Below are 247,035 nucleotides of genomic sequence, written 5' to 3' on the forward strand. Positions count from 1 at the left end.
TCTATTTTTTATTGTTTGCTGTGGGGGGGGGGTCTCTTTTATTAGGATTAGGATATTAACTTCTCCAAATTTTCTTAGTTTTTAAAAATCATGAATTGATAATAATTTTTTCAAATAATTTTTATATACTAAGATGATCACATGGTTTTGAATATTTCCCTGGTGTTTTTGTTGTTGTTTTTAGTCTGTTGATGGGGGTATGGTGAATTACACTGATTGCTTTTCAAGTGGCAGACAAGCGCTGCATTCTTGGAATAAACCCCACTTTATTATGATGGAGTAACTCATTCTTTTTTTTAAGATTTACTTTTACTTATTTGAAATACAGAGTTGTTGGTTTTTTTTTTTTTTTTTTTTTTTTTTTTTTTTTTTTTTTTTTTTTTGACAGATAGACAGTGAGAGAGAGAGACAGAGAGAAAGGTCTTCCTTCTGTTAGTTCACCCCCCAAATGGCCGCTATGGCTGGCACGCTGTGCCAATCCGAATCCAGGAGCCAGGTGCTTCCTCCTGGTCTCCCACGCGGGTGCAGGGACCCAAGCACTTGGGCCATCCTTCACTGCCTTCCCGGGCCACAGCAGAGAGCTGGACTGGAAGAGGGGCAGCCAGGACTAGAATCTGGCACCCATATGGGATGCTGGCGCCACAGGCAGAGGATTAACCAAGTGAGCCACAGCGCCGGCCCCTGAAATAAAATAAAGAGAGGTAGAGAGACACACACAGAAAGAGAGAGAGGTCTTCTATCTGCTGGTTCACTCCCCAAATGGCCACAATAGCTGGAGCTAAGCCGATCTGAAGCCAGGAGCCAGGGTCTTCTTCTGGGTCTCCCATGTGGGTGCAGGGGCCCAAGGACTACTGCTTTCCCAGGCCATAGCAGAGAGCTAGCACCCATATGGGATGCCAGCACTTCAGTCCAGGGCTTCAACCCACTGTGCCCCACTGTGCCACAGAGCCAACCCTGGAGTAACTAATTTTTAACCCTGAAAGGATACACAGGTTTTTGTTTTGTTTTGTTTTTTGACAGGCAAAGTGGATAGTGAGAGAGAGACAGAGAGAAAGGTCTTCCTTTTGCCGTTGGTTCACCCTCTAATGGCCGCCGCGGCCGGTGCATCGTGCTGATCCGAAGCCAGGAGCCAGGTGCTTCTCCTGGTCTCCCATGCGGGTGCAGGGCCAAAGCACTTGGGCCATCCTCCACTGCCTTCCCAGGCCATAGCAGAGAGCTGGCCTGGAAGAGGGGCAACCAGGATAGAATCCGGTGCCCCAACCAGGACTAGAACCCGGTGTGCCGGCGCCGCAAGGAAGAGGATTAGCCTGTTAAGCCACGGCGCCGGCCGGATACACAAGTATTACAAGACATTTGAACATTCAACATCCAACATGAAAGACAACACTAAAATTTAATAAACAGGAAAAAAGGCACTTGGAGTAAAATCAGTACAATGAGCACAGAAAACATTGAAACCTATCATTGTTTCCTTCAGAGAGATGAGATGATATTGCATGCTAGGAAAAATAGCACTGTTTATTTTTTAGACGATCATTCAAAGAACCAGAAAGAGGTCCTGAAAATTAAAAATATAAGACACAAATTTCAAAGAAAGATAACATTTAAAAATTTTTCTAGAAAATTTTTAGAGAAGAGAATTAACAGGAAAAAGAATCAGAAAATTACAGATTCAGCATATGATTATGGTAGCTCCACAAAAAGAGCATAGATACAGGGGAGGAAGACACAGGCAGAAGAGTTGATGGAGTTATAGTACAAGAACATCTCCGAAACTGAAAGGCTTAGGTTTTCAGCACCTAGCTCATTTTTGTGAAACATCTGAGCATCATGGCCAAAGATCCCATACTGTCCACAGAGGAAAAACAATTTCATACAAAAACTCAGAGACTGGAATGGTAGACTTTTCAACTGTAACTCTCAAAGTCAAGAGATAATGAATGGAGCAATGCCTTTAAAGGCTCAAGGGAAAATAATTTCCAACATTATATTTAGAATAAAAACATCTTTTAGAAAATCCAAAGAGTCTACAGAAGATATATTCCACTAAATTTAGAGAGCAAAATACAAGAAAAAAGGGTAAAAGATCCAGAAATAGGGGATTAAACACATAATAAGGAAAAGCAGAATTCTACAGGACAATGATATGAAGAAAGTCCAGGATAACATCTGTGCAGCAGGCCTAACAGAGCAACAAGTCCATCCTGGATAGGAGAATGCAAAGCTCAGACAGGCATTGTGGCACAGCATCACATATCACAGCCCTTAACTGAGTCCCAGTCATTTCACTTTCTGTCCAGTATTTTGGCTAATATACCTGGGAAGGCAGCAGATGACAGCTAAGTACTTGGGTTCCTGCCACCCATATAGGAGACCCAGAGTTCTGGACTCCTGGTCCACTCCTGGCTGTTGCAGGCATTTGGAGAGTGAACCAGTGGATGGAAGATCTCCCTTTCTCTCTCTCTCTCTTTCTGCCTTTCAAATAAATAAATGAATAAAGAAACCTAGAGAGAGAGAGAGAGAATTCAAAGCTCTAGTGAAAATGTCCCTGAGAGGAAAAACTCTTTGCCAAATGTGTCCAGTCTTAGAGTTACATTTCTGATAGACAGTTTATGGATATTTAGGTACATAGAAAACTAAAAAAAAAAAAAAAGAATTATATACTTTAAGACAAAAAGAAAACAGCACAAGAAAATTAAAATAACTCAAATACACTGTGAGACTCTGTTTTGGGCAATTAAGATCATAATCATCATAAAGACTGAATATTGACATAAACAGAAGTTGTGATAATTGTATAGGGAAAATGGAAGAGGGGATGAAATCAGGTGAAACTCAGAGCAGAAAAATTAAAAATATTTGACCAAGCAAAATTTTCAAGGATATTTACTATGTGCTAAGCAGTAAGTGCTTCATAAATTCTAGCCATTTAATCTACTAACTCTATGTATTAGGTATTAATTCTATTTTGCTGATGAGGGAGCAAAGGCACAGAAAACAGTGAACTTCCCTGACATGAGTGGTTTTCAACTGGGAGTGAGTCTGGTGTTCGCTCACTGCAATACTCAGATACATTTTTAATTGTTACAATTCAGTGGAGGTGCTGCTTGCATCTAGAAGCTAGAGGTGAGGGATGCTACTAAATATCCTACAATGTGTTGGGCTGTTTCCTACAACAGAGCACTCATTATCTGCTGCAGAATATTAATTGTGGCTTGGGTAATAAACCATAACGAAGATAAACAAAAATGGTGAGTGACAGAGCCGAGATTTAAATCCTAGCAGCTCTTTAAAAGGTAGACATGGTGACACAATGGGTTAAGCTGCTGCTCAGGACTCCTGCATCCTTTATGGGAATGCCTGGGATGGAGTCCCTCCTCCACTTGATCAGCTTCCTGCTGACAAGTTTGGGAGACAGCAGATGATGGCCCACATACTTTGGATCTTTGTCATCCATGTGTGAGACTCTGATGAAATTCCTGACTCTGGGCTTTGGTCTGGCTCAGCTCTGGTTGTTGCAGGCATATGGAAGATCTCTTTCTCTGTCTCTCCCTCTCTCCCTGCCAATCTGTCTTTCAAATAAAACAAACTAAATTCTAGCAGCTCCTGACCATCTTTACCATGCTACCTTTCAGTAACAGTCTGAAAGGATAAGTAACAATAAGGATATTGTTTTGAAACATGAAGGTAAGCATTTAAAAAAGAACTAGAAGAATTGAAAGTGTTTTTCCTTATGGAGAGATAACTTGGGGTGCAGCATAAAGGCCAGTGGACTATTATTGTATTTTTCTGTGTTGTTTTTTGTTGTTCTCTTAAAAGACCTGAAAAACTGTTTGAATTATAGTATGCTTCTCTCTATCTGCCTCTCTAATAAGTAAATAAAATTTAAATTAATTGTAATATGCTTATTTTAAAATGTTAATATAATTGTGAACATCAAAAACATAGACTATTTTCAGCCTAATCATTATTTCTTTCTTTCTTTCTTTCTTTTTTTTTTGACAGGCAGAGTGGACAGTGAGAGAGAGAGAGAGACAGAGAGAAAGGTCTTCCTTTTGCTGTTGGTTCACCTTCCAATGGCTGCAGCGGCTGGCACGCTGCCGCCGGCGCACCGCGCTGATCCGAAAGCAGGAACCAGGTGCTTCTCTTGGTCTCCCATGGGGTGCAGAGCCCAAGCACTTGGGCCATCCTCCACTGCACTCCCTCGCCATAGCAGAGGGCTGGCCTGGAAGAGGGGCAGCCGGGACAGAATCCGGCGCCCCAACTGGGACTAGAACGTGGTGTGCCGGCGCCGCTAGGCGGAGGATTAGCCTGTTGAGCCACGGCGCCGGCCTAATCATTATTTCTTATACTTAGGAGTTTTATTAAAATGCAGTTTATAAGAGTTGTCTCTCAGTAAACTTTTGTGATGAATGAAAAAGAGGAAAAAATGCTCATGGAGGAGAGAATATACAAAAAGGAAACTTTTGCCTTGATTGACATTTCACACGGCAAGTTCCAACTTGCAACATAATGAAGGATTTCAGACAGAAAATCTTGTAGATCCAGTTGGTTATGGAAAAACTATTCAGACCTTATAAGCAAACAAAAAATAGCTTTACTAGATAATGAAAGATTACCAACTCTATCATTACATACATAAAAACATCCACATTATATAGAAACACTGAAGTTGCTTAAAAAAAACTGAAAGCAAGTCTATTTAAAATGCATAAATATGATATAATCTTTAAAAACTCATATTGAAAAGGCAAACCCAACAGGAAGCACTATCCACCAGAATTTTCTACCAGTAACAATGTAAATTTAACAGGATACAAGGCAGAGAACAGATAGAAAGAGACCAAATTCATGTCAGTGCTACAGCAATACTTTAGATCCATGGATTATCTCACTGCTTACCCTCAGAGAAAGCAAAAGCCATCAACAACAAACATCGACACTTTATTTCCTTTCCCACACATCTATTTTCTTTCCCTAGGAGTCTTTTCTTGTTTTAGGTTCTCTATATGTACTCTTTTTTACTGACTAGAAAATTTCACATTTCACACAACAAGCAAGTATCAAAATATATACAGTAGGAAGCCTTGTACCTGTTGCTAGCCACGTTCATTACATTCTTCACTGTCCTCTGTAACTTTTTCTGTTGTATGAGTCTTTTCAATGTTTCTTTATGTAAATGCAAGCAAATACAGATATATATATATATTTTCCTGTGCTTCCCATATGCACTCTTCTATATCTTGCTTTATTTCACATAACAATATTTATGATAAAGTCTAATGTGTTAAGTCTGACCATCTTAGAGGTACTTATCACTTAGCAAGTGAGAAGATTTCATTATAAAATGATTACATCTCTATTAAAAATATTGACTACAATAATTATTAAATATTATATATTTTTTTCATTTCCCAAGTATACCAAAAGAAAATTTTTCATTCACAAACCGTTTTTTTCCATCTATTTGAAAGTTGACGGCATGGGGTGGGGGAGGGAGAGAGCTCTTCCATCTGCTGGTTCACTCCCCAAATTTCTGCAACAGCCAGAAGTGGGTAAGGCTGGAGTCAGGAGCCTGAAATTCAATCTAGGTACCTCATGGAGGTAACAGGGCTCATACTTGAGTCATCATCTGCTGTCTCTCGGAAAGCATTAGAGGGAAGCCGGAATGCAAGCAGAGGGACTAGGACTCTAACAAGCACTCTGAAGTGGGATGCAGGTGCCTCAAGCAGCAGTTTAACCTGTTGTGCCTCCATGCCCACTCAAGAAAAACTGTTCTAAATCAAGTGTGCCTTTTTAATGATTTTAGGATGCTTTTTAAAGTGCTAGTTAAAACAAACCACTGAAAATGTTTATTTTTTTTTGGAAAAAAGTCCACATTGAGACCTCAAAGTATCTTTTGAATGAAAGTAAATCAGGGTGGATATTTGCCACAATGGTTAAGACTCTGCTTGGGACGCCCACATCCCATATCAGAGTGCCTGGATTCAAATCCTGACTCTGCTTCTAATTCCAGCTTCCTGCTAATGCACAACCTGGGAGGCAACTGGTGATGGCTCAAGGACTTTGGTCCCTGCTACTCAGATGACTGACATGAAATCAAGTTTCTAGCCCTTGGCTTTGGGCTGACGCAATCCCAGCTGTTGTGGACATTTGGGGAGAAAACCAGGGGCTGGAAGATCTCTCTTTGTCTGTCTTTATCTGTCTGCCTTTCAAATAAAAAATAACTTTTTAAAAAAGTAAATAGTCTTAATTTGGTTCAAGACTATACTATTGTCTGCATATCTAAACAGTACAAATTTATGTTTGAAACAACATTCAGTTGTCTCAAATATTTTAAATTTCCCATATCTTAAACAAAAAAATGATTCCTCATATAATCTAAGTAATTACATTGAAACCAATTTCTTCCAGGAAGAATTTTCAAGGTAGCTAAGGGGCTTCAGATTGTATAAATAATTAAACTTTCCCCCACCCCATGTGACATAGACAACTCAGTTGGAAACGCATATCTTTTAGTAGAACTTGGTAGAAGAGAGAAAGAAAAATGCAGCAAATGACAGCCACAGACCAAATTAACCTAAGAATACCCCTCTTCCTAGGACTTAACAGGCTGATTTGACCTGAAACTGAAAAAAAAAAAACAAAGTTGGGAGTTCATCTGTGGCCCTTCCAAGACAGCAAAGCCTATTCTAAAGTCATAGAATCACTTTTCTGTGGCCGTGCTTGTAAGAGGAAAGCAAACAGAATTGCAGTGATTGTGACTTGTACGTTACTGAGCTAGTACATCATCAGAAACAGTTGCCTACCACCTTTTCTTCTCTTTGTAGAGACTGAACAATTGGTTTGATTAATTCATTTATTTAAAAGACAGGACAACATAGAGAAAGAGATCTTCCATCTGCTGGTTCACTCCCCAAATGTCTGCAATGCCAGGTCTGGGCCAGGCTGAAGCCAGGATCCAGGAACCCCATTCTGATATCCCACAAGGGTGATAGAAGCCCAAGTATTTGGGCCACCTTCCACTGCCTTCCCAGGCACATTAGCTAGAAGTTGTATCACAAAAGGAGTAGCCAGGGCTTGAACTGGCACTCTGATATGGGATCCAGGCAATGCAAGCAGCAGCTTAACCCATTGCAATACAACACTGGCTTTGCTTAATTTCTTTTTCTGTTTTTATTTTTTGTATTTGTTTGTTTCTGAAAGTCATAATTACAAGGTGAGAGGGAGAGACAGAAGAGAGAGATCTTCCATCACTGATTCACTCCCCAAATGGCCACAACAGCCAGGGCTGGACCAGGCCAAATCCAGAAGCCAGGAACCTCATCTGGTCTCCCAAATGGGTGCAGGGACCCAAGCACTTGGGCCATCTTCCACCGCTTTCCCAGGTGCATTAGCAGAGAGCTGGATCAGAAGCGGAACAGCTGGGACTTGAACCGGTGCCCATGTGAAATACTGGCACCACAGACAGCAGCTTAACCTGCTATGCCACAGTGCTGGCCCCATGCCTAATTTCTTATATGAGAAAAACGCAGATAAACTTTACAGAGCACATGTAGAATAGCTCATGGAGAATACTACTGGGAATAGGCCAGACGTTTTCAGGACTCTGGAGGTCCTATAAGAATAGACAATAGTTCTAACAATAGTTCTATTGTTAATACAGTTAGAATCCAGTCCATGGCCTGAGCTGGTGAGGGCCATAGAAAAAGCAGGCTTTGGCTAACAGAAGAGATTTTTGAATAGCAGATACTATAACTCTCCATTCATTCAAGCCACCCTTGGTATCAAGACTTTCCCATTAAGAGAACTGGACAAGAGAAAGGAGAATCAATCATTCAAACAAGAAAGCAAAAGAATGCTTATTGTAGGTGAGTAACTGGAGTGTGTCGTGTGATCAAAGAGAATGGAATTCATTCTTTAGTTCATATGAATGGCATGGTTTAGTAACTGCTTTGTTGGAAGAGTAGAAAAGTCCCTTTTCCCTCCATACTCCAAGACTTTGCATGTAATATATTAACATTTCGACATTTTGCCCCTTCCTGCATTCCCTTCTTCCCTTCTCTTTCTCTCTTATCATCCCCTTCCATTTTCTCTCTGTCATTCCCTCCCTTGGTAGAGAAACAAGAACAAAGAGATCAACCAACAAACTAACAAAGAATAATGTTTACTGAATACTTACTATGTATAAGGTTGTAATAAGCCACATATGCATATTTTTTTCAGAATGAAATAGAAGCTCTATCAAATGACCTCCTCATAATGGAAACATTCACTTCATAAAATTCATAGACAGATCCCCATGGCTCTGTGTGCTACAAGTAAGCTATATAATGGTATACCTGAACACTTATGCTTCCTTCAGCTGAGTTATAACCATTCGTCCAATCTCTTACTAGTATTTCAGTGCCTGTCATGTGACAGGCACTGTTCTAGGAGCTGGGGACACAACAGTTAGTAAATCAGACAAAATTCCTGTCCTTATGAGACTTATATAATTGTTTTAGTTTCCCATATTCTTAATGAGTTATTCTTGCTAATGTAATTGGGTAACTTAATTTTATATACTTTATTCGATTAAAGTACAAAAGACAGTTTTCTTATTAAAAAGTGAAATTGGCACTTAAAATGGTTAAAGTGATAAGCTTTCTGTTATGTATATTTTAGCATAATTTTTAAAACATGAAGTTGAATTCTGTGGAAAGGCAAATTACTGCCACAAATTACCATGGGCAAGAAAACTGGAATATATTACACAAACACAGAAGCATTCTGAGCTCATATTGTTTCAAGTTCTCAAGTTCTCTGTTAACAGAAACCAAAACAGGAAACTGTAGATTTTGCATTATGGGAAGTGTTTGTTTTTGCTTTTGTTTTTTTTAAATCACAGCCTAGATTTTTGTATCCACAGTAGATACATTATGAAAAGGTCTTAGTATCAAAAGATTGACTAATTAATGTAATGACAGGTTATTTTTTAAATAAAATGTTTGTTATAAATGTACAATACTGTGATTTTCTACTTTAGTTTACTAATAGTTTCAGCTCTCTAAAACAGATTTGCCCTCTTCACAATGTTGTCAAATGCAGCAAGCTCATCATTCCTCTCAGAGACCCACTGTTCTTTTATTTTTTTTTTTTTAAGATTATTTGTAGTTTTGAATGTCAGAGTGACAGAGAGAGTGGGAGAGACAGAGAGACAGAGAAAGATCTTCCACCTGCTGATTCAATCCCCAGATGGCCACAGTGACCAGGGTTGGACCAGGCCAAAGCTGAGAACCAAGAGCTTCATCCAGGTTTCCAATGTGTTTGGCAGAGGCCCAAACACTTTGGCCATCTTCTGCTGCTTTCCCAGGCCATTAGTAGAGAGCTGGATTGGAAGTGGAGCATCTGGGACACGAAATGGCGTCCATATGAGATGCAGGAGTCACAGATGGCGGCTTTACCCACTACACCAAAACCCGGCCCCACAGCATTTCCTCCTTTTATATGAATATCCTAAGTCTGGATTTGGTCCTAAACTAATAACTAGTCTCAGTAGATAGGGCCATTTTCCTCCTAAGTTTCTTATTAGACATTATAGGAAAGAAACATAAAAACTGAGGCAATCAACTTTAAATAATTGTTTTACAAGGTGATATCTTGTTAAATATTCCAACTCCACCTAACAAAATCTTTAGTAGTCATCTTTCTTGCACAGCAGCTCACTGCCATCTGACAACGTGAAAACATCCTCTTTAAAGCTCAAAAACGAGTGTAACTTCTGTCCTGGTCCCTGTTTCTGGGGACACTTTACAAAATCAAGATTAGCAGCTGTGGGTCCTAAGGCAAGCCCTATCAGTCAGGTTTAGATGGCAGTATATTCTTATAAAATTACTTAACGTATGTTCTAACACAGCTAAGTTTCAAAAAAAACAGAAGGGTTATGCTTATTTGTCATACATACACCTTTCAACCAAAGTGAATAGGCGGTTACATAACTTGCCAGGACAAGTTGCTGAAACAAGTCAGACATAGGACCAACCCTATTAAAACTGTGAACTAGGCAGTTTGACTTCAGTGCCACACCCCTTTAGTACTACAGACACTTCCTGGATCCCCTCCCTTGGTATCATTAGCCCCTAGGGTCACCCTCACACCATATACTTCTCCCCACCCCCTCTGCAAAATTTCTTTTTTCTTTCTCTCTTCCACCGAAACTACCCTTCCCTCTTTCCTCCTTCCCCTTCATTAATTAAAATTTACTGCTCCAGTATCTCTCTCCCTCAGGGTTTAAAGAGACAACTACCTAATCTGATAAGCCAATTTACATTAATGTGTGAAGAGAGAAAGTGAGAAGGTAAAGAGAATTTTAACTATGACTTTCTAAAGATATCTCCTTTGTAATGTAACTTATTAGTGGATAAAGGTAAGAATTTCCAACGGAGAAACTTAGGAGAAGCAACTGGTTTTGATTCAGGTAAGGCCTTGAAGCACCTAGCAGATCAAGTGGGAAGAGGTGGCTGCTTTCAGCCTAACATTGTAGCCAGCTCTAATCAGAGTAACTAAATAACCCCCAGTCAGTTTGGGGCCAGTGGGGAAAACTGAAAACCAGTTTAGTGCCCAAAGCAAATTGCAAAGAAAAAGTTGCAAAACCAAGTGAGCAAAGAAAAGTCAAAGTTACAGGAGCACTGCAATTAAATTTTTCTAACTTAGTCTTTCGTAGGACTACCTAGTCCTGGTACCTAACAAACATTTTCCAGTTTCTCTTCAGAATGAAAGCGATTATTTAACACACTTATTTGAAGTCTAAAAAAGTAACTATTTCCCAACCCCATATAGTTTTTTGTTATTTTTAAAAATAGTGGTTTAAAGTTTTCAGATTTCATATACATATTTATTTGATGCAGCTGAATACTGAAGGAATGTTACAGAATATCATGTGTGTCATGCATTAGTTATTTATTTCCTTCCCATTTTAGAATTAGACCCCAAAGTTAAGTGGCTTGCTGAAATTTGCACTCAGGTCTTCTACGTAAAGATTCTGTGTTCTTTTCAAGGTACTCTGCTACCAGCCTGCCTCTCACCATTTGTTATCCATGCCTTTGCTGTCATGTAACTCCACATCCTAGGGGAATTCTCAGATTTTAAAGAGGGTTCAGCTACTGCCAACAGAAAAATAGCCTGGTTATTCAACAGACCTGAGGGTAATTGTAGTCCTATCTGGTTTCTATCATTGGATTTTTTCCCTAGCTAATTCTTGGTTCACATAGAAGTGTTAGCACTGCCTCGAAAAGTCTTCCTTAAAACTGTCAGAGCTTGTGCTCCAATTACCTGCTCATGTTTTGGAGGATTACTTATCTTGCTTCTGCTTCTCACCTGGGCAAAGTTCCCATCACAGTCCTCACCCTGTAAGCAAGGAAGAATAATATGTTTCTGGGATTCAAGAGAGGAAAAACACTAACATAGTTGGTACAAGCCAGAATACAAATATTTCATGTTGAGAGGAACACAAGAAGCCAGCTGGGAAAACACTGCGATTTACAGATTAGGATCAGCCCAAAACTCATCTCTGCCTTTGAGGTAAAAGGCAGTATTTTTAAGTCATTGGCATTTAAAACACATCTTAATATTCTGGAAAGATAGAAACCCTTTGAGTATTTGTCACATTATATGGGAGCTTTTCCTAGAAAAGCACAATCACATGTACTTGGAATACAGTCTTAGGGGTCCATTATGGGGTAGCCCTTGAATCCCATGTGAAATATTCCTTACTGAGGGCATGTCACATCTAAGGATGCTACATCCCACGTGATGAACATCCTAAGCCCAGTTGAAGTTGTGTTAAGGCCTGCTTTCTAATTCCTTTATTATTAGAAGTGATCTATATTGGCCTGTTATAAAAAAGTAACATATGATCGTTGTAAACATTTAAAAGAAAACAATTCAGGAATGCAATGTTTTCTGTCACTGTAATCCTCAGAGAAACAGTAATAGTATAAATATCTCCATATGTATTTATAGATGTGTGCTTTTATACAAAAATCACATCATACTGTATAACAACTTGATATTACATTAGACAATACATATATGGGTGGGCCATCGTTTAATGATTCTATTATGGACATTTGTTTTCAGTTTTATGACTACCAACATACAGCACAAAATCCTTGATTGGGGCATGTGTTCATCATGGTGGTTAGACGGCTGCTAGGGACACCCACATCCCACATTGGAGTGCCTGGTTTGCCTCCAGACTCCTTTGCTTCTGATCCAGTTTCCTGCTAATGTTCACCCTTGGGAGAGGCACCAAGTGATGGCTCAACTAGTTGGGTCCCTGTCACCTACACGGGAGACCTGCACTGAGTTTCCAGACTCCTGGCTTTGGCCTTACACACCTCTGGATTTTTGCAGGCATTTGGGAGGTGAACCAGTGGATTAAAGTTCTCACTTTGTGCTTCTAGCTCTCTTTCGAATAAAATGAAAATAAAACAAAATTTTTAAATAAAAATATCTTTTATATCTTTGATTATATCTATAATGTATCTATAAGATAAGTTTCTAAAGTAGAATAAATTAAAGGATATAAACTTTATATATTGTGACATTGAAGTTGCACTCTCAAATGAAATACAGTTTCTGGGGTGGGTGTTTGGCCTCACTATTAAGACACCAGTATGAGGAAAAGCACTGTGGCACAGTTGGTTAAGCCACTGCCTGCAGCATCAGCATCCTATTTGGGTGCCGGTTTGAGTCCCAGCTGCTCCACTTCCAATCCAGCTCCCTGTTAATGTGCCTGGGAAAGCAGTGAAACATGGTCCAAGTCCTTGGGCCCCTGTACCATGTGGGAGATCTAGAAGAAGCTCCTGGCTTCCAACTGGCCTAGCTCCTGCCATTGGGGCCAGCTGGGGAGTGAACTAGCAGATGGAAGATGTCTCTGTCTCTCCCTCTCTCTGTAACTCTTTCAAATAAATAAATAATTTTTTAAAAAAGACACTAGTATCAGAATGCCTGGGTTCATTTGCATTATTGAAATATTGCTATCGACCTATGGTAATTTCTCTTCATTTTGACAATTATTCTTATTAATTTTGGCATATCATAGCATTTGCAATGTAGTTCTGTGTTCTATTTAATTTTGATTTTACTGTACATCCAATAGATTAACCTGTAGATTTCCCTTTTGTATACTCTTTATCAGGGTTTATTTTAAAGCCAGATTTTCAGCTCATTCAAAACAGAGGGATTACTGGTTAAAAAAAAGAAAAGAAAAAGCCTTGAGGGCAACCACCTGTAACAGCCTAAAAAAAAAAAAAAACAAAAAGCCTCACCACACCGTGGTTTCTCTGCTTCTGTGATAATCACCACACTGCATACTGCACCATCTTTCTGAGGTGAATTCACAAGCAAGTTTTATAGACACTGCTTTTCTTTCCAGTCAATAAACGAATTTTCTTTCATTGGCAACCCACAGCAGTTGTTCACCGAAAGTCTGTGTTCTTCTAAATTTGCCTCTCCCTCTCTGTCTTACCTCCATGATACGTGAACCAGGGCACCTGAAAATAGGGGGAGGACTCCCGTCGGTTGCTTCTGTCTCCACTCCAACTGGGCCAATCTTCTCATTGTTACTCAATTTACCACTCATTCCTCCTGGTGGTCATTAATTTCATATTGTTTTCCTCAACTGTCTGTCCTCACGTTTGCTTCATTCACTCCGCTACTTACCTTTCAAATTCCAGTTTAAATATCCCTCCTCCATAATCTGACTCAAACCCAGGCACGCTGATTCTGCTATGGGAGGTGAGCATCCCAAGCAGAATCTTAACTGGTACACTTAACACCTGGCCTTCTATAACTTGACCAGTGCAGGTCATTCTACATACCAGGCTCCCTTTTATTTGCTGCTGTATTCAAATTAGGCAGCACATCTTCATTTAATTGCTTCCTAATTGTTTCAAGTTTTCTTTCCTAAGCTCCCATGGTCAATTCCTTGAGGGCAGGGACCTTATCTTGAAATTCTGCCGTGCATTTTCCATTGTGTTTAGCATGGCAAGTAATCAAATTCAATGCATACTTGCAATGCATATTTGAAGACATCCATCACAGGCATTCATTTAGTAAATGAGATAATGAAAATCCAGGTGCTGGCCAAAGGTAAATCATTACTGTTAATTCTCTCATTCATCATCATACATAGACAGCAGCCACAGAGGCCAGAGAACGTAGGATTGTAGCTTTGACTTTCTTGGGGAAGCCTGATAAACCTCAGATCATCTCATTTTGGAGCCAGCCATGAAATTCAGATTCACCTAGGGCTCAACATCAGGGGTCCCAGACTAAGTCCACCCCCAGGTCTCCTTCCCAGAGTGGTCAGCTTGACCTCTGAGAGGAAACCAAAACTTTCAAAAATCATATTGCAAGCACTATTTGCTCCTGAATTCGGCAAGACCCCCTTATAAATGGATGGAACTCAGCTCTCGTAGTTTGCAGGACAGGAAGAACTACCAAGATACAACCTTCGCCAACTTAAGGAGTGTAAAGAAAACTGGAGGTTATTTTACTGATTGTTATATCGAAGACTTAGATTTTTTAAACTCTAGCTTTTCCCTCTAGTTTCACAGGGAAAAAGAACAAGATAAGTATTTACATACTTCTTCCAAAACTTTGGGTTTCCCCGAGGGCATCTGGGGTATTGCTGCCGCCACACCTTTGAAGTGCCCGGGTGGGCAAACTCGCCGAGCTGTTTTCGCTGACCGCGCCATTTTTTAAGTTGCTGTCTTGTCCGCAGGGAGCTGGCCCGGCCCTGCGCTCTCTCCCTCTCTCTCTCCCCCCTTTCTCTTCACCCTTTCAAAGCCCGGTGAGAACGTGGACACTCGGCTGAGAGACCCGGGAAGGCAAGGGGGGAGGGGTTTAAGACTGACAGGGGACGAGCGTGCAGTTAGCATTTTTTTCTCTCTCCCTCTCACTCCTCAGGGCCAGAAAGTGCTGTTTTTCAAGTCGGAAGTGCGGGGGCCGTCGGCCCACCACAGGAGTCCACAGGGCCAGGGCTAGGAACTCGGCGGCTCGGCCATTAACCTGAACGACTGACGAGTCAGAGGAACGCGAACAAGCCAGGCCCAAGGCACCGGTTGTCATGGAAACCGGGGCGCTGGTCTCCCCGGCGACCTCGTCCCTAAGGAGGGGGCGGGGCTGGAAGCCGGGCGGGCCAATGAGGTCGAGGAGGGAGCAGGGTCGAAGATCCGCGATCCTCCCGGAGCCCGGAAAGGGTTGAGTGACAGGGCCGGGGGGCGGGGCCGGCGCGGGCGCCCGAGGTGGAGCCCGAGTGGGGAGAGAAGCTCCGCCGGCCGCGCGGCGGCTGACACACCATGATTACGGCCCCCAGAGACCGTAGGGCTGGTGCGCAGCACTCCCAGGCTCCCGGTTCCGCCTCAGCCGCGCTCGGAGTCTGCTGCAGGCGTTGAGGAGCTCGCGCCGGAGAGTTTGGGCGAAAGCCCTCCGAGGGGTTTCGAGCAGCCGGAGGGCGCCGAGGGGGCGCGAGCGCTCCGGGGTCGAGCCGTAGGAGTCTGGGGTCGGCGCCGGAGGGGGCTGTTTCCGAGGCGTGGAGGAGGAGGAGGAGATGCTGCTGCTCTTCTCTCCCTCCCCAGGCTCCCGCAGCAGCTCCAGCAGCCCACGCCCGAAGCCGCTCGGCGGAGAAGAGGTGGTGGCTCTCGGCGCCCGCGGCGGCTGCCGGCGGCCCGCCCCGACGCCGCGTCCCCGCAGCCCTCGCCCCGCGCCGCAGTGGTAGGACCGGGTCTCCGGACGAGCCGGTAAGGACGCCCCGCGCGCTGCCTCTCGTGGTCGGCTCTCGGCTCGGGCTCCGGCCCCTGACCCCCAGCCCTCGTGCCCTGGTGGAGGGAACTCTTCTCGGGTGGGTGGGTGTGGGGTCAGGTGGGGGTGGGGAAGGACGAGGTGGGCGCCGGTGGAGGCAGATCCGCCTCCGCCAGGTCCTCGGAGGGGTCGGAGAGAGGCAGTGACAGTGCCCGGTCCTGCTCACGCGGCTCTGCGCTGTGCGTGCTGGAGGGCAGGGCTCCCGGAGTCTGTTTCTAATTTCTGTAAATGATTGTGGGGATGGTGTGGTTAGAGGCCGCCCGGAAGAATGTGTCTGTGTAAGGGCTCGGCGAGGAGGGGGTGGGGTGGCGGGGAAGGGGCAGGCGGAGACCCCGCCCGATGCGGGCGCTTTTGTGGCTTTTCTTCTCCGGGCTCAAGTTTACGTCCTGCCCCCCTCCTGCCGTTTGCTCGGTGCGGGGTTACTATAAGCGCGTGAAGCTGGAACGCTACCCTTCCACCGCAGTCGAGAGAATTCCTCCGAGGCGTAGTTAATGCTGGGGGGAGGGAGGATGGGGAGGAACAGTATCGCCACAGGAGATTTACTGCGAGCCAGTTTTCATTGGCCTTCCATGATTGACACCTCCACACACTTCCAGCTAATCTCTTCCACAGCCTTGTGTCATTTTCGTTTAATTGCATCTTTGAAACAACAAACGCGGTGACTTCATAGGGAGCTTGCCTGGAGCTGAGTTTACCTCTCAGAAAATGGGGCAATCGGGTTTGCTTTCAAGGCGGCACCCAAACAAAATGTAGGCCACCGGATCTGTGGGATGAAGAGCACTGCTAACTAATGAACAAGATGTAAAATGTATATCTAGAGTGCTTATGAGAGGGTGGGGAGAGAGGAAGAGTCGGTGGATTATGAAACAAGTGCTGAGACTTTCCCAAATTCTTGAGGGCTGGGTTGGCAGGGTCAAGGTGAAAACTTAGCTGATGCTTGTTGGCTGCTTGCTGTAGTACTTGATGATACAAATTATTTCTAATTTTAATATCAACTTACTGATTCCGTAAGTTATTACAGAGGTGCATTGACTACTTTAGCCTTCCATCCTACATTTACGATTTTTTCATAACATTGTGTGTTCTACCTTTGATGTTGGAGGCTTTGGAGGAGTATGTGGGAAGACAGTAAGATGAAAGCTGGAATAAAAGATTAAAAATAGGGTTAGTTATTTAAAAAAGACTATTTTTATAATATGTTACTTTGACAAGAAGAGACTTATGACTTTCTTTACCATTTTTTAAGTTTATCAGATTTATGTTTATCACGAAAATTTTTGCTTGCTTGTAAAACCCACCTATTTGGAGGTCGATTATTAGTATGCAAGAATGTAAACGGCTTTTCATGTCACAGGTAACATGTATACAACGCATGCCATTAAAATCAGCATGAATTTAAAGGACAGATTTTAATACTATACAGTTGTAAAACTTTCTTTGAGAGTTGCTCATTTTTTTTAAAGATTTATTTATTTATTTGAAAGAGTTCTTCCATCTGATCGTTCACTCCCCAATTGGCCACAACGGCCGGAGCTATGCCGATCCGAAGCCAGGAGCTTCTTCCTGGTCTCCCACGCAGGTGCAGGGGCCCAAGGACATGAGCCATCTTGTACTGCTTTCCCAGGCCATAGCAGAGAGCTAGATCGGAAGTGGAACAGCCAGCTCTCAAACCGGCGTCCACATGGGATGCTGGCACTTCAGGCCAGAGCGTTTACCTGCTGTGCCACAGCGCCGGCCCCAACTCATTATTTTTTAAGATTTATGTACTTATTTGAAAGAGAGATCTTTCATCTGCTGGTTCACCTCTTAAATGGCTATAAAAGCCAGGGCTGGGCCAGGCTGAAGTGGGAGCCAGGCACTTCTTCAGGGTCTCCTATGTGGGTGCAGGGACCCAAGTATTTGCGGCACCCTCCATGGCTTTCCCAGGCGCATTGGAGAAGCAGCTGGGACTCACACCAGTGCTCATATGCGATGCCAGTACCAGCCCCCTGAGAGTTGCCCCTTAAATGCAAGATGTGAATGTGAGAATTCGCTAATAGCTGTTTTGGGGTAGAAGATGGGTATTTATCTTGAAATGAATGGAATTTCTGTATTCTTTGCTTGTTAAGAAACATGTCTTACTTTGTTCCATCTCCGACAGGTTAAGGAAGGCAAGCAGAAAGAAGCTATAAAGCTTCTCTATCAACTGAGTGAATATTTTTCCAGTTCATCTCCTCTCACTCCTCCTCCCTCTTCCTCTGCTCCTCCTCCACACTTCCTCCTCTTTTCTTTCTTTCTTCTTCTTCTTCCAGTGCATAATTTTGAAATAAAGTAAAAACATTTTTATGGTATAATTGAATTATACTTAAGACCACTTGACATGGAGAAGAAACCACAATCCTACTGTAGGCCAGCACATTCAGAAATGACTCCTGTTGATGTGTTCTTATTTTGGAAAACGTCTGTGCTGTTCATTACAATAGTGAGTTGAAAATATTCTGTCAGGCCTCTGATGTAACCAAATATGACTCATATGAATTAATGTCACTTCACAAGGAAGGGACCTGAGAAGAGAGAAAAGATATTGAAACTAGCATAGAATAATCAGTGCTGGTGGGAAGGGTGAGGATCTGGATTTCCCATTTTTTTTTTCTTAAAACTATTCTTTCTTAATTTGAATATTAAGATGAGTTGAACAATGCAAGAGCTAGATTTTAAAAAGATAACTTTTTTTTTTTTTGTTTAAGATTTATTTATTTGAAAGGCAGAGCTCCAGAGAGGCAGAGGAAGAGAGATCTTCCATCCACTGGTTCACTCTGTAGATGGCCACAACGGCCAGAGCTTCTTCCGGGTCTCCCACGTGGATGCAGGGGCCCAAGGACTTGGGGCATCTTCTGCTGCTTTCCCAGGCCATAGCAGAGAGCTGGATCAGAAGTGGAGCAGCCGGGACTTGAACCGGCACCCATATGGGATACCAGCACCACAGGTGGCAGCTTCACCTGCTATGCCACAGCGCCAACCCTAAAAGATAACTCTTAATGAGTAAGTCAGTACTGTACTTTTAATGGCCTAAATTAAAGTTATAAGTTCCATACTCACTGTAAATTTGTCACATCAAAACTGATCTGTAAACTGCTTTGGGGAGAGGAGTTCCAATAGCCTTTGAGTTTGGAGGCAAAATGAAAAAATCTTTAAGACCCTTTTTTTATTCCCTTTTATTGTCAGGTCTTGTGAATAAGCATACCACTTTTTAAAAAGATTTATTTATTCATTTATTTGAAAGGCAGAGTTATAGAGAGGCAGAGAGAAAGAGAAGTCTTCCATCCGCTGGTTCACTCCCAAGATGGCCACAATGGCCAGAGCTGTGCTGATTTAAAGCTAGGCGCTAAGAGCTGCTTCGGGTCTCCCCTGCGGGTGAAGGGGCTCAAGAACTTAAGCCACCTTCAACTGCTTTCCCAGGCCATAACAGAGAGCTGAATCGGAAATGGAGCAGCTGGGACTCCAACCGGCATCCATATGGGGATGCTGGCACTGCAGGCAGCAGCTTTACTCGCTTGGCCGACCCCAAGCATACTATTTTATCTTGTTCAATCCAGACATTACTCTCTGACAAATGTGTCTAAATTCTAGAAGGCTTCTTTAAATTTACTTTTTTATATGTAAATAATTTTAAATGAATTTTTTAAAAAAATATTTCTGCCGGCGCTGTGGCTCACTAGGCTAATCCTCCACCTGTGGCGTCAGCACCGCAGGTTCTAGTCCCGGTTGGGGTGCCGGTTCTGTCCCTGTTGCTTCTCTTCCAGTCCAGCTTTCTGCTGTGGCCCGGTAAGGCAGTGGAGGATGGCCCAAGTGCTTGGGCCCTGCACCCTCATGGGAGACCAAGAGGAAGCACTTGGCTCCTGGCTTCGGATCGCGGCACAGCATGTCGGCTGCAGCGTGCCGGCCGTGGTGGCCATTTTGGGAGTGAACCAATGGAAAAAGGAAGACCTTTCTGTCTGTCTCTCGCTGTCTAACTCTGCCTGTCAAAAAATATATATTTGCTTATTTGAAATGCAGACAGAGACTATCAGAAAGAGATTCTCCATCTACCAGCTCACTCCCCAAATGCCTGCAAGCTAGGACAAAGCCAGGAGCTCAGAACTCAATTTGTGTCTCCCACGTGGGTGGAAGAGAGCCAGGTACTCAAGCCATCACCTGCCACCTCCCAGGGTATGCATCAGCAAGAAACTAGAATTGAAACCACTCAGATACAGATCATGGCTTTCCCAAGCAGCATGCTAACACTGCACCAAACAGCTACCTACCGCTTAATAAATGACTTCTCATTTTCTTTCTAGCTTAGTGGTACTCAACTCTGGCTGTATCTTAGAATCACTTGCATCGCTTTTAATCTTTATGCCCAGGTTTCAACCAAGACCAGTTAAGCTAGAATCTTTGCAGGTGAGACTTAGGCATCAAGCTTTTAGAAATTCCTTAAAAAATTACAACAAGGAGCCAAGTTGGAAGCCAATGCTATAGACCCTACTAGAAGGTAAGTGTAGGAAAGTCGGTTCCCACATATGAAGTAGCATTTTTATGTTGTATTATTGTCCTTTCCTCTATGTAAATCATAAGAATTAAAAAGAGACATGTCTCAGAAGCATCTTTGTATATGTCTATATGTAGGACTTTTTACTATTTGAATCAAAATTTAAAGTACCAGTGTTGCCCTCTAGTTCCCTGGAGCTCTATTGTCCTGTGTAGTATCCCTAGCCATATCTGACTCATTTGCTTGCCTTCTTCCCCTTCCTTCCTTCCTTCTTTCCTTCCTTCCTCCCTCCTTTTCCTCCTTTGACAGAGGGAGAGAGAGAATCTTCTATCTCTTGGTCACTCTCCAAATGGCTACAACAGCCAAATCTGGGCAAGCTGAAGCCAGGATCCAAGAACTCCATCCAGGTCTCCCACATGGATTTCAGGGGCCCAGGTACATCTTCTGCCTTCCCAGGCACTTTAGCAGAGAGCTGAATCAGAAGTGGAGCAACCTGGACTTGAACTGGTTGCTCATGTAGGATGCCAGGTAGCAGGCAGCAGCCTAACCAACTATACCACCATGGCAGCTCCTAAGGTTTTATTTTGTTTTGTTATTAAGTGAAAAGAAACACCATCCTTATATCACCTTATCCTCAACTTACTGGACCTAGCTGTAGGATAATTCCTTTTCAGTTAACTGAAGAGAGGAAATTTAGTGTCCTTGGTTTATGACATCAGTATGCTACAGACCTAACTAATGGCTTAATTGCGCTTGTACTACAAAAGCTTCATGTCTGAAAATAGTGTCCCAAAGCACAGAAAATAGAAAAGGCCATCATTGCAGCTCAGATGCTGGGGTTTCATTAGATGTTTTCCTTTCTGACAATGATTTTTTTTTTCCCCTCTTACATACAAGGACCTTCAATTATCAAATGACATGATTGATTTTTCAACAAAAAATTGTCTTACTAGTTTTAACATGCACATACAGATAATAAGACTGCTCCCCTCTCTGCAGGGAATCCCCCCTTTAGAGAGAAAATTAGATTCTTAAAGAATTTCCTCCAACTTGTTAACTACCGATGCACAGATTAGAAGAACTGTACTGTGTAGTTCATCCCACCTGCACTTCCTCCTTAATACACCCAACAAGAGGTTCTAATCAAGGTTTTATTGGCTTACTGTGTTCTGAATAGAAATCTGAACAAAATTTCAATTAAAAATATTCTTTCTTGAAGGTGGTTCCTTTCCTTTCTTTTTACATAAATGTAAGCTTTTTACCCATTCAGATCAAACAAGTTGTGTAGGGAAGATTGGGGATTATGTTGTTGAGAGGATGGCTGATGGAAGGTTTTTGTGCACAATACCAGTTTCATGTTTTAATACTTTTCTGCTTTGTTGTGATGTAGTCTGTGGAACAGAGATAAAAAATTCTTGCCCCATAATTTAAATTAAGGTTAGACGGGCCTGTGTTATAGTGTAGCAGGTTAAGCCACAGCATACAATTCTGGCATCCCATATGAGTGGTGGTTCAAGTCCCAGCTGCTCCATTTCCAATCCAGCTCCTTGCTAAAGTTCCTGGGAACACGGTGGAAGATGGTCCAAGAACTTAGGCCCCTGCCATCCACATAGGAGACCCAGATGGAGTTCTAGGCTCCTGACTTTGACCTGGCTTAGCCCTGACCATTGTGGCCATTTAGGGAGTGAACCATTGGGTGGAAGATTGATCCATCTCTGTTTCTCTCTCTCCCTCTCTCCTCTTCTCCTTCTTTTCTCTTTCTCCCTCTCTGTCAGTCTGCCTTTCAAATAAATAAATCTTAAAAAATTAAGGTTATACGGCTGGCGCCGTGGCTCACTAGGCTAATCCTCCGCCTTGCGGCGCCTGCACACCGGGTTCTAGTCCCGGTCGGGGCACTGATCCTGTCCCGGTTGCCCCTCTTCCAGACCAGCTCTCTGCTGTGGCCAGGGAGTGCAGTGGAGGATGGCCCAAGTTCTTGGGCCCTGCACCCCATGGGAGACCAGGAGAAGCACCTGGCTCCTGCCATCGGATCAGCGCGGTGCGCCGGCCGCAGCGCGCCTACTGCGGCGGCCATTGGAGGGTGAACCAACGGCAAAAGGAAGACCTTTCTCTCTGTCTCTGTCTCACTGTCCACTCTGCCTGTCAAAAATTTAAAAAAAAAAAAAATTAAGGTTATAATGATTATATAACCAGAGATTGTGGCAAATGTAGTCAAAGTTCTGTGTTTTTTTTTTGTGTGTGTTTTTTTTTTAAAGAAACAGCCTGAAAATTCTTTTCTAAAGATTAGTTTCTAGTATATTTTTATTTATTTGAGAAAGAGACATTTGCAGATAGATGAAGAGCTACTATCTGCTGATTTACTCCCCAAATGCCTACAAGCTGTGGCTGAGCCAAGACTGAATCAGGAGTTGGAAACTCAATCCATGTCTCCTGTGCAGGTGGCAGGAGCCCAGTGATTTGAGTCCTCTCTGCTGCCTCCCTGGCTCTCTGTTAGCAGGAAGCTAGAGTCAGGAGCTAAAGCTAGACATTAACTATTGCTGGGTGCAAGAATCCCAACTGCTTGGCTAAGTGCCTGCTCCCTGAGAATTATTTTTCTTTTGCATATATTACCCTGATGGTTCCAGGGGTTGGGAGCCCCTTCCCTCCCTTCCCCTCCCCTTCTCTCCTTCCCGCCCCCCCCCCCCTTTCTCCCTTCCCTTCCCTTCTCCTTCCCTCCTTCTTTATTTATTTATTTATTTATTTTTTAAGATTTATTTATTTGAAAGAGTTACGCAGAGGGAGAGAGAGAGAGGTCTTCCATCTGCTGGTTCACTCCTCAACTGGCCGCAATGGCCAGAGCTGCGCTGATCTGAAGCCACGAATTTATTCCGGGTCTCCCAAGTGCGTGTAGGGGCCCAAGCACTTGGGGCATCTTCTACTGTTTTCCCAGGCCATAGCAGAGAGCAGGATCAGAAGAGGAGCAGCTGGGACTTGAACCAGCACCCACATCCCTTCCTTCTTATTTATTTGAAAGGCAGAGTTAGAGGAAGAGACAGAGAGGAATGCAGGAGCCCAAGCACTGGGCTGTCTTCCAGTGCTTTCCCAGAAGCATTAACAGGGAGCTGGATTGGAAGCGGAGCAGCTGAGACTCGAACCAGGGCCCATATGAGATGCTGGCGCCACAGGTGTTTGTTTGTTTTTATTTTTTTGACAGGCAGAGTGGACAGTGAGAGAAAGGTCTTCCTTTGCCGTTGGTTCACCCTCCAATGGTTGGCGCGCTGCGGCTGGCGCACCGCGCTGATCCGATGGCAGGAGCCAGGTGCTTCTCCTGGTCTCCCATGGGGTGCAGGGCCCAAGCACTTGGGCCATCCTCCACTGCACTCCCTGGCCACAGCAGAGAGCTGGCCTGGAAGAGGGGCAACCGGGACAGGATCAGTGCCCCGACCGGGACTAGAACCCTGTGTGCAGGCGCCGCAAGGCGGAGGATTAGCCTAGTGAGCCGCAGCGCCGGCCTTGTGTTTTTTTTTTTTTTTTTTTTTTAACAAGGGAGTACTTGTAAGAAATTTAGTTTGTCTTAGCACTGTTTAAGTTTTACTGTTGCTTTGCTCAGAAAAGTATAATTTTTAGGATAAACATTTAATTTAGGAGATACCAGTTATTTTAGGTTCTAGTATAGTTAAATATTTCTTATGGAAAATATAATTTTGTTTTTATAGTAAAAAAAAATCAGTAGTCTGGAACATGAATTACAGTTTTAAATGACTCTCATTGTTATATTCCTGACTTGGGCTGTTAATTTCATGGCATTGTGTGAACGTAATATTAATTAAATTCAGGCTGGCGCCACGGCTCACTAGGCTAATCCTCTGCCTGTGGTGCCAGCACCCCAGGCTCTAGGCCCGGTTGGGGTGCCGGTTCTGTCCCGGTTGCTCCTCTTCCAGTCCAGCTCTCTGCTGTGGCCCGGGAAGGCAGTGGAGGATGGCCCAAGTCCTTGGGCCCTGCACCTGCGTGGGAGACCAGGAGGAAGCGCCTGGCTCCTGGCTTCGGATTGGTGCACGTCGGCAGTGGCGGCCATTTGAGGGGTGAACCAACGGAAGGAAGACCTTTCTGTCTCTCTCTCTCTCTCTCTCTCACTAACTCTGCCTGTCAAAAAAAAAAAATTGATTAAATTCATTCTTACATAAATCAGGTTTTTTATACTATTTCTTGACCTCTTTACTTAGTATAGAATTAGTCATATGTGTATAAAGTTAATTGAAAATAGATCTTAGTAAAAAATAAGAATGATAATAAGAGAGGGAGGAGGAAGAGGGGTGGGAGTTGGGTGAGAAGGGTGGGTATGGTGGGAAGAATCACTGTGTTCCTAAAGTTGTTTTTATGAAATGCATGAAGTTTGTAGTCCTTAAAAAAAAAGGTTTCTGGGCTGGCGCCATGGCTCACTAGGCTAATCCTCCACCTGCGGCGCCAGCACACTGGGTTCTAGTCCTGGTTGGGGCGCTGGATTCTGTCCTGGTTGCTCCTCTTCCAGTCCAGCTCTCTGCTGTGGCCCAGGAGTGCAGTGGAGGATGGCCCAAGTCCTTGGGCCCTACACCCGCATGGGAGACCAGGAGAAGAAGCTCCTGGCTTCGGATCAGCGCGGTGTGCTGGCCGCAGCGGCTATTGGAGGGTGAACCAACGGTAAAGGAAGACCTTTCTCTCTCTCTCTCACTGTCTACTCTTCCTGTCAAAAAAAAAAAAAAAAAAAAGGTTTCTGGGGAAAAATAATAAATTGAATCTATTCTAATTTTATTTCTATGCTGGTTTTTATGCTTACTTCAATGAATGAGGTTAAGGCAATGATTTATGTGTAACCTGTCTCAAATTTCTAAGTTCTATATAAAATTTATCAGTGCTGAAATGTATCCTTATAGCTGTACCTCATAAAAGCTGGAGTAGGTGTTAAAACAATTAAATGGAGGGACTGGCGTTGTGGCATATTGGGTTAGACTGTTGCCTTAACGCTGGCATCCCATGTGGGCTCCAGTTTGTGTTCTAGATGTTCAACTTCCAATCCAGCTCCCTGCTAATGTGCCTGGGAAAGCAGTGGAAGATGGTCCAAGTCCTTGGGCCCCTGCAAGCAGTGGGAGACCTGAAAGAAACTCCTGGCTTTGGTCTGGCCCCATAAGATTTTGTCTAAATCTTTCTCATTGTATTTGTTGGTGCATCAAGTCTTCTAACATCAAAGAGATTAAGATTGTGCTGAAATATTTAGTTGAAAAGTAGATAGTATTTTTATTCTGTCTAAAGAGATAATAAGGAAACACTGTCAATAAGCCTGACCATTTAGGGATTTTTCTAGTAGCAGCAATGATGAATCTATGATGATGAATCTGGGCTGATCTAACCACATCCTTACACCTAGTTCCCTTCTTAATTGTTCCTTTTTCATGAATTCCTGTTCTGTGCTGGCACTCTGCTAGGCACTTGGTGATTCATGGAGAAAACACATTTCCAAGACAAAAGACTTGGTGACGTAGTCTGTGATCACATAGCTTTCATCATCTTGAGTTCTTAACAAGTCAATCTGTTGGCTGTATATATTGTATAGAGTTGCTGTGAAGAAAATTAACACAAAAATATTGCCTTGTAAAATTTCACAAACACATGGGTACCTTTCTAAATATAAGCTGATTTAGTGGTTTTTTTTGTTTGTTTGTTTTAAGATTTTATTTATTTGAAAGGCAGAGTTAGAGAGCTCTTCCATCTGCTGGTTCACTCCCCAAATGGCCACAATGGCCAGAGCTTGGCTAAGCCTAAGCCAAGAGCCAGCAATTTCTTCTGTGTCTCTCATGTGGGTGCAAGGGCCCAAGCACTTGGCCCACCTTTCACTGGTTTCCCAGGTGTTTTAAGTGACCTGGATTGGAAGTGGAGCATCCAGGACTAGAACAATATGGTATGCTGGCATTGCAGGTGGTGGCTTTACCCACTGTGCCACAGTGCAGGCTCCTGACTTTTTTTTTTTTTTAAGATTTATTTATTTATTTGAAAGAGTTACACAGAGAGAGAAGGAGAGGCAGAGAGAGAGAGAGAGAGAGAGAGAGAGAGGTCTTCCATCTGCTGGTTCACTCCCCAAATGGCCACAATGGTTGGAGCCGCATCGATCCAAAGCCAGGAGCTAGAGCTTCTTCCAGGTCTCCCACATGGGTGCAGGGGCCCAAGGACTTGGACCATCTTCTACTGCTTTCCCAGGCCATAGCAGAGAGCTAGCTGGATCAGAAGTGGAGCAGCTGGTTCAAACCGGCACACATATGGGATGCCAGCACCACAGGCAGCGGCTTAACCTGCTACTCCATAACACCGACCCCCCTGATTGTTTTTTTAAATATAAATTTTATTTGTTTATTTTTGTGTTGTTTGAAAGAGAGAGAGAGAGAGAGATCTTCCATCTGATTCATTCCCCAAATGTCTGCAGTAGCCACGGCAGGGACAGGCAGCAGCCAGGAACCTGGACTTAATGCAGGTCATGAGCGTGCCGTGGCCGTAAGCCATCACCTGCTGCCTCCCAGCATGTGCATTAGCAGAATGCTGGAATCCAAAGTGGAGCCTGGACTTGAACCAGACACTCCCATATGGGAATCAGTGTCCCTGGTGGCTCCTTAATGGTTGTACCAAACACCCACCCTTGACTAGAAGTGAAAATATGGGAATTTATACTTAATTCTGTTAATCTCAGAAAGTACTCTTACAGGAGAAAGATTATCTGATTTCAGATATGATTTTGGTAGTTGTGAAGAACTGGAAATTTAAGGAGAGGTAAAGGTTGGGAGTCATCACTGTTAGGAAAGTAATAAGAAGTTGTTTGAGGGTTGATTAAATGCACCTAGATGCCTGTTAAATAACATCACTTTTTTAAAGAGGCCTACCCTATAAAAGTAGTGTTTTAGCAGGAAAATCATCTGAAGGATTGTCATTGCCTTGATTGATAAAATGTTATAATGTTGGCCAGTGTATTTTGTTTTCCTTCTCTGCTGCTCTTTATATTACTGAATATTTCTAAGGAAAAAAAAAACTCTAAAGAAATTGTTATTCCAGTTTATAAAGGCATTGTGGTGTAGCTGGTTAAACCACACTTGGAACCCTTGCATTCCTTGTGGGAGTGCCTGGGGTTAATTCAGTTTCCTATTTATGCAGGAGGCAGAAGATGATGGCTTAAGTACTTGAGTCACTGCCACTTACATGGGAGACCCAGATTTAGTTCTGGTCTCCCAGCTCCACTTGCTCCTGCCCTGACTGTTGTGGATTGTGTTCATTTGGGGAATGATCCAGTATTCATTTTCTGTCTCTGTCTCTTTCTCTGTCACTACCTTTCAAATAAAAACAAACTTTAAAAACAAAGGTGGTAAGGCCCGCGCCGTGGCTCAACAGGCTAATCCTCCGCCTTGCGGCGCCGGCACACTGGGTTCTAGTCCCGGTTGGGGCGCCGGACTCTATCCCGGTTGCCCCTCTTCCAGGCCAGCTCTCTGCTATGGCCCGGGAGTGCAGTGGAGGACGGCCCAAGTGCTTGGGCCCTGCACCCGCAAGGGAGACCAGGAGAAGCACCTGGCTCCTGGCTTCGGATCAGCGAGATGCGCCGTCCGCCGCGGCCACTGGAGGGTGAACCAATGGCAAAGGAAGACCTTCCTCTCTGTCTCTCTCACTATCTACTCTGCCTGTCAAATAAATAAAAAATAAAAATAAAAAAAAAAAACAAAGGTGGTAGAACATGAAATTAAAAGATAAGTTTATAAAAATACATAAATACTCTGGCTCACTTAGCACCTTTTAAAATATGTTAGAACTCTTAATCATGTGAAAAATATTTACTCCAGTTTTTTTTTTTTTTTTAAGATTTATTTTATTTATTTGAAAGGCAGAGTTACAGAGAGGAAGAGATCTTCCATTTGTTGGTTCACTCCCCAAATGATCGCAATGGCTGTGGCTAGGTCAGACCAAAGCCAGGAGCCCAGAGCTTCATCTAGGTCTCCCACATGAGTGCAGGGACCCAAGGACTTGGGCCATCTTCCACTGCTTTCCCAGGCACATTAGCAGGGAGCAAAATCAGAAGTGGAACAGTTGAGACCTGAACTGGCGCCCATATGGGATGCTGGCACAGCAGGTGGTATCTGAACCCACTACTCCACATGCTGGCCGACAAAGTATTTTTTACAATGGTATATGCTATAAAAGCAAGAATCCATGCTTATGATTCCTTTAAAACTATTATTTAATCTATTTAAACATATTTAAATAACCTAACTACTTCAATGAGGGACGTTTTAAAGATTTTATAACTATTTTTACAATTAGTTTTTTAACCTATAGAAGTATTTAAAATTTGTATGATGAAGCAGTCCAAAATGACTTTTGTGCCATTATAATCTGTATATTAAGCCAATAATTTATATAAAAGCCATGTATCTATGTTTGTCTTTCAAGCCATATAAATGAAACCCAAAAGTGGTTAAAATGATGAGGTTCTATTTGGGTATTTATTGGGGTTAGGCACTATCATAACTTTGCATGTAGGATATTATTTGTCTCTACAACAATTTTGTGAGGATTGAAGAGGCTTAATGAGTTGCCATATGTCACACAGCTAGTTGGTGTGGAACAGACATTTGAGTCCTCCACAGTCAGTTACCTTAACCATAACTTTGCAACTTCTAAAATGAGCAGTATCAAGGTAGGACAAAAAGGTACCTCAATTTACATAGGAAAGATGAAAGCAGTCTAATTTGAAAATCTACATTTTTGAGATTGTTCAGACTTTTAAACAGTTGTTCTTGCAATGGTATTTTCTTTTCAGTCTTTTTTTTTTTTCCCAAGGTACCCCTCTGCTAACCTATTACTTTTGGTCTTCACAGCATTATTTATAGAGATATAAAATTGGAAACAACTTTAATAGCTCACAGAAGAAGAATGAAAGTTTCTGAATCCTTACAATGGATTTTTGTGACCAACAAAAATCAGATTGATGGAGAGCTTTTTTTAGCATAGAAATATAATGTCAAATAGAAAAAAAGATAAAACTTATTAAAGTGTTTGTTTTACTTTATTTTTATTAAAACATTTATTTAAAAGAGGCCAGAAAAACCAAAAATGCCTATATTGGTGGTAATATAAGGGGAAATCAACCCAATTTATGAGAAGAGTACATTGTGAAAAATTCATAATGTAAAAAGTATCTACTCTGTTGAGTTGAGAAATAGACTTTAGCATTTAAATAAAAGATTGGTTGATTTATTTATTTGAAAGCCAAAGTGACAGGAAGAAACAGAGAGATCTTCCATCTGCTGGTTCACTCCCCAAATGGCCACAACAGCTAAGGCTCAGCAGGGTAAAGCCAGGAGGCAGGAACATCTTCCTGGCGTTTCATCTATGTCAGGAATTCAAATACTTGAGCCATCATCTGCTGCATGTCAGGTGACTTAGCAGGAAGCTGTACTGGCAGTGGAGTAGCCAGGACTTGAACTGGTATTCTGATATGGAATGTGGGTGTACCAAATGGCTGCTTAACCTGCTGTGCCACAAGTGTGCCCCAGATTTTGATATTTTGCTGGATTTTTTTTAAAAGATTTATTTATTTGAAAGACAGTTACAGAGAAGAGAGATTGTTCATCTGATGGTTTACTCCCCCAAGTGGCTGCAATGGCTGGGGTTGGGCCAGGAGCCTGGAACTCCGTCTGGGTCTCCTATGGGGGTAGCAGGGACCCAAGTACTTGAGTCATCTTCCACTGCTTTCCCAGGTGCATTATTAGTGAGCTGGATTGGAAGTACAGTAGCTGGGACAGAAATTGGCGCCCATACAGGATGCTGACCTCACAGGTGGTGGCTTAACCCACTGTGCCACAATGCCTACTCCAGCCCCTGGAATATTTTTCATTTAAATGTGGAAGCAGCTTGGCTGATTCTGATTCTAATGCATTGTACTATTTTAGCCAATTCTTTAAACAAAGTAGAAGATGTACTTGAGGCTGAATTACTGTTAAAGATGTTTAGGTAATAATAATGATAGTATACAACTTTAAAATGTACTGTTGGACATAACGCTTTAGCTCCTCAAAACAAGTAGATCCTGCTATTATCTCCATTTTTTACAGGTACAGAAAGTGTGAGATGGAGTTTGATTAACTTAAGATAATAAATGGCAGTAATTCCAAAAGTTAATGGAAAATGGTCAAAAAATTTTTGAAATCTATACATATGAGAGGTATCCACAAAGTTAGTAGAAATTGTGTCTTACGAGGAAACTGCATGGATTTCAAATTTTTTTTGAACCAAAATTTATCTTAATTAAATTTTTCAAAAACTTTTAAAAAATCCTTTCCTAAGTAGTAAGTGGGAGAGTTAGCATTTTACATCTAGCAATCTGGTTCCAAAGCCTATATATATACTTAAACACATACAGATACTTTATTTCATTAAATTCATTTCTCTGATGGAGTGGGAGTTGAGTGCATTGGTAAAGCCATTGGTTGGGATGCTCGCGTCCCTTAATGCCCACCTTAACAGATATTCTAGCAAAAATCAGTTAAAACTTTTAGTTGAGGGTCAGAGTAATGGTTTTTGTTAAGGTATAGCCTTCATTCCATGCTTAGTGGGTTCAAAAATTGTCCTTTGGTTTGGTTGACAGCTGTTATTTACAGAACTCAAACTGTTGGTAACAACTAAGATTTTTTTCCCCCTTCTTGACAAATATTGTGTACAACTGAAGTTGGATCATTTTCCCTTTAGGAAGGGAACCTAGGTGTGTTTCAATTCCTTTATTTTGTAGAGTACTAGGTGCAAAGAATTTAGGAGTATAGAAATTTGTTAGTGTCTTCTAGTTTTCTTGGTGTAAACATGAATTCTGAAGACTGATTATTAAGTTACTCTTTTGTACCTGAAGTTCCTATTTTTATTTTCTGGTTAAATATAATGCATTGGGAGGAAGGTGTGCCAGAAAATATTTTTTTTAAAGATTTATTTATTTGAAAGGCAGAGTTACAGAGAGGCAGAGAGAGAGAGAGAGAGAGAGAGAGGTCTTCCATCTGCTGGCTTACTCTCCAGATGGCCACAATGGCTGGAACTGTGCTGATCCAAAACCAGGAGCTTCATCCAGGTCTCTCACGTAGGTACAGGGGCCCAAGGATTTGGGCCATCTTCTATTGCTTTCCCAGGCCATATCAGAGAGCTGGATTGGAAGTAGAGCAACCAGGACTTGAACCAGCACCCATATGGGATGCCAGCACTGTAGGTGGTGGCTTTACCCGCTATGCCACAGTGCTAGCCCCCAGAAAATAATTTTATAATAATATTTTAGCTTTTTGTAATTGTTTTATTGTGTGTACCATTTGAAACACAGGAGAAAAAATGGGCTATATCATGATTTCCAAGAATGAGTTATATATGACTTACCTATGAATTTGTTTAAAAAATAAACTTTGTTAAAAAAATAAACTTTTTATGATACTTCCTGGAGCCCCAAGAGCCCATAGTTCTAAAATGTGTCCCCAAGACAGCTTTCTGAGGGTTAGTAGACAGTAAATACTCTGTTCAAAATGTCCTTCTAGGAATACTATCTTCTTTAAAGACCATATTTTGATTAGGCTTTTATGTAATTATTCTCTAAGTTTGAAAATACAAATTAGTTTTGGGGACATTATTATACATATCTTAGATCAAGTATTACTGCACCAAATGCCTGTAGGGTCAAAGAAAAGCCATCAGTGAAGGGGAGAGGAAAACAGTAGTGAGTGATGGAAACTTTAGGAACTAAGGAGCTCAAACCCTTGAGAAAGTAGTTTCTACTACCCACAGTAGGTGATTCCTCATCTCTAAGTTTTTTTCTCCAAGGTTTTTTATTTATTGAAATGTCTACAGTTTGTGAGATGTCCTAATTTGCAAGTATTGGCCACAAATTAATACTTCTGCAAAATAATAGTATGGGCCATTGCTCTTCAAGCCAAGCAAAAAACGTGCCCGCAGACCAGATAAAGCCCATGGGCCATCATGTGCAGCCTGTACTCTGCATTATCTTAACAGCTTTAACATTTGCATGAACTTGCCATATTTTGTTTCAACATTTATTAAGGGATAATGGTGACAGTAAGAATTTCCAGTCTCTGCTTTGATAAATTTATTTTCACTTTAGCATATTAAGTAAATATAGGATCCTAAAATGTATGTAAAATGATATTGTGAGTGTATCAGAGCTTGGTTGTCATGATTTTCCTTAGAAAAATTTTATTCTCAACTCCTTTCCTTCCCAAAGTCTGCCGTTCTTTCTTCTGTCTTTACACTAAGTATCTCCATGCTCCTCCAATAAATGTTCCTTTCATTTGCAAGAGTTAAAAAGAAAGATCCTTCTTAGAGAATCTGTAGGACAATGAGTTTGTGACTGACTTAGCTGCACAAACTTCCAGAAATTCTTCCCCATAGCATTAAAATTCCTTAGCCTTAATACTGTTTCTTTCAAGTGTGCTTTTTAAATAGAAGAATGACTGCCTTTAAGGCAGTTAGTGAAAAGACCCACAGAAGTAATCTTGGGGGGCAAACTCATAGCATGTAAGATCTGACCGCAGTCCGTCAGGGATTATTGAACTGAGATGCCATTTTTACAATGGAATAAACATAATAACCTAGTGAAACATGCATCTAGCCAAGATAGGGGTAACAGGGACAAGATTTACCCTCCGTCCCACAGCAACTAAGATATGGACAAGATATGTGAAACAACTATTTCCAAGAGACTGGACATCAAGTAATGAAAGATAGTGAGTCCCTGAGATACAGAAAAAAGATGAGCTTTGTAACTGCCCCTGCTTACTGCCTTGAGAGTTTATAGGCTGTGGTGCCTGTGAGGGAAACCCAGATGGAGAATGCTTGACTCTGAATTCAGAAGGTGGAGCTGAAAGTCTGGGAAGACCACAACAGCTAGAGTTAACAGGAGAGGTGAGAACTGCACAGAGAAAATCTTGGAGCCACACAAAAGAATTACAGGAAACAGAACTTCAGCTCCCATAGTGCCAGGAATAGTGACTATTCCCACGGGGAAGACTGTAAACCCTTAAGACTCACAAGTCACTGGGTAGAGTACACAAAAAATCTTGCCTACTAATTAGCCCTTGACTTAGCTCTGCTGTGGACAAGCCTAACAAAACTTAAAAACAAGACTGAGGGGCAGGCACTTGGCCTAGCAGTTAAGATGCCAGTTAAGACACCACATCCCACATTGGCATCCTTGGGTTTGGTTCCTGGCTCTCCTAATTCCAACTTCCTGCCAGTGCAGACTCTGGGAGAAGAACAGTGATGGTTCAAGTAAGTAGTTGGGTTCAAGTATGTGAGACACCTGGGTTGCGTTCTCAGCTCTGGGCTTTGGCCCTGCTGTGAGACACTATGTCTCTGTCTCTCAAACAACAACATAAAAACCAAGACCTGAAAGGATTGAATTTCTACATTTTTTAATACTATAACTTCATACTTGAGCCAAATTCAAGAATATTTCCAACATTTGGCATCCTACAAGATAAAACTATCATATATTATCCAATCAAAACATTTAGACGTGCAAAGAAGCAGGAAATATAATGAGAGGATAAATCTACAATCAGAATATTCAGAAATGACATAAAGGCTAGCATTAGCAGATACATATGTTAAAATTGACTTTTTTTTAAGATTTATTTTTTATTTGAAAGAGTTACACAGGTGAACAGATTGAGTAAGTGAGTGAGAGAGAGAACCTTCCATCTCCTGGTTTATTCTCCAAATAGCTGCAATTGCCAGGGTTGGGCCAAGCCAAAGCTAGGAGCCCAGACCTGCTTCCAGGTCTCCCTTATGGGTGCAGAGGCCCACAGACTTTGGCCCGTCTTTCCCAGGCTCATTAGTAGCGAGCTGGATTGAAAGTGGAGCATCTGGGTCTTGAACTGGAGCCCACATGAAATGCCAGCACCACAGGCAGAGGCATAACCTGCTACATCACAATACCAGCCCCATTAAAATAGTTTTATTCCATGTGTTAAATGTTAAATAGGAACCCATCAAACCTCTAGAGATTCAAATATGAGCAGATAATTTTTTAAATATTTATTTATTTGAAAGGAAGGGTTATAGAAAGAGAGGAAGAAGAAGGATACCGAAATCTTCCATCAGCTGGTTCATTCCCCAAATGGCTATAGCAGATTGAGCTGGTCCAAGCCAAAGCCAGGAACTGGGAGCTTCATCCAGGTCTACCACATGGATGCAGGGCCCCAAACATTTGTGCCATCCTCCACTCTTTCTCAGGCACATTAGCAGGGAGCTGAATTGGAAGTGGAGCTGCCAAGAACTCAAATGGGCACCTGTATGGGATGTCGGCCTCTCAGGGGGCTTTACCTGTTATGCCCCAGTGCCAACCCTGAGCAGATAATTTTAAGTAAATGAACTTTAAGTAGCCAAAGCATATGAAATTTGAGTCCCTGAGGAGAGAAAAGGCATAATAGAAAAAAAGTTTGCAGAGATAATGTCTGAAACTTTTGTAACTAGTGATTAAAACGGTAAAATTAGGGATTCCAAAGTACCTGAACCCCAAGCATGAAAAACATGAAGAAAATTATAGCAAGGCACATCATATTCCAACTGTTCAAAATCTGTGATAAAGAGACTAACTTAAAGGCAGCCAAAGAGAAAAGGCACTTTATGTACTGAGGAACAAAGATAAGGAAGAGAGCCTATTTATTGTCAGTGATGATGCAAACAAGAACACAGTGGATCAACTTCTTTAAAGTAATGGAAGGCACTGTCACTTAGAATTTCTGCCCAAACCAGTATTTCAAAAGCAAAGGTGAAATACTTTTTTCAGAGATAACGATAGCTGAAAGAATTTGTCACCAGCAGATCTATACTACCAGCAATGTTAAGGGAAGGTGTTAAGCAGGAGGGTAACGATACCAAATGGATCTACACAATAAAAACTGAAAACTGGAAGTGCTAACTGCATTGATAAATGTATATGATACTTATTATTTAAATTTCTTTAAAAATTAATAAAATGCTGAGAAAATCAAATTAATGGGCCCACTTTATAGCTATCTCGAAATGCAATAATAAATTAATAATGGTTAACATTTTGACCACTGACAATGAGTAAGGAATATTACCCAAATAATTTCATTTAATCCATCTAACAACCTTATAACTAAGTATCGTTAACATCCCCTTGTTATCAGTGAGAAAAATGAGGTAATAAGAAGGTGAAATAACTTAGGCAAGATCACACATTTTATTAAATTGTTAAGTTGGGACATAAACTTATTCTCATTGACTCTAAAGCTTGTTACTTTACCATTATTTATAGATCAGGCAGTAGTTTAAAGAGGAAAGAATAAAGAGGAGTGGTAGACAGCTTGGTGGATGACATCAATACATCACACAAGTATTACAGATTATTTCTAGTTGGATAGTCCATACCATCAAAATTTGCACTTTTAACAAATATTTTTTTCAAGAACAAAATTTACACAGATGTGGAAGGCAGTAAGTCCAGGTCTCTGTAGCTCAACGCTGTTCAGAATATACCATTTGGATTTAAGGAAAGCAATAAAACTTGTATCCTTGTTCCTGGGAAGAAACAAACTCTTTCTGTGAGCTTGGCTCTCTTACTACTTCAGCCAGGTCTTTTGCCAATTGATTGAAAGAAAGCCTTACATTATTTAATGATCTCTTTCATTTTTATTAACAACTGTAACATCTTACAAGGTAAACTGAAAGGAAAAGTTTAAATTTAGATAATCTGACTTGTACTAATAGTAACAATGCTGAAGTAACAAGGGAATGGCTTTAAAAATATCTATGGGGTTGGGGCCAGCGCCATAGCGCACTAGGTTAATCCTCAACCTGCGGCACCGGCCACCCATGTGAGTGCCGGTTCTAGTCCTGGTTGCTCCTCTTTCAGTCCATCTCTCTGCTGTGGCTTGGGAAAGCAATAGAGGATGGCCCGGGTGCTGGCTTCAGATGGGCGCAGCTCCAGCCATTGTGGCCATTTGGGGAGTGAACCAACAGAAGGAAGACCTTTCTCTCTGTCCCTCTCTCTCACTGTCTGCAACTCTACCTGTCAAATAAATCTTTAAAAAAAAAAAAATCTGTGGGTAAAGACTTGTTATTTTAATGGGCTGATATTTTCATAGGTATAATAAATTTTTCAAAAAAGATTTGTTTATTTGAAAGACTTAAGAGAGAGAAATTTTCCATCTGCTGATTCACTCCTCAGATAGCCACAACAGTAATGGCTGGACCAGGCTGAAGCCACAAGCTTCATCCCGGTCTCCCATGTGGGTAGCAAATATTGGCCATCTTCTGCTACTTTTCCCAGGCCATTACCAGAGAGCTAGATTGGAAGTAGAGCAGACGGACTTGAACCAGCTCCCATATGGGATGCTAGTGGCTCAGGAAGTGGCTTTACTTGCTATACTACAATGCCAGTCCCAATAAATGTTTTTAAAAAATAATTGAGGGGCCAGTGCTGTGCTTCAGTGGATAAAGCTGCTGCCTGCGGTGCCAGTATTCCATTTGGGTGCTGGTTTGAGTCCTGGCTGCTCCACTTCCAATCTAGCTCTCTGCTATGGCCTGGGAAAGCAATAGAAGATGGCCTAAAACCTTGGGCCCCTGCAGCCACATGGGCAACTTGGGAGAATCTCCAGGGTTCCTGGCTTCAGATCTGCCCAACTCCAGCTGTTGCGGCCGTTTGGGGAGTGAACCAGTGGATGGAAGACAACTCTTTCTTGCTCTGCCTCTTTGTAACTCTGCTTTTCAATAAGTAAATAAATCTTTAAAAAAAAAAAAGTTGACTTTAAACAAAAATAACAATGTAGTTTAGAGATAATAACACATATAAAAGAAAAATGCATGGCAATACCCAAAGTTGGGAGGGGAGAACTGGGAGTGTACCTACAATTGTAGCTTTTTATTTGACATTGTTTATCATTTGAAAGTACACTATGATATGTTAAAGATGCATACTATAAATACTATAGCAGTGACTAAAGTAGCAAAACAAAATTATATATGAAGCAGCAAAGGAGGGAAATTAGAAGCATGAAAAGATATTGTTAATATTTAAAAGGCAGAAAAAGGGGAAAACAGATGGAATAGATAAACTGACAGGAAAATGATAAACTAAACTATTAATAGGCACATTTGATGTAAGTGGTTTAAATACCCAATTAAATGGAAGAGCTGGGAGCAGGTGTTTTTCTTTCATTTTATTTAAGGTGTACAAATTTCATATATTTCCTATATACAGATTCAGGAACATAGAGATACTTTTCACCCTAACCTCCCTCTTGCTCATGCTCCACCCTTCTTTGTCTTCCGTCTCATATTCCCATTCTTGAGTTTTACAAATATCTATTTTCAGTTAACTTTATACTCATAAGATTAACCCTACACTAAGTAAAGAGTTAAACAAGTAGTATGAAGCAAAAAACACTGTCCCTCAACAATCAAGACAAGGACTGTAGACAGTCATCAAATCTCAAAATGTTAATTTGACTTCTATACATTATATTTGAGGTACTCCATTAGTTACACACATCAGGGGAAATGTGGTATTTGTTTTTTTGGGACTAGCTTATTTCACCAAGTACAGTGGTTTCCAGTTGCATCCATATTGTTGCAAAAGACAGTATTTAATTTTTTTTTACCACTGTGTAGTATTCTGTAGTGTATATATACCATAATTTCTTTATCCAGTCTTCAGTTGGTAGACATCTGGGTTGATTCAATATCTTAGCTATTGTGAATTGAACTGTGATAAACATGGGGTACTGATCACTCTTTGATATGCTGATTTCATTTGAGTAAATTCCCAGGAGTGTAATGGCTGGGTTATATGGCTGGTCTATATTTAGATTTCTGAGATATCTCCATACTGTCTTCCACATTGGCTGCACCAGTTTACATTCCCATCAAGAGTGAACCAGGGGACCTTTTCCCCTACATCCTTACCAGTATTTGTTGTTTGTTGATTTCTGTATGAGGGCCATTCTGACTGGGATGAGGTGAAACCTCATTGTGGTTTTGACTTGCATTTCCCTGATGGCTAGTGTTCCTGAGCATTTTCTCAAGTATCTGCTGGCCATTTGGATTTCCTCGTTTGAAAAATGTCTGTTTAAGTCCTTTGCACATTAAATAACTGGATTGTTTGTTTTGTTGTTGTTGAGTTTCTTGAGTTCTTTATAGATTCTGGACATTAATCCTTTATCGGTTTCATAGTTTGCAAATATTTGCTCCCATTCTGTTGGTTGCTTCTTCACTTTGCTGAGTGTTTCTTTTGCAGTGCAGAAACTTCTCAGTTTGATGTAATCCCATTTGTCTATTTTGGCTTTGATTGTGCTTTTGGAGGCTTTTCCAAGAAGTCTTTGCCTATGCCAGTGTCTTGCAGAGGTTCCCCAATGTTCTCTAGTACTTTGATGGTATCAGGTTGTAAATTTAGGTCCTTGACCCATTTTTAGTGGATTTTTGTGTAAGGTGTAAGGTAGGGGTTTTGTTTCATACTTTTGTGCTTAGAAATCCAGTTTTCCCATTTGTTGAAGAGATTGTCTTGCTCCAGGTATTGACTTTAGCTCCTTTGTCAAAGATAAGTTAGGGCCGGCGCCGTGGCTCAACAGGCTAATCCTCCGCCTTGCGGCGCCGGCACACCGGGTTCTAGTCCCGGTCGGGGCACCGATCCTGTCCCGGTTGCCCCGCTTCCAGGCCAGCTCTCTGCTGTGGATAGGGAGTGCAGTGGAGGATGGCCCAAGTCCTTGGGTCCTGCACCCCATGGGAGACCAGGAGAAGCACCTGGCTCCTGCCATCGGAACAGCGCGGTGCGCCGGCCGCAGCGCGCTACCGCGGCGGCCATTGGAGGGTGAACCAACGGCAAAAGGAAGACCTTTCTCTCTGTCTCTCTCTCTCACTGTCCACTCTGCCTGTAAAAAAAAAAAAAAAAAGATAAGTTAGTTATAGATGCATGGAGTGATTTCTGTAGTTTCTATTCTGGTCCATTGGTTTACCTATCTGTTTTTGTGCCAATACCAGGCTATTTTGATTACTACTGACCTGTAGTATGTCTTGAAATCTAGTATTGTGATGCTTCCAGCTTTGTTTTTGCTGTATAAGATTACTTCCATATGAATTTTAGTATCATATTTCTGGGAAGAATGCCATTGGTATTTTGATTGGAAGCGCATTGAATCTATAAATTGCTTTTGGTAGTATGGACATTTTGATGATGTTTCTTCCAATCTATGAACATGGAAGATTTTTCCATTTTTTGTGTCTTCTCCTATTTCTATTTCTTTAATGTTTTGGAATTTTCATCTTAGAAATCTTTGATCTCCTTGGTTAAATTTATTCCAAGGTATCTAAACATTTTTGTAGCTAGTGTGAATGAAATTGATCTTAGAAGTTCTTTCTAAGCCATGCCATTGTCTATGTATACAAAGTCTAGATTTTTGTGGGTTAATTTTATATCCTGCCACCTTACCAAACTCTTTGAGTTCTAGTAACCTCCTAGTGGAATCTTTTGGTTCCCCTATGTATAGAATCATGTCATCTGCAAATAGGGCTAATTTGACTTCTTTCTTTCCAATTTGTATCCCTTTGGTTTTTCTTGCCTAATGGTTCAGGCTAAAATTTTCAGAATAATATTGAATACTAATGGTGAGAGTGGGCATCCTTGTCTGGCTCCAGATATTAGTGGGAATGCTTCCAACTTTTCCTCATTCAATAATATGCTGGCTGTGGGTTTGTCATAAATTCCTTGATTGTGTTCTTTTTATACCCAATTTGCTTAAGGCTTTTATCATGAAAGGATGTTGTATTTTATCAATGCTTTTTCTGCATCTATTGAGATAATCATATGGTTTTATTTTTCAATTTGTTAATGTGATGTATCACATTTATTGATTTGCACATGTTGAACCTTCCTTGCATACCAGGGATAAATCTCACTTTGTCCAGGTGAATATCTTTCTGATGTGTTGTTGGATTTTTTAGCTAGTACTTTGTTGAGGATTTTTACATCTGTTTATCAGAGATATTGGTCTATAGTTCTCTTTCTCTGTTGTGTCTTTTTCTGGTTTAGGAATGAAGGTGATGCTGGCTTATTGAAGGGTTTAGGGAAGGATTCCCTCCATTTCAGTTGTTTTGAGTAGCTTGAGAAGAATTGATATTAGTTCTTTAAATGCCTGGTAGAATTCAACAGTGAAGCCATCCGGTCCTGGGCTTTTCATTTTGGGGAGAGTTTTTATTACCTGTTCATCCTCTATCTTGCTTATTGGTCTGTTTATGTTTTCTATGACTTTATGACTTCATTTTGGTAGATTATATGTGTTCAGGAATCTATATGTTTCTTCTAGATTTTCCAATTTGTTGGCATATAGCTCTTTGTAGTAATTCTTGATGATTCTTTTTATTTCTGTTTTATCTGTTTTTATATTTCATTTTCATCTCTGACTTTATTGATTTGAGTCTTTCCCTCTTTTTTTCGGTTAGTTGGGCCAGTGGTGTTTCAGTTTTGTTTGTTTATTTTTTCAGAAAACCAGCTCTTCATTTCACTGATCTTTTGTATTGATTTTTTTTGTTTCAATTTTGTTTATTCTTTAATTTTAATTATTTCTTTCCTCCTCCTAATTTGTGGTTTTGTTGTTGTTTTTCTAGGTCCTTGAGATGCATTGATGGCTCATTTATTTGGTGCCTTTCCAATTTCGTGATGTAGGCACCAAGTGCTATAAACTTCCCTCCTAACACTGCTTTTGCTGTATCCCATACATTTTGATATATTGTATTATTGCCTTCATTCATTTCCAGAAAAATTTTTATGTCTATTTTGATTTCTTCTGTGATCCATTGTTCATTCAGGAACATGTTTTTCAGTCTCCATGTGTTTGTAAATGTTTTTGAGGTTCACCTCCGTTGGCGTAATCACACCCTTACTTCCTCTCTTCCAAGGTGATCAGTGTTTGGGTGTTAGCCCTCAGTGGGTGCAGTACTCATCCATGAATCCACAGGAACTGCACAAAAGATCTTGCGGTTCTCAGTGTGAACACAGATCCCTCTGCAGTGACCCACCCCTGGCAATCAGGGAGCTCTGAGCGTGTGGAGCCCCACACAGTGATTGCCCGGAGACCCAGCTACACCCTGTGCCCTCTCATCCAGTCACTGAGTTCCGCAGTCGCAGCACATAAGGCTCCCAACATCACAAGGTATAGAGGAACTAGTGCTCTCTGCTAGCCTCTCCCATCCACCAAGAGCTGAGATATTCCCAGCCAGTTGCCTGTGGTGCTCCGCCTCAGTGGTCTGCGTCCTGGGCCCTGTGATATGTTGAGAGGCTGGAGACACCTCAGTCATATGTAGTTGCCCAGCCCCCTCTCAATCTTCCTAGCCAGAGTCAAAAAATCATTGGGAAATGTAGTTCTTTTCTCTGGTAAAATCTCTGGTCACATGTGCGCACAGTAGCTGCTGGCCACAGCCCTACACGTTTCACAATCACACCTTTCCCCACTGGTTGCTGGGCACATAAAAGAGTTTCTATAGCTAGTACTAATGTCAGAATGGCTCCTTTTCCTCGCCTGTTGTGGGGTGTGTGCACCCAAGCTCCTGAGGTTGCCTGTGATGGCATCTGTCCCTGCCAGTTGCTACAGCTGTTTTATCCAAAATGGGGCCCTCGCTCTCTCAGCTGGTGGCAGGGTGCTGTTGGGGGGATGGGGAGAGAGAAACATGCCCCTTTTTTTCTTTCAGTGTGAGTGGGCACCCTGTTCCCCAGAGGGCTCTAAGCCTAGCTCAAAGACAGCGTAGTCTGCTAGGCTGTCCCTCCAGCTGTATCACCAGTGGCGCAGGCCGCTGAAGTCTGGTCTCACCTTGCTCTCCAAAGCCGGTGCTTTCTCCAGCTCAGTGGTACTGGGATTGTGTGTTGTGTCTCTCCTCCTTGCTGTGCATCTGCACCTTCCACACAAATCCACAGTGTCTCTCCTTCTGTAGAATCTCCACTGCAGTTTCCTCTCCAACTCTCCCCCTGAGAATGCACTTTCTCCACCCACCCACCCCTCCCCCCCCCCTTTTTTTTCTTACTATTTTCCCCTAGCCTAGAGCAGTCTGCCCTATCCCTATTCCACCATCTTGGAACCTTCAGTTTCACTGTTCAGCAGGTGTTTTCTTAGTGGTTAAGTTGCACATGGCATTTTATATTGGACTACTTGGGTTCAGTTCCCAGTTTCATCTCTTGACTCCAGGATTGAACTTCAGCTTCCTGCCAATACAGACCCTGGAAGACAATGGTAATGGCTCAAAAGTAATTGGGTTCCTACCATACATATGGGAGACCTTGATTGAGTTCATGGCTTCTGGGTTCCCTTTGGCTCAGACCACACTAGCCACACTTGAGGGCATTTGGGTAGTAAACCAGCAGACAGAGAGCTCACACTCTCTCTTCTCTCTCTTTCTCTGTTTGTCTTTGCCTCTCAAATAAATAAAAATTTAAAATATATTATATGTCATGAAAACAGAACTGCAAGGGCAAATTGACAAATCTAAAATTGTAATAAGAGATTTCAATATGCTTCTGTCAGAGTTGATAGAACAAGTTTCAGAAAACCCGTAAGCTATAGAAGACATCACATTAGCTAACCACCCAACAACAGCAGAATATACATTCTTTTCTAGTGCGCACAGAACATTGGCTGAGGCAGTTGACAATTCTAGACCACTGAATAAATTTTAATACATAAAAATATTTAACTGATCCAAAGCATGTCTGATATATTCCTAAATATTTGGAAATTAAATGACTACTTCAAAATATCCCATGGTTCAGTGAGGAAAATAAAGAGGAAATGAAACATATATTGTATGTATTTGTATGGGATACAAATGAAAATTCAATATGTCAAAATATTGGGATGCCAACTCCCAAAGCAAGACTTAAGGAAATTTATAGCAGTAAATAGGAATATTAGAAAAGAAAAATTGTCTTAAACTAATGACCTGAACTTTCACCTAGAAGAAGATGTAAAAACTGGCATTGTGGTGTAAGTACAGCTGCCACCTGCAATGTCAGCATCTCTTGTGGGTGCCAGTTCCAGTCCTGACTCTGATCCAGTTCCCTGTTGATGAGCCTGGGAAACCAATGGAAGACGGCCCATGTACTTGGGCCCCTGGACCCACATCGTAGACCCAGATGAAGCTCCTGGCTTTGGACTGGCCAACCTCTGGCCATTAGGCCATTTAGGAACCAGTGATGGAAAATCTCTCTCTAACTCTGCCTTCCAAATGAATAAATAAATCTTTTTTAAAAATTAAAAAAGATGCAAAGTAACTAGTAGAAAAGTGAGTATAAGAATTGAAAGAGTAGGCCAGCACCGTGGCTCACTAGGCTAATCCTCCACCTGCGGCACCAGCACCCCAGGTTCTAGTCCCGGTTGGGGTGCCGGATTCTGTCCCGGTTGCTCCTCTTCCAGTCCTGCTCTCTGCTGTGGCCCGGGAAGGCAGTGGAGGATGGCCCAGGTGCTTGGGCCCTGCACCTGCATGGGAGACCAGGAGGAAACACGTGGCTCCTGACTTCGGATCGGCGCAGTGTGCCAGCTGTGGAGGCCATTTGGTGGGTGAACCAACGGAAAGAAGACCTCTCTCTCTCTCACTGTCTAACTCTGCCTGTCCAAAAAAAAAAAAAAAAAAAAAAAAAAGAATTGAATGAATAAAGATCAAAGAAGACCTCAATAAAAAGAAAATGTGAAAGAAGAGAAAATTAGTGAAACCTAAAACTGGTTCTCTGAGATCAGTTAAATTGACAAGTCTCTAATCAGAGTGGTCAGGAAAGGGAAAAGACATAAAATTACCAATATTAGGAAAAGGAGTGATGATATCACCACAGATTCTATATTTTTGATAATAATAATAAGTGTTAGGGGTGTGTGTTGTAGTGCAAGGGGTTAACCCACCACTTATAACACCCACCTCCCATATTGGAATGACTGTTTGAGTTCTTGCTACTCTGTTTCCAGTCCAGCTTCCTGTTAATGCATCCTGGGAGAGAACAGATGATGGCTAAAGTGATTGGGCCTGTGCAATCCATGTAGGAGACCCAGATGGAATTCCTTGGCTCTTGGCTTCACGATGCAGGCATTTGGAAGTGAACAAGTGAATGGAAGATTCTCTCCCTCCCCCCCACCCCCCCTTCTTCTTCCCCTCCCCCCTACTCTGCCTCGCTCCCTTCTTCTGTGTCTGTTTTGCTCCGCCTTTCAAGTAGAATGAAACAAACATTTTTTTAAAAATATTTATTTGAAAAGCAGAGTTATAAGGAGAGAGAGAGGGAGGGAGATCTCTCTGCTGGTTCACTCCTCAAATGGCCACAATGGCTAGGGCTAGACCAAACTGAATCCAGGAGCCAGGAGCTTCTTTTAGGTCTCCCAGAGGATACAGGAGCCCAAGCATTTGGGCCGTCTTCCAGTGCTTTCTCAGGCATATTAGCAGTGAACTGGATTGGAAATGAAACCGCTAGTCCTTGAACTGGTGCTAATATTAGATCCCAGTGTTGCAGGCAGCTGCTCTACCTGCTACACCACAACACCAGCCCCAGAAGCAAACATATTTTTAAAAAATAATAGAATATTATCAGTGATTTTATAGCAATAAATTCAACACCTCAGATGAAATGGACAATGTTCTGAATAACCTACTGAAATATAGGTATTCTTCAACCTTGGATATTACTATTTGAAGAGATCTTATAAAATGAAACATATTCTAAGCACGTTTCTTTTATATTCTTGCTCTACTGAGAAATTAATCAAAAAATTAAGAAAATCTCCAAGAGTTGACCCTATTTTACTTTTACACAATCAGTTTTTATAAAGTACTTAAAAGGACTGTTTTCATTGCAAGTGGTAAATTGCTTTTTAATGTTGAACATAATTTTGGAGGTAGAGATGTTGTTTTGTGTAACACTTCAGATACCTCTTGGAATGCTGACATCCCATTTAGGAGTGCCTGAATTTGGGTCCTGACTTTGCTTCCAATTCCAGTTTTCTGCTAACACCCTGTGAGGCAGCAGGTAATGGTTCAAGTAGTTGGGGCCCTACCACCCGCATGGAAGACCCAGCTGAGATTCCAGCTCCTGGCTTCTACCTGGCCCAGTCTCCTGGCAGGCATTTAAGGAGTAGACCAGCGGATGGAAACCAACTCTCTCTCTCTCTCTCTCTCTCTCTCTCTCTCTCTGTCTCCATGACTTTAGAAATAAAATGAGGAAAAAAAGTCTGGAGATAAAAAGTTCAAAGGTTTGTGCAGTAATTCAGCCATTCATTTCTTAAGGTCCCTAGCTTGTTCTTGCTTGCTTGCTTTTCCCCTTCATCCAACTGTTGTTCAGAACATGATCTTGAATTATTCAGGTTTATCTTCTAGTGGTAGTAGTAAGTATGGTTGTCACAGTTGCAGTTATTCCCTACAGATATCCCACTGCTAGTGTCAAAGGTCTTGAAGATCACCCCCAGGTTCTCTTATTTGCTGGGAGGACTCAGCACAGCAGATTTAACACCATGAAAGGGTTCAAAGAAAAATCAAAGAGAAAAGCCAATAGGGCAAAGTCTGGAGGAAACTAAGCACAAGCTTATGAGTCTTCTCAAGGGTGGAATCACAGAGGATGCGCATAATTCCTGCAGCAACAAGGAATGGCAGCCCCGGTGAAATGTTGTCTACAGGAAAGCTCACTAGAGACTCGGTGCTCAGGACTTTGGGGCCTGACATGTATGCACACTCCACCACACACTTAGCAAAATTTCAGACCCCAGCAGGAAAGCAAGTGTTCAGCATAAACTACATTATTTGCGCAAACCATTTGGGCACAGTGAGCCACACTTGAGAGTTCTGAGAGTAGTGGGAACCCTCCCGAAATTTAAATTCCCAAATGCCAGCTAACGGCCAATCTTGTAAGCAGGCTGTTTTAACTATTTTCTGTATAATTGGACAAAGAATAAAGACACTTCAAATCCTATATCTTTTTATCAGGAAGAAAAATCTTCTCTGGTTTTCCTATCACTGTTTTCTGTCTTCCAACTATTAATTACCATGCTTGTTGCTTATATTCTAACTACATTGAAAATGCAGAGTTAAATATCTGGCATGTATGGCCACTGTTTGAGGGGTCTTCAAGAAGTTCATAAAAAATGTGTATTATGCTTGGATTTCCAAAAAATTTTGCACGCAAAAAAGCTTATCTTTTAATTCCATTTTCTGTAAACTTGTTGAAGTTCCCTCATTTTGTAAGATACACAGTGCCAACAGGGAAGAAGGAGAGTGGGAGTGGAGGGAGAATGTTAGAAAGTTGCATATTCTTGTGATTTATAATTGGAAATCCTAGTTTTAAAAAACTTCTGTTTATTTTCACTTTATTTGAAAGGCAGAGAGACAGACACAGAGGAATCTTTGAACTGCTGGTTCACTCTCAAATGTGCACAAGAACTAGGGCTGGGCCAGGTTGAGGCCAGGAGCCTGGAACTCCAACTGTGACTCCCATGTTGCTGACAGGGACCCAAGTACTTTAGCCTGCTATCTACCAGGATGTCCATTAGCAAGAAACTGGAATTGGAAGCAGGAGCCAGGACTCAAACCAGGCACTCCAATATCATATGTAGTTGTTCCAAGTGGTTAATTACTATGCCAAATGCCTACCCCAATTGTAAATCCTAGTGTTTTTAAAGGTACGATGATGAATGGTACATACATATTTAAGAGAGAGAGAGCTTCAGAGAGCTCTCACTTGCTGCCTAATCATAAAATTCTTGTAATAGCAGACCCTGAGCCAGGAATTCAATCCAGGTCTTCCTTGTGGGTGATAGACACACAAGTACTTGAAGCATCACTTGGTACTTCCCAGGCTGTGCACCAGCAAGAAGCTAGAATTGGAAACAGAGCTGGGAAAATGAACACAGATACTCCAATATGGGATAGAGGCATCCCAACCAACAGCTTAACCGCCAGGCCAAATGCCCTTACTAACCATTTACTCTTTATATGAATTATAATAGGACTTACTGGCAAATTTTCAGTTATTTAGAGTACCATTTGTTGTATTTTAATATACAGAGCATATTTGTAGACATATTAAGACAAAATTGTCAATAAACTGAAGAGTAAAAACAAAGTCCCAAATTATCCCCACTTACAAAACAAAGTAACCCCATTCTTAATCAGTCTTAGTTGATTAATTAGTTTAATGAAATTGCTCTTATTAAAACTGGTACTACAATTTTTTTTCATAAATTTTTTTTGTCCACACTGTTATATGGTTGATTTTTCCAGACTGATGAGACAACTCTTCTTTAAAAAGGATCACCTTTTTACCTCTTCCAGTCCAGCTCTCTGCTGTGGCCCGGGAAGGCAGTGGAGGATGGCCCAAGTGCTTGGACCCTGAACCTGCCTGGGAGACCAGGAGGAAGCACATGGCTCTTGGCTTCGGATCGGCACTAACTCTGTCAAAAAAAAAAAAAAAAAAAAAAGAACTTCCATCATTTCTCAATTATTTATCTCAATTATTTCTTGATTAGACTTTTTTTAAAATTTATTTGACAGGTAGAGAGTTACAGACAGAGAGAGAGAGAGACAGAGAGAAAGGTCTTCCTTCTGCTGGTTCACTCCCTAAATGGCCGCTACGGCTGGCGCACTGTGCTGATCCAAAGGCAGGAGCCAGGTGCTTCTTCCTGGTCTCCCTTGCAGATGCAGGGCCCAAGGACTTGGGCCATCCTCCACTGCCTTCCTGGGCCACAGCAGAGAGCTGGACTGGAAGAGGAGCAACCAGGACAGAACCAGTGCTTCAGTCCTGATTCCAGCTTCCTAATGTGAACCCTGGGAAAGTAGGGTTCAATTTCTTGAACCATCACCACTAGGAAGGCAGCAGTGACAGCTCTAATTAATTCCATTCTGGCCACCCATATGAGAGACCTGTATTGAGTTTCTGGCTCCTGGCTTCAGTTAGGAGTACTATTGGAAATGAGGATGTGAACTAAAAAATTTAATATGTATTTAGCTCATTACTGCTTCAGTTTTTATTTTTAAAAGCCATTATTAGAATTTCAACATTTAATATTAAGGTTATTTTATATCTTAGCAGTGTGGTTTCATAATATACATAGTATATAATTTCTTACAGTTTTCTGTAAAATTTTTTAAAAATTTAAGAGGCAGAGAGTTAGACACAGACAGAGACTGAGAGATCGTCCAAATGCCCCCAGTTGCCAGGAATGGGCCCGACTGAAGCACTCACTCCTGCTTTTCTTCATACTTAGCGTTTCTGAATCCTAGGCCTTTCCAGGGTGTGTGGTACAAAATGAATTACGCTTTTCTATCTTACTCTGTACATTCTCTACACTTGATTTCCTCCACTTTGCTACCTCAAATACCTAAGTTCCTTATGCTCATTTCAAAATCTTTGAAACTGCTACAAACTGGTGGTCCCCCACTTTTTTATTGTGAGTTCGCAGCATTTTAATCTTTTCAACTGTCATTTATTCAGATTCAGCAAAATGTGTTAGTAAAGCTATCACTGAAGTTGGAAGTCTGAACATTTTTCTGATGCAATTTACACAGTGAAATATTACATAATTTATAGGAAAAGTATTTGGTATAAAGACCAGAAGTAATATAGGGCATATAGTAAGTAGAAAAATTAGTCATTAGAATAATTTTTAAATTAGTTTCATGTTACCAAATCCAGTGATCCTTATCTTATAATCAACCTAACAGGCATGTCATTTATCATACCCAAAACTGAACTACTGATTTCCACTACTAAACCTCTCCTCCAGTAGCTCCCGTTTTGAAATGGAACTGGAGCCATTTATTCAGGCCATAAACTTCACAGTCACCTGGTTTCTACTTTATTATAGCCCACATCCAATCTGTTAAAAAATTCTGTTGGCTCTTCTTTTAAAATATTTTTTGAATATATCGGATTAATCCCATGACCTCTCCTGCCTCTCTACAGTCTTATTGTCTAGAACAGTGCTGATGGAACTTTCTGTGATGATGGTTACATCCTACATCTGTGCTGTCCAATATGGCAAAGTCACCAGACACACATAGCATTAAGACATGAAATATGCCTAGTGCAACAGAGGAGCTGAAGTTTCAAATTTTCCTTAATTCTAATTAATTTAATTAAATGGCCACATGTGACTTGTACCTACTATATTGGACAGTGAGGCTTTAGAAAAGTATGACAATAGGGTTGCAACAGGTCTCTTTGCTTCCTCTTATTGTCCCCTTTTAGTTTGCTTCCACTACAGTGATCCTTTTTAAATGTAGGTCTAATCATGTTACTCTTTTGCTTCATGGCTTCCCATCATACTTACCATAAAACCCCAAATCCCTACTCAAGTTTACAACTCCTTACCTGGCTTTCCTCCAGGCTACCTCTCCACATCACCTACACACCCTCTCCTCTTCAGCCCTACACTCAGCTCCAGCCCCAGCCCCATTGATTCTTGAGGCCTTGCATTTATCTGGAGCAATCACATCTCAAATATTTCCATAGCTGAGTCTTGGCATTTTCCAATAGAAACTGGATATAGCTAACACTAGCTTTATAAGAATAAGTGGAGATTGTGTGAGTAAAAAAATAACTTTGAGTGCAGTTGATTAGAGTTAAAGGAGATAATTTGATATCATAAATTAAAGTCAGAATTTTGACATGTGAGTTGTGAAGTAGCACATCATTCCAGTTCTAATACATTAATATTAAATTTGGATAACTTACCTAAAATGATATTGTCATTATTTGTCTTATAAGCAAATAATAGTCACTTTTTTTTTTAAGATTTATTTATTTATTTGAAAGTCAGAGTTACACAGAGAGAGGAGAGGCAGAGAGAGAGAGAGAGAGAGAGAGAGAGAGAGAGGTCTTCCATCCACTGGTTCACTCCCCAATTGGCCGCAACAGCCAGAGCTGCGCTGATCTGAAGCCAGGAGCCAGGAGCTTCTTCCGGGTCTCCCACACAGGTGCAGGGGCCCAAGAACTTGGGCCATCCTCCACTGCTTTCCCAGGCTACAGCAGAGAGCTGGATTGGAAGTGGAGCAGCCAGGTCTCAAACCAGCACCCATATGGGATGCCAGCGCTTCAGGCCAGGGCATTAACCCACTGTACCATAGCGCTGGCCCCAATATTAGTCATTCTTAAAATAGTTGCGTAACAGTACTGTGTATTTAATTAGAATGAAAATTGTATGTTTAAAAATGACACTTTTAGAAACATATCTTTATAATTAGTTGGATTACCACAAAAAATAAGAAAGCCCAAACTACACAGTTTGAGATTAAATGTATAAATTCTTGCAAGTCAGGTCATTATTTAAATTTCAAGCAGTAATCTAATTTAATTATCACAACGATGTGAAATAATATGAAACTAACAATGGACAATATTAAATATATTGATAGACATTCGCCACTGTGGTCAAGAGACTGCTCAGGATACCCAAATCCATATGGGAGTGCTTGGGTTCAAGTCCTAGCTCTATTTCTGACTCCAGCTTCCTCCTCATCTGTACCCTGGGAGGCAGCAGGTGGTGGTTCAAGTCGTTGGGTTCTTGTCACCCCTGTAGGGGATTTAGACTGAATTCAGGTTCCTGGCTTCAGTTAGACCAGCTCCAACTATTGTGGGCATTTGGGGAGTGAACTGCTGGGTGGAAGACTGATCTCTGTCTCTGTCTCTCTTTCAGAAAATAAGTAAAATTTTAAAAAATATTAAGTATGAATATATCATCTAACTGCTTAGATATAAAATTCAGTTTAAAATTGAACTATATAGAGTATTTTAAGTGAAAATTGGTAATATCCAAATCATTTTTAGAGTGAAGCAATTTTAGTACAATTTTGACTCAAGTTGAAATTGTTGTATTTACAAGAATACATGTAGATAATAATATCCTTTATCTGTGACTTGTGAGGTTAATTGGGCTTAATCTGATTTATTTTCTCTATAATGAAAGTTGTCTACTTCTCATCAAAACAGAAGTAATCTTTTTTTTTTTTTACCACAGTATAAATTTATCCAAAACTTCTTAGATTTAGTAAATTTAAAGAAAAGAGTTGAAGATAGGCATCACTTTCACCTGCAATGTTCAACTTGCAGTGTTTGCTGAGTGGATCGTGTTTGTTACTTCCTGCCTTCTAATACCTCAAAGAACTAGTTTCTTGCTTGTTACTAAGACAATAACCCCTAGAATATTGCCTGTCATGGTAATGTCAAGTGATAGAAAATCCAAAAAATAGCAGGAACTTCTTTTGTAAAGTGTCACTGACTGACTGCTTTACTTAATTTTGCAGTGGAGTGAGCTCTGGTCCTCCTGGATGTTTTTGCTTTACCTCACATTAACAAGTTGATAAAAGGCATCTCAGTGCAAAGTATTTTGTCAATCAAACCATAAAGTGATAGGTTGTGAGAGGCAAACTAGAAAAGCACTGAGTATTTTACTCAGAATGTTCCCTCTGTTATGAGATCCTTTATGATGGCCTGAAAGTATCATTTAGGAAAGCTAAGTCCAAGACAAATACGGGCCTTCCTTTGCTATTCAAGATCTATACCATAATTTTGTTAGTTTTCTATTGCTGTATGACAGATTGCCACAAATTTAGTTGATTAAGACAATACAGATTTAATGTCTTACAGTCTCTGTATCAGGAGTCCAGTATATATTAGCTGGGTCCACTGCTCATGGTGGCATCAGGCTGAAACCAAGATGGTAAAGACTTTAATCTCGGAGGCATTGGTTCTCATTCCAAGCTTATTTGTTATCCAGCAGCAGAATTCAGTTTTTTAACACTATAGAATAACATCCCCTTTTCGATTTTTCTTCTTCTTCTTCTTCTTTTTTTTTTTTTTTACATCCCTTTTGCAACTGGAATCTGTTCTCAGCTCATCAAGGCTTGTCAGGTCATTGCTGTATTTCCCTCTCTTCATAACATAATTGTTAGTTTCTTCAAGACCAGCAGGAAAAGTCTGCCTGTCTGAATTTGTTACCAGTCTGCTGTGACAGTCATGTAGAATAACCTAATCAAGTGGGCAACCACCTATTCCATGATATTCACAACTCCCACCCACACCCAAGCGAAAGATTATGTAAGGTGGGGACACTTGGGCACCATCTCAGAATTATACCAGCGTAGTTTGCCTTCTGGCTCCCAGTGTTTTGCCCTCCAGGTGTTTTTCAGCTCATTAAAGCATCAGATCAATGTACAAAATCTTTTCCAAATCATCTAAATTAAGTGTGGGTTTACTCTAATGTCTGTGAATTTGTGAAACTGAAGAGGCTGCCCCAATCTAAAATGGCAGGAAATGCATGGGTAGCATTTGTAGACATTCTGCTGAAAAAAGGAGGAAAGGAAGAAGGGAAAGTTAAAAGGAGCCACTGACCCGTAACAGGTCTTAAATCCAGGTGGACATACTCCAGCTAGAGTTTTGATTAGATTTCAAATCTCTGTCCTCTGAATCTTGGTTCTGATTTCTGAATTATTCTGATTATTTTGCCCTTTTTTTTTTTTTTTTTTTTTTTAGAAGAGAGCATATGTTTGTAGTGTAATAGTTAACCTTCTTCCTGCTGGTGATTTTTGAGAAGGAGGATGTGTATGCAATAGTTTTTTTGTTTTTTTTTTTTTAAGATTTATTTATCTATTTGAAAGTCAGAATTACATAGCAGAGAGAGGAGAGGCAGAGAGAGAGAGAGAGGGAGAGGTCTTCCATCCGATTGTTCACTCCCTAATTGGCCGCAACCGCTGGAGCTGCGCTGATCCGGAGCCAGGAGCCTCCTCTGGGTCTCCCACATGGTTGCAGGGGCCCAAGGACTTGGGCCATCCTCTACTGCTTTCCCAGGCCACAGCAGAGAGCTGGATTGGAGGTGGAGCAGCCAGGTCTCGAACCTGCACCCACATGGGATTCCGGCGCTTCAGGCCAGGGCGTTAACCCGCTGCAGCACAGCGCTGGCCCCCAGTAGTCTCTTTTCATTTTATATCCTTTTTATTTTATTTCCATCCCTTTGAATACAAACTAGCTGTGTTTCTGATGAAACAGTTTTCTTGAAAACTCAGGGTTTTGTTGGATTTCACAAGGATTCACCCTATTAGACAAAAGCTGCATACACAAGGTTGTCCTAGATAATCCTTTTTCTGTCTTCGCCTCCCACTGGGATATCTAAGGCACAAGTCTTAAGCTTACTGGAGGCTCCGAAAATATTGAACAAAAGACTCCTTGTGTGGCAGAATCCTCTAACTTTTTGAACTTTCTGAAATTTTAACCAAAGGTCATCTTTTTCTCTGTCACGCTTTTGGCATCTGCTTCCAAGTTTCAACAACTTTTGCTATTTGGAGACTCTGGGCACTTAAAAAAATCTTCTAGTCCTGGTTCCTTTCTCTTCAATAGCATCTCCCTCCATTTTTCTCTTCTCTTGTATTTTACTATAGTCAGCAAGAGAAAACCAGATGGCAGCTTTAACACTTCATTTGGAAATCTCTTTAGCGATATATCCAGCTTTGTCACTTTGAAGTTCTGCTTTCCATGTACTCATAACTGTAGGACATGATGTCACTATGAATCCTGCCACAAAATAACCAAGGTCACCTTCTACTTTCCAGTACCATGCTCCTTATTTCCTTCTGAGCCCCACCAGCAGTGTCCTGATTAAAGTCCAGCAGTCTATTAAAAATCTGCTCAAGAGGGGCCAGTGCTGTGGCATGGTGAGTTAAGCCACCTCCTGTACTGCTAGCATCTGATATGGACACCAGTTCGAGTCCTGACTGCTCCACTTCCAATCCAGCTCCCTGTTAATGTTCCTGAGAAAGCAGTGGAGGACAGCCCAAGTGCTTGGGCCCCCGCACCCATGTGGGAGACCTGGAAGAATCTTCTGGCTTTGGCCTGGCCCAGCCCTGGCTGTTGTTACCATTTGGGGAGTGAACCAGCAAGTAGAAGATCTGTCTCTCTTCCTCTGCCTCTCCCTCTCTCTAACTGTGCCTTTCAAATAAATAAATCAATCTTAAAAAAAAAAACAAAAAAAAACCTGTCCAAAGCAGGGTAGGCTTTCTGTTTCACAATTCTTCCAGCATCTGTCCATTGTCCAATTCAGAAGCTATACCAACATTTTTATTGTTATGGTAGCACCCCACTTTCAGGTACCAACATCTATAGTTTTCTGTTGCTTTGTAAAAAAAAATTACTCCATCTCTAGTGGCATGAAACACAAATTTATTACCTCATACTTATTGTTGGCCAAAAATCCAGGCACAGGTTAGCTGGTTTTCCTTTTCAGGCTCTCACCCTCCTGAAATAAAGATGCATGCCAAGACTACCATATCATCTGAGATTCAGTCCTGCCATACTCACTGGTTACTGGTAAAATTCAGTCCTTGTAACTGTAGAACCATCTTCTTGCTTGTTGCCTAGGGTCCTCTCTTGGTTTCTGGAGGACTCCCTGAGATCTTTGCCATGTGCTCCAGTTAGGCAGTTCTTGACATGGAAGCAATCTTGAGGGCAGTCTCAGAATTCTGCCTACCATATTAATTTGTTTATTGTAATAGAAAGGACAGATATGGATCTTTTTGCCTATTGTTTTTCTGTTTAGTCTGTACTTGTTTCTGTTCTTTGGTAGCTGTTCACTCAGACATTTTAAGTTTGCAGTTCTTGGGGAAGATCAGCAAGTGTCCTAAGCAATGATCTTAACAGAAGTCAGTGGGTAGGGAGGAGGGGTAAGGTAGAAAGACATTACTCAAAACCGAAATTCTTCCATTACTTTTTCTGTTAGTACTACCTAAATGGTGAAGGGAAAGTGAACAAATGTGATAGAGATTTCGCCCCAATTTTACTTTTCTCCTAACTTTAAAGGAAGCACCAAGGGGTGGAAGAAGTCCAGGGTTTTTCTTCTTGATCACTGGAGTTGTCCCTTGAAAGCAGGGAATAGGCATACATTGTTTCTGTTAAGAAAAGTAGTTGACATGAGTCAAAATGATTCAGACTTGTGTTTATTTTAGTTTCTAGTCTTTCATAAAGAATAATGAAAAAGTTGACACATGCCAACTGTTGCTCCAAATTCAATAATAATGTTTTCATACATGCCATTTTCTACCTTTTTTTTTTTGATTGTTTTTGAACTTGAGGTAGCATCCAATTAAAACTTAACTAAGTTTTTTTCTTCTTTTTTTCTCCCTAAAAATCTCAGTTCTTCCCTGGTTATTTTAAGATTCATTTATTTTACTTGAAAGCATAGTTACATAGAGAGAGGAAAGGCAGAGAGAGAGGTCTTCCATCCGCTGGTTCACTTCCCAGATGGCCACAATGGTCATAGCTGTGCCAATCCAAAGCCAGGAACCAGGAGCTAGAAGCTTCTGTCTGGTCTCCCACATGGGTGCAGGGGCCCAAGGGCAAGGGCCATCTTCTACTGCTTTCTCAGGCCATGGTGGAGAGCTGGACTGGAAGTGGAGCAGCCGGGTCTCGAACTGGTACCCATAAGGGATGCCGGCACCACAGGCGGCTGCTTTACCTGCTATGCCACAGCTCCGGCCCCCTAGTTTTTCTTAACTATATTAAGCAATAATACATTTTCACTACTGTCTAATATATTTAACTATCCCTAGTGGAAAGAAACATTAATGTATTTATTTCATCAGGGAGATCAACTCTTGGTCTTCTAGAGCTGCAGTAGTGCTTTCACTGGTGAGAATGCAGAGAAATTGGCAATCACCCCCACCCACAAAATGAGCACAACAGTCCCAGGCCGGGGCCAAAGCCAGGAGCTCGGAACTCAATCCAGGTGTCTGTTGTGGGTGGCAGGAATTCAACCACTTATACCGTCCCTGCTGGCTGTCTGGGTCTGCACCAGCAGGAAGCCGGAGACAGGAGCAGAGCGAAGCACTGAACTAGGCATTCTGACATGGGATACTAGCATCCTAACCACCAAGCCAAATGCCTGCCCAAACTTTAATTCTGGTTTTCCATGAACATTTAAAAATACCCCCATAAACTCCTCATATTTAAAGTATATAATTCGGTAAGTTTTGACATGTGTATGTACCTGTGAAACCACTCTTACAACAAGGTAATGAACCTATCTGTTGCTTCCAAATATTTTCTCATACAACATTGCAGTCCTTCCCATAGGGCAGTTTCATCCTCAGGCAAACCTTGATATGCTTTCTGTAACTGTAAATTAGTTTACATTCTTTAAAAACGTAATTATAAAGCATGTGCTCTTCATTTTTTATTCTTGGTCTAGCTTCATTCATTCAGCATAACTATTATTATTCATATTGTTGCAAGTATCAATAATTATTGCTAATTATCCCATTGCGGGGATATACTGAGATCTCTTTTTATCCATTTACTTGACATTTACTTGTTTCTAGTTTTTGACTGTTGGAAATAAAGCTGCTATGAATATTTGTGTACAAATCTTTGTATAGACCTTTGATTTGATTTCTCTTGGGTAAATAAACACCTAGGAATAGGAATACAAGGTAATATGGTAGTTTTATACTTTTTAAGAAACTGTTAACAGTTTTCCAGAGGGTACCATGTTATCATTTTCACTACTGCTAGCATTGTATAAGAGTTTTAGTTCCTCTACATCTTTGTTAGTACCTAGGAAGTCTTTTTAGTTTTAGCCATCTGATAACTATATACCAGTATCTCGTAATTTTCCTTTTGCTAATGACTAATGTTTGTTGAGCAGTGTTTCATATGCTTGCTTGCCATTCATATATCTACTTTGATGAAGTGCACTTACAGATCTTTTGCCCATATAAAGAAATTGGATTGTTTGTTTTACAACTACTGAGTTTTGAGAGTTCTTTATGTATTCTAGATACAAATCCTTTGTCACTTACATGATTTGCCAATATTTTCCTTTATTTATGGCCTGCCTTTTTATTATTTTAACAATTCTTTCCTCTTTAAAGATATATTTTATTTATTTGAAAGAGTTACAGAGAGAGGTAGAGACAGAGAAGTCTTCCATCTGCTGGTTCACTCCCCAAATGGCAGCAACAGCCAGAGCTGAGCCGATCCAAAGTCAGGAGTCAGAAGCTTCTTCTGGGTTTCCCGTTTGGGTGCAGGGGCCCAAGCACGTGGACCATCCTCCACTGCTTTCCCAGGTGCATTAGCAGGGAGCTAGATCTGAAGTGAAGCAGCCAGGACTCAAACCGGCACCCATATGGGTTGCCAGCACTGCAGGCCGTGGCTTTAACTCGCTGTGCCACAGCGTCAGCCCCTTAACAATTCTTATCAAATAGCAGAGGTTTTAATTTTGATAAAATATAATTTATCAGTGTTTTTGATAGATCACTCACTTAAGTCATACCTTTTTTCTTTTTTTAGATTTATTTATTTATTTGAAAGGCAGATTTACAGAGAGGCAGAGGCAGAGAGAAAGGGGAGGGTCTTCCATCCAATACTTCACTCCCCAAATGGCCACAACATCTGGAACTGTGACAATCCGAAGCCAGATCTTCTGGGTCTCCACATGTTTGCAGGGTCCCAAGGACTTGGACCATCTCCTAATGCTTTACCAGGCCGTAGCAGAGAGCTGGATCGGAAGTGGAACAGCCAGGACTCAAACCCATGCCCATATGGGATGCCAGCACTGCAGGTGGCAGCTTTACTCACTATGCCACAGCACCGACCCCATCATGTCATACCTAAGAAGATATTGTCTAACTCAGGTCATAGTGATTTTTTTCCCTGCTAACTTTTTAAAACAGTGGACAGGTAATTGGTCTAGTGATTAAGATACCTGTTAAGATTCCTGTGTCCTAGTCAGGATTTGTTACCCAGCTCCAGCTGCTGACTCCAACTTACAGACCCTGGGAGGCAGTAGCAATGACAAATAACTAGGTTTCTGGCACGAACGTGGGACCTGAATTGAGTTCCTTGCTTTCACTTTTGGCCTAGCCCAGTCCTAGCCATTTCAGGAATTTGGGGAGTGAACCAGTAAATAGTCACACGTTTCTCTCTCTCTCAAATAAATAATAAATAAAATATTTTAAAATGACATTCAAGGTATTATTGAGTATCTTGGTTATTTAAAAAATGCTTATTGACAATTTTTAGAAGATTTTTATTTATTTATTTGAGAGGCAGAGTTACAGAGAGAGGGAGAGACAGAGAGAAAGGTCTTCTATCCACTGGTTCACTCTCCAAATGGCTACAATGGCTGGAGCTGGGCCGATCTCAAGCCAGGAGCCAGGAGCTTCCTCCAGGTCTCCCACATGGGTGCAGGGGCCCATGCACTTGAGCTGTCTTCAGCTGCTTTCTCAGACCATAGCAAAGAGCTGGATCAGATGAGGAGCAGCCAGGACATGAACTGTCACTTATATGGGATGCCAGCACTGCAGGCAGAGATTTAGCCCACTGCGCCACAGCTCCAGCCCTCTTGACAATTATTTTTAATGAATATTCTTACTGAAAATTTTCTAAAACCCAGTTCTTAAGCTTTTAAGATCAATTTAATTATTTTATTCTTCTTGTACACTTAGGGAAATTTAATGGTGCCTTTGAAGAGGACTTTTGATTTAGTATATAACCATTTTCAACTCTAGTTAATTAAAATTCCATAAATATTTTAAGCTGCATTCATAGACTTAAAAGCCAATTTTTAAAGTATTTCATGTATCTGACTGAAGGGAAACCCTACCAAGTACCAAAATAAGCTTGTTTGGTTTTTGTTTTCGTTTTAAGATTTATTTTACGAGGCTAGCATCGCAGTGCAGCAGGTAAAGCCTCCGCCTATGATGCCAGCATTTCATATGGGTTCTGGTTCCAGACCCAGCTGCTCTACTTCCCATCTAGCTCCCTGCTAATGTACCTGGGAAAGTGGTGGAATGTGACCCAAGTGCTTGCGCCCACATGGGAGACCCAGAAGAAGCTCTGGGCTCCTGGCTGCAGCCTGGCCTGGCACCGGCCATTGCAGCCATTTTGGCAGTGAACCACCAGATGGAAGATTTTCTCTCTCTCTCTCCTTCCCTCCCTCCCTCCCTCCCTCCCTCCCTCCCTCCCTCCCTCCCTCCCTCCCTGTCTCTCCCTCTCTCTCCTTTCTCTATAACTCTGCCATTCAAATAAAAAACCTTTTAAAAATTTATTTTGTTTACTTGAAAGGCAGAGTTTGAGGGGGGGGGGTCTTCATCCATTGGTTCACTCCCCAAATGGTTGCATCGGCAGAGGGTAGGCCAAGCTGAAACCAGGAGCCAGAAGCTTCTTCCAGTTTTCCACGTGCGTACAGGGGCCCCAGCACCTGAACCACCTTCTGCTGCTTTTCCCAGGTACATTAGCAGGGAGCTGGATAGGAAGTAGAGCAGCTGAGACTTGAACTGGCATCTGGTGCTACAGGCAGTGGCTTAACCTGCTACACCACAATGCCAGCCCCCTAAACCAATTTTCTAATGGATGAAGATGTACGTAATAAGGTTTATGTATGGCAAGACTTTAAGCTCTCTTATATGTTCCAATGGTGTTTTGTACATTTAAAAGTATAAATCTCAACCATTTTCTCAATTCCGTTATTTAAAGTTGCAATTATAAGGCTAATCTGTTATTGTAACTGATTTCCTACTCTTAGCTAAAACACTATGTAGGCACAGATTTTTTAATTTTAAAAAATACTAATATATGGGCTTGTGTCTCAAAGTTTTATATATTTCTAATTGTGACTGTTCCCGGGTTAAAAGATGCTTGCAGGGTTGGATGTTTACCCTATTGATTAAGATGCCTGTGTCCCATTCTGAGTGCCCAAGTTTGATGCCCAGCTCTGCTCTTGACCCCAGCTTCCTGCTAATGCAGACTCTGGGAGTTAATGGGTGAATAGCTCAAGTGATTGGGTTCCTGTACCCATGTGGGATACCTGGATTGAATTCCTAGCTCTCAGCTTTGGCCCTGGCACAGGGACTTTTGTGGACATTTGGACATTGAAGTAGTGGCTAGGTGTTCATTTTTTGGCTCGTTTTGCTCCCTCTCAAATTAATTAAAAAAGAAAAAGATGCTTACAGTATTGTGGGCTTGCTTTCTCAACACACTGTAGTCTCTTAATGACCAAAGAAGTCCTTAGCCAGAGTGCTGAGTGGATCCTTGCTCAAAACTACTGGCATACACAGAGTTGTATGTATTTTTCTAAGTGTCTTTATGCTGCTTAGTTCTTGGAACAAGTTGCTCTTGTCATCCTATTTCCTTAGACTTAAGTTAAAATTCCTTATAAGTCTACCCTCCAGTCAGGTTATGCTATTGCTTGATTGGATTCAGTTAATCTGTGTACTACTTCATTCTGTTCTGAATCACTTTTAAGTGCTTTCCATCTGTGAGTGCCACAATTAAAATGACTTGTGTTAGAATGGCATGTGGCATGGTCTGACTCTGTGGACACAGTTTTAGGTCATGTCACTAATAACCATGTTAGCCAAAAATGTTATAATGATTATAGCATAAGTAATTTCTCTTTGAAATTCTTTCCAAAAACTTTCTAGTTGTCATGTAGCCTTTAAATTTCAAGAAAATAAAAGTAAACAATATGGTTATTTTTTGTAAAGTAGAACCTTTGTGGTAATAAAATAATGCCAGGCATGTATCTATTATCCAAGTTATCTAGTACTATATTTAGAAAAGAGGTAAAAAGGTAAACAGATTTTTTTTTACCTGATTCCTTTTGTAAAATGATTTTACTCATTTTGAACTTTATATGTATTTAAGTGTGACCCTTTTTATGATGTGTAGATTTTTGGGTTTTTCAGAGTCCACCACTAGAACTATACCTGCTGCACTTCAGAAAATGGTTCCTCTATCAGCCAACCCTCCCTAACCCTTCTGATCCTCAGTCTGCTTTTCTCTCAGCCATTCCATAGTAGTAATAAGTCCAATTCCAGTTTTTCCTCTTCCTCTTTCTGTTTTTCTTTCTTTTTCTCTCCCCACCCCCCCTACCCCCCACCTCTTGTAACTTCCCCATTCTTTCTTGGTGCTGCTCTGGGTACTCCAAGTGGTATTGTGGGAAAGATTTTTAAAAACAGTTTTTTGAGGTCAATGCCACATATCATACAGTTCATCCACTTGAATCATACCTCCCCTGGGTGTACAGAGTTGTTTTCAACCATTATCACCACTATGTGAGTTAGAGACATTTTCGTCCTTTGGGTAGGATTCTATATAGATCTGGGCTGGCCTTCTGTGTGGCCCTACTTCCTGCCTCTGTCCTTCCCTCACCTATGGAAATATATCTGTCTCCTGATACAGCATATGTCCTCTCTCGGTTGCCCACTCCTGTCTCTCTTGCTGCTACCTTATGTGATAGCCAAGATTCCTGAAGTGTGTATTAGACATCAGTGCCTCTGCACCCCTAACTCCAGGGAACACTATCAAGCACTCCAAGGAGTCTGCTTGAAGCTTTAACAGGCTTGAGGTGGAAGGAAAGCACCTTTCCCACCATCCTACTTTGTAGGAGACATGAAGATCAGCACAAATCTCTTGTGCAATCTTCTCTCCACTATTTATGTCCAGTGCGTAGGCTTTAGAGCTACCCAACCGGTTCTCAGACTTGCTTTGGAAATTTGCTACGGGGTAGTCTTTCTTACGAATCATGTTGATATTTGATTGCTAATACTATCTTGATGCCTCTGATGAATTATCCAGTTTATTAACATACATTATGTAGGAGATAATAATTCACAACTCTAGAAAGAAGTGAAGCTTCGACCTTTCCTTGAATGAATGTGCTGTCATATAATAAAGCACATGAGAACTAAAGACTGTTGGCGTAGTGAGGAGTCTGAATAAATATTCTCACTTCTTGTTTGCAAGCAAGCTTATTAAAAACCATCTTTTTTTTTTTTTTTTTCCCCAAGTAACATCTCCTGTCTTCCCTTTTAACTGCTACGCGGTGCATATAAACACCCCTCAGAGGCACACTTTAAGCGTAAAATATTAAGGTAAACATTTGAAAAATCAAGTGAAAGGATGAGGTTTGGCCTCTTGTACTAGAATTTCTTTTTTTCAGTCTGGATTAACTATCATAATTGTAAATCGTATTAAAGTATTAGGTTTTCTTGTTAAATAAACAAAGTCAACTTTTCTTTTATTATTATTTTATTTATTTGAAAGAGTTACAGGGAGAGGTAGAGACAGAGAGAGAGGTCTTCCATTTGATGGTTCACTCCCCAGATGGCCACAACGGCCTGAACTGTGCTGATCTGAAGCCAGGAGCCAGGAGTTTCTTCTAGGTCTCCTACATGGGTGCAGGGGCCCAAGGACTTGGGCCATCCTCCACTGCTTTCCCAGGCCATAGCAGAGAGCTGGATCGGAAGAGGAGCAGCTGGGACTACAACCGGCGCCCAAATGGGATGCTGGTGCCTCAGGTCAGGGCTTTAACCCACTATGCCACAGCGCCGGCCCCCGAAGTCAACTTTTCTATAAAGCAAATTTTTTATACATTTTTAAAAATTTAATGAGAGACTAAATCACAGAAAATAAGTGTTCAACATTTTCATTTCCCTCTAACTTCTTTTCCTGACACATCTGCTGCCTGCCAATAAGTAAGCATTGTACATTGTGCTTATATTGGTTTGGTCTGGGTTAGAAATCTCAGCAATTACTATAGAGAACAATTTTTTTTTCAAGGTGTATCAATTTAAGAAAATCTATGTAGGAGGATTTTGACTAGCTGCATTTTCCCCTTCCAAAAATAAAAATAGGATTATTGCGCCCCTCAAAAATCTTAAATTTTATCCATATATTATCTACTTAATTGAATGTCACTGAAAAATGTTGACCCTACAGAAATGTTAGCACAGAGATACTTTTCTGATATTTTTATTAATTCAGTTTCTATAGAATAGTAGATTAAAAAGCAGATTCCTGTTTGATGTCTTTCCTTGTAAAATCACCTCAAACTGGCATTTATATTGTTATTATCCCCATGTCACAGATGGAAAATTGAGACTCAGAAGTGAAATGAGTTTCTTGGGTGTGTATGATAAATTGACAGCAAAGCTGGCTGTAGAAATACTTTCATGTAGTACAGAATTTGTAGTTATAGAATATATATTAGAGATAATAGAAATAAATTAGTAAGTGGAAGAAATTCCTTTTGTTTTGTTCCCATTTTTACCTACCATGGCTATAACTGGATGGATAGGATGAAACTTACAAGTGAAATATGAAAGGCCTCTAGTTCAATCTGACTGTTTTGGTTAAATTATCTGATTTTGGTGTCTCTTGGTACCTGGGTTTTCTGTGTTCTCCCATAAAGGGGTCACCACCACAAGCCTCCAGATCTGTGTCAGAGGCTGACCCCATTGGTCTAGCAGGGGTGGAGAATGGCCCATGGACCTTATAAGAACTGCAAAATCATTTGGTCTGGCCCTGCTAAAGCAACTGTAGTTGGGACTCGAAATTCAATAAACCTGTGGAAGTTTTATCCTACAATGATGTTGTAAATCTCCAAATGGGCCTTGAGAGAAAAAAGGTTCTTCACCCCTGGTAAGGCAAGTGGCTGTGTAGAGGATTTTTTCCTCTATTTGCTTTGCCCTCTATGAGTTAGACTATAGGATTACATTTAAATTGAAGACCATAGTGAAAACTTAGAGCTCAGGGTCTTATCATTGTTGTAGAGCTGTTGCAAGTGAAGTTAAGTTGTTGAGGTAAACTGCTATCTTTGTTTCTCAGGTAATATGCACGTGTCATTAGCTGAGGCCTTGGAAGTTCGGGGTGGACCACTGCAGGAGGAAGAAATATGGGCTGTATTAAATCAAAGTGCAGAAAGTCTCCAAGAATTATTCAGAAAAGGTAAGTTGTTTTTAGTTTGGGTATTGGATAGCTGAAAAACGGAACAGGATCACAGATCACATTTTTGTGTCAGTTTCTGTGCCATTGGCAGAGCCTAAAAACTGATACCTGTGTTATCTTTGTTAGAACTGAAAAAGCTCAGATCTTGTCTACATGAATTTGAATTATTTTTGGTGTGACTGATATTTCACCGGGCACTGAAACTATAATGGCGATCAAAACCAGAAACGTTCCCTGTCTGGTCAGAACTTACGGTTCTGTGTGGAAAATAACTGTTAGTAAAATATTTCTATAAATATAAAAATGGAAGCATGACATAGGCTACTAGGGAGGAGTTCAATGACTTTGTGAGCACCCATAATAGGAGGATTTGTGGTTATGGGAAGGAAAGGAAGAGTCCCTGCATAAGTCTCCTGAGCCAAAATCTTAAAGAAAAGTGTAAGTCAGCCAGATGAGAAGTAGTAAGAAAATACTCCCGTCGAGAGAGTAATATATGCATCCTTGTTACTCTGAATTGGAATAGTTTAGGATGGATATATAGTTTCCCTGTTCCCTGTGGGTGACCATGTAGACTGAATGGCTTTGTAATATTATGGAGCTAGAAATTTTGGAGAATACCTTTTTGGTTGTCCAAAAAATATTTGATAACCTGATGAAAATCTCCAAATGAAAATGATGTTTGTCAATTATACTACAACCAACACCTTATTTAGAGTAGTAGATGAAGGAATCAAGCTTCAAGTAAGGGAAGAATCAGACTTTAAACTGAATTGAATAAGTACATCAGGCACAATTAATATGACATAAATGGGTGAGGATTGAAGGTGAGAGTTCTCAAAGTGAGGTACCTAGACCAGCAGAATCAGCATTATCTGAAAACTTGTTAGAAATGCACACTAAAAAACTACTGAATAAGAAAGTCAAGGGGTAAAACCCAGCTATTGTGTTTTAATAAACCCTCTAGAACATTTTCAGGTATGTTAAAGTTTGAGAACCATTTGGAAAGGTGTAAAAATAGCCACTAATTGAGGCCAGGAAAGTATAGAACATAGGAGGAGAGTATTTTGAAATGTATGATGAAGCTTTGCTGTTGTTGATGTTGTTTTCCAATCCAGGGATAGGAACTAGAACAAAACATTATCAGGGCCCACTTAGGTCTGCTATAATCTAGATGTTTGAAAATCTTTCATTAGAATTAAGGTTAATCTGAAGAAAATGTATTTATTTTATTTAACATCACTTGACAAAAATCTGGGTATTTTAGATCTTGTTGCTTTGTGTGCTTCACTTTAATTTTTCAGAAAATTCAAAAGCGTAGTCACTCCAAAGTATAGTATAGGTAGCCATGGTCCAGAGGTGTTGAAGGAAAGATATGTTGGTGATATTACTCAATTAATTAATGAGTCAATTAGTATTTAAGACACACCTCCTATTTGTGAGGTATTGTGTGGAAGATCCAAATAAGTAGAAGGTGACACTGTTGCCCTTAAGGGATTTATTAACATTAGAGAGATGCAGGTCAAATGTTTACCATTTCAAAACATTGTGCCAAATGAGAGAAAGAGACAATAAGTACTACAGATGTATAGAGTAGGGAGAGATAATACCTCTTTTTATTATGCTAATGGAAGGATGCCCAGGTCATGACTCATAGAATATAAGGAGTAAAGTACCTAAGGGTTTTTCCTTCTTTCAAATTTCGTAACATTAATAGACACTAAATATCTGCATGTTAAGGTCTTGTCATTGAGAGACAATTATTGCATAACATATTGGCTCATTAAAATAAAAAGACTTACTAGATGTGTTAAAATCTGTTGTGAGGCAACTGTGTCTTAAATAATGTCCAATGCAGCTGTTGCCTTAAGGCCCCTAAACTAATTCACAGATTAATTTTGGTAACGCAGAGAAATCAAATTTGGCTTCTCTGGCAGTTTGAAGATTACTAATTAGAAATGTCTATTTGAAGGAAAAAAGTACTTATTTGATTTAGTATATCTAAAATCTATGATTTTTCATTTTTTTGTATGTGATAATAGTGTCTTTTTTTCCCACAAGTTTTGAATTTGATAGCAAACTAAAATAAAATAATTATTAGTTTGTTTATTTCATGGATGAATGCTGGTAGACTTAGATCTTTAGAAGATACCTTTTATAACACTGGGAGTGTCAGGGAGTAATGTAAGTAAAATCCAATGGTCTCTGAGAAGTTGGTTTGTTTTTCCTTTATTGGCTTCTTTTGTTTCTGTGCCTGCTCTATAAATATTTGCTTTGGTTTTTATTACTGGATTTTTGTCTTGAACTTCTGTATTGCTCCTGTGTCTTTTTTATTATATGACTACAAGCCTCCTGTATGATAGGAGGCTAGAAATAAGCATTTCCACTGGAGGCTTTTGAATAAAGGTCAAGAAAATAATCTGTTTCTTCCTTTTTTTTTTTTTTTTTGAACCTCCCAGAGTAACTTGAGGCTTTTTTTAAAAAGTTATTTTATTTATTTGAAAGGCAGAGTTACAAAGAGAGGTAGAGAGAGAGAGAGAGAGGTCTTTCATCTGCTGGTTCACTCTCCAAGTGGCAGCAACAGCCAGAGCTGAGCCAATCCAAAGTCAGGAGTCAGAAGCTTCTTCTGGGTTTCCCACGTGGGTGCAGGGGCCCAAGCACTTGGGCCGTCTTCTGCTGCTTTTCCCAGGCTGTTAGCAGGAGCTGAATCAGAAGTAGAGCAGCCACTGCAAACCAGTGCCCATATGGGATGCCTGCATCACAGGTGGTGGCTTTACACACTGTGCCACAATGCCAGTCTCCAACTTACAGCTTTTGACAGTTTTAAAATTAAAATAATTGTGTTGTGATTATCATTCATAGGATAGTGATTTCTAATCCTGATGTAGAAAGATGCCATCTTCAAATGAGTTTCTCTTCAGAGGAGGAAAATTATGAAACTTTTAAGAAACATGCAGTTCTAAACATTTATATGTGTATGTATTTTAGATTATTTATTTATTTTATTTAGATAAACAGAGGGAGAGAAAGAGAGATGGAAAGCCAGACAGAGAGCAATTTCCCATCTGCCGATTAACTTCGCAGATACCTACAACAGTTGGAGCTGGGCCAGGCTGAAGCCAAGAGTTGGGAACTCAGTCCTGGTCTTCTACACTGGGGGCAGGGAACCAACCACTTGGGCTATCACCTGCTGTCTCCTGCAGTGAGTATTAATAGGCAGGTGGAATCAGGAGCACAGCTTAGACTCGAACCCAAGTATTGGGCCTTGCATGTTGTCTTTGTGAATATATTGTAGTCATTTGAAAAGAATATCTATTTTCTGCTTTCTTGGCTGTAACTTAAGCCTGTTAATGTCTGTGCTTGCAAATTTTTTTGTAATTTTCTCATTTTGTATACTTGAACTATCAAATTCTTAAGTATAGAGGCTAAATAAAGCATAATAATAGTGATATCAAATTTAAAAATTTAAAGAGTGCCTAAGGTTAGTATAGGTGATAGGAGTTAAAGCAATGTAAGGGTTTGATTCTGTCATGATGGTGACAAGGATATCATTGTATATCATTAGAGCTTGCATAAGTCAAATACCATTAAGATTTATAAGGATAATCACAAAACAAAAAGAGAAAATATAGAATTTCCAGTCGGATAGGGCCAGAGGAGAATAACACCATCCATATGTGGGAAAGAAAACAAAGTGCAAATTGACTTGCATGATTTTTCAGTCTTTATAGGAAATATAGAAAATTCTCATGTATTAAAAGTTTCTGGAGTAAATCTTTGTATGCAGCTTTTAAAAGACTAGATTCTAACTACTCCTGTTTTATTACATTCCTCATTATCTACAGTCATAACTCTGTTGATTAAGAGGGTGTATCAGTTGTCTTTGACATGCTACATCTTGCTCTGCATTTGTAGGCCAGAATTAATAGTTCGTTCAAGTCAAATGTGTTTGAACTGGATAAATTACCCCATTTGTTCCCTGGAAGCAAACTATAAAACATGAAATTAAATTTAATGTCTAGCATTCTAAAAATGAATAATGCAGGTTGTTTGAGAAGTGTATGAAGCACTTATAGTAATCTACTCTCTTTTCCACAAACATAGTCAATACAGTATTTTAGTTTGAAATTGCTTTGACTTTAGATGTCCTAAGCAGAAATCAAAGAACCATGTATTTAGAGGGGAAAGTCGCAACAAGTCATGCTCTCTAGTCTTATCCTTGGTGATTAAATATAATTTTACTCACTGGTTGTATTTTCAGCTTTTATGCTTACAGGAATTTTTTATGTGGTGCTGCAATGTATAAACAGCAATGTTCTTAATTGTATAGCCTGATGAATTTATGAATGTAAGCACTCATATAATACCACCCAGATCAAAATACAGAACATATTTAGCAAACAAAGTCTCCTTCAAGTTCCTTTCTGGTCAATTCTTTGTTACCAAGCATAATCACTGTTATAACATATCACTTAGACAAGTATGGCCTGGTTTTGAAAATCAAATAGAGTATCATACAATGTGAACTATTTTTTTTTTATTTTTAAAGATTCATTTACTTATTGGAAAGGCAGAGTATCATAGAGAAGGAGAGACAAAGAGAGAGAGAAAGGAAGAGAGATCTTCCATTCATTAGCTTATTTCCCACTGACTGCAGCAGCCAGGGTTGGGCCAGACTGAAGCCAGGAGCTAGGAACTCCATCCAGGTCCCCCACATGGGTGGAAGGAACCCAAGTACTGGGCTATCTTTTGCTGCCTTCTCTGGTACACTACAAGAAAGCTGGATAGGAAGTAGAATAGCCAGGACTCAAACCAGCGCTCCAATATGGGATGCCAGCATTGCAAATCCACTGTGTCACCCCAACATGAATTCTTGTGTCTGACTTGTCCTGATCAACATTCTGACTATGTGGGTTTTTTTTTTTTCCCCAGTTTTAATTGACATACTTATTTTTTCAGATTCCAAGATTAAATTGGTTAGCTAAAAAATCGATTCACAAAAAATTGAGATTTATTCATACTATATAAGTAAGGGTTTTTGTTACTATACTTCCTATTTCTTTTCTTAAATATAGAAATTAAAAGGGGGCTTTACTTCTACAATTTAATAACAAGTGAAGATTTTTACTTTATTGGGGTGATGTATGTACATCATAGATAACATTTTTTATTATTAGACATGCATATTATTTCTTTTTAAAAATGAAATAATTTACCATCCAAACAATCGCTCCTTCCCCCTTTCTCTTTGAGAAGCAAGGAGGTAATACCAGAGTGCTAGCAGAGAATGGCATTAATGATATAAAAATTTTTTTTTATATTTGGAATCATGTCTTCATATAACAAAGCAAGTTCCCCTCTGGAAGATATTTTATATATATATACATATATATATATTTAATTTTCTATGCCATTTCCAATTTAACACCAGGTTTTTTTTTTTTCATTTTCAATTATCTTTATATACAGAAGATCGATTCTATATATAATTAGTAAAGATTTCATCAGTTTGCACCCACACAGAAACACAAAGTGTAAAAATACTGTTTCAGTACTAGTTATAGCATCACTTCACATTAGACAACACATTAAGGACAGATCCCACATGAGATGTAAGTACACAGTAACTCCTGTTGCTGATTTAACAATTTGACACTCCTGTTCATGGCGTCAGTAATCTCCCTAGGCTCTAGTCATGAGTTGCCAAGGCTATGGAAGCCTTTAGAGTTCGCTGACTTTGATCTTATTCCGACAGGGTCATAGTCAAAGTGGAAGTTCTCTCCTCCCTTCAGAGAAAGGTACCTCCATCTTTGATGGCCCCGTTCTTTCCACTGGGATCTCACTCACAGAGATCTTTCATTTAGGTCTTCTTCTTTTTTTTCTTTTCCATGGTGTCTTGGCTTTCCATGCCTACAATACTCTCATGGGCTCTTCAGCCAGATCTGAATGCCTTAAGGGCTGATTCTGAGGCCAGAGTGTTGTTTAGGACATCTGCCATTCTATGAGTCTGCTGTGTATCCCGCTTCTCATGTTGGATCGTTCTCTCCCTTTTTGATTCTATCAGTTAGTATTAGCAGACACTAGTCTTGTTTGTGTGATCCCTTTGACTCTTAGACCTATCAGAGTCATCAATTGTGAACTGAAATTGATCACTTGGACTAGTGAGATTATATATTTTTTTAAAGATTTATTTTATTTATATGAAAGAGTTACAGAGAGAAAGGTAGAGCCAGAGAGAGAGAAGTCTTCCATTCTTTTGGTTCACTTCCCAAATGACCGCAACAGCCAGAACTGAGCTGATCCGAAGCCAGGAGCTTCTTCTGGGTCTCCCACGCAGGTACAGGGACCCAAGGACTTGGGCCATCTTCTACTGCTTTCCCAGGCCATAGCAGAGCGCTGGGTCAGAAGAGGAGCAGCCAAGACTTGTGCCAGCATCCATATGGGATGCCAGCTCTGCACGCTGGGGCTTTAACTCACTGTGCCACAGCGCTGGCTCCTAGAAGATTATATGTATTTTTTCCTCTAGAAACTAAAAATAGACACTAGTTTTCATTGATCTTTTCATCCAGTCCTCAAAAAAATGAAATAATAATATTGTTTTGGGGTTTTTTTCTTTGTATAAATTCCAGGTCCATGAAGGTAAAATGAAGTGACTGCATTCATATTCTTTAAATTTTGTATTATACCCCTTCTCTGGTTTTATGCAGATAGCACGGATGGAAGAACAAGATCTCTTTTCACTTGAAACTTTGTCGGTACTTGGTGAAAAAAATTTTAAAGATCATGCTGCATTATAGAAGACCTTCACCATAAAATATATTTCTATTGCTGTTATCATTTATTTTTTCTAAGAAAATAGAAGGTGGCAGCTGAAGCGTTAGGGTAATAGCAGAAATTCTAGTGCTTTGAGAGTCTTAGTACTTCCTTCCAAAATTGTGTAGACAAAATTAAGCTAGCAATTAAATACTTTTAATAGACTTGATTACTCATGATTGATATTTTTATAACTGTTTAAATTGGATGGTCAAACAAGATATGATTGTTGTGGTTTTAAAAGAAACCACACTGGGGCCAGTGTTGTTGTACAACAGGTTAAGCCTCCACATGTGACTCAGTATCCCATATGAGCTCCAGTTCGAGTCCTGGCTTCTCCACTTCTGATCCAGTGCCCTGCTAACATACCTGGAAAGCAGCAGAAGATAGTCCAAGTATTTGGACCTCTGTCACCCGTGTGGAAGACCAGATGAAGCTCCTGACCTCTGGCTTTGGCTTGGCCCAGTCCTGACTGTCGCTGCCATTTAGGGAATAAACCAGTTGACAGAAGAACTCTGATTCCCCATAAGTCCACAATAGCCAGAACTGCGCCAGGTTAAGCCCAGAAGCCGGAAACACAATCCAAGTCTCCCATGAGGGTGGCAGGGACCCAAGTACTTAACACCTGCTGACTCCCAGGGTATGCATTAGCAGGAATTGGAATCAGGATTAGAGCCAGGATGTGAACCCAGGTACTCCAGTATGGATTGTGGGCATCCCAAGTTACATTTTAACCATTATACCATGCACCTACCCATAATGACACATTTTTATATCAAACAAGGCTTGAACAGATACAATATAGATATTTATTGAATTTGTAGGAAGTGCTAAGTAAGAAACAAGTGCATAGGCAGATAGTGTTATCAGGTGGTATAGGGAAAACAACTTTTTCTTACCTGAGGCTAGCTTCATGGCTGAATTCCTTATAATCTTATAACACAAGACAGATTTACAGGAGAAACGAGATATAAATACAGATTTATTTTATGTAAGCTTTGCATTACATGAGAGACTTCAGAAACATAAGCCCAAAGAACCAGATAAACCTTTGTGATTTTTTTATTTTTGTTTTGTTTGTTTGGTTGGTTGGTTGGTTGGTGTTGTTTTTGCCAAGTTTAAGACATAGATAGTCCTGGAGTAATGTGATTGGATAACAAAGTTTGATCTAATGGTAATAAATTGGGAGACTTAGCAAGGCCTGTTTGTGCGGACACTACTCTGTGTCCCTATGTCAGAGATCAGAATATTCCTTTCCTGCAAGTATAGAGAGGGTACCTCTTGAATGAGGATCTTACGACCCACTTCAGGGGAAAAGGGTAATAGAAGGTTGGAGAGCGTCTGTCCTACTTAGGTGATTTTCTCAAATGCCAGAGGGCCACATTCTGGGGTAATGAATCCTGAACTCCATCAGTGGAAAAGGCAATTTATTTCTAAATGTCAATGGTATTCTCAATTTGATACCATAAAATTAGCTTTCTTTTTATAAATAAATAAGAGGTATTTAGAGAGCTCACTTCTAGTCTATTTCTGATAGTTATTCTGCCTTTCTGATACAATGATTTTATTATGACTTGGAGAAAATCAATACTTGTGACACTTTTTGGCTTGCCATATCTCTTGTAAAAAGCCTTATTTATTACTCTTATTAGCTGCAAAACAATTTTTAAAGATTAGGAAAGGTTATAATGTCATAATAGCCTATCTTATGATGTACTTAATATGAATTAATTGACTTAGAAATGGAGCAGGTACAAGGACAAGAAACAACTTGATTGAACTATAGTGCCGTTTTAATGCCCCTAAAATGGACAGTCACTTTCTCTTATCTGTGTGCAGGTAGGTTGGTATGCACATCTGAAGTTCCCGTAAACTTTTTTAAAGTCATTTAGCAGAATCCCATGCCACATTTCTAGAATTTACACTAAAATCCTCTGTGGTTTAAGAGACAGAAGACTATAGTTTCTTAATTGCCCCAAACCCCCAAAATTAGACATTTTGTAAATAACTTTGTTTCAATAAATTCAAATTAACAAAACTGACACTTTGAATCATGTTTGCAAATACAATGAAAAGGGAGTAGAGAATAAAATAGAGATTCAGAGTGTTATTCTGTGAATCATTCAGAGGTTCTGGTACTTGAAAGCTGAAAGAAAACCTTGCTTTCCTTCATAGTGAAATGCTACAATAACCTTTTGTGTGTAAGTGACCAGCAAAGTCTAAATTGATGAGTTATTGTCATAGTGCAGTAGGGCAGGACTGCTTTATAAGATTATGGGCAAATGGTCGAGGGTTGAAATTATGAACAAACCCATTTTTCCAAATATTTGAATTATGTTATTAAGTGGCAATGCGATTAATCTTTAGAAAAATTCGTAATTCCTAACCTTAAACTTATATTCTAGAAGAAATGTGTGAAACCAGCATCCCAAAAATTTTTTTTATATATATTTTGACATTTAACATGGAGGAGTACAATTTTGCTGATGCTGTGAATAAAGAAGGTTGGTAGAAAAGGTGGAAGCCAAAAACAAACAAAAAAATCCAAGAGGAATGAATTGGTTTGTAAATGAATAAAGTTAGCAGGTTCCGGCCGGCGCCGTGGCTTAACAGGCTAATCCTCCGCCTTGCGGCGCTGGCACACTGGGTTCTAGTCCCGGTTGGGGCGCCGGATTCTGTCCCGGTTGCCCCTCTTCCAGGCCAGCTCTCTGCTGTGGCCCGGGAAGGCAGTGGAGGATAGCCCCAGTCCTTAGGCCCTGCACCCGCATGGGAGACCAGAAGAAGCACCTGGCTCCTGGCTTCGGATCAGTGAGATGCGCTGGCCACAGCGGCCATTGGAGGGTGAACCAACGGCAAAAAGGAAGACCTTTCTCTCTGTCTCTCTCTCTCACTATCCACTTTGCCTGTCAAAAAAAAAAAAAAAAAAGTTAGGTTCCTCAGAATATGGTAAAGAAAGAGGAGATGAGAGGAACTGCTGGAGCTGGCATTGTGGCACAGTGGGTTCAGCAGCCACCTACAATGCCAGCATCCCCTATAAGAGCTTTGGTTGCTACACTTCCAATCCAGGTCCTTGCTGATGTGCCTAGGAAAGCAGCAGCAGATAACCTGAGTACTTGGGCTCCTGCCAACCACACGGGAGACCCAGATGAAGTTCCTGGCTCCTGGCTCCTGGCTCCTGGCTCCTGGCTTTGGCCTAGGCCAGCTCTGTCTGTTGCAACCATTTGGGAAGTGAACCAGTGGATGAAAGACCACTTTCTCTCTATCTCTCCCTCTTTGAATTAGGTAGTCAAGAAAACTTGCTGAAGAAGAAACCAAATTCTCAGAAAACTCATTTCTCTTGTTCATGTTGTCTAACTGTTTAAGCCCCATTACTTTTAATAACAATAACCAATTTGATTATCCTAATATAAATTGTCTATGTATATTGCTTGTTAAACTCAGATCTCATTAGGGTTTTATTACCAAGTTGCATAGTTCTGGAATTACCTCAAGAATCTTGCACATAATAACAAAGCAAAACAAAACTACTAGGAGCCTAATTGATCAAAAGCCATCTCAGGATTCCAGTGGTTATGGTTTGGGCAAGCAGCTTGCTTGTGTATAGTCATTAAAAAACAGGTGTTTTTAATGTAACTAGCTATTCTCATTAAGAAATAAAAATATTTTATCTCCTATTCTAGTGAAGAAAAGCTCAATTTGGAGTGAGAAGTTTGCATAATTTTGTGTTATCAGAATGCTATAACTTCTATTATAGATTAAAAATATAAGCTATATTGATACTATAGTGGCATTTACATTCAGATTAACATCTTCATTTAAAAATTTATGTTGTGGCCAGTGCCACTGCTCAATAGGCTAATCCTCCGCCTTGCGGCGCCGGCAAACCGGGTTCTAGTCCCAGTCAGGGCGCCGGATTCTGTCCCGGTTGCCCCTCTTCCAGGCCAGCTCTCTGCTGTGGCCAGGGAGTGCAGTGGAGGATGGCCCAAGTGCTTGGGCCCTGCACCTGCATGGGAGACCAGGAGAAGCACCTGGTTCCTGGCTTCAGATCAGTGCAGTGCACCGGCTGCAGCCTGCCGGCCGCGGCAACCATTGGAGGGTGAACCAACGTCAAAGGAAGACCTTTCTCTCTGTCTCTCTCTCTCTCACTATCCACTCTGCCTGTCAAAAAAAAAAAAAAAAAATTATGTTGCGCCTAAATATAATGAATAGGTACAGTAAAACATCAATTTGATAAGTGTAGTTATTCAGTGAGTACTAACTAGCTTAATTGTCAAATCTTAAACCAACTGTTCTTTTAAAAGAAATTATGTATGTATGTATGTATTTGAAATGCAGAGTTACAGAGAGGGAGCGATGAGAGAGATCTTCCATCTGCTGGTTCACTCCCCAAATGGCTGCAACAATAGGAGCTGGGCCAGGCCGAAGCCAGGAGCTGCTTCTGAGTCTACCACGGAGATGATGGGCCATCTTCCACGGCTTTCCCAGGCACATTAGCAGGGAAGCTGGATTGGAAGTGGAACAGCTGGGACCCAAAGCAGTTGTTCTGATTTAGGTGTCTGTGTTAATCAGGAATACTGTGTAATAAATAGAATATATAATAAAGAAATAACTCCTTACGTAATTATTTATAATTAAGAAACAAATTAGTATTTTAGAATACTTCGCACCTTATGCTCTCTCTTTATTTTTTTTTTCATTTATTAAACTTTTATTTAATGAATACAAATTTCCAAAGTACAGCTTATGGGTTACAATGGCTTCCCCCCTCCCATAACTTCCCTCCCACCCGCAACCCTCCCCTTTCCCGCTCCCTCTCCCCTTCCATTCACATCAAGATTCATTTTCAATTCTCCTTATATACAGAAGATCAGTTTAGTATATATTAGGTAACGATTTCAACAGTTTGCCCCCATATAGCAACACAAAGTGAAATAAATACTGTTGGAGTACTAGTTATAGCATTAAATAACAGTGTACAGCACATTAAAGACAGATCCTACATAATATATATATATATATTTTTTTTTTTTTGACAGGCAGAGTGGACAGTGAGAGAGAGAGACAGAGAGAAAGGTCTTCCTTTTGCCGTTGGTTCACCCTCCAATGGCCGCCGCGGTAGCGCGCTGCGGCCGGCGCACCGCGCTGTTCCGATGGCAGGAGCCAGGTGCTTCTCCTGGTCTCCCATGGGGTGCAGGGCCCAAGGACTTGGGCCATCCTCCACTGCACTCCCTAGCCACAGCAGAGAGCTGGCCTGGAAGAGGGGCAACCGGGACAGGATCGGTGCCCCGACCGGGACTAGAACCCGGTGTGCCGGCGCCGCAAGGCGGAGGATTAGCCTAGTGAGCCGCGGCGCCGGCCTACATAATATTTTTTTAAAAATTAATTTTCTATGCCATTTCCAATTTAACACCAGGTTTTTTTTTTTTCATTTTCAATTATCTTTATATACAGAAGATCGATTCTATATATAATTAGTAAAGATTTCATCAGTTTGCACCCACACAGAAACACAAAGTGTAAAAATACTGTTTCAGTACTAGTTATAGCATCACTGCACGTTAGACAACACATTAAGGACAGATCCCACATGAGATGTAAGTACACAGTAACTCCTGTTGCTGACTTAACAATTTGACATTCTTGTTTATGGCGTCAGTAATCTCCCTAGGCTCTAGTCATGAGTTGCCAGGGCTATGGAAGCCTTTAGAGTTCGCTGACTTTGATCTTATTCCGACAGGGTCATAGTCAAAGTGGAAGTTCTCCCTTCAGAGAAAGGTACCTGCATCTTTGATGGCCCCGTTCTTTCCACTGGGATCTCACTCACAGAGATCTTTCATTTAGGTCTTCTTCTTTTTTTTCTTTTCCATGGTATCTTGGCTTTCCATGCCTACAATACTCTCATGGGCTCTTCAGCCAGATCTGAATGCCTTAAGGGCTGATTCTGAGGCTCTTTATTTCTATTATGACTTCTAGGTAAGAGATGCCAGAAATGATTCCCAACAATCTAGAATAGAGCAATTCAAGAATTTGACCTATTAATTTGAAGATGTAGTACTTGCTATGAGTGTATGGTAATACCCATTATCTTCCACTGGGGAGTGGAAACTAGTTGATTTAGAACAAATTTGAATAGTGCTTTTTCATAGATGTGTTGTCTACATCTGTTATCTTCAGAGAAATGTTTTATTACGTAATAATAGCTACTACTTTTTTGTGGTACTTACTGCATGCCAGGAACTGTTCAAAGTGCTTTTTTCATTATTCCTCACAGCCTTCACTATAGCTTTGTCTATGATATAAGAACTATTTTTACTGATTAAAAAATTCAGGCATTGGGGCCAGTGCTATGGCATAGTGGGCCACGACTCCACCTGCAGCACCAACATCCCATATGGGCTCTGGTTCGTGTCCCAGCTTCTCCTCTTCCAATACAGCTCTCTGTTATAGCCTGGAAAAGCAGTGGAAGATGGTCCAAGTGCTTAGGTCCTGCACCCGTGTGGGAGACCCAGAAGAATCTTCTCGCTCCTGGCTTCAGATTGGTCCAGCTCTGGCTGTTGTGGCCATTTGGGGAGTGAAGAGTGAACCAGTGGATCAAAGACCTTTCACTCTGTCTCTCCCTCATTCTGTCTATAACTCTCTCTCTCAATAAATATGTAAAATCTTTAAAAAAATATTCAGGCACAGAGAGGCTAACTTAAAATCACAGTGTGAGAGGGTTAAGCTGCTGCTTCTAGCACCAGTATGCCGTGTGAGTGCTGATTTGAGTCCTGGCTTTTCCACTTCTGATTGAGCTCCCTGCTGATTTGTTTGAGAAAGCAGGGGAAGATGACCCAAGTCGCTGGGACCTTGCCATCCACATGGAAGACCTGGAAGAAGCTCCTGGCTGCTGGCTTCTGCCTGGCCCAGCCCCGGTCATTACGACCATTTGGAGAATGAACCAAGGGTTGTAAGACCTCCATTTACCTTTCTTTCTCTCTAACTCTGCCTTTCAAATAGATAAATAAATCTTTTTTTTTTTTTTTTTTTTTTTTTTTTTTTTAAACAGGCAGAGTGGATAGTGAGAGAGAGAAAGAGAGAAAGGTCTTCCTTTTGCCATTGGTTCACCCTCCAATGGTTGGCGCACTGCGGCCGGCGCACCGCGTTGATCCTTTGGCAGGAGCCAGGTGCTTCTCCTGTTCTCCCATGGGGTGCAGGACCCAAGCACTTGAGCCATCCTCCACTGCACTCCCTGGCCACAGCAGAGAGCTGGCCTGGAAGAGGGGCAACCAGGACAGAATCCGGCGCCCTGACTGGGACTAGAACCCGGTTTGCCGGCGCCGCAAGGTGGAGGATTAGCCTGTTGAGCCACGGTGCTGGCCGATAAATAAATCTTAAAAAGAAAAAAGCCCCAGCGACCTCCGCATAGATTTTTGCCAAGCACACTGATATATAAAACAGGAGAACTATAATTTCTTGTGCTTGAATAGGCTAAGGGATTTTTCAGTTCAAAATAATGTCAATGTTGGTCTACGTTTCAAGATGATTTTCTTACATTCTTAGGGTTTCCTTACCTATTACACATTTATGATAATTTCCATATTTTTTAGTACTAGAAAAAGGTAATTTAAATTTACAGAAACAATCTGGGGAAATGGCAAGAATTCCCAGGAAAAAAATGTATGAATGTTAAGTGACCCATGGATCTTGGGTTAAGAACATTGGAAAGAAGCAATCAGATGTTTCTTTACGTATCAAATTTCTGCTTATTTCTGACTTTGCCTCTAGCTTCTTGATATTCTGTTTAACTTTTTCTGTGGAATGTTGATAAAAGTCTATAAATAGAATAAGTTGGCTAGTGGAATCAGTTTATATCAGATTTACTCTTTCATAACAGTAGCATTTTTGAGTGCAATCAGTGTACAGCTAGAACAAAGGACATAAAATTACAAGCTTCTAGGATCTCATTTTAAAAGTATTATGTTAGCATCCTTTCTTTGAAGAATTTTGAACACATTTGCTCCAAATTCCTTCCTTTTAGTTGGACAAGAAGGGTGAATTAAAGACTGATTCTAGCCACAACTCTCTATTCCTTTATTGTAGGTTTGCATAACCCTTTACAATTATTTTAAAATACATTTGTGGGTTGACTATGTTTTCTCAGGAATCCAGCATTTAACTGTAATATGTGTGTTTTGGGAATTTGACAGCAGTGTAGTTTGTTGTCACAGTTGCTTTAACTTTATTACAAATGCTTAAAAATCGCATTTGAAAATATTTGTGTTATTTCTGTGTGTTTTTTAAAAATCAAAATATAACTCACCTTGGTAATTCTATTTCTTAGTGTTCTTCACCATTCTTCTGCCCAAAATTCTTATTGTCTCCTCTCCTGTACAAACTTAAAACTTTCCTGACCACACATTGATTAGCTATTTCTTCCCTTTGGAATCCTACCCTTAGGCATGGTCAAGCCTTACCAATTTTAAAGGGCCATGTATAAAAAAAGAAATTAGTTTTTTCTTCATTGTAGTTGAAGTAATTTTGGCATCCTTGAAACTCCCTTTTGTTCTTGTTTCTTAGATACCTTGTGTTTCCTGTTGTTGTATTTATCTATGTATATATTTTCATCTCTCCAGTAGTACATTGGACCCTATTCACAGAAGACTTGTAGTGTTGGGAAGATTATCTTAATACGTTTAGGGTGTAAAATCATGATGTACTTCAGATGTTCAGTAAAAACAATCAAAAACTTACTGGTAAAGCAAAAGTTGAAATGTACAGTTATTGCCTCAGTAATAATATCTTCACTGACGTTGATTATACTGGGAAGTGAATAAATCCCTTAATTTTAGAATGGTGAGCCGTTGTGGGTTACTTTCATCATTGATGGTTTCTGGTTGGTGCTGCCAGGTTGGCTGTGGCTGAAGAGGAATGAGGAGGAAGAGGGGGATAGCCAGCTTTTCCTGGACTGGGTAGACAGAATAGGACATACCATTTGGATTCCATGTCATGTTAGATGTGATTCCCCAATAATTTAAAAATTCAAAATGGTGGCCAGCGCCACAGCTCACTTGGCTAGTCCTCTGCCTGCGGCACTGGCACCCCAGGCTGTAGTCCCGGTTGGGGCGCCGGATTCTGTCCCAGTTGCTCCTCTTCCAGTCCAGCTCTCTGCTGTGGCCCGGGAGTGCAGTGGAGGATGGCCCAAGTGCTTGGGTCATGTACCTGCATGGGAGACCAGGAGGAGGCACCTGGCTCCTGGCTTTGGATCGGCGCAGAGCGCCGGCCGTGGCAGCCATTTGGGGGGTGAACCAACAGAAGGAAGACCTTTCTCTCTCTCTCTCTCTCTCTCTCTCTCTCTCTCTCTAACTCTGCTTATCAAAAAAAAATTTTTAAAAATTCAAAATGGTAACAGGTATACCAAAAATGAGTCATTTTGTTCCCCCAAATAAGGACTGTCAGGAATTAGCCATGAGAGTCAGAATTTCAGCCTCCTAAGTGCTTTCTACTAAGTACCGAGGAACTGGACAGAAAGGATAATAAGAATTAATTAAGATAATTGCGATGCAGATTGGTGGTAGTGAGAGACCCAAGTTTTAGAGGAAGAGTATAGCAGCATACTTACCTATATGTCCAAGGAAAAAGGAGAATCTTCAAGAAAGGTTTGAAAGGAACAGCCAGTTTTCAGACTTAGTACTTCAAGGCTCATTTCTTAAGTCATTTTTTGTAGTCACCAAGTATATATTTTTAAGATGAAAGGCAGAGTTATAGAAGAGAGAGGGAGGGAAAGAGAGACAGATCTTCCATCTGCTGATTCACTCACTACCCAAAAGGCCACAATGGCCGGGGGCTGGGCCAGGCTAAATTGAGAAGCCAGGAGCTTTATCCAGGTCTCCCACTTGGGTGGTAGGGGCTCAAGCACTCGAGCCAGCTTCTGCTTTCCTAGATGTTAGGAAAAGAGTTGCAGATTGGTGCTTCCTCACTTGGGGCACCATAAATGTTAGGAAAAGAGGTGCAGAATAGAGAGGAGACAGTGTATGAATTTAGATCCAGACCAAATTTATTCAGATAAAATAAATTCTTAGAGGTGGGTGACCAGCTGCCATCGTACACATGGTGGAGCATATGGCAGAAGGCCCCAACCCTCAGGGGCTGGATCTTTTTATATTTTAGGAGGGCTGGGATGGGGGTGGGGGTAGGGGGCAGCAGGCAGAGGGAAATTTCTGGAACTGGTCTTCAAGTGTTCCAGTGACTGGTCTTTCAGGTGGCCATGGGGTATGAAGGCAATAGGGTGGGAGACCCAATTGAGATTCAAGGTCAAGGAATACATTCCCATGTTTATCTATCTTTTGGGCAATGAGCAACAATGACTGAGGCTTATGTCTTTATTCCCTCACTAGGTGCATTAGCAGGGAACTAAATCACAAGTGGAGCATCCAGGACACAAACTGGCACCCATATGGAATGCTGGCACTGGAGATGGTAGCTTAACCTGCTGCACCACAACGCCAGCTCCAAGTCCTCCAGTCTTAAGTGTTAAATATCATCTTACACCAGTGTCTTCCAAATATATCTCTAATTCTAACTTTTTTTTCCTCATACTCCAGATCCACTGCCTATTTGATATACCCATTTGAATAGATAACCTACCTTAGATTTAATTGGTCCCAAACTACAGTTCTGAATTCTGCCACCACCTCCTACCTCAGTAACCTGTGCTGTCTATAGTCTTCTCTAGCTCAGTTGATGGCACATATCCTTCTAATTACTCAGATTACAACCTTGGTCGCATCCAGATTCCCGTCTTTCTCTCACCCCAGAGCCAATCTATGAAGAAGTTCTATTGTTGGTACCTCTAAAATATGTTAAGTTTCCAGCAGGTTCTCATCTCCTCTAATGCTACTGCTGTGATTGTATCCCATCATCATCTCACACCTGGTTCTAGTCCATTTACTCCCTGATTGGTCTCCTAGTGATTATTCTTCTGACTTGATAATTTGAAAAGAGTTTGTTTTACCTTGTTTTATAATGTTTTACTTTGTGAAATGTCAAGATTTTGAATAGCATCTTTTAGCAAGGAAGTTATTATTCCTCATAGTCTGAGTTCTTTAAAGCTGCATTGTGTGATGCTTGTAAGTGAAATACTGAAGAAGAGGCTTGTGACACAGAATGTGTGAAGTGGCTGTAAAAGGCAACAACATGCGTATGGTTACCAGCTGTGGTGATTCATTGAAGCATATTTTACCATAAGAATTGTAGCCATGTTTCAGCCGTGATGTGTGTGATTGGTTAAGACTTGGTGTGTGTGAAGCTTTGTATACAGAATTTTATATATATGAGCATTGTCTTTGAAAGAGAAAACAGAGCCTTCACCACTTTCTCAAAGGAATCCACTATCCAAAAAAAAAAAGTTAATAACTACTTATCCTTATCTATAATCTGTTTATTACTGTGATAAAACATTTGAACCAAGTTTAGTTCTTATGACCAATATTGAAAGTTTTCCATTTCTGGTTTCTAGTATCTGCCATCTGGATTTTAAAAGATTGAGCCAAATCAAAGATTTGTTGTTAAGAATGCATACAGTTGCATTTATATGAAGCTTACTCTCTTTTTTGCAGCATGTTGATGTGGTATAACTATGTGTTAGTAGCTATATTAATGGTCTGGTATATCTATTGAAGTATTCTGGTTCCTCTGATTTTCATTAAGCAGTTATTTTCCTTTTTTCTTTTTGTTCCGGTACAATTACAAACCAGTTAGCATCGCTGATCCTGCTGCCCTTGGCTTCATCATTTCTCCATGGTCTCTACTGTTACTGCCATCTGGTAGTGTGTCATTCACTGATGAAAATATTTCCGATCACGATCTTCGAGCATTCACTGCACCAGAGGTTCTACAGAATCAATCACTGACTTCCCTCTCAGATGTTGAAAAGGTAACCATTAAACCTCTTTTGTTTGTTTTGGTGGAGGTAGAGCAAGTGAAAACCCTGGGCTACGCTGCCTCAATCCTCTGAAGAAATCCATTGAATTTAAAATGATCATGTGTTCCAAGAAGTCCTAATTTAAGACTTCAAAGTACTTCTATAAAAGTTTATGAATTTGAGAAAAAACTTGAAAATAGATCATTGTTAATTCATGCTTACAGATAACTATCAAGTGCATTCTGCATCTAAAACACTATGTGAGGAAAATACAAAAATAACTAGAAAACTGACCCTGATTAATGTCTGTAGAATAATCTATAATTTATGGCAAAATGATGGATGGGTGTTGGGTACATTTGTTTAACATACTACATAGGATGCCATGCCCCGTATCAGAATGCTTGGGCTCAAGTCCTGGCTTTGCTTCCAATTCCAACTTCTTGCTAATGCACACCTTGCAGAACAGCAGGTGATGATTCAGGCAGTTAGGTCCCTGACACCCAAGTGGGAGATGAGAGTTAACTTCCCACCCCCTAGTTTCTGCCTGGCCCAGCTCCAGCTATTGTGGGTTTTGAGAGTAAACCAGAAAACGAAAGATCTCCCTGAGTCTCTCTCTCTCTTAACCTCTCTCAATCTCTCTCTCTCTCTCGATCTCTCTCTGTGTAACTCCCCCTTTCAAATAAATAAATAAATTTTAAAAATTAAAAAATATATATGACAGGATGAAATATATGTTATGAAGAGGTATAAAGTGCTTTGGGAGTCTAAAAGAGAAAAAACTAATTTTCAGTATAAAGCAATTTTATAACAAAGGTAGCATTGTATTGGACTGTGAAGACTGAGTAGTATTTATGTAAGTGGAAATAGGTGGGAAGGATGTTCTACTTGGGATTATTAGTACCGACAATAATAAAAGCTAAGAAATTTGGGCCGGCGCCGTGGCTCACTTGGTTAATCCTCTGCTTGCGGCGCCAGCATCCCATATGGGCGCTGGGTTCTAGTCCTGGTTGCTCCTCTTCCAGTCCAGCTCTCTGCTGTGGCCCGGGAAGGCAGTGGGGGATGGCTCAAGTGCTTGAGCCCCTGCACCCACATGGGAGACCAGGAGGAGGCACCTGGCTCCTGGCTTCAGATCGTCACAGCGCCAGCCATAGCGTCCATTTGGGAGGTGAACCAACGGAAGGGAGAAATTTCTCTCTGTTTCTTTCTCTCACTGTCTATAACTCTACCTGTCAAATAAAAATAAAAAAAGAGTAACCCCCAAATACTAAAGTGGGGGAAGCAGTGTGTAAAAAAAAAAAAAAAAAAAAGCTAAGAAATTGTCCACTGTGACTGGGAACAGTTGTCAAACCAGTGAGACCAGAGCATTAGCTAACTGGAGGCCTGTAATTAAAGAAAGAGAGAACATAAGGTAGCATAAGGAAGATTTTGAAACCTTCTTTCATGAGACAGTGGGGAGATATCATAGTTTTAGGACTGTGGTGTGATGTGATTTGAAGAATTTGACAAAAGGGATAATTTGGAGAGATTACAGATTACATGGGAATCTAATAGAGGCCCAGCCCTGACCATTGTGGCCATTTGGGGAATGCACCAGCAGATGGAAGAGCTCTCTCTCTGTCTCTCCCTCCCTCTCTCTATAGCTCTGATTTTCAAATAAATAAATCATTAAAAAAAGAAATACCAGTCTATTGCACTGTCAAAGACTTCAGAATAATATCTAATTTTACTGTCAGGGCTGTGAAAAAAATTGGACAAATATATATTATATTGCGTAGCTCTGGAGAATTCAAAATTTGCTATTGTTACTGGAGATGGCTGGATCAGAGGTCCTTGCCATCACACAGCAAAGAATTGCAGATGTGAGACAAAGTAGTAGTAAGCATGCTAGCCAAGTTTGATAAAGAAAATACACCTGCCGGCTCCACGGCTCAATAGGCTAATCCTCCGCCTGCGGCGCCGGACCCCAGGTTCTAGTCCCAGTCGGGGTGCTGGATTCTGTTCCAGTTGCTCCTCTTCCAGTCCAGCTCTCTGCTGTGGCTGGGAAGGCAGTGGAGGATGGCCAAGTGCTTGGGCCCTGCACCAGTTCACTCCCCAAATGGACACAACAGCCAGAGCTGAGGAGCCAGGAGCTTCTTCAGGTCTCCCACTTGTGTGCAGGGGCCCAAGTACTTGGGACATCCTCTGCTGCTTTCCCAGGCCCATTAGCTGGACCAGAAGTGGAGCAACCGGGGCATGAACCGGTGCCCCTATGAGATGCCAGTGCTGCAGGTCAGGGCTTTAACCCAGTGCACCAGAGTGCCAGCCCCTTAAGTGTTCTTTATGTTTCTGATTTTTTCGTAACTTTTTTTTTATAGTCAAGAAACTATAAAACTATTTTTTGAAATAATGAAATTGCCAAATACAATAGAATTTGCTTTGAACACTTTAAGTTTAACTCAGCCAAAAAATAATTGTTCTCCCTATCTGAAGCTTCCATGATCACTTTTTAAAAAATTTTCATCAGTTTTTAACATTCAGAATAGTTCATAGGTAAATTCTAAGAATATGATATTCCCTTCTTCCTTCATTCCCTCTCTCCCTCTCATCCTTCTTCCCTCTCCCTTTCTTTTTTTGGTTTTTGAGATAACATGCTTTAAAATTACATTATAGTAAAAGGCTTTTAATGCTTCACCAGATAAGAAATTTACCAAGTAAAAAGTAAAAAGACCCTAGTTTAGTGGGAATAGAGAGAATGGCTATAAAATTAAATGGAAGGATGTCCATTTTCTGCATATACAGTACATTTTAAAGTAATCACAGGTCATTAAAACTATAGTAAGCGGCCAGCACTGTGGCATAGTGGCTTAAGCCACCATCTGCAATGCCAGCATCCCATGTGGGCACTGGTTCGAAACCTGGATGCCCCATTTCCAAGCCAGCTCCCTGCTTATGTGCCTGGGAGAGCATCGAGGACGGCCCAAACACTTGACCCCTTGCAACCATGTGGGAGAACCAGAAGAAGCTCCTGGCTCTGGCCTGGCCCAGTCCTAGCTATTGTGGCCATTTGGGAAGTAAATCAGCAGATAGAAAATCAGCCTTCTTCTTTCTCTCTCTGTCTCTATCTCTTCCTCTTTCTGTGTAACTCTGACTTTCAAATAAATAAATAAATCTTTTAAAAAAAAAACCTATAGTAGTATAACATCCTTTACCATTGGCTTGACAAAAGTACAAAATAAGCTTTTACAAAACTGTATTTACAGTAATACTGATACACATAGACATTTCTTTGTTTTTTGATTTTTTTTCCTTTTTTTTTTTTTAATGTTAGCTCTCACATATAAGGGAGAATATGCAGTATTTACCTGTCCATGTCCAGCTTATTTCAGTGAGCATGATGTCCTTCAGTTGCATCCATTTTTATGCATATTGTAGAATTTCATTTTTATAGCTGAATTTCATTGTGTGTATGTATATATATATACACACACACACACACACAGAGACATTTTCTTTATCCATTCATCTGATGATGGACATGTTGGTTGATTCCAGATTTTGACTATTACAAACAGTTCTGCTATAAAAATGGTGGTGCTGATATCTCTTTCTTATATATTTTTTAGTTGCATCTATACTTTTTTTCCCCTTGTCTTTATTCCCTAAACAATACAGTATTAAAACTATTTCCAAAGGCCGGCGCCGTGGCTTAACAGGGTAATCCTCCACCTTGCGGTGCCAGCACACCGGGTTCTAGTCCCGGTCGGGGCGCCGGATTCTATCCCGGTTGCCCCTCTTCCAGGCCAGCTCTCTGCTATGGCCCAGGAAGGCAGTGGAGGATGGCCCAAGTGCTTGGGCCCTGCACCCGCATGGGAGACCAGGAGAAGCACCTGGCTCCTGGCTTCGGATCAGCGCGATGCGCTGGCCGCAGCGGCCATTGGAGGGTGAACCAACGGCAAAAAGGAAGACCTTTCTCTCTGTCTCTCTCTCACTATCCACTCTGCCTGTCAAAAAAAAAAAAAAAAAAAAAAAACTATTTCCATAGCTTTTACATTGTACTAAGTATTGTAAGTAATCTAGAGAGGACTTAAATAAAGGGGTGAATATGCATGGTGTATCTTCAAATACTTTGCTATCTTATATAAGGGACTTGAGCATCTGTGGATTTTTGGCATCTCCAAGAGGTGCCAGAACTAATACCCCAGGTAAATTAAGGGACAACTGTAATGTATTCTGGTATTAACATGGCAAAGATATTTTGAAAACAAGGATGGTAACTGCATTTAATGATAGACCATTTGGGGCATGTCTTTGGCACAGGTGTTAAAACCTCTCTTGGAGTATCTGGGTTTGAGTTCCACTTCTACCTCTGATCCAACTTTCTGCTATTGTGGAACAACCCCTCAAACTAGTTGGTTCTGTAGAACCCCCGAACCTGGGTCTACTCACCTGAAAGCACAGAAAGCCAATCACTGACTTTGGAGTGGTGGAAGAAAGTAGGTATTTATTTCAGAGCACAGAGCAAGGAGCTGGGCAGCTTTTGCTTAATTCCCCAAGGAGTTAAAGGTGAACGTTCTTCTAGATTGAAACTGGGGCTGAGAGGCACATATTCAGCTCATGTCCCAAGTTCCTAGTTGATCAGTAGTGCTCATGACCTTCCTTTGACCTGTCAGCAACATGGTGCACTTAAGGAATTTTTATGATGGTCAGATGGGCTTCATGTGGTCTGGGGTTGGGGAAGGTTATATGTAAGTGGTAGTTGCCTTCTACCCAAGATCTGGAATTTCCCCAGAGTCCTCCAGTCAGTACTGTCCAACAGGGTTTTATCTGCTGGAGAAGCAAATGACTCCATGAGTCCAGTGATTAGAACTCTGTTGAACCGGCTGTTATCACTCCCTCAATTCAGTGAATTCCTTTTAACAAAGGACAGGCAAGGACACCTTGTGCTAAGGAACAAACTAGAAGCTGGGTTTGATCTCACTGTTAATGCACACCGTGGGAGGCAGCAGGTGATGGCTGAAGTTCCTATGTCCTTGTCACCCACATGGGAGACCTGGATGGAGTTCCAGGCTCCTAGCCTTAGCCTGGCACTGCTCTGGATGTAGTGAGCATTTGGGAAATAAACCAATGGATGGATGATCTTTTTCTGTTTCTCTCTCTCTCCTTCTCTTCTCTGCCCTTCAAATAAAAAATGAAAATAAATAAAAATTAAATTTTTTTTCTGTCAGCCTTCCAGATAAAAATAGGAAAAAAATGATTTATTACTTACTAATTCTCAATAAATGCTTGCTGTTCCTGGGGTCTGGTCTGGTCTGGTCTTTTCTTTTCTCTTTCCTCCCTTCCTCCTTCCCTCCCTCCCTTCCTCCCTTCCTTTCTCTCTTTTCTCTTTTCTCTTTTTTCTCTCTTTCTTTAATGGTAATATTTAGTGCCTAGCACTGTATCATGGAAAAATAGTGAGGCCAGCGCCATGGCTCATTAGGCTAATCCTCCGCCAGCGGCACTGGCACACCGGGTTCTAGTCCCAGTCGGGGCGCCAGATTATGTTCTGGTTGCTCCTCTTCCAGTCCAGCCCTCTGCTGTGGCCCGGGAGTGCAGTGGAGGATGGCCCAAGTGCTTGGGCCCTGCACCCTCATGGGAGACTAGGAAAAGCACCTGGCCCCTGGCTTCAGATCAGCATGGTGCGCCGGCCGTAGCAGCCATTGGGGGGTGAACCAATGGAAAAGGAAGACCTTTCTCTCTGTCTCTCTCACTGTCTACCCTGCCTGTCAAAAAAAAAAAAAAAAAAAAAAAAAAAAAGAAAAAGAAAAATAGTGAGTCCTCAGCATGATCTTGGGGTTGGCGCTGTGGCATAGTGGGTTGAGCATCTGCCTGCGGCAGCAGCAATTCACGTGGGTGCTTCTTCAAGTCCTGGCTGCTCCACTTCCAGTCTAGCTCTCTGATGATGCCCTGTGAGAGCAGTAGAAGATGGCCCCTGCACCCACGTGGGAGACCTGGATGAAGCTCCTAGCTCCTGGATTCAGATCAGCCCAGCTCAGGCCATTGTAGCCACTGGGAAGTGAAACAGCAGATGGAAGACCTCTCTCTCTCTGTCTTTCCTGCTCTGTAACTATGCCTCTCAACTAAATAAATCTTAAAAAAAAAAAAAGTTTAATCATTATATCATATACATAGGTGATCAGTTTTAAAAATTTTATTAATTTTATATAATGTTAAAATTATTAACATAAAATAACTCATTTGGTATATTGAAAAGTAGATAAAATAAAGAATATTAAAACCCTGGGCATGTTTGAAATAATCACAAATCAAAATTAATATTTTGGGTATGCAGTCAATCTTTTATGCTAAACCTGTGAAAAATTTTTAATGTGTGAGGTTCTTTGAAAAGTTGTTTGCATAAGAGGCTTTTTGAAAATAAGCCTAAAGATGGCCGGCGCTGTGGTTTAACAGGCTAATCCTCCGCCTTGCGGTGCCAGCACACCAAGTTCTAGTCCCAGGTGGGGCGCCGGATTCTATCCCGGTTGCCCCTCTTCCAGGCCAGCTCTCTGCTATGGCCCGGGAAGGCAGTGGAGGATGGCCCAAGAGCTTGGGCCCTGCACCCGCATGGGAGACCAGGAGAAGCACCTGGCTCCTGGCTTCGGATCAGCGCGATGTGCCGGCCGCAGCGGCCATTGGAGGGTGAACCAACGGCAAAAGGAAGACCTTTCTCTCTGTCTCTCTCTATCCACTCTGCCTGTCAAAAAAAAAAAAAAAAAAGAAAAGATGCCTAAAGAGAGAATTCCAAAATGGCAGAATAGGGAATGGCATACTGCTGTAGTCTAGGGTTAAATAGTTTTTTAAAAAAAAGTGTAAGAAGTATATTCTCAGGGGAGAGTTAGAGAGAAAACCACAGTAGACATTCTATGGAAGGAAGAGGAATATTGTGGATCAGTGTGGGAGGTGCAGCACAAACACAGACACAACACACGACCCCAGCAGCAAGAGCCAGAGAAAGCGCCAGCTTTGCAGAGTGGAGTGAGATCAGACTGCAGCAACCCATGCCACTGGGGATACAGCTGGAGGGAGAGCATGGCGTGAGTTTGGCCTGGAGCCTCAACGGGGAGAAGGTACCAGCTGACTCAGTAAAAGAAAAAGGGGCACACTTCTCTCACCCCATCCCCACCCCCACCAACAGGGCCCAGAAACCAGCTGAGAGAGGGCAGCCACCATTTGGAGCATAAGTGGCAGCTGAGGAAGCCCTTGCGCATGTGCACAGCAATTGCTGAGACAAGACCCCATCTTCTCAGCAATACCAGTGGCAGCAGCTTGGTGCGTGCACCTGGCAACCGGTGGGGAGAGGCAACATTCAGCTGGCAGCATGCATGTGATCCAGATTTTCTAACAGAAGGAAAAATCCACGTTCTCCACTGACTCTAAGTCTGGCTGGTAGGATTGACTGGGAGCTGGGCACCCATGTAGGAATGTGAGGCATCCCCAGCCTCTTAACATATCAGAGGCACTGGGCCTCAAACTGCCTAGGCAGAGCATCCACAGGCAGCTGGATTTGGGAACATCTCTGCCTCTCTCTGGATGGGATAGGCTAGTGGGCAGAGCAGATCCTGTATATCCGTGTGAGTGTGAGAGCCTTGTGTGCAGAGACTGCAGGAACCCCGACTGCACAAGGGTGCAAAGAGCATAGCTGGGTCTCTGTGTGGTCAATGTGATCTGTACTACATGCTGCTCAGACTTCCCTGATTGCCTGCAGCAGGTCATTGCAACAGGATCCATGACCCCACTGAGGACTACACAGTGTATAGTCCTTTGTGCAGTTCATAAAGCAGCACAGATGAGTGTTACACCCACTGTAGACCAATACTTGAGCATGGGTCACCTTAGAAGAGAGGAGCTGAGCAGGTGATTACATCAAGAGAGGTTACCATACCCTTCCTTCTGCTAAAAAAGAGATGTATCACGCCCAACTTGAGTGTCATTCTGAATACTTGCCCCACCATGGAGTCCTGACCACAGCCACATGGAGCCCCCTTAGCTACATCTACCACACACCTCTAGTGCAGACACCCCAGTAAGTCACAGAGGCAGAATTCAAAGATAAAAGCTATCAGGGAAAAAACCAACAAGTATTTCCACAAATGCATAAAAATAAATGCAGAAATTCAAGAAACAAGAATAAAGATAACATGATGCCCCCAAAGGAGCACAAGGACACTGTAATATTAGAATGTGAAGATAAAGAGATTGATGAAATGCCTGAAATGGACTTCAAGAGATTAATCATAGGATTACTCAGAAGCAATGAGAAGCAAATTCATGAATTAAATAAAAATGCAGTGGAAAGCTTTAACAACATTCTTTGTGAGGCAGAAGAAAGAATATCCAAGCTAAAAACAAATCATTGGAAATTTTTCAATCAGACCAGAAAAGAAATAGAAAACTTAAAAACAGCATTGGGAATTTATGGGATGCTATCAAGTAACCCAACATATGGGTCTTAGGAGGTCCTGAAGGTGTGGAAAGAGAGAATGGACTAGAAGGCCTGTTTTGTGAAATAATTACAGAAAATTCCCCCAATTTGGAAAAAGAAAGGGACGTCCAAGTACAAAAAGCACATAGAACTCCAAACAGACCAGGAAAGATCTTCGCTGTTAAGCAGTGTAGTCAAACTTTGAAGAGTAAAACATAAAGATTCTAAAATGTGCACAAGAGAAATGCCAGATTACTTTCAGAGGATCTCCAATTAGACCCACAGCTGACATCTCATCAGAAATTCTTCAGGCTTGGAGGGAATGGCAAGACACAGTCCAAGTCATAAGACAAATAAAATCAAATATTTTTTAAAAATTATAAAAAAATATTTCAACCCAGGATACCATACCCTGGAAAGCACTCATTTATGAATGAAGGTGAAATAAAGACCTTCCATAACAAGCAGAAATTTAAAGATACTGTCATCACACATAAAGCCTTACAAAACACACTTAAGGATGTGCTAAATACAGAAAAACAGGAAGATAGTCATCATCATGAAAGAATGTGAAGGCAGAAAATCTCCCAGTAAACATACAAAGGGAATCCAAAGTAAACAGCAGGAATATTTATGGGAAAATGGCAGGACAAAGTCATTACCAATCATTAGTAACCTTGGGTGTAAATGGACTAAACTTTCTGGTTAAAAGATACAGACTGAATGGATTAAAAAACAAAACCTGGGGAGTGGCTCCAAGATGGCGGAATAGGGTGGGAGCTCACTAATAGTCCAGGGAAAGATAGTGTAATAAAAGTGGTAATAGTGAAGTCTCAGGGAAGAGTTAGGGAAAAAACTGCAGAGGGAACTCATCCCGAATTAGAGGGACACGGTGGATCTATGTGGAGGACACAGGTGCCCACGGCTCAGGAGCCCAGCTGCTGAGAATCTTCTCCGCACCAGAACTGGAAAGAGAGGTGAGGTGAAACTGCAGTAGCCCAAGATACTGGCGGTAAAAGCGGCAGGAAGAGCCTAGAGGGAACAAGGCTTGAAGCCCCATGGAGGAAAGTACACCAGCCTAACTAAAGGAGAGAAAAAAACAAAAGGGACAGTACTGACACAATTCTCTCTCTCCACATACCTTACAAAGGCTTGCGAGATAGTAGAGCAGGCGCCATTTTGGACATACCTAACAGCTGCGCCAGCTTGGGGCTGCGCCCGCCCTCACCCAAACAGAACAGCTTGACTCTGGTTGGGAGTAATAACAGGAGACTAAGACCTAGTGAATGTGTGGAGCTTATGAACCGGGACTGTGAAAAATCAAAAAACTGGGGGTGTGTGGGAGAACTCATGGTGTGGCTGAGACATGAGCAGTCTTGTTGTGTGATGCCACAAACTCAGTAGCCTTGGCTACTCGGTGAGAGACATTGCAGGAGAATCTGATCTTACACTGAGGACTGCACTGTGTGTGGTCCTTAGGACAGAGCAAATATACCCACTGGGTCTAGCGCTCAGGCACTGATTGCCATCCAGGAGAAGAGCTCAGCTAAGCAGAATTACTTACCTTCTGAATGAAAAAAAAAAAAAAAAGGGAGAGAAGATTTACATGCCAAACCTGAGTGTGTCACCTTTGGTACACCCTTAATCCTGAAGAACTGAATAGAGCTCTCTGGCCACACACAACACAAGCCTCTAGAGATTGACCAAAAGCAGACAGTCCACTTAATCTAGAGTCATAATATAATGAGAAAAGCCACCACAGTGAGAAAAAAAAAATCTCCACAGATGGGAGAAATACAAGATAGGAATATCAAGAAATTTATAAGAACATTTAGAAGTTATCAAAAATAAATGCATGAACTACAGAAATCCACACAGGACAGGACAGAAAATCTCTCTCATGAAAATGAAATCTTAAAGAGGAATCAAAATGAAATGAGGAATTTAGTAGAACATGAAATTGAGATATTCAAGGGAAATCAAAATGAAATGAATTCAATAAAACAAATGACAAACACATTAAAGAGCATTAAAAACAGAATCAGTGAGGTAGAAGAGAATATCGGACTTAAAAGAGCACAGGAAAATATACAGTGAAACCAAAGAAAAGAAGAAATAAGAAATCTAAAAAATAGTGTTGGGAATCTACAGGACACTATTAAAAAACCCAACATTCGGGTTCTAGGAGTTCCTGAAGGCATGGAGAGAGAGTAAGGATTAGAAGGCCTTTTAGTGATATACTAGCAGAAAACTTCCCAGGTTTGGAGGAGGACGGAAACATCCAAGTACAGGAAGCACATAGAAACCCCAATAAACATGACCAAAAGAGATCCTCACCATGACACATTGTAATCAAACTCACCATAGTGAAACATAAAGAAAAGATTCTTTTTTTTTTTTTTTTTTTAACAGGCAGAGTAGATAGCGAGACAGAGAGAAAGGTCTTCCTTTTTGCTGTTGGTTCACCCTCCAATGGCCGCTGCGGCCGGCGCATCTCACTGATCCGAAGCCTGGAGCCAGGTGCTTCTCCTGGTCTCCCATGTGGATGCAGGGCCCAAGGACTTGGGCCATCCTCCACTGCCTTCCCGGGCCATAGCAGAGAGCTGGCCTGGAAGAGGGGCAACCGGGATAGAATCCGGCGCCCCAACCGGGACTAGAACCCGGTGTGCCCGTGCCGCAAGGCAGAGGATTAGCCTGTTAAGCCACTGCGCCGGCCAAGAAAAGATTCTAAAATGTGCAAGAGAGAAACGTCAGAGTACTTTCAGAGGATCTCCAATTATAGTCCAGGTAATAAGAGAAAAAAACTGCCAGCCCAGAATATTATATCCTGCAAAGCTCTCATTTGAAATGAAGGTGAAATAAAGACCTTTGATAGCAAACAGAAATTGAAAGAATTCGACGCCACTCGTCCAGCCCTGCAAAAGATGCTTAAAGATGTGTTACACACACAAACATGGAAACACAGCCATCAACACGAAAGAAGGTAAAGGGAGAAAACTTCCCAGTAAAAGATCACAGGAAGTTCGAAGCATATATTAGAAATATCTTTGGAAAAATGGCAGGGCAAAGTCACTACTTAATCAATAGTCACATTGAATGTGAATGGCCTCAACTCTCCAGTTAAAAGACACAGACTGCCTGAATGGATTAAAAAACAAAGCACATCTATTTGCTACTTACAAGAAAGACATCTTTCCAACAAAGATGCATGCAGACTGAAAGTGAAAGGTTGGAAAAAGATATTCCATGCCAACAGAAACCAAAAAAGAGCTGGCATAGCCATCTTAATATCAGGCAAAATAAACTTTACCACAAAAACTGTTAGGAGAGACAAAGAGGGGCACTATATAATGATTCAGGGATCAGTTCAACAGGAAGATGTAACTATTATAAACGTATATGCACCTAATTACAGGGCATCAGGTTATTTAAAAGATATGTTAAGGAACTTAAAAGAAGACTTAGACTCCTATACAATAGTATTGGGGGACTTCAATACTTCACTTTCAGCAATTGGACAACCAGACAGAAGGTCAACAAGGAAACAGTAGATTTATCAACACTATACCTTTCTCTGAAGGGAGGAGAGAACTTCCACTTTGTGTCCTTGTCTAAATAAGATTGGAATTGAAGAACTCAATAGGCTTTCATAGCTTTGGCAGCTCATGACAAGAGCCTCGGGTGATTACTGACATCATAAATAAGAGTATCAATTGTTAAATCAACAACGGGAGTCACTGTGCACTTACTCCCCATGTAGGATCTCTGTCCTTAATGTGTTGTACTATGTGAATTAACAGTATAACTAGTACTCAAACAGTACTTTACACTTTGTGTTTCTGTGTGGGTGCAAACTGTTGAAATCTTTACTTAGTATATACTGTATGTAACGATAATTGAAAATGAATCTTGGCCGTTGCCGCGGCTCACTAGGCTATTCCTCCGCCTGCAGCGCCATCACCCCATGTTCTAGTCACAGTTGCTCCTCTTCCAGTCCAGCTCTCTGCTGTGGCCCAGGAGGGCAATGGAGGATGGCCCAAGTGCTTGGGCCCTGTACCTACATGGGAGACCAGGAGGAAGCACCTGGTTCCTGGCTTTGGATCGGCTCAGCATGCTGGCCATTTGAGGGATGAACCAATGGAAGGAAGACCTCTCTCACTGTCTAACTCTTCCTGTCAAAAAAAAAAAAAAAAAGAAAAAAGAAAAAAGAAAATGAATCTTGATGAAGAATGGGGTGGGAGAGGGTGTGAGAGATGGGATGGTTGCATGTGGGAAGATGGTTATGGGGGGAAAAAGCCATTATAATTTAAAAGTTGTACTTTGGAAATTTATATTTATTAAATAAAAGTTTAAAAAAAAACACATCTATTTGCTGCCTACAAGAAACATACCTCACCAACAAAGATACACACAGACTGAAGATGAAAAGTTGGAAAAGGACATTCCATGCTAATGGAAAACAGAAACAAGCAGATATAGACATCCTAATATCAGAAAAATTATACGTTAACATAATTGTTTAAACAAGAAAAGGAAGGGCATTATGCAATGATTAAGGGTCAGTTCAACAGGAAGATGTGACCTAATAAATGTATGTGCACCCAAATCCAAGGTGCCTGGCTATTTAAAACAAATGTTAGAAGATCTAAAGGGAGACATAGACTCCAATACAATAGTAATGGGGGATTTCAACACCCACTTTAATCAATGGACAGATCAACTAGACAGAAAATCAACAAAGAAGTAACAGAGCTAATCTATAATATGGTTTACATGGATCTAACTGATATCTACAGAACCTCTCATCCCATAGTTGCAGAATACAGTCTTCATCAGTGCATGGAACTTTCCTTAGAACAGATGTGTGGTAGGCCATAAAGCAAGTGTCAGAAAATTTAAAAAAACAATTGAAATTATACCATGCATCTTTTCTGACCACAATGGAATGAAGCTAAATATTAGCAATTCAAAAATCCCAGACGATATGCAAGCGTATAAAGACTGAACAACATGCTCCTGAACGAAGAGAGGGTCATAGAAGAAATCAAAAAGTTTCTGGAAACAAATGAAGATGACAGTACAACATATCAAAACTTATGGGATACAGCAAAAGCATTGTTTATAGCAATTGGTGCCTACATCAAGAAATTGGAAAGGCACCAAATGAGTGATCTATCCATGCATCTTAAGGACCTAGAAAAATAAGAACAAAGCCAAAATTAGTAGGAGAAAAGAAATATTAGGGGCCAGCGCCATGGCTCGCTTGGTTAAATACAAAAGATCAGCAAAACAAAGAACTGGTTTCTTGAAAAATAAAGAAAATTGATAAACCATTGGTCCTACTAACCAAAAAAATATGGGAGAAGACCCAAATCAATAAAATCAGAGATGAAAAAAGAGATGTCACAGAGATAAAAGTAATCATCCGGAATTTTTACAAAAGGCTGTATATTAACAAGCTGGAAAATCTAAAAGAAATGGGTGGTTTCCTGGACACATTCAGTCTACCAAAACTGAGTCATGAAGATATAGGAAACTTAAACAGACCAATAACCAAAACAGAAATTGAATCAGTAATAGACATTCCCAACAGAGAGAATCACAGGATCAGATGGCTTCATTTCTGAATTCTACCAGAAATTTAAAAAGAAAAGCTATTCAAACAATTGAAAGGAAAGGAATCCTTCCACACTCCTTCTAGGAAGCCAGCATCACCCTAATTCCTATACCAGAAAAAGAAATAACAGAAACAGAACTATAGACCAATAATCCTGATGAATGTAGATATAAAAATCTGCAACAAAATAATAGCTAATCAAATCCAACAACATATTAGAAAGATGATTCACGTGGACCAAGTAGGATTTCTCTGTGGTGTGCTGGGATGGTTTAGCACTCACATATCAATAAATATGATACATCACATTAACAAACTGAAGAACAAAAACCATATTATCATTTTAATATATGTAGAGAAAGCATTTGATAAAATACAACATTCTTTCATGATGAAAATATTCAAATTGGGTATAGAAGGAGCATTACTAAACCCATTTAAGGCAATTCATCACAAACCCACAACCAATATCATATTGAATAGGGAAAAGTTGGAAGCATTCCCACTAAGATACGGAACCACACAAGGATGCCCACTCTCACCATTGCTATTCAATGTAGTCCTGGAAGTTTTAGCCAGAGCCATTAGGCAAGAAAAAGAAATCAAAATATACAAATTTGCATATTACATAATTACATATATACAGATTACAGAAGTCTTTATATATAGAGGAACCAAGACTCCTTTAAGAGACTATTTGAAAAGGTGTTGAGTGCTTGGGGCCCACCCTGTTTGCCCATGCACCATGCAGTTTTGTAGTCATTCCAGCCTATGGGGTTTTTATCTCCATGTGACTTCAGTCTGTGAACTCTCTCACATGGACCCTGATCTGCCTTCTGCCTGGTATAGAACTCCTGGTTTATTTTTCTGACCACTCTCTTTCTTAAATAAAGCCTTCATGTTCCTTTGTATTTCTCTCACTTCCCCAAATAAATTCTAAACTTTAAAAGGGAGAGAGATAGAGAGGGAGAAAGAGAGGGAGAGAGATGAGACTGAGACTATCGGAAGCCATAAAAGAGTTTGGTAAAGTGGCAGGGCATAAATCAACACAAAAAAATCAGTGTCCTCTGTATATACAGAAAATGCCATGAAAGAGAAAGAACTTCTAAAACTAATCCTATTCACAGTAGTTCCAATAAAATTAAATACCTTGGAAAAAATTTAACCAAGGATATCAAAGATCCCTATGATGAGAATGGCAGATGTCCTTAACAGCACTCAGGCCTCAGAATCAGCACTTAATGCATTTGGATCCGGCTAAAAAGCCCATTAGAGTTTCTTAGGCATGGAAAGCCAAGACACTGTGCAAAAAATAAAAATAAAAAAATAAAAATTACCTAAATGAAAGATCTCTGTGAGATCCCAGTGGAAAGAATGGGCCACAAAGAAGGAGGTACCTTTCTCTGAAGGGAGAACTTCCACTTTTTTTTTTTTTTTGACAGGCATAGTCAGACAGTGAGAGAGAAAGACAGAGACAGAGAGAAAGGTCCTTCCTCCATTGGTTCACCCCCAAAATGGCCGCCACGGCCGGTGCACCACGCCAGTCTGAAGCCAGGAGCCAAGTACTTCCTCCTGGTCTCCCACGTGCATGCAGGGCCCAAGCACTTGGGCCATCCTCCACTGCCTTCCTAGGCCACAGCAGAGAGCTGGACTGGAAGAGGGGCAACCAGGACAGAACTGGCACCCCAACCGGAACTAGAATCTGAAGTGCCAGTGCCGCAGGCGGAGGATTAGCCTAGTGAGGCAGAGCGCCAGTCAGAACTTCCACTTTGATTATGGCCTTGTCTAAATAAGGTTGAAGTTTGTGAACTCAAGAGGCTTCCATAGCCTTGGCAGCTCATGACAAGAGCCTCAGATGATTACTGACATCATACATAAGAGTGTCAGTTGTTAAATCAACAACGGGAGTCACTGTGCACTTAATCTCTATGTAGGATCTCTGTTCTTAATGTGTTATACTATGCGAATTAACGGTAAAACTACTACTGAAACAGTACTTTATGCTTTGTGTATCTGTTGGGTGCAAACTGTTGAAATCTTTACTTAGTATATACTAAATTGATCTTCTGTATGTAAAGATAATTGAAAATGAATCTTGATGAAGAATGGGTCGGGAGAGGGAGTGAGAGATGGGATGGTTGTGGGTGGAAGGGAGGTTATGGGGGGAAAAGCCACTATAATCCAAAAGTTGTACTTTGGAAATTTATATTTATTAAATAAAATAAATCCCTGGAGCAAGGACAATCTCATCAATAAATGGTACTGGAAAAACTGGATCTCTGCATGCAAGTGTATGAAACAAAACCCTTACCTTATACCTTACACAAAAATCCACTCAAAGTGGATCAAGGACTTAAATCTACAATCTGATACCATCAAATTACTGGATAACATTGAAGAAACTCTGCAGGACGTTGACATAGGCAAAGAGTTCTCAGGAAAGACCCCAGAAGCACAGGCACTCAATGGAAAATAGACAAATGGGATTACATCAAGTAGAGAAGCTTCTGCAATGCCAAAGGAGCACTCAGCAAAATGAAGAGACATCCAACAGAATGGGAAAAAATATTTGCAAACTATGAAACTGATAAAGGATTAATATCCAAAATCTATAAAGAGCTCAAGAAACTCAAAAACAACCAAACAATCCAGTTAAGAAATGGGCACAGGATTTAAACAGGCATTTTTCAAGAGAGGTAGTTCAAATGGCCAATAGACACATGAAAAATGTCCAGGATCAATAGCCATCAGGGAAATACAAATCAAAACCACAATGAAGTTTCACCTCACCCCAGTTATATTGGCTCTTATGCAAAAGTCAACAGACAAAAGCTACTTGTGATGATGTGGGGAAATTCCCACCGTTGGTGGGAATGTAAACTAGTACAGCTACTGTGGAAGACAGTATGGAGATACCTCAGAAATCTGAAATACGGCTGGCGCCATGGCTCAACAGGCTAATCCTCTGCCTTGAGGCGCTGGCACACCAGGTTCTAGTCCCATTCGGGGCGCCGGATTCTGTCCCGGTTGCCCCTCTTCCAGGCCAGCTCTCTGCTATGGCCCGGGAAGGCAGTGGAGGATGGCCCAAGTCCTTGGGCCCTGCACCCCATGGGAGACCAGGAGAAGAACCTGGCTCCTGGCTTTAGATCAGCGCGATGCGCCGGCTGCAGCCGCCATTGGAGGGTGAACCAACTGCAAAAAGGAAGACCTTTCTCTCTGTCTCTCTCACTGAAATACCTACCTTATGACCCAGCATCCCACTCCTGTTAATTTACCCTAACAAAATGAAACCAGCATATGAAAGAGTGATCTTTACCCCCATATTTATTTCAGCTTAATTTGCAGTAGCTAAGATATGGAATCAACCCAGAGGTCCACCATCTGATGACTGGATAAAGACACTATGGCATATATACACTATGGAATATTACTCAGCTGTAAAAAAAAAAAAAAATGAAATCAGGTCTTTTGCAGCAAAATGGATTCAACTGGAAACCATTATACTTAGTGAAATAAGTCAGTCCCAAAAAGACAATTATCATATGATTTCCCTGATCTGTGGTAACTAATAGATTACCGAAATGATAATGTATTGTAGTGGAATGGACATTTTGAGATTCAATGATTTTTTTTTTTTTTTTTTTTTTTTTGGACAGGCAGAGTGGATAGTGAGGGAGAGAGATATAGAGAAAGGTTTTCCTTTTTGCCGTTGGTTCACCCTCCAATGGCCGCTGCGGCCAGCGCATCGTGCTGATCCGAAGCCAGGAGCCAGGTGCTTCTCCTGGTCTCCCATGTGGGTGCAGGGCCCAAGCACTTGGGCCATCCTCCACTGCCTTCCCGGGCCATAGCAGAGAGCTGGCCTGGAAGGGGGGCAACCGGGATAGAATCCGGCGCCCCAACCAGGACTAGAACCCGGTGTGCTGGCGCCGCAAGGCGGAGGATTAGCCTGTTAAGCCACGGCGCCGGCCTGAGATTCGATGATTGTTTACAGCCCTTTGTTCTACTGTAAAGGAATAGTGTCTTTTACTTCATACTATTTGTTGAATACTTAGTGTAGGGTTAACCTTACGAGTATAAAGTAATCTGAAAATAGATCTTTGTAAAAATTGAGTGAGAATAGGAGAGGGAAGAAGAAGAATTGTGGGGGCATGGTCAGGAGGGATTGTAAGGTAGGAAGTATCACTGTTTTCCTAAATCTGTATATATAAAATACATGGACTTTGTATACCTCAAATAAAATTTTTTAAAAAGAGAAAAGAAAAGTGAACAGAGAAGGGGAAGTTCAGATATTACATTGTAGAAGGAGGAAAAAGTTGAATTTTCATTTCATGTGTCCAAAGTAAATTATAGGAAGATTATTCAATTAAATTTATTTTTAAGCAAATAAAAATAAGCCTAAAGAGAAATAGGATACAAATAGTCTGTATTATGTTTTCTTTCATTCACATCTGGTTGAACTCAGCAGATGTGGATTCAGTCCACCCAAAATGGATCAAGGGCCTAAATCTGACTTGATACTATCAAATCTATGTAAAAGGTAACTTCCTCATTAGAGATACAAATGGAAAGCACCTGTATTACCTGAGCAATAATACTTTATCCTGTTTGAAAAGATTTATATGACATATATAACGGAAAACATCATCCCTGGTCTATCAATAATGGGTAGGACTTTCACTGACAGAGATAAAGAATATTATTGATGGAAAGATAAAATTGAGAAATGGTGGGAAAGAAAATGATGTATTTTACCAACAGAGAATTATCTAGTTGTAGTGAAGTGTTTAGGTTGTAATAGTAAAAGAAATGATGATTAAAAGAAAACCTAAAAATCTACCTACAGGCCAGTGCCGTGGCTCACTAGGCTAATCCTCTGCTGTAGTCCCAGTTGCTCCTCTTCCAGTCCAGCTCTCTGCTGTGGCCCTGGAAGGTAGTGGAGGATGGCCCAAGTCCTTGGGCCCTGCACCCGAATGGGAGACCAGGAGGAAGCACCTGGCTCATGGCTTCGGATCGGCACAGCGTGCCGGCCGTAGTGGCCATTTGGGGGGTAAACCAACGGAAGGAAGACCTTTCTCTCTGTTTCTCTCTCTCTCTCACTGTCTAACTCTGCCTGTCCAAAAAAAAAAAAATCTGCCTATAAAGTATAATTGGAGACAGGTCAAAATAAGCCCCAAATGCCACTACTAGAATTTGAATTTTTAAAACTTGAGAGCCATGAAAATATTTGAGAAGTGGAACAGATTTTTAAATCTGTGGTAGAATAAATTTAGGAGGCAATATAAGGAATAAATGAAAGTGCTCCGAGATTGTAAGAAGGGTATCCATCTTTGTGTGTACATATGTCACTGATCTCTACAGAGAATTTGAGATAGTCTATAGAATTTTTTAAAATCTGAGGAAAAGAAAGTAAGTTGAAGCTGGAGTAAGGTGTGGCACATACATACATGCATACATGTATACACCTGGTAAGAATTCAGCATTGATAGAAATGGACTAAAAGTTAGCCCTGAATCTTAACAGGAGAAAAAAGGAAAGATGATTGCTTCCAAGATTACCATCCTTACTTTGAGATAATAATCTTGCTTCCTGTTTCAGACAGAAAAGGTAGAAGCAATCAGGACAGACTTTCCCAGGACCCCAGCTTAGCACTGGAGCCAACCCTTTCATTAGCGCTTTAGCTTCCCTCTCCTTCTGCCTTCTCAACAGTGCTGTCCAGCAATCGCCACCCTCTCCGGCATTTTTAGTTTTCCCTGATGGAAATTATTCTATAATAAAAATATGCTATTTCTTCCCATCTTTAGAAGCATATGTGATCCATCTTCCTTTTCCTTGTAGCACTCCACCCTGCTAATCAGAACTGCGCTGAGATTTTTTTTTTATCACTTTTCAGATGGGCAAAAATTCAAATCTTTATAACACAGTCTATGGACAAAGCTTCTGCTTCTGGAAAACTTACAGATTGCTAGTGGAGGCAAAACTTCCATGTAGGGAATCTGACAATGTGTATCAAAACTACCTGTGATTTTATCAATTCACGAGAAATACCTGCATGTACAAAATGACATAAGTCTATTTGTTGAAGTATTATTTGTAATGGCAAAAGGAAAAAAAGTCTTTTTTAAGAAAAATTTTGTTGTATTTATTTGCAAAGCAGATTGGCAGAGAGAGATGGAGAGACAGAGACAGAGAGATCTTCCATCCACTGGTTCACTCCCCAAATGGCCACAACAGCCAGAGGTGGGCCAGGCCAAAGCCAGGATCCAGGAACTCTGTCCTGGACTTCCACATGGATGGCAGGGGCCCAAGTATTTGAGCCATTTTCCACTGCTTTTCCAGGAACATTAGCAGGAAACTGCATCAGAAACATTGTAGCTGAGACTTCAACTGGCACTCTGATGCTGGCCAGTTTACTCCATTGCACCACAATGTGAGGCCCATTTTTATTAAAAATTTTTGGCTTATTTATTTACTTTTATATATCTGAAAGAGAGAGAATATGATCTTCCATCTACTGGTTTACTCCCCAAATGCCTGCTACAGCCGGGGCTGGGCCAGGCCAAAGCCAAGAACTCTGAATTTATCTGGGTCTTCCACATGGTTGTCAGGACACAAGTACTTGAGCCTTCACTTGCCGTCCTCCAGGGTGATCATTTCCAGGAAGCTGGAATCAGAAGTCAAGCTAAGACTTGAACCCAGGCACTCAAATATGGATGTAAGCATCCCAAGCAGTGTCTTAACCACTGCGCCCAGTACCCACCCCTGCAGTAAATCTTAATTGCCCACTAATACAGACTGGTTAAATAAACAATGCTACAACCACACAATGGAATTCTAGGCAGCAGTAAAAATAGATAAATTTTCCAAGCATTGATAAGTTAGAAATTCAAGGTTCTGAGTAAATTTTACTTTATCACCTTCTGTAAAAGAGGTAATTAGAATATATATTCATATTTGCCCAAAATTGTGTAAAGGAACTTTTAATACTTAATACTAATAAAAATGATTACTCATAGAGAACAGGCTAGAGAAATTGGGGGTGGGGAGGAATCTATTTTCTGTTTTAAGTATTTACATACTCTAGGGCAATATTGAAAAATTATTTTTCTCAAATCATGTTACTCTTTAACTGGAACAAAAATTCTAATTGTATGGTATTTGCTAAGTTTTAAATTTAATTTTAGTATAAAATTCTTTTTTTAAATTGTGTTTCTAGATCCATATATATTCTCTTGGAATGACACTGTATTGGGGGGCTGATCATGAAGTACCTCAAAGCCAAGTAAGTCATTTTTTTACATTTGTACAAATGTTTGAAAGCTCTTCCATGCATTTATATCTGTTCTATAGTACACTGTCAGGCACACCAGCATCTCTGTGCTAATTATTCACATTAATGATGTTACACTTCCACAATAAAGTACTACAGGAATTACTTTTTGAGATATTCTTAAAATTGTAGCTGTCACTACCCAGTTTCAATAATTCAGTCTGTGAGATGGAGTTAACTCTTCATTGTCATTAGAGAAATGGGTAGTGTTCTAGTTTAATGACTGAAAGTAGGGATTATAAATGTCCTTGATGATTTATTCTTGTACTAAAAGTGATAACTTTTTTCATATAAAAACTGTGGAAATAGTAGCTGTAACTGTGTCTCAGCATCAGAGAACTTATTTTTTTTCCCCGGCTGTTCAGAATCATACTTTACAACCTATGCTGTACCAGATAAAGATATTAATTCTTTTTTTTTTTTTTAAAAAAAGATGTATTTATTTATTTGAAAGGCAGAGTTACAGAGAGGGCAAGGCAGAGGCAGAAAGAGAGAGAAGCCTTCCATCCACTGGTTCTGTTTCCAAGTGGCTGCAATAGCTGAGGTTGGGCCATATTGAAGCCAGAAACCAGGAGCTCCCATGTGGGTCTCCCATGTGGGTGTAGGTCCTAAGCACTTGGGCCATCTTCCACTGCTTTCCCAGGCCACAAGCAGAGAGCTGGATCATAAGTATAGCAGCCGGACTCAAACCAGTGCCCATTTGGGATGCCAGCACTGCAGGTGGCGGCTTAACCCGCTGTGCCACTAATTTAATACTTCTTGAGGTCTTGAGCTTCAGTGACCACTGGGCTACTTCTAGTCTTTGTTTTCTGAAATAATTCTGATTCCTAAGATTCAATACACATATAGTAATAAACAGTAATTAAATTTTTAAATAGCTATATTTTATCAAAGCAAAGATATATAGAATTAGATTTAATTTTAAGCATTTAGAAGTCAACACCAAAAATAGCTAGGTGTGTTTTTTCTTATTAAATTTAAGAATTAACAAGCATTTTAGATTTTTACTCTAAAATTCAAACATGTTAAAGTTCGTGAAAGATGAATGATATGTTTCAACTCAGTTTAATCTCACTTTACATGAAATATGCTATATATTTTCTTCCTCTTTTTAATTTCAATTTTGTAGCTATAAATGAAAATGTTAGATTATCAATGGACAAATTGGTGTCATATGTTTTATAGTCTACATGTAAAATGAGAATATAGTCTATAATTAATACTGTTTTCTGATAACTGAAAATAAAGTCCATATCAATGTATAAATTTGAGGGGAAATATAAAGCTGTATTTTATGATCAGAAATCATAATAATTCTGGTTGTATTTAATATTAATTTAAAGTTAGAGCCTGCCTTGTATCAGACATGATACTAGACAACAGTGACCCATACCTATAAAGTTCATTGGGAGAATCAGAAAACTAAATAGCGAAGGATAAACTGATGCATTCGGTTCTATTAGAGAAAATGAAATGTGCTATGGAAAAGTAGAACTGGAGTTTCTGAATAGGATAGGTTCTTAAAGGGCATTGCATCTATGCTAAGACCTAAAACGATGGAATAATACCCAAATGAATAAGAAGTAGAAGGGTGATAAAGAAAGCGTCTGTCTAGACTAAAGTAGATGTACCAATTTAAACTTCATCAGCAATGGATTAAAGTTCCCTGTCCCACTCCTTGCTAATACTTGGTATTATTAGTCTTTTTATTTTTAACCATTTAACTGGATGTATAGTGTCTGCTTGTGGTTTCCATTTGATTTGTTAGTAATAATATTGGCCACCCTTTCATATGCTGATTAGCCATTTGTATATAATGTTTACAAGTTATGGTAACTAACTAAAATAAAGTCACATTCTGGCTGCTCGGTTTTCCCAACATCATTAGAACTTATATTTAAAGGATCTTGTTTTTTAAAAGATTTATTTATTTATTTGAAAGTCAGAGTTACACAGAGAGAGAAGGAGAGGCAGAGAGAGAGAGATAGAGAAAGAGAAGAGAGAGAGAAAGGTCTTCAATCCACCGGTTCACTCCCCAAATGGCTGCAATGGCTGGAGTTGAGCCAATCCGAAGCCAGGAGCCTGGAGCTTCTTCTGGGTCTCTCATGCAGATGCAGGGGCCCAAGGACACGGGCCATTTTCTTCTGCTTTCCCAGGCTATCAGCAGAGAGCTCTATTGGAAGTGGAGCAGCTGGGACTTGAACCCGGCCTATATGGGATGCTGGCACTGCAAGTGGCAGCTTTGCCCTCTACGCCACAGCGCGAGCCCCTATTTAAATGATCTTAAGCCATTAAAAAGATTTGAAAACACCTTTGAGTTACCATGGTTAGGAAATAGTTTGTTTCTCAAAAAATGTGTATGTATAGTCATTGTTTGCAAAAATATTTGGATAACCAAAGAATTTGACTTCTTTATCATATTAAAAACAGTTTTTCCATATTATTTCCTACCTGAGGAGATGCTTGTTAACCATTTTCTACTAATAATTTTTTTGGACCATAGAAAGGTAAAATGTAGTAAGATATGTTAATAGAGAAAGATTCATTTCCTTCAAGTATTTTGAATGTGTTTGGTATGGTTGCCTAGGTTCCTACAGTGACTTGCTCCATATTAGGAAGATTTACTCATACCCACTAACATAGCTTTTCCTTTCTTTATATTCAGCCCATCAAACTTGGCGATCATCTCAACAGCATATTGCTCGGAATGTGTGAGGATGTGATTTACGCACGGGTTTCTGTTCGGACTGTCCTGGATGCTTGCAGCGCCCACATTAGGAATAGCAATTGTGCGCCTTCCTTTTCCTACGTGAAACAGTTGGTAAAGCTGGTTCTGGGAAGTCTCTCTGGGGTAAGCTACAGTTTCAGTTGGTAAACACACTCAACTTTTCAGTCTATGAGCATGTCGTCATATCTGCTTAAGATACCACTTGTATCTAGATAGTCTTCTCAGTGAAGACTAGGACTAGGAAATTGAATTTTTTGTTCTAATGATGTTTACTTGAAAGAATACCTAAAATTTAAAAACCCATTACAATAACTTAGTCTGAAATTTTATGAGAGTTGGTCTTTCTTTAGAACTACATCTCAGGAAATACTATAGAATCATAACACCCTTGAAGTATCAATTTTTTTCCTCCTTTCTTGGACTTTTTCTTTTTTTTGCAAAGAGCTTATAGCAAATGGTAGTGTCTATTGTGAACAGAAGGAGAAAGTTGTATTAACATATGAACTTAGTTTTAGAAATACTTAAATGTGCTTTCTTTTGCTTCATACTTTTGGCCACACATTCGTCTGGAGCCCTTAGGTAGTCCCCAAACCCTCCCCATATTCTCTAGACCTTATGTGCGGTGGAGATCAGTGGTCGTATCCTGGCCCAGTTGCCCCAAGACTGGGACTCTTCCATTTTCTCTCATCTGGCACATGAAGAATCCCAAGAGTGACAAACTGTATATGCAATAGTTCCACCTGTGTTTCACATCTCTTAAATGATATGCTATCCTTTAGGCCCTAACTTGGCTACTCCTTGATGTTTGATATCTGATCTGGATCTAAATTTCATCTGCTCTTACACTTTACAGCTGTGGTCTCTGAGTGAAGATCCATTTTGTTTGTGTGGGCTACAAATTTGTTACTTAACACAGTATTCTTTCTGTGCTCCTCTTACTTCCTTATTTCTAGGTTGTTAGCTCCCCCATCTTAACCAAGACATCATATGGTTACCAGGAATACACTCAAATCTCATATACTTTCTCAGTTAATAAGAAACAGTCTCGGGGCCGGAACTGCGGCTCAGTAGGCTAATCCTCTGCCTGCAGCGCCAGCACATCGGGTTCTAGTCCCAGTTGGGGCGCCGGATTCTGTCCCAGTTGCCCCTCTTCCAGTCCAGCTCTCTGCTGTGGCCTGGGAGTGCAGTGGAGGATGGCCCAAGTGGCCCTGCACCCACATGGGAGACCTGGCTCCTGGCTTCGGATCAGCGTGGTGCGCTGGCCACAGTGGCCATTGGAGGGTGAACCAACAGAAAAGGAAGACCTTTCTCTCTGTCTCTCTCTCTCACTGTCCACTCTGCCTGTCAAAAAAAAAAAAAAGAAAAGAAACAGTCTCAGAAATCTGGACAGATGGTTTGTAGACTATCCCCACTGCACCCCTGTGCTCTGTAGTGAGGCATAATATAGGTAGGAGAGGCTGGGTGAATGAGATTCTTATGCTTGTTTGCTCATTTCCCTTCTTCAACAAAGCAGTTCCACTTTTATTTATCTTGTTTCTGCACGTGATTTTTGTTTTTTGGAACAAAGATAAAGCTATTAGAAACCTATGAATGTCTTTTCATCCAGATCAAAATTTCTAACAATGTTTCAAATATATTTTCATTCAGAAAATTCCTCTATGATCAAATAAGCTTCAGAAAAAATTATTAAAAGAAATCACATGTATTTTCACTGCAAAACTTCTCAGAACCGTTAATGCACTAAACCTGTTGCTAACCATCAAGACAGATAAATAAGCATGTGGATGAAACATTGCCCAAATTTATTTACTCCTGGAGGGATTTTTTTTCCTGAAGATTTTCTCATATCACTGATATTCTATAAATGTCCTCCATTTACAGTTGAGGAAATTGAGATTCAAGCAGCTATGGGATTTAAATGTCCTGTTAGCCAGCCCAGGGACCTTTCCATTACTCCACAGCTTCTATAAGAATTTGTGCTCTTTGCTGACTTTACTGCTATTGTAAAATTGCTGGTAATATTTTCGCTTCTGTATTTCCTTGAAAAATATTCACCCATAGGAGTCCTGTTATCTATCCAACAATTGTTCATATTACATAAAAGATCTCTTTCCCTTTAAGGTTTAGCATTTAGCTCAATGTGTTATAATATTTATTGCTGTTCTATGTGTAGAGACTGAAAAATATATAATACTTGATCTAGGAGCTCTTATGTAAAATGCTGTAACCATGTATATAATTATAAAATACAAAGGGGGCTATGAAAAGTAACTAAAAATTTGAAAAGCTTTAAGAATTTTGAAGGAAAAGGGTACAAATTATAATGACTTTGAATTAGATCCTGTAGGTTAGATAGAAAAAGTTTGGACAAATGCTGTAAAATGGGAAAATGCAGGGTGTGTTTGGGGAACAGCAATTAGTCTGGTATAAGGTTATGTCATGGGGTTATTAAGTGAGAGAGAAGAGTAGAAGGAACAATTGGAAATAGCATAGAGAGAGCCTGTCTGTTCGAAGGTAAATTTTCACCAAGTATAATAATGCTTCCCCAACCTTTCCATTGCTTTTGCTAGGTCCCCTGAGCATCACTAGATAGAAGTAACTCCTAAAGCTGCCATTCTTCAAATGTTTGCCAGGCACTGGCACTGTGCTATGGGGTTTACATGCGTTATCACATTTATCCATCATATTAACCCCAGGTTAAAAGAAGTTATCTTCATTTTAGAGATGTAGAAACTAAGTTTCAGAATTTATGCATGACCACATGTATGGTAAATGACAGAGCCATAATTGGAACCTGGCTCTCTGTTACTCCAAGAGCCATGCTTTTAGCCATGGTGCTGCCCTGAAGCTGTTGTCTACAGTAACTGATGGAAAGAGTTAGTCTTTCACTAGTGTGAAATTCATTCTAAGCGACCATGTTCCTTTCACCCTTAAAATTAATTAGCACAGAGTAGAAGTGAAAAAGACAGTTTGCTTATCCTGGTTCTTATACAGTTTCAACATTTTGACTTCAGTTTTAATTATCTATAAAATGGACTAATAGTATATGCTATCCACCCATATTACTGAACAGTTGTGGAGATAATTATTTCAATAAGTATCAATAAGTATTGATGAACTGCTTTAAGACCCTCAGAAGTTCCTTTGCTATTTCTCTTTCTGTAGTACAGCAATAATAGTAATATCTCATATGAGGTTGTTTTGAGGATTAAATGTAAAGTTTGTAAAGCACTTAAAGCAGTACCTGGCATATAGTAACTGTTGAGAAAGCAACAGCTATTTTAATAGTTGCCTAACTACCAGGACTCCCAAAGATATAGGATGCTCATTATATTTTCTGTTACACTACAGTGTCATCTGGATGAACATCTTATACAATTTAATTGATAACATTATTTCAGAAATATTTCCATGTAACTCTTCCAATAGGTAGAAAACATAGTGCTTTAGCCTTGAATATACTTGTCTTAGGTTTTTAATCCATTTGTAAATAAGTTTCACTGATGGAGGAATATTAAAAATGTGTGTTTATGTGTAAGTAAACATTTATGCATGATCTTGGTGCCAGGTGTAAGTAATTTCTCATCACAATTCTCTATGTCTTGATATTTCTCATCTAACTTTTTATATTTCATAATGGAGTTTGGCATAATTTAAGATGCCTTATCTTAGCAAATATCCTTGTTAAAATTATTAAATACTACTTAAACATTTTATCATAAAGAGGAATCAAAAGAACATTGATTTAAATATAACTGTCAGCTCCCTTATGTTCACTTAGTTTGAAGAATTAGCACTTCTCAAATGTAATTCCTGTCAGGCAAAATCTAGAAAATTATTTCTAAAAAATTTTAAAATAGTCTCTCAATAGTTACAATCATTGAAAGCTTTATTATACCCAAATTAATGTGTTTTTAAAGTCAAAATCTAACTTGAGAGATGAAAGTAATTATCAATTGGGAAAGAAATTATTTCAAGTTTACTGTTTTCAGATAGAAATAATTTTAACTACATGCTTTAATCTGGCTAACTGCATTTCAGTTAGAAGATTACTCCTTGATGATTATTTCTTACCTTTTAATATCCTGAAGAAAAATTAGCCCATAGTTGGCTACATAAATCTTATCCAAGGAATACAAATTGATAATGGGACATGGAATCTCTTTACTTAAGGTTATACCCTAGCTACAACTAGTGTCATTCTGTAGATAATTACCATGAAAACAGAAGGGAAATTCTTTTGTCAAACCTGATTTTTGATTACCTGTGTACAGACAGATCAACTTTCCTGTAACAGTGAACAAAAAGCTGATCGAAGCCAAGCTATTCGAGACCGATTGAGAGGAAAAGGATTACCGACAGGTAAGAGTGTATAAATGGGAAATTTTTAGGCTTTAACCTCATTCCACTCTTTCTTTTATGAAACCTGTCTGGAAACTAATAATATAGACATACAAACAGATATACAAAGTAGATGCAGGAAACAGAATGCTGGCTAGCTTAATAAATAAATCCATTGAAGTTATGCAGGAAATATTATTGTAAAAATATTTACTTATGCTTATTTTTTAGCATAGAATTCTAGCTTTGTCACTTTTCTTATTTCACTTTTTATTTGAAAAGCAGAAAGAGAGAGAGACCAAGAGACAGAAATATTTCATTTGCTGATTCACTACTCAAATGCCTGCAACAGCCAGGGCTGGGCCAGGCCAAAGCCAGGAGCCTAGAACTCAACCTGAATCTCCTGTGTGGGTGGCAGGGATCCAAGCACTTGATTCATCACCTGCTGCCTCCCAGGGTGTGCATTGCCAGGAATCTGGAATCAGAAGCAGAGCCAGGACTTGAACCCAAGCACCCCAGTGTGGGATGCAGGCATCCATGTAGCCTTTTAACCACTGTGCCAAATACCTGCTGCCTAAAGACATTATAAATACAGTCAGCATTCCCACAGTAAATTGTTTTTCTTCCTAGTATTGCTATATCATTTATTTATTTTACCATGGTATTTTATGTTATCTTAAAGCATGACCAAATAAATGTATGTATATTTTTATGAACATAAATACTACTGAAACCAAAGTTTCAGAAAACAGCATTATTATTACTGCATTCTAATCTTTTCTGTTCTGTTTCTGTTTTTCATGCTAGTCACAACTCACTGAATTGATTTCATGACTAATTTATCCCATGACTTGTAGTTATTATATATTACCTTGTATTATATGATGCTTAGTAATAAAAAATATTATAGACAGTGGTTTTGCTAGCCAATAGCAATGGTTCCTCTGATAATTATTAAATCAGTTTTTCAAAGAATGAGTAGAGGGGCCAGCGCTGTGGCGCAATGGGTTAACACCCTGGCCTAAAGCTCAGGCATCCCATATGGGCACCGGTTCGAGACCCAGCTGCTCCTCTTCCGATCCAGCTCTCTGCTATGGCCTGGGAAAGCAGTAGAAGATGGGCCAACTCCTTGGGCCCCTGCACCCACGTGGGAGTCCTGGAAGAAGCTTCTGGCTCCTGGCTTTGGATCAGCGCAGCTCCGGCCGTTGCGGCCAACTGGGGAGTGAACCATCGGATGAAAGACTTCTCTCTCTCTGTCTTTCTTCTCTGTGTAACCCTGACTTTCAAATAAATAAATAAATCTTTAAAAAAAAAAAAATGAGTAGACATTCCAGACACTTGAAGTAAAAGTGGGAAAAATAATCTTTTATGTAATAATTTCAATTTTTAGTGTGAAGTTTCAAACTTGGCTTATTAATCAGTTGAACTTTAAATTTTGCCTATTATCTCTTCTCTTTATTAAAGTAATATTGAGAATCATGATAATCTAAACATTAACACCAATATTTTGTGGGTGAAAATTTTTATCTGAGTTTGATGATAAGGGATAATAAATATACAGATTGCTTAAATATATTCCAATGTAGTCTAATGAAATGGCTTAAAAAACTAAGATGTTTAATTTTTAATCAGAGCACAGCTATCTTATTTAAAAACCTGTAAGAGACTCTCATTGTGAAAACTGAATATAGACACTTGATTATCTGGATCAAATGTTTTACAGAATTCAGACAATAATATCTAAGGAAATACACTAATTGTATTGAGAGGTCAAATAAAATCATTTCTAATGGAGTGATTCTGTAATGGTGTAATTAGTTGAAGGTCTGTTGGGCTTTTTTTTTTTAACTTACTGTGAATGCAAATGATTTTTCTGAAAAGGTACCTTGGCTTTCATTAACATAATATATTTATTTCTGGCTAGATCAAGTTTCTTCTCCAAGGTATATGTTATTAGTTTACATGAGGATAAAAATAAAAATCATAACATGGACTTTAACTTATAGTTTGTAATGTTTTGATGGCAATTATAAAAATAGTTCTAATCCCTTCTTACAAGTGTTTTCTTACCATACTTCAGTCCCCATGTATGAAGGTACTTCATAAAGTTTATGGAAAAATATAATTAAAAGATAAGTTTATTTTGGTACAAAAATATGTGAAATCCATGTGTACAAGGGCTTTTCAAAAACTTTACAGAAAATGCATATTATAAAAAAATCAATGCATGAATTTTAAGGTTTTTGCATTAAAATATAAACTTATATTTTAATTCTATTTCCCATGAACTATATGATCTACCCTTTTATGTATATACACCCATAAAACACACCTTTCTATATGTCTTTCCTATTTATCTTTTCTTTCTTTGATGTCTTCTGGAGTACCCCACTATTATTTCCTACTACTATCAAATGGCCATGTTATAAAATTAAGGTTTATCTACTTGTGTGTTACTTACTGATTTTGGTAAATTTAATGTTACATTATTAATGACTACTTTTCATAGACATTTACGTATTTTCTAATAAAAATGTTTATACATTCTGTTTATATATAGTATATTTATAGATATGTAAAATGTAACTCTCATTCTCTTGCATAATCATCATGGGTCTATAGAAAGAGAAAAAGATTATCCCTGCCATATTTACTTTACCAAATTTTAAAAATTTTCAAATGTTAACATAGCTTGGACAGTGTTACTTTCAATGATTCAAAACCTCAATGTTATAGACACTAATTTTTTTAAATTAGTTATTTAACAGGCAGAGTTATAGAAACAGGGAGAGAGATCTTCCAGCTGCTGGTTCACTCCCAAAATGATTGTGACAACCAAGGCAGAGCCAGGCTGAAGCCAGGAGCCAGGAACTTCATCCTGGCTTCCTGTGTGGTTGGCAGGGGCCCAAGAACTCAGGCCACGTTCTGCTGCTTTCCCAGGCGCATTAGCAGGGAGTTGGATCAGAAGTGGAGCAGGCCCGCTGTGGCATAGCTGGTAAAGCCGCCACTTACAGTGCTGGCATCCCACGTGAGTGCCAGTTTGAGTCCCGGCTGCTCCACTTCCAATCCAGCTCTCTGCTATGGCCTGGGAAAGCAGTAGAAGATGGCCCAAGTCCTTGGGCTCCTTCACCCATGTGGGAGACCCAGAAGAGGCTCCTGGCTCCTGGCTCCTGGCTTCTGGCTCCTGGCTTTGGATTGGTGCAGCTCCAGCTATTGCAGCCAATTGGAGAGAGTGAACCAGCGAATAGAAGACCTCTCTCTTTATCTGTATCTCCTTCTCTCTGTGTGTTAACTCTGACTTCCTAATAAATAAATAAATCTTTATAAAAAAAAAAAAAAGTGGAGCAGCCAGGACTGAAACTGGCACTCATGGAAACTAGCATCATAGGCAGCAGCTAAACCCACTGCATCACAGTGCCAGCCCATCATATACTGTTTTAGAGGTAACAGTTAAAAATTGTTTATAAAGATTTTTCAGAAGTATTAGATTTTGAAATGCAATGTAATATGAACTATAGGATAATTCTTTGATAGTTCTATAAAGAAATATGTGACTATACTTTTAATCATTAGGTTGCAAGCAAAGTATAAAGAAAACTGTAGTTCACCATCTTGGCTCATATAATAGATCATTTTCTTACAACAATAAAACATCAGCCATATTAAACCAATTATAATGCCTTTAATTTATAACTTTGTTTTTATAATACCAAGGAATATTTAGTTTGTTGCCTAAGGCTGTGACTATACAAAATTAGCAGAGAAACTATTACAAAATTAACATTGAAATCCTTAAACAGGCTGTCATTGATTTTATTCTCTAATAGTCATGTTAGTCATATATGACTATTAGAGAATAAAGTATTCATTGGAAAAAAAACTTCCCTATATCTAAACCTAAGAGAATTTGTATGGAATTGTAATCAGTTACTGAAGATAAGCCCTTTTTTAAAAAATGTTTATATTGTTGGGTAGAATTAGAGGGCCTTCTGCTTATACAGTAACCTTGTCTGGGTCAAGCATGATGGAAGAGGATTCTTCAGACCTTCTTAGCCATTGCTTTCCACAATAGTAATGCACAGGGACTCTTTCAATTTTCCTTTTTTCAAATTTATAAAACCTCACTTCAAAGACAGATTCCATATAAATACACTAATTATAGCCATTCCCAGGCAGAAGCAATTCACAGCTTATAGGCAATGGCATTCACTAGTTAAGCATTTTATAATTTTTAAAAAAGAAAATGCCTGTTGAAGAAGAACATTACTGTTCTTTTGGGCAGTGCCAGTTCTTAACTCACTTTTAGCAGTGTCATATTACAGTGAGGATTAAGCATTCTCTTCAGTGTACACCAACCCAAAACCTTTACAGAGCGATAAACTCCAGACCACAGCCTTCAATAAAGAAAATGTCTAGGTGAGCAGTGAAGTACAGATTTAGACTAAAGGGACCGGCACCGTGGTTCACTAGGCTAATCCTCCGCCTGTGGCGCCAGCACCCCGGGTTCTAGTCCCAGTTGGGGCGCTGGATTCTGTCCCGGTTACTCCTCTTCCAGTCCAGCTCTCTGCTGTGGCCCGGGAAGGCAGTGGAGGATGGCCCAAGTGTTTGGGCCCTGCACCCAAATGGGAGACCAGGAGGAGGCACCTGGCTCCTGGCTTCGGATCTGCGCAGCATGCCGGCCATAACAGCCATTTGGAGGGTGAACCAACAGAAGGAAGACCTTTCTCTCTCTCTCTCTCTCTCTCTCTCTCACTGTCTAACTCTGCCTGTCATTAAATAAATAAAGAAAGAAAGAATTAGACTAAAGGAAGTGAGAAAATTTGGGATCAATGCCTTATATTTAGTGATTTAATTGTTCAACTAAAATTTAATAAAATTTTTCATCTCCGAACTTAAAAGGTCTCTCTTCTTATCTTCCCCTGAGATCTGTCACAGAAGCTAAGACATACATAAACTTGTGGGCTGCCTGCCTCTACCTTGTTACTTAACACCGCCAATGCTGATAAAATGGCTTCAGTAAGCAGAAAGAAACCAAACATTTCCTGCCAAGCTTGAGGGAGAAACCTAAACCGTGATCAGATCAACATGATGGTGCTTTAGAATCTGGGCGTGTCGATGATACCGTATTTCTTTTCTGTGTGTACTAGACTCATTCATGAGGACAGGTGGGGGTCAGAAGCCTTTTTTAATGTTAAAATGTCATTTTGAAGTTAACTTCTCCCATCCAAGTACTAACCAGGCCCGACCCTGCTTAGCTTCCAAGATCAGACGAGATCGGGCGCGTTCACATTCAGGGTGGTATGGCCCTAGACATTGAAGTTAACTTCTAAGAGATGCTGTGACCCTTGTGAGTGTGAGGGGAAAGGTCAACAATGGTAGCTAGTTAAGAATAATGTTAACCACATAAAAAATTAGTTAAAATGCAATCAGTTTTACAAGAAAGATTTTTCTATATAAGTCTTCAATTATGAAGACTTTAGGTTCTTAAAATCTTTATTTGTAACTCTTCAAAGTATATTTATTGAACGCCATTTAATTTTCAGCAATGTATACAGTCTCCAAAAGGAAAATGTTTATGATTTTATTTTACACTTGGATGCTTATAATTGTACATAGTCTAATGTTGTCTGTAGACCCTTTCTGAACTCAGAGTCTCCCCAAGAGCTGGGAAATCCACTTATAGTTAGCACCATATATTAAAGAATAAATCTGACACTTTCAGGGGGGATCTTCTGAACTCTGATTTCACTATTCTCAAAAGAATTGTTAAATCCCTTTTCAGTAGACAATTATATGCTTAGAAAAATAAAGCAGAAATAGAAAATGGAGGCACATTTTTGGATTTTATGTTGACCTTGTTCTGAAGAACTCATTATAGTTCATATGCGTTAGTTCATTTCACCTCTAGAAAGAAGGTATAATAAATCATATTCATCTTTTTACAGATGAAGGAAATGAGAAAATGGAAATTGGGTGCTTTCCCAAGCCCATGGACTAGATGGAAAGCGAAAATTACAACCCAGATCTGTTGACAGTAGTTTTTCTGATAAACCATGCTATATATATTTGCCTTAAAAGATTTCAGAAAAGTTTAATCAACCCCTTTCTACAAGGATGCTTTTGGAATGTTTTATCGAGAACTAGAAATACAAAAAGTAGTATGTCGCTGTGTAGTGATGGCATGGAGGCAGTGTTGGTCCCAATCAGGCTTTTAATTATGCAGTAGGGAAATCATACATTAGAGTTTGCATACAGAACACACTGGATAAACCACCCAGGGTTCCCAGGGTACCTCCAGTGTGTCTTAGCATAGAGGGCAGAGTTGCACAGCATGTGCAGGGGTGGTGTCTCTGAGCCGGAAAGCACAGGTCTTGAAGGGCACTCAGTCTCAGCGTTATGGCTGGTGGTTCAGCAGAGCCCCAATGCCTGGGAGCGCAGAGCTGGCTGGGAGAACTCTCTCACAAGAAGAGCTGAATGTGGAGGTTGACCTGGAGCTTCTGCTCGGCCACACTCAGAAGAATCTGTTCAGAGTCCCCACTGGCCTCCTCAGTCTGTGTTTTTATGTATTTTTGGACAGTCAGGGTAGGGTTGATAAGGTCCCGAGGAGGATGTGCACAGGCTATGGGTGGTTCTTATCAAGTCCATGCAAATCTCCTGTTGTCAGCTTGGCTCTTGCTTATTTTTGTTAATATTATGGTGAAGCTTTTTAATTTTTGCTCCTTATAGGGTAAAACATGGTCCTTATGTAATTGTTTCAATTGGGGATGAAAGAAGGGCAAGTGAGTAGAAGTGATGACAGATGTATAATAAATGAATAGTTTTAATACAGACACTTTTCCAAATTGAACTAAGCATGCTTTGTATATAAAGTGGAAGGAGCAGCTACCTCTACCAGGATGGAGAATATCCAAGAATGTTTCACCATAAATAATTTAAGAGTAGCTCCAATGGCATTGCTTTCAGGGGAAAATAAAAAAGATTTAATTCCCTGTGATCAAAATGAGTAGTGAAGTGTACTTAATTTATGATTCCAGTGCTGTTTATTACCTATTATGTAAAATAATTGCAATAGCCTGGACACATGTTTACAATGATTTGGAAAACAATTAAAGAAGCTGCATTTTATTTAGTCTCAAATACAGCCATTAAATGGTGCTAGTATTAAAAACAATACATGATCTTTTTCCCCAGTGCTTTAGTAATATAAAGTAACGATGACACCATATGATTATATTATCATTTTATTTAGCACAATTTGTAGTTGTCAGAACTAAATTACTAAAAAAAATACTACAGGGGTCTACATGACCTAGCGAGTAAAGCCACCACCTGTGATGCTGGCATCCTGTATGGGCACAGGTTTGAGTCCTAGCTGCTCCACTTGGAATGCAGCTCCCTGCTAATGGCCTGGGAAGAGCAATGGAAGATGGCCTAAGTCCTTGGGCCCTTGTCACCCACATGGGAGACCCAGAAGAAGCTCCAGGCTTCAGCCTGCCCCAGCCCTGGTTGTTGCCACCATTTGGGGAATGAACCAGGATGGAAGAACTCTATGTCTCTCCCTCTCTCTCTCTGTAACTCTGACTCTCAAATAAATACTAAGTAAATCTTTAATTATTAGCTTTTAACAGATTCAATATAGTTCCTAGATACAATTCTAGGAATGTAAGGATGTTCCTTTCCTCCTTACCTCCCCCTCTCTCTACTCTACCCTCTCTCCCCCCTTTCTTTCTTTTTTTGTACCAAAATAAACATATTTTTAAAATTTTTCCAGAGTAGACTTATCTGACAAAATTCTATTTAAAATTAAGCTAAAGAAAGGTCAGATATTTGGCACAGGGGTTTAGCCTGTGCTTGGCACACTCTCATCCCTTATTCAGTACAAGTTCTGGCTCTTCTTGGCCTTCCAGCTTCCTGGTGATGCACACCTAGGCAGGTAGCCAAATAGATTGGTTCCTGTCACCCACATGAGAGATGTGAATTGAATTCTCAACTCCTGGCTTCTGCCTGACCCGGCCCTAGCAGTTGGGACCATTTTGGGAATGAATCAGCAGATGGAAGTGGTCTCTCCCTCTCTTCCTCTGTGCTTTTTAAATAAATAAAATAAATTAATTTTAAAGAACACTATAGGATGAGAAGCAACCAATCTTGAGAAAGATCTAGAGCAGTGTTCAGGACAGAGGAACAGTATATACAAAGGCCCTAACACACAAAGGACCTTAACATAAAAACATGTAGCATGGGAGGAATGGGGAAAATAGAGATGAGATTAAAAAGTATTCAAGTGTTATAACTGAAATGAGTTTAGGTTTTATATAAAGTACAGTTGTACACCATTAAGACTTGGTAAACAGGGTAGTAGAATTTACATTTTTGGAAGATAACTTTGGAGGTGGGCTTTGTAGCACAGATTAAGCAACTGCTTGGGACACCCATATCCCATATCAGAATGCCAGTTATAGTCCACACCTGACTCAGCTGCTTCTGATTCAGCTTCTTGCTAATATGACTGGGAAGTCTGCAGATGACAGCCAAAGTACTTGCATCCCTGCCGCCCACATGACGAGCCAGATGGAGTTCCTGGCTCCTGGCTTCAGCCTAGCCTAGCCTTGGCTCTTGGGGGCAAATGGGGGATGAAACAGGAGAATCTTGGAAGATTCTCTCTGTCTCTCTGTGTCTCCCTCCCTCTGTGTCATTCTGCCTTTCAAACAATAAATACTTTTTTAAAATGAGCAATCCACTTAAGAAAAGTAATTCTGGCTGCTGGGTAGAGGCTAATTGGATAAGCAAGGTAAAAGCAGGAAGGCCTCTCTGAAGGCGATTGCAGTGATCTAGTCAACCAGGCATGTTAACGGGGAACAGGGTGATGGTAGTGGAATTGGAAATAATGTGAAGTAAAGTATCTTTCTTATTAAAGATTTATTTATTTATTTATTTATTTATTTGGAAGTCAGAGTTACAGAGAGAGAGAGAGAGAGAGGTCTTCCATCTGCTGGTTCACTCGGAAGTGGGGAGAGAGCTAGATCAGAAGTGGAGCAGCTGGGACTCTGAACCTGGTGCCCATATGGGATGCTGGCACTGCAGGCAGCTGCTTTACTTGCTATGCCACAGCGCTGGCCCCGAAGTAAAATATCTTTGAGAATTTAAATCTCCAACGTTTACTGATGGATTTGATGTGGTAGACTAAAGAAGCTGAAGAATTTGAGGATCGGTGTCATATTTCTAGTTTAAGCAATTAGTTGAATAATGGACCACTTATTGTAATAGGAAAGTTTGAAGGAGAGTGGACAGTTCTCAATGTCTCAATGTGAGAAGCAAAACACCAGTTTTAAGCATGCTCAATTTCAGGTGCTTCTGAAATTTCACTTACATTAGTTTCAAGGTGAAGAGGGTGGTACTAAGAATATAAATTTGGGATTTATCAGGGTTTAAATAATAATTAAAACTTTTTAAACAGGTAAATTTATTAGAAAAAGATGGAATTCTAAAACTGATACATGATGAAATCCAGCTTTTGGTTATCTAGTAGAGATGGAGAATAAAACATTCTAAAAATTAGCAATCTGAGGAGTAGGAGGTAACCAGACTTGTAAAGGGGGAAAGTGATTCAATAAGGAATAGTCATCAGTATCGGTTATGGCTAGGAAGTAAGATAAGGATGCAAAAGTACCCACTGCATTTGGAAAGTGAAGGTCCTTCTTGATACATAATGAGAGTTGCCAAGGTTTTCAGTAGTTGGAATCTGAGTAAAGAGGATACAGTAACAAGTAGTAAGTAGGAAATGGGAGTTAGCAGTAGCTCGACGGAAATGTGGTAATACGGGAGAAGTTTGATTTAATTATAGGAGATTCTAGATAATGTTAATAAACCAATGGGAATGACTCAGTACAAAGGGTGAGTAGTGAAGATATAAGCAGATATAGGAGAAGTTAACCAAAGCAAAGCCTTTGATAAAATAAAAGGAGAGGGGATCCAGAATTTGTATTGGGGATTGGCCTTCCAATGGTAGGAAAATTCCTTTTTCCAAGCAGGGAGAATATCTGCAGACACAGGTAGTTAGGTAGATTAGTCACAGAAAGATGAGAAAGCTCTCCTCTGACCATTTCTGTTTTCTCAGTGGAATACGAGAAAAATTACCTAAAGGAGAGCAGGGAGCTAAGGTGGCAGATTTGAAGATTGAGGAATACAGAAAACAAGTAGAACAAGTCATTGTGGAAAGTTAGTGAACTTACTGTTAAATGGTGTTATGAGTGTCCAGCGTGATTGACCATGAGTTTATGTCAGCCATATGTACTTGTTTACTTTTTTCCAAGTTTTGACAGCTTACTGATAGTAAAGATAGAAGGCGGCAGACAATTGAATTCATTTATGCCTTTTTTTTTTTTTTTTTTTTTGACAGGCAGAGTGGACAGTGAGAGAGAGAGAAAGGTCTTCCTTTTGCCATTGGTTCACCCTCCAATGGCCGCTATGGCTGGTGCGCTGCAGCCGGTGCACCGCGCTGAACCTTTTGATCCTTAAGTCATTTTAATCTATCAATTTTGAAAAATATTCCTGTTCTCTATACAATAAAATTTCAAGTTGAGTTTCAAAATGTGTTTTAAGACTGTAACTTACCTGAAAATATTCTAACACAGACATGTTTATAAGTTTTCAAATTACTTTGATTAGGAGCTAGAGTCTGTGATAGTTTGGTTTGGTATGTTTCTTGATATATATTATATGGCATGCCCCAAATATGGATGTTACCCTTATTTACATTTCAGTAGACCCATTTTCAGAGGAGGGCGAGGTTCAAGAAAAGCCCAATGTTTGGGTCTGTTCCTCAAATAAGCAATTACTTGTTGCCATTCTGAAATGAATTCATTTTTCTATGACTTTTTAAGGATTTTAAAATTTATGGTCAGGAAATTAAATTTTATATCTTTTATTATGAACAATTAAAATCTTAAGATGAGTTAGTAAGCAAGTATTACTAGAAAGTTTTTAGTCATTTTATATTTCAGGTAGATTGTCAGAGTTATAGAGAGTAGTACAGAAATTGTCAGTGTTCATGGGCTATTAATAACTATTAGGTGTTTTTCTACAGTTCTTTTGATAATGGATATATATATATAAAACTTTTGTTGAATCTATGGATTCATAAAATTAATTTCTGGAGAGGCACTTTTTTGTATGTCTCAACGCATGTATAGACTGCTGCTTTGAAAACTAGAAAGTCTTACTGGTGTTAAACTACATCAAGAACTAAAGGATAAGAAGTTGTATTATATTCCAGTTGATACATTGATATATGAATTTTGTTGTCTGTTTTTCTTAAGACGTATTTTATTTTAAAGTCAGAGTTACAGAGAGAGAGAGAAAGATCTTTCATCCACTAGTTCATTCCCCAGGTGGCTGCAACAGCCAGGGTTGGGCCAGGCCAAAGCCAGGATCCAGGAGCTTCATATGGGTCTCCCACGTGGATGACAGGGGTCCACATACTTGGGCTATCTTCCACAGCTTTTCCCAGGCCATTAGCAGAGAAATGGATCAGAAGTGGAGTAGCCGAGACACAAAGTGATGCCCCTATGGGATACTGACATCATGGGCCACAGCTTTACCCACTGTGCCACAACACCAGCCCTGAAAACACCATTTTAGTACATGGTGATCTGCCATAGAAAAAATTAAACTTCCCTCATGATTTAAACACAATCAAATTATCTGAATTTCAAATCCTATAAAAAATATCTGAAAACATATATAGTATTTTATATTATAAATAATATTATATATTATTATATTTTATATATTATAAAACCTTGCTACTTAAGAATTCCTAATGTCACATTATTTTCATCCACAATATAGTCAGATTTGTTTTTTCTTCTTTGAACATATTTAACAGACCAGAATAGGGGCTGGCGCTGTGTTGTAGCGAGTTAAGCCACCGTCTACAGTGCCAGCATCCCATATGGACACTGGTTCAGTTCCCAGCTGCTCCACTTCCAATGCAGCTCCTTGCTGCACCTGGGAAAGCAGCAGAGAATGGTCCAAGTGCTTTGGCTCCTGCACCCATGTGGAGATCTGGAAGGAGCTCCTGGCTCCTGGTTTTGGCCTGGCCCAACCCTGGCTATTGAGGCCATTTGAGGAGTGAACCAGCAGATGGGAGATCTCACTCCTTTTTGTTTCTCCCTCTCACTGTAACTCAAATAAATAAAATAAAGTAGAAACCAGCATATACCAGAGCTTTATAATGGTTAGTACATGTTTGAGTTATACCTTTAGAAGTTAAAGGAGTACACTGTATATTCTACTATTATCCCAAACCACTTTATGGATAATATTCTATCAAACTAGATTGTATCAAATACTTTTATATATTTTTTTGAACCAAATAGTTCACCTTTGTGAATATAAACTAATACTACTCAAAAAAGTAAATTCAATATGTTATTTATTTTATTAAATGAGAGACTTTTTTGTACTATGAAAAGTTATGTAAGCATTAGCATCTCTACTTTTATCACAATTCACAATTCACCATCCAATTTTATCACTTATCCTTCATTTGGAGAAAGCAGGAAATTACCATCATGCTCATTGTCCATAATGGGTTACAAACCAGTTTATTTTCTAAAAGTTCTGTGCATACATCATAGATTCTTATCATTCCAGGAAGAAGCTCTACATCTGATGTACTAGACATACACAAGGCTCCATTCTCTCATCAGACCTTTCTTAACAAAGGGCTTAGTAAATCTATGGGATTTCTGTCCATCAGAGACTCACAAGATGAAGAAGAGCATTTCAAGGACATCTCCTCAGACATTAATTCTGGACATGAAGATTCTGAAAATACTGACTCCCTTTATCAGTTCAAATCCAGTGGTCCAGAAAAAAAAGTTATCCATAGCATTGATGGGCTTCCAAAGAAAAAGATTTGGGCGTCATCCATGGACTTGCTTTGTATGACTGACAGAGACTTCTCTTCTGGAGAGACTGGGGGATACCGTCGCTGTCACCCTGAGGCAGTAACAGGGCGCACATCAACTACTCCTAGGAAAAAAGAGGCAAGATACTCAGATGGAAGCATAGCCTTGGATGTCTTTGGTCCTCAGAAAGTGGATCCAATATATCCCACTCGAGAATTGCCCACCTCCTCAGCGATTTCAAGTGCTTTGGACCGAATCCGAGAGAGACAAAAGAAACTTCAAGTTCTGAGAGAAGCCATGAATGTAGAAGGTTAGTAATTTCCTGTGCATTTGAGAGAGAACTAAATTGAAATACTTAAAATTGTGTTTTGAAATAAAGGGCCATGAAACCATTCTAAAAATCTTATTTTCAAACCTTTGAGCATAGGTTAGTCTCTTCTTTGTGAATTTGTTTCCCCTTTCCTCAAGTCCCTAATCGAAGTACACTGCTTCTATCATTCCTGTGAAGCACCCAGTGCAGTCACTCCCGGTCTCGCGATGCTTCAGGTTGTATGTATGTAGATTGTAGGCTTCTCAAGGGAAGGAGGCGTGTTTGCTACTTTTTCATCCTTCACAGCACCGTCATCACGCGCTACCTCCGAGAGGCTTCAGTAAATGACTGATGGAAATGAGGAGCAAGCCCAAATCTGCAGTCCTAGGAAGGCAGAAAGGCATGGTGATGTGCAGTGTTCCCAAACTACCGGCTTCAAAACCCGCGCTGTAGGGCACAACTCCAGAAGAGGATGATTGGTTGGGTCTGGAATGAAGTTTTAAACCTACAGTTTCAAGATCATAGTATTTTGGTTTATACTCGTTTGTAGATTTAGAGTCAGAGCCTCTAGGTTGGAATGACCCTAGTTGATCGTTACTTCAGCAGTTGGGTTCGATTTCTCCAACTCTAAGTTACCTCACAGGTAAAATGGGCTTGCCAAAGATAGATTAGATAATAAATGGTTAATCTGTTATATTATTAGTTTGAAGAATATAAAGTAACTTTATAAATACTAAATTATTATTCCAGGGAAGAGCTGTGTTTTAAAAATACGATTCATACAAAAACTCAATATATTGAATGGAATAAAATTATGTTCTAGACATATGGATAAAGGCTATTCCTGGTATAAATATATATAAGACAAAACAAATAAGTGAATTTTCAATCTAATCCACATTTTTTTAAAGATTTATTTATCCATTTGAAAGGCAATTTTAGAGAGAAAGAGGGAGAGACAAAGAGAGATCATCCATCCACTGGTTCAGTACCCAAATGGCCACAATAACCAGAGCTTGGGCCAACCGAAGCCAGGAGCTTCTTGCGGTTCTGCCATGTGGTTTCAGGAGCCCAAGTACTTGGGCCATCCACTGCTGCTTTCCCAGGCACATCAGCAGGGAGCTGGATTGGAAGTGGAGCAGCTGGGATTCAAACCAGTACCCACAGGGGATGCTGGTGCTGCAGGTGATGGCTTTACCCACTGCACCACAACACCAGCCCCTAATCCTGTACATTTTTTTTTTTTTAAGATTTATTTATTTGAGAGGCAGAGAGAGGGAGAGAGAGAGAAAGTCTTCCATCCACTGATTCACTCCAGATGGCTGCAACGGCTGGAGCTGGGCTGATCCAAAGCCAGGAGCCTCTTCCAGGTCTCCCACATGGGTGCAGGGGCCCAAGGCCTTGGGCCATCTTCTGCTGCTTTCCCAGGCCACAGCAGAGAGCTGGATCAGAAGTGGAGCAGCTGGAACTGGAGCCCACATGGGATATCGGCACTGCAGGCAGTGGTTTTACCCACTGTGCCACAGTGTCGGCCCCAATTTGTAAGATTTAAATTTTTTAACTGCTCTAGCTCCCTAAACAAACCCTGGGATGTAACTACTTAAAGGAAATTTTTAGGTACTTTCTAGTTCAAAGAAAGGAATTGGGCATAGTTAAGGGTCATAGCCATCTTTCAGGTCATTGTTCCAGTATATTTTTAATTCACAGACTGCCTATATTCTTGCTAAAGGCCTGTGGCTCTGTACTTAAGCTTTAAGCATAGATCTGAGTTGTGCTTTACTTCTAGTAAAAGAGGCTTTTTGTAATATTTTTTCAAATTAGGAACTGCAAATCAATAAAGAATTTGAAACTATGGAGGAAATTATTGAAAACAGTTGATATTATGGTTTGCCTATAACACATGTTTCAAAAAACACTATCCAACTTAATGAAATTGTTATGTATGAAGGGTTTTCAAAAAGTTCATGAGAAATGCACGTTAACTTTTAATTCCATTTTTCTACCAGAATTTTTTCTGAGAGGCAGAGGGGCAGAGAGAAAAAGACAGGCAGACGGAGAGCTTCCATCTGCTGGTTCATTCCCAAATGCCCACGACAACTATGGTTCAGACATATCAGGGTTGGGCCATGCTGAAGCTGAGAGCCAGAAACTCAATCTGGGTCTCCAGTGTGGGTGACAGGAACCCAACTACTTGAGCCATCATCTGCTGCCTCCCAGGTTGCGCATTAATGTTATATATAATATATAGTATAATTTTAATCTGAAAACTTTCAAAAATGGGAAATAAGAATTTGGAAATTTGTTTGGTGCATTATTTCCCATTCAACTTTTGACAGCAAAGAGTAGGCTCTTCCTGTAGCTTTAACAAAAATCTGCCATTTCAAAGTTATGTTTCATATGTTGTATCATATAACGGTATAACAGCCACCATAAGAAAGCGTGCCCCATGGAGATATTTATATAAGGAAATCTTGTCCATTGTAGAAAAAAACCTTCAATGATTCAAATAGATAGATAAAACCATTATAGGCTCAGAATATAAGTGATGAAGATCCCTACCAATATAGATGACTATTTCTAACTTTTAAACACAGGAGTAACATTTTCTGTTAAAATGTAAATATTTTTAAAAATCAGCCAGCACTGTGGCATAGTAGATTAAGCCTCTGCCTATGGCCCAACATCCCATATGGATACCAGTTCATGTCCCAGCTGCTCCTCTTCTGATCCTGCTCTCTTCTTATGGCCTGGGAAAGCTGCAGAATGTGGCCCAAATGCTTGGGCCCCTGCTCCTGTGTGGGAAGCCCTGAAAAAAGCTCCTGGCTCCTGGCTTTGAATAAGCCCAGCTCCAGCCATTGTGGCCATTTAGGGAATGAACCAGCAGATGGAAGACTTCTCTCTCTGTCTCTCCCTCTCTCTCTCTCTAACTCTGCCTCTCAAATAAATAAATGAATCTTTTTTAAAAAAATTATAATTTCTAATGATTTCATCTGTGTTTTAATTTTAGAAGGTTATTTGATTTAATATTTGGTACATTAGTAGTACTACAGATTAGTGAAGTTTGGGAAAATTTTTAAGTGATTTTTATGAAATATACATTTTTAAATTTTAATTTATTTGAAAGGCAGAAAGAAAGTAGGGGATAGAGTTCCCATCCTCTGGTTCACTCCACAAACAGCCATGATTGCCAGGGGTAGGCCAAGGCTGAGGCTAGGAGCCAGGAACTCAATCCGGGTGTCCCGTGTACATAGTGGGAACACAGTTACTTGAGCTGTCACTGCTGCTCTTCGGGTTTGCATTGGTGGGAAGCTGGAGCCAAGCCTCAAAGGCAGGTGTTGGTGAGCCCAGGCACTATGATGAGACACAGGCTTCTTAACTGTTAGGCCAAATACCTGGACCAAGAAATGTTTTTATGCTTGAACCTTGGTTTGAGAATTTAGCAGGAAAGAAATCAAACATTAATGGAAATATATTGTTAAATTATACTGTAATAGTCTAACATATTTGTTTAATGGGTGATTTTTTTATTCCTATAAGTATATATATATATATGTATTATATATATAATATATAAGTATATATATATTACAATATTATAGCATATGATCCCTTTATCTTTTTATGCAACATGTGTGTACATGTGTGTTAATGAAATTCAAATGGACCAACATTTTTCCAAATGTACATCATCTATAAAGATGCCTTATTTGTTTAAAAAATAACAAGTTATGAAACATCATTTCTAGATTTTGAAATTTTAGGTTTCACAGGAGATGCAAGCAAAGGGAAAGCTTTCTTTTTAAAAATAAAATATGCTTTGAATTGTTTGGTACAGGACAGTTGCTATCCTGAAATTTTTCTTTTTCTTTGCTGTTGAAGAGTTATAAAAAGTATTTTCTATTACAAAGAACATACCCATTTTCCCTGTAGAAGATATTTTACAGCAAAGTTAAACAAGTAAAATGTAAAACTGTTAGTTTATTGAGGAATTACTTGTACCACATTGAATAATCCTCTATTATTATCCTTGGAATTAGTCATAAATTATGTTTGCATTAGACTAAATGCATTATTTGAAAGGAATGTTTGAGGTTTTAAATTCAAAAGAAATAATTCTTGTTATTTAGTTGAGTAACTTGCTGGTTTAAGCTTGTACTCTTTTTCTAAAGGCGAGGTAATTTATGTTAGCTGTGCAAACAAAAGTGCAGATTGTTAACAGGAAGATTTTAGTCACTATACAAAGAAGAAGAAAATAGAAAATAATATAAATACTACCTATCTCATTTAATTCTCATGAAAAGTAGGCTCTCCAGATCCCTTTAGTATGTGGTAGATCAAGCAGAACAGTAGATATCATTAATGTACACATTTTATTGTACACACTTCTTTCTTTTTAAATATTTGTGTTTTAAAACATTTTACAATAAATGCCCTGTACAGTTGTTGTGGTCTTTAAATTTGACAGTTGCTAATGGGTTTCAGTAATTTAGAATTATGAAAAGTCTTAGACATGTTACCTAAACATTTGCTTGGGCTTGGGAAGATTTAATAGCTTACCCCAAATCAAATAACTAGCTTTTTTATCATTTGGGATATTGTAGATTTCCTTTATGGATTTTCATAGTTCCAGTCTAAGGATTTGCCACTACATGTTACTTCTAAAATTTTTTAAAGTGTGTTCCAGTGTTCATTGGCTGTTATATAACCAGAGGAAAAGAAGTTGCTGATTTCCTTGTGTCCCTCTGGATATGTAAGGAGGATCGTAGAACTGTAGGAAACACAATTGTCTGCTTGACCTTCACATGCATAGCCCTGTCCTTAGCCTAGCTCCCATAGCTTTGAAAGGAGCTTTTGCCTCGATCACTACCGTAGAATCTCCTCAGCTAGCAATACCAACCAGCAAACTTGCATGTGGTGAGCAGACCTTAACATCATGGAGTTTGGAACTGGAAGGAATCTAGATACCATTTCAGCCAGACAACTCCATTTTAAGAGGCCCAAAGTAGGTTGGTTTACCAAAGGAGATACAAAATTCATAATTCATAATGAAGCTAAATTATAATTCCAGGTCTCTTGAGTCCCCTTACACGACGCTTCCACTCTGCCATCTTAATTTTAAAAAGAGACCAGATACTTTGTTGGGAAGACTTTCTTATTGTCCGGGAAGTTGGTCATCCAAACAATTGCCTAATAAACCTCTTGTCTCAATAAAATTAGATCATTTTTAATGTAATATGAAATAAAGGCTAAAATAAGGCACATTTGCTTCTTTCTGTAGTAAACTACACTGTACAGGGTTAAGATAGAGCTCCAACATGCTGCATACTGAATTGTGATAGTGTTTTGGGATGTTCTACTATGGGAGAATCCTTAAGATGGCTCATCCTGTAGCTGACAAGAAAGTCAACCATCAAAAATCAATAGTTGGCACTGATTATTGACATTTCAGATAGTTCTCATACATAAAGCAAAAGGGAAGGGGCAAGAAGATGCATAGCTTAGGTTTCTCTTGTGGAATTATAAATTTTGATGTCACTTTCTCTCTCTTGCTTTAATTTCACTTTTTCTTTTCACTTCCACATAAAATTATCTTGTTCTACTCTTCCTTTCCTTTTTATTCACTGTATTTCTTTTCTACCTCTTTCTACTGTATCACAAAATCTGAGACATTGTCTGTTTTCTAATAAGAGTAGCTGGAAGAGGCCCCTGTCTATCTTTCTTGGATTCAATCACCATACACAGCCTATGCTCTGCTCTGTGGGTTGACGTTAGATGCCTGATTCTGAGACACTGACTTGGAACTTGTACTGTGAGTGTAGTACAGTACTCCTGCAGCCTGGTGGGAACCCTGAATAGAATTGTGCTTCTAACAGTAGAACTCTTCTGCATGCTGCAACACATAGCACTAGCAAAGAAAGGATGCACAACAGATAAAACTGTTCTCTACAAAAATGTCCATAGTTAACTGTTTCTTAATGAACTGCTAGTCAGTCTCTTAATGTCAAAATTAAATATTGTCTGCTTCATGACTGCTGGTTCTAGCCTAATTTTGCTGTCTTGTGACTTCTCTGTGAATATAACTTAAAGTCTACATACTGCAATTAAAATATGTATAAACACTCAAGTGTATAGGCCCGTTCTCATTATTGAAGCATCTTAATTTTATTTAAGAAGTTTCAAATTGAGAAAAGCAAGGGGATGAATTCGTAAGTGCTATAGTTCTTCATGGGGGAATCCCCCACATTTTATGAAGAGAGATTTTTTCCAGATGTATCTTCCTTTGTTAAAACTCATGAAGATTTGGGACTGGAGCTGTGGTGTGGCAGGTAAAGCCTCCACCTGCAGTGCTGGCATCCCATATGGGCCCCAGTTCAAGTCCCAGCTGCTCCACTTCTGATCCAATTTTCTGCTATGGCCTGGAAAAGCAGAAGAAGATGGCCCAACTCCTTGGGCCCCTGCACGTGAGTGGGAGACCCGTAAGAAGCTCCTGGCTCCTGGCTTCAGATCGGCCCAGCTCTGGCCATTGAAGCCGTTTGGGGAGTAAACCAGTATATGGAAGATTCATTCTCTCTCTCTTTCTTTCTTCCTTGGTGCCTCTGCCTCTGTAACTCTGCCTTTCAAATAAATAAATCTTTAAAAAAAAACTCATTGGCCGGCGGCGTGGCTTAACAGGCTAATCCTCCACCTTGTGGCGCCGGCACACCGGGTTCTAGTCCCGGTTTGGGCGCCGGATTCTGTCCCGGTTGCCCCTCTTCCAGGCCAGCTCTCTGCTGTGGCCAGGGAGTGCAGTGGAGGATGGCCCAAGTCCTTGGGCCTTGCACCCGCATGGGAGACCAGGAGAAGCACCTGGCTCCTGGCTTTGGATCAGCACAATGCGCCAGCCGCAGCGGCCATTGGAGGGTGAACCAACGGCAAAAAGGAAGACCTTTCTCTCTGTCTCTCTCTCTCACTATCCACTCTGCCTGTCAAAAAAAGCTCATCAAGATTTAGTATTTCCATTTTTACTTCCTTACCTTATTTCCCTTTGAATAGCAAAAAATATACATGATTGAGTTATTTAGATTACTCCATGAACTGAAACAAATAGGACTAAGCACAGATTTTTGTGTGATATAGGTCAAATATCACATGAATTTTAAATATTAATTATGAAATCATTATGCTACTAAGATGGCAATGTATTTTGTATTTATTATTGTTTCCAGAGCTGGATTTTAAAGAAATATGTTTTCTTTTTTTTTTAACTTTTATTTAATGAATATAAATTTCCAGGGTACAGCTTATGGATTACAATGGCTTCCCCCTCCCATAACTTCCCTCCCACCCGCAACCCTCCCCTCTCCCGCTCCCTCTCCCTCTCCCCTTCCATTTGCATCAAGATTCATTTTCAATTCTCTTTACATACAGAAGATCAATTTAGTATAAAGATTTCAACAGTTTGCACCCACATAGAAACACAAAGTGAAACATACTGTTTGAGTACTAGTTATAGCATTAAATCACAATGTACAGCACATTAAGGACAGAGATCCTACATGAGGAGCAAGTGTACAGTGGCTCCTGTTGTTGACCCAACAAATTGACACTCTAGTTTATGGTGCCAGTAACCACCCTAGGCTGTCGTCATGAGTTGCCAAGGCTATGGAAGCCTTCCAAGTTCGCCGACTCTGATCATATTTAGACAAGGTCATAAAAGACAGAGTGAGGATAGTAACCAATGATCCTAAGAGTGGCATTTACCAGGTTTGAACAATTATACAGCATTAAGTGGGGAAGAGGACCATCAGTACATACAGGTTGGGAGTAGAGCCATTGGTGGTAGAGTAGAGGTTATGATTACAAAGGAATGAGGCCCAAGTACGCTAGACAGGGTCTAGAACAAAGGACAGAGTCATTATTAGAGGAGCTAAGAAAGGTGCTGTCTAAGCTACAATTAAGTTTTCTGATTGAGAGGCAAATAGAACCTGACAGAAGGGGCTTGATAATAATCTGGTGGGCTTTAGGCCTTGTAAGTTAAGAGGCCCAGACCTATCTATCTCTTCACATGGGGTACATCCTAAGGGAGGTGTGAACCTCCTAGGGGAAGGCACTCTGTTGACTTTCATTACTTGGCTGGCCTGGGAGGAGAGCTGGCCAGGTAAAGGCAGGGGGCATCTCTAAAAGAAATATGTTTTAAGCCAATATTGTCCAATAGAACTTCTTCAATGGAGGAAATATTGTGTTTCTAAACAATCCAACTCAGTGACTACCATTCTTAAGCCCTTGCAGTATGGCTAGTGCAGTTGAGGAAAGGACTATTTTTCTTAAATTTGTGTAGTCAAAAGGAGCCCTAGGAGCCACTGTATTGGGCAGTATGGCTTTAAACCATTCCCAATATAAAGTTAGTCCAGTGTTTACCAACACTCAGATGAGGAAATCCTGGTTTTAGAAGCATTTGAGAAGAGGTGAACAATAAGTTATTCTTTATTTTAAATAATCACCTGAGAATAGACATTTACTTCTCTTTTAAGCTGTCTAAGTAAAAAATCAAATCACATTTTTCAGCACTAAGGGAAGTTAAAGGAGAAACCAATATAAACTTTGCATTGTCTATATCTACAACAACATAATATTGACTTCAGTCCATAGAAATAATGTATTACTTTACCAGAAAATGACCTAAGTGAAATCTACCCACAGCATGGCTCATATAGACCCAGCTTGACTTTGACACAGCCACCTTCTGAGAAGTGTCTTTTTGTCATTCTTACTCTCTGTAACTTTTATATTTATATTCTAATTGATAATTACCAGGGCATTTCTGCATATATACTTCCTTCCTTAAATACTTTCACACTTGTAGGAACTTTTTTCATCCAGGTTAAAATTTTTATTCATCGGCCAGCGCCGCGGCTCACTAGGCTAATCCTCCGCCTTGTGGCGCCGGCACACCGGGTTCTAGTCCCTGTTGGGGCGCCGGATTCTGTCCCGGTTTCCCCTCTTCCAGGCCAGCTCTCTGCTGTGGCCAGGGAGTGCAGTGGAGGATGGCCCAAGTGCTTGGGCCCTGCACCCATGGGAGACCAGGAGAAGCACCCGGTTCCTGCCATTGGATCAGCGCGGTGTGCCGGCCGCTGAGGCCATTAGAGGGTGAACCAACAGCAAAGGAAGACCTTTCTCTCTGTCTCTCTCTCTCACTGTCCACTCTGCCTGTCAAAAAAAAAAAAAAAATTTATTCATCATGTCTAGCTCTCCAGAATTATAGAGCATATTCTATGGATTGTAACATGGTATGGTATAGAAGACAGTAGGCTTTAGTGAAAACATAAAAGATGTAATCTCTAGAAATTGATACCTTAAAAAGAAGCGAAGAGAACACTATGTGTGAATACATAATTGTATTACTTGTGTTTGTCTGCTTTGGTTGACCCATATTCTTAAAAAAGGTTTTTAAAATGTTTTGTATTTCTAAGCTACAAAAGTAGACATCATTTTACTTCAATTGAATTTGAAATTTATATCTGCAGTTTGAATCATGTGGTAATTCATGGAAATAAGTGCCTAGCTAAAAGTAGTTATTTAATTGCTGTTTGTTGCAATTGGCTAAGTCTAACTTTCTGCATATTACTTGTCTGAACTTGAGTGTGTGTCAGCAGTAAATGTGTTTTGAGATTACAGTTTGTACTGGCTTAGATTGATTTTAATGTGAGGAATTGAAGAGTTAAATGTTTCATCTGAAATAATTTTATGTAAGCCCAAAATCTTTTTAAAGATTTATTGATTTTATTTCAAAGGCAGAGTTACAGAAAGGGGGAGAGACACAGAGAGATAGATCTTCCATCCACTGGTTCACTCCCCAAATGGCCACAACAGCCAGAGCTGTGCCAGTCCAAAGTCAGGAGCTAGGAACTTCTTCCAGGTCTCCTACATGGGTGCAGGGACCCAAGCTCTTGGGCTGTCTTCTGCTGTTTTCCCAGGCCCATGAGCAGGGAGCTGGGTCAGAAGTGGAACTGCCGGGAACCAATGCCCATATGGTGTGCCAGCACTGCAGGCAGCAGCTTAACCTGCTGTGCCACAGTGCCGGCCCCAAGCCCTCAATATTACGCAAATCTTCATCATTGGATTCTGATCTCCTAAATAAAATATAGTTTTCATGACCATATGCCACAATTTTATATGTTTAAAGTGCAAAGTGTGTTAGGTGGTAATGGAAATTGTGACTGTCTTTTTATCAAGAACTTATGACACTAGCCTATTGAAAAACCTCCTTTCTTTTTATTGTTACATAATATTAGAAATTAAAGGATTTCTTTAATTTTTAGAAAATTTGTGATATAAAATCTCTGTAACTAGGTTTCTATCCAAATGTGAATTCTTTAAGTCATTTTTTTTCTTAGTTCCTTATAACTATTCATTCTCTCACAACTATTCCAAGAAATCTTTTTTAGGAGAGAATATATTTATATGTTTTATATGTTTTATAAATGTAGTCACACACAATATGATGCTTCTTTTCTGTTGCCATATGTGTATGCTAATTATACTGTATTTACTTTTACACACATTAATATCTCTGACACTAATTCTTTCCTGAAACTTTATTTTCTGCATCTGAAAACTAAGAACGCATAGGAAGTTAAAAAGAAGGAATTTGTCTAGTGAAATAAGCAATAATCATAACCCTAAATGAACCAAATCGCATTGGTTTGTACATTGAAGGCTTCATTTAGATATTTATAGGCTGAGAAAAGAACTTTACAAACTGACAAGTTGATATTGAAACTAATTTAATCCTATCCAGGAAAGTATGTTTACTTCTGTACTTAGAATGGTGAAAGCTTGAAATTTTGCTAATACAGTTAAAACATTGCAATAAAGGTAGCCACATATGAATTAAATATATATTTGGGTATTCTTAATACACCAAGGTCTGTTGCACAAAAATTCAAAAATTTTGGCATTCAGAAAATGTAATCCATAAATTTGTAGGAACATCTTTCTGATTTAAAAAAAAAAAAAGTAGTTTGAAACTTTCTAGCTAAAATCGCAATGATCAGGTTTTGTGAGTACATGAAGCTGTATTCTTTGTTTTGGTCTGTTTGGAAGTTTTTATAATAAATAAAGATTTTTTGTTTTTAATTACCCACTTAATACCACATGCCTGATATCTGGACCAAATTTAAAATGCTAAAAGTATACATTCAAATATAGACAACATCTGTAATAAATGGATCCACTAAAAAGAAAAGTTGTTAACAATGTTGGGACACCTCCTTGAAAATTAGGTGTTACTCTCCTCTTCAAAACAGAACAGAGGGAGAACCACTTCTATCTGATTAATGTCTACTGACTACCTATGCATACAGGTCATCTCAGAGAACCAAGAAATACTCCTGCCCAGATGATCTGTAAGCATGGAAAATGTGCCTCCCCATATTTGCCAATCCAAAATGTTTTTGCTAAAGGACATAAAATTGTATGAGAATTCCTGAAAAAGTTAAGCTTATTTAATTCAGCAATGAAAGCCTAAGCTTTCAAGGGCTAATATTTCCTGTAGGCATGGTTGAGTAGTAAATTTTGGCTGAGATTTTTAATCCGATTATACCCTTCTATAAACATGGCTAACTAGTAAATATTGCCGGGAATTTTAATCTGGTTGTTTCTGCCATGCCATGACATGAAAGGAACATGGCTAACAACATTTTAAAAGATACACTCTACAATACAGCTGGCTTACCAAGAAAGATTCCTACTACTTTAGTTCACATAGGTCCCCATACCCTTACCCCAGTCTGGGAAGAAGAAAAGTGTCTTCCTGCCCTTCATAGCCAACTAGTCATCCAATTCATTTATTCTGGCATACCAATGCTCTGTTTCTATAAAGCAATAAAGCACTATAAGGTATGGTACTGTGATCCGTATCGACAGACCAGTAGTGCTTAATGGAAGAGGAGTTCATCAAAATTACATTTGTTTGTTTTACAGAAGGAACCCAGATATTGCAAAAAGTTTGCTACTGGTATCCGAGTAAACGTTCAGGATAAAAAGACTAAGGAGAGGAAATGTGGGCATGTGAAACAATATGAGACCATTGTAAAGCACCACCAGGGACTGGCTTTGTGGTGTGGTGGGTTAAATTGTTGCCTGTGATGCCAGCATCCCATATGGGCACCAGTTCGAGGCCTGCTTCTCCACTTCTGATCTGTCTCCCTGATGGTATGCCTGGGAAGGCAGCAGAGGATGGCCCAAGTACTTGGGTCCCTGCACCCACATGGGAGACCTGGGGGAAGCTCCTGGCTCCTGGCTTGGCTGCAACCATCTGAGGAGCGAGCCAGCATATGGAAAATCTCTTTCTGTCTCTCCCTTTCTTCTGCCTTTCAAATAAATAAAAATAAATCTTTAAAAAAAAATAAAGCACCACCAAAGAAAGGAAATTAAGTTAAAATTCATTTACGATCTTACAGCTAATTTACAGAAATAGTTTTGAGAACACTACATTCATTTATTAATATGGAGTGTGAAAATGTTATTGTGAGACATAACATAAAAGTGACTAAAAGTACTCACTTTTCTGAATAGATTTCTTGTGACTTCCTACTTTTCTTTTTAAGTTATTAAAATAATTTTGGCTCTATAAGTTTGGGTCTTTTTAACCTTATTGGTTTTACTGTTTTATACATTGCAATTCCAGGTTTGTAATTTGGTCAAGTTTCCTTGGAAAAGTCACTCAAAAACTTTGCCTAGATTCTGCAGTGTTAAAACATAAGTACTTTAGCGCCCCTGGAAAACAGTACTTCTATTTAACTTGTATATAATGTACTAGATTCAGTAAATATTAAGTGTTGTTAAATAAAAATTAATTTTCAGTCATCCTTTCAAATCACGTTCACATTCGTTTAATAAGATTTTTGAAAGTTATTTATTGTTCATGAAACTTCCTTGCAGTACAACGCTGCCCCCTGTCAAATTTCTTGAAAAGATAGTATGTACTCATCTTCTCAACCTCTTACCTTCTAATCCTTCTAGTTACATCTGTGCATTAGCCTGGGAGCTAGAATCAAACCAGCAATTGGTAAATTAAAACAATGTATAAAATGTTCTAGTCCCATAAGATTAGAGGTTTATTTTATTTGGTTGGTGTGGAATTGCTAGTGAGTTTGCTTTCTAATGTTTTTGTTTTAATTCTTTTAGAACCAGTTCGAAGATACAAAACTTACCACAGTGATATCTTCAGTACTTCGAGTGAAAGTCCATCCATTATTTCCTCTGAATCAGATTTCCGACAAGGTGAGAGGCATCTGAAATAAACACAGTGTTTTTATTTATTTGCGAGACAGAGCTCCTACTTTGCTGTTCACTCCCCATATGACCACAAAGACTGAGACTGGACTAGGTAAAAGCCAGGAGCCAAGAACTCAATCCAAATCCCACACATGGGTGGCAGAAACCCAGTTTTTTGAGTCATCTCAGCTGCCTCCTGCATTAGCAGGGAGCTGGAGTCAGGAGCTGGAGCTAAGTGTCAAACCCAGGCACTTTGATATGAGATACTGGTTTTGTAACCATTAGGCTGAATAAACTAAAGTTTTCTTTTAGACAATCATGATTATTTTTCAGTATTGTTGAAATAAGTTATCAAAAAGAATAATTCTGTGTGAAATGTTTAAACTGTGAAAGACTGTTGTTACCCATTTAATAGTACTATGGGAGCTTAATAGCAGTTTAATCAAATAACAGTGTAGTTATCTTAGTCATATAGATAATAATTCATTATCTTTAAAAATCCTATGAGTTACCCTGAAAGAGTTTAATAACTTTATGTCATTAATTTAGTTATGTGGATATGATTTTGTAAATTATCATCCTTGTCTGTTAAATGCGTTTTAAACAAGGTTGCATCATATTTTTGTCACCTATAGTATCATTCTTTTTTTATTCACAAATAGTGAGAAGAAGTGAAGCTTCAAAGAGGTTTGAATCCAGCAGTGGTCTCCCAGGAGTAGATGAAAACCCAAATCAAGGCCAGTTACAAAGACCAAGGTATGTCATATGAAAGAGTATAATTTAACACATTTCCAGTGGCAGATGTTTATTTTTCCTTTATTAGAATCAAGTAGAGTGCGTTTGTATCCTTTCTTTTAATTTTCCTTTTTCAGTTTTTCTTCCTTTAGCTTTCTTTCACTTTAATTTCTCAGAAATTAATCCAATTATATGAACAACAAGGTGTTAGAATCTGAGTATTTACAGTTTGTGTTTGACTTTTAAAATTATTAATATAGCTGTACAATAACAGGGAAGTGAAGGAATGGCATTAAAAATCTGTAAGAAGATAGTAAACCTTGATTTCTAAGAGAAAAACTTCTCCCTTTGAAAGTGGGAGCAGGCTCAACGGACAGGTTCTCATTATTTGTTGGCTGGCCAAAGAGTTAGGCTACTACTAAGTAACCTATTATGTAAAAAGTTAATTATTCATTCTGTCTTTCCTGGCTTACAAGAAGTCTTCTGGTATTTTATTAAAGCTTGATTTGAGCTGTTTAGAGTTCATTTTCATACCAAAATACTTCAACAAATTTGTCAGGAGTTAGTATTTTCTTTTGCTGTGCTTAGGATAGTATATTAGAGCTAAGTATTCACTTTGTTTAAACTGAAAGATGTCAAGTGAAGTGTGAGTATATCAATGTCTGACCTAGTCATGCATTCAGGTCCCTTGTAAGAACAAAAGATGTTGTGAATGCTAACCATTAATTTAAAGTTTGTAGTTTATAAGAGAACCAGAAGTTGCTTAAATTTTTCTGGCAAATTATGAAAGCCCTTTTAAATTCAGTTGTTTCAGTTTGTTTAAGTGCCACCTAATGCATGGGAATCACTTGAAAATTGACAAAAACTCTTAGCCTAATTAAATATGCCAGACACTGTTTCACACCTGTAAACTATTAATAGACTGGGTAACCCTAGCCATGTGATTGAAACAATGTATCCATGGTTTAGAGTCCAAGTAATTAAATACACTGCACTGAAATTATTCCTTAATTAATGTTTCAATGTTTATTAATTTTTTAATGCTTATGCTTTTTAAGGAGTCTATATTTTATTTTAAGGAAAGCTCCGCTAAGTATCACTTACCTAAAGCAATGTTATATTTACTTAACAACATTTTATATTTCCTATAGTCTTGATGACCCTATTTTGATCATTTTTAACAAAAGATACATGATAAAAATAAATCTGTGCTTGATATTACAGTTTCCTTTTTTTTAAGGGTTTATTTATTTATTTGAAAGGCAGAGCTGCAGAGAGACAGAGGTGGGGGAGAGAGAGGCGGGGGGGGGCGGGGGCGAGGGAGAGGGAGAGGTCATCCATCCACTGGTTCACTCCCCAAATGACCACAACAGCTGGAGCTGAGCTCATCCGAAGCTAGGAGACAGGAGCTTCTCACAGGTCTCCTACGCAGGTGCAGGGGCCCAAGGACTGGGGCCATCTTTTGCTGCTTTCCCAGGCCTTAGCAGCTGGGACTCAAACCGGCACCCATATGGGATGCCGGCACTACAGGTGGCGGCTTTATCTACTACACTTCAGTGCCAGCCCCACAGTTTTCTTAATAAAGCAAAAGCATTGGGGGAAGAACATCAATAAGGAACCAATATCGAATCTCACTAAACTTGGTGCTAAATTGAGGAATAGCTGTTAGGATCACTCCTCTCTGTTACAGAGCTGTCCTGGTTAAGGCAATAAAAAGAGTAGCATTCTTGTTGTGATACCGTAAAATTGTATACTTTAAATGTATACATTTGATGTATATCAGTTATTCATCAAGAAAGCTTTTCTTTAAAAAAAAAAAAAAAGTCACTCTTCCCAACTAATGTGGAGATAACCTATGAATAGCTAATATTATGTCCTTTTTAGCTTGGTTAAATGTAGGAATAGAGATAACAACTGGAAGAATTATTGAGATTATGTGTTAGCAATTGATTTACTATCAGTTTGTTTTATAGTTTGTTATTCAAAGACATTTCCTTTAAGCAAAATTAAAACATTTTATGAAACATTTCAATTTTCTTTATATGAAATCTCCAAAATGACAAGATTTGAGAAAAATTTTAATTTTGCCTGTGTCCAGATTTAACTTAAGAAAGCACTATCTTCACTCATCAAGTTGGGGGGGATAAACTATCCTTTGTTTCCTAGCTGATGTAGGGAGGAAAAAAATAGAAACACACACACATGTGATGTTCATAACATCTCAGTTAGATGTAGGTACCAGTAAACAAAAAAATTTCAAGAAGAAGTGGACTGTTAGATATACCTGTGTGTTCTGTAAGTTTTAAACTCTACTTCATTCAGCTAGTTCCATCTTTTTTCTGCCCTCAGTAACGCACAAGAACCAAAATATTGTCTAAACTCCTTAGTCAAGTGCAAAATTTTCTGAATGTGTAGAGGTTTCTGATAATAACTTAATGTGCTGGCACACAAGCAAAAGGTCCTGTTGTTTTGTAGGTCATATATTTGTGAGAACTATAAATAGTGCTGTATTTATACATGTTGCATGTTTCTTTATAGAAATTTCCATTCCCTTTAGATAGAATGAAGTGGCAAAACAGATCCAGACAGTGCTATTGATTCGTATCATGGAGGGTGGGGGAGATGAACAGGAAATTCTGAGTCAGATGCAAAAGAATGAGTAATTTTTAGATTCTAAGCTATCAAAAGTGTCTTTCAGTGACCAAAAAGGCTATTCAAATATGCTTCCAAGGAGCGTATCTGAGCCTTTCTGTGTGTTCGGTTTGAAGTGTAATTTATACGGGGTACATTCCCACTGCTTCCGGCCCTGCTTGTTGAGGTGATCGTTTTTCTGATTCCAAACAACCTATTTATTCATCTCTCAGTGATACAGATTTTCTGAATTTTTATTTTGTTTTTGTTTTATGTCTCTCAAATCTTTTAATTCTTATAGAAACTTCTATCAGACACTGTGATGAGAGAAAGAAAATGATATTTTTGCTGCTGTGAGTAGCTGTGGGTGTAATTTGAGCAAGAAAGCTGATATGATTGTTGAAAATTCCAGATTCGAGTTAAAATGTGTAGACTCAAATTCTTATTATCCTTACTCCTTCCAACCATTAAGTGACAGTGAACCATGAAATCATATTCAAACATTCCCTCAACAAATAACTACTGATCACTTACTGTGTTCTAGGAACTTTGAGGTGCTAGAGATAGAGCTGTAAACAACAAAGATAAAGTCCTTTGAGAGAATGTTAACTGAGAAGAGATAGCTGACAAATTAAATGATGTCAAAATTCTGTTTACATAGACAGTGGTATTAGAGAAGGTCTCTCTTAAGGGGTGACTTTGAACAGACAACTAATATAGTAAGAGAGTGATCTGTGCAGATAACAGCAGAAGGAGTGTTCCAAAGAGAATAACAAGTGCAAAGGTCCCCTATGATAGGGAAGATGTGTTGCATGTTAGAGGAATAGCAAGAAGGACCAGGTGACTACAGATGAGTGAAGGCCATCATGGATGGTAACCAAGTAACCAGGACTCAAATCAGGTCAGAAGGAAAGGTAAGTACTATAGGTGTTATTCTAAGTGTAATAGGAAGCCATTGGATGAATGATTGAAAGCATAAAGAGCCTTGATCTCATTTACATGGTATTAGGATTACACTGGTCAGTTCTGTGATGAACAGATTGTAGGAATAAAAGACCAGTTAGGAGACAGGTAACAATATTCAATTTGAGATGGTAGCACAGACTTAGTTGTTAGTGAAGAGTCAGAAATGTCTTTAAGTTGTGGCTTTAGGATTTGTCCCTCAACTGGGTTTACAAAAAAAGAGGAATCAAGCATGATTCCCAATCGTGTCCAAAGCAAAAGGTAAATGATTGAGAAGTTAGACTTGGAAGGGAAAGTATCAAGAAGTTGGTTTTAGAAATGTTACGCAAAAGATGTGCATTAATATTCAAGTAGAATACTCACCTAGGCAGGTGAGTATTAGAACTCAGGGGAGACACTGGGGTTGCAAAAATACATTTCAAACTTAGAAGAATATACTAGGTAATTAAGACAGTATGAGTAGAATAGGTAATATAAAATATGAAGTACAAATGGAGATCAGAAATATTTGAAGGTCTGAGCATTATTGTAATCTAACATAAAAGATTAGAGATGAAGGAGTATACAGCAAAAGTGACTAAGAAAGAGTAGCCAGTGAAGTAAAAGGAAATCAAGGAGAACATGGTTTCCCAGAAGTCGGATATTTCAAGAAGCAGAAGGATTGAGGGGCAGAAGTTTGGTGCAGCCGTAAAAACACATCTTGAGATACTAGCATCCATGTCAGCAGGTTTAGGTTCAAGACTCAGCTCTACTTCCAATTCCAACTTCCTGCTAATGTGCATCAAGGGAGTCAGAAGGTGATGGCTCAAGTACTTGGGTCCCTGCCACCTACCTAGGATACCTGGATTGGCTACCAGCTTTGACCTTGCCCAGCCCCAGTTGTTTTGCAAATCTGGGGAGGAAACTAGACAATGGAAGATTCTCTCTCTCTCCTTCCTTCCTTCCTTCCCTCTCTTCCCTCCTCTCCTCGTCTCTGCCCTTCAAATAAAATAGTACATAATTTTTTAAAAAGGAGAGGCAGGGCCAGCACTGTGGTGTAATGGGTAAAGCCACCGCCTTCAGTGCTAGCATCCCATATGGGTGCTGGTTCAAGTCCCAGTTGCTCCTCTTCCAATCCAGCTCTCTGCTGTGGCCTGGAAAAGCAGCAGAAGATCGCCCAAGTCCTTGATCCCCTGCACCCTCGTGGGAGACCCAGAAGAAGCTCATGGCTCCTGGCTTCAGATTGGCGCAGCTCCAGTTGTTGCGGCCAGTTGTGGAGTGAACTAGCGGATGGAAGACTTCTCTCTCTCTCTGCCTCTCCTTCTTTCTCTGTGTAATTCTGACTTTCAAGTAAATAAATAAATCTTTTTTAAAAATAAATAAAAGGAGAGGTAAGATTGAGCAACTGTATCACATGATGCTTGGAGGTCAAGTTAAGAAGAAAATTAAGAATTATCCTTTGACTTTGATAACAGAAATCAATCATTTTTGCTACCCATTTTATTGGAATAGTGGGAGCTAAAATTTGATTTGTCTGAGTCCCAGAGGGAGTAAAAGATGAAGATAAAGTAGTTTACATGACAAGTTTGAAAAGATTTGCTCTAAAAGACAGCAGAAGAAAATGGAGTGAAGCATAAAGGGGAAAGTAGAACTCAGAGTTTTTGTTTTGTTCTAAATTATACAGCATGTTTATACACTAAAAGAATATGTATGAGTATTGATAATAATTATAGTAGCAAAGTGTTTGCATGGGGAGAGGGGCAGAATCCCATTCACAGTAAGGGGTTTTACTTCTATATAAGAGTACAGGAGATTCATCCATTGTGACAGAAGAGGAGGTAGAACATCAGGATACACTTTTGGGAAGTTTGGTGGTGGAAGGATGGGAAAGTTATTTCCTGACTACTTTTTATTTCACTGAGAAAAAAAGAGGAAAAATTACCTATTGAAAGAACAAGGAGAGAGTAATGGAACATTAAAAAAGGGAAGGGGGAGGGGGGGCCAGCGCCGTAGCGCAGCAGGTTAACGCCCTGGCCTGAAGTACCAGCATCCCATATGAGCACCAGTTCTAATCCTGGCGGCTCCACCTCCAATCCAGCTCTCTACTATGGTCTGGGAAAGCAGTAGAAGATGGCCCAGATCCTTGGGCCCCTGCACTCGTGTGGGAGATCCAGAAGAAGCTCCTGGCTCCTGGCTTCAGATCAGCCCAGCTCCTACAGTTGCAGCCATTTGGGGAGTGAACCAGCAGGTGGAAGACCTCTCTCTCTACCTTTCCTCTCTCTGTGTATCTTTGACTTTCAAGTGAATAAATAAACCTTTAAAAGGGGTCGGGGGAATAGGAAGAAAATGTAAAATAATTCTCTAAGGAAATGAGTTGTCAGACAATGGGGAGGGCCCAATGAGATCAGTTAGCACAGCTCTACATTTCAAGAGAGTTGATATTGTATGCAAAGGAATAATTTTAAAGATAAACTTTGGAATCAAAGCAATGTGAAGTCAACAGAAAGGAAATTGGCAGAAAGTAGTCGGGTCAATTAATTAAATTTCATAACAGAATTAATGAATTATCTGAAGAAAGGTTTTAGAGGCAGTGAAGTGAAAGAATTACAGAGGAGACACGGAATATGGGAGGATAGAAATAGGAAATTTTGGAAGTAGCTTGGTTATTGTTAACAACTAGCATGACCATAGGAGTAGGTTTGGGGCTGAGATGGGAAAGAGGCCAAGAGTATTGGGAGACTTCTCAGTCCGTATATCACTACCACAGATGATGACAGGAGTAATGGTAGAAAAAGACTGAGTGAGGCGTTTAAGTCTTCTTTTTTTAAGATTTATTTACTATTTATCTGAAAAGCAGAGTTAGAGAGCAGCAGAGGCAGAGAGAAGCAGAGATTGATTTTTCACATGCAGGTTTACTCCCCAAATGGCCACAACATCCTGGGCAGAGTCAGAATGAAGCCAAGGGGCTGGCACTGTGGCATAGCGGGTAAAGCTGCTGCCTGCACTGCCAGCATCCCATATGGGCACCAGTTCAAGTCCCAGCTGTTCCACTTCCCATCCAGCTCTCTGCTGTGGCCTGGGAAAGCAGTAGAAGTCTTTGGTCCCCTGCACCCATGTGGGAGACCCAGAGGAAACTCTTGACTCCTGGCTTTGGATTGGCACAGTTCCAGCCATTGCGGCCAATTGGGGAATAAATCAGTGGATGGAAGACCTCTCTCCCTCCCTCTCTGCCTCTCCTTTTCTCTGTGTAACTCTAACTTTCAAATAAATAAATAAATGTTAAAAAAAAAAAAAAAAAAGGAATGAAGCCAGGAGTTTCTTCTGGGTCTCCCATGTGGGTGCAGGGGCTCAAGCATGTGGGCCATCTTGTACTGCTTTCTCAGGCACGTTAGCAGGGAGCTGGATCAGAAGTGGAGCAGCCAGGACTCTTAACAGGCACCCATATGGGATGCTGGCACTTCAGGCGGTGGCTTCACCTACTGTGCCACAGCACTAGCCCCATGGCACTTAAATCTTCAATTAACAAGGGGGAGTGACTAACAAGATAATAAATTCATACAGCAAAGTAGATTAATAGATATTATGCTTTCATGACAGGAACTTGGGGGAGTCTGGGGTTATTGAAGGAGTTTTCAGTAGTGGTCCAAAAGCTTAAATAAAAATTAAGGAGTATCTCTTCCTACTTCCAAGGTGCAATGTCACGAGGCTTGTAAGGATAAAATAGCCTCTATTTGAATCAACAAGAAGCAGTCTCTAGAAGCTGCTGGGATGTTCAGAGAAGAGGAGAAGGATATAGATCTACATGTTAAAAAATAGGACAGTAGTAGAGCAATACCTTAAACATACAACTCAGTGCTCCTTTGTGTACTACAAACTGTTGTTTCCCACAGAACTTTTCCAACACCAAATACATGGTGTTTTCCTTCATGTCAACAACCAGTTCTGCAACTCTTTGGATATTGGCTGAGTGTCCTACAATTTAATTCGTCTGACACTGAATACCTGAAGTCATCATCAGATCACACAACTTACAGAATCAGTCCCACAAGATTGCCCCACTTTAGGTGCCAGTTGGGAGTCCCAGGACTCCTGTTTTCATCAATCAGTTACAAACAGATCAAAAGATTCCCATGACCCTCCCCTTGAGTTTGATAATTTGCTAGAACGACTTAGGGGATGTTATGGAGACTTCGTTCCAAAGGTATAATCAGTTATTAACTTAATATCCAGCCTTTGCCCTCCCCCTCAAGATTGGAGAGGGAGATCCCAAAAGTTCTAGGCTTCTCATCAAGGCTTGGTCTTTCTGGAAACCAGCTCCTGCCTGAAGCTATTGAGGGACCCAACAGGTGTATCCTCATTCTAACAAAAGAGGCTCCTATCACCCAAAAAGTCACAAGGGGTTTAGGAGCTCTGTGTCAGAAACTGGAGTCAAAAGCCAAATATCAGAATAAAAGATTATCTTATCATCGTCTATGGTTCAGGAAATTACAAGGGTTTTAGGAACTGTTTGTCAGGAATCAGGGGCAAAGATCAAAATCAAATATGTACATATATTATTATATCATATATTATATTCAAATATGTAATATATATATATATTTGCCACACTGTGTAATGTAAAAAATTCTTCTCAAATGAAAGAAATTAAATTTCTTTAAATTCTTGATATCTTGATTTTAACATGGAGTTTTTTTAGCCTTAAAACAGTTGTTTTCTTTTTTTATTTTTATGTTTTGACTTCTAAGCCTTACTTTTCTCCTTTTTTTTTTTTTATGTAGCAGACAGTATGAAACACCCCTTGAAGGCAACTTAATTAATCAAGAGATCATGCTAAAACGGCAAGAAGAAGAAATGATGCAGCTGCAAGCCAGAATGGCCCTCAGACAGTCCCGGTTGAGCCTGTTCCCAGGGGACACAATCAAAGCTTCCATGCTTGACATCACCAGGGATCCATTAAGGGAAATTGCCCTAGAAACAGCCATGACACAAAGAAAGCTGAGGGTAACTTGATTTTCAGGTTATGACATCTACACTTGCTCTCACAGGGAATTGTTAGGTAAAAAAAATGCTGTAGGTATGCTAAAATTACATGTAGGTCAAATTGAAATTCCATATTAGTTTCCACTAGGATTAAATATCTTGTTGGTTGATATTAAAATATTTAGCTGTTTTCATTTTTAAAATAACATTAGATGGCTTTATAATGTCTTAGCTGTCTATTTTAAAAGTCTGTTTATGAGCTTTGAAATCAGCTGGCTTTATTCAGTATTGTAGAAGGTTATTTTTTATTTTTTATTTATGTATTTATTTTTTTTGACAGGCAGAGTGGACAGTAGAGGGAGACAGAGAGAAAGGTCTTCCTTTTTGCCGTTGGTTCACCCTCCAATGGCCGCCGCGGTAGGCGCGCTGCGGCTGGCGCACCGCACGCTGTTCCAATGGCAGGAGCCAGGTGCTTCTCCTGGTCTCCCATGGGGTGCAGGGCCCAAGAACTTGGGCCATCCTCCACTGCACTCCCTGGCCACAGCAGAGAGCTGGCCTGGAAGAGGGGCAACAGGGACAGGATCGGTGCCCCAACCGGGACTAGAACCCGGTGTGCCGGCGCCGCAAGGCGGAGGATTAGCCTGTTAAGCCACGGCGCCGGCCTAGAAGGTTATTTTTTAATATTAACCAATGTATTATCCCACCAATTGAGATTTGAGATAGAAAGTTCAAAGTTTGTTGAGAAGCTCAAGAATGCTGTCAAATATATTTCCATCTTTCTGGTCTGTCATTCTCAGAATTTGGGCCAACATTTGCTTCATAGTTAAAAGATGTCTATATTCATTCACTCCAGCCATCGTGTTCTCACATTACAATATCCAGACAGGAAGGAACTAGTCTGCATCTTATATCTTAGGGGGGGATTTTTTAATGTATATATTCTTCTAGTTGGGCCTATATATCGCCATTTTCTTACCCACTCTGGAGATTATAAATTTATCATCACCAATTTGTAGTATTACCTTAAAATAATTTTTAAAATTAAAATAATGATAGTAAACTTGTTTTAACCTACAATATTTTTTTTTCATTTTGATATAGCACTTTGAAAGTATATTGCCCTATACTGGTTTTGATTTGAGTTTATTGCTTTAAATTATATTAGCACATTTTTATGCTCTGATCTGAAGTTTAGGATTCAAACTTCTTAGTATTCTAAGGAAAAAAAAGTTTTTTGGTGAAAATTACATTGAATTATCAACTGGAATACATGGATTTTATTCCTTATGATGATGTCTTATGACATTATTTAAATTGTTAAGCCTCTTTATGCCTCAGTATGCTAATTTTACAAATATGGAATTAGGTTGCAATTTATAAGACACTGTTCAATTTTAAAGTGTTTAGATTTCAGTAAAATATAACTGAAAGAAAGAAGATCAATAACACTTCATGGTCTATCGTTATAACCAATACCTATGTCAAAATTAAGTAACAGGCAGTATACCATACAAAATAGTTTGGGCTTCCAATATAAAAACTAAGTTAGCAGCATAAATGGCACACACATATACTCACACAAACCTGTTTCCTAAACCAGCAGCTTCGGAGAGCTAATCTGGGACCAGTGATTCATGAACTGTAGATTGTACCTTTGCAGTGTGCCACTCTTCTGTGCCATCTCCTTGAACAATCTCTGTTTACTTTGCAGACAGTCATTATTTGGCTATTTGAAAGTAAGCATTTTTTTCATCAGATATACTAATAATTAGATAATTTCAACTACTGATCATTAAAGCAGTGCCTTGCATTTTTTCCTAAAAGGAGCAGGAGCTTACATTTTTAGGCTGAAAAGGGATGCTAGTATTTGGAGAACAATTTCACAGTTGAATTGATATTTTTTCCCAAAGCATACATTTTTTAGATTTTTTTCCCCCATTTCCTTTTGGTTCAGACACATTTTAACTTGTTCATGCATGATCCGTGTGTCCCATGACAAACCTTTTTTTTTTCCTACTGTTTCTGTTCTTGTTTAAAGTCTTTCCTATCGGTTCATTGACTATTAACAAACCCTTAATGTTAAACTTTTACTTAAATGATACCTCTCATGTGTTCCACGCCTGGTTAGTTCAATAGAATTCCCACTGCAAGCAACTAGACAAGCTGCACAACCAAATGTGAAAGCCAACAAAAACAAAACTCCAGTAAGCTCTGTTAGTTTACACACACACACACACACACTCACACACTTGTCTTTGAACTCAAGATTAGTCCTGTGTTCATTTTAGTTTCATCCATTTGGACATGATCTTTCAGTCTGTTCTCAGTCATGGTCCAACCTGGAGTCCAATTTGGTTTAAGTTATCTCCTTAACTAATAGTCCCCTTGGCTAAAAGAAGCAGACTCTACTTTACCCTCCCCCTACCATTTCCTTCTAAATGGCATTGACAAGAGTCAGAGGCTATGTAATATCTGTACTATGTCTTTTTACTCCTTAAAACACAAAAGCACAGGGTCTTAGGGTTCCAAAATCATGATTTCTGATAGATATGTAGATTTTGTAGGCAACAAGTAGCTGTCCTTTAACTGTAACTCATTTTAGATTGAATATTACCCTCTGAAACAACGAGATTCTCTTCAGTCACTTCACACAGTAGCAGTACTAAGCTAATCCTTACATGAGCTGGATAGCCATGATTTACTTTAAAAATTAAGGCTTTTGGCCAGCACTGCAGCTCACTAGGCTAATCTTCCGCCTGAGGCGCCGGCATCCTGGGTTCTAGTCCCAGTTGGGGCGCCGGTTCTGTCCCAGTTGCTCCTCTTTCAGTCCAGCTCTCTGCTGTGGCCCGGGAAGGCAATGGAGGATGGCCCAAGTGCTTGGGCCCTGCACCTGCATGGGAAACCAGGAGGAAGCACCTGGCTCCTGGCTTTGGATCGGCACAGCACAGAAGGAAAACCTTTCTGTCTCTCTCTCACTGTCTAACTCTGCCTGTGAAAAAATAAAAATAAATAAATAGATAAATAAAAGATATTTTCTGTTAGAACTTAGTTTAAGGCACGTTCCATTCCTATTTTGGGGAAACTCCAATGTTTTCTTTATTGAAAGTTTTTGCATTTGTTTTAGGTGACATCTTGTAACTTCATGTGTAATTTAGTACTATTACATTATTTTCCTTTCAAGGAAAGAACTATAATGAATAATAAAAGCTATTACTTCTATTTGTGTGATTTGTAGAACTTCTTTGGCCCCGAGTTTGTGAAAATGACAATTGAACCATTTGTATCTTTGGATTTGCCACGGTCTATCCTTGTAAGTATTAAAACCAATTTGTGTCAATCTTAGAAAATAATTTGACAATTTTCTTTTTAAAAACCAGTGAAAATTCGTGCGATACCTGTTTTAATAAATGCTTTTTTTTTTTCTAATTGTAGACCAAGAAAGGGAAGAATGAGGATAACAGAAGAAAAGTAAACATAATGCTTTTGAGTGGGCAGAGACTGGAACTCACCTGTGATACCAAAACTATATGTAAAGATGTGTTCGATATGGTTGTGGCGCACATTGGCTTAGTGGAGCACCATTTGTTTGCTTTAGCTACCCTTAAAGGTACCAAGACATTTATATTCAAAGTATACTACAGAAACTTGGCAATAAGCTAACCTCTATACTTATTTTTTTTTAAGGTTTGATTTATTTATTTGAAAGTCAGTTTGGGCCTGGCCAAAGCCAGGAGCCTAGACCCAAGGACTTGGGCCGGTTTGCTGCTGCACTACGATGCCAGCCCTTCTGTAACTGTTTTCATGTCTGGCCTCATTTGGGGAGATAGTAACTAAATGAGCAAGTTAGCATTGAAAAGTTGCAATGAGTTAGGAACTCCTTTCCTTCTCCCAACTATGTACATTTTTTATAGCTATGTTTATTATTATTTTAAATTTTACCAATGATTGAAATTGAGTCATTTCATGTATTTTTTTTTTAAGATTTGTTTATTATATTTGAAATGCATAGTTAGAGAGACAGAGAGGTAGAGACACAGAGAGTTCTTTCATCACTGGTTCACTCCCCAAATGGCTGCAACAGCTGGAGCTGGGCTGGTCAAAAGCCAGGAGCCAGAGCTTCTACCAGGTCTCCTACATGGGCACAGGGGCCCAAGCACTTGGGTCATCTTCCACTGCTTTCCCAGGCTGTTAGCAGGGAGCTGAATCAGAAGTGGAGCAGCCGACACTGGAATCAGTGCCCAAGTGAGATGCCAGCACCACAGGTGGCAGCCCTTCCCACTATGCCACAGTGCCTACCCCCGTTTCACATATTTTACGCATTCTATCCTGAACTGCAGGACTTCTACTACCATATCAGTCTCAGTGCTCAGCTTCAGTAGAAGCCTCTCCACCTTATCAGAGTTCCCATAGCTTTCACAGGCTCTTTGAGTTTCATCTTCTCTAATAATCATTATATTTAGAAATTACTTTTCAAATTTCAGAATCCTATTTACTCAAAATTTAATTTATAAATTTTAGACAATAACGTGCCATAAATGACCATTGAAAGGTAAAATAGGTAAATGAATCTGAAACTAAATTGTGATAATGTCTTTATTTGAAAATAAATGTTTCCTTCAACATAGTGCATTAAATTCTTGTACTTTAAAAATGAGTAATTCATTTTGTACAATATCCAATAAGTACTAAATTAGAAGCAACTGAGGTCTATTACTAATTTCATTTTTAGACTAATCAGGTAACACTATGTGAAGATATTCAACTAATCACAATTTCTATTTACAATATATCTAATTACTTAAATATTCTGGAGAAAACAGATTTCATTAAATAATCATTTAATTTGGAAAGAGTCAATAATAAGTTATGAGCTTATAAAATAAAAATATATAAATGATGACTCATTCCTATTATGCTTCACCTGGTAGGCTCAATAGTAGTAAATAATAGCTAATATTTATTCACTGTTTAAAATTACCATGTTTTATCAAGTGTTTTATATCCATTATTTGAGCCTTACAGCAGTTTTATAAAGCCAGAATTATTACTATATTGATTAGTCAGACAATAAATTGATACCCATAGAGAAAAAATAATTTATTCAGTGTCATACAGATGATACATAATGTGACCAGGAACTGAATCCAGGTCTATCTTTAGGGCCCCATTCTTAAAAGACTAAGCAATATGGCCTCTTATCCCTTTACCAGGCCTTAGTGCTCTGTGCCATCCTTCTTAACAGTCTTGTTTTATTCCCATATAATACTGTTTTGTGTAAATTTGACCCAAAAAATGAAGAAATCAGAAGAGAACATTGAAAGTATCTTTATATGAATGTTTTTCTCATTCTGTTTTAGATAATGAATATTTCTTTGTTGATCCTGATTTAAAATTAACCAAAGTGGCCCCAGATGGATGGAAGGAAGAACCAAAGAAAAAGAGTAAAGCTACTGTTAATTTTACTTTGTTTTTCCGAATTAAATTTTTCATGGATGATGTTAGTCTAATACAGTGAGTACATGAAAGTTTCTCCTTCACTCTTTTTGGCATTTCCCTATTTTGACTCTTTAGCTTACTCTTACTGAATTTTTTTATTCCACAATAATGTCTTTATCCTAAAAGAAATACAGTAGTTCCTGCTTATCTGCAATTTCAATAACCCACATTCTATTGTAATCTGAAAATGTTGAATGAGGAATTCCAGAAATAAACAGTTTTAAACTGCATGCTGTTCTGATTAGTGAGACACAATCTTGTATATCCTGCTTTGTCCTGTCCTGACATGAATCATCCCTTTGTCCAGCATATCCATGTTGTGTATGCCACCTCCCTCCGTCATGGAGTAGCCCTCTCAGTTGGCAGATCAGCTGCACCGCCGTGTCATGATGCTTGTGTTCCAGTAGCCCTTATTTCCTTAACAATGGCCCCCAAAGCACAAGAGTAGTAGTGATGCTGGCACTTGGATATGCCTAAGAGAAGCCATAAAGCGTTTCCTGTAAGTGAAAAACTGAATGTTCTTAATGTGAAAAGAAAATCATCTGCTGAAGCTCCTAAAATCTACGGTTAAGTAACTGTTGTTAGTCTCCTATTGTGCCTGATTTATATAGTATCATAGGTATATGTATAGGAGAAAACATGGTACATATAGGGTTTGATACTATCCTTGGTTTCAAGGATCCACTGAGGATCTTTTAACATATCTCCTGTGGATAAAAGGGGCAACTGAATTTCCTTCAACTTGGTTTGTTGAACTCTTGTGCCTTAAAACTTAAAGAGCCGGTGTTGTGGCATAGCAGGTTTAGCTGATGCCTACAACACCAGGATACCATATGGAAGCGCTAGTTAGAATCCTGACTTCTCTGCTCCAGCTCCCTTCTAATGTCTTTGGGAAAGCAGCAAAAGATGACCCAAGCACTTGGACCCTTGTCACCCACATGGGAGACCAGATAGAGTTCCTGGCTTCTACCTTTGGCCTGGCCTAACCCCTGCTATTATAGCCATTTGGGGAATGAACCAGTAGATGGAAGTTCTCTTTCTCTATCTCTCTCTGTGTTACTCTGCCTTTCAAATAAATAAAATAAAATCTTAAACTTAATAATAAATCATCTTGGAAACTAAATTTATATGCCAATAATAAAAATTGCCCCAAGATTCAAATCAAAAGCCTAGATGTTTCTGTGTTTGTTTACTTTTTTTCAGGCATACTCTGACTTGTCATCAGTATTACCTTCAGCTGCGGAAAGATATTCTGGAGGAGAGGATGCACTGTGATGATGAGACTTCCTTGTTGTTGGCATCTTTGGCTCTCCAGGCTGAGTATGGAGATTATCAACCAGAGGTAGGATTTGGTTTTTCCTCCAGGACCACTTTTTTTTTTTTTTTAAGATTTATTTATTTATTTGAAAGTTAGAGTTATACAGAGAAAGAAGGAAAGGCAGAGAAAGAGGTCTTCCATCCGCTGGTTCACTCCCTAGTTGGCTGCAACAGCTGGAGCTGCGCCAATCCAAAGCCAGGAGCCAGGAGCTTCCTCTGGGTCTCCCACGCAGGTGCAGGGGCCAAGGACTTGGGCCATCTTCCACTGCTTTCCCAGGCCATAGCAGAGAGCTAGAACGGGACTTGAACTGGTGCCCATATGGATGCTGGCACTACAGGCGGTGGCTTTACCCACTACTCCACAGTGCCAGCCACAGGACCACTTTTTAATTGATGTTCTTTTCTTTAGCATAATTAAGTTCTAAACTTGCTTGAGGTGTGTGATGTTTGGATCTGAAGAGTTTTGAGATTTATTTGATGCCTCAGAATAACCAAACTCATTATGTACATTGCTTTTATGAAATCATACAGTTTTAAAATGATCCTATTTTAGAGCTGGCTTGGTGGTGCCATAGTTAAGCCGCTATTCACGACACCCACATCACGTATTGGAGTGCCTGGGTTTGAGTCCTGCCTCTGCTTCAAATCCAGCTTCCTGCTAATGCTACCATGGAAGACAGCACATCATGGCTCAAATACCTGGGTCCCTGCCATCCATGTGAGAGACCTGGATAGAATTCTAGGCTCCTGGCTTTGGCCTGTCCCAATCCCAGCTGTTGTTGGCATTTAGGGAGTCAACCAGCAAACAGAAGATCTCTCTCTGTTGACCCACATACCCCACCACCACTCTGTTTTTCAAATAAATAAACTTTAAAAAGGAGTTTAGGGATATATAGCACTTACCTCTCCTTCTCCCAGGTTCTGACTAACAAAGACTAGACACAGTGGTTATTAGCCAAATAAAGATTAGAAGGATCTTCTACCTTCCACAGATCCACACAGTGATGGGCTTGAAACCTAGCAGAGCTCACTCCGTGGACAACTCACTGTCTATTCAAAGTCCAATATTTCTAAACACAAGCAATCTAAGGGGAAGCAAGGGCCAAGAGACTGTGCCACTGCAACAGCATCCTTCATACTGATGCTTAACTGTAGTGACATGAGACGTGTGACTGTCTCTCCTCCAGCTAGCCAGTCTGGTTTGTCACTCGGCCTCACTGAAGAAAAGAGAAAAACTGATGCAATTCTTTTTAAACTCATTCCTCAGAAAGAGAAGTAGAAATACAAATATTTCTTCTGTTGGCCAAGGCAAGGCCTTTAAAATAGGAGCAAGAGGGAAGGTGCAATACAGTAAAGGGCAAACAGTTATTACCAACGCATTCTCCTCTCTAGGTTCATGGAGTGTCTTATTTTAGACTGGAGCATTATCTGCCTGCCAGAGTAATGGAGAAACTTGATTTATCCTATATAAAAGAAGAGTTGCCTAAACTGCATCATACCTATGTGGGAGCATCTGAGAAGGAGACGGAGTTAGAATTTTTGAAGGTAAGCATCCAAAATTACAAACGATAATTTTTTTTTCCAAAATAAGAGATGTCGAAGGGGTTAGGCATTTGGCAGAGTGGTTTAGATACCATTTAGGACGAACACAGTCCAAGCAGTTAAGTACCTGGGTTTGAGTCTTACCTCCGGCTCCCAATCCCAACTTCCCGCTGATGCCGCTCTGGGAGGTGACTCAAGTACTTGGGTCTCTCCCATATGGACGACCCAGATGGTGTCCTTGGCTCCTGGCTGTAACCTGGCCCAGCCCCCACTGTTGTGGACATTTGGGGAGTGAACCAGAAACCAGGGTGTGCATGTCCCGAATGGTATCTGAACCACTGCGCCAAAACTATGTTCACACAAAAATATATGTTCAGTGTTTGTAGCAGCTTTATAGCTACCAACTAAGACAAAAGTGTCCCCTTGTGTTGCTTTGTACTCAGTCTCCTCCTTAACCACTAGCTCCTGGCAACTTCTGATTTGCTGTCTATTACCATAGTTTTTCTTTTCTTGAATTTCATATAAATAACCGTGTATTCTTTTCCATCTTTCCTCACTTGGAATTAGACCCTTGAAATTCAGCATTCTATGGTATCTATCAGTAGGTTTTTTTTTTTTTAATTGCTGAATAGTTTTCCCTTGTACATATATGGAACAATTTGTTTATTTTTATTAGTTGCCAAATTGTGGTTGTATAAGTGAGTCCCAGTTTATTTGCTTTACCACTCGTATATCTTCTTTACTGATCTGATAAAACTTTTGTTCATGTTTGTATCTCATTATGTCTCCATTTCTGGAACTAAATATTCTTTTATATTGTAGATATAATTCTATTATCTTATATGTATATTTTACATATATTTATCTCCCAGCCTTTGGATTGCCTTTATTTTCTTAACATTGACTTTTGATGAACAGATTTTTTTTAAAAAATTAATGTTTTCTTTTATGATGAATGCTATATTCTCCTGTGTTTTCTCCCTTTTCTTTTTCTTAAAAATTTATTTATTTGAAAAGCAGAGTTACAATGGGGGAAGTGGAAGGATCTCTTCAGTTCATTGGTTCAATCCCCAGATAGCCACAACAGCTAGGGGTGGAGCCTAGAACTCCATTTAGGTCTCCTATGTGGGTGGGAGGGGCCCAAGTACCTGGGCCATCTTCTCCTGCTTTCCCAGGCACATTAGAAAGGAGCTGGATTGAAAGTAGAGCAGCCTAGACTAGAACCAACACTCATTTGGGATGCCAGCACTGTGAGCAGTTGCTTAACATGCTGTGCCACAACACTGACTGGGCCCTGAGAAGCAAGTTTTTAATGTTAATAAAGTTTCAGTTATCAACTTTTTCTGCTGTGACTCATGCTTTTTGTGTAATATCTAAGAAATCTTTGCCTGGGGCCTGCACCATGGTTCACTTGGCTAATCCTCCGCCTGCGGTGCCGGCATCCCATTTGGGCACTGGGTTCTAATTCCAGTTGCTCCTCTTCCAATCCAGCTCTCTGCTGTGGCCCGGGTAGGCAGTGGAAGATGGCCCAAGTCCTTGGGCCCCTGCACCCACATGGGAGACCACGAGGAAGCACCTGGCTCCTGGCTTCAGATCGGTGTAGTTCCAGCCGTAGCGGCCATTTGGGGAGTGAACCAACGGAAGAAAGACCTTTCTCTCTCTCTCTCACTGTCTAACTCTATCTGTCAAATAAAAAAAAAAGAAAAGAAAAGAAATCTTTGCCTAACCCAAAGTAACGTAGATTTTCTAAGTTTTGTACTTTTAGTTTCTGTATTTAAATCTCAGGTCCATTTTCACATATCAGGTAAAGTAAGGTTTGAGATATTCTTTTTGCATCTGAATATCAGTTTTCCCAGCAAGAAAAGAATTTACTTTCCACATTAAACTATATTATTACAAATTCTATATCTTTACATCACCTTTTGCCAAACTGTATCACTGTGGTATGGTTTTGTTCCATTAGGTCTGCCAAAGACTGACAGAATATGGAGTTCATTTTCATAGGATACACCCTGAGAAAAAATCACAAACAGGAATATTGCTTGGAGTCTGTGCTAAAGGTGTCCTTGTGTTTGAAGTTCATAATGGAGTTCGCACATTGGTCCTTCGCTTTCCATGGAGGGAAACCAAGAAGATTTCTTTTTCTGTATGTCCATTTTAACCTCTTTTAAATATATTTTAATTGGTATTAGCAGTTTCCATTGTAACATAATAAACCGATTTCCCTTAAGTACACTTTAGAACCTACCCTTCAGTTGGGCCAAAATGTTGTAATACTGTTTAACTCTTCCTTCTGAATTAAAGGAAGTATCCTGGGGATTTTGTTTGTGATTTTCTCAGAAGGTAGTTTTGAAAAGACTGCTATATATTCCTAGCTGGTTCTGTGCCCAATTAACTTCAGTTAAATCACAACCAAGCTGAATTCCCTGTTAAGTCAGAGCTTATTCTCATGTTATAAGTGCTCACATGGAAAACCCCTGGTAATGTTTGAAGAGGAATAATTAACTCCAATGAACCTTGTCTCCCTTAATAAATCTCTACAGACAGTGTTATTTGATTGTTCTCTGAGGTTCAGAGATTTATTAGAGTTATGAACTTGTCCTATGACTTCCTGCAGTTTTTAATGTTCTAGTATATACTCTCTATAGAAGTAAAGTTAGGAAATTATTTTTAGAAAAAAAAAAAGAAATGATTTTTAGAAAAGAATGTATTTATGGAAGATAGTGAGATATAAAGGCATATTTTAATTTTGGACATAGTTGGAGTATCTGAACATTGAAGTGTCCCTAGCAAACCCCAGATGAGTTTAAAATATGTTCAGTTATTTGTTTTCCTAGTGGTTCTCAGGGACTACTGACACCATTAGTTCATACGTGAACTACTGAAATACAATCTCACTAGAACACTATTTATAAGAATGTTGAAGTACCCTGGATAATATCCAACCCAAGGACCTTTGAAATTAGTTCTAGACCTAATGGTTAATTGGTTGGTTTCCTACAAAACCTAGAGGTATCATTAAGATTACCAAAAAATTATATATTCTCAGGAAATCCCAGACTACCCTTATCATCCCAGGATTGTCAAGGCCAAGAAATTACCTGGGTTTAATTTGCCATTCAGCAGTGAAAATGCTGGTGTCTGACTGAGGGAAACCTTGGATAAATTAAGTACAAATTTTACTGGGACAAGTTTTGAAAAGGCACAGGTCAAATAATCATATTACATTAAGCTCCATGTCACTTGCCAAGCTACCACATGAGCCCCCATTTGTAGTACTAGCTGTGATTGGCTCATTTTTAAAGGTCTGCTATAACAGAAAATAGATCATATTCCCATGCAAACTATTCCTGTATTTAACAGCACATGTTTATTCTGGAGTTCTTTCTCTAGCCAAGAGTTCTCCTTTATAACCATCCTTTTTCATCATTAACTTCAAAGGAGATGGAAAAAGTCATGCTTCAGCCTTTTCATCTCTCACACTGAGTTCCCTCAAGCACATTTCTTGTCCAGTTCATCAGTTAACACTGAGAGATTATCTAATGTTTTTCTGATTTGTTTCAAACCTGTGTATCTTTCATAGTTATTAAAATATCTATAATATCACTTTTCATAATTGTAACCTATCTTTGGCCTTTTGTGAGGGTATACCCCTGGGGTACCTTTGTGTGTTTTATTATAGACACCAGTTCTATAGTTCTTTTGTCTAACAGACTAAGGAGATTCAATTTTTCCATATTTAGGCTTCAGTCAGTGAAGGAGCTCTACAGCTGTGGCAGTCAATGTCCTTGCATATTACTTAACAGCAGTTAATGCTATTTTTAATAGAAAAAAAATTCCCTATTGAAGAGTTACTAGATATACTGATGCTAATCAAGATACTAGTTTGGTGTTACTATATTTTGAACTCCTCTCTAACACTTGATGGTTTCATTTTTTAACAGAGAAGACAAGTTTAGTCCCAGAGATGTCATTAGCGATATTTAACTAGAATTAAATAATGTTTGTTTTTATAGCATTATTATAGTCACAGCTGGATTCTATTTACTAAATGTAGTCTGGTTTTCTTTTTATGACTGTAATATGAAGATTCTTTAAAGTGATTTTTTGTAGGTAAGAAAAGTCATTTTTAAAATTTCTAAGTAAATAAAACCAGATATTGTGAATATAGCAGCTGCATGAATAAAGTTTGGATAATACTTTATCATATCTTTTGTGAGGCTGCTGAATTTGCCTTTCCTGTGCCTATTTCTGCACTGGAAGTAAAGACAGGAGGCACAAAGCAGAGAGAGTAATTTGTGCAACAGCCTGGACTTAAGCAATTCTCCAGAGACATTACTCCTGGACCCTAGCACATGGAATGCTAGTCTTTTAAAGCATGTGGATCACCTCCAAGCCTCACCACAACTTTTGAGATGCCCTCTTATGCAAGAGATAGTCGTTTTTCAAGAAACATCAGAGAAATAAAACTGGTTAGCTATTTTCCTACTTTTCCTGAATTTGTCAAGAATTGCCATCTCTTGGCCGGCGCTGCAGCTCACTAGGCTAATCCTCCGCCTTGTGGCGCCGGCATACCGGGTTCTAGTCCCAGTCGGGGCGCTGGATTCTGTCCCAGTTGCCCCTCTTCCAGGCCAGCTCTCTGCTGTGGCCCGGGAGGGCAATGGAGGGTGGCCCAAGTGCTTGGGCCCTGCACCCCATGGGAGACCAGGAGAAGCACCTGGCTCCTGCCATCGGATCAGCGCAGTACGCCGGCTGCAGCGCACCAGCTGCGGCAGCCATTGGAGGGTGAACCAACGGCAAAAGGAAGACCTTTCTTTCTGTCTCTCTCTCTCACTGTCCACTCTGCCTGTCAAAAAAAAAAAAAAAAGAAGTGCCATCTCTAAACACCAATGCATTTCATTTCTCAGTGCAGCAGTTACATTATCCAGTACCACTCCATTCCCACATTTTCCTAACTTCTCACAACTTCTATCCTAGCCATCATTCCACCCAGATATACTAGACTTACTTTATATATTAATTTCAAAAATTCTTGTTGAATTTCAGTTTCTACTCCCAGGGGAATAGAGTACATACAAGGGAGCTTCAAAAATGTTTCTGGAAATATAGAATTAAAAGATAATATGCATTTCCATGAACTTGTTGAAGTCCCCTGTATTTCTTTTTCAAACAGTTTTGGTTTTTGTAAGCATTGTTGTAACCTCAAAATGCCAATAATCTCAATAATTTCCCTTGCTGAAGACACGTTTATAATTTTCTTAGGCTATAACTGTTAAAAGTGGTAAAAAGTAGGCTGGCGCCGCGGCTCACTTGGCTAATCCTCCACCTGCAGCACCAGCACCCTGGGTTCTAGTCCCAGTTGGCGTGCCAGATTTTGTCCCAGTTGCTCCTCTTCCAGTCCAGATCTCTGCTGTGGCCTGGGAAGGCAATGGAGGATGGCCCAAGTGCTTGGGCCCTGCACCCACATAGGAGACCAGGAGGAAACACCTGGCTCCTGGCTTCAGATCGGCACAGTACACCAGCTGTAGCGGCCATTTTGGGGGTGAACCAACAGAAGGAAGACCTTTCTCTCTGTCTCTCTCTCACTATCCACTCTGCCTGTCAAAAAACAAAACAAAACAAAAACATAGAAAATATACCTCTATATAATTACTAAAAATTCAGGAAATAAAATAATACTTTATACCACTTTTTTTTTTTTGACAGGCAGAGAAGACAGTGAGAGAGAGGGACAGAGAGAAAGGTCTTCCTTTACCATTGGTTCACCCTCCAATGGCCACCGCGCTGATCCGAAGCCAGGAGCCAGCTCCCCGACCAGGACTAGAACCTGGTGTGCTGGCGCCGCAGGCAGAGGATTAGCCCATTGAGTCATGGCGCCGGCCTGTTTTCTATGTTTATACTAGAAGTAGGTCAAGTAATATCCATGCCTAATAATGGGGAATATAAATAATATTTATAATATTAATCCTAGGAAATCATCCTAATAATGAATAACACTGTTTAATGTTGTAGAAAAAGAAAATCACATTGCAAAATACATCAGATGGAATAAAACATTCCTTCCAGACAGAAAACAGTAAAGTATGCCAGTACCTGCTGCACCTCTGCTCTTCCCAGCATAAGTTCCAGCTACAGATGAGAGCAAGACAGAGCAACCAAGATGCCCAAGAGATTGGTAAGGAAAAGAGTATTTCAGAAGGCTCCAGGTTATATGCATTAGTTTTACCACAAATTTTAAAAGAGCTTCTGTGTTCAGTTAAAAAGTATATATAATTTAAATGACTAAATCAAGTCCATAAAGATGTCACAAATGAAGCTGAGATTCCAATTTCATGTTCATTTTGAAAAAGTAACCCAGGTCAGTCAGAGTATATCTCATGAAATATCTATTTTATATGTACAATAGACTAGTAAATGTAAATATTACAAAATTTGGTCCATATTCTGTACCAGTGGTGAACTTACACACTTTCTGAGAGGACAAAACCAACGAATATGAAACAGTAATGCCAAATACAAGGTTCGAAACTTTAATGATCTCATTCAGACTCCCAAGAAGAGAGCAGAGGTTAAAGTACTGGAGAGTTGGTATTTGAATTGGATTTGAAGGAGAAAAATAACCTAAGTAGATTGGAGATAAACAGAGGGGCTTTCCAGGTGAGGGAAAGAACACGGGAAGCAAGGTAGAGGATGCAGGTAGCAGTGAGGTGGACTATGCACCCAGGACAGTGAAAAGATGTACAGTTTTGTGGATGGCGGGTTTATCACCTGTTTATTTAGTGTACATTCCTCTTCTGAGATTGAGATGAATAATCGCAGCACTGAATGTAAGTGGTCAGGAAGGTGATTTCACAGTCTTTTGAAGAGGAACCAGCAGGAGAAGCTAATTCAGCTGTGAAAAAATAGCTCGGTCAGACCTGAAATATTTAAAGCTTCCCCTGCAAGGCCACACGTACAGATTAAAGTTACACAAAATGCAGTTCTTCACAGTAAATGCTGTAGACTTAAGTGAAACATTCTGAAGAATGTGATTTAAAAATTTATTGACATAGCACTGATGACCTTGTACCTCAGAACTCTATGAAAACTTTACTTGAACTTTCTCACATTCCAAAATCTTACAGAAAATAGTTTCCCTATAGGATCAGACTGGTGTGTTGGCAACCTATGAATATATACCTTTCAGAATTAAGATGGGAGTGGAGGACATATGCTTATTTAATATGAATATTCCAGGAAACTGAAACTTAGAAAAATCACAATGTTTGGCAACTGGGTCCCGTTTTCCTCAGTGATGGTTTTTAATCTACTGAAATATAATCATTGCTGTGAACCAATTTCATTATGATATTTCTTTCCCTGATTTCCTATGTTAAAATGTGTATGCTCTTATATATTTCAAAGTGTAGTAAAATATTAAACCTATTAAGGCTATTGGGATCCCACTTGGACCAATTTCTGTTCAGTAGAAATGAGAATTGAACAATTGAAAACCACGTTACTGTAGATATAGTGAAAGGAGTAAGAAGACAAAAGTATGAAGCCAGCCTTTTGTCCTCAACATTGCTTCTACGACAAGACAGGATAGTGTGATAGTTGAGAACATAAACTCTGAAACCAAGCTGCCAGTGTTCTAACTTGGCTCTACTCCTTACAAGCCCTAAAACCTTGGGTAAACTACTTAAACTCTGCCTTTGTTTCTCTATCCATTAAATAATTATCATAATGTTAATGCCTACATCATAAGATTGTGAAGAGGAAAGTAACTGATACATGTAGAACACTTAAAAAATGCTGGGTATAGGATATTCATAATTTTATATAATATATAATAACATATATTATATAATATATTTTATATAATAATTTTTATTACTATCAACCATTCATCTTATTTTACCACTACTACTAGCAGCAGAAGGTAATACTACTATACTATGTACCACTATACTATTTTTCAGCAGTAGTGGTGGTGGTAATGGAGATGGTGGTGGTAACAGTAGTAATTGGATAACTTTAGTCTTTTTGGAATCTCATTTTCTTCATTCATTTAGAGGGAACACTCTATGTATCTCAGGTTTACTCCTAGAATTACAACAGCTATGTATACTTGGATTTATATGTGAAATACTTTAAGATAGTAACTACCCATATTTTCCCCCAGATATTTTTTGAACTTTCCAAGGAATTATTTCCTACTTATAATGAGTTTAAAAGGAACTATCTGCCTATTTAATTATCTGTACTAGACAATTACAAATAACTAATGTTATCTCTAGGATATTTATGAGACAACAAATAAATACATGATTCTTCTCTATTGGTGCTAGAAAGAACCTTAAAAGCCATTAAGTCCAAAATTTTACTAATGAGGAAACAGATTCAGAGAAGAAAGTGTCTGACCACACCTCATGATTTGAGGTCAGATTAGGCTAAAACCCTATACTCTATCATTCCTAATCCAGCATTCCTTCTATTTGATGAGCTCCCCAAGAACTAGTTTGCATGGAATTAAATGAAGACTAAAAATCACTTACTGAGAATTTACTATGTAAGTGCTAAATATGATAGGATAACAGGATAAATGAAGTTCCTCTCTTCAAAATAGCATACAGTTAACTTGAGAGATATGAGAGAGCATCAAATGATACAAGGAACTGAACAACAGCAGAAACAGACATTGAAAAGGGTGAATTGCTTCCTGAGTGTGGAACTAGGAAGCCTTTGAATTCAAATTGGAAACATTAGCGTCAGGATACAGCCTCATTCCAATATCCTTTTCTATGTGGATGCTCCTTCCTGGAGTCTTTCCCAAGTGAATAGTAGTAGGACAGACAAGATAAGTGGATGGCATATGATAAAGAAGTCTGCTGGGTATAAAGTTGGTTGTAGGTAATTAAATCTGAATAAGACTCCATTTTGCGTCTTTTGTTTAAAGAGTGCTGTCAAAAAAATATAGAAATAGTGCTATCTGTTCCAGTAAACAATTACATATTTTAAGCTAAAGATGGTTTGAGGAATTTTAAAAGTGTCATTGTAACTTGTTGTCCACTTTTACTTCAGAGAAAGAATGTTGAATTAACTTTGTGATAATGAGGCATGTTTATTAAATTTCATTATGATACATGAATATTAAAATTTTAAAAATGTTTTCTGATGTGGTTTCTACCTAAGGTAAAATTTCAGTTCTTAATAATCCTGAACTAGAATGTAAGTGAAATAGAATATACAGACCTAAGCCAATAATCATTTGACAGTTTATTGTTAAAAGGAAGTTTTTCAAGCAGTTTTACACAGTGGTCAAGCTTTATTCCATATGGAGTTCAACAACAGGTTGCTACTTTCCAAGGGGGACCAGAGGGAGTGCCTTTTGTTGTGGGTTACTAAATACATGAACAACTAAATGGTACTTTAGTTAAATATGAGGCAGTGCTTTTGCTAATAGCCTCAAATGTTAAAGTATCTAAAGTTAGTCTCTGAAGAAGACTTTGCAGATGCATTCAGGAGTAAAAGGGATTTAAGCGTTAAGAGATCTCCAGCTCCCTAAGTCATGTTGATTTACAGATATCAAAACACCAAGAAGATTTATACTATTTTGTTCTCCCATGACTCTTTTGCCTCAGTTAAATTATGAAGTCAACAAGGTGGGAATGTGGTACTGATGTAGTAGTGAAAAAATAATAGAAATAATTTTCCTGAAAAGCTTTTTTTTTTTGTGGGAAGGGATTTATAGTATTATTGAGATATAATTCACATACTGTATAATTCACCCATGTAAAGGGTGCAGTTCAGTAGTTTTACTATATTCAGAGTTGTGTACCATTGTTACATTCTACCTTAAGCTTTTAAAAATCTAATAATCAAGAACTTCTCTGGGCAAAACTTTGGTTCCACACAACTTCTTTTTTAGGCGTGTATTCACCATATCCACCCATCCTGGTCTTATCTCCCTCACCTCATCCTTGGTTTGCTGATATTTTATCAGAGACACTAGCATGCTTGAAAATTTCTCTGTTAAACGTCATTCTCATTTCTTACACCCATAAGGAATTTGGGGTCAGCAGGCCTGAACCCCAAATATTATTGGATCCAAGATAATCATTAGGTGAAGCAGGAAAACAGACTAGACTATGGGTGAGAGAAAACTAAAAGCATGGAGAGATGGCATGAAAAACAGGATCTTCAAACTTCCTATTTAAAGCCCTTGATTGCCACACTTTGAAAGCTATCTGATTAGGGTGGCAAAAAAAAAAAAAAAAGATTGAAAACTGCATGCTGTATTTTATTTATTAAAATAATTCTTCTCATAAAGATACTGCGGTTTTTCCATCATGTAAAGCAATCCTATTTCCTTGTAGAGAGAGCTTCGTTTAGGAGCCTGAATCTCCAAGCAGAGTCTGTTAGAGGATTTAACATGGGACGAGCCATCAGCACTGGCAGTCTGGCCAGCAGCACCCTGAACAAACTTGCCGTTCGACCTTTGTCAGTCCAGGCTGAGATTCTGAAGAGGCTGTCCTGCTCAGAGCTGTCGCTTTACCAGCCATTGCAAAACAGTTCAAAAGAGAAGAGTGACAAAGCTTCATGGGAGGAAAAGCCTAGAGGGATGAGTAAATCATACCATGATCTCAGTCAGGCCTCTCTCTATCCTCATCGGAAAAATGTCATTGTTAACATGGACTCTCCACCACAAGCCGTTGTGGAAATGGTGGGAAAATCTTTTCACCAGATGGCAAGATCTGATACAGAATCTTTGGCAGGACTCACAAAACCTAATAAGTAAGAACATGCTTAACTCAAACTACATATATTTGTAAATTCTACATTTCATACATTTGTTTTTCTTTTGACATTTTATTATTTGCACCATATTTTTTTTTTTACATTGACACTTCCCCTCCTACCTTCCTTTTCCCTCTGTAGTTCAAAGTCTGTTGCAAGTTTAAATAGAAGTCCTGAAAGGAGGAAACATGAATCAGACTCCTCATCCATTGAAGACCCTGGTCAAGCCTATGTTATAGGTCAGCATAAACAAGCTTACCTCTTCCTCCCATACTTCATGCTCATAGTAAAGTGAACAAGATCATGTTAATTACTAAGAAATTGTTTGGGTTCTGTGTCATAATTGCCAAAGCCATGAATATAAAGTTTTAGAATAATGTGACATGCACCAAATTCCATCAAAAATGATTTGCCAAGTGATTGTTTCATGAAGCAGCCCATTTCCTAGCTTCCCTTTGGTCACAGTAGCCATGGCAGTTGTTTTGAGAGGACCCAGACAGTCTTGTACTATTGCTTTGGGTTTCTTCCTTTGTTCTTCACAGGCCCATGTGAGTGAAATCCAGTAATGCAATATTCTATTAAGAAAGGTTTAGTTAGGGTGCTTTCAACTTAGCATAAGTGAAATTGTCTTTAAAAAGGTAATTTTATGAAATGTGCTAAGGTTGACAAAATAGAGATTCTTAATTTAAGTGTCTTCAAATTCTTCGAGGTAGTTGTGGCTTTTTAATTACATGCAGAAGTTGCATGTGTTTTTGCAAATACACCCACAGTGCACTTTGTGGTTCAAGTGTCCTTTACCGTCTGCATCTTAAGAGGAAAGCTCAGTGGAGTCAGTCTTTCAGAACAGCTGTTTAAGCATAAATTATTTGAGCTATTATGACTCAAGATACCTAACAGCCAGGGAGACAAAAGGGAAACAAGTACACACTCTTGTGTTTTACCAAATGATAGTTCTTAATCTTTGCCTTGACCCAAAGTTTGTTAATGTAGCCCTAATTACCCAAAGTTAAAAAATATTTGTTTATCTTACAAGTAGTTTTGGGGGGGTCTGTGGAGTAAATGCAATCAGAAGAAAGCTCTACATTATAGCTTATAAACATCTATGGAAAGTGACATTGCTTTATTGATGTAGGCTTCCACACCTTTCAGAGATTATACTATCATCACTATAAGTTGAACTTGTTAAAAAATATTTAGGCAGATTAAAAGCAAGATTGCATCCTATAGACAGCCCACCCTGTGTGTTGAAAATGGTCAGAGAGGCTGGTTCAGAAATACTTGCTAAAGAATGCTTGTATATAATGGGATCTCACAGATTCTAACCTATTTCCATTAGAAAGGCTTTGGACTATGTGAAAATACATCATATATCAGAAAGACAATACTAAATACTCTATAGAAAAACAGAGATAAAAAAAAATTACCCAGAAAAGGGTCACTATTTTCTGCATTTTTTTATTTGTTATTCATACTTACTTAATTTTGAATTATTTTCTTTTCCATATAACAAGTGTTTTAAAAGATCCTTTCAGTTTCATCATTTCATGTTTGACATATCAAAATGTCATTGTCAGAAACCATACATTTGCATTTAATCTTATGTTGTAAGATAAGTCAGTATGCTTAATTACTACTTTAAAATAGTAAATGTACCCACTGCAGGAAGACATTTTTCTTAGTGTGAATGAAAGAAAGTGTTGCTGCCTTAATATTTTGTTGATTTTTATGAATTTATCAGAAGGAATTACTTCTGTGTCTAGTATCTGAGCATTTTATAAAATGTCTAATAATTTAATTTATACCACAGGAGTGACTATGCATAGTTCTGGAAATTCTTCATCCCAAGTACCCTTAAAAGAAAATGGTAGGTTAACAAAATGTTTTCCCCCTCATTTCCATCATATCTTGTCTCTTTCCTGTACCTTATGAGATATTCTCAGACCTAACAAGTCTTCAGTTCCATGCCAGGGATTTAGGCCTACATTGGAGTCAAAGAAGAGTTGTATTTTTCAGCCTCATAGTGACATGTGATTTAGGCTAATGTTGTTAAATAAACAAATGATAAATTAGAGGTAAGGACACTAATTGAGAAACTAATACAGTAGTTCAGTTAAGAGATCATTTTGATTAAAAGGAGTTTTAACTGAAGTGATTATTTTAAAGGTACACTTGAACTGAATTTTGAAATGAAAAGAGAATTTATTCAGACGAAACAGTAGAGATAAGATTTCCGAATCAAGAGAAAAATGTAATCAGAGGGGGCTGGCATTGTGGCATAGTGGGTAAAGCCACCGCCTGCCGTGATGGCATCCCATATGGGCGCCAGTTCAAGTCCTGGCTGCTCTACCTCCAGTCCAGCTCTCTGCTATGGCCTGGGAAAGCAGTGAAAGATAGCTCAGATCCTGGGCCCCTGCACCCATGTGGGAGACTTGGAAGAAGCTCCTGGCTTGTGATTGGTACAGCTCCAGCTATTGTGGCCATCTGGAGAGTAAACCAGTGGATGGAAGTGTGTGTGTGTGTGTGTGTCTGTCTCTCTCTCTCCCCTTCAGCCTCTCTGTAACTCTGCCTTCAAATAAATAAATAAATCTTTAAGAAATGTAATCAGAATCTTGGAGACATGAGAGAAGCTAACAGTCACTCAGTATCCCTGCCCCCATTTCCCATCCATCTTCCTGTTAATCAGCATCCTGTGAGGCTGCAAATGTGACTCAAGTGCTGAGTCTCTGCCACGCATGGGGGAGACCTGGATGGAGTCGCTGTCTTCAGGCTTTGGCCCCATCCAGCCCCAGTTGTTGCAGGCATTGTGGGGGGGTAAAGGGGGTTAACCAACAGTTGCAAGTTTCTCTCTCCCTTTCCCTTTCTCTCCTCTTTTCCCTCTCCCTGTCTCTTTGCCTTTCAAATAAATATAAATTTTAAAAGTCTCAGTATGGAGGTATAAAGCAGCTAGGATGAGCTCAAGAACTAAAGAGGGACCAGTTTTGAGTCCCCTGAATATTATGGCGGGGCTGGTGTTGAGGCGTAACAGGCTAAGCCACTGCCTGCATCCCATGTGGGTGCCAGTTCAAGTCCTTGCTGTTCCACTTCTAATCCAGCTCCTTACTAATGGCCTGGGAAAGCAGCAGAAGATGACCCAAATCCTTGAGCCCCTGTACCCATGTGGGAAACCCAGAAGAAGCTCTTGACACCTGCCATGGTGGCCATTTGGGGAGGGAGCCAGCGGATGGAAGATCTCTCTCACTTTTCTCTCTCCCTTCTCTATATATAACTCTGTCTTTCTAATTAATAAAGTTAATCTTTTAAAAATATATTATGGAGGGAATTTGAAGACTTTAAATGTTAAGATTTATGATTTAGAGAAATTTAAGAAACAAAATTGTGGTTCTCAGTTCTTTCCTGAGACGCCTGCCTGCTCTCTTAGGTGTATTCCCTTCATTTAATTTTGCTACCTCACGTACCACTTTTTAAAAAAGGGGAGAAAAAAAGAGAGACATAAACAAAGTTGTAGGAAGAAGCCCGGAAATGTGACTGGGAAGTCAGTGAATTCAAGATTTTTAGAATTTAGGTTACAAAGTAATTTCACATAATTATCTTATTTGATCTAACAACTTTCATAGAAAGGAATGTTTTATTGCCATCTATATACTACTTAAAAAAAAGTTTAAGACTCTAATCTTCAGACTCTTATTTTTTTATTTTTTATTTTAAAGGCAGACAGAGCAATCTTATCCAGTGGTTCATTTCCCATATTCTTATAATAGCTGAGGCTGGGCCATGCTGAAGCCAGGAGCCTATAACAATCTTGGTCTTGCACATTGGTGGTAGGAGCTCAAGTACTTGAACCATCACCTGCTGCCTCCTGGGATGGGCATTAGCTGGAAGCCAGAATTGAAAGCAGGAGCTGAGACTTGAACCCAGGCACACTGATATTGGAAGTGGGCATTCCAAATGGCATCTTAACCACTGCACCAGACACCTACCCCTACCCTCATACTCTTAATGTAATCAGAAGTCTGACTAGAAAAATCAAGTATGATTATCAGAACCATTAATACAGGTAAGCAATAAATCTGTACGTTTAGTTCCAATTTTCCTGATAGGCAAGGCAAAAGAAAGGCATGCAATTAGGCTGAACCATATGTAATAGCTGTTTCTATATTAAAATTATCAAATACCACCAAAGTGCTATTTTATATAATTCCCATTCTGAAAAAAATATACATACTGACTATTCAAGAGAGGAAATTTTTTCTTGGAATTGAAAGTATTTCCAAAAGTAAAATTATACACAATATCTAAAGTGCTTAGAGGAAATGAAGAAGGGTTTTCTTCTTTTCACTTTATTTATTTATTTATTTATTTATTTTATTTGACAGGTAGAGTTAGACAGAGAGGGAGAGACACAGAGAGAGACAGAGAGACAGGTCTTCTTTCCGTTGGTTCACCCCCCCCCCCCCCAAATGGCTGCTACGGCTGGTGCTGCGCCAATCTGAAGCCAAGAGCCAGGTGCTTCCTCCTGGTCTCCCACGTGGGTGCAGGGGCCCAAGGACTTGGGCCCTCCTCCACTGCCTGCCTGGGCCACAGCAGAGAGCTGGACTGGAAGAGGAGCAACTGGGACTAGAACCAGGCGCCCATATGGGATGCCGGCACCGCAGGCGGAGAGTTAACCAAGTGAGCCACAGCACTGGCTCCCACTTTACTTTTGAATGTATTAATTCTCAAAAGATCTGAAGAAATATCATGAAGGAAAACACTATTGACTTATACTTGGGCCTAAGTTACTAAGACCTTGGTGCATAATAGCTTTCTGGTAGATTTCTTTTTCTAAAAGATTCGTTCATTTATTTATTTATTTGAAAGGCAGAAAAACAGAAAGGGAGAGAGAGAGAGAGAGAGCATCCATCCATTGGTTCCCTGCTCAGATATCCACAACAGCCAAGTCTGGGCCAAGCTGTGGCACTCCATCCCAGTCTCCCATATAAGCAGCAGGGACCCAATTATCTTGAGTATCTTCTGCTGCCTTCCCAGGTGCTTTAGCAGGGAGCTGGTGGCAGTGGAGCAGCCAAGACTCCAACCAGTGCTCCAGAATGGGATGCCAGCATCAAAAAGTGACAGTTTAACCCGTTGTCTCCACCACAGCACCAGCACCTCAGATTTCTTACCTGCACTGAATTTAAAGCATCTACATATAAAACATAACTCGATTAATAATGTGCCTGTCGTGGTAATAATTACTGAGTGCTTACCATGTGCCTAACACTATTCTAAGTACTTTACATATATTTCTTTTAATCCCCTTAACAGCCCAATGAATAGGATGTTGTTATTATTTTCTTTTCACAAATGAGAAACCAAAGCATAGAGAGGTTTGAGTTCTGCAGAGGTCCCGGAGCTGGCAAGTTACAGAGCAGTGATTTGAACACAGGCCATGTGCCCATGCTCTAATCTGCCCTTTAGACTGTCTCCTGGCATGATAATGCCTCCTTGCTCATATATATTATTTCTCCCAGCTAAACTTTTAAAAGAAGCTGGTTAATAATCTATTCAGAGATGAGGACTTGAAATGTGTTTTAACTTAGGTTGTAGTAGAAAACAATATGAATTTGCACTGGATTGCCAGTGAGAGGGTGCAGGTTAGTTTCTATATTTAAACCTTTAGATGCCTCATCTCGCACCTGCCCCCTATGGAATGGTCAAAGCACCTTTCAGCAGTATCCCCAGCCTGCAAACAAGACTATGTATTTCCTCAAAATTCTCTTTGAGTCTTCTCAAGTAGACTGAGTTAGTGCTGTGGTGAGAATCAAGTTTTCACATAATGAAGCATGTCAAACATGTTTTTCCAAAAATGGCAAATAAGGATCAAAAAGTTAAATTACTTCCTCATTTGTCAAATATAGAACTAATTTTAATGTTTTCCCTGCTGGTTGAGATTATTAGAAGAAAATTACAAATGAACATCAGTTAATAATGATTGATCATTTAGACTAAAGATGAATGTATTCAATTCAATCTTAACCAATTATAATCTCCAGGAGTTCTTTAAAAATGTAAAACTTGAAAGAGACAATGGAAAAAGCCATGAGTCTTCTAATCTTTGCAACAATGACATGGAAAGGATTACAGTTTCTTGATTAATTGTGATTTCCAAAAAAATGTTGCTGAATCTTTGAAAAACATAATAATTCCTGTGTAAGGGAGTAAGTTAAAAATATATAAAACTTATCCAAAAATTACATAAAGTTGATTTTTGTTGTTGCTTGTTTTACTGTAATTCCTTATATAGTTAAAAAGCAACTTTTAGCTAAGTGTGTCATGTTGCTTCCTGAAGTTTCTGAACCACAAAATACATGCTAGCATTTTATGAGGTTGAACATAGGACTCTTTTTTTTTTTTTGTAAGATTTACTTATTTTTATTTGAAAGTCAGAGTTACACAGAGAGGAGAGGCAGAAGCAGAGAAAGAGGACTTCCATCCAATGGTTCACTCCCCAATTTGCCGCAACGGCCGGAGCTGCGCTGATCCAAAGCCAGGAGCCAGGAGCTTCTTCTGGGTCTCCCATGTGGGTGCAGGGCCCAAAGACTTGGGCCATCTTGTACTGCTTTCCCAGGCCATAGCAGAAATCTGGATCAGAAGTGGAGCAGCCGGGTCTCAAACTGGCGCCCATATGGGATTCCAGAGCTTCAGGCCAGGGCGTTAACCCACTGTGCCACAGCGCTGGTCCCAGGACTCTTAACAAAGAATGGAAAAAACAAACCAAAACTCTTGTAAAATAAGTTATTCTGGTGCACAGTAGCATCATACAAACACTGAAGTACTTTTTCCCAATATTAAAATGAATATCTTTATGAGCAATCTTAATTCCAAGTAATAAAGTATAACACCATACAAGCAGAAATAAGATTTTAAAACACACTTGAAAGTCAGATGTCAAGGATCATTGTAGTTTCTTTCTTTTTTTTTTTTTAATTAATTTATTTATTTGAAAGAGTTACACAGAGAGGAGAGGCAGAGAGAGGGGGAGAGAGAGAGGTCTTCCATCTGATGGTTCACTCCCCAATTGGCCACAACGGCCAGAGCTCCCCCGTTCCAAAGCTAGGATCCAGGAGCTTCTTCCATGTCTCCCATGTGGACCAGGAAGAAACACCTGGCTCCTGGCTTCGGATCGGCGCAGCACACCAGCTGTGGCGGCCATTTGGGGGGGTGAACCAATGGAAGGAAGACCTTTCTCTCTGTCTCTCTCTCTGTCTCTCACTGTCTATAACTCTACCCGTCAAATAAAAAAAAAAAAAATTCTAAAGCTAGAAAATTGTTAGTATTTGAAATATCTAGCTACCTCATATTCAGAGATTTATAAACTATTCAATCGTCATTGAATTCTATAGATATCTTTAAGTTTACTTGGGTTGGCATTTGTCAAAGGCCTTCGGATACTACCTTACAATTTTTGAAAAACTGATGGAAAAGTATTTTGAACATTATGGTGATAATTCAAAGATAAATAGAAATTCATCATGTGCAGAATACTGTGTAGTAGCATGCTGCTACAAACTAACACAATTCCATCCTTCTACTCTCATACTGATAAGTCAAATCACAAGTCACCAAGATTGGGGGAACAGAACTGGGGGAGGGTGTCTCTGTTTAAAAACAGTAGGTTGAGGGCCAGCGTTGTGGCATACCAAGTTAAGCCACCACCTGCAGCGCTGGCATCAATTCCCAGCTGTTCCTCTTCCAATCTAGCTCTCTGCTGCGGCCTGGGAAAGCAGTGGAATATGGCCCAACTCCTTGAGCCCCTGCACCCATGTGGGAGACCTGGAAGAACCTCCTGGCTCCTGGCTTCGGATTAGCTCAGCTTTAGCTGTTGTGGTCATTTGGGGAGTGAACCAGCGGAATGGAAGACTTCTTTCTCTCTGTTTCTTTCTGTCTCTCTCTCTGGCTCTGCCTCTCTCTGTAACTATGTCTTTCAAGTAAATAAAATAAATCTTTAAAAATAATAAATAAGTCAAATTTAGAGGGGGTATTGGGGTGGGGAATGGAAATCCAAAGCAGTCATTATCATGTCCTCACTTTACAAAGCACTTTTTCTGTTCTCTCTTAGCGCCTAACCAGTGTTTGTCACTGAAACATCACACTGATCTCAATTCTTAATGTGACTATGCTCCATATTTATTTTATTTAATGGGTTTGTTCTTTGTTTCCTTGTGTGTGTATTCTGGCTTAAAACTGGAACTAAATGTCTGTTTTGGGACAAAAGAATATTGGCTGTTTAGATAAGATAATTAACCAAGGCATGAATAATAGAAGTATTTTTGCTTAGGACTCCTAATATGTAAGGCTGTTCCCATCATTGTTCTGTAAAATTTTTTATCATCTAATTAGTAAAATCATTAAAAATATCAAATTACTACTACTGTTATTGATTATAATTAGTTTTGGTTAAAAAAAATGAAACAGGATAGTAGCTTGTTCCCTTCAAGGAGCTAATAAACTATACTAAGAATGCAAGGTTAATTCCCTCCTGGGATGAAATGATTGTAATTGTTTTCTGAAACTAAAGGAATTTATTCTAGTATTTGAAACACCATATCATTTAAGTATCAATACATGTTCTGTGACAAAATTATTAGTTATTTTGTAATATAGTAATACAATTTTAAGTCCATGGGTGTTATTATGTTGAAACATACAGACATAAGGCTTGAATTCATAATGATGTTATAGGAATGCATATGAAGGTTTAAGGAAATTCTTGTGTACACTTTAGTGAAATCATATAGAGTTGAATCAGAAGATCCAGTTTATAAAAGTATCTTTCTGAATGTTAAAATTATTCACCACCACTACCACCACCTTCATATAAACACCAGTTTGAACTGTCAAATTGTAATTGATGATAATGTGTATGTTTAAATACTTGAATTGCTAAGTAGATGAATTAAATTGATTAACATGGCAGTCAAGTGTCTATTGTTTTAATTAAGAGGATATTTGTGAATGATTAGTCTTCTAAAAAAGAAAGTACCTTAGTGGAAATAAGAAAGTAAATTTTAGTTTCAACGCTGACATTCATTCAATAGCTAACTAGCATTTATTAAGTACTGACTTCTGGCATTTTGCTGGTTAATGATACTAAGCTATGATGTTGAACAAGTCAAACTGTTACTCCTCATCTTTAAAGCAATGTTTAATAATTTCTTGGCTTATCTCATGAGATTCCTTCACAAATGTATGTGAAATAAAGTATTTTGTAAGTGTACTAGACAAGTCATTATTAATGGGATTTTTTTAAAAAAGATCATTTCTTATTGTTTTAGTTAGAAACTTACTAATAAAATTGCACTAATTATAAATGAAATATCAACCATTTGTTACTGAGATATTCTTAATATCTTGAGCATTATCAAATTCAAGAGTCAACTGTGATAGAACAGAAAAACATGGAGTCAGAAAATCCAGTTGAAGGTGCAGCTCTTGCTGTATTAACTAACTCAAAGGATTTAACCTCTAGAGATTTACTCATCTGCAACTAAAATACACTTATTTCTAAAGGAACAAATGTGACAATGATCTCTTTGTAAACTATAAATCACCACAAAATGTAATAGCGATACCAGTAACCTTAAAATATACTTTTAAGTGACGGAACAGTCTATTAATGATCTTTGTTAACATTAAATTGATGCAAGATGACCGTCTTAATGCCTGAGCATATTTATTTATTTCTAAAATTATAAATTCCCAATAGATGTGCTACACAAAAGATGGAGCATAGTATCCTCGCCAGAAAGGGAGATCACGTTGGTGAACCTGAAAAAAGATGCCAAGTATGGCTTAGGTAAGTTGTAGCTTCTCTATGGTCTTATAATTCAGAAAGAAAAAACCTAAAGTATAGCACTGGCTTTGAGGCACTAGTCCACTTCTGACCTAGATACTTGCTGCCCACCTACAGCCCCATCACTCCATTCCCAGCAACTAAATGCAGAGGATGAAGTACCTACAAGAAGCACACCACATGTAACAGATAATTCTACCTCACACATGTTACCTATATGTTCTTCATCATGCTTAATATCAACAGTCTCCACATTTCTGTGTTTCAGGTAGGATAATCATTAGTCATTGAAAGCACCAGTATCTTAAAGATTTTTTTTTAATGTGCTATTTTACAGGATTTCAAATTATTGGTGGGGAAAAGATGGGAAGACTGGATCTGGGAGTGTTTATCAGTTCAATTACCCCTGGAGGACCAGCTGATTTGGATGGATGCTTAAAACCAGGTACTTTACATTTTGATAATTTCCTAAATACTAACAGACATGACTGCACAGATTTAAAAAAAAAAAAAAAAAAGTGGGACTTAAGCCAAATAAAAAGAGGAAAGGGTGACATTTTTAAGATTTAACATGAATTTCTCTTTGTTGTTGAAAATACTGAATTGTCTCTTTTTATAGGAGACCGTTTGATATCTGTAAATAGTGTGAGTCTAGAGGGAGTTAGCCACCATGCTGCAATTGAAATTTTGCAAAATGCACCTGAAAATGTGACGCTTGTTATCTCTCAGCCAAAAGAAAAGATATCCAAAGGTAATGTTGTAAATGTTCTTAGATATGTGTTCTATTTCACTTTTCACACGTGCTTTCATATATTGGCCCAGTGAGTTGGATTTAAGCCTTTTTTTTCTTTCTGACAATTTGACATGTTTAATTCTCATTTCATACATCAGTGTAACGTCTGCATTCATCGCTTCAAAAATGTTGTCTTGTTCCTCTTCAGTAACATATGCACGAAATGGGCTCATGCAAAATTGATGTCACAAAAGTAAATTCTGATTACCTGGTGTGTTTCATCTGTTCTTAGGTCAAATCAGAAATAGAATTCTTTTTTGGTTTTTAAAGGTTTATTTGAAAGATTTACAGAGAGGCAGAGGCCAGAGGGCGGGGATGGGGGGTAGCCTTCCATCCACTGGTTCACTCCCCAAATGGCCACAGTGGCCATAGTTGGGCCAATCTGAAGCCAGGATTCAGGAGTGTCTTCCGGGTCTCCCATGAGGGTGCAGGGGCCCAAAGACTTGGGCCATCTTCTACTGTTTTCCCAGGCCATAGCAGAGAGCTGGATTGGAAGTAGAGCATCTGGAACTTGAACCAGCACTCATATGGGATGCTGGCACTGCAGGCATCGGCTTTACCCTCTAAGCCACAGCGCTGGCCCCAGAAATAGAATTCTTTATCATTGTGTATTTACTGTGGTTATATAATAGTTGTGTACCAAGTCCTGTCCAAAACTAGATTATAAAAAGAATAAAGAACAGGGCACAGGCATTTGACATAGCAGTTGAGACACCACTTGGGACACCTGCATCCCATGATGGAGTACATGGGTTCAGGTCCTGGCTCTGTTTCTAATTCCAGCTTCCTGCTAATGTGTATGCATCCTGGAAGGTAGCAGGTGATGGCTCAAGTACTGGGGTCTCTGCTGTCCTTGTTGGAGAATCAGATTCCCCAGATCAAGGTTTAGGCTCCTGGCTGTGGCCTGGCCCAGACCCAGCTGTTACAGGCCTTCTTGGAGTATACCAGCAGATGGAAGCTCGCACACTCTCTCTCTCTCTCTCTCTCTGTCTCCTCTTTTCAAATAAAATGAATATAAAGAAAAACAAAAAATTTAAGGAAAAAAATTAGAAATTTAAAAACAAGACCATATCACTTTGTCTCATTAGCATGCCATGAGAGAAGAAGACACACAACAGAAATCAGAAGTCCTAAGTTTAAGACTTGCCTGTGCCACTTGTTAGTTGTATAATGTAGATCCTGTTGAGCCAGGATTTTTTTGTTTGTTTTGTTAATTAAAGTCACAGTAGTCTATGTCCTGCTGTGTCTGTCTCACAGAGTTATTAGGAAAATCAAGTACTGGGACAGTGTTTAAGCACACACAGACCACTTTCATCACTGGCATCTCAAGCGCATGCTGATTCCAGCCTCAGCTGCTCTACTTCCAAACCAGCTCCCTGCTAATTGTGCTAGGGAATGCAGCAGAAGATGGACCCATGTGGCAGACAAGTATAGAGTAGCTGGCTCCTCACTTCAGCCTGGCCCATCCCTGGCTGTCGTGGCCATGTGGGGTCTGAACCAGCAGATGAAAATCTCTCTCTCTCTCTCTCTCTCTCTCTCTCTCTGTTGGTCTACCTTTCAAATAAATTAATAGGTAAATTTTTAAAAGATTTATTTATTTACTTATTTGAAAGAGTTACAGAGAGACAGGGAAAGACCGAGAAAGAGGAAAAGATCTTCCATCCACTGGTTCACTCTAAATGGCTGCAACAGCCAGGGCTGAGCCAGGTTGAAGCCAGGAGCTTCTTCTGGGTCTCCCACATGAGTGGCAAGGACCCAAGTATTTGGGCCATCTTTCAATGCTTTTCCAGGCACATCAGCTTGGAACTGGATTGGAACTAGAGCACCCAGGAAATTAACCAGCACCCATATGGGATGCTGGCATTGCAAGCAAGGGCTTAAGCTGCTGGGCCACAATGCCAGCCCCTAAATAAATAAATCTTTTAAGAAGTAGCAGCACATACAGCCAGAGGAAAACAGAACAGTGCAGTGGGCAGTAGGGAGGCCTCCACGGACCAGCCTCATACTCTGTCTCTACCACTTAAAACTACACACCTTGAGCAAATCACTTGAACTTACTGAGCCTTACTGAACCTCAGTGTGCTCACTGATCAAATGGTTACTCAAAAGTGCCTATTTTGTAGATTATAAAAAGTACATGAAAACCATAAAGAATTATCACATTGCCAGATTCACATTAAGCACTTAAATAGGAGTTCGAGCTCTCATTATTGCTAGTACTTTTCAAAACTACTGAAGTAATATATACACGCTTCATCTCAAACATACTGGGAACTATATGTGTGTGTGTATAATATGTACATATATAAATAATACTTTAAACACTTATCTGCTATGAACATGCATATAGAAGGGAGATAGAAGACAACCACATTGCCCACAAGAACCTTATAGTTGAAAATGACAGAGCATACCTCTGAGTTGCAAGTAGACAAGACCAGAATATTTTCTTCTTTTTTTTTTTTCTTTTTTTGACAGGCAGAGTGGACAGTGAGAGAGAGAGAGACAGAGAGAAAGGTCTTCCTTTTGCCGTTGGTTCACCCTCCAATGGCCACCGCGGCCAGCGTGCTGCAGCCGGCGCATCGCGCTGATCCGAAGCCAGGAGCCGGGTGCTTCTCCTGGTCTCCCTTGCAGGTGCAGGGCCCAAGGACTTGGGCCATCCTCCACTGCACTCCCGGGCCATAGCAGAGAGCTGGACTGGAAGAGGGGCAACCAGGACAGAATCCGGCACCCCCCAAACCGGGACTAGAACCCGGTGTGCCGGCGCTGCAAGGCGGAGGATTAGCCTGTTGAGCCACGGCACCGGCCAGAATATTTTCAAAAGGCAGGACACCGAGTTCTGTTCTTTTCCATTATTTTAATAAAAGAAGCATGTGAATTCAGAATAAATTCATTTCACCCAAATAGAACTCTAAGGGATTTTCCTTTTTATTTTGTTTTCAGTAGATGTTTTATAGAAAGGTTATTCATTTATTGAACAAATATTTATTGAGGGCCTGTGTACCTCTGCCCTTGTGAAATTTGCACTTTATCAGGGAAGACAAGTATTAACTAACTGAACAATTTTTTATTATGACTTAGTAAGTTAGCAAGAAGCCCAAGGTTCCACAAGAGCATATAACAAGGAATTTTACCTTCTCAACAGTTTTGTATTATTACTTTTTTACTATCCATTCTCAATAGGTAGAAAACTGTATTATACTGCACATCTCTAAGCAACAGTAAGAATGTCTTTTCATATATTTATTAGTTATTTATATTTTACTCCAGTTTTCCAGTCTATATATCATATTCTTCCATGGGAGTTCTTAAAATTTTCCCAAAATTTTGCAAACTTTGTATATTAGAGATATCAACTCTGGTTATTTTTTTAAAAGATTTATTAATTTATTTGAAAGTCAGAGTTACAGAGAGAGAGGAGAGGTTTAGAGAGAGAGAGAGAGGTCTTTCATCTGCTGGTTCACTCTCCAATTGGCCGCAACAGTCAGAGTTGCACCAGTCTGAAGGTAGGAGCCAGGAGCTTCCTCTGGGTCTCCCATGTGGGTGCAGGGGCCCAAGGACTTGGGCCATCTTGTACTGCTTTCCCAGGCCATAGCAGAGAACTGGATTGGAAGTGGAGCAACCGGGTCTCGAACTAGCACCCATAAGGGCCAAGGCATTAGCCTGCTGTGCCACAGCGCCAGCCCCAACTCTAGTTATTTTCATTGTTACAAATAGTTTCTTTCTGGTTGTTCATTACTTTGTTTTTTCCTTGATGTTGCTTGCTACATAAAACTTTCCATTTTTTATATATTTATGTCTATAATTCTTTTCCATATGTCTCTTTGGGATTGTGTCTTCAGAAAACTTTCTCTTAGGTTGCTTCTAATAAGAAATATATAAAAGGAATTTGGAATTGCCTTCCTTGAAAATAATTTGGAATCCAAAAAAATGCAGTCTGGTAGGACAATATCAAAGAAGTATGCAAACAAATATTACCTAAATAAGAACTAAGGGTGTTGGAGACTCAAATTATATGTTACTATAAATTATCTTTGCAATCAGAAAAGTCTTCAGAGAGGAGACTAATTTGCAATGGGATTTGGAGAATGGAAATGAGGAGCTAAGGCAAAAAGGGTACATATTTCAGTAGAGGTTGTTCCAAGAATGACCAAAGGCAGGGGGCGCTGGACATAAAAGGAATCCAGCATCTGTGTCGTGGTTCCAGCCTGAGTCAGTTGTTTTGCACGTGTTTATGTCTAAAATCCTCTCAGCAGTCTTCAGGGAACCTCGCATATGTGTATAGGCACAGATATATGTCACTAACCTGTGATTTTCATTGATGGATTTGGACTTTTAGTGCCTTCTACCCCTGTGCATCTTGCCAATGGAATGAAAAACTACATGAAGAAACCTTCCTACATGCAAGAGAGTCCTATGGATTCGTCTTCCGAGGATCACCACTGGCCACGTGGTACCCTGAGGCACATCGCAGAAAACTCCTTTGGGCTTTCCGGGGGCCTCCGGGAAGGGAGCCTTAGTTCTCAAGATTCCAGGACCGAGAGTGCTAGCTTGTCCCAGAGCCAGGTCAATGGTTTCTTTGCTGGCCGTTTAGGTGAACGAGCCTGGCAAGAGTCGCAGCATGGCAGCCCTTCCCCATCGGTAATATCTAAAGCTACTGAGAAAATGAGGACATCCACTGGCAGTAATCGGAGCAAAGCTAAGCGGCCAGGCGTTGCTGACATGACAGACTACTCTGACCATGGAGACTCAGACATGGATGAAGCCACTTATTCCAGCAGTCAGGATCATCAAACACCAAAAAAGGCATAGTCTAATTTTAAATCTTTGGATTGTTTGAAAAAATGTATGTATTTATTTGAGAGGCAGAATTATAGACAGAGAGAGGGAGAGGGAGAGGGAGAGATCTTCCATCCTCTGGTTCATTCCCCAAATGACCACAAAGGCTGGAGCTGGACTCATCCGAAGCCAGGAGTCAGGAGCTTCTTCCAGGTCTCCCACATGGGTGCAGGGGCCCAAGCACTTGGAGCATCCTCCGCTGATTGCCCAGGCCATTCTCGGGGAGCTGGATCAGAAGTGGAACAGCTGGGACTCGAACCGGCACCGACATAGGATGCCAGTGCTGCAGGCAAAGGTGTAAGCTACTAAGCCACAGCACCAGCCCCTTGGGTTTTTGTTTTTGTTTTTGTTTTTGTTTTTAATTTAACAACAGCAAATATGATACAGAGCAAAATATTCTTTTTTTAAGATTTATTTATTTATTTGAAAGAGTTACACAGAGAGAGGAGAGGCAGAGGCAGAGAGAGGTCTTCCATCTGCTGGTTCACTCATCAGTTGGCTGAAACTGCCAGAGCTGTGCCGATCCGAAACCAGGAGCCAGGAACTTCTTCTGGGTCTCCCACGTGGGTGCAGGGGCCCAAGGACTTGGGCCATTTTCTGCTGTTTTCCCAGGCCATAGCAGAGAGCTGGATAGGAAGTAGAGTAGCCGGGTCTCGAACCAGTGCCCATTATGGAATGCTGGCACTGTAGGCAGCGGCTTAACCCACTACACCACAGCATCGGCCCCAGAGCAATATATTCTACAAGCTGCTTACGTTATTGTAAAAAGAAAGAATGGTTTATATCTTCTGCTACTAACTGCTATTGCATTTCCTGCTAACTTTCAGAGAAATTAGGAGCTTTGAACACTAACTCTAAAATGACTATAATTCTAAAAAATTGCTACTTGATAACACAAAGATAATCAGATTATGTTGTTTTCCTATAGATTGTTCATCTGTTACATACTTAATATTTATATTAATAAGAAAGCTTTATTTGAAAAATCATTCTCTGAATAGTTTATATGGGCAGCTGAATTTAATATTCACAGCCCAAGTTCTTCTAAAGTACTTAACAGATGATACTAACAACATTGAAAATAGCTCACTCTTAGAAATTACATGGATTTAAACTCATATTCAAAAGTAGATTTAGAAAAGAACCAAATACTTTTTCTCACTGCAAAATCAACATTCCTCACTAGAAGTTTTGCCTTCTAAACAGAGCTTTGCAGTTAGAAACTACTACTTAATATATATTGATTTCTAAAGAAAATAGAAATATTTTGTGAGTTTGGGGGTATGAAAAACACTGAATGAAGATGCTGTAAAAACCAGGTTCAAACAGAGATCCAGGTTTCCCTTGTCAACCTGAAATAAGCACCTTAATCTCTGGCCATCAATTTCTCAGCCATAGAATATAAATGCATTGGACTAAATGATCTCTAAGATTTGTCCAATACACATGTTCTTTGAATATACTCTATAATATCCCTTAACATCTTGTGTTTTTTTTTTCTTAATTTTTGCCAAAAAAACACATTTATTTTCCAGTAAAAATTCATTTGGGCTCTAACAAGAAATCCTTGTTTGTTTGTTTTTTTATTAAGGAATCTTCCTCCTCAATGAATACATCCAACAAAATGAATTTTAAAACTTTTTCTTCATCACCTCCTAAACCTGGAGAAATCTTTGAGGTTGAACTGACTAAAAATGATAACAGCTTGGGGATAAGTGTCACGGTACTGTTTGACAAGGTTTTCAAATGTTTTCTCTTCTTTATTTCAGCAGCCTATCATATACCAATTTAGTAGTTGAATTATTTTGCTTAAAATGAGATACTGGTAAAATATAAAAATTGAAGCATATCTTAAGACCTTTTTAAAAATTGATAGTATACTACTCATTTTTCTCTTGTGGCTTAAAATAAGATACATGTTGCCTTTCCCCTATAGATTTCATGCTTGCTTAATCTGAATATAAAACTTACAAAATTAATGCATATACTTTATATATATATATTTGATAGTTCCTGCATGAGCATGGAATAATGAGATGATGCATCTTTAACCTGCATCATGAATATTGAGGACTATGTCTATTTGTATTTCCTTTCACTTCATCATGTATTATACTTTGTAAGCATGTTTAGTATCTGAAAATTAGAGGTTTCCAAGAAATATATGTTTCTGTAAGATAATTAACATATATTCATAGGATATTTGATGAAACTATTGTAGAGCTTTTTGGAATTTTCTTTAAAGATTTATTTATCTATTTCAAAGGCAGAATTACAGAAAAAGGGAGACAGACAGAGCTCTTTCATCTGCTGATTCACTCCCTAGATGGCCGCAATGGCCAGGTCTGGGCTAGGCTGAAGCCAAGAACCAGGTGCTTTATCCATGTCTCCCATGTGGGTAGCAAGGGCCCAAGCCCTTGAGCCATCTTCTGCTGCTTTTTCCAGGCCATTAGCAGGGATCTGGATGGGAAGTAGAGCAGCTGGGACATGAACCGCACCCATATGGGATGCCAGTGTGAAATGCACCAGCTTTACCTTTCAACACAAAGTAGGCCCCTGTTGTAGTTATATTAATGAATATACTGTCCCTAAATTGTAACATTATCACATTTGAAGAGTATTGGTAAATTTTAAAAGCCACTTAGAGTCACAAAAGTCTTCCACAGCCTTCGCAGCTCTTTTCAAGAGCCTCGGGTAATCACTAATGTCATAAATAAGAGTGTTAATTGTTAAATTAACAACAGAAGTCACTGTGCACTTACTCCCCACATGGAACCTCTGTCCTTAATGAGTGGTACTATGAGAATTAACTGCAAAACTTATTCTCAAACAGTACTTTATCCATTGTGGGGGGAGGGGTACAAACTGTTGAAATCTTTACTTAGTATAGAGTTGGTCTTCTGTATATACAGTTAATTAAAAATGAATCTTAATGAAGAATGGGATTGGGGAGGGAATAGGAGGTGGGATGGGAGAGGGGGTGGGAGGGAGGGTGTAGGGGAAGAACCACTATAATCCTAAAGTCGTACCTATGATATTTCTTTCATTAAATAAAAGCTTTTTTAAAAAGCCACTTAGAAACTTAGTACTATAAATATATTGAGATAAAAAAATTACACCTAATTTTATAGCACATTTTAAAATATGACATTTTTCTTCTTCCTCTTAATTTCTTTAGAAATTTACATTGTTTTTATTGTAAAGGAAGAAAAAAGTTTTATATGCATTAGAGACAGAAAATTGATTCATTAGGTCTCATCTATCCCATTTTTAGAAAACCTCCAAAGCCTTCTAAAATAAAAAACTTATTTTTCCTTGACTAACAGAATTTGCTTTCAGATGCACAAATCTGAAGCATATTACTCCATATACTGTTTTTTTCTGATAGTTATCTTTCCACACTAATTTTACATAGATGGATTTTGCTTTCTGCTTGCTCATAATGCATGCTGTGGGTTGATCAAGAAAGAGCAATTCCTCATATAGTCAAGATCTGCCATGTTGTTATATTCTAAATTGACTAAAGAGTTTTACAGAAAAGAGACAGCCTTGCCATTTGGAAAACATAGTTACAAATATTCTAGGGCATTGAAATAGTCTCACATGCTGATATATGACTACTTTGGCAAATTGAATTCTTTCTAGGAATCACATTTAAGAGTGAGTATAACTTAGTGCAGGATTAATCTCATGTGTATAAAGTTAATTGAAAATAGTTCTTAGTAAAAAATAAGAATGGGAATAGGAGAGGGAGGAGTAAGAAGGGTAGGAGTGCAGGTAGGAGAGAGGGTAGGGTGGGAGGAATCACTAGGTTCCTAACATAGGTTTGTATTTATGAAACACATGAAGTTTGTGTACCTTAAATAAAAGGTTTCTGAGGGGGAAAAGGAGTGAGTACAAAATATTTTATTATTATTGTTATTTTGTCTTTTCCTGTTTAGGGAGGTGTGAATACGAGTGTCAGACATGGTGGCATTTATGTGAAAGCTGTTATTCCCAAAGGAGCAGCAGAGTCTGATGGTAGAATTCACAAAGGTAGAGTATATGTATGTTTGTAGGAATTATATACAAAAATACTACCACAAATCGAGAAAAAAATAGAAAGTTATAAAGACCTTCAAGCTCATAATATGAAATAAGAGCATACTCAAATATAAAAATTAAAACATTTAAAAATTCCCTGATGCTGTTCCAAAAAAAATTTTTAAGATTTATTTATTTATTTAAAAGAGACACAGAGAGAGAGAGAGAGAGAGAGAGAGAGAGAGAGAGATCTTCCATCCACTGGTTCACTCTCCAAATGGCTGCAACGGCCGGAGCTGGACCGGTCCAGAGCCAGGAGCTTCTTCTGGGTCTCCCAGTTGGGCCATCTTCTGCTGCTTTCCCAGGCAAATTAACAGGGAGCTGGATCAGATATGGAGTAGCAGGGACTCAAACTGGCACCCATACGGGGTGCTGGCACCTTGGGCAGCAGTTTTACCCACTATGACATAGTGCCAGCCCCTCCAAAAATTCTTAACAGCTTATTCTCTAGTATCAATCCAGACAGTATTTTAGTTCATGTTTTGCACGTACTAAGAAGGAAAGTGCCAGAGAATGGGAAGGAAATAGTGCTCTTGTAAAAATGCTGACATCTGCATTTTTAATAAATGGACTTACCTCTTTCTCTTTACGTTTGTAGTTCATCTTTTCTCATGATTTAACTTGATTTGTATATTGATATTATTTTAAAATATACCTAAGATTGGCTATAGAATTGAGAGATAAATTATATATTAAAGAAACTAAGTGACACAATTTTGTCGAGAATTTGTCTGCCTCTCCTTAAATAATTCTATATAAGATTGGCAAATGTTAAATTTCATGTAAAAATATTTATTTTATGATTTGTTTCTTTCAAAATAACTGCCTGATTTATAGGTGATCGTGTCCTAGCTGTCAACGGAGTTAGTCTAGAAGGAGCTACACATAAACAAGCTGTGGAAACACTGAGAAATACAGGACAGGTAATCGATCATTATACCAGCCTTCTGTGATAACCTTAGAAGAAGATAAATAATCATGTGTCAATATTATCAGTCTCATTGAGATCTCCACATTTGTCAATTAGTCAGAAAATGACGACTGACTCATATAACAATTCTGATTGGTTACAAGTATTCTGGTTGGAAGCAAGTATTGCCTCAAGAGGTTTTTTGCTGAGGAAGCTGGTTTTCTAAATGACATTTAGCCCTATAGTTACCAAAGGAAGCTCACAAACATTGGGGTAGAGATTGTATTTTTAAAAATTTAATAGGCATCAACTAATTTCTGGTGATTTTCATTCTTAGTCTTCAACCCAAAGGTTAAATTTATTTAATCAAATACATTTGAGTCATGGCCTTTACTAAATTATTCATAGTAGTTTTTATAGTGGAGTGGTGTTTTTTCCCTAATAGCCAAGTTTTCTATTACATGTTTATGTTATTATCATAGATTTTGACATGTTTTTAAAGTAGATCTTTTTAATTTAACTTTTTATACAGAAACTTGATTTAGAAACTTCAATCCCTTTGGTCTCAGTTTTTTTTCCCACTACTATTTTGGGGAACCAGTAGTTATTTTAAATGATTTTATACTATTAACTATACACAATCCTGAAATGTTATCTATTTTCTTATTCTTTTGAATTAATGAAATGCTATTCCATTTGTCCAGGTGGTTCATCTATTGTTAGAAAAGGGACAGTCTTCACCATCCAAAGAACATGTCCCTGTGACCCCACAGTGCACCCTTCCAGATCAGGATACCCAAGGTCAAGCCCCAGAAAAAATGGTGAAAAAAACAACTCATGTCAAAGACTACAGCTTTGTCACTGAAGGTCAGGCCTTAGAAAACTGTCTTTTTTGATTCCTGGCTTAATCAAAGTTGGATTTTTACACTTTGGAATATGATTTATACCTTAGTCTCTTTAGTTATTTTTGTCAAGTATAACTAATAATATGATGCAGTACCATACTGAATTAAAAAAACAAACATATTTGTCATTCATGGAGTCTGATAATGAAATTGGATGATAGGCCGGCGCCACGGCTCACTAGGCTAATCCTCCGCCTGCGGCGCCAGCACCCCGGGTTCTAGTCCCGGTCGGGGCGCCAGATTCTGTCCCGGTTGCTCCTCTTCCAGTCCAGCTCTCTGCTGTGGCCTGGGAGTGCAGTGGAGGATGGCCCAAGTGCTTGGGCCCCTACACCCGCATGGGGACCAGGAGGAAGCACCTGGCTCCTGGCTTCAGATCGGCACAGCGCACCGGCACAGCGCGCCAGCTGTAGCGGCCATTTCGGGGGTGAACCAACGGAAGGAATACCTTTCTCTCTGTCTCTCTCTCTCACTGTCCAGCTCTGCCTGTCAAAAAAAAAGAAAGAAAGAAATTGGATAATGAAGACCTGAATGATTATGTCATTTTAATAATATGTGTTACTTAAATATTTTTTGATTCAAAGATGAAATTTGGTATAAAAAAAAAAAGCATGAACAATTGCTGAGCGTGGATTTAAACCCATATGAAACCTTGACTCTTTTCTGTATTTCTGTGGATTTATGAAGCTAACCCTAAACAGAAATTCACTTACTGGTCCCCAGATACTGGTGTTTCTTGTCACCTATGCCAGCCTTTGATCATCTTACTCATTAGTAGTAAAATCAAGAAAGGTGTAGTAGTGAGTTTTTCTTAAAGTTAGATATACTCATAATACTAAAGGACCCTTTATTCTGGAACTCCTTTCTTCCTTTTAAGGGGCTTAAATGTCCTTTATAAAATTTGGTGATGGTATAAAGTCATTTTTTTCTTTTTTATTTGTTACTTATTTGATGACACACATGTTTTTTTGTTTATCTGATGACAGAAATGTTAGGAACTCTGAGTCAGTCCCAAAAAAGAAAAAGAGTCTAGCCTGTATTATTTTTCCTGATTATGAATACAAAATTCATGTCCCCACTTTATTATGCTGCTTTTTATTCTTTATCTCTTTCACTGTTCTTTGTTTAAATATGTTTTCTCATTCTTTCCTGGTTAGTGTGCTTTTCATTTATTTTGTTGCATATAATTTTATTGGGATGTCATTGCAATTTATCTAGATTAAATTACATCTCACCAAAATACTGTAGTGTTAATTTATTTTCCCATACCTTTTTCTATCATTTACTTAGCTGTTCTTAATGATCTCTCTCTTATTGTCTACCTGAATTTCTCTCCCATCTCTCTTTCCCTGGATTTATCTCGTTTTTTCTCTCCATTTTTATGCTGCCCTATAAAGCACATGGGATTGAAGCTTAATTTCATTTTCATAAATCTACTTTTAGAACTGTGTTCTGTGCAAACCCCTTGGTTTTTGCAGTTAGTACACTGAGTTTTCTTCAGGATAAAGAGTGTGAAATAGGCTACAAAAAGTACATAGAGAACTATAAATGTCATGGGAACTGGGCTTTTTAAATATGCTTCAAAATATGTTTGTATGTTCATATCTATACACAGCACTTTCAGAATACTTCTATTTTTATGTCTTTTTTTCTTCCAGAAAATACATTTGAGGTAAAGTTATTTAAAAATAGCTCAGGCCTAGGATTCAGTTTTTCTCGAGAAGATAATCTTATACCTGAGCAAATAAATGCCAGCATAGTAAGAGTTAAAAAGCTTTTTCCTGGACAGCCTGCAGCAGAAAGTGGACAGATTGATGTGGGTGATGTTATCTTGAAAGTAAATGGAGCCTCCTTGAAAGGACTATCCCAGCAGGTGAGCGCCTCGCAGCCGAGAGCAGCAGGTGTCCTGGGGAGTGGCTGGTCGGGATGGTTTCACAAGACTGGTTTAACTGTGCCTTCCTTTGTCATTCATGATTCCCCTAGGAAGTCATTTCTGCTCTCCGGGGAACAGCTCCTGAGGTATCCTTGCTTCTCTGTAGACCTCCACCTGGTGTGCTTCCAGAAATTGACACTGCTTTCTTGGTGAGACCTATGAAAAGTACTTGATGTTTTTGTAGAATATCAATTTAGTGATTTATTAATTTAGCTGTAGTAGTTGTATCATGGATTAATCTCCTGGGTTTCACACCCAGCTACTTCTTTGGCTAGAAGTCTTAGCTGGGTCTATGTCTTCATTGAATCAAAGAAAAGTAGTTCTAATTCTGAGTACTTTGGATTAAAATACAAGTTATTTTAAGATTTTTAGCCTTTAAAAAAAAAAAGTCAAGGCCAGCACAGTAGCATAGCAGGTAAAAGCAGCCACTTGCAGCACCGGCATCCCACATGAGTCCCAGCTGCTCCACTTCCAATCCAGCTCCCTGCTAATGCACATAGGAAGGCAGCAAAGAGAGATGGCCCAAGTGCTTGGGCCCCTGCAACCGCATGGGAGAACCGAAAGAGTCAGGACTCCTGGCTTCAGCCCGGCCCAGCCCTTGCCTTTGTGGCCATTTGGGGAGTGAACCAGCAGATGGAGAACCTCGCTTTCTCTCTCTCTCCCTCTTTCTCTGTAAATCTGCCTTTCAAATAAATAAAATAAGTCTTAAAAACAAAGCAAAACATTACATCAAAAATAAATCAGTAAAAAAAAAAATTAGAAGTCGTAGAGAAAGGGATACGCTTATCCATTTACCTTTTTTTATGGCAAGGAATAGCTAAATTATCCAAAAATCTATTTTGATGATTATGTACAGATTTCATAATGACAGGTAAGAGTCCAAACATAAATGAACACTAAGATACTTAAAGAAAGTCTGCCTTTGGCCTGTCTACTGAAAATAGTGTTCTCTTACTAACAAACCATGATTGTTGAGTTTGAAAGGCAGTAGTATCTGCGCTACATGTCTTAGCCCTTGTACTGGAGTGAGAGGAAGTGTTAGTAACACATTAATAGAAAAGTAACATTTCTGTAAAAATGCATAGCATTTTAAGAAGTACATTGATTGGGGCACAAGTTAAGAACTGAATGGAACTCTTGATGCATAAATTACTTTTATTAAATTAATAGAATATTTTAGTAGAAAGTACTGTTATTTAGCAAGTTCATTTTCTATTGAGTGTTTGTTTTCAGAGTCACCCTCTGAGCTCTTTAAATGTGTCTCTTATAGACTCCACTGCATTCCCCAGCTCAAGTACTTCCAAACTGCAGTAAAGACACTTCTCAACCATCATGTGCGGAGCAAGGCACCAGCTCAGATGAAAATGAAATGTCTGACAGAAGCAAGAAGCAATGCAGGTCTCCATCCAGGAGAGACAGTTACAGTGACAGCAGTGGAAGTGGAGAAGATGACCTAGTGAAAGCAAAGATATCAGATACGACCTGGAGGTCAACTTTGCATCAGACTCTAAGCAACATGGTGTCACAGGCACAAAGTCCACATGAAACACCCAAGAGTCAAGAAGATATCATTTGTACAATGTTTTACTATCCTCAGAAAATGCCCAGTAAAACTGACTTTGAGGACAGGTATTGTCAACATTATGTGTAATACTCAAAAAAACTGGTTGTTAACAACAGTACCAGCAACACACATTTCTTGAAGAATGAAATATATCTTTTTATGAACTTCACAATCATTAGTCAAATGATGACTTTATCAGATATCTCCCTGTTGGGATTGAGTTTTAGTTAGAAAACTGGTAAGCTGCCTAACCAGTCAAGCTGAGTCTTGCTTCTTCCCTGAACATATTTGCTAATATTAAGAAAAATGTTTTAAGAAAAAATTTATTTAGGTCATAATGCAGAGGGAAATTATGGATAGGAAAAGGTAGAGAGTTAGCAAATGGGAGGACACGTTAAATGGGGAAAGAAGACACGAATGAAAACATAGACAAATACAAAAAAAAAAAAAAAAGACCACAGAACTGGCAATGTGGCACAGCAGGTTAGGCCAGTGTTGGAGTGATGGTTCAAGACCTGGCTGCTCTGCTTCCAGTCCAGCTCCCTACTAATGTGCCTGGGAAAACAGCAGAAGATACCCAAGTACTTGATCCCCTGCCACATAAGAGACCAGGATGGAGTTCCTGGCTCCTAGCTTCAGCCTGGCCAAGCCTGGGCCATAGCATCATTTGGGGAATGAATCAGTGGATGAAAGATGGATAAAGTGGGTCTCTCCCTCTCTCCCTCCCCCTCCCTCTCCTTCTCCTTGTCCTTCTCTCCCTCTTCTCTCCCCCTCTCTGTCTCTCCCTCTCCCTGTCACTCTGCCTTTTAAATAAATCAATCAAAATTTTAACAAGAAAATGAAGAGAAATACCAAATCTGTACCTCAAACAGTTTTTCATATATTTTACAGTATAACTATATCTTTGTGTTTATCCAGATCCAACCATATTTGTTCAGGTTTTTTTTTTTTTTTCCTAATCTATCATTCAAAATAACTACAGGAGTAATATTTTGTTCTTAATCTCTTCTTTTTCATTATTATGTTGAAACATAGGTTTCTTAGGCCAGCGCCATGGCTTAACAGGCTAATCCTCCGCCTTGCGGCGCCAGCACACCGGGTTCTAGTCCCAGTTGGGGCACCGGATTCTATCCCGGTTGCCCCTCTTCCAGGCCAGCTCTCTGCTATAGCCCGGGAAGGCAGTGGAGGATGGCCCAAGTCCTTGGGCCCTGTACCCGCATGGGAGACCAGGAGAAGCACCTGGCTCCTGGCTTCGGATCAGCATGATGTGCTGGCCGCAGCGGCCATTGGAGGGTGAACCAACGGCAAAAAAGGAAGACCTTTCTCTCTGTCTCTCTCTCTCTCACTATCCACTCTGCCTGTCAAAAAAAAAAAAAAAAAAGAAAAAAGAAAAAGAAACATAGGCTTCTGATAACATTGGCTTTAGCTTCTGAATTAATAACTAGGAATCAAAAGTATATTTATTTAACCTCTCTTACTGACTTTATGCAACTTGTAGAGTTTCTTCAAAATAGAACCTGAACAGAAAAAAAAATTGGTAATGTTACCAAGTAGCAAATGTGGAATCAATTCATAATCCAGAGTCAGACAAAAAAGTAGTTAAGATCTCAATCAAAACCAGGCATGAATATTTGTTAAACATTTTCTTTTGTGATACAGGCTTATTGGCATTGAAGTATATTTGAAAATAGTCTTGTTTCTTTTTCTCCAGTAATCCTCCTTCCCCTCTACCAATGGCTATGACTCCTGGGCACAGTTGTCAACCCCAATCAGAATCCATTGACTACAATCCAGTGGAAAAATATGTACATCAGACTTCTGAAGTGACCAGATCGGAAAACTTGACAACAACTTCGAAAAATGACCTAGAAGACCACCTGGAAGACTTTGAGCTGGTGAGTTACTTGCTCTGTATTTAAAAAAAAAAAAAAAAAAAAGTTCTGTATTTTCTCAATGAAGATACACAATGTTTTCCTGTTAGTTGAAAAGAAAGCTATTGTTTTGAGTAGCTTCATATCTGTGTCTAATAAATGAATAACATATCTAACATGGTTTCTCTGCTGAGAAATTAGGAAAAAGGACAAAAAGATCTGGGTACAAGTCTTGATTCTACCATCAACTTGCTGTACTTAGGCAGATGCCTGTGAACACATCACTTCTTTGGAGTCGTAGTAGTGTTGCCTATATAATGGGAGCCATACTCTGATAGAATTATGGTGAGAATCAAGTGAAATAACTTAAGCAAAGTGCCTAGTACGGTACATGCTAGAGACTAGATGCTTAGTAAATATTATGTTTCTTGTTTCTCAAATTCTTATGCATTAATTATTTAATTTTTAATCAAGTCTAAATGTAGTTTATTTTCCCCTCCACACTTTCTCTGTGTGCCCAAATGGAATCCTTTACTCTGTAAATAGCCCTAGAACTTCTAAATCTACAGGTTAAGTTTGGAAACCAGCTCTCCAAGTATAATATCCTTTACATACAGAAAGTGAGTGTTTTTCAATACTGTTTTTTAATAAATTCTTACTGTAAAAAAAGTATAAAAGAAGATTAAAACCATCTATAATCTCACAACTCAAAAATCATAAACATTTTAGAGTTAATCATTCCAGATATTTTGTTCACCTATAATTGTGTGTTTATTATGCATATACCTTCAGTTTTATTCTTAACAGAATAAAAATTATTTGATTTTTAATCAATTTTCTTAGAAATCTGTCATTACCAGTGTAAGCAAGCATTATCAAGTCTTTTAAAAATTATTTTTGTTTGCATATATAAAGAAATGAAGTTGTGATATGTATAACCATCCAAAAATTTCATGTTTTTACCCAAAAAAAAAAAAAGACACTTCCTTTTAGGTCTGTAGGCATCTATCTTGGTTGTTCAGAAACAGATAAAGAATTTTTCTGAACCTTTTCCCCTAAACAGTATTCTTTGATTATCATAATATAAGCACTGTGGTGTGCACAGTTAACCTGAGTGTAGAATGGAATCATGACCAGCCTGTCTGTGCTGTCTCTAGTCAGTTCCACAGTGTTGTACTGAAGCCCAGCTTTGGCATGCAGTGTGAGAGTGGGGAGATCAGGCTTCACTTGGTCAAATTAAGTCAACTTTTAAGGTTTGGTTTTCTCCTCTGTTAATCAAGGGAAATAATGGTCACCTTTCTGTTTATCTATAGGGCCAAATAGGCAACCTAAAGGAATCCCTATTTTCTCTCTTTAGGAAGTAGAACTCCTAATCACCCTGATTAAATCAGAAAAAGGAAGCCTGGGTTTTACGGTAACCAAAGGCAATCAGAGTATTGGTTGTTACGTGCATGATGTAATACAGGATCCAGCCAAAAGTGATGGAAGGCTAAAACCTGGAGATAGGCTCATAAAGGTGAGACTTTTTCTTAAAGATTTACTTATTATTTGAAAGACAGAGTTATAGAGAGCCAGAGGGGGGGGGGGGTCTTCCATCTGCTGGTTCACTCCCCAATTGGCCGCAACGGCCAGAGCTGCACTAATCTGAAGCCAGGAGCCAGGAGCTTCTTCCAGGTCTGCCAAATGGGTGCAGGGGCCCAAGGACTTGGGCCATCTTCTGCTGCTTTCCCAGGCCATAGCAGAGAGCAGGATCAGAAGTGGAGCCACCGGGACTTGAACAGGCACCCAAATGGGATGCCGGCACTGCAGAGTGCAGCTTTATCTGCTACGCCACATTGCCTGCCCCAAGGTGGGACATTTGAAGGGAATGGAAGATTTGTGCAAATGTGACAGAAGAGCAAGCTAGGACTGGAGAAGGAAGAAGGTTGAATTAATAAACATTTGGTTCATTTTCCTTCTCCACCATTTAAAAGTAAAGGCCTTAATACAGGTAACAGCTTAAGGAAAAAAAATTCCCTTTTTAATTTGAAAGTCCCTTGTATCTCAGTTAAAGCATAAATAGCTATGTCAAGTATGAGAGACAAAAAATTTCTTAAATTACTCAGAAGATAAATTTCTTGTATTAGCAAAATAATGATGCCTTTGTTAGGAATTTACATTATTATATCATTTATAAGTGCTTGATGATTGTGTTTATGGTGTCCAAAAAGGATTCCAATAAATTAGACACCATTCTTTTTTGTGAACTTCTTACTAGCTAACATATATAAAAGGTTAGAGATATTATCATCTTTTCTTGGCAATTTACCTCCTCTGTTCTAAAAGTTGTAATCATTACTTGTCCCTTTCTCATTTCTGTAGGTTAATGATACAGATGTTACAAACATGACTCACACAGATGCCGTGAATCTGCTCCGAGCTGCACCCAAGACAGTCAGATTAGTGCTTGGACGGATTCTAGAATTACCCAGGATGCCAGTATTGCCTCATTTGCTACCTGATATTACATTAACATGCAACAAAGAGGATTTGGGTAATGAAAATTTAAGCTTTGTGCAGTAAGATTTTCTCAGCAAGATTAAGAGTATGTGCTCTGATGACTGAGAAAACAAATATGTTCTATTCTATTTTTTTTTTAAGGTTTTTCTTTATCTGGAAGTCATGACAGCTTTCATCAAGTGATATATATTAGTGATATTAACCCACATTCAGTTGCAGCTGTTGAGGGTAATCTCCAGCTATTAGATATTATCCATTATGTGAATGGAGTCAGCACACAAGGAATGACCTTGGAAGAAGCTAACAGAACATTAGACATGTCACTTCCTTCAGTGGTGCTGAAAGCAACAAGGTACTCAGCAGTTATTTGTGGGTTTTGTTTAGGTGTGTGCATGCATTTCAGGTTGTTGGTTTTACTTATGTCCTCAAAAGATATTAATGAATTAATAGTACACAGATTAATCTGGTAGGACTTAGTAAAATTTGAACAGATTCTAAGAACATTAAGGGTAAGTGTTTGAACACATGCTTGTAGTTAATAGAGTAGTTACCACATTTATCAGTTAGGATGTTTTCAGTTGCAGGTAACAGAAAATAAAAGTGAACTTTGATTTGGGGGGTTTTTGCTTTAAGATTTATTTATTTATTTGAAAGTCAGAGTTACAGAGAAAGAGAGATCTTCCATCTGCTGCCTCACTTCCCAGATGGCTGCAAGGGCCAGAGCTGGTGTTTATTGCAAAAAGAACCATGATAAATGGCCCAGATAAAAAGAAGCCAGTGCTTTGCATGTTGGGGCTACCCAGCAAGAACATAAGTACAGGAATGTTTAACATCGATGGCATATTGGCTCTCCTGATTCCGTGTAACTTAGGAAACTTTCCTCTTCCCTCAAGTATCAGCAATAAGACTGCATACTAATCCCCTATTCCCAAGGGGCTATACAAGTATTGTTGGCTGCTGCTTACTTTGGATAGACTATTCTTCTTCTGAATATTAGTGTGCCATCTAGATTTTTACTTTAATCTGAAAGACACATAAAAATCAGCTAAAATTTCAAAAAGAATAAAAGGAAAATACACATCAGGCTTTAGACATAAAACTTCATGAACTATGCCTTGTAAGTTAGTGATGAACTATCTACTGATAGTGAACTAAGTTATTAGATCATAAAAATTACCCGTGTTTTAAATAAGAGAGGAAATGGGGTGAAGAATTAAGCTGAAACCCAAGGAAAGATTGGGTAATGAAGTGATTCTTGATCTTTTTTCTATCAAGAATATCTTTATCCAGAGAATGCATAGATGTAGACTCTCATAAAATTTATCCTCAGTTTCAGGGGATGCCTAGGTCCCCTGAAATCTGTTCAAAATAAAACCTCTGAGGTTAGTTAACAGATGGCTAAAAGGATATTTAAGCAAAGATCTTAAATAGTTTGAAATTGTCTTTTCACTTTTTACAACCCAGAGATGGCCATCCAGTGATCCCCAGTTCAAAGATGTCTGCTGTTTCAACCCCAAAGTCATTCAAAGCTAATGGTAAGGATCTGTTCATTTTATGACACAATAGTTGTGGAGAAGTAACTAATTTTTTGTTCTGAAGAGCACGTTTGGATGATGTCAATCCGGTGTTTTTCTTGCCCCTCCAGAACATGTTGCAGCATTTCTCTAAGTGGAAAAATTCTATTTAAATGAAAGCATCTCTAAAATTCAATGTATAATAGGAAAATAGTACAACAGAGTGGACCATGTAATTTAGAGCCCAATAGACTTGGGTTTATAAGTTCTGTCTGACCTTAGCAAGTAACTTGATCCATTCATAAGCCTCTATTTCCCATCAATAAAATAAGACTTTTAGTCTCTACCTTGTAAGGTTATGATGAAGCGTAAACATAATAGTATCTGTGAAACAATTACCTTAATGCTTGTCACTAATAATTTATTCAGACATTTACTGAATTTCTACTCTGTGCAGGTGCTGTTTTGGTCATTGTGGATATATCAGTGAAAAGCCTCTGCCTCACATTTTAGCATAGTAGTAGAAGTAGTAGTAGTAATAGTGGTGACAGTTGTCATTAACTTAATTCTTATTCTAGACTAAATATTCTTCTGAGTTGAGTGCTGTCATCCTCACAACAACCCTGTGAGACTAGTGTTAGTATAATCCTCATTTTGTAGAGAGTGAAACTGAGGCGCAGAAATTGGATAACTTTCCCAAGTTCACCAAGTTAATAAAGGGTAGGGCCAGAGTTGAAGCCCATGATTCCATACTTATGTACCTAATTGACTTATGTACCTAATTGGGCCCTGTAAGTGTACCTTTGATTGCTAGTGTTATATAGTAAGAAAAATATTAGATACAGGGGAATGTGGTTGAACTCAGTGCATTCAAAATGTAAATTGAGTACTCCGTGCATAACTAATATTTTAGATTAGCAGGTAAATAGTATCTAATTACCAATTTAGCAAAAAGAAACCTTACCATAATTGTTATTTATCTTCTAAAAGATAAAGTTTCTAAATGCTGAAGCATAGGGTTCCTTTTTGCCACTGTGCAGTTCCCATGCACCTTAAAGTCAGACTATCTCATAAAACACACAGGACGTTTCTGAGATGATTGCTGCTTATAAATTTCCAGTGTCCTGTGCCCTTGTAGAAACTACCTAGTGATCTCTCTTTACAAGTTTCTATGACTTGACTCTCACAGAACTAATTTCTTTATACATCTTAAAACTCAAACAGTATTGATAATAGGAACTCTCTTATGATGGCAGGAATATGAACTGGTAATCATCTTTGGAAAGCAGTTTGACAATTTTTAGAAAATTTAAACATATAATTACAATATGATCCAGCTATTCTCCTCCTAATTATTTACCCAAGAGAAAAGTAGTCATACATCTGTATGCAAAAAACTGGACAAAAATTTTTCTAGCGTCTCTCCTTGGAATGATTAAAATTGGAAACAACTCAAATGTACAAAAACCATCTGGTCCGGCCCTGCCAAGGCAACGTCAGGCAAGAATCAAAGGTCAATAAAATAATTTTGTATGGTCACCAATGATGTTATATCCAAATGGCCCTTGGCAGAAAAAGGTTCTCTAGTCACCACTGATACATGTGGCAACATAATTAAAACAGCCTCAAAGTAAGTATGCTGAGTGCAATAACCCAGACCAAAATAGAACCCATGCTGTATAATTCCATTTATACACAGTTGTGCATGGTACAGATTATAGTGACAGAAAGTAGATCTGTAGTCACCTGAGGACAGTAGGTGAAGGAGACAATTTTAAGATAAGGAAGATTACAAAAATTATACTATTGTATTTTATTATACCAATTAGATTTCTTTAACCAATAGTTTGTTATTGGTACACTTCTGTTGTTATTTTTCGTAAAAGTTTAATAATGTATTATACATATTGCTTACAAGTAATATTAAAAGACATTTTGGGGCTGCTTGTAATGTCATCTACACAACTGTAGAGGTCTGTCCATGAAGATTCCACCTCAACCTTTGTCAGGATCTCCCCCTCCGGGAACTGGCCAGGTTGCCGCGAAGGAAGAGTCGAGGAGACTGAGGAAGGTCAAGCTAAACACACTTTATTGGTACTCTAGGTGACTAGGAGGAGAGATCGCTCAAGCCAATTCCTGCGGGCACAAGGCACTAAGAGCTTCTCCCCGCAGGCACAAGGCGCTACGGACCGGGGAGAGAGGCTGAGCAACCTCTGGTTACAGTGTCTGAGGGTCCCCTTATATACAGCTTCTAGAGGCTAGCCCCGCCCACCCGCCGACCTCCCAGGGTCCTGTAGTCATGGCGATGATGGTGATGACAGTTGGTTTGTGGTTTGCAGTTAGGCCATCCAATCAGACCGTCCCTTTTCAAACTTACCTCTAGAGCTGTTACTTTTCTACTGCGCAACAGTTCAAACTGCACTACAGTTACTTTCTTTTTTCTTTATTTTTTTTAACTTTTATTTAATGAATATAAATTTCTGAAGTACAGCTTATAGATTACAATGGCTTTTCCCCCCCATAACTTCCCTCCCACCCGCAACCCTCCCCTCTCCATTCCTTTCACATCAAGATTCATTTTCTTTCTTTTTTTTTTTTAAGATTTTTTTTTTTTTTTTTTGACAGGCAGAGTGGATAGTGAGAGAGAGAGACAGAGAGAAAGGTCTTCCTTTTTGCTGTTGGTTCATCCTCCAATGGCCGCTGCAGCCAGCACATCTCGCTGATCCGAAGCCAGGAGCCAGGTGCTTCTCCTGGTCTCCCATGCGGGTACAGGGCCCAAGGACTTGGGCCATCCTCCACTGCCTTCCCGGGCCATAGCAGAGAGCTGGCCTGGAAGAGGGGCAACCGGGATAGAATCCGGCGCCCCAACTGGGACTAGAACCCTGTGTGCCGGCGCCACAAGGCGGAGGATTAGCCTGTTAAGCCACGGCGCCGGCCAAGATTCATTTTCAATTCTCTTTATATACAGAAGATCAATTTAGTATATATTAAGTAAAGATTTCAACAGTTTGCACCCACACAGAAACACAAAGTGAAAAATACTGTTTGTGTACTAGTTATAGCATTAAATCACAATGTACAGCACATTAAGGACAGAGATCCTACATGAGGAGTAAGTGCACAGTGACTCCTGTTGTTGACTTAACAAGTTGACACTTTTGTTTATGGCGTCAGTAATCACCCTAGGCTCTTGTCATGAGTAGCCAAGGCTATGGAAGCCTTTTGAGTTCGCCAACTCTGATCATATTTAGACAAGGTCATAGTCAAAGTGGAAGTTCTCTCCTTCCTTCAGAGAAGGGTACCTCCTTCTTTGATGACCTATTCTTTCCACTGGGATCTCACTCGCAGAGATCTTTCATTTAGGGGTTTTGTTTTTTTGTTTGTTTTGTTTTTGTTTTGCCACAGTGTCTTAGCTTTCCATGCCTGAAATACTCTCATGGGCTTTTCAGCTGGGTTCGAATGCCTTAAGGGCTGATTCGGAGGCCAGAGTGCTGTTTAGGACATCTGCCATTCTATGAGTCTGCTGTGTATCCCGCTTCCCATGTTGGATCGTTCTCTCCCTTTTTTTTATTCTATCGGTTAGTATTTTCAGACACTAGTCTTGTTTATGTGATCCCTTTGACAGACTTATCATTATGATCAATTGTGAACAGAAATTGATCACTTGGACTAGTGAGATGGCATTGGTACATGCCACCTTGATGGGATTGAATTGGAATTCCCTGGTATGTTTCTAACTCTACCATTTGGGGCAAGTCCGATTGAGCATGTCCCAAATTGTACATCTCTTCCCTCTCTTATTCCCACTCTTACATTTAACAGGGATCACTTTTAAGTTTCAACACTTAAGAGTAACTCTGTATTAATTACAGAATTCAACCAATAGTATTAAGTAGAACAAACAAAAAAAATACTAAAAGGGATATAGTATTAACTTGTTCATCAACAGTCAGGGCAAGGGCTGATCAAGTCACTGTTTCTCATACTGTCCATTTCACTTCAACAGGTTTCCTTTTTGATGCTCGGTTGTCACTGATCAGGGAGAACATATGATATTTGTCCCTTTGGGACTGGCTTAATTCACTCAGCATGATGTTTTCCAGATTCCTCCATTTTGTTGCAAATGACCGGATTTCATTGTTTTTTTACTGCTGGTATAGTATTCTGTAGTGTACATATCCCATAATTTCTTTATCCAGTCTACTGTTGATGGGCATTTAGGTTGATTCCAGGTCTTAGCTATTGTGAATTGAGCTGCAATAAACATTAAGGTGCAGACCGCTTTTTTGTTTGCCAATTTAATTTCCTTTGGGTAAATTCCAAGGAGTGGGATGGCTGGGTGCTACAGTTACTTTCTCCGAGAATGGTTCCCTAACAGTCCTCCCTTTTCTTTTCTTTAAATGCTCTCATAGCCCTGTAAAGCCCATTGAGCCACTGGGCCAAGGGGATGATTATTCTTGAGCATATCCCGGATTGATTTCCAGATTCGGGGTCTCCTTTTTCTTCTTCTTCTTCTATTTCTGGTGGGCTGGGTTCCTCTTGGAGGGCTAGGTATCCCTTCATGAAATTCCGTCTGATTGAGAAGAGGTGCTGTAAGATAGGCAAGCATACAAGAACTATACAAAATATTGCTCCTATTTTAAACCATTTCCAGGATGGGAGCCAAGAGGAAACTGTGTCAGTCAGAATATTTATTGTCTGTTCCACTGTTCTGACCTAACCTATCTTAAAAGCCACTATATTTTGAAGCTGTATTATCTGTAGAGCTCTCTTAGTAATGTTAGCCTCAAGATGAGCGGTTGCATTTACCCACTCTACCCAGGTAGAATGGTTGTGTTTGAACATATCAGCTAGTTGCGTTGCATTAGGAATGGATAGATTGTTCCACAGAATGGTGGTAAGGCAAACTCTTCCAATCACTTCACACTCGAGTTCTCTTTCCAAAGCTAGTATAGTAATTATCTGTTCTATTTGTACCATGCGTGCTTCTAGCATCTGGAGCCCCATAGCATGTGTCTTAAGCGGTGCTGACTGCTCACCTAGCTGAGCCTGCTGCTCCTGAATTACCTTCAGGAGGGACTCCAAAGCATCTCCCTGTAGTTGGATATTGCTTAGAGCCAGTGCTCCAGTCACAGCGCCAGCTACCGCGGCTGCTGACACTGCTGTAGCGACAATGGTTGCTGTTACTCCAAAGTCTCTGTTTTTGCGCATCGGTTTGATTGGTATAGTCAAATCAGACATATTTACTGGTACATATGTGAAGGGGGTTGCCTTTACCACCATATATAGAGCCAAAAATGTTATCATTCTCTCTTCCCATTCCAAGTCCTTTATATAGCAACCGAGCTCCTTTTTAGAATCTAATGAGTATGTGCATCTAGCATACAATACCTCCCCTTGGTCCTGCATGTCCAACTTCCTGGGTCTTCCCTTAGCGGAGTTTTTACAAAATGTTTGTGAAACATTTCATATCCTGCCTCCCAAAAACAATGTGTTGAGGGACTATTACTTGGAGGTCTGCATCTAATATATCTATGCTCTGAGCCATTTTTACAAATAAAAGAGACAGAATTAAGATGATAATTGTCATTATCAATCCATAAGCTCTGAGCATAGGTAGTTCAAATCTTTCCCACAATCTCATTAAGTTACCTAATACTTTAAATCGTTTAAGCGCTCGCTTACCTTCGATTAACTTACCTTTATCTGAGTCCCATCTTCTCTTTTTTTTTCTTCTTTTTTGACAGGCAGAGTAGACAGTGAGAGAGAGAGAGACAAAGAGAAAGGTCTTCCTTTTGCCGTTGGTTCACCCTCCAATGGCCGCCGCGGCCAGTGCGCTGCGGCTGGCGCACCGCGCTGATCCGAAGGCAGGAGCCAGGTGTTTCTCCTGGTCTCCCATGGGGTGCAGGGCCTAAGCACTTGGGCCATTCTCCACTGCACTCCCGGGCCACAGCAGAGAGCTGGCCTAGGAAGAGGGGCAACCAGGACAGAATCTGGCGCCCCGACCGGGACTAGAACCCGGTGTGCTGGTGCCGCAAGGCGGAGGATTAGCCTATTGAGCCGCAGCACCAGCTCAGAGTCCCATCTTTTTAATAATTCTTTTACCTGTTGTAGATGTGCTTGTTGTCAGGCTGCTAATTCATCTTCTTGGTCCTCGGGCAATCCCTCAAAAGGGTTTACAAATGGTGGATCTTCTTCCTCACTTAATTGTTTAAGTGCATACTGTTCATAGAGGTCTTTTGCTTCTCTTCCTTTAATGTAAATTTCTCCATTTGCTGCTGCTGTTGCTATTTCTGGAGTTCTTTAGTCCTAGCTCTGGAATATGAAATCCCTAATTCTTTCTGTAAAAAGCACAACTGACAGTGGTATCTACATTTCTTACAAACACATGAGTTCTTTTGACAGGATAATTGCAATTGATATTCCATTAGTGCCCAATTGGAAATTCCCAAATCCTGAGGTCCTGGGGCTGGAACAATCCTAACGTGTCTTTGGGGCAAGCTAATAATCCCCTTTTCAGGTGTGTCGATCACTACTGCTCCCTCTGCTTCCAAAGGATGGTAGTGGGCCCTTTCCAGTCTTTACTGTTTGGTAATCTATAAAAGCAAAAGAGTTTTTTGTCTTTAAATTTCTGGAGTTGGAGCGTTTGCTCTAGTTCTTGCCATCTCTGATGGATATATCTTTCAGTAGGAGCATAGCCCCCTATTCCTCCCCTTTTCTTTTGATTAAGGGTAATAAGAGCCAATTGTAGCCTTGCTTCAGTGGTTTGAACTACATCAGCAAATTTATCCATTTCTTGTTTTAAGGAGTGATTAGCTCTCTCAACCATTCCCTGCAACTGTGGGTTATAGGGTGTGCCTGTGGTATGATCAATATTTAAATATCAGCACAATCCCGTGACCCTTTCTGCTGTGAAGTTAGGGCCATTATCTATATGGAGTTCTTGGATATGAAATAGGTTCAGGCCGGCGCCGTGGCTCAACAGGCTAATCCTCCGCCTTGCGGCGCCGGCACACCGGGTTCTAGTCCCGGTCGGGGCACCGATCCTGTCCCGGTTGCCCCTCTTCCAGGCCAGCTCTCTGCTGTGGCCAGGGAGTGCAGTGGAGGACAGCCCAAGTGTTTGGGCTCTGCACCCCATGGGAGACCAGGATAAGCACCTGGCTCCTGCCATCGGAACAGCGCGGTGCGCCGGCCGCAGCGCGCTACCGCGGCGGCCATTAGAGGGTGAACCAACGGCAAAAGGAAGACCTTTCTCTCTGTCTCTCTCTCTCTCTCACTGTCCACTCTGCCTGTCAAAAAAAAAAAAAAAAGAAATAGGTTCGGTAGTTCTAATATTCCCCATACTATTTCCTGAGCAGTTTCCTTAGGAATTAGCTTAGCCCGTAGAAGGCCAGTAGATGTCTCAATGGCTACCAGAATTAGCCGGGCCTCACAGTGGGTCATGTCCATTTGCCACAGTCCTGGCCCTGATCTACTAATATGAGGCGTAGTTCCTCCTTTATGCACACACTTGGGGCAGTTCTTTATTATTTGTTCTGCTACAATTCTTGGTAAGCTGAATTGTTGTCTCAAGTATGACACATCACTATGCCATTTAGCATGATCATCCGTGGCTGTCTCAATATGTTCTAGAAAAAAGATGTTTGGTGCCTTACATATGTCATGGAGGACAGGCATTAAAATTAACTGAGCTATTAGTTGTCCTGTTTTTACATATACTATTTTTTGGGATAGGTTGACCAATCTTATCTTTAAAGAATTTTGATCTCCTGGGATGATGAAACCTCCAACTACCCTTTCTTTGGCCTCAGTCATCTCTGATGTTTCTGTTATCCACCCCCACTGTCCTGGGATTATGGTAATTTGTGTTTGTAGGTTAAGGGTCTCTATTACCTTTGGCATAAGTAACAGATCTTTTGGGGCACGTATGGAGTATCCATTCTGTTCTGGTTCTTTTTCCTTAATATGACCACCTTGTACTACCAGGTTTTTTTGAGTTGTATTTATTTGTGAAACTAATTTGTCAATATTTTCATTGCCTGGGATTCCCTTATGTCCAGGTACCCATTGGATGTAAATTTCTTCTTTACTTTCTATAGCTTCTAATATGGTTCTAAGCAAGGGTTCTTCAATATTTACAGGTAGGGTTCTGGCCTCAATTAATGTATATACATATTGGGAATCTGTAACTATATTCATTATCGAGGGTCCTTCTTGAAGGGCTAGTAGCATGGCTCTTTTTTCTAATTCTTGATTACTTCCCTCACTCTCCTTAACTAATATAACTCCATCTGATCTCCAAAAGCCATATTTTCCTTGCCCCTGTTTGCTTCCTCCATCAACATAGTAAGTAGGTCCTGGCAAGGGATGACCTAGAAGACTGCTTAGCGCTCTTCTAAGCATTAAAGGTGCATGGATACATTCAATCTGTGGTACCCAATGCAAGTAGGGGTCTTCCTGAATCATAATGTCTAAATCCTCTTTTTTTATAGGTAACCTATATATAGGTTCTTGCCCTATTCATATAGTAAATTCTTGCCTAATTTTATGTAGACATTTTAGGGCTCTAGTTAGAGGAGATGCTGCCAATACCTTTGGAAATTCCTGTCTACCTACCCAAAGGATATCAGATCCTTGGTGTTACCTCCCATCATAACGGTACAGTAAACTTCCTTGCTGGGGTCCCAGTAGCTTAAAGGTTTGTGTTCTTGTAATAGCCTCCTTATAGTCCGTAACTCCTGTCTTGCTTCAGGGGTCCATTCCCTGATACTATTTAACTCTTGGTTTCCCTTCATCATAAGAGTAAAAGGTTTTGTCTTAATTCTGGGAACAGCTTGGGTTATCCAATTAAGGAGTCCTACTAACTTTTGTAGTTTGTTTAGGGTGGGCTTCTCTGGAAGTTCTGGCAACTCTAGTTTTTGCAATGTCCATTTATTCGGGTGCAACAAGTACCCCATCCATGAATAAGGGTATTGTTCTTGTAATTTCTCATTCAGGGTCTCGAATCCCTTTTCTAAAAGCATTTTTCTGAGTTTTCCTACGATCAGTTTGTGGTGTTTTGGAGAATGATCGGACCCAATATATATATATTCCATATATTGATAATAATCTACTTCTGGGTGTTGTTGTCTCCAGGGCTCTAGTATGTCCCTTAGTGTACTTCGGTAAATCAAGGGACTCAGTACAAAGCCTTGTGGGAGGCAATTCCAAACATACCTATGGCCCGGACCTTGATTATTAACCGCTGGGATGGTAAAGGCAGTGTACTGCCTGAAGTCCTTATCCAGAGGGATGGTGAAATAAGCACCCCCTATATCTAAAACAGTAACCTGGTTTCTTCTTTGTAATCCTCCAGGCTGTGGAATACCTACCTGAACTTCTCTTCCCTTATCTACTAATTTATTAAGTTCTCTAAAGTCTATTAACATTCGCCATTTACCTGATTTTTTCCTTATCACAAATATTGGGGTGTTCCAGGGATTATCTGGGTCTGCTGGAGATATCTTTCCTTCCTCTAGTAGTCTTTTTGTTATTTCCTTAATTCCTTCTAATTTTTCTTTGGTTACAGGCCATTGGGGAATCAAGGGACCTTTATTGGATCTTTCATTTTTATCTTTATTGGGGTAATTTGGGTAGAGAATTGTGCCATAATTAGGGCTACCCCTAACTTTGTTAAGATATCCCTTCCGAATATATTGATGGGAATATCTGGGGATATTAGCATGGATGTCTTTGTCTTCCTTCCCTTTTTGTCTTTCAGTGTAACCTGTGATATTTTTTGTAATTTAGAGCACCCTCCTACCCCCTCTATATTTTGCCATCCTTCTGTTATCCCTTCTTTTATTCCTTTAGCCTCTTGTTCCCTTATTATAGTTAAATCGGCCCCTGTGTCTAACAGCCCTATTATATCTTTTCCCCCTAGGTTTACCTTTAAGGTAGGTCTTTGTCTTAATTCTATTTTGGTAGTTTCGGGTAGATCCCTGTCACAGGGACTTCTGTGTTTCCCCCAGGGGGCAGACGGCGGGATAGATGACTGGATACTCTGGGCAGACGCCATCATGGTCTGGGGGGCATTGCCCCCCACTTTCCCATTTTTTGGCTGTCTACATACTTTTGCTATATGTCCTGTTCTCCCACAATTATAGCATTTTAGCGGAGTTTTTTCTCTACTCCTACAATTTCTTGCCATATGCCCCTTTTTTCCACACCTGTAACAATTTCCCTGAAAACTTCTTGACCCTTGCTGTCTATCTCCAGCCTTTAAGGCCTCTGCCAGCTTGGCCATCTCATAGGAGGTGGATCTAAATTCTCTACAGGCATACATTTTTTTCTTCTAACGAATCTCCTAATCTTAAATTTCTAAGCAACTTTTTACATTCTTCATTAGCATTTTGAATGTTCATGGTGTCCTTTAAATATGTTCTCAAATCCTCTCTAGATGTTTCCATATCAATCTGGGTAAATAATTGATTAGTAAACTCAGGGTAGGGTTCTTTGGGCCCTTGTCTGATGCTGACTGCTTTAGGGGCCCCACTGGTAGTTCTCTGGCAATCTTGAAGCACCTCAAGAACCCATGTTCTATAGAGGGTTCTGGCATCAGCGAATCTAGGGCCAGCTGCTGCTTCTGGTGATAATCCGATTCCCCTAATCTGATCTGATGTTAGTGGCACTGGTCCAGCCCCGTCGGCTGGGGGAGGGGGATGCATCTCATCCCATGCTGTCGCCTTCTCTTTTATCTTGTCTATGACTAGCTGTTTCTCCGCTGCAAAGCCAGGAGTTACATTCAGTAGCATATTGATGTCTACTGATGTCGTTTATTGAAATTACCCCAAAGTAAGTGATGGTAGCTGAGTGCATGAGACCGTGTTCCTGCACTTGTTTAAGCCAAGCGGCTATTAGTCCAGGTCCCACAGGCTCATATTCTTGTCTACCACCTCTTAACATTATCGGGTAAGCCAACTGTTCTTTTGCTTTTTCTTCCTTGCTTAACTCTCTGGGAACAACCTGAGGTTTTTGCCTGCTTTCTGTTACGGCGTCATAGAGTTTACAGGCGTCTCCTGTATTTTTTGGATTTAATCCCTTGCCACAACAAATTAACACCTTAAGGGTGTCTGCTGCACATTTATAGTCTTTCCCTGTTGTGGCGCCTTCTCCTTTTTTGTAGAAATTCCTCCAGGAGGTTTTCTACTTCTTCCAAGGTCTGCAGATCTTGGAGGTCCCGTCCTGTACAAGCTGCTGCCAGCTTACAAGCCCATGTTACATTTCCTGGTGAGTAGCACTTCACTTTCTTGCCTCTTGGTGCCTGGCCTGGAAGGACCTTCACCTTCTCTATACTCACTAGTGCCTGCCTATATTCTTTTGACTGGGACGTCCCACCCATCGTGGTCTCTTTCAACCACTGCTACTCACCCTCTTGACGATTCCTCAAGGGCTCGTCTCCTCACCGTCTGACTTCAGGTCCCTGTTCGGGCGCCAGCTGTCAGGGTCTCCCCCTCCAGGAACTGGCCAGGTTGCCGCGAAGGAAGAGTCAAGGAGACTGAGGAAGGTCAAGCTAAACACACTGTATTGGTACTCTAGGCGACTAGGAGGAGAGATCGCTCAAGCCAACTCCCGCAGGCACTAGGCACTAAGAGCTTCTCCCCGCAGGCACAAGGCACTACGGACCGGGGAGAGAGGCTGAGCAACCTCTGGTTACAGTGTCTGAGGGTCCCCTTATATACAGCTTCTAGAGGCTAGCCCCGCCCACCCGCCGACCTCCCAGGATCCCGTAGTCATGGCGACAATGGTGATGACAGTTGGTTTGTGGTTTGCAGTTAGGCCGTCTGATCAGGCCATCCCTTTTCAAACTTACCTCTAGAGCGGTTACTTTTCTACTGCACAGTTACTTTCTTTCAAACTGCGCTACAGTTGCTTTCTCTGAGAATGGTTCCCTAACAACCTTCGTCTTTCTTGGCAGGATTATTTTTAGGTCAAATAGAGTTCCTTGAACAGAGGTCCGTGAATACATTTAACTGTGTATGTTTTTGTTGTTGCTTGTTTTCAGTTTTTCCAAACTCTACCATACCTTTCTAAATATCTTTAAAGTATAATTTAATAAATCAAATAAAGCTTAAATTTGTGACTTTTTAACTGTTAAAGAAACATAATCTACTTATTTCAGTGTAGGTGTTAGATTTTGTACTGATAGTTAAAATAAACTTTTTATTTAGAAATATTTTTAAAACTTTTGAGTTATATCCACAGGATGTTTTCCTGTGCTAAAGTGTTAGCCTTTATTGAAATGAGATAAAAAGCTTGCTATCTTCTTTTGTATCATAAAATAAATATAGTTTATCACCTGAGATATATTTCCCATTCATCTGGAGTAATTTGTATTCAGTGTGTCACACTGGAACCAGTCAGTCTAAAATGAATTGTTCTGTGAACTGTTTTCTTTTAAGAAATTGGCTTTTTCCTTGGGATAGTCCCTTCTCTAATATTTGTTAACATTTAATTGGTTTAAATCACTTTGTGGTGTGACATCTTTTAGTATACTAATAAAAAATAATAGCATCCTCAGAAACATGGATTTTCTTTAATTATTTTGATGTGTCTGTTGTGGTTTTGACTGGCTCATCCTCTTGCTTTCTATGTTGTTCCTTTCAGGACATCACACTGTGGAGCCTTGTGACCAGCCCGGCCTCACTCCTGAAAACTCATTCTCCAAGGTAAGTAAAAGGCTGCCATCTTTCATGGCAGACCTCCTCATCTAAATAACCCACTTGTTTATTTCTGGAACCAAACAGATTTCATATTTAAATATTTGCCATAACCCCATATCTTTTGGCATAACAGTTCCTAAATAAACCAATGACTTATTAATCATTATTTTAGGGCTACTTTGTTGCTGTTGTTGTTATTAATGTGGATAGCTCTTTTCATTGTTCCTTTGACCAAAGGAAAAGAAGAATGTGGGTAAGAGTGGAATTGACCTGAAAATGTTAAGTTTATGCTACAAGTGAGATAAAAACAGTAATGGACAAAGAAATAGGTTACTTGCTTTTGAAAGACTGAGAAAAATGCTTTATCACAAAATAAAATGAGAGTGTAACTCATTTAAGATTAGCACTAAGAAATCTGGGAATGAATTAACAAAACTATCTTAATGCATAACTAAATTCTACTTCCCATTCTCTCTTTCCTACTTACATGCCCAGTTTTTTGGCTAAAATTTCTTTTTATGATTTTCTTACTGGTATATAATGTCCTTTTCCAAAATGATCACAGCTGGGTCTTTAATTTATGGACTGTTTTACTTACACATATCTCACATAACTCTTTCTGAGTCTCACTACTGAAATGTCTTTCTATATAATGTAAAATGTAGAATGTCTTTCCATGTGAATTGCATTGCTCTCCTAGTAACCTGAAAATTTTAGCATCTCAACAGGATTCTGGACATGAGCTTGATTTAGTATAGATGGAAAAAATGAATTTAGTGACCAAAAGTCCAAAATTCTGACTTTCATCTCACTGTGTTACTCATACTTGTAACTGGGTTTAGTAAGTCCTGAAAAGATCACGCCCAGAAGAATATTAAGGCAGAAATGATTGTGACACAAAAATAAATTTATTTATAAATATGTGCTTATGCTATCCTCTGTTCAGAGGTCCTCGATTTCATGTACCTGAACTAAAGAATTTTCATGTGTTGTTAATGTTACTCATCCTATATAGTGCTTATTTTCTTTTTAAATATCAGTATGTTGTTGAAACAGAGAGAGGTAGAGTTTCTGTTTCATTAACATAAAACCCCCAGGAATCAAGACACTTTGTTGTTCTTGGCTGCAAACATGTGTGTCTCAGAGGAGGCCTCCCAGTGTCCTGTCCTTGAATATTAATGTCTATATTACAAGTTTTTTAGGAAAAATGGAATTTTACAACCCAAGAAGTTTTGTGACATCATTATGTCACCACTGTTTATGAAGCAATAATTCTATTGCATTTCTTTATCATTTTTATCAAAATAAAAACAATAAAATCTTTTTTTAGATATTTATTTATTTATTTGAGAGGTACAAGGCCAGCACTGTGACATAGCAGGTAAGGCCGCCACCTGCAGTGCCAGCATCCCATAAGGGCATCAGTTCAAGTTCCACCTGCTCCACTTCCGATCCAGCTCTCTGCTATGGCCTGGAAAAGTAGTGGAAGATGGCTCAAGTCCTTGGGCACCTGCACCCACATGGGAGACCTCGAGGAAGCTTCTGTCTCCTGGCTTCAGATCGGCACAGCTCTGGCCATTGTGGCCAACTGAGGAGTGAACCAGCAGATGGAAGACCTCTCTCTCTCTCTCTCTCTACCTCTGTACGTCTCTACCTCTCTGCCTCTCCTTCTCTCTCTAACTCTGACTTTCAAATAAATAAATAAATCTTTTTAAAAATTATAAAAAAATAAAAGTTACAAAGAGGCAGGGTAAAGAGAGAAAGAGAGAGGTCTTCCATCAGATGGTTCACTACCCAGATGGCCACAATGGCCAGAGCTGTGCCAGTCTGAAGCCAGGAGCCAGAAGCTTCTACCGGGTCTCCCACACAAGTGCAAGGGCCCAAGGACTTGGGTCATCTTCTGCTTTCCCAGGCCATAGCAGAGAACTGGATCGGAAGTGGCGCAGCAGGGACTTGAACCAGTGCCCATATGGGATTCTGGCACTGCAGGTGGCAGCTTTACCTGTATTCCACAGCGCCAGCCCCAACAATACAGTCTTAAGAGCAAACCACAATGTTTTATTTGCTTAAAATGATTTTAATTTATCCTAATCACTTAATTTTTCATTCTTCCCCAGATTGTTTTTCTATTAGCCATATTCCATGAAATGCTTCACAATTTATCATTATCCTAGAAAGTTACCTTCTATTCAGTAATTATTTTATAGTTGTGAATCCACTGTCATTTTTCTTAAATTCATGTGAGATTTAGACTGATTTGAAAGCCTTTATACCTAACGGATGGTCAGGTTGCTAAGTAAGCTTCAGTCTCTGTTTAACAGCCTCATAACACTTAAAATGTTTATTCTTCCCTTCCCTAACTTTTACAGCCCTATTAAACTTTTCTGAAAAGTCTTGTGGAAGATAAGGCTAATAAAATACACCTCAAATAAGAGATTTCTGCAGTCCAAAAAGATTAAGAGACACTTCATAATATATTTCTCTTTCAGAAATGCCAAATTTACATTAGTAAGTACTGTGAGAATTGCTGAATAAAAATACTGATTTAATGTTGTTTAGCTTAGCATTCCCAGATGTACTTGGTGATAGAAAGCCCCACTTTTCTTATACAATTCATCACCCTGACTTTTCTGAGACCCACTCATCTAAGGTTGGGAGAAGTAAAATGGCTCCTGAACTAAGGAAGAAGAGGGGCGATGTGCAGTCCCTCCCTAATCCCGGAAGTTAGTAAACTAGTAATCTGATGATTTGCTTTGGCTTTGTACTTTAGGTTAATGGGGAAGAAATAATTGAAGGTTTGTACACTGAAGGAAAATGTTCTGCTTGTGAGCCAAAGGAATCAACAAACCTGACTCTGTCCACAGGTAATTTTCCAAATAAGTCATCCTATTATTCTACGTGTTCTAGTAATTCAGATAACAAAGATATAAGGTATCTTCTTCAGTTTGCCTTGTATGTTTCTGAAACTTTTAAAGGAACAATTATTGTTCAAAGAAATAAGAGAATGGTATAAAGCTAATATTGCTAATTGTATGCCTATTCAAATGTCCAGCACTATTCTTATCTCTGACTAAAACTATTTTTAAAAGATTAAAAAAAGAGCTGCTTTGTTTAATACTATTTCTTATACTCTACAGAGCAACAATTCACAGACTTTAGAAAACTTATTTTTGAAGAGTTTCACGTGACCTATTATATCCTTGATCTCTGTAGCATAACTTTTTTATTTCATGAATTAATAATTCGAGATTTATTAATGTCTTGCGAAAGGGTCTGAAACTAACATTGATTCTGGTTTATTCTTTGTAAGTTGCATTTGCATGGTCTGTTGTCACAGCAGCCAGAGTACTTTTAGAACTAAAAGTGACTGGGTCACGTAAGTGTGAACTACTTTTCCAGTCATATCTGCTCTTCAGAGTGGATGCTTAAAGTTTCAAAGGACCTAAGTATTCTTGAGAGTCTCTCACAACAATATTTTTAAACTCCATATAAATTATTGTTTTTCAAGAGTCTGATGTACAAGAAGATGACGTTTATGATGATCCTCAAGAAGCTGAAGTTATCCAGTCTCTGCTGGATGTTGTGGATGAGGAAGCTCAGAATCTTTTGAACCAAAATAATGCAACAAGAGATGCCTGTATTCCAGGTAGATGAACCCGATGAACAAATTGGCACCCTAAAAAGTACAAGGACATCTCCAGGGGACATTTTTTGAGTAAATATGAAATACATTAGCCTCTTCCTCTGTTTCTCAGTGGTGGGTAATATTCCAGAAATAAGAGACTTCACTGGGGCTGGCACTGTGGCACAGCAGGCTAAACTGCCATCTGCAGTGCCAGCATCCAATATGGGCAACGGTTCATGTCCCAGCTGCTCTACTTCCAATCCAGCTCCCTGCTAATACACCTGGGAAAGCAGTGGAAGATGGCCCAAGTGCTTGGGCCCCTGTACGCACATGGGAGACCGGGAAGAAGCTCCTGGCTCCTGGCTCCTGGCTTCAGCCTGGGCCAGCTGTGGCCATTGCAGCCATTCAAGGAGTGAACCAGCTAATGGAAGATATCTCTTTCCGTCTCTCCTTCTCTTTCTAATTCTGGCTTTCAAATAAATAAATAAATCTTTAAAAAAAGAGGATTTGTTATCTCTATTTTTTCCATGTTTGTGAGTGAGTTAGCTTATTGCTGTTATATCAAAATGGATCATTAATGTTATGGCTTTTACTTTGAAGATTTATTTACTCATTTGAAAGGCAGAGTTACTGAGAGAGAGAGAAAGTGTTTCCATCTGCTGGTTCACTCCTCAAGTGGCAGCAATAGCCAGGGGTAGGCCAGGCCAAAGCCAGGAGCCTGGAACTCTATCAAGGTCTCCCACTTGGGTGGCAGGAGCCCCACTACTTGGGCCATTTCTGCTGCTTTCACTGACACATCAGTAGGGAGCTGGATTGGAAGTGGAGCAGCCAAGACTGGTATCATCATTCATATGGGATGCCAGTGTTACAGGTGGTGGCTTGACCTGCTACGCCACCATGTCAGCTCCTGTCTCTTACTTATAGAAGGATTTCCCTTAGAGGCCAGCATTGTGGTATACCAGGTTAAGCCTCTCTCATATGAGTGCCAATTCATGTCTCAGCTGCTCTACTTCTGATCTAGCTCCCTGCTAATACACCTGGAAAAGCAGTGGAGGATGGCCCAAGTGCTAGGGTCCCTACACTCACATGGAAGACCCATAAGAAGCTCCAGGTTCCTAGCTTTGGCCCCACCCAGCCTCATCTGTTGTGGCCATTTGGGGAGTGAAACAGTAGATGGAAGAGCTCTTTCTGTGTCTCTCCTCTATCTGTAACTCTGCCTTTCAAATAAAATTAAAAATAATTAATTTTTAATAAAAAGGGAGGTTCCCCTAGTTGATGCTAAAACAATCTTAAGGCATTGCAATTTGAGTGGACAAGTTTAGCCAGAAATTTTATGTTGACATGTACCATGGCATTTATCCCTAAGTTTTCTAATATGGACCCTGAAACTACTCATTGATATTAGTCCATTTACTGCCACCTTTTGCAGCAAACAAAAACTTTTCCACTGCCTTAGTAGTTGTATTAATTCCTCTTGACTGTGTATTTCTCTCCTAGATATGTTGAAGACAAATGGGAAGACACCTGAGGAGACAGCAGAAGGCACAGCCTGTGATGGCTCACCTTTGCTGGAGGATGTTACTGAAGTAAGGATAATAGCTGTATAAACAGCCTGGGGTGCCACAGGTTGTCAGAGTTATGTGTTTTAACACAGATGTGAAATAACCTGAAATGGTTGCTTGTTTTACTGTAAGATTACCTTTAGGTGGATAAATGGAGGTGAATTTTACTTGTTGTATTAAAGTATCATTCTCTTCCAGTTGAAAGCATCATTATTCAAGTTTTCTCACATTTTTAAAAATTAAAGAAGCAGTTCATTTGTTAATAAAGATTTCTTTTATTTATTTGAAAGACAGAATTACATAGAGAGGTAGAGCCAGAGAGAGAGAGAGGTCTTCCATCCACTGGTTCTCTCTCCAAATGGCCCTAACAGCCTGAGCTGTGCCAATCTGATGCCAGGAGCCAGGACATTTTTCAGCATCTCCCACACAGGTACAGGGGCCCAAGGACTTGGGCAATCTTCCACTGCTTTCTCAGGCCATAGCAGAGAGCTGGATCGGAAGTGGAGCAGTGGAACTTGAACTGGTGCCCGTATGGGATACCAGCACCACAGGCCAGGGCTTTAACCCACTGTGCCACAGCACTGGCCCTGCAATTCATTTTCTTTTTTTTTTTTTTTAACAGCTTTTATTTAATAAATATAAATTTGTAAGTACAACTTTTGGATTATAGCATTTCTTCCCCCAATACGCACCCTCCCACCCCAAACCATCCCACCTCCTACTCCCTCTCCCATCCCATTCTTCATTAAGATTAATTAATTATCTTTATATACAGAAAATCAACTCTATACTAAGTAAAGATTTCAACAGTTTGTACCCACACAGACACACAAGACTAGTTTTACTGTTAATTCTCATAGTACAACACATTAAGGGCAAGTGCACAGTGACTCCTGTTGTTGGTTGAGTCTGCTGTGTGTCCTGCTTCCCATGTTGGATCATTCTCTCTTTTTTAATTCTACCAATTATTAGCAGACACTTGGTCTTATTTATGTGTTAATCCTATCTTTATGGTCAGTTATGGACTTAAACTGATCACTTTACCTAGTAAGATGGCATTGGTACCTGCCAACTTAATGGGATTTGGAGTCCCCTGGCAAGTTTTTAGCTTTACCCTTAGGGGTAAGTCCGAGACAATGTGTGCTGAACTGTACATCTCCTCCCTCTCTTATTCCCAGTCTTATTTTTAACAGGAATCAACATGCAATTCGTTTTCAAAAATGTAGTGGTAAACTTTTCAGATCCCTATTTAAAATCTGAAAACTTTGGATATTCTGGGACAACAGGCTAAGAAAAAGTATGAATAGTGGATAAGTTGTATTTAAGGTTCCTCAAACTCAGCATTATCCTATTTTTTCACATCTCATCTTAGTATTCTAGAATAATTTCCTTCAGTAGCCTACTTAAATAGTCTTCCTGCTTTATATCTTCAAAACTGTCAAAATCATGCTGGTTTGAATTCTTAGCAATATTCACTATGCATGCAAATACAATCTCATACACATGTAGTTGTGTTCATTAAAAGTTTATGAATATTTACTGTGTGGATATATAAGGTATCTTATGGTTTTGAGTATGTACTTTTTTTAAGGTTTACTTATATATTTGATGAGCAGAGTTACAGAGAGAGAAGGAAAGACAGATCTTCCATCTACTCCCAAATGGCCACAATGGCCCCCGCTGGGCCAGGCCAAAACCAGGAGCCTGGAACGCCATCTGAGTCCCCCACCTGGGTAGCAGGTACCCAAGCACTTGGGACATCTGCTGCTGCTTTCCCAAGCACATTAGCAGGGAGTTGGACTGGAAATATAGCAGCCAGGACTCCAACTACCGTTCACATGGGATGCTGCCATCACAGGCTGTGACTTAACCCTCTGTACCACAACAGCAGCCCAAGTAGATACTTTTAATCTACAAAAATTATTATACAAATATTAGATTTCTTAAAACACAGCATTCTCTAGTTTTACATAAGACAGTCTTTCACACTATCAAAACATTAATAATTATAATGGGCTCTTTGAAAAAGGATTTCTGAATGTCCTAAGCCATAATGAGTTTAATTATATTTCCATTAACAATATTTAAAATGCTCCTTTTAAACTTTACGTTCTAGGGATGGGCATTTTGCAAAACAGCACACCACTTTCCATACTGAGTACCAGCTCTGTTCCTGATTACAGCTTCTTGCTGATGTGTGCCTGGAGGTAACAGTGATGACTCAAGTACTTGGGTCCCTGCTACCTACGTGGGGAGGCTCAAATTGAGTTCTTAGTTCCTGGCTTTGGCCTGGCCCATCCCTGGCTGTTGTGGGCATGTGGGGAGTGAACCAGTGGATGGAAGATATATCTCTCCCCCTGACCCCCACCCCTTGACTTTCAAATAAATAAAATACTAAAACAAACTTCCTGAAGGAAATTAATATATAGACTCATTTATACTGTGCTCTAGTAACAATTTAGGAAAGATAACTTTGTTACCTTTTTTATTTTGATTATAAAAATATATCCTCATTGTAAAAAAAATTTCAAATAGAATCATTTAAAAATATACATTCCTTTTTGTAACTTATTTCCATATTCATCTGAGATAGCTTTTAAAATTTTGGTTTCTACTCATCTAGTCACCATCTTGAAGTGCTTATTAGGTTTTTTGGGTTTGGAGTTTTGGGATTTTTTTTTTTAAGATTTATTTGTTTATTTATTTATTTAAAGAGTTACAGAGAGAGAGAGATCTTCCATCCACTGGTTCATTCCCCTAAATGGCCACAACAGCCACGGCTTGTCCAGGCTGAAGCCAGGAGCCGGGAGCTTCTTCTGGGTCTCCCACGGGGTTGCAGGGGCCCAAGCATTGGGGCCATCTTCTGCTGTTTTCCCAAGCACATTGGTAGGGAGCTGGATCAGAAGTGGAACAGCCAAGACTCAAACCGGTACCCATATGGGAAGCCAGTGCCTCAGGCAGAGGCCTAACCAGCCCTGAAGTGCTTGGGTTTTTAACAAGAGATCCCATATTTTCATTTGGCACTAGACCCTAAAAATTATGTAGTTGGTCCTAAATCCAGAAGATATCTCCTTTGCTGTTAGATTACTGGATAAGACTCTTGGAACAGTAGCATTATAAATTTACCTTCAGGGACCGGTACTGTGGTGTTGCAGGTGGGGTCGCCCCCTGCAGTGCCAGCGTCCCAAGTGGGTGCTGGTTCGGTTTGAGTCCCAGATGCTCCACTTCTGATCCAGCTCTCTGCTATGGCCTGGGAAAGCAGCAGAGGATGGCCCAGGTCCTTGGGCCCCTGCTCTTGCTTGGGGGAACCGGAGGAGGATCCTGGCTCCTGGTTTCAGATCAGCTGTGGCCATTATGGCCATTTGGGGAGTGGACCAGCAGATGGAAGACCTCTCTCTCTCTCTCTCTCTCTCTCTCTGCCTCTGTCTCTGTCTCTCTGTAACTCTGCCTTTCAAATAAATAAATCTTTAAAAATAAATAAATTTACCATGAAATGGACTGCCCACAATATAAATCCTGAATCTTTTCCTTGAGGCAGTATCATAGCTTTCTCCTCTTCCAAAGAGCCTACAATGCAGAATGAGAAGACACTGAAATTCATTCCTTTAGCATAACCCTCTCCTGTACACAGTGTCCTCGCACAAACAGTGGGAACTGATTAAAGTAAATATCACTATAGCTTATTTCTAGTTAGGCTCCCCATTTTCATGTTAATAACAGCACTGGACTTGTACGAAAGGCTTTGGGCTTTTCCAAATCTTAGAGCACATAGTAGATTCAAAGATCAGGACTACACTCAGTAATAAGTATGATTTGATTCCTGTCTATAGCCCTCGTCTGTATTCCTGTGGACCAGTGGCCTTTCTACTTTTGACTTGTTGAACATTATGGTTAGTGGTGCATTGAGCCTGTGATTATTCAGTAAATTGAAAATATGTTACTGCAAAAATTAAAGGAAAAAGGAAGGAAGACAGGAGGGAGGGGAGGAAGAAGGAAGTGGGGGAGGGGAACTGAGGGAGGGAATAAGGGAAGTATGGTTATCTTAGAATTGTTGGCCGGCACCGCGGCTCACTTGGCTAATCCTCCACCTGCGGCGCTGGTACCCTGGGTTCTGTTCCCAGTTGGGGCGCCAAATTCTGTCCTGGTTGCTCCTCTTCCAGTCCAGCTCTCTGCTGTGGCCCAGGAAGGCAGTGGAGGATGGCCCAAGTGCTTAGGCCCCTACAACTAATGTGGGAGACATGGATGGAGTTCCAGGCTCCTGACTTGAACCTGGCCCAGCCCTGGCTGTTGCAGCCATTTGGGAAGTGAAACAGTGGCTGTCTATCTCTCCCTCTCCCTCTCTCTTTCTCTAACTCTGCCATTCAAATAGATAAATAAATCTTTTTTTAAAAAGTTCTTGAGAGCATTTTCAGGTTTTAAACCTGAAAGGGTATTAAAAGATATGCCAAATGTGCATATAACTAAATTAAGTGTTAATTCAGATTTTTGTCTGAATTTCTAAATCCTAAATTCTTGGGCCACTAAAGATGCCTCAGCCACTGCTTAGAGTATATTAATTAAATGTCATATATGTCTTTTTAATGTGAAAGTGAACACTAACAGTGAATATAAAAGATAATTCATAGAAAGAATAAACATTATTAGATTATTTGATGTCTGTTACAATGAGCTAATTTATTTTGATTTCTCTTTATTGTAGCGTAGCAAAATTAATGGCTATGAAGAATATTGTGAAGAAAAAGTAAAAAGTGAAAGGTAAACACAACAAAAGTTTTTTGAAAACAGTTTCCATTATAAAGTGATTTTGATTTTGGAGGGAGGCACAGCATATCAAGGAAAGGTTTTATACATGGTTGGCCAAAAAAAGTGATTGTACATATTATATATATGTACAATATATATATAATATATGTACATATTATATATAATACATATACATATTACATGATAATCAGATAATCAAAAATAGCTATTTGCTTTTTCCTAGAAAGGCAAATTTATATGAACTGTTGACTAAATTAGAGAGAGACTACATATTATTAATGTATAAATACATACATTTGGGTCCAGTGCTGTGGCATAGCCAGTAAAGCCGCCACTTGCAGTGCTGGCATCCCATATGGGCACTGGTTTAAGTCCTGGCTGCACCACTTCCAATCCAGCTCTCTGCTATGGCCTGGAAAAGCAGTAGAAGATGGCCCCTGCACCCATGTGGGAGACCCAAAAGAAGCTGCTGGCTTCGGATCACTGCAGCTCCGGCCGTTGCAGCCACCTGAGGAATGAACCAACAGATGGAAGACCTCTCCTTCTGTCTCTGCCACTGCCTCTCTTCAACTCTGCCTTTCAAATAAATAAATCTTTAAATATATATATATATATATATATATATATAAATTTTTGCATATCACTAATTGTTGGTTGCATTGGGTTTTGTTTTGTTTTAACATCTCTAAAATCATGAAGAAAAAAATCAGGAGGGTCTTAGAGTTATAGTCGTCAATAGTGTTTCTTAATGTAAACAAAATAATAGTGCATTTTACTACATGGATGTCTTAGATTCAAAGAAATGTAGTACATATCTTCAACGCAGTAAGTTTATTTTTTTTTTTTTAAGATCGATTGATTGATTTGAAAGGCAGAGGCAGAGAGAGAGGGATAGAGAGAGAGAGAGAGGTCTTCCGTCCACTGGTTCACTCCCTAGATGGCTGCAATGGCCAGAGCTGCGCCAATCCGAAGCCAGGAGCCAGGAGCTTCTTCCGGGTCTCCCACGTGGGTGCAGGGGCCCAAGGACTTGGGCCGTCTTCTACTGCTTTCCCAGGACATAGCAAAGAGCTGGATTGGAAATGGAACAGCCAGTACTTTGAACCAGTGCCCATATGGGATGCTGGCACTGCAGGTAACGGCCTACCCACTACACCACAGCTCTGGCCCTACAAGTTTACTTCTAAGAGTCTTACTCCCCATAGATGTGCAAATGCATTTCTACATGAGAATATTTTTTTATATTACTTTCTGTAAGCAGTTGCAACATTTATAGAGTAGCAAAACACCATAACTGAAATAATAAAGTAGAGTCTTAAGCAGCTGTTCAAAAGAATGATAAGGAAGAGAATATCTGATGGAAGAATCTCTAAAATATATTCCTACAAAGAACCAGTTTGTACTAAAAGACAAAATCAACTTCCTGGATGCAGCAGAGCTTGCAAATTAAATGTTAATTGTGAACCACAATGAATTGAAGTAGAGGAACACATCTACCATAAACGCAGCATAATTATTGCCCTGTGATTGACATTGGGAGATACCAGTCCATCCTACTTTAATTCTGTACACTAGTGTTGTCAGACCAACGAACTCTGCATTGTTCCCCTGGATATCAAAAAAGGAAAATGTGTTCAATCTTTTATATAACCTTTTTTCATCTCGCTGCAGCACTAAACACTATTCTCCTACCTGATTTCTTTTTTGAGGCCAGCCATCCAATTTACCAGGGAATAGTGAGAATTATTCTTCATTTCATTACATTGAGACATAGATACAGAATGTCCTTTTGGCTTCCAAAACTAGCAAAACTGCGTCCATCAAAGGGGACTTCCTCAAATAAATTGTGATAGATTCATAAAATGCACTAGTTGATGAAAAGCGAGAGATGCATCCCAACGCAATTGTAATCACTCATCCATTTTAAAGGATAGAACTGAAACTGCCTCTTTCTCTATCCCCTGCTGTAGTCTAAGGTTCAAAGACGTGGAATCTGTTTGAGGATAAATTGTATTAAACTGCCTGCGGTGCCGGCACCCCGGGTTCTCGTCCCTGTTGGGGCGCCAGATTCTGTCCCAGTGACTCCTCTTTCAGTCCAGCTCTCTGCTGTGGCCCGGGAAGGCAGTGGAGGATGGCCCAAGTGCTTGGGCCCTGCACCCACATGGGAGACCAGGAGGAAGCACCTGGCTCCTGGCTTCGGATCGGCGCAGTGCACCAGCCACAGTGCACCAGCCGTGGCAGCCATTTAGGGGATGAACCTACAGAAAAGGAAGACCTTTCTCTCTGTCTCTCTCTCTCTGTCTACTCTGCCTATCAAAAAAAAAAAAAAACCTGTATTAAACTGTTTGTTCTGCAACTCTAATTTATATCTACCAGTAGGTTTTAAGGATTGTGCATTTGTTTTTTTTTTTTTAAATCATATAATCTATTTTAAAATGCAGTGATAATTGTATGAAAACAAATGGTTTGGTGCCATAATATTTTAATTTGTTTGGGAGACAAACATGAAGGTGGTATTACCAGTGTGTTTTGTTGTTATAGCTTAACTCAGAAGTCACAAGAAACAAAGACCGATGATGATGAAATCACATGGGATAGTGTTGAATTGCCAGCAGAGACAAGCCATGATGATTCTGATAAAGGCAAGAGTTTTATTAGCAGTTTTTTCCTCAAAAGCAATGAATAGGAAAAATAACTGTTTAAAATGAAATTTTTCAGAATATTATGGGTATGTTATTTCACCATATGTCTACATTATTTGGTTTTATGCATAAAGTTAAATCATATAGACAGACACCAATATTCACTTATATAACCAGATTATTTGCCCAGTTGTAGTCTAAAATTCTCAGTGGATTTGTGAAACATGTACAAATAAGTATGTAAGAACTTTAAATGAAAAAATAGAGTTACAGTGGAATGAGAAGTCAAGGAACACTTTTTATTTGTTGTAAAATAAGTGAACTAGCTAGAAGGTATGGAACTATTACTACCATTGGATCTCACTTCATCTTCTAAAAGCAAGAATCCATTGGTCTGTCCTCACTGTTATTAGTATGTTTTTTTTTTATAACTGAGTCAGTGGAAAAAGGAAATTATATTCAGTGTTTCATTTCTCTTGTTTCATATAAGGCATTGTTATATTGAAAGAATGTGGTCTTGTCATTTGAAGTCCTAATTTTATAAAAAAAAAAACTAATAAAATAGAACTTGTCCTTTTTCAACTTAGGTCTACTATAGGTGTGTGCACAGTGCTCTTCTTGGCTTCTGTAACCCATCCTCATGTGTCTACCCTTTGAGCTCCTGTTGCATTCTCACTCAGTTATGTAAACATATAGAATTGCTTCATGAATGAATTTTGTATTCCCAGCTAGCCTTCACCATACCAGATGTGAAGCTTCTTGGGGTATCTTGTACAACTTTGTAGCTCCCACAGTGCCTAGCATTTTATTATCTATATAGTAGTTGCATCATGAAAATGCCTTAGTCAACCAATTGACATAATTAAACCTACACTCGTGCAGGGTATGGCAAGATGTCTTTCCTACTTTTTTCTAAGATAGCAATTGCCCTCTATTTTATTTATTTATTTATTTATTTTTGGACAGGCAGAGTGGATAGTGAGAGAGAGAGACAGAGAGAAAGATCTTCCTTTTTGCCGTTGGTTCACCCTCCAATGGCCACTGCGGCCGGCGCATCTCGCTGATCCGAAGCCAGGAGCCAGGTGCTTCTCCTGGTCTCCCATGCGGGTGCAGGGCCCAAGCACTTGGGCCATAGCAGAGAGCTGGCCTGGAAGAGGGGCAACCGGGATAGAATCCGGCACCCCAACCGGGACTAGAACCCAGTGTGCCGGCGCCGCAAGGCGGAGGATTAGCCTGTTAAGCCACAGCGCAGGCCAATTGCCCTCTATTTTAAATAATGTCCACATAGTAGGTACTAAATTAACCCATAGCTCTTCAAAGGTATTTGATTCAACTCATGAAGAACCAAGGGAATTCTTCATTTGCTTGGAGAAAACTATCAAGTGCCAGAGACACCAGAACTGAATGCCAAGGGTGCAAGGAGAGAAATCAGTGCTCTGAGAGCAATCTCTTGTTGGGGAATTTCAGAAGTGTCGTCTTCTCTGTTGTACTTAGAAGCTGATATAAATGCAAATTAATAACAGAACTAGATATGTTTTCCTCATGAAAACAGTGCCATTTGAGTCAAGCAAAAAGGAACAATGTAAACTCCTTTAGAAGTATATGAAAGTCAAGGGCTTTAAGAACTTCTAGGCAGCAAAGGCATTTGGCACAGCAGTTCAACTTACACTGAGTGCCTGGCTTCAACTTTCTGCTCTACTTCTGACTCTGGCTTCCCACTAATGCACACCTGGGAGGCAGCAGTGATGGTTCAAGTACTTGAGTCCCTGCCACCCACATGGGAGACCTGGATTGAGTACCAGACTCCTCACTTCAGCCTAACTCAGCCCCAGCTATTGCGGGTATTGAACCAGTGCATGGAATCTCGCTATCCCTCAGACTTCCAAATAAATGGGAAAAAGAAAAAGAAAAGAACTTCTGAGCAGTCACTGAGATATATTCTTAAAAGTTGGGTACATGAGATGTACTGTGGTAAAAATTTCCTGGGGCAGACCTTTGGTAAGTTAAGTAGCAGTTAAGATGCTACATGATAACACTTACATTCCCATATCCTAGTGCCTGGGTTCAAGTCCTGGCTCCACCTGTGATTCTAGTTTCCTGATAATGTGAGCCCTTGGAGGCAGCAGGTGATGGTTCAAGCACTTGGGTCCCAGTCACCCATGTGGGAGACCTGGATTAAGCACCTGACTTCTAGCTTGGGCCTGACCCATACCTGGCTGTTGGCAGGCATTTGGGGAGTGAAAGAGCAGATAGGAGAGTTCTCTCGTTTTGTCTTTGTCTCTCTCTGTCTCTCTGCCTTCCAAATAGACAAAAATAACTTTGTTAAACCTCCCCTGTGTTGATTGTAATTATCAGTATATTCATTCTTTTGCCTTATTAATTCTCTCATATTTAAAGATTCCCCCTTTTTATGATAGTAGATCACCCCCCTTTGTGAGAATATTCCCAAATTAATTCACTTGTGGGGTTAAGTAAGTTCTGAGAAAGTGTTCTTCTGACGCTCAGTGCTGTCTTCCTGTTAGATCATCCCTTTCTGACAACTGAGGAACTCACTGCACTTCCTGTGCTCAGAGTGCATCCTTCAGGCAAATACACTGGCACCAAGTTAAAGTCAGTCATTCGCATGTTGCGGGGTTTGCTGGACCAAGGAATTCCTTCTAAGGAGCTAGAGGTAAGTGGCATCTGCCAATGGTTCTTTCCCCAAGTGTATGTGTTTAGTAGTAAAGAAAAATGCGCCCTTATCAGCCCAAGGTCAGGAGAAATTTTGAAAATTGTTATTTACCCATTCTGTCTATAGTTTATCTACTTCCAACTCTAAAACACCATCTTATACCTCCTTTTTTTTTTTTTTTTTTTTTTTTTTTTTTTGACAGGCAGAGTGGACAGAGAGAGAGACAGAGAGAAAGGTCTTCCCTTTTTTTGCCATTGGTTCACCCTCCAATGGCCGCTGCGGCCGGCGCATCGCGCTGATCTGAAGGCAGGAGCAGGTGCTTCTCCTGGTCTCCTATGCGGGTGCAGGGCCCAAGGACCTAGGCCATCCTCCACTGCCCTCCCGGGCCATAGCAGAGAGCTGGCCTGGAACAGGGGCAACCGGGACAGAATCCAGCGCCCCAACTGGGACTAGAACCTGGTGTGCTGGTGCCGCAAGGCGGAGGATTAGCCTGTTAAGCCATGGCGCCGGCCTTATACCTACTATTAAATTTTTCTAATTAGAATTTTAGTAATATTGATTTAAAGGGTTTGCGGTAACTACTTGGAACTTGACAAATTTCCCTGAAGATTATCCTCCCTGCCTCCTGTATAAGGATAAAAAGGTTCTGAAGAGGCAACTATCAGTGTCAACCATCTGCTAAACTTAGTAATTATTACACTGTAGCTGCAATTCATCATTAGCAGCAGTTTCCAATTTTATGTGGCTCTGAGAATGTGTGCTGGAGTTCAGCAGCAGCTGCCCCCGTGGTCTTGTGACAACATCCACATTTATCACCAAGCAAATGACAAATGCAGCACCACTGTGCTTTTGGGGTTGACCTTGCCCTTCTGGCTCAGACCATCTGCTTATTTGCCTGTTTCCTGGGCTTTGTTGAATGAAAAGGAGTTACTACTGTTCTGCTCTTACTGCTTTGTAAATATTTCTCAAAATATTAATTCTATTGTGTAGCTTTGGAAACTGAAATAATAATTGAGGTATAGTCTTCCTTTCCCTAGATGTGCATTTTTACAGAACTATTTATTTCTTCATTAAGGTTTTAGGTTTAAATTGTCACCATCAGAGAACTGCCATCACAACCCTGACGGGCACATCTTCTTTGTTCTCTGTCACGGCAGCTCATTGATGTCTTTACTACATGTATTACAATATCTGTTTACTTTGCTGTTGCCCCTTTGTCCCAACAGGCTCTAAGCTCCATGAGAGCCAGAATCTTCTGCACCTGCTCACCACTGTGTTCCTAGCACTTATAACAGTGCCTTGCATACAATAGGCATTTGATAAATATTGTTGAAGGAGTGATTGAACCAAAGATTAGAAAGAGTTGACTTTAGAATACAGGAATATGATTATAACATGACCACCTGGAATATTCCAACACTATAAAGAAATTGTGCTCTGTCTTGTTACTTTAAGCCAAGGGTGTTTTCATGAGTTGTACTTTTTTTTGACAGGCAGGGTGGACAGTGAGAGAGAGAGACAGAGAGAAAGGTCTTCCTTTGTTCACCCTCCAATGGCCGCCGCGGCCGGCGCATCGCGCTGATCCAAAGCCAGGAGCCAGGTGCTTCTCCTGGTCTCCCATGGGGTGCAGGGCCCAAGCACTTGGGCCATCCTCCACCGCACTCCCTGGCCATAGCAGAGAGCTGGCCTGGAAGAGGGGCAACTGGGAAAGAATCTGGCACCCCGACCAGGACTAGAACCCGCTGTGCTGGCGCCACAAGGCGGAGCATTAGCCTATTGAGCCGTGGCGCCAGCCATGAGTTGTACTTTTTAACTGAATTTTAAATTAAGACACAACATGCTATCTCATAAAGTAGTTGACTGCAGTATGTTCAGTTAAAGGTATTTGCAACAAAAAGTACTTCAAAAAGTTCATGAAAAATGGAAATAAAAGGTGGTTTATTTTGGTGCAAAATTTTTTTTCCATAATATGCATTTTCCATGAACTTTTTAATTACTCCTCATAGTTCAACACTGGTCTATCAGTTCAGTATTGAATTTAGTCTTATTTAAGACACATCTATGTCCCAACCCTCAAAGTCAGCTCTAACAGCCAACTTTGCATGCTGTACATTTAAAGCATTTCAGTTACTGAATTACTGCTTAACAAATTCAATTTTACTTCCATTCATTGCTTACAGAACCTTCAAGAATTAAAACCTTTGGATCAGTGTCTAATTGGACAGACCAAGGAAAACAGAAGGAAGAACAGATATAAAAATATACTTCCGTGTAAGTTCCAATTTGGCCTCAAATTCAGTTTGTGTTTAACAGAATTTGAACTGATTTAAGATGTTTATGCTAGTTTAACCTACAGTCCCTCACATAAGCATGTGTCTATACACACTTAAGAGGTTTACGTGAGTACCAAATAAAGTAGATATACAACATGAATTCCCTTTTAAATTTTCTATGTACTCTGAAAATGAGAGGAATCAAATATTTCAGATATTCCTGAATTTTTATTAACATAATATTAAAAATTAATCAGTGATGCCAAATCAGTAATTTTAAAGTCTTTATGTCTGAATTGGCTTTTGGATAAGCATTATATTGGGTTCATGTGTCATAACCACCATCAATTTATCCCACTCATTTTTAGAGCTGTGTCTGGGATTAATAGCTAATGGGATTAACATCTGTCTACAGTGATAACTAGCAGGCTGCATTAGGCTCTTAATCATTTCAGACACTAGAAGGAAATTCCATTCAGGTCTCCTACATGGGTGGCAGGGACCCAATTTCTTGGGCCATCTTACACTGCTTTCCAAGTTGTACTAACAGAGAGCTGAGTTGGAAGTAGAGCAGTCAGGACTCAAACCAGCACTCATATGGGATACCAGTATTGCAGGCTTGTGGCTTAACTCTCCTCACCACCACAATGTCAGCCCCCAGAAAGAAGATTTTTTATAAAGATTTTATTCATTTATTTAAAAGGCAGAGGCAGAAAGAAAGAAAAAGAGAAGTCTTCCATCTGCTGGTTCACTCCCCAAATGGCCAGAGCTGGGCCAATCTGAAGCCAGGAGCTTCTTCCAGGCCTCTCATGTGGGTACAGGAGCCCAAGGACTTGGGCTATCTTCTACTGCTTTCCCAAGCCATAACAGAGAGCTGCATCAGAAGTGGAGCAGGTGGAACTTGAACCGACGCCCATATGGGATGCCGGCACTACAGGCGGTGGCTTTACCTGCTATGCCACAGTGCCAGCCCCATAGAAAGAAAATTCTTTGAGATCTATTATTTATTTCAATGGTGGAGTTACAGAGAGAGAACAAAAGAAAGAGATATCAATCTTTAATCAGTGAATGCTAATTCATTCCTCAAATGGCCACAACAACTGGGGCAGGCCAAAGTTAGGAGCCTGGAACTCTATCCAGGTCTCCCATGTGGGTGACAGAGACCCAAGCACTTGGGTCATCTTCCAGTGCCTTCCCAGGCATATTAACAGGAAGCTGAATCGGAAATGGAGCAGCTGGGACTCAAACCAGCACTCATATGGGATGCTGGTGTCACAGGCAGCAGTTTGACCTTCTGCAGCAAAATACCATATCCCCCACCTCCCAATTAAGCAAATTAAAACAATGATTTGGGGGCTGGAGCTGTGGCTCAGCAGGTTAAGCAGCCATCTGCAGCACTACATCTCATGTGGATTCTGGTTTAAGTCCCTGCTGCTCCACTTCTGATCCAGCTCCCTACTAATGTGCCTGGGAAAGCAGCAGAAGATGGCCCACGTGCTTGGTTCCCTGCAGCCAAGTAGGAGACCCAGAAGAAGCTCCTGGCTCCTGGCTTCAGATCGTCCCAGCTCCAGCCATTGCTGCCATTTGGGGAGTGAACCAAATGGAATGAGAATGGAAGATTCTCTCTCTCTCTCTCTCTCTCTCTCTCTCTCTCTCTCTCCATTTGGGAAGAAACAGTGGATTTCTTTCTCTCTCTCCCTCCCTCCCTGTCTCTCTCTCTCCCTCCCTCCCTCCCTCCCTCCTCTCATGCACACGCTCGCTCGCTCTCTCTCTTAACTCTTCCTTCCAAGTATATAAAATAAATATTTTTTTAAAAACTATTTTTAAAAATGGAGAAGATCATTGCTTGGCATAACATAGAGGAGAAATATTTAAGGCAAAAAAAAAGTCAAATGGGTATCCCAGAGTCAGAATGGAACAAGTCACAAAACCGAAGCTGAGTGGATTCATGTCCATTAAACAAATAGCCAGGGTGTACTATGAGATAGAGATCAAGTCAGAAGCGGCAACTGACAGAGGATTCTGAAACCTGTTATAACAAGATTTTACAATCTTTGGAATTATGAGTTAAATTTATATATGTTTGAAATGGAAATAACTTCTAATGTATACATATAAATTTATAGTCTTACATAAACTGTTATAACCTCAGTAAAAGATAATTTAATGTGTATTTTTTACTGGGGCAGCTTAGTTTAAAAACTTACATTTTGACTCTTGAAATTAGAATTAGACAAGGGCCTATATGCCTAGAGAGTAAAATGAGTAGCCTTTTTATTATGTTAATTTTTTCTTTTGGTTGTCTATTTAACATAATACAACTTAATTGGGTGAGTGAGAATTAATTATGCCAATATTATTTTCAGAATTTAATAGTATCATACTAATGTTATTAATTTTCATTCTATGAAAAAGTTTTTTGGCTTGTCAGTAGTATTGTCATCAGCATTACAATAATAAAGAAGTAGCAAAGTTGTTCTTTTTTGTTTCTCTAGATACTAAGAAATTCTAAATGTATTAATTTGCTAATTTTAATTTCTGAAATCTATTTAAATAATAAACACCAAATTTCATGTCAGAAACTCACTCACCTGGCATTTTAGATGCACTTATAAAATCAGCCAAACGTTTGAAAATACTAGTTGTATGAAAATGTGTGTTTGTGATCTCATCGATGGTTGAGGAATTTCTCAGGATCTTTGACTTACACTGTCTTGGAAGACTCTTGTTTAAAGCACACGCTATAGATGGTTTTGTGGTGGGAAATTCACAGATGATGCCACAAGAGTTCCCCTTGGAGATGAAGGTGGATATATCAACGCCAGCTTCATTAGGATACCTGTGGGGAAAGAAGAGTTTGTTTACATTGCCTGCCAGGGCCCTCTTCCCACGACTGTTGGAGATTTCTGGCAGATGATTTGGGAACAAAACTCCTCAGTGATAGCCATGATGACCCAAGAAGTAGAAGGAGAAAAAATCAAATGCCAGCGCTATTGGCCTAATATCCTAGGCAAAACAACGATGGTCAACGACAGACTGCGGCTGGCCCTTGTGAGAGTGCAGCAGCTGAAGGGCTTTGTCCTGCGGGCAATGACCCTAGAGGACATTCAGGTGAGTGACTTAATCTTCCCATTCAGTCACAAGGCGCACCTCCCAGCTGGAACCCCGGCTGGCCTCTCCCATGCCAGCCCCGTGACGTTCTGGTTCTTACTGCAGAGGCACCCATGCCACCTATCCTGTGTCTAGTATAATTTTAAATGTGTCCTTCTTCATGAGCCACCACTTTCCTCCAGTACACAGGGCTTTTCATGCCATCCCTCATTAGCTTCTGCTCAGTGACAGCACAAAATGGCTCAGAAGCTGCATGCTGGAAACTTGAAGTCAAACCTCTAAAGAGATTAAAACTGGTTTTGAAACTCTAAGTAGAAAAATATTTCCTCAAAAGGCAATCTATTTATGATTATATAGACAACTGTAGCATAAACAGTTATCATTTAGAGAAATCCTTCTGCAGCCACCTAACCAGCTGAATAAATGTAGCTTGAATTAGGGAAGTGGCCACAGCTTAAGTGAAGCAGCTGCTGCTTCCTCACCTCCGCACTCCTCCCCCAGTAATCCTGGCCAGGTGCCAATCCTGTGTCTCCCACTGGAGGTCTAGCCTGCTCAAAGAAACATGGTGCTTTTGCTTCCCTGTCAGCTCAGTTCTACTGGTGTCATGTAAACATAGCCTGAGAATTTCCTCCCTTGTTTGTATAAAGAATTACAGATTATACCTCTTTATTTATTTCCACTAGCTTACCTGTTACTTAGGTGAGCACAGTTGTCCAGTATTCCTCAAATGATTTGTTCACTGAGTCCACACATTGATAGAACACAGGTCCTGTTATGACCCTAGGGATTCATCCATCGGCAACACAAACAGAAAGAATTCCCTTGCTTCTTGGAGCTCCCTTGCTAATGAGATGATGGTGTGGAGGGGCTATGGGAAAAAGCAAAGCTGGAAAGGCCAGATGGGAGAGGGAGAAGGCTGAGAGCCTGACTGTGAAGGAACTGAGTGGGCCATGGACGAGGGTGGGGGCAGGGGCAGTAGTCCAGTCAGAATGAGCCAGTGCAGAGGCCCTGAGTTTGAACTGTGCCCAGTGTATCTAGAAGACCACACAGAGGGCTGGGGCAGGGGTTAGGGCTGAGAGATGACAATCCAGATTAGGGGGGTCTGTTACCTCAGAGCCATTGCAATGACTCTGGCTTTCATCTGGGGTGGACTTGCCATGGAGTCACCAAAGAAGGTTATCTTTATCAAAATGTAATTTGTTTTCAGTTTCACCAATATTATGGATATAGCAACCTCCTTGTGAAAGACCGTCCAGTTTCTCCTAATAGAGTCTTTTAGTCTCTTCTGTTTTTTCTTTGCTCTGATTCATGGACAAAATTTGAAAGGCCAGGATAATAAAAAAGTAATTACGTATGAACAATATAGCGAGTCATTCTCTACTTATTCTGTTGTACCATCTCAGACAGGAGAGAGGCGACGTATTTCTCATCTGAATTTCACTGCCTGGCCAGACCACGACACACCGTCTCGGCCCGACGACCTGCTCACTTTCATCTCGTACATGAGACACATCCATAGATCAGGCCCAATCGTCACGCACTGCAGCGCTGGCATCGGACGCTCAGGGACCCTGATCTGCATAGATGTGGTTCTAGGATTAATCAGCCAGGATCTTGATGTGAGTATAAGATGATTGAGATTTGATCAGAAATAACATTAACACGAGAATTGGTGAGAATTGTGTCATGGCAATTATCATGCAATTGCTATGATACTGAAAATCTAATTAATAAAATTATATTGTATTAATTATATTAATAAAATCCTTTAAAAATAAAACTTAAATGCTAAAAACAAACTTTAAAAATTTCAGTAGGTGCCAGCACTGTGGCATAGTTGGTAATGCCACCACCTGTGACACTGGCATCCCACAAGGGTGCCAGCCTGAATCCCAGTTGCTCTACTTCCATCCAGCTCCCTGCTAATGCACCTGGGAAAACAGTGGAAGATGGCCCAAGTGCTTGGGCCCCTACCACCCATGTGGGAGACCTGGAAGCAGCTCCTGGCTCCTACCTTTTGGCCTGGCCCAGCTGCAGCCATTGCAGCCACTGGGGTAGTAAAGTAGCAGATGGAAGTGCTCACATGTGTTCTCTCTCTCTCTCTCTCTTTCTTTCTCTCTCTTTTTTTTTTTTTTTTTTTAAGATTTATTTATTTATTTGAAAGAGTTACACAGAGAGGAGAAGCAGAGAGAGAGGTCTTCCATCTGATGGTTCACTCCCCAGATGGCCGCAACAGCCGGAGCTGTGCCAATCCAAAGACAAGAGCCAGGAGCTTCTTCCGGGTCTCCCATGTGGATGCAGGGCCCAAGGACTTAGGCCATCTTCCACTGCTCTTCCAGGCCATAGCAGAGAGCTGGATCGGAAGTGGAGAAGCCAGGACTCGAACTGGGGCCCATATGGGATTCTAGTGTTTCAGGCCAGGGCATTAACCCGCTGCACCACAGCGCCTGCCCCCTTCTTTCTCTTTCTGTGTGTATGTCTCCCTCTCTCTGTAAGTCTGACATTCAATAAATAAATAAATCTGAAAAAAACAATTTCAGTAGAAAATATGAATGTATATTTTACTGACTTTAAAATAGGGAAAGATTTCTTAAAATCACAAAAAAAAGTAAAAAACTGATAAATTGGGGAGAAAACAGAATCTAATTTTTATATACTATTATGATCTTGATGTTTTCTGTTAGCCTACAGGAATACCTTCATTCCCTTATTAAATAGAGTTATGTTTTAGTAACATTGTTATTCAAAATGTGAGAGAGTGTAATGAAAAGAAAAAGCACCTCTATTTGTATTACTGACTTTTTTGTTGTTGTTTCTGGGATTTTCGTTTGCTGTTTTAAAGGCAGAGTTAGAGAGAGAGAGAGACAGAGACAAAAGTGAGATCTGCTGGTTCCTTCCCCAAATGGCCACAACAGCTAGGACTGGGCCAGGCAGAATCCAGAAACCAGGAGCTTCAGCTGGGTCTCCCACACGGGTGACAAGGGCCCAAGCACTCAGGCCATCTTCCACTGCCTTCCCAATTGCACTAGTGGGAAGTTGAAGGGGAAGTGGAGTATCTAGGATGCAAACTGGCACCTATACAGGATACTGGTTTTGAAGGTAGAGGCTTTATCCACTGTACCACAACACCAGCCTCTGCGGCCTTTTTTTTTTATGGTGTGTTCAAAAGTTCTTTATGCAGTGTTAGCATTTTACCCTTATAGTCTTTAGGATTATATAAGATAGTTTTGTTACCATACTTTAGAAATACAAATACAGGAGTATTTTTTAAAAGTACATTTCTGAAATGACAAAGCTTGGGATTTTTTTATTGTTATTAATACAAAGAGAACAGATTCCATGTATTTCATAGGTACAGTTCTAAGAAGACAACCATAATTCCTTTCCTCTCCCTGTCCCTCCTGAAAGCCCCTCCTTCCTTTTTTCTTTAATTTTTGCAAAGACATAATTTCAATTCCCTGAATTCACCAGTAACCATAATATTCAACAAGTAAAAAGTAGGAAGATCACAGCTCCACAAGAATATAAACAAGGGCTAAAAATAACAATCATATCACAGAAACTTGGGTTTTTTTATTATCTAAACAAAGTCTCAATAAAAAAATAAGGCAGATCTTACTTTTGAATCTAAATTATTACAAAACTTACTTAAAACATCACAGTATCTTTACTGTATATGATATATAATTGAAATCATTGTCTTTTTTAAAGATGTATTTATTTATTTGAAAGTTATACAGAGAAGGAAAGGCAGAGAGAGAGAGAGATGTCTCCCATCTGCTGGTTCACTCTCCAAATGGCCGCAGTGGCTGGAGCTGTGCCGATCTGAAGCCAGGAGCCAGGAGCTTCTTCCAGGTCTCCCACTTGGGTGCAGGGGCCCAAGGACTTGAACCATCTTCCACTGCTTTTCCAGGCCATAGCAGAGAGCTGGATCAGAAGTGGAGCAGCTGGGACTTGAACCGACGCCCATATGGGATGCCGGCGCTGCAGGTGGAGGCTTAATACACTACACCACAGCACCAGCCCCAAAGTCATTGTCTTCTAAAGGACTTTAGTTACAAACAGTTCTGTCGCACACTTCATGTGGTAGTTTATCTACTGCAATAATTTAAATAGGACTAAACCAAATAATCCATTTCTCTTTTGTTTCAAACTGTTACCTATCAGCTAAAATCAAAAGATCTGTTTCCTGAAAGTAATGGGTAAGGAAAAAATTTACCTTTTTTTATTGCGTAATAGCAATGAGTCAGTTTCCGGGGGGAGTGGAGGGGGATAATTTGTACCAGTGAATTTTCATATGAAGTAACCTGCTGTAATTCTTTTTAAAAGAGCGTTCCTAACATGGCCAAATGATGACAGTCAGTGCCTGAGCCATTTTGTCCAGGAGGATTTCCCAAGATAACTGGAAGGGGAAGAAGAGTGGGGTACAGAATCCCACATAAGCCACCCCTCTGTGACCCCTTTGGGGCTCAAATCCAGTTACCCATTTTATCTGAAACATATGTTCTCCTTCTGTTGGCAGTTTGACATCTCTGATGTGGTGCGCTGCATGAGACTACAAAGACATGGGATGGTTCAGACTGAGGTGAGTCTCACTGTCTTCTAATGCAGGTTTTTGTAAAGATGCTAACATTTTTAAAGTTCCTGTTAAACCATCTGTCTGTTTTGAGGATTCCTACATTATAACATAAAATCAAATATTTACTGCAGTAAAGAAAACATTTTCAAACACGAAGGCTAATTCAGAAAAAATTAAAATATTTCTAGACTGCCTTTTAAAAATGTTACCTTTTAATCTAAAAATAAAGAGGCCGGCGCCGCGGCTCACTAGGCTAATCCTCCGCCTTGCGGCGCCGGCACACCAGGTTCTAGTCCCGGTCGGGGCACCGGATTCTGTCCCGGTTACCCTCTTCCAGGCCAGCTCTCTGCTGTGGCCAGGGAGTGCAGTGGAGGATGGCCCAGGTGCTTGGGCCCTGCACCCCATGGGAGACCAGGAGAAGCACCTGGCTCCTGCCATTGGATCAGCGCGGTGCGCTAGCCGCAGCACGCCAGCCGCGGCGGCCATTGGAGGGTGAACCAACGGCAAAAGGAAGACCTTTCTCTCTCTCTCTCTCTCTCTCTCTCTCTCTCTCTCTCTCTCTCTCTCTCCCTCTCACTGTCTACTCTGCCTGTCAAAAAAAAAAATTTTTTTTAAATAAAGAAATGCAATATCATTACAGAGAATGGTAGATTGCAGAGAATGAGACAGGGAGATAGCATGTTGGGGGCAGGGATTGGGAATGGTATGGCTTTCCTTCCCCATTTCCAATCTAAAAAAGAGATAGAAGGTAGGACTTTTTGTTCTGGAAGTTCTCCAAGGCGGAATGGCTTTATCAGCTCTGGCTGGAAGACAGCAGGGCAAGCCCAGGTTAGAGAGAGGCTCTCCTCGGCGGGAGAGGGAATGGTACCTCCATTTGTCCCCTGGCCATGTCATTTTCATTTTTTGACCTAAAATCAAACCGTGCACTATATCACCTGCTGACTTACAGTTGCGTCCTTCGTGGAGGCTTCATTGTTACTGTCTGTCTGGTTTTTTTTTTTGTTTTTTTTTTTTTTTTTTTTTTTAGAAAACTTTTATTTTCTAAATATAAATTTTGAAAGTACAACTTTTGGATTATAGCAGTTTTTCCTCCCATAACCCTCTTCCTACTTGCAAACCATCCCATCTCCCACTCCCTCTCCCGTCCCATTCTTCATTAAGATTCATTTTTAATTATCTTTATATACAGAAGATCAACTCTATACTGAGTAAAGATTTCAACAGTTTGCACCCACACAGAAACACAAAGTATAAAGTACTGTTTGAGTACTAGTTTTACCGTTAATTCTCATAGTACAACACATTAAGGACAGAGATCATACATGGGAAGTAGGTGCACAGTGACTCCTGTTGTTGATTTAACAATTGACACTCTTATTTATGACGTCAGTAATCACCCGAGGCTCTTGTCATGAGCTGCCAAGGTTATGGAAACCTCTTGGGTTCACAAACTCCGACCTTATTTAGACAAGGCCATAGTCAAAGTGGAAGTTCTCTCCACCCTTCAGAGAAAGGTACCGCCTTCGTTAATGGCCCCTTCTTTCCACTGGGATCTCACTCACAGAGATCTTTGATTTAGGTCATTTTCTGCCACCGTGTCTTGGCTTTCCATGCCTGAGAAACTCTCATAGGCTTTTTACCCAGATCCGAATGCCTTAAGGGCTGATTCTGAGGCCAGAGTGCTGTTTAGGACATCTGCCATTCTATGAGTCTGCTGTGTATCCTGCTTCCCATGTTGGATTGTTCTCTCCTTTTTAATTGTATCAATTATTATTAGCAGACACTGATCTTATTTATGTGATCCCTTTGACATTTAATCCTATTTTTATGATCAATTATGAACTTAAACTGATCACTTTAACTAGTAAGATGGCATTGGTACATGCCAACTTAACGGGATATTGTCTGTCTGTCTTCACTGACTAAAGTTCCACTCTCCATCTTCTTTGTATGTGGGGTGTGAAAGGTATAAAGTCATGTTTCTCTACCTCTTAAAAATATATACAAAATTTACTAAATATGTTTAAAGTTAGAATATGTCTACTTCCCTTCATATTTGTTTTTTAATTATTTACTTATTTTATACGAAAGAGCCAGACACGGACCACACAGGATCCGAGCCAGCAGCTGCAAACTCACCCTGGGCCCCAGGCTGGCAGGGAGCCAAGCACCTGAGCCACCACCTACTGTTTCCCAGGGTATATGTTAGCAGGAACTTGGGATCAGGAGTCGAGTCAGGACTTGAACCCAGGCCCTCCAATACGTGATGCGGGCATCCAAGCACATCTTATCCACTGTGACAGATACCCACCACATAGACCTTTTTAATCCAAATTAAGGCTGCCAAATATGAAGCTGATTCACAGGCATAGTTTTTAGGTAAGGAAAACACGCTTCTCCGAAAAAGCGGTTCTTTGGACCCAGGAAGTTCATTCATTCATTTGTTCATCCAGCAGGTATTGGTTGAGTTCCTTCTGTGTACCAGAAACTCTTCTAGGTGCTTGGAGCACATCAGTGGCTAAAACAAAAATCTCTGCAATAATAACAAGGATAGGGGCCGGCGCGTGGCTCACTTGGTTAATCCTCCACCTGCAGCGCCGGCATCCCATAGGGGCGCGGTTCTAGTCCTGGCTGCCCCTCTTCCAGTTCAGTTCTCTGCTGTGGCCCAGGAAGGCAGTGGAGGATGGCCCAGGTGCTTGGGCCCCTGCACCCGCATGGGAGACCAGGAAGAAGCACCTGGCTCCTGGCTTCGGATCGGTGTAGTTCTGGCCGTAGCAGACATTTGAGGGGTGAACCAATGGAAGGAAGACCTTTCTCTCTGTCTGTATCTCTCACTAACTCTATCTGTCAAATAAACAACAAAAAATAATAACAAGGATATTCAAGAAGGGTGGTGGTGAGGAAGGGAGACCATAAATATATTAAATAAGTTAATTATATAAGAACTTTGAAAGTGTGGTCTGCCTGCATGGACGTCCAAGGTGGGAGTAGGTCTTATATATCCAAGAATGGGCACTGCCAGTCTGGCTGGGGTGGAGGAAGGAAGGCAGACAGTAGGACAAGGTGTGGGCAGAGGGGAGGTGACCAGGGCCAGGGCTTGGGCTTTCCTGAGTAAAGTGGGAGCCATTGCAGGATTACAGCATGGAGTGACATGATCTGACTCACGAGTTATCTGGGTGTTGTGCTAAAATAAGACCGACCTGGGAAGGAGAGACGGAGGGGTCAGTGGCAAGCACGACTGGGCCAGGCCAGGCTGTTAAGTAACAACAGGGCGAGAGAGGGTATTATACGGAGTGGACTTGCTAATAGATTGTGTGTGCTATAAGACAGAGACCAGGGTGAGTGGGAGGGAAGGTTCAAGTACAGATGAGCCCAAAAGGCCATCAAAAGGACCACTGCTGCTATTCCCAGAGAACTGGTGGTCTCTTTAGGAGTGTATTTTACATTCTTAAACACGTGTATACACGCAGGGTCATGCTCGCATATATACTTATGCCGTATTTTAAATGAGATTCCACTGTAGTTAGTCTTTTATTACTTGCCATTAATATTTTGTGAATTTTTATATCTAAATTTTTAAAAATTCATTTATTTGTTTCAAAGGCAGAGTTACAGAGAGGGAGAGACAGAGAGAGATCCCCTATCCACTGGTTCACTCCCTAGATGGTCGCAATGGCTGGACCTAGGCCAGGTGGAAGCCAGGAGCCTGGAACTCCGTCCAGGTCTCCCACTTGGATGGCAAGGGCCCAAGTAATTAAGCCATCTTCTTCTGCCTTCCCAGGCACTTTAGCAGAGAGCTGAATTGGAAGCAGAGCAGCCAGGACTCAAACCAGTACTCATATGGGATGTTGGTGTAGCAGGCAATAGCTTAACCCCGCTGCACCTCAACGCTGGCTACTATCTACTTATTTTTAGACTCATTCTTGCCAATTAAAAAAATCTTGATCCCCTGCACCATCAATGTAATAGAGAATTTCACCAAAACAATTCATTTTCAAGAAACTTTGATTTCCTTATTTTTTTCCCAAAATAAACTTATTTTGAATAGTTTCCCTTTTTAATGACTTCTTTATTATTTATTTTTTGACATTTCAGAATATCAAAATGAGCTCCATAAATTTAGGCAGAATTTTTTTGGAAGATTATTTTTCTATTAAATATCCTCAAAGCCCAAAAAGTAGAAGTGACCCACCAGAGATGTCAGCTAACACTGTGGGGCAGTGCCTCCCCCATTTCCCTCCTCATTTTGTCAACCTGGTTTCTAACTGTTATAATTTTTATGACACTACACTATACTACTGCTTACATTCAACATTTCAAACAGTATTATCAAAATTTCCCAAAAATCACTGCCCACAGTAGTGTAGCAGTATATCTAGAATATTTGCATTGTACATCTGTGGTTTTCCCCCTCTCTCTCTGGCCATAGGATCAATATATTTTCTGCTATCAAGTCATCCTTTACGTTCTGACCCGTCTCCAAGCCGAAGAAGAACAAAAAGAGCAGCCCCAGCCTCAGCCTCCGAAGTGACCGGACAGAGCAGCCTTTGGGACGTGTGTGTTTCTCTCCCCTTCACCGCCACAGACTCCTGCTCTCTGCTGATGGAAGATCTGGGAGCAGCAAGTCCAGACAGCACCACCGATTCTCCTTTGCCTTAGAGGGGTCTCCTCATAATAATACGTAACAGTGAAACGCTGTGTTTGTGCAGCTACTTTAACCTATGATGATTAAAAGGTTTCTAACACTAACTGAACAATGCAGATTTTAGGGATGTTGGAAGGTAGCATTTGATTATAGTGGACGTTGTTACAAGGACACGCTGAGTCTATTTTTTAATGTATCAATGTTGTTTATAGCAAAAAAAAATTTTTCCAGTATTTTGATAGTTATTTTATAGGGGATACTTGAAACCAGTATTTAAGCTTTAAGTGACAGTAATATTGGCATAGAAAAAAGTAGCAAGTGTTTACTATATCAATTTCTAAAGTTTACTATATAGAATTTCTTGTAATATATTTATATACTTTTTCATGAAAATGGAATTATGAGATAAGTTTGTAAGTGCATCATCTATTTGTAATGCATCATCTCACTTTGTAAATAAAAATACACCTTAAAACATGAATGAGCCAAAACTATGTACATTTTAAGTGTGTTCTTTAAAAAAAAAAAGTTTATTTATTTGAGAGGCAGAGTTAAAGAGAGAGGGAGAGATAGAGAGAGGTGTCTTCTGTCTGCTGGTTCTCTTCCCAGTTGGCCGCAACGGCCAGGGCTGGGCTGATCCAAAGCCAGGAGCCAGGAGCTTCTTTCAGGTGCAGGAGCCCAAGCACTTGGACCATCCTCCACTGCTTTCCCAGGTGCATTAGCGGGGAGCTGGATCAGAATTGGAGCAGCCAGGACACAAAAGGCGCTCTTAGGGGATGTTGGTGCCACAGGGGGAAACCTAACCCACTACAGCACAGCACCAGCCCCGCAGTATGTTGTTCTTTAACAACGCCCAGGCTCCTGGGAGGGCAGGGACCTCTAGACTCCAGCCCTATCTCTCCAGCTGATGGCAGGCATGTGGGCCACAGGGAGCGGGCATGGTGTCACAACTCCTGATAGATCTTCACAAAAGGCCAACGTGAGGGTGAGGTACTGGTACAGCAGCTGAGAAATCCAGAGTTGTCTCCCTTTCTCCCGCCGCCCTGTGAGAGGTGCCAGTTTTCTGTGCCCAGCCGATATGCAGAACAGAGTATTTTCCAGTCCTAGTCGTAGTGATACTCAGAATACTCTGGTCATCTGACCAAAAGGTAATCAAAGAGAACAGTACCAGGGCCGGCGCTATGGCATAGCAGGTGGAGCCACTGCCTGTAGTGCCCACATCCCATATCGGCACCGGTTCCAGTCCCGGCTGCTCTACTTCCAATCCAGCTCTCTGCTGTGGCCTGGGAAAACAGTGGAAGATGGCTCAAGTCCTTGGGCCCCTGCACCCACATGGGAGACCTGGAAGAAGCTCCTGACCCCTGGTTTCAGATCGGCGCAGCTCCAGTCATTGCAACCAATTGGGGAGTGAACCAGCAGATGGAAGACCCCTCTCTCTCTCTCTCTCTCTCTCTGCCTCTCCTTCTCTCTCTGTATAACTCTGACTTTCAAATAAATAAATAAATCTTAAAAAAAAAAAAAAAGGCCGGTGCCGTGGCTTAACAGGCTAATCCTCCGCCTTGCGGCGCCGGCACACCAGGTTCGAGTCCCGGTTGGGGTGCCAGATTCTATCCCAGTTGCCCCTCTTCCAGGCCAGCAATCTGCTATGGCCCGGGAGTGCAGTGGAGGATGGCCCAAGTGCTTGGGCCCTGCACCCCATGGGAGACCAGGAGAAGCATCTGGCTCCTGGCTTCGGATCAGCATGATGCGCTGGCCGCAGCGGCCATTGAAGGGTGAACCAGCGGCAAAAAGGAAGACCTTTCTCTCTGTCTCTCTCTCTCACTATCCACTCTGCCTGTAAAAAAAAAAAAAAAAAAGGAAAGAAAACAGTACCCTGCTAACTTGCGAGGTTTCTGTCTGGCTCTGCCAAACCGGAAGAAAACGATCAGCCTGAAAGAGCCGGCTTCAGCCTAGTGGTCCCCGAGCCTCGGCTCCAAACTTGTTTCCCTAAACACTACCCCTAACAGTATTTCTTTGAGCCATGAGCAATGCCATCCCGACCCCCAGGCGTCTGCCTGGCTCATCCTCCTGAGCCCGCAGCAGTTCCACGGCCAGCAATGTGCGCATCTAAAGGCGAGAGCGCCTCCATACACATGTGAGGCTTCCCAGTGCTGTGCTTACCCACCAGCTAGCAGGCTTGCAGTCCGCCTCTGAATCCTGCAAGCTGCACCAGCACCATTCCTGCTGCGGTCAGAAGAGTCTTTGTGGTTTGGGCTGTAGCCAGCGATGTCATTTGAAAACAAAAACAAAACAAAGTTTCTGTTTGCTTTAAAAGACTTTTGGAAATTCCTGTTGCGAGTGAGCTGGAATCATGAGGCCTTGTTTTCCTGTCATGGGCATGAAAGCAGGCCAGCCAGTGCTGGGAGCCAGGACAGCTGGAGGTGATTAGCTGCCACCTGAAGACAGCACAGGCGGGACAGAGCAGAGCTGGAGGCTGCTTTTAGGGAAGCAGCAGTGAGGAAATGGAGAACGTGGGCAGAAAATGCAGGTTTGGGCTTAATGACCCCGACGGGAAACGCGCAGTGAACGTGTTTGCTGCCCTCCTCTGGCGCCTGGCTCACCGCCATGCCCAGGGCTGAGCCATCTGCTGGGGCGTGCCGGTCGGAAAGCCAGGAACGCGAGGCGCACCCAAATAGCAGAGGAATGAATAAAGAAGAAAACCTGCCTCTAAACACACAGTGTACTAGCCCAGTGCGAGGGAATACAGGTCCGAAACATACAGCAGCGCAGTCATCACTGTGAATTTCCAGCCCAACTTCCGGTGCTGGGCAGGTCAGCAGCCCAGCAGGGCAGCCCTCCTTCCCTCAGTTTCTAGGAGCTGTGGCTAATGGAAGTCCCAGAGTTGGCACACGGCTTCCAGGGTCGTCTGGGGAATCGTCTCGGTTCCCCCAGCCTGAGGGGGAACGAGCAGGGAGGAGCACCTGCTGGGAGCATCTTTGGAGAGGTTTGATGAGCCAGCAGCAACCAGCCTAATAATGGCCCTAGAATACCAGGAAGCTGGAAACTGAGCAGCTGTTTCCTTACGCCAGCTCTGTGCTATAGAAGGGGAAGCACAAATCATGGCCTAAGATAGCTATAAAATGGAACGAAAGCTGCAGATTCTGACAGGATGGTGTCTCAACATGGTTCTGTGCATTGTAGAATTAGAAACATTTTATTCCAAAATCAAAACTTCGGTGGATGTCATTAAGAGAGACATTCCTGAATTGTCATGAGAAACAGGAGAGAAGTGGCAGGTAGACAAGATCACTTTCCTTCCACCTGTGGTCCTAGAGGACCTGCCAAATCCGTGGCTTTGCAAACGACCAGTTGTCCATATGTAACATGCCAAGTCCAAGGAAGTAAAAGAGCAGTTTGCCCAGCTAACTTCCAGGCATAGATGCACAGAAAGTGCAAGAATATGTTTTCATGTTATGTTACTCAGAAATTTTCAGTTTTACCTTGTAAACATGGAGATTGACAAATTATGGGCTGTCCTAGATGATATGTTAAAGCCAATCTAAATTTTAATGTCTCAATTTAGGATTGTGTTAGACTGTAAATAACCAAAACCAGTACCACTCTGGGTTACACAAACTAGAGGTTTATTTTCTCCCTTAAGAAAACCAGTTCAGAAGTAGGTAGTTGCTATGATTGATTGTGCAGCTCAACAATGTCAACAACGGCATAATTATCCTGGCCTCTCCTTCATGGGGTGGAAATGGTTGCTGCAGCTGCAGCTATTACATCTGAATTCCAGAAAGGAAACAGGAATTGATCAGGAGAAAGGGCCCATCAGCACCTAGAACAAGAGAGCAAAAATTCCAGAAGTCCCTAGCACAGTTCTGCTTCCTTCTTATTAGCAAGAACTGTGTTACATGTCCACCTCCAGCTTCAGTAATTTTTTTATTTTTTATTTTTTTGACAGGCAGAGTGGATAGTGAGAGAGAGAGGTCTTCCTTTGCCGTTGGTTCACCCTCCAATGGCCGCCGCGGCTGGCACGCTGCGACCGGCGCACCACGCTGATCCAATGGCAAGAGCCAGGTGCTTCTCCTGGTCTCCCATGCGGGTGCAGGGCCCAAGCACTTGGGCCATCCTCCACTGCCTTCCCGGGCCATAGCAGAGAGCTGGCCTGGAAGAGGGGCAACCGGGATAGAATCCGGTGCCCCAACTGGGACTAGAACCCGATGTGCCAGCGCTGCAGGTGGAGGATTAGCCTAGTGAGCCACGGCGCCGGCCTCAAGTTATTTTTAGCTAGACATAGCTCCTTGAGGGCAGGAGCCTTTACTGCCTTGTTACTGCTGTGTGTCCCCTGTGCTTGTGCACAGCGCAGACAAGCGTCTCGACCCACAGCACTCATCGGATGGGGAAATGGGCAGCAGCCGCTGAGAATGAAGCTGCATTGTTCTTTTCCATATGAAGACTGACTGTGCCTCCAACAGGGTTCCTTCCCTACCACCACACAGGCTTTGTGTTGCTGTGACAATACAACCACCGTTGTCACTGGGGAAGACTGACACCGTCATGAGGCGCTCAGTCTCAGACAGGATGTCTTCTCACACACTTCAGAACTGAAAAATGAGAACAGATACCGAAAGGAACCGGAGTCCCAACAAACACACCCTGTAGGTGGTTACGGGACAAAGTGATAGTCACATTCACATAGAGAACACAGGCGATTCCACAGATGATGCTGGAATAATGACCCATAAGAAAAAAATTCTAACAGCCATACTGAAAGATAAATTCAACAGTGGAATGAACGTGCATAGGCAGCCCAGGAAAGTTACAGGAAAACATCTTTAATGATGTCGCAAGAGAGGAAGATGGCTTTTACCCACTGCCAGGCTGGTGGACTGCATGGGAAGACACGGACAACACCAGCTGGTACAGCTGTGGAAGCCGCTGCCTGCTCCCGCTGGTGCAGGGCGAGCTGTCTGAATGCCATGATGACAGGCTGCTTAGGTAATGACAGCCCCTGCGGCCCGTGCAGTATTTGGGGCAGCCACTGTCTGGAAGAATGAGGTAGACCAGTGCAGACTGACGCACAAAGCTGCCCTCTATACAGCTTGTCACCAAGCAACCTGCAAAACGCCACTGATACACCTCGTGGTTTTCAGCTGATGCAGTGCAGACCACTCTCTAGCGAGTGGAAATGCAAGGCCTTGGCTGTTTAACTTCACGCGCTCTGCGGATGCTCTCAGCTTGTACTACAGCTATCATCAAGGGGTTCCTATTCCTTTACTGATAGCACTCCTTGGCGAGAGGGGCCTCACTCTGCATTAAAAGCTCTGTGCGTCCTCCCCAGTGCTCCAAAGGACCCGCCGCGCCCGGCCTCTCCTGCAGAGTCCTGACTCCCGTTCTCCGAGTGAATCCACAGCGTGAGGCCGGCTTCAAGCAACACACGGTGCTGCCGCGGCCTGTGAGCCTCCGAAAGAACTTCCTTGACAAGGGATCCCATCGCCATGCACGATCCGCACCAAAATTAAACAGGCTCTGACATGCGCACTGACGGGGCTCACGGGCCCTACCAGTGAGATTCGTGCCTCTGCCCGGCCCCGCCTTTACTGGCCGCCGGAGACAGCGGAGCAGCCAGGCCCGCAGGTGCGCACTGTTCCCCGGAGGCCACGTGGCCATCGGTTGGCCCTGACGGCCCCAGAGCTCCAGCAGCTTCTTCTTTCACCTCCAAGAAGGCTCTGGTCTCTTTGGGAGACGTGGATCTCTGCTTGGGGCAGCCTTCAACGTGCTCCGGGTCCCTCCTCCTCTGCTTGTTCTTCAGTCTCCTCTTATAGGTCTGATAGGCTGGGTTGGAACACACAGGGATGGACAATCTCTTAGCCAGGGGTGTAACTTGATAGCAACATTTATTTCTCCTTACATTGGGGGTTTGTTTGCTTTGCAACATACATGCATGAATACGCAGGAAGAAGAGGAAGGGAAGAAACTGAATGAATCTGTGATTCAGAATGGCTCCTTCTGTCCGGAATGGACCATTTGTGATTGATCCTCGACCCCCGGTCACTGACAGCGCGGTCAGTAGGAGGGTTTGCCATGGCGGGCACTCCCCTGCGACCTGGGATGGAGCAGGAATGGCTTCCCCTGTCTGTCTCACCAGGAAAAGGAATTCAAAGTTGAATCAAAGACCAGGAGGTTTGTTCTTATAGGATTTCCCTTATCGCAAGGGACAACTACACCCCAACAACTCCTGCCATTGTTTTAGTAACTGGTATATTCGTAGTCAGTAGAGATTAACTATCATCCATATAGAATCTGTTGTATCCATGATCCCAAGCCTTATTCAGAGCCTGTCCCTTAACAACAGAAAAATGTACAATGGCCAGGATTTGTGTGTGTGTGTGTGTGTACATTGGTAGGAGTATATATGTATACATTTTTAATTTACCTTCTGTGAACCTACATATGATATATGCATCATTATATTGATAAGTAAATATATATATATAATTTGTGTATATAGAGAGAGGGAATTTCAATATTTGTATATGCATTATATTTTGTACTTGAAAATTTTTCACAGTCATTCAGCACAAGTCTTGGTCACAGAAACACTCAAATAACTTGGTATTCAGAAGACCTCAAGGGTGTTAATAAGACTAAATAAATGCTTATTTTTAAAGATGACTACCTGTGGAGACCTTGTCTTAACAAGATTTTGAATCTAAGTTCTGATAGCGCATTGGTTTTTGTGAAACATACTTCTTTATAATCATAAACTTGCCTTCAGATGATTCTACATTTTGTAAATTTTTATTTATTTTCATTTTATGTGGAAGGCAGACAGGGACAGAGATTGTCCATCTGCTGGTTCACCCCCAGATGATCACAACAGGCAAGACTGGAGCAGGCTAAAGCCAACAGCCTGCAACTCAATCTAGGTCTCCTGTGTGAGTGGCCGGGACCCAAGTACTTGCACCATCACCTGCTGCCTTCCTGCATTAGCAGGAAGCTGGAATCAGAAGCAGAGCAAGGACTCAAACCCAAAGACTGCTGTGTGGTGTGGGAGTCTAAGAGGCACCTAAACCGTCATGCCAAATGGCTGCCCTGGTTTGTTACATATCCTGTGAAACTTCCATTCGCGTCAGAGTATTCCATTTATGTGCTTTATTGGCTCCAGAAATGTCAGATGAGAAGTGTGTCACAGAGGAAGCACATGCAAGGTTGGGTTGAACAAGGAGCCATTAAGTTGGGTTGGCCAATTTCCAGTCAACTCTACCCAATGGGAGTTCACCTACCTGCAACTATGAGAAATCCATCCAACAGCTGGAAGAGTCCATAGGCCAATGGGAAGCTAAACATCTGGACCAAGTACTCAGCAGTGAAAGACAGCTGGAGCATGGTGATGCACATCTGAATATTCTGAGCTCCCGTTTCCAAGGAAATTGTCCTGCACCTACCGATGAAAGAGTTGTCAAGAGTTACAGACTAGCAACAGCACTATTCTTAACCTTCTTTCATGTGCAGTCATAACCCTATGTTATGAGCATAGGCCACTAA

At 40.2% G+C, this 247,035-nt stretch overlaps 2 protein-coding genes across 7 annotated transcripts in view; one reads left to right on the forward strand and one right to left on the reverse strand.

The window, feature by feature from the left end:
• Nucleotides 1-15,329: 15,329 nt before the first annotated feature.
• PTPN13 (protein tyrosine phosphatase non-receptor type 13) lies at nt 15,330-239,999 on the forward strand. 6 transcript variants are annotated; one of them, XM_062198537.1, is made up of 48 exons: nt 15,330-15,788; nt 64,014-64,133; nt 82,676-82,854; nt 104,113-104,178; nt 106,892-107,077; nt 111,229-111,316; nt 123,950-124,516; nt 137,684-137,779; nt 138,436-138,529; nt 146,860-147,082; nt 150,297-150,371; nt 150,494-150,668; nt 152,419-152,572; nt 153,761-153,899; nt 155,267-155,419; nt 157,380-157,562; nt 161,429-161,591; nt 165,775-166,192; nt 166,337-166,434; nt 168,003-168,059; nt 175,938-176,027; nt 176,362-176,469; nt 176,644-176,775; nt 181,157-181,623; nt 183,248-183,394; nt 185,598-185,691; nt 186,577-186,662; nt 187,354-187,516; nt 189,210-189,424; nt 189,535-189,633; nt 190,755-191,113; nt 192,760-192,943; nt 194,277-194,435; nt 195,281-195,452; nt 195,560-195,770; nt 196,883-196,953; nt 209,578-209,639; nt 212,404-212,497; nt 213,142-213,279; nt 214,756-214,844; nt 219,520-219,575; nt 222,123-222,223; nt 224,746-224,894; nt 227,075-227,165; nt 229,941-230,278; nt 231,682-231,897; nt 234,801-234,863; nt 239,287-239,999. In XM_062198537.1, the coding sequence occupies exons 2-48, from the start codon at nt 64,019-64,021 to the stop codon at nt 239,386-239,388; spliced, it is 7,485 nt and encodes a 2,494-aa protein (XP_062054521.1). In that variant the 5' UTR covers nt 15,330-15,788; nt 64,014-64,018; the 3' UTR covers nt 239,389-239,999. The 6 variants fall into 6 exon arrangements, with proteins under 6 accessions (XP_062054521.1, XP_062054522.1, XP_062054523.1 ...); XM_062198538.1 differs by having other exon boundaries at nt 183,248-183,379; nt 239,287-239,998; XM_062198539.1 differs by lacking the exon at nt 183,248-183,394.
• Nucleotides 240,000-242,747: 2,748 nt separating this feature from the next.
• Nucleotides 242,748-247,035, reverse strand: part of SLC10A6 (solute carrier family 10 member 6) — a 25,615-nt gene continuing 21,327 nt past the window's right edge. Inside the window, exons 5-6 of the mRNA XM_062198543.1 lie at nt 246,774-246,931; nt 242,748-245,322 (exon numbers count right to left, since the gene is read on the reverse strand). Coding sequence (XP_062054527.1) covers nt 245,048-245,322; nt 246,774-246,931 — 433 coding nt within the window. The 3' untranslated portion in view covers nt 242,748-245,047. The remainder of the gene's footprint in view (nt 245,323-246,773; nt 246,932-247,035) is intronic.

This window comes from Lepus europaeus, chromosome 8 (genome assembly GCF_033115175.1).
Source record: "Lepus europaeus isolate LE1 chromosome 8, mLepTim1.pri, whole genome shotgun sequence".
Lineage (NCBI taxonomy): Eukaryota > Metazoa > Chordata > Mammalia > Lagomorpha > Leporidae > Lepus > Lepus europaeus.

Excerpts from the sequence above, each read along its gene's own strand:
- PTPN13 (XM_062198537.1), top strand. The coding sequence starts at position 64,019 with ATGCACGTGTCATTAGCTGAGGCCTTGGAAGTTCGGGGTGGACCACTG. Across the intron at positions 82,855-104,112 it reads CCCTCTCAGATGTTGAAAAG|ATCCATATATATTCTCTTGG; the intron begins GTAACCATTAAA and ends TTGTGTTTCTAG. Across the intron at positions 183,395-185,597 it reads TCACGGTACTGTTTGACAAG|GGAGGTGTGAATACGAGTGT; the intron begins GTTTTCAAATGT and ends TTTCCTGTTTAG.